The sequence below is a fragment of the Pinus tabuliformis genome, chromosome 5_1, assembly GCF_031772625.1.
Source record: "Pinus tabuliformis cultivar Carrire ecotype Pingquan chromosome 5_1, CPIR1, whole genome shotgun sequence".
In the NCBI taxonomy this organism is placed as follows: domain Eukaryota; kingdom Viridiplantae; phylum Streptophyta; class Pinopsida; order Pinales; family Pinaceae; genus Pinus; species Pinus tabuliformis.
The window spans coordinates 893,286,699-893,575,056 of NC_142305.1; the positions used below are offsets into that span (position 1 = coordinate 893,286,699).

Here is a 288,358-nt window from a genome sequence, read left to right on the forward strand (position 1 = left end):
GCATTATCTATGATTATGAGAGATATGACAGAAACGCCTAAAACAAACCTTACCTTCATAAAAACATTCATAAAGAGACAGACTCTGCAACTAGGGGTTATATGAGTCCTTCCGGCTCTAAATCTCAAGAGGGCACGATGATTTTTTGGGGACTGATGATTAAAAACAGATTGCAACCATAATTAATAAACCATTGAATCGTTCAGCTTTGAGGACATAATTCCATCTAACAACTACGGTTATCATTCGAAGAGACGAAAGATCAAACTTCTCAAGGGACCCATTCAAATTTTCCCCCAGAGCAGGTTCTAATAGGGTGGTGGTTGTGGCCACAACAAAATCTAAAAGTGTTGTTCCCTGGAGGGAACAGCGAAAACTCAAAAAAAAAGACTCAAAAAAGTGTTGTTCCCTTGAGGGAACAACAAAAAACACTCCAAAAAGGTGATGTTCCCTTTAGGGAACAGCAGTTGTTCCCTGGAGGGAACAGCAAAAACACTTAAAAAAATATTGTTCTCTTTAGGGAACAGCAGTAGTTACTCTGTAAAACAAATCCACGAAAAAAATAAGAAAGTAAAATTTATGTCACCTACGGGGGAGCAGTGGTCGACCATAATAACCAGCAGTGTTTTAATCACAACTCCTTTGTTTTTGGTCCAATTTGAGTGATTCAAAAGCCAAATGAGAGATAATTCAAAGTTATATCACCAATAGAAACATGTTTTGAAAATTCCATGATATGATATGTTAATTTTACTTAGAACAACCTGCATAACAAAATCATTTTCGATTTCCACACTTAGAACAACAATGGATATTTTAAGCATAGCTTTTTCGTTTGATGACGGATTCGAATGACTCAAATTGGAAATGAAATTAGATTCATTTATTTATCTCCAATAGAAACAACTTTTGAAAACAAAAAGAATTTATAGGGTGGTGCGTGTGGCCACAACAAGTCCAAAGGTTAGATTCTAATCCTTTTGGACAAAGGAAATACTGTAAAATACCTTTGCTAGCCATGGGCTTGTTGGGCTTCGCCACCCTATTTTCGATTCCAATTTTGGTTTGCTGAAAATAAAAACACAAATCATTCAGTAACTATTGAACAATCAAACCCCTCCAAAACTGATAAGGAAGCCATAACTGAGCGTGATCCTGACCTTAAACATAAATTCAAGAATTCTAAAATCTTACCAACCATATTGGAGATTCTGGGATAATGGAGAGACCAATAAGCAACAGAAAACTGGGAACTAGCTCTACAACACCTCCCATTGACAACCTGCCTCACTCAACAATGCATATTTTTTTCTTCTAGTTATGTTCCCGGGAGAGATCATAGGTATATTCTATATGAATGTTTGTGAAAAGTGGCCACCAAGTGGCCTTATTTTCCTTTTTGGAGGTGATATGTCATGCTATAAGCACTTTTCTATGTATTTTCCTTTTCCAAACCATGAAATAGAAACGTATGCATTCTTTCTTTGGAAAAATAAAATCAATTAAAATTTGAATACCATTCACCCTATCAAATTCTTTTCAATCCAAAAGTTGCAAAAAATCATATACGATTCACCTTAAAATAGCCCTTGGATCATACACACACATTGCAAGGTCCATCAAACACATGTATATCAATGTAGGCAAAAATAAGAAAGCAAAGTGCCATCACCCAAACAATCTACCAGAAGCACATATCTCAATAAAGTTGCAAATAATTTAAAAACAACCTACCATCACATGTCCAAAATTCTTTACAAATATTAATTAATGATAATGTCGTTTAGTGAAAGAACTGAAAGGAAATGCCCAAAATATGATTGAGGACTCAATTGACAATAATAACCAAATGCAATTTAACTGTTGTAGACCCCATGTGGATGACCAAAACATAAATACTTCCAAAAAGACTTTGATGGCACATTTGAACTACAGACTCTGATTTATATGTCCAATTTAAAAAATAGGAAAGCCAACTACCACATAAACATTCAAAATAAAATGCACTTCATGTGCTAGATGTTGCTATGGTGTAAATTTGTTGACTTGAGTGAGCAAAAACCATCATGACTAAAGCTTGTGCCATTAGATCCTTGATATCCTTTCTAGCAAGCGAACCATTAATCTAAAAATTCAAGGAAAATGTTAACATTAGTGAGAAGAACCACATACTTATCCACAAAACATATTCATGAAAAAGGAACCACCTCTTCTTGTTTTTCATGATTAAATGGACCAACTTCAGAGGGACCAAATTAACATTTGAATGAATGACTAGTGAAAGAAACTTACACCAAAAAGTAGGTAGAAAAAAAAGGTTGATTTATCCCAAACCACGTCCCGAACATTCACCATTTGAACTATTCACTAGACCTAAAACCAAAAAGTACAAAATTAACATCAGATTCATACGAACAAATCAACAAAAATACAACCAATAATTATTTATAAATGATCCAACATATGGAAATACATAAGGAAAGAGAAAGTAGAATGTTTTGAAAATCTACCTTGTTCAAATATCTCACAAAATCTGAAAAAGCTTTGTAATCACATTCTTCTAATTTGTATGTATCATTCCTAGCATTGTATGATAAGTTTGCGATTGCTATAACAGATTCAAGTTGTACAAATGCATGATCTGTCAAATCATAATTATACATGTGTTTCCCCTTTATTCTACTATACCAACATAATTGAAGCTCGATGTCTTCTAATCTATCCAAAAGGTCAATGTCATTATGGTAATCAAACACCCTATTACCATCTTTCTTCCTTATTCTTTGAACCCTTCCAATGTACCACGTTCCACAAGAAACACCTTGTTTTGTACTTTGAGGAACAACTTTTCTTGCAGTGCGTTTAGTGGGGGGAATTGAGTCGCTTTCAAACAACACCCCACAATCTGATCCAATTCCAAAGCCAATTGAAACACCCTTTTGTGGAGCCTTCCCATCTCGCCTAAAGTAGACCCCATTTCTCACTTTTGTCAACCTATCTTTCGATAATGTCAGATTTCCATTCAACTAACTAACCAAACATGCTTTAAACATATCCTTACCATCAAGATCCACGACTTGCTTTATCGTTTTGCTTCCATTTTCATCAATGGAATCTAAAATTTCATCCAACTCGTGTCGCCACTCACTTTCCATTATTTGCAATTCACTTTCATTCTGTACCAATGATGATGAATATTGGAATATAGAGTTGGAACAACTCAGTGGAGAAGCATCAACTACTTCATCAACAATTTGGAATGTTGGATAATTTTGTTCCTCTGTCCATGGTTTAACCCACCAAGAATATTGAGTGTAATTTTCTGGTTGCATTCCAAGAGTTGATAAAATGTCTTGTGCATCCTTCAATCCAATCTTAAGGGCTTCTACAATTTTAGCGTTTGTGGATATTGAATCATATTGCGACAATATATCAATGTTTTGTATTGTTTCTTGGTGCAATCTATTCCAAATGCTTTCTTGCTTCTTATGAGATTTATTAAAATGAAGCCCTTGGGGATTTGATTCTTCTTTAGCAACTCTATTAAGGGTTCCAACAGCATGAAGCAAGTCAGTGAAATCATAGGCCCTCTCCACTCCAACCATCCCACCAACTTTACTAAAGAAGTTCACATGGAAAGTTAGAGTAATGATCTCGAAACAATCTCATCAACAAAACTGCAAAATGGCAAGAAATCTTCACATCTTGATATGCTTCTCTACTGATGAAATTTATGTTGACATTAGTATGAGATTGTTTTTGTACCCAACATAACCATAATGTGAAGAAATTATGAACTCATGAAGCATTTCACACCCTTTCCCAAAGGCTCAAACTATGAGATATAAAGATGTCAATGTAGTCAGCAACAATCATTAGATAATTCTCTGTAGCTAGTGTCCTCTCTAACTTTCCACTTGGTGTACTTCTCAACTCTTTCAAACACCTGTGAACATGCCTTGAAGCAATACGTTGTGCGGATCCCCAATTTTGTCGATCTATCGTCTCTATATCTTCACCCTTAAGCTTGTGATCATCCACTTTAAAAGTGTGATAAACCATTCTGACATGACCAAAAGTTATGTAATCATTTCCTAAAACCAATTCTCGTCAACCGCTAAACAAAGGATTCACTAATCTTTTGCCATTGTGGATGTAATCTTGGTCATGCAATCTTGTTACATTGCAACCATTGTACAACCCGATTAGCCTCCACCCTTCCCAAGGAATTTGATATCAAAGCCCTGATGTTGAAGAATAATCCTTCAACATAAGTTTTCTTCTTCTATCCCCATCCGAGGAATGACCAACAATAGGTCCCAAATTATTTTCCACATGTTTCTTCCACATAGATTCTACCTTTTCCCATTGTTGATAAACAAAATTTGCATTGAATCTATTGCATGTTGGATGAACAACCACAACCAAACGAGGAAGACTTTCATGTAAAGGTTTTGCAATAATAACACGTGCATGATGGCCAATAACATTGTTCTTAAAAGAATCTATTATAATCTCATAGCCTACAGCTCCGTCACCAACTCTCACCAAGAAATGTGATTGGAATTGATGTTCTTCTTTTGTACCACAAAAGCCCACCAGCGTATCACTTTTTGCTACCCACCTAACATATTTTTTCACCACTATTTCATCTTCAGTGAGCAACACAGGAATTGGGCCATCTATACCATGCTTGCCTTTATAAGAAGCATAAACTTTTCTGACCACCTCAAAAATATGCTCGTGCTCCCCTGGGATATATGCTAATGACTTTCTAACTTGCCTTAAATTCGTAGATATTGAAGGACCATCTAGATTCAAGCTAATAAAGCTATGTAATCTAGGGCCTCCCCATAACTTGATCATCTCATAAAGGGATTTTGTGGATGTACTATACCTTCTCCCTACTTTTGCATGCATCAAGTTATGAAAAATATCCTTGAAAAATTCCCAAACTGCATCTTTACCTTGTAATTTTCCTTGCTTATGTGCCTCACACACATCCTTGCAAAACCTAAAGACATCCTTCCTTTCTGTTGATTCAAACAACTTTTCCTTTAGGGATCTCATTCTAATAGAGAGTGTAGCAACCTTTGTCCTCTCCCACCAAAGAGATCGCATTGTTGATCTATGGTTAGCATTTGTAACCCTTGCAGCATTCTTCAATTCATTGTGAGTCAAATAGTCGAGTCTTCTACCTTTTCCTATATCTCGTTCACTTCTTTTATTGGTGCACATTGATTCACGATATAATCGCATCCTGAAGTCATCACATTCTGGAACCAACTTACAAAATTTGCATGTTAATGAATCAAATGGGATCCCTATTTCAGAAGCCCTCTGGCAATGAATATGCCTATATATACCATCAATACGACATTCAAGACCCTCCTAACATAACATGATCTTGGTATGCTTCTCTATGGACCATAATTTTCCACCCCTTTGATCATCCATTAGGACCTTTGTTTCCAATCTCTCCCCATTTCTATCAATATAAGGATACCAATACCCCAACATTGTAGTAACAAGGGAGATAATTGAGCTGTAATAAGATGACAACAAACAAATAAATTTGAAGTAAGATAAATAAAATAATATAAAAATTCATATTCAAGTTTAGTATAAGTTGTTAATTAACATACCTGAAGTAGAAGGATCTGCACTTATAGAACCCCTATGTAATACTGATGGTGACAATGGGACCAAGAACCTAGTCAAACTTTGTTGGGACTTATTATTGGTAGGCTTTTTGGATCTCCCAACTGTGCCACTCCTCAACCCAATCTCCTCATGTGAACCCTCATTTGTAGTAGTAGCAGTGTGCTTCCTTGATTTCATGTGTTCATTTAGAGAACTAACAATATTACCACTTGCCGGCACTAAACAAACCATTTATTGCATCGTGTACATTCCACTCTCACTTTTTTCATGCCCTTATAGTCTGCAAGTGTTGCTTCCACCACCTTGAACAAATTAGGCTCGTGTCTTGTTGAAATCATCTAGAAGTTTGATTGCTTGATCAATATGAAATTGATCTCCAACCATCACTATCTATTGTACTTCGTTACATGAAGGAATTTCACTACCACTTGGCATTGATAGGCATTGTTGATGGGCCCCTGTTTTCATATGATGGTTTTTGAAGTTGCGTGTTGTTCGTGCTGCCAAGGATACATCACCTGTTCCATAATCAATGCCACAAATTTCACAATGGATCTTTATTTTAGATTCTCCCTTTTCTGAATATACTTTAAGAGTAATTTTCTCATTGACAAACTCTTTCATTAAACTTTTAACTTTTTTTTCCCAAGATGCCAATACACTAGGATCAACAAATATGGCTTGTTCCACTGACAAAGACATATTTTCAACTCTTGGTTGTTTATGCATAGGTCCCTCCACATTCACTTCAATGTTTTCAAAGATTGGTATTGTTTTCACTACATTTGAACATTGTTCTTCCACATCAAATGTGCCTAGTTTGCTCTTGATGCCTACAAGTGATGTACAAACTTTCCATTTTTTTTATCTTTCTTTGGATTTAAACCTGTTCATCCAGGATAAAATCAAAAGGGTATCCAATGATTTCATCATCCACAATTTCATCACGAATTTCAGAAAATGTACAACCTTCTTGACACTTGACCACGCATAAATAAATGAAAAAGTAAGTAAACTTCCACAAGCATATTGGTTATTATAAAAAAAATAGCAAGGAAGCAAAGTATGAAATTTCAATTCAAAGCTCCAAAAAACATGAAGAAATATTACTATTTGGATGAAACACTTTGATTCAAAATGTACTATCGGTGGATTCCTCAAATGGAACTAAAACCAGAAATAAAACATATTACTAAAACAAATTTGAGAGTTGATTTATTGTTGCACCAGAACTCGGAAAAACATTGTACAACTATTTTTAATTCATAATCTTAACATGATTTGTAACCAAAATTTCAAATGCTTTTCTAAAAATGCCCATTATTAAGTTAGATAGACCAAACATCTATGCATCTTGAAATTGTTTCAACCATGTAAATACCTGTTAAAATTGACAACTAGGGCCAAATTCCACTTTGGACAGCTCCTATGGGGAAAATTATTGTAGCATTATTGCAGCTCCTATGGAAACCAAGTCTTAGCCAGCCATGATGTTCAGAGAACTATTTGGAGGAAGTTTAACTCCTAAGGTGTACTGAACATTTTCGACATATTTCAGAATTTGTATCAAGAAAAAAGAATTTTCGAAATTTTGATGATATACTTTAGATTTGTAAAATATTTCAAAATCCAAATTTGAAAAAGAGAATTTTTGAAAATTTGATGGTGTAATTGAAATTTCTCAAATATTTCAGAATCTGCACTTGCTAAGATAAATGCCTTCTCCAAAATTTAAAACTATATTTGGAGCGGCTGACATTTCTTTGAAACAAGAACAAGCCTGTGGTTGATGCCAGGTAACTAAAGGGAGTAGGAATTTGCTTTGCATCTTCTTGATAAAATTTCATGAAGGGAAGGGATAGAGGGGTGCTCTGCCATTTTCCTGAGTGGGTGGAGTATGCCCAACAATCCCGATTGTTGTCCACATCACCTGCGATCAACCATGGAATTTTGTTCCATTCCTCGTGGAGGGTGCCCAGTTTCCAAATATATTCTATTGGTACACATGTCAACATCTCTTCAATCAAATAGTCTGGAAACTCAAAAACCTGTGAGAGAGCCTCCACCATTTTCAAAGTTCAAAAGTGAAGGTGTATGAGATAAATGTGCCTGAAATTTTATATTAAAGACATTCAGTTGCTGCTCTGTTCTTGGACTCTACAAAATGTTTAATTTTTACAGAGTCCTTGAGATTATGCTGGATAAGAAAAGTGTCGGGAAGGCATAAATGGAAGGATAAGTCTTAACCAGATACAAAGATTCAAATATAATATAATATTATGTGACTTTTAGTTTTTGAGTTTTATTTTTTTAAGAGGCCTTTGGGATTCACAAAGACTATTCAAGTTCATTTATCACTTTTCATATTCCTTGCAGATGAATAATGTAAATTTTCCATAATGTTTAAATATCAAGTTTCAAACCTTTTTTTCTTTAAGGGTGTATGAGAGTGAAAAAACAGAGCTGAAACATGTAAGTAGATAGTATCCAATAGTTAAATATACTCTAGGAACAAGTATAAGTATATGACATATCAGAGTATTTAAAGCCGATGTCACAATAATATTTTAAACATAATTCAAGTCTAAATCTTGAACTAAATATAATAATTGTGCTATGAATTTCACCCCACAGCTAGAAACAGAGCACGAGGAATTAGAGGTTAACTCTGACCTATTGAAGGAATAGAGTAGCGCAGCGAAAGCAAGGATTAAAGACCTATAATTCTAAAGTATCAAAGAAATATTTGAAGAGCCATGAGAGGATTTATTAAAATTCCAGCAAATTATTTCTAGCAGTCATTACAGTTACCAGAATTCTAGCAAGGATAGAGACTTATCTTAGAAGTAAAGGCTTGGAGAGAGCTGTCAAGGGTTGAAAAGAGCCCTCATTTGACATCATATACTTAGGGTTTGAAATCAATGAATAATGAATGGGTGCTAAACCAATCACCATACATACGTTAAAAGTGCTCAACAGACAGAATTGTTTACATTGATACAATTATCTAAAAATAAAATAGGTCGCCCCAAAATTGCATTGTTGAAACACTTTCATTAGATATTTTTATCACATAAACCCTCATTGTTTGTCATAAATTCCTAAATATCAAGAAAATATTTCATGTTACTAAGAGGGAGACTACTATCACCTAACCCTCTCTCCTTTACACTTTAAGCTGCCTCTCCCCTGCTCAAGGGAGGCTTCCCTGGGATAAAATTGTTGAGATTTTAGGCCATGAGAGGAAAAGTGATATGAAGAGTAAATTCCAACCAAATAGTTTTCAAAGAATTAAGAAAATAAAATAGGTGGAGGAATCAAAAGCTAATGTCTTTCTATTGGGCAGTGAAGTTTGCTACAATACCTTCCCTAGATAGTGTTAATGACAATGGCTCATGAAAAGAGATCCCATAGAGCTCCCAACACAGTGACCAATAGGAGATGCATTAGATGCAATAGCTTCCCTTGAGATAGAGGAGGATGAAGGTGAATCATAAAGAAAGCCCGGTATATTCCTCTGCGAAAAAATAGACCTAATTAGGGGCAAAATCCTAGACCCAGACGATGGTAGAGCAGGATGATGCAACTGCTGTTGAAAATGATGATTGTGACTATAACTGAAGCTCAAACAAAATTCTACGGGAAAATCAAAAGGAACCCATTGTGATGTTCCTCCAGCCCAGGGTTCATAATGTTGGTGTTCAACAAAATGGCTACTACTCTCTCTCTCTCTGGGTGAGCATATTTCTCTTGGATGTTAGAGTGTTGTTGTTTCAACCATTGGGACAATGTTATCTCCTTGGACCTACGTTGTGTAAATTCTCTGGCAACTGTGATTTTCTCTTGCTTACTTTTACATTCTCCCTTTGCTAGTGTCTGTGAGCAAAACCCAAGTTGGTGTGCCACTACCATCCCACAAAACCCAATAAAATTAGCATATATAAATCATACATACTAAACTATTTAGTAGCAAGGCAGAGAAACAAATGGAATACATAGAACCATACATGTCAAAGCAAAGATGTCCATTGTCGCCCAGGTCCCATACTCTTTCAACTTTATATTAACGATTTAGAAGATCTCATTTCAAAGTGATACAGGTGGTTTCCTTCTCTATGGGATTTCCAACTGGGATGTAAGATCACCTCACTTCTCTAGGTGCAATTATGGTTGAAGTTTCCATCCACAATTTATTAAAGGAATATCTTATACATCGCTCAAGGTAGTTGTAGGTTGCACTATAAATATTTCACCTTTGTAATGAAATTTTCATGGAAGTATGAGAGATTATAGAATAGGAGTTTCACGTGATGCGTTTATACACATCTTGGGTTTCTGGGCATATTTTATTTCCGTGTATCATAGAACAATAGGTTGTCACACAAAAACTTGTCCTCCTAGCTATAGCAAGGAGCTTCCACAGTTTGAGGGGAACTCTTTTTCTACTGCCCCACATGTCCTAGAATTTATGAAGCATATATGAGAATTGATGGAAAGACATGAAGATTCCATGATAAGGTTATTTATGCTTTCTTTAGGACAAGGGCGTGGTGGCTAGCTGAAGCATTCTTGTAGCCCAAACAGCGTATATTCTCTCAAATCTCTAGTTGAAATCTTCTTCAAACATTGCCACCCAAGGTTCAGAAATTTGATGATACATATCAAGAGTTGTTGACAACCCTACAAGAGGAAGGCTTCCTTGGTCTTTTTGAAGGAAATGATAACATTGTTGGGGATGAAAGTGGAGCATCTATGGAAGAGGGATTATGCTCAAAATTTGAATATGAAAACACTAGATATTTGTAACACGAACAACCTTGCGGCAGCAATGACAGGAAGGAGGGACATTTTAGCATCTAAAGTGATTGCTTAACACATAAATGAGTACCAACATGAAAAATGTGATGGCATTATTACACCACCTTCAAATGATACATGTGTCACTCTTTCTAGTGAGGATTGGCATCAGGTTGGTGATGTTTTTTTTGGCTGCCCCATAGGAAACAGTGTTGCAGATACAAAAGAAGAAAGTAGTAGCAGTTTTGAGATGAATTTGGCATGGGATTTATGCTCACAAATAAAAACAAGAACACTCCCTTCTCTTATGGCTTATGTACATGATAATCATAATAATGAAAACATAAGCCTGGACACTCATAATGATCCTCTCATCAGTATGGATCAATCATCAGACCATATATTTTGGGTTGGGTAGAGGCAAGTCCTATACACTACTTGCATGGACCATCGATGTCTAGTGATCACGAAGAAGAGGGTAAGTTTGATCCTGAGCCACTTCTGAGCCCTTCACAAGCATCCGTCATGAGGGTTTTGAGACTGTGTCATGTTATAAAAGTGTTGGAATAACCTCCCTAGACTTGTCACAAGAATTGAGGATAGAATATCCCTCCGAGGATGAGAGACTTTGCTCCAAATATGACAACAATAAGGATTTTGCACCAAACATTGGCATTTCTGATAATGAGTATCAACATTACACAAGTTATGAAATCCTCAATGATGAATTTTTTGCTCTAGAGGAACACAAATATTTTTGTTTTGTACACCAATTTCCCCAAGTCTTGAACAATGAAAAGCAGAAATCAACAGAGTCCTCTTATCTCTACAATCAAGACTGCAAACCTTCTTTATTAGAGCAAAGGCGTAAGGACCATATTTGTGAAGAGTCAAAGGAATTATCTAGCAGCATAATAGAAGCCACACCTCTTCACATTAGAGAAAAAAACAAAAAGGTGCCTCCTAGGTCTGAATCTTCCAAATCACCAAATTTATGAACATCTACACAGACTTTGGTATGTACATTACTGATCAGTGAAATTATTAAGAATGGATTGTTCTAGTTTTGCAAGGAACTTAAGGCCCTCCTATTGGCAACTATATCAATCCTATAAAGGAGTAAAACCCTTTGTCTATAGTTCGAAATTTGTGTATGGTTCTGTGCATAAGCCCTAGAAGGATAATCTCCAGAAAATCCAGTCCTATGCATTAGTTGAAGGTCTATGTTGGGCATCAGTTCTATTTTGAGACCACTGTCAAAGGTTACCAAATTTTTGAAGTTCAAGCTACATGAAGAAAGTTCTGAGAATGTTTTGCAAAGTCAAAATCCAAATTGAAGAAGCTAAAATTATGAAGTCTCAAGTTATCAATTTTTCTTAAAAGAAGTCGAAATTGTCAACATGTTTGTGGAGGAGCCAAGAGAATTATTTAAGGATGTACCTGTATATTATAGAGATTCGCTGACTCCTCTAAATCAATTGCTAATACTGGCTGTTGCACTCCACAAGCCGACTCCTCTGAATCAACTGCTAACACTGCCTATTGCACTCCACAAGCCAACTCCTCTAAATCAACTGCTAATACTGATTGTTTCACTCCACAAGCCAACTCCTCACCTCTTCTTTTGTTTGTATTGGGTGTTCGTAGAACCCGTCATTTTTTAAATCCTTGAACCTGAAGGTTACCATAGCTGGACAGAACACATTAATTTTAGGTTATGGACTCCCTCCGGAATGAGAACGAGAGAGTAGCTAAGTGGGTGAAAATAAGGTAGCTTGGTTGTATAAGCAAGAAAACATGCTCAGAGATTTGAATGAAAGCAGTAGGTCTCACTCAAGCTGGAAAGGCAGAAAGGTGGTCAGACAAAACTAAACTCGATGAATCTCACTACCCACCCGGTATGGCAACACATCTCCTTCTATATCTCTTTTTGTAATTGAGTATCCATTTCATTGATCATCCCCACCTCATCTTGATTTTTTGGATCGATCGACAGTGACAAAATCCTACCTTGCCTTCCTTTCTTAGTAGTATCCTTCCATCCAAGCGCTCCTGCCTGCTTATCAGGTATCTGTTGGTAGGTCTCGCTCATGTGCTCACTGCAGTTGGAGAAGCCCGCTACTATGACGCAGTTGATGTGTTCATTATAGAGAAGTAGGGTAGTTGGACACAGGTTCGAACAAGCAAGAGGCAGGGCGAGGATTTGAGGAGTGGTCCTGTCTAGTTCAAACTCAGAAACATAACTCCTCTTAGGGTTCAAAAGCAGAAAGGCTTAGGATTACAGAGTGGTTGCAGAGAGGCTCAACTCCACCTCGACTCCAAAATGAATCATTTCCAACTCTTTCCCTCCGCCCGAGTGCATGTAGCCTGATATTTTTCCTAGGGTTGCAGAGTAGTTGCAAAGTGGTTCGACTCCACCTCGACTCCAAAATGAATCATTTCCAACTCTTTCCCTCTGCCCCTGCGTGTAGCCGAGTGTGAGCCAAGTGCGTGTAGCCCGATATTTTTCCTAGGGTTGCAGAGTGGTTGCATAGTGATTCGACTCCACCTCGACTCCAAAATTAATCATTTCCAACTCTTTCCCTTCGCCCCTGTGATGTAGCCCGATATTTTTCCCTCCGCCCCTGCGTGTAGCCCGATATTTTTCCCTTCGCTTGGCCAAAAAATTGTATAAAAATACTTTAGGATATATATATATATATATATATATATATTGTTGTATGATATATTAAAACCCTTTAGGCCCTCATTATAACCCCAATATATTATTTTTTGAATTTTCCATTTTTAATGCCCCATATGAACGTACATGATATAATATCTGTTTGTCAATGACGCCCCGTGTGAAGACCAAACCTAGTTACATTTTCTAATAGACAAGGGTGGAGCTTTCACAAGATGGGTCGTGCACTACCCTTCTGAGTAGGGTGTGTGGGTTGGGTTGGTTTTTGGGGCATAACACAATCGAAGACACAAGTCGTGTGGGAAAATTGTCGAGCCATGTGCATGGCATGTTAGTGTGATATCACATCACATTGTAGACTCGAGTGACTGCAAGATGGTGTGATACCATAGGTGTGTGTGCTTAACACGAGGGGTCGCTTGGTGTTTTGGTTGCGCATTGCCAAGAAAGGAAGGTATTTGGGCCAAAATGTTTTTTGAGGTAGTGATCGTCAAGGACAGGAGGTGGCATTCATTAGGGGAATTTTGAGATCTAAAAAACACATCCTAAGATATATAATAAAATATTACGGGTTAGTCATTCTGTGAGAAAGATATATTTACAACTCACTTTCTATACTAAAATTCATGTACCTGTGATTAAGTTACATTGAAAAGTTCTCCAAAAAGAGAGAAATTTATAAAACACAAAACAAACAAACAAATAAAAAAATGTTGATGTGATTAAAAAGAAAAAAATGTGACTATGAGTAGAAATGGACTTTAAAAAACAATCATTGTACTTAATTAATTAATCTCTTTATCACTTATCCTTTAACCATATAAATAAATTTATAACTTTTTATTTACTTAATTAAAATATAAATTACTTGATATTTTATATAATTAAAAATTATATAATAATATATAATTAAAATGCTACATAAAAATATTATTTAATATAATTTTGTGTAATATAATTTTATATAATAATATATTATATTACTTATTAATTTTATATTATACATAATTCATAATTAAAAATAGATAGCAACTCAATTGGTGTTCGAAGTAATGTGAAATCTTTGAAAACTAAGAGATCTAAAGTTCAAATCCCCATGTTTGCAACCCGGTTTACAGAGAGGACGGTTCATATACCCCCAAAGTTTTACTAGTGGGTACATGTCAAGCTGGATATTGGTTACATGTCACGCTCGCTGGCCAAAGTTTTGCACATGCAACCACGCCATGGAATATACATATGTTGGCTTGAAGTGACTACATTTGTCAATTGTCGGCCATTTCATATATGCGAAGATTCAATTGAAGCTTGTTCGATTACATTTGGTCAGTTAGGTCAGTTATACGAATGGAAGACGAATTTGTGAAATCTTAACTCGACATTGCATGGAATAGTTTGTGAGGCCACTGGAATGTTCACGTCTAGCAGTATGTAGCTAGCATGTCTCCTTAGCCAAGACGAGTAGTTTTGAAAGATATTCATCTGATCCCTGCGAGTTTTACCAGACAAGGAAATAAGTAGAATCTCTTTAGTGGAAGCATTCTCTCATTCTGGGTGCCGAGAGGCGGTGTCTGTTGAGAACATGGAAAACGCTCAGAAGAGCCAAGGCATAAATAGCAAGGATGCCTATGATGTTGCTGCAAAAAAATTGTTGCAAGGGAAAGGGAAAGAAGTCGTTGCCAACACTAAAAATGGTAAAAATGTCAAAAATGACAATGAAATCTCAGATTTTGTGGAAACAAATCATTTGGGTCAAGTCAAAATTGCTTCAACAAAGAAAACAGGAAAGTGGATTTGGGTAAATGCAAAGCAATATGAGGGCATTTTAAGGCGTAGGCTTGCTCCTTAAATGGGGACAAATGAGAAGAAAACCAATCCTGAGAAAGAAAATAAATAAGAGAAACAAAAATAAAGAAGAATTAATCATTTATAGTCCCACATCTACACCTCTTACTTGTTCATCAGATCCATATGTCGAGGAACTAATGAAGGCCAGGACAAGGCTGGAGATTTTGGAAGCCAAAGAACAGAAAAGAGACCGCAAAATTTCAGAGATCACAGTTGCAAACCGATGTCTAATGACAGGTAAGAGAATTTTAACAGAACAGGTAACAATGTTACAAGAGGCTTTACAGACAAGAAAACAAGGATGGCAAAGCATGAAGATAGTGTGGCAAAGCATGAAAGAATTAATAACAACAAACAAGGATGTGATAATTTCTAAACAAACTCAGGTAGATACACAAGTATCTCAGCAAACAGAGATTTCCAAAGATAAGGCAAAAAGGACAGTGGGAAAGATAGTCCAAAAGAAATCAAAGCTAGAGTTGAAGACGTTAATGGTTACATAAAGACAGAGGAAGAAGAAGATGCAAGTGCTCGTAGAGCACAGGAAATAGAACACAAAGAAAGACAGGACAGGAAAACAAACTTTATTATCAGGGGAATAAGAGATTATGGGAAGAATGAAAGTACTCTCAATTTGACAAGAGACTTTCTAAAAGAGAAACTACATTGGAAAGGGAAAATTTGTGAAGCAAGAAGGGTTGAGAGGAAATGTGAGGAGAGGCCTCAACCCATAAAAGTCACTATGGCAAGCGTACAAGACAAACACCAACTTTTGGGTAAAAAGAAACTCTTGAAAGGCTCACACTTCTTCCTCGATGAAGATTTAACCAAAAAACAACAAGAGGAGAGAAGGGATGAAGTGGAGAAAATTAGAACAAGAAGAAATGAAGGGAAAAGGGCATGGTTGTACAATGGTAAAGTCATTATTGCAATGTTTGGGCCTCCGAGCAAAACAGGGCAGCACGCTAGTAGTAAAGAAAAAACAAAGAATTCAATAATAGGGACGAAAACAACAAGAGCAACATTGATGAAAGGGGTGAAGACTCAAATTTGAGTCTTATGTGCCAAACTGCGTAGCAGTCAAATTCTACCTAGGTCTACTTAAGTTTAGTTTGTTGGAATTGTAGAGGTTATCCTTGGAGGAGGGGACCTGAGTTAGGGCCTATTGCAGAAGGTAGAGACATAATTTGTCTCATGGAAACTCATGAGCATGATGGTTGCAAAACTCTTGTGTTTTACAGTTATTGGAAGTTGGCAGTTTGGAAACAAGGTAGCAGAAAATGGCAAAGGGTATGGGGGAATACTAGTTTTAATGAAAGAAAAAGAAGGTCGTCACATTTAGTTAATTAAAGAAGATGCAAATAAACAATATTTATGGTTGAAAATATCAAAGAATAAGAATCGCATAAGAATTGAAGCATGATATTTTGCCCCTCAAGTCTCAAAAACTTACAAAAATAAGGGGCTTGACAGCAAGGATGCATATGTAGCTTTAAAAAAAGATATTTTCGTGTACTCTCAACGGGGAGAAGTTATTTTAGTGGGAGATTTCAATGCTAGTACAACAAATAATCAAGCTAGCATTCTTTGTTGCAAAGAGGATAACAATCCTATTTGGCTCACTAAAGAGGAGAATCCCCAATGGGTGAAGTGTTCAGAAGATGACAAAGTTAGCAATCATTTTGGAGAAGAGTTGCTTACACTGTGTGGGATTTTCAACTTAATTATTTGCAATGGTCTAAATAGATGGAAAATGTATGGGAACTTCACTTGCAACACATACAATGGGGCAAGTGTCGTTGACTATGTGATGTGTTCACAAAGCTTGATAGAAAAGATAGACGAAGTTGGTATTGGAAAGCATATTTGAGACTTAAAATCAGACCAAACCCAATTTATATAAGGTTATCATGGTTAGAAGAAAGACAGCATAGGAGGAAAACCCAATGCTCTTGACAATCACTATCAAGGGGCAAAATTCTTCTAACACAAGAAAATTGTACTATCTTCAAGACAATGTTAGAGAGATTAATTTGAAAGGAGAAAACTGGTTTCAAAAGCTTCAACAGTCATGAGTTAACAAATATAATTCGAAGTGCACTTGAGAAGTGCAAAAGAGCAAAAAATAGGAAATCAGAATCAAATTATTTTCCTGTAAATGCTTGGTTTGATGAAGAATGCAAAATAGCAAGGAGAACCTTGAAAAAGGCAGGAAAGGAGAAGATGAATGTAAAGTTATATAAGCAGATACTAAAAAGGAAAAAAGAAGAGTTCATGCAAACAAGGAGAAAAGAGTTAATATATTTAAACAAGAATAATCTAAAGCTTTTCTGGCAAAAGCTGCAACCAAGGAAGAAGCAAATTGAAAATAATATTACAACCAATCAATGGTTTGAATATGCAAAGCAACTCTATGAGAAAGAATCTGAGGCGGAGCCCCCCCTAGGATCAACGCAAATTCAAAGCTCTTCACGTTACAGGTGGTGGAGAATGGAATTAAGACGCTGAAAACAGGAAAGGCAAAGGACTTGGTTGAACTTCGAGCATAGTATCTAAAATGGGGAATGAACGCTCTTGCATCGCACATCATGGAAATATTCAACATCATCATTCAACAAGGATTTCCAAGAGACTAGACAACTAGCCTAGCAATACCCCTTTTTAAAAGTGGAGACATTAATAATCCATCCAACTATAGAACAATTATTATCAATCCTTTGTTTGCAAAGCTTTTCGGCAGCATGGTAGAAGATAGTATTAGTAAGTGGGCAGAAGTAAAAGAAAAGAGGGAAAGAGGACAAGCGGATTTTAGGCCGAAACATTCAACAATGGATCATTGTATCACGTTGAGACACATTGTTGAAAAGGTTCGAGAGGACAAAGAAGAAGTATTTCGCTGCTTTGTTGACTTTAAAAAAGCATTTGACACAATCCTTAGGGATAAGTTGTGGCGTAGAATGGAGGAACTTGAAATTCCTGTGCATTATAGAGTCGTTGTCCATAAACTTTATGAAGAAGTGAAAGTCAAAATTAGAACCTTAGCAGGTATTTCAGAAAGCTTTAGAAGTAACATTGGAGTCAAGCAAGGTTGCCCTCTATCCCCTAGCCTTTTTGGTCTATATATTGATAAATTGGAAGAGTGGCTAAATCTGCAAGGTGGAGATGGTGTTCGGTTGGGGGAGTTTTTGATAAAGCTTCTTTTATATGCTGATGATATTGTATTGATTTCTAAATCGGCCCATGGATTGCAAATGCATTATATGCTCTGAGCATTTTTGTAGAGCAATGGGGATGCAAGTCAATACTAGCAAGACCAAAATAATGATTTTCTCTAATAAAAAGAAGCAGAGCCAGCATACTTTCTTCTTTGAAGACAACATTCTTGAAGAAGTAAATGAGTACAAGTACCTTGGGATTGATTTCAACAACAAACTCAATTGGGAAGACTGCATAAAGAAGAGAATTTTAGGAAGGTGGAAAGCATTATATGTTCTTCAAAACAGATGCAGAGAGGCAGAGTTATGGGATTGGAAAATGATTAAAGTGCTTTTTAGACTCCTAGTTTGTCTAGTGATGCTATATGGGTGTGAATTGTGGGCTAGCAGCACTCCCTTCTCAAAATGGAAACAAATTGAGAAAATCCAAAAATGCTTGTTCATGAGAAAATCCAGAATAAAAAGTTCAGTGCCTTATGAGATAATGTTGAGTGAAACAGAAGCAACTCCCATTGAAGCAATTGCTATGGTGCGGCCCATAAGATATCTAAAAAGAATTGAGCAAATGAGAGTAGGTAGATGGCCTAATGTTATCTTCAATGAAGGCATGAGTGAAAGAAAGAAAACATGGATGAAACAAAACTACACTGGATGCAAAAATGGAATATCTACCTCAATGCCTATCCACAAATAGCAAGGAGCTAAAAGATTTTGTTATGAAGAAGTTTTGTAAAAAGGTATGGGGAAAAGAGTTGGGTAGAAAAAAGAAATATTATATTGAGGAATTCAATCCTACGTGTGATCTACAACAAAAAGAGTTCATTGGAGCTAGCAATTTGTGCAGGGCAAAGGTTCTTATTGCTCAATTAATGACCAACTCAAATCAACTTCGGTGTGAAACAAGACGGTGGAAAAGGCCTAAAGAAGCTTGGGAAGAATGGGTGTGTACATTTTGTATGTCTGGGGCTGTGGAATCGGAAAAACATTTCATTTTGGAATGTGATGCATTCAAAAACATCAGAGAAAGTTATGAGAACATGTTAGCATCAATTTCTTGGCATTGTCTTTTTAGCAAATGGATTGTTGGAAGGTTGGGCCAGCTCATCATCAATTTGAATCGGAAAATAATTGAATTGCAAAAAGAAAAAATCAAGGAACTAATGGTCTCATAGACTATTTTTTGTCTCGTGGACCTTAAAATATCATTTCATAAATTCAATGTGTGCCAAGATTCTATTGTAAAGGCCAAGCGCAAAGTTTTGTAAAAGACCTAACATTGTATTTGCATATTGGTTTATGTACTTCGGGTGTTAGGCCAAGGGCCACCCATCACACATATCATGTACTTGAATTCTATGATGCATTTGTACATTATGTGAGAAATGGTGTCGTCTACCAAGGCAGCAAATTTGTTCGGACGGCCAAAAAAGGATGGAATCCAGCAAATTATTTTAAAAAGATCTGGCAGGAGGAATGTTTAAATGTGTTTTTGATGGTGGAAATGGATTCAACGCCATCAAAAACCCCTGGGGTACCCAAAATGTTGAAGCTTGACAGCTGTAACCTGGATTTATAAAAAATTCTGCCATATTTTTTCAAAATCGTGTTGGAATTTCCATAATTTTCCAGATAAATTTAAAGCCTCGTTAGACTACCGCTGTGAGAAATTGCTCAAGTTAATGCTAAAGTTAAAAATATTCTACAAACACTTAACTAAGAAAAGAATGACAGGCATAGTCCAAGTCATGTACAATCTAGTTGATTTCACCATCAGTTAAAAAGACGTCGATGCCCCATGCCTCGAGATCCATGGGTTGCCTTCTTTAACCATGTTAGTTCTCTAGGGACGTGACATCTACCCTCTTTGAACTATTTACCCTGCCTGGAGATCCATGGGGTGCCTTTAACCACGCTGGTTCTCTAATGGCCTGACACCTATCCTATTTGAATTATTTGCCCTCGATGATTTGTTAAGGCCTTGCGTTTACATGTACATAACCTTGACGGAGATTTCCAAGATTTTGCATTTCCATGTACATAGCATTAATGGAGTTTTCCAAGGGATAAAATAGATAATGACTTCCTTTCATGGGTTGCAGATAAGTAATCAATGACCTATCTTGCCGATGCGAAAACTTTATCAACATTTTATTTAATTATTTTATACAAGGTCGAGGTAGGCATTTGTCACAATTAAGATCACAAAGACCATTCCACAAGGATTTAACATGATAGTATAGTAAGTCCTTAAACCGAAGACTTGTTTCTCGAGTAAAATGCAGAATCTGTTGAAATAAGGACGTAGTATAATGGCAAAGTGGTTCAAATTATCACATGCATCTCTCAACGTCTAATAAACTCAGTCTTGCAGCAGTCCATATCCAGGCTAGCTGTCAGTTAGCTCTCATGCCTAGCAGCGGTAGTCAATACATAAGTAGAACTATCAACAACAAAAACACACCTTCTGTTGCAACATATAAAGCAGAAAAATCTTTGAAAATCTTTATAGTGGGGGATGTTTTCAGTCCACTGGAAAGATTCTCAAAATTGGTAAAAATGATACATGTAGGGAGCATTGAAAATCTGGTATTTTCGAAAAACCTAGTTATGTGGAGCTTGAAACATCAGTAGAGCAGATCAGTTAAGGATTGCGTGGCTTTCGCTGGAAAATCACATGAATCTGCCTAAGGGGGGGTGGCTATATAAAACATTCTTATGTTTATACACCTCTATTCAAAAGAACCACTGCAGATAGTGGCATCCTTTGACAGAACAATTAAGCATCCATGATTAGGATTCCAAGCAAGGAACAATTAAGAATCAACAATTTACATAACATCGAGTTTACTTTATAGGATGACTTCAATATACACTCATAATATAGATCCCATGTGGATGTATTGAAAGATACTCTCTGGATTTTGCAAATTTCAAAAGTGATGGAAAGATGATGGCACTGATCAGAATCTCTCAAACTCAAATAAACATTTCAGACAGAAAATGGGACCAAAGGAAATATCTCATAAATATAGAATCTGTTCTCGATTTCGACTTTTTCATTAGCTCCAGTTTGAACACCGACTGTCTTTCTCTCTTTCATGTAAATGTTTCTCCCCTCGCACTAGTTTGTCCACTTGTACTACTAGTGGATGGAAATTCTGTTTAATGACAACATTGAATATTTTTTCATGCAGCAGCATTGACAAGCAAGGCAATTCTCATCAGCAGAATCAGATTGAATTCTTGCAGTTCCTCTTGAAGAGTTACAGTGCAGACCATAAATGTCATCCCTAGAGCACCAAAAACTGATCACCTGTTGCCCTAATTCTGAAATTCAGGGAATCATTTCCTTTCCGAACACAAGCCTTCATTGATAGCTTAATTTTGACCCTCTGACCTCTCCACAATCTAGTCATACAAGTTTCAGAATGAATTTATCATTACCATTAATTTCACTGTCCCCAATGAATTACCTTCACAACCCATTCAAGTGGGCTCAAAACAGGCTGCCCCTTCTGAGTCCTGTTCACACTGTTGAACCATCTAGAAAATCCATCGCAAATGTATCCGATCAGTTGTCTCTGTCATTTTTCAATGCACTTTACTACTCATCCTTGAAAATTCATTGCAAGTTGGCAATCTTCTTCAGCCATCTTCTGCAAAATTTCATTATCAGCATGAACTTTATGGGTAGAATCATTCTGAATATTTTCAGTGTCATCTTGTGCTTTCAGACCACATTCTTTCCGAATAGCTGTCAATAATTCAGTAGACATCTCTTCTGATTCTTCCCCTGCCTTTTTATAGGAGAATTTTTCTTCAGCTTCTGGCCAGCCCCGATATAATATGATTTTGGTTGGTTCCTGAGATACCAGTACTGCTCCTGTAGCTTCCTGAAAAAACATTAAACATGTTTTATCAGCTTTGGTTAAGGGTGTTCCATGTCTAAATGTAGAACAGTGATCTAACTAATACCATTAAAAAAAAAGTCTTTCGATTAACCTTGAGTTGGAACACAATTTCTGCAATAGGAGTTCCCCTTGACCGGCCCTTCACACCAACTATCACAAGTGCATGCTTTTCAAAATATGAACGGATTGACTTAACAAGGCCATGTACAACGTTATTCTTTCCTGAATGGAATAGCATTAATACCATGAGGGGAACGTTGTGCAGAAGTTAATTTTGACATTTCCACATTAGATGTGTCATGACTGGAGGAACACAAAAGCTTACCAACATGAAATTGAGCTGGCTTTCCCCATTTTAGAGCTTGTTTCCGTAGTACAAGCCTCTGTTTATTTGAGAGTGGTTTAGCTCTATACACATTATCAGGCATTTTGTTCTTTGTAGTATGATAATCCACAGTACCACTGTCGTCACTTATTGATTGAGCTGCATTTTTTCCTGACTGGCAATTGGAAACACTGGCTTCATTTTCACTGTTACTGTCACAGGAATCAAACTGTACAGCTTCACCTTCATCCTGTGTGGGGAAAAATTACATCTTTAGTATAACGTGTAACATTAAAAATCAAATCAAATATGTTTTGGCAGGATGTATACCCAGTAGTGAAGATAGAAGTGCATAACTTGCTTTAATTTTAAGTCACTATAATTGATTTGTCCTAATGAACTAACCAAACCTAAGTTGGTCACCTCATCTTTCTCAGGATGATATACAGAACCCAACTCTTCAGTTGAATACAAAGTAGTTTCTTCTTCATCTTTGGAAGGATTTGCAGAACTTGCTCCTTCAGTCGACTGCAGAGTAATTTCATCCTCGTCTTCAGAATTAGTAGATTCCAATTCATCAATCAACAATTCGCTGATTTCTTCATTTTCATCTTCCACTTTGTTCTAAAGGGGAAGAATACCATTAGAAAATATCAGTGATTACAGTCTACTAAAATCATTCTCTAATATTGAATCTGCATTTAAAAATTTCTAGGGCACATTTGTGGTCATATTTATATATAATAAGCTATAGCTATGTGCCTCTGCCTATGCCCATTTGATAATTACAAAGCAGACATTTCCTGTAAACCTTCATTGCAATAATCTACAATCACTACAATAACCTATCACTTGAACCATGATAAGTATATTAGTTCCCCAATAATTAAATGCATACAAATAAAAAGGACTGGGGCACTTAGTGAGAGATACATACAAGGTGATTTTTCAGCAGTTCTATATTTCTCTCCAGTCGTAAAATTTGAAGATTCAGTGACTGCAAGATTTTCACCAAAAGAAGAGAATATCAAAAAGAATATAGTTATATAGAGAAAACAATCATGAAGGTTTTATGAGAGTTTAAGCTAAAAGCAGTAAACTTGTGAGGAGAGCACCTCATGCCGCTGGATCTCAATTGAATGCTTTAATGCTTCTTTCTTAGTCAAGAGGCTCTTTGGCCGCAACACAGCAGGACGCCGGTAATTCTTACCACGATATATAATAATGGCATGACCTTTGGATACTGATTCCACTGCCACTAATATTCCTCCACTTTCATATTCCAGCAATCTTGCTGTGCGTTTAACCTGTGGAACACTCTTCTCTTTTGAAATTATTTTTACTAATTCCCGGTACTTCCAATGCAAGTGCATGTTTTCTACCACACCATCAAAGACACCTCGCCTCCCTGAAGTATCAAATGAGAGAACGCATGTAAATTAGATAGCATATACTGATGACTGACAATAAAAATAAGAAAGACCCTAAGGCTGATTTTCTCGTGATAAACAATAGACCTTACCCAGCAATAAGAATGGTTTCATTCTTAAACCAAGTTTACGTAACATGAACCTCTCTTCTTCAGTTATTGTCTCTCTGTCCGCTGGCATTTCAGCAGGCTCCCAGGGCTTTTCTATATCACCCAATTCATTTTCTACTTTACTCTTCTTTGACAAGGCCTGTCAATCCAGAATATCCAATGAGATTCTTTGTATAGACTCAAGTTAAGCTCAGTTGAACTGCATATATTTCAACAAAAGTGCGATTTTATTTCCCCAATCTAAACAGCATATCAACCTAACCCATTATGAAACACCAATTAAACTCAAGATACAAGAAAGTAAATGTGCTTAAAACGAAAAGGATGAATTTTATTTTCAACAACAGTTGAGAAATTTATTTTCCTTGCAAACTCACTACCTTGTTGCTTTAACAGAATGATATATGCATCTACCTTGCTCAAAAAATATTAAACTACACAACAGAATTGGATAGAACAAAGAGAAATAAATCAGTAAAACATATTATTTAAACTATTTGAGGATTTTGAGTGGAGATATATGCATGTAAACTTACATTGGTCAGCTTACTATGAAGCCTTCTAGCTACTGCAAGCCGCTTGGCTGTCAATGCTTCTGCTTTTATCTTCCTCTGCTCTTCACTATCAATCCATTTTTCCCATGGTTTTTTTGCTTCTGGAATTTGTGCTACTCTACTTGAATCACTAGTTGCTGTTTCACCAGCAGAAAGAACCAGTGAGGTTGCTATCAACTGTGTTTTTCCTTCCTTCTCTTCAAGTTCCTCTATCATTGCCTTTCTCTCCGCTAATACAGTAGCAACAGAAGAAGGGATAAAGTCCTTTCCTCTGTAGAAAACAATGAACTCCTCATCTCTTGAGAGCAGCGAACCTCCTGTGAGCCACTGTAAAATATCACTCATAATATGCCAGAAATTGCCATTCACCATATTGAAGATTAATTATTAATCATATATAAAGCACATATTTATTCGATATTCTAAAAAAACTTTTAAAAACAACAGATAAGCCATGTAATGATTAGTCCCTTCCTAGAAAAAATTGAACTAGAATTGGAAAGAAGTTAGTGAAACAAAGCAAGCAGGTATCAGCTAAAATTTCTTATAACATAAAGACCTATATGTAGTATTGTAATTTACATCACACTGTTTGTGATCGATATTTGTGCAGTGGATTGCCAAAGCATGCATGCAGAGCACATGTAAACTCAATACACAAGCGCCATTGAATGTGTAACTATTATCAATGTTTGCCCTCTTATTTTAATATTTAAAAAAAGTATATGGAGATATGAAGATAAGTAGCATGTGAGACATGGAGCATTTCACTAGCATTTGTATGCATAGTCATACAAAGTGTTGGGAAACAAGTGTCATTGAATGCACAAATATAATCCATTTTTGCTCTCTTATTGACTGAAAAAAAAAAAAATTGGATGGAGACAAGTAAAATGTCAGAGATGTGGAGCATTTCACTACTATTTGTATGAAGAATCATACAAAGTGTTGGGAAACATAGCTTGGGAAGAAAATATGAATTAATTTACAGCAATTTCAGAATGCTATAGAAATATGATTTATTATAGCAGTCTTCCATGGGGATGCATCCCCGAAGGTGGGGTGCACGCACTTCACACTTCCTACACACTTGGGACAGGGGGATGCCTTGGGAAACGTTTCCCCACATCCCCCTTTTGGGGAGACACAGGGAGACACGAGGAAACATTTTCATAGAGTGGGGGATGTGTTTCCTCAAAAGGGGTGCTTGTGGGCGTCCCCCCATAATTTTCCTTAAAAACAATAATTTATGAGTGGAGAAGCTTAATATTAAATCCTAAGGCCCTACTAATGCTATGTAATTAATGGTAATGTTAAATTCTTAAAGTAAAAGTGACATTCTCCTTTATCTTTCATTTTCATCCTTTTACTTACATTTTTAACATTACCATGAAATGACTCAGCGTGTTTGAGAGTAGTTCCAACTTCCGACCTCATTGGATTTCATATGGAGAAAGTAGAATTTTAGATCTCACTCAAAATCTGGTAGACTTAACAGTTTTTCAAGATTACAGGATTTTGTCATGTACAAGGGTATGGAATTAGTATTTAATCAAGAGCACCAAGCCTTGTATGTACCCTAACGCTTACACTGACTCCTTGACTCATCAGGGAGCAGCCCTCTCCAAGAGTATATAGATAGGGCTTGCAGCACAGTGTGCCCACTTCTTCCCATTAGAGGGAGGAAGGCAGAATTTCTTGGACATGTTTTGATTGACCGGGTAGAGCCTCAAGAGTTGAGCATGGACCAGTTTCAGCATAGCAGACGTATCCCTTGCACAAGTGTCCATACATTAGATTGGCAGGAGATCATGAGTTGGTATCCTTTTGATGGAGTATCAACCTTAGTTTGGGGCACAGTACAACAGGGGCACTTAGATGAGGAGGTTACTATATGTTTTAGTGAGCAGTGGGAGGTGGACCGACAGTTCACCAGTGTTTCCATAGCATTAGCCCTGCATCAGCAGAGTGGGGATGACCTTGGCCTATGCCCGAGGTTGGATTGGAGAGAGGTGATGAGCTAGTACGCAGTTGGTGGGGAAGCATTCACAGCCGAAGCTATAGCACATCAGGAGCCATGGAGCATTGATGCTCCTTCTTGGTGGCATTGGGATCCAGGTGGATCTACTAGTAGCAGGTTGAGTCAGAGATGTGCATGGGATTCGGGTACTGGAGGATCTAGTCATGTTTCGATAGCTTGGAGGCGTGACGTGGACCAGTGGTTTGTATGGGATCTAGGCATTGGATCTCAGTTGCAATGGGCCACCAGATTGGTCCACAGATTTGGATTGCTTGAAGGAAAGCAATCTTGGGGCGGAAGGACTGTAATGCCCCATTTTTATTCTTCTTCATAGTACAACCAGGGTGGATTTCCAGGGCAGGGGATGGCCAAGTCAGTGGAGCAGGTTTATGTCATCAGGGGTTCCAATGGAGTTTTGAGGAGTTTTCATGGGGTCAGATGGCATTCGCTTGGCATATTCATCTCCGCACATCTTGTTTTTGGTTCTGTGACTTTCTGATAATTCCCGTAAAACAGGGTTATTATCGGCATAACTTAATTAATTATGCTCGAGGTGGCATTCCAGGGAGATTAATTGATGGAACACCTCAATGTAATAGCTCGTTGGAACCGAAACAAGAAGATCTACAGGATGGGATGTTGAGAAGTGACTTCCAGTGGCCGAAGAGAGTATGGTGGGCGATTTACCATTTTCCTTAGTTAAAAATGACTTTAATTAGTCATTTAATTAAGGAAAAATAATTAATTAGAGGAAATGGGCCAAAAGTGACTTAAGTAAAATAAAATAAAATAAAAAGGGGTCACTTAAGATAAAGTCAATGGAGAAGCTTCTAGAATAATAATAAAATAAGATGCTTCTAGAGGCTTGGAGATATATCCATCAGATCTATAAAAAGAGGAGGAGAAGATCATTTGGGACATCTTGGATTTGTGTTTTAATCTTGTGGAGAGGTTTGAGAACCCGGTTCTCTACTTCAGCAGTGGCCCCAGGATGGAAACCCTCGGGTGTGTCAGTGAGAGTGGGTGAGCACCAATCTCTTCCCTTGGTGGATCCATTTAGGGTTCACAGATTGCAGTTTATTGATTTTCAGTTTGTTTTGGAGGTCGGTTGCGGCATTATTGTACATCTCTTTGAGGCTGGTTTATCTCAACTATATGGGTTGTATGTGCATGTATACCCTAGTTAATCTAATATAATAACGCTGAGAATTTCCCTGTTCAGTGTGATATGGGATTGCAGTGCTCTAGTTAAGTGATATGGGATTGCAGTGCTCTAGTTAAATTTTACATGGTAATCTAGTGTTTATGAATAAAAGTTTTATCTGAAGAAATTTTGGGTTAGAATTTGAAGAAATATTTTTATGTGAAGTGTTTGCTCCAAATTTATTTCATTTGGGACATTACATAGTCTCAAGAAGTTCGATTTTTCTTTGCAAATCAACAATCAGAGACAATTTTCCTCAGGGAACTTCTAGTCTTAAGAAGTTCGATTTTTCTTTGCAGATCAGCAGTGGTTGTGAGCAGATCTTCTCACTCTAGAAAGGAGTATGAATAGCAGAGCAGCAGTTGAGCAAAAAGAAAGAGGAAGTTTTCGGCAGTTCATTGAGATGGCCACTGCTAGGCTTCGTGATCAGGATGGATTGGATGGAGCTTCCAACTATGTCATCTAGAAGGCAAGGATGTCCTTCCTTCTAGATGAATATGGCCTGAAAGCCTATATTGATGCAATGGTAGCAGTTCCCTAGGATGTGGATCAACAGAAAGAGTACAAGAAGGAGATGGCACGAGAGAAACGGCCGATCCTAGATGGAGTCCGAGATCATGTTGTTTCACATATAGTTGGAAAAGACACTGCCAAGCAAATGCGGGATGCTCTAGCCACGTTGTATCGCTGTACTTTCGAGCAGCAGAGATGTATTTGGAGAAGCTGAGACTCATCCGGATGCTGAAAAGGGAAGGCATAGACCCCTACCTCACCAGGATTCAAGAGGTCCGGGACTAACTGTCAACTGTTGGGGTAGTGCCTCAACCCACAGAGCTTGTGAGATTGGCACTCAAAAGTGTCTCCGAGGACTGGCAGGTCCTTGTCAAAAGCATATTGGGCAGAGACAAGTTACCAGACTGGGACAAGATGTGGGCTGACTTGCCCGCATGAGGAATTTAGGCAAGCTCTTCTAAAGAGCTCTATCAGTGGCAGCAGTAGTGGATTGAAGCAGGTGAAGGAGGAGGAGAATGTGGCCCTCGCATCTAAGGGTCCCAATCAGGGACAAGGGGAGCAGAGGAAGAAGAAGAAGGACCTGTCGAAGGTCAAGTGCTTCAGATGTGGTGAACTTGGTCACTACAGTACCCAGTGTCCTCTCAGGAAGAAGGACAAGGAGGAGAAGCAGAACCAGTAGGCAGCTTCAGCAAATATCGATAGGTTGTCCTCTAGACTGGAGGAAGACTTTGCTATTTTTGTTGATATACCTCTAAGAGTGAGGTGGGGAGATTTGTTGTAGCCCTAGAGTGCTACAGATGAGCAGGATCCTTGAGGAGTTCACCTCATGGATCAATACCTTGCTACAGGGGCCCAGAGTTTTTAGTAGCAGGATGGATCAGTGGCAATTGATGCAGTTAGAGCCAGAGTGACAGTTGCAGGGACTAGCAGCAGTCAGATGCTGGGGAGCACAGTGCAGAGTTGACAGCAATGCAATTGGCACAGTGGAGGGCCAGCAACAGCGCAGAGTCTTCAGTAGACAGTGCAAATGTGAAAATTCCTATACTGAAGGAACCCCTATTGCAACAAATCTAAATCTACTTCACCTACTTGACTTTTAACATACATTAACCAAGTTATTCTTTTGAATACTAAAGCAAATTACTTCTGCAGCCTACACTAATTAAATTTTTATCTCATGAAACAGAAAACAGAGCAAAGAACAATATACATAGGACACACTTATTTTTGGACACAATAATCCGCGAAAAAACCCAATGCGAGAAAACTAGTGCAGCAGTTCTGAGGGTTTATTATTATGCAAGAGAAATATCTGAATACAAATCTAGGATGCTCATCCAGCAATCCTTTACAGACAAAATACTGGCGGAAAATCTGAGTGAGTTTTACTTCACTTCACCCGGCAGAATTTCAGCTAATCCGGCAACAAGACTGCCTAACCCCCGCTACTTCTGCGCTGGCCCTGAGTCAACCTTTCAAACTCTGCATCAGCCCTACGTCAGCTCTTTTGCCCTCTACGTCAGCTATCCTGGTTGTTCCGGCAATTCCCAACAGTTCTGGCTTCTGCGAGACAAGCAGCTTTCTCCTCTGCGCTGACCCTTATGGCTCTGCGTCAAAGTTGCGTGGGCCCAGATTGGCCCAGCGTCAGCTCCCCCGGCTATTGTGTTGCCTCCACAAGCTCTCTCCACCTCTCTATCAGTGTTCTCCGAAAAGTCCTTCTCTCGAATTCTCACTGCCCCTCTGCTGCATAATGATCACTTAGTTCAAATTTCTTAGCTTCCTAGCCCCAGAAATCGAACTCCAGATTAATTTGTTCTCCCCGTGTGTGTTTCCAAATGAACCCCAGGCCTCCATCTTATACTTTTCCTATTGAGTCTTCAACGGTCGAGATTAAGTCTCTTCACTTCACCCCGCAGAATTTCAGCTAATCCGGCAACAAGACTGCCTAACCCCCGCTACTTCTGCGCTGGCCCTGAGTCAACCTTTCAAACTCTGCATCAGCCCTACGTCAGCTCTTTTGCCCTCTACGTCAGCTATCCTGGTTGTTCCGGCAATTCCCGATAGTTCTGGCTTCTGCGAGACAAGCAGCTTTCTCCTCTGCGCTGACCCTTTTGGCTCTGCGTCAAAGTTGCGTGGGCCCAGATTGGCCCAGCGTCAACTCCCCCAGCTATTGTGTTGCCTCCACAAGCTCTCTCCACCTCTCTATCAGTGTTCTCCGGGAAGTCCTTCTCTCGGATTCTCACTGCCCCTCTGCTGTAGAATGATCACTTAGTTCAAATTTCTTAGCTTCCTAGCCCCAGAAATCGAACTCCAGATTAATTTGTTCTCCCCGTGTGTGTTTCCAAATGAACCCCAGGCCTCCATCTTATACTTTTCCTGTTGAGTCTTCAACGGTCGAGATTAAGTCTCTAATCGACAGCTAAGATTAAAACATGACTTGATCCGCCTTCTAGATCATTCTCACCCATATTTTGATTAATACCCATTAATATTTTAATTTCCCTAAGTGTAGACTTTGGAACTCCATCAAAAAATATTAATTATTTTAATAAAATACAATCCGAGTGGAATTTCAGCAAACGATTTCTGGGTTCTTTAGAACCCATGTGCCTTAGCCTCTCCACCAATTTTCAAGGCTATAGCACTTCCAATGCTACCAAAAAACTAACACTCCCTCTTAGCAAGGAAAGTGCTCTAGCAACAATGTCCACCTACATGTTGCTTTGTTTCTAAAGCACCTCCTTTCTGCATTGTTGCTGCCACCAGCACTGTGTTGTTGCTGCTACTATATTGTTGCCCATGACACTGCCATTGCCACTACTGCATCTGTACTACAGCTCCCTCTCAAATGCTGCATCTGCTATGTTGCTAGCACTGCCACTGCTAACACCGCATCCATACTGCAACTCAGTTGCTGAGAGAAGCAACTGAAAAACATCCAAAATTAACTGAACTTAACTATGTTCAGCATAATACAATGAATGTTGGAATCTGACTGCTACTAGTCTCTAACCCTCTGAACCTTTTTACGCTGCTGCTGACTTCTACACTGCTACCAACCTTGCTCTACATTGATCAGTGTCTGGTCCCAAGCTACTACATCTATACTCCAAACAATTCACTACATCATTTGACACTAAGTCCATCTTGCTACTGCTGAATCTTGGGTTCCTGTAGCAAGGAATTGATCCAAGAGGTGGACTCCTCAAGGATCCTGCCCACATGTAGTCCTCCCGACTATCGCTCAATATCACCCCATCTCCCTCCTAGAGATGTGTGGGCACTCATGGCAATCTCATCTTTGTCAATCTTTGTTGGAGCAGCCTTAGGATCATGTTTCTCATCCTTATCCTTTTGCCTCAAAGGACATTGGGATGCAAAGTGGCCCAACTCGCCACATCTGAAACATTTCACCTTCGAAATGTTCTTCTTTCGCTTCTGCTTCTGTTGTCCCTTTGATGCTAGAGTTGTGTTCTCCTCCTCCTCCTTGGTCTTCGTGCCACTCCCACTACTGCCATTGAGGTTGACCTTAACTAGGTCCCTCCTCAATTCCTCCTGTTGAAGGGCTACCCACATCTCCCATGAAAGTAGTCTTTCCCTGCCCAAAATACTTTGGACGAAGACTTGTCATTCATCTGAAACTCCATTCAGGGCTATCCTTACCATCGCGGTAGACTGAGTAGTGGACCCCACTGCAGCAAGCTGGTTTCTGGTGTCCTAAAGACGTTGAAGATAGGAGTTGACTCCTTCTCCCTTCTGCATCAATGTCTGTTGTAACTTCTATTCTAGGTACATCTTCCGATGTTCAGAAGAGCCTTCATACAAAGAAGACAAGGCTTCCCACATCGCTCGAGTTGTATCCTTGCGCTACAAGTGTGAGACCACATGATATAAAACTCCATCGAGAATGAGCTTCTTTGCCTTCCCCTGCTCGGCCTTGTACTTCTTTTGATTGTTGTTGGCAGGAACAGCCACAGTACTCTTGATGTAGGCTTCGAGATCATATTCCTCCAGAACAGCTACGATTTTGGTCTTCCATATAACATAGTTGGAAGCACCTTCCAACCTGTCCTAATCTCTGAGCCCATGCGATGCCATCTCACCCAACTGTCGCACTGAGTCCTCTAGACATTGCTTAGCACTACTCAGCTGCTCAGCGAGTGAGAAATTCGAACTTTCTGGATGAAAGTTCTCTAAGGAGAAAATTCCCCTTCTACGTGTCTTCGTTCTTTTCCAGTGGCTTCTGCCCCGACAGAAATTGCGCCCTTCAAGCACTACGATGAGGCTCTGTGTCACTCCCTCTTCCTCTACAAACTCACGAACTGGAAATCGTACCTCTCCGTTGTCTCACTCAGAGAGAGATTTCCTCGGATCTGCTTCCCGACAAGGACTGCGCAAACCCTTCAAGGGGATTCGAATTACTGCCAAGTGCAGCTTTCGGCCTCACTGCTCAGCACTGGATCTACTCTCCCGGTTTCAAAATCAATCCTCTGATACCATGTGAAAATTCCTACACTAAAGGAACACCTACTATAGCAAATCTAAATCTACTTCACCTACATGATTTTTAACATACATTAACCAAGTTATTCTTCTGAATACTGAAGCAAATTACTTCTGCAGCCTACACTAATTAAACGTTTGACCTCATGAAACAGAAAACAAAACAAAGAACAAGATACATAGGACACACTTATTTTTGACACGAGAGTCCCCGGAAAAAATCAATGTGGGAAAAATATCTGAATACAAATCTAGGATGCTCATTTAGAAATCCTTTACAGAGAAAACTCTGGTGGAAAATCTGAGTGAGTTTTACCTCACTTCACCTGGCAAAATTCTGGTTGATCCGACAAGACTCGCTAACCCCGGCTACTTCTGCGTTGTTCATTTGGGGTAGCATCAGATGTGCTCTAGCAACGAAAATTGGTGGAGAGGCTAAGGCACATGAGATCTCCAATACCCAGAAAGGGTTTGGGCAAATTCTAAACAGTTTGGGAGATATTAAAATAATTAATATTTTTAATGGAGTCCCTAAGTCTAAACTTAGGGAAAATAAAATATTAATGTGAATTAATATAAAACTGTGTTAGAATGGTCCAAAAGTCATGGATCAAGCCAGATCTAATCTTAGTCGTTGATTAAGGACTTAATCTCGGTCGTTGATTTGTCAACGAGAAAAGTATAAGAGGAGGCTTGAGGGTCACCTGGAGAATACACCAAGAGATCAAGATTTTGACTTTCTAGGGCTGGGTTTGCTGAGAAAGTTGAAAGAGTGATCAGAGTTGCCGCTGAGGGGCAGTGAATACAAAAGCAGAGAGGCAGAGATAGCACCGGGAGGATCAACGCAATCGCCGGAGAGAGGGACGTAGAAGTAGCCAAAGGTTCACGTAGAGCCAGCCAGGGCTCATGCAGAGGCAGCCAAGAGCTGCGCAGTGCCTCAGAGGGCCAGCATGGGTGACGCAGAGGGCCAGAGGACTGACGCAGTGCCTCCAGAGGTTGACACAGGCCAAGCCAGAGTGACGTTGGGCTAACGCTGGGCCAAAGAGAGGTTGACGCAATCCCTAGAGGCTGACGTTGGGGTTTTGTGGGGCAGATTGGAGCTGTGAAGTTGTCGAAGTGTTTATCCAGGGTTTCAGCCGGAATACCTGCTTCCGAGTAGAGAGGTGCTATTGCCGAGATTTTTCTCTGTTGGGTGAGCCAGATTTGGCACCCAGATTGTATTCTGAAACTACTTAATAAATCAAACCCTCAGATAGTTGCACTGGTTTTCCCACATTGGGTTTTTCCAGGGACATTAGTCCAAAAACAACAGTGTCACTTGTGTGCTTGTTTCTATTTCCTTCAGTTGATGATCTGTAATGTGTTGAGTATGTACTTGTATTTATTTCCAGTATTTACATGGTAAATAACTTGGTAACTAACAAAACAAGTAGGTAGGAATAAATCAGTAAAGTGCATGAAGGGTTTCTAACGTGTCAAACTTAGAAATTCCAACATGGTATCAGAGGGTGGTTGCAGATCACAGGAGAACTGAGGACATCAGCCGAGCAGAGCAACAACAACAGAAAATAGTTGTCCCGAGTGACAGAAGTTGTTCCTAGCAGAGTAGCAGCAAGGAAGGGGTGACGTAGTGCCTGCGTCATCAAGATTGAGCCAGGAAGAGGCAGCGCAGAGGCTGAGGGAGGCAAAGGCAGGCTCACGCAGAGGCCAGGAGGGCTAACACAGTTGGCTGAGGAGGTTGATTTGCCGGTACCGGGATTGCGCAAAGCCTAGGAGCTCTAACCTTCAGTTTGTTGGGGTTTAGGAGGCTGTGGTTATGTTGCAAAGTGGAGTTGGTGGGGTACTCTAGTCAGAACAGTACCTAACAGGGCAAGACCAAGGAGGAGGGAGTTGCTAACAAGGGTTTCTAGCAAAGAAATACAGACCAGTGGTGCAGCGGCACTAAGGATCAAAGTGGGGGCATCTCGACATTGGCAGAAGGGTTTCCAGGAAGAAAATTGAGGCTCAGAGGGAGTCATACCAAGAACTTCCAGGAGGGAAGTAGAGGAGTAGCGAGATGGCAGTGAACGGGGTAAGAGACTAGGACAGACTGGACGGAACCTCAAACTTCGTAGTCTGGAAGGCCAGAATCTTATATGTTCTAGACAGGAATCGTGTCAAGCACTTCACCTTAAGGACGATGGCTATCCCAGTTGACTCAGCTAATAACGACAAGTACGAGGAGGCAATGGCGAGGGCCAAAAGCATCATTCTTGACGGAGTCAAGGACCATGTAGTACCACATATTGCCGAAAAGGAAACGGCAAATGAGATGTTGAAGGCCCTAAAGAAATTGTACCAACATACTTTTGTGCAGTGAAGGATGTTACTAGAAAATCAACTGTGATCATACCAGATGTAGAAGGGAGAACAGATCGACCCATTCCTTGGTCGATTGAAGGAGATCCGGATCAGCTGACTTCCATAGGGGCAATGTTGGATCCAGAATTGATGGCGACAACAGCCTTGAACGGAGTCTCATAAGACTGGGAGGTGTTTGTCTAGAGCATACTGGGCAAGGCGGCCCTTCCAAATTGGGAAGAAATATGCACTGCTCTTCGCCAAGAAGAGATCAAAAGGCTGAGCAAGGCGAGAAGTAGCGCAAGGGGATCAGAATCAAGGAGGAGGAGGAGGATGTTGCCCTCGCATCTGAAGGAAAGCAGGAGAAATGAAAGAAGAAGGACCTCTCCAAGGACAAATGCTTCCACTGTGGGGAGTTGGGTCATTATGCAACCCAGTGTCCAAGGAAGAAGAGTAAGGGAGAGGCCTCTAAGACCAAGGCAACGCCAACAAGGGCAGAGAAGGAAGTTGAGACAGACGATGATTGTGCCATGAGTGCACACACACCACTTGAGCGGAAGTGGGCAGACATCGAGCTGTAGTCAGGCAGACTATAGGTAATGAGGGGTAGGATCCTCGAAGTACCCAGCCTCTTGGATTAGACCTTACTATGGGAGCCCTGAAGAGGAGTGGCAATACTGGCGATGTCAATAGAGACGGATGTGGATGGAGCGACAGAGGGAGTTGCAATGCAGGATTCCCAGGACAGCGCGAGGCTAGCACGCTGTAACAGTGCGAGAGGCACGAGAGTGTTGCACCAGTGCATGAGGGCACAGAGAGGTGTGCAACGGTGCGAGATGCATGGAGTTGTTGCAGTAGCGCAGACGTCAGAGAGGGAGCACTTGTCAGTGACAGAAGGAGCTTCAGCATCAGGAGTGTTTCTAGCCTGACGAAGATGTCAGAGTTGGGAGATCAGTTACTTACTTCTCAGTAACTGAGTTGCAATGCAGCAGTTAGCAGCAGTAGTGCTATGGGCAGCACGATGTAGCATGATGAGAGGGGTTACAGTGCGGATGCAGCAATGGCAGTGGCAGGGCCATGGGCAGCAGCACGGATGCAGAGGGAGTTGCAGTACAGTTGCAGCAGTGGCAGTGGCAAGGCCATGGGTAGCAGTACAGGATGCAGTAGTGCAGATGATGGGTAGCAGGCCTAGCATCAGCACAGAGACCGATGCCGGATGATCAAGGTGACACTCAGTGAGGAGTATTGCTAGAGCACAGTCCTCGCTAAGAGGGAGTGTTGATTTGGGGTAGCATAGGATGTGCTCTAGCCACGAAATTTGGTGGAAAGGCTAAGGCACATGAGATCTCCAATACCCAGAAAGGGTTTGGGCAGATTCTAAACAGTTTGGGAGATATTAAAATAATTAATATTTTTAATGGAGTCCCTAAGTCTAAACTTAGGGAAATTAAAATATTAATGTACATTAATATAAAAATGTGTTAGAATGGTCCAAAAGTCATGGATCAAGCCATATCTAATCTTAGCCATTGATTAGGGACTTAATCTCGGTCGTTGATCTGTCAACGAGAAAAGTATAAGAGGAGGCTCGAGGGTCACTTGGAGAACACACCAAGAGATCAAGATTTCGACTTTCTGGGGCTGGGTTTGCTGAGAAAGTTGAGAGAGTGATTAGAGTTGCCGCTGAGGGGCAGTGAATATAGAAGCAGAGAGGCAAAGATAGCACCGGGAGGATCAGCGCAGTAGTCGGAGAGAGGGACGCAGAAGCAGCCAAGGGTTCATGTAGAGCTAGCCAGGGCTCACGCAGAGGCAGCCAAGAGCTGTGCAGTGCCTCAGAGGGCCAGCGTGGGTGACGCAGAGGGCCAGAGGACTGACACAGTTCCTCCAGAGGCTAACGCAGGCCAAGCCAGAGTGACATTGGGCTAACGTTGGGCCAGAGAGAGGCTGACGCAGTGCCTCAGAGAGCCAGCGTGGGTGATGCAAAGGGCCAGAGCACTGACACAGTTCCTCCAGAGGCTAACGCAAGCCAAGCAGAGTGACGTTGGGCCAGAGAGAGGCTGACGCTAGGGATTTGTGGGGCAAATTGGAGCTGTGACGCTGTCGAAATGTTTATCCGAGGTTTCAGCCGAAATATCTGCTTCCGAGTAGAGAGGTGCTACTACCGAGATTTTTCTTTGTTGAGTGCACTGAATTTGGCACCCAGATTGTATTCTAAAACTGCTTAATAAATCAAACCCTCAAATAGTGTTGGAATTTCTACATCTAACCCGTTAGAAACCCTTCATGTACTTTCTGATTTATTCCTACCTACTTGTTTTGTTAATTAACAAGTTATTTACCATGTAAATACTGGAAATAAATACAAGTACATGCTCAACACATTACAGATCATCAACCGAAGGAAACAAAACAAGCACACAAGTAACACCGTTGTTTTTGGACCAATGCCCCCGGAAAAACCCAATGTGGGAAAACTGGTGCAGCTACCTGAGGGTTTTATTATTATGCAATTTCTGAATACAATCTGTGTGCCAAAACCAGCACACCCAACAGAGAATAATCTCGATAACCCCGGATACACACTCTGGTAGCTCCAGCTCCAATCTGCCCCACGAAAAACCCCAGCGTTAGCCTCTAGGGACTGCGTCAGCCTCTTCTGCCCTCTGCGTCAGCTTTCTCGGCAATTCCAACAGTTCCCAGCAGTTCCGGCTTCTACCCTCTGCATCAGCTTTCCCGACTGTTCTGGCAGTTCCGGCTATTCCCGGCAATTCCGACTTTTGCCCTTTGCGTCAACTTTCTCGGCTGTTCTGGCAATTCCTGACAGTTCTGGTTGTTCCCGGCAGTTCCGGCTGTTCTGGCAATTCCCGACAGTTCTAGCTGTTCCCGGCAGTTCCGGCTGTTCCCAGCAATTTCGGCTTCTGCCCTCTACCTCAACTTCCCCAGTTGCTGCGCTGATCCTCCCGGCACTATCTCTACCTCTCTGCTTCTGTATTCACTGCCCTCAGCTGCAACTCTGATCACTCTCTCAACTTCCTCAACAAACCCTGCCCCAGAAAGTTGAAACCATGATCAACTCGGTGTGTTCTCCAAGTGACCCTCAAGCCTCCTCTTATACTTTTCTCGTTGACAGATCAACAGCTGAGATTAAGTCCCTAATCAACGACTAAGATTAGATCTGGCTTGATCCATGACTTTTGGACCATTCTAACACAGTTTTATATTAATTCACATTAATATTTTAATTTCCCTAAGTTTAGACTTAGGAACTCCATTAAAAATATTAATTATTTTAATATCTCTCAAACTGTTTAGAATCTGCCCAAACCCTTTCTGTGTATTGGAGATCTCATGTTCCTTAGCCTCTCCACCAAATTTCATGGCTAGAGCACATCTGATGCTACCCCAAATCAACAGATAACTGCACCGGTTTTCCCGCATTGGGTTTTTCCAAGAACATTAGTCCAAAAACAACGGTGTCACTTGTGTGCTTGTTTCTATTTCCTTCAGTTGATGATCTGTGATGTGTTGAGCATGTACTTGTATTTATTTCCAGTATTTACATGGTAAATAACTTGTTAATTACCAAAACAAGTAGGTAGGAATAAAGCAGTAAAGTGCATTAAGGGTTTCTAACGTGTCAGACTTAGAAATTCCAACATGTGTTGGCCTTGTGTAGGCCCTGCATCGGCTCTTCTACCCTCTACGTCAGCTATCCCCACTGTTCCAACAATTCCCGGCAGTTCCGGCTTCTGCGAGATAGGCAGCTTTCTCCTCTGTGCTAGCCCTTCTGGCTCTGCGTCAAGGCTGCGTGGGCCCAGACTGTCCCAGCGTCAGCTCTCCCGGCTACTGCGTTGCCTCCACAAGCTCTCTCCGCCTCTCTGTCAATATTCTCCAGAAAGTCCTTCTCCTGGATTCTCACTGCCTCTCTGTTGCAAAATGATCACTTAGTTCAAATTTCTCAGCTTCCTAGCCCTAGATATCAAACTCCAGATCAATTCGTTCTCCGCGTGTGTTTCCAAATGAACCCCAAGCCTCCATCTTATACTTTTCCTGTTGAGTCTTCAACAGTCGAGAAAAAGTCTCTAATCGATAGCTAAGATTAAAAAATGACTTGATTTGCCTTCTAGATCATTCTCACCCATATTTTGATTAATACCCATTAATATTTTAATTTCCCTAAGTTTAGACTTAGGAACTCCATTAAAAATATTAATTATTTTAATAAAATACAATCCAGGTGAAATTTCACCAAACGGTTTCTAGATTCTTTAGAACTCATGTGTCCTTGCCTCTCCACCAATTTTCAAGGCTAGAGCACTTTTGATGCTACCAAAAAATAACAGCAGAGGCTGGTAGCAGTCAGATACTCCGGTGACAGACGCATTACACTGATCACAGTTGATTCAATATTTTGGATGCTTTTCAATTGCAGATGCTGCAGTTAAAGCAACAATAGATGAAAGGGAGTTGTAGTGTAGATGCAGTGTTGGCAGCAGTTCAGCAAGGCCAACAGCAGCACAGATGCAACATATATCAAAGTTGCGCAGTGGTTGGTGGGAAGTATGGCCAGACATCAGCAGCATGACAAGAGATGATGCAAAAACAGGGGGTGCAGTAGCACTATAACACATTCCTCACTAAGAGAGAGTGTTAGTTTTTGTAGCATCGGATGTGTTCTAGCCTTGAAATTTTGTGGAGAGGCTAGAATACATGAGATCTCCAAAACCCAGAAATCGTTTCTGGAAATTCTGCCTAGAAATGACTTAATTAGATTATTAACCAATTTTTAAATATTTCCTAAGTCTAAACTTAGGGAATATGGTTAATTAATCAGTATTAATTAAGTCAAGACAAGAATCATCTAGAAACTCACATGGATCGATCCAAAAATGATCCTAGCCATCGATTATGTTTTAATCTTGGTCATTGGTGCTCCAACAGAGGATTATAAGAGGAGGTCGATGTGGTGATGGAGAATACACTTGAGAGGTTCGATTTCTGAGCAGATCAATTTCCAAAGTAGCAGCAGTCAGTTGTCGAAGAGAGAGCGAGAAATCGAAGCAATGTGAGAGGGGCACAGATGGTGAGGCTAGAGGAGGCTTTCCAGATCCAGCGAGTGCATTTGCAGAGAGGCAGAAGAGCCACAGAGATGCTGGCGTTGGGGCAGCGCAGCAGGGTCTAGAGGCAAAGTCGAATTGCTGAGAGGGATTGATGTTTTTAGTTCCAAAGGCTAGGAAGGAGTCCCAGAGTGCCAGAGAAGCATCTTTCCAGTCAGCAAAAGGCAGAACTTCATTAGAGACCAGTCTGAGGCTAGACGTCTAGCAGGCTGCGCAGAGCAGTGTAGAGGCTGACGCAAAGGGTCAGAGGGCTGAATTTCTGAAGGCAAGTCGTGTTGGGAGTTTGCCTATGGGGTGAGGAAAATTCCTCACTAGATTTTTGCTAGTATTTTTCTCTGTAGGATTGCCAAATTTCGGCATCCAGTTGTACTCGGAATTTCTCACTGCTGCATAATAATAAAACCCTCATTTGCTGCACTGGTTTTCCCAAGTTGGGTTTTTCCGAGGACATTTGTCCAAAAATAACTGTGTTATTTTTATGTGTGTGTGCTAGCATTTCTTCTAGCGTTTATTCTTCCACAGTTTTATTTGTGAAGGTGGCAGTGTGATTTATTCAGTAGTTGTCGTAGCAAATAGCAAATAAATTGTTAAATAAAATTAACAATTAGGAGAATAATTTCCAGTTGTTGCAATAGGATTCTAGTTTGGAATTTTCACACGTACTAGTCACTATACTCGTACTAGTGTTGTGAGCCTGAGATCCTTGTTCATCCCTTAAAGCTTTTGCTAGCTAACTCTGATCAACTGTTAGTAACTCGCAAGATCTTTTAAAGGCTTTCTCCTCCTGGAACTTTACATCCTGTCACATGATGATCTTCCTGCTACTTGGAATGTAGATCTTGTATGCCTTGGAGGTTTCGCTGTAACAAACAAAACACCCCTTCTCTGCAGTTGAATCTAGCTTGGTGTGCTTCTCATTTGGAACATGACAATATGTGATCCTGCCAAAAATCCTGAAATGACTAACTTTTGGCTTCTTCCCTGTAAATGCCTCCTCAGGGGTCATCTGTCCCAACACCTTGTGCGGGACCTTATTATGAATGTAAACTATTGTGATACATGCCTCTACCCAAAGATACTTAGGCATATCTTGATCGCATAGCATGGCCCTCACTACTCCAACTATTGTTTTGTTCTTTCTACAACCCCATTCTACTGCGGGTTGTACAGAGCTATCCACTCTCTCTTGATCCCTTCCTTTGCGCAGAAATCCTTGAAGGCTTTCTCAATGTACTCGCCTCCATTATCTGTCTGAAGAACCTTTATCTTCCTGCCTATTGAGTTCTCCACAAGAGCCTTAAACTCTTGGAAGCAACTAAAGACTTCATCCCTTGTCTTCAAGAAGTAAATCCAAGTCTTCTTGGAGAAGTCATCAATAAAGGTCACAAAATACTCATAACCCCTAAGAGACTTAGTGGACATTGGACCACAAATATCAGAATGTATTAAGTCTAGAACACCCTTGGCTCTACTGTCACTCCTTGGAAATGCTGCCTTTGCGAACTTCCAAAGTACGCACCCTTTACACACATCTTCATGTTCCATACCCACTTCTAGAACACCTGTCACAATGTCTCTAAACAACTTAAGTGCTCCATGTTGGATATAACCCATCCTCCTATGCCATAGCTCTCCAATATCTCTGCTACTGCTGCTACTAACTAGTAACTTTGCAAAGTCCAACTGCAACCAGTACAACTTGTTGCTTCTTACCCCAGTCTCCTTTACTAACTTCCAATCCTATTGTTTGATACACACCTTCTATCCTTGGAAGCATACATCATACCCCTTATCTTGAAGAGCAGAAATTGAAATCACGTTCATTCCTAAACCTAGCACATGCAAAACATTTGTAGCATTACTTTTGCCTGACTCCCTCCGAAATGTAATTGTCGCTCTCCCAACTAGAGTACACTTGGACTTATTTCCCATCTGAATCTGAAAGCCTATCTCCTTTGCTTTGTAGTTGGATAAATACTCTCTAACTCTTATCATGTGACATGACGCCCACTATCAATATCCCAGACTCCTGTGGTGGTTGAGCTAGATAAGCAAGCTATGAGAAAGAACTCGTCTTCTAATCTTGAAGACAGTTCATCAATATCCGTTTAAGTTGTTGTTTGTTGCTTCTTCTTCCTATCACCCTTCTTCTTGTTCGAACATTCACTGACATAGTGTCCATGTTGACCACATCCAAAACGATTGATTTTACTCAAGTCCTCATTTTTTTTCTCTCCCTCAGAGTTAGGTCCTTTACTTGAGCCCTTCTTAGCTTTGTCCTTTCCTACAAGAGCAACATTTTCGTCATCCTTGCGCTTCTGGATTTTACTGCTGCCACTGTTGAAAAATCTGGGGCACGCATATTAAGGTGATTCTTCATTTAACATGATAACAATTTTGGAAGTGTTAATGCAATTTTATCTTAGCTTGATTGTTTACTTCATGTGAAAATTCTATCACTGCAGCAACTGATTTACTTTTCCTACTTATTTCACCATAAGTTATTCATGAAATTACTTCAATAAACATTAAAATAAACACTGCTGCAGATATCACACCATAATACAGAAACAAACATATGCACAAGAATCAACACATTGACACAGTTATTTTGGACTAATGTCCCCGGAAAAACCCAATGTGGGAAAACCGGTGCAGCAAGGGAGGATTTTATTATTCAGCAATTTTCTAGTACAACAAGGTGCCAAACTGGCTTACCCACAGATAGACAAATTTTCCAGCACTTCTTTTGAACCCAGTGTCAGCCCTATTGACCTCTGCGTGACCTGAAACCCTCTACGTCGGCTTGTTGAGACTCTGCGCAGCCTCTCTAACCCTCTTGCGTCACTCCTGCAGCCTCTGTGTGGATGACGCAGGCTCTATGCAGTCTCTGCTACCTCTGCTCAGTCTCTATTGCCTCTGCGTGGCTTCTTCTGGCCCTGCGTCTGCCTTTTCTACCTCTGTGCTGATCTCCCATCTCTCTATTCCGTACTTGTTGCCTCCTGACTGCTCTCCAAACCACTGATTCAATTTCTCAGCTAACCCCGCTCCAGAAATTGAACTAACTAGTCTCCCTCAATGTGTTCTCCAAGTGACCCTCAAGCCTCCTCTTATACTTTTCTCGTTGACAAATCAACGACCGAGATTAAGTCCCTAATCAACAGCTAAGATTAGATCTGGCTTGATCCGTGACTTTTGAATCATTCTAACACAACTTTATATTAATATACATTAATATTTTATTTTCCCTTAGTTTAGACTTAGGGACTCCATTAAAAATATTAATTATTTTAATATCTCTCAAACTGTTTAGAATCTGCCCAAACCCTTTCTGGGTATTGGAGATCTCATGTGCTTTAGCCTCTCCACCAATTTTCGTGTCTAGAGCACATACGATGCTACCCCAAATCAACACTCCCTCTTAGCGGGGATTGTGCTCTAGTAATACTCCTCACTGAATATCACCCTGATCATCCAGCATCGGTCCCTGTGCTGATGCTAAGCCTCCTTGCCCAACATCCTTTGCACTGGTGCATCTTGTACTGCTGCCCATGACTCTGCTACTACCACTGTTGCATCTGTACGACAACTCCCTCTGCATCTGTGTTGCTATTGGTCCTTTCTCCCAACACTGCATCCGCATTGCAACTCCCTCTGCATCTATGTTGCTGCTGGTCCTTTCTCCCAACACTGCATCTGCACTGCAACTCCCTCTTCATTCGTGTTGCTAACACACTCATTTCTACTTCTGAAAGGGGTTCTTTACCATCCCCATCTTTTCCCTGAAGTAGTCAAATTTTGACTTTCCAAGGGCCTTGGTGAGATATCTGCCACCTGTTCTCCTGTAGGAGTGTAGCTCAACTATACAGCTCCTCGTTGGATACAGCCTCTGACAAAGTGACACCAGATATCAATATGCTTCAACCTATCATGAAACACTGGATTCTTAGAGAGTTTGACGCAACTCTGATTATCACACATGATCCTGGTCGCCTCCATATTTCTTCTGAATAGGTTCACCAGCAGTTTTCTAAGCCATATGGCCTCACATGAAGTTGTGCTTGCTGCCATATATTCTGCCTCAGATGAGCTCAGAGCCATGGACCTCTGTTTCCTACTGCACCAGGAGGTCATTCCTGATCCAATGTTGAAACAATACCCAGATGTACTTTTTTGATCCACTGAACTTCCTGCATAATATGCATCAGTAAATCCACTCAACCTGATATCCTTCCCCTTGGTGTATAAGAGCCCATAATCAATTGTTCCCTGTAAATACCTGAGAACATGTTTGGTTGCTGCCTAGTGTGCCCTCTTTGGTTCCACCATGAACTGACTGAGGGTGTTGACAGCGTAGCAAATATCTGGCCTGGTATTGACCAGATACATCAAGGACCCTATGAGCTACCGATACGGGGTGGGATCGACATCCTTGTCTTCTGATGCATCAATCTTCTTCTAGTTGGTGATCATTGGCATAGCCATAGGTCTACAGTCTCCTATCCCGAACCTTTTTAGGATTTCTGTAGCATACCTCCCTTGCCCAAGGAAGATTTCTCCTTTCTGCTGCCAAACTTCCAACCCTAGTGCATTTGTCCCAGATCCTTCATATTGAACTCTGTGGCTAGATTCTTCTTGCAATCCTCAATGAGTTTGGATGATCCTATCAGAAAAAGATCATCCACATATAATACTAAGATAAGCGACTCGTTCTCTACGACCAGATAGTAGAGATTCGGATCCGCGTCACTCTTGACAAACCCCATCTTCTGCAAGTAGCCATCTATTCGACCATACCACGCTCTCAGTGCCTGCTTCAGCCCATACAAGGCTTTCTTCAGTCTGCATACATGAGACTTCTTCTCATGAGTTTCAAAGCCCTCTGGTTGTTCAATGTATACCTCTTCTTCTATTACCCCGTTCAGAAATGTCGTCTTGACATCCATCTGATGGATCTCCCATCCCATCTGGGTTGCAAGAGATATCATGGTCCTAATAGATGTATACCTGGCTACCGGGGCGAAGGTTTCCTCATAGTCAATCCCTTCCTTTTGAGCATACCCCTTAGCCACAAACCTGGCCTTGTATTTCTCAACACTATCATCCGCAACATATTTGATCTTGTAGATCCATCTTGAACCTACCACAGATCTGTCTTGAGGCCTTGACACCACCTCCCAGACATCGTTCACCATTATGGAGTTATACTCCTCTACCATCTAGCCAGACCTGATGCTGAGTTGCCTCCTTGAAACTGGCAAGCTCTCCATCCTAAGCTACTAACGCTTGATATCTGTCTGGCTGTTTTCGCTCCCTCTTACTGTTCCTTGGCTCACCGATGAAGTTCTCTGCATCACGTAGAATCTGACGAAGTTCCCTACTCATTCTTTCTCTGTCAACAGGTGCTTTTGTTCGCTCCTCCTCCTCATCCTAAGAATCTTCCTGACCTGAGGAAGAATTCTTCACTTCCTTTGGTTGAAGAGGCATGACCAACGGATCCTCTTTCAACTGATACTTTTAGTCTACTACAGGAGTGCCACCAAGATCAAGACTGCTCCTTGTCATACCAAGATTGCCATGCCGATAATGGATAGGCTTTAGTTCTGTTGTTCCTTAACCCATCCGAGGAGACAGTTGAACCCTTAGACCTCATCCTCCTTACTGCGGCTCCATGACCTTGACTGCGGCTCCCTTGACTGCGGTTTTACTTGACTGCGGCTACTCCTCTTGACTGCGGCTCTCTACGGTTTCATGCCTTGACTACGGCTTCATGCCTTGACTGCAGCTCCTCCTCTATGCGAGTTTTGTCCTACTCATTTGCGGATACCCCAACAGGGTATTTATAGTGGTTGTGCACATATAATTGAGCCGACATTACCTTATGAACCGACGTGACTTCTTGCTTCAAGCCGACATAACATAATTATATATTTTAAATCATTTATTTGGAGCCAACATGATCATTTCTTTATTGCTTTGCTTGCAGACTTCGGAAGGCTTGTTTTGAGGCATTGATCTTGGTCTTGGAGGGTTGTTAGACAACTTAGAAGACTTGTACATATTTACATAAACTCATGAAGAGTTTCTATATACATGACATGACTCTTTGACATATAAATAAATCCTAAAGACATCAAGAAGAAGTCTTTTAACTAGAGACACTTCTTGCTCATGAAACCCATGTAGCAAGATTACAAAAATAATTTATTTCCTTTTATTACATCAAATACAAAGATCATGTCATTATGAAGACCGAACCTAGTTACACTTTCTTCAACAACTACCACTAACAAGGCTCAACCTAAAATCTTCTTGAGTGAAATCGCTCCACAAACGATCCCAATCAGGTAGGTCTCGTCATCCATTGATCACTTGGACAAACACGTCTCACTGCTTTAAGAACCCATTTAAAGCATTTTTCACAAGGCCATCATCATCTATCTTCTCTCCAACATCTGCTAACTCGTACTTGACAAGTCTGATCCTGGTGAGATAACTGACTATGCCTTCTCCTTTGTTCTGTCTGTTGTTTCTTAGCTTCTCTCTAACGATCAGGTTCCTATTTATAGTAGCATTCTGGAACAACTTCAAGATGGCATCCCACATTTTCTCAGCTATATCCAATTCTGCAATATGGGGATTAATGTGATCTTTAACCTCGTCTTAGATAATACACCTACCCTTGGCACCCTCCTTGCAGTAGGTCGCTAACTATGTCAGATATGTCAGTACGGAAACAATTGTCATAACATACTCCTTCAGTCCATGCTCCTCCAACAATAATCAAATTCTCGATTTCCAAATACCAAAGTTTGATGCACCATCAAGTCCGTCCTAATCCCTCAAACCAGCTGAAGCCATTTCTAAAACCCACGTACAATAAACTCCAATAAATATGAATAGATCTAAAGTGAAAATTTGTGATAAAACCTTTGATTTATCCCTTGAAACCCTCGTGCCCAGATCACCAATAACCTCAGCACTTCATTGCTTTGATACCATGTGAAATTTATGGCTACCCAAAAGGTACTATTAACCCAGTTAATTATTTCCTATTACTTGTTCACAATAAATTAATTCTTTTGCTGGAAATAATAAATAACAACATGAACAACATCATTCAAAAAATAAAATTAGAACAAAAAATGTGAGAAACCAATCACACAATGAACACAAATATTGTTCGACAAACGTCCTTGGAAAAACCCCAATGTGGGGAAAACCAATTTTCAAATCTGAGGGTTTATATCAATATCTTCAGCGAAACTGCTATTGAGAAATTATAATTGATGCCTGACAATGGCAAAGCTCCGACAATTATTTTATCTCCACCTCTGAACAAATCAAACTGGAAAACTTAATTGTCTCCCTCTACAAATCAACTCAGCCCTTTCTAGCAATTTGCACTAGTAAACTAGCAAATTCACCCTCATTTTGCAGAAATAATTCGGCCTCCTTCTGTCAATTAGAAACTGGAAACTTCTGTAAAGAACAAACTCCAACAAAATTCTTCTCAATCACGGTTGTTGAAACCCTCCTGGTGTCTCTCTGAAAATTCACCCACTCGAAGTGTCTCCAATGCTACCCATCGATCTACCTTAACAATCTCTCATTCACAAATGAATGGTCAGGATTAGAAGTTCACTTGATCCAATCCATGACGAAGATCTACTTAGAAACTTTGTACAAGCTTCTAGAGGCAAATTGATCTTATTCCAACATCATCAAAATCAGGGAAGGCATCAAGTTGAAGATATCATCTACAAAGAAACATCTTCACTTGACAAGTAAGTACCTTTATATTTATGTCTGAATCTACTATCAAAATGACTTCATTCTGCAAGGAGAGCAACAAATTGGTTAGGTCATCAAATTTCCTTGCATGGAAGAAGATGACAGATTTGATCCTCATAGAGAATGAATTTATTCGGAATGTTAAGGGTTCAATCACTAAACCACCAAAAGAAGAAGCTCAAGCTCTAGCAAAATATATGAAAGGAGAAAGAAGTAATGGCTCAAATAATCCTTATAGAATCAATCAAGGATTCCCTCATCCCTTATGTAGCGAAGTTAGAGAATTCAAAAGCAATCTATGATAAGAAAATAATCCTTATAGAATCAATCAAGGATTTCCTCATCCCTTATGTAGCGAATTTGGAGAATTCAAAAGAAATCTATGATAAGCTGGTAGAATTGTTCTCTGTAAGCACTACTGGAGAAGTCATATCTTTGAAAACCGAGCTATACAAGGTGAAGGTATTGAAGGAAGAAGGGATAGCCTCATAGGGATAGCCTCATATATTATGAGGGTGTCACAAATAAGAGACCGACTACAAGAGTTGGGGGAAATAATGTCTAATAAAGAGATGACCACCGTTGTGCTCAATGCACTACCTGATGAATGGGGTAACTTTGTATCAAGTATTTATGGAAAGAAGGAAGCTACTCCATTCAATGAACTTTGGTCATTATGCAAGATTGAAGAAACCAAGGTGAAGGAAAAAAGCGATGTGGGATCAAATGAACAAGTTCAAGTATTTGCTGCCATGGCTAGGACAAAAGGAAAGTTTGGTCCTTAGAAAAAAGAAAAATTCAATGCTATGGCTGTCAGGAATATGGGCATTTCAAGAGAGATTGTCCTAAACTCAAGAAGGGCAACAAGAAAAGGAAAGAAAGAAATGAAGTCCATGTCATCGAAGAAGTGCTTGAAAAGGCGAAAACAAAGGAGGAAGTGAAAGATCACTACTATGACTGAGATAATCTCCTCTACTTAGTTCTTTTCAATTTTTGTAAAAGATAGCTATCATGATAGGAAGCATCACAAGCATGATAGGATGTATCCGAGTTGAGATAGAGATGACTTCATCATAAAAGGCATGGAAGCATAGCTGGAGTAACAGTCATCATGATAGAAAGAAAGTAATTCATGGCATCTCCATTAGAAGCATTCAAGGATAACCATAGCAGTAGTATGTATGGTTGAAAGAAAGTCATCTAGCATTATAGAAGATGAAGAAATCATCATACACCATAGTCATTAGGAAGGAGCATTTGCAGGATGAGGATAATCAAGATCCTCCATTGGAATCTTCATTAGAAGGTTCACCTCTACTCAGAGAAAGCATGTGTCTCACTGATAATTGACGGTCCACCTTGTGTGGGATCCACAGGTAAGGTATGATGACGAAGATGTGCAACATGTCAAGTTGGTTGAAGTATTTTAGTCTTCAAAGGAAAGGAAGCTGCCAAAGGAAGTCTAAATGACCACATGAAGGAAGAGGTATGTATATATTTGGAAATAGATAGATAAAGTCATGTCATCATGTGGTTGCAGTTAGAATGAGTGAATGCTCTATCTCATGAGCATGATCAAAGAAGAAGGATCTTGTTGGAAACACTGAGAGGGGGGGTTGAATCAATATTTCTTTTCAATTGTTACTTTTACCAGTTAGATCACTTATATTTAGAACACAAAATGAACAATAGAAATAAATGCTTTTATTAATATAATCTTTACAATGAATCAAGTACAATATAGGTAGGGCTCCAACCCTAGAAGAAGACACCCAAGCTCCAACCTGGGATGTGCCAAGCACCTACTTGGACTTTAGTGAGGCTCCGACCTCTAGGGCTTCGACCAAGGCACCAACCTTGAGTTTAGGAGCACCAACTCCAAGGACACCAATCCTATAGCTTTGCTTTGTCAAGATATGTTTGGTTTCACGGCTCCCAAAGTCTTCTTCACCGAGCCCTGTCAATCTTCAGTTATCCCTTCACTTAGTCTCCACGTCACATCATCAATGACAACCTTGTCATACAAAAAGTGTCACCACTGTTCTTCATAATACCCAATCAATCTCTTCAAGTTACCTCATCATGACATCAACATTGCATTATGATCTTCAATACAACACTTCAATGTGTCTTCAATGAACTGCACCAAGTTCTGCACCAACTCTAATAATAGTTTTGCACCTTCTTCAAATCTGGTCCAAGGTTAGTCCCAAAGATTACTTCAAGTTACCTCCAAAGGTCTGCACCAAAGTTTGCACCATGTCTTCTGCATTGCACCAATATTTCAACACCAGATTATCTCAAGACTACTGGACCACTGCTGCACCAAGACTTCAGCACTAGATTGTGACAATTCTTCTTTACAAATGTCCTTGCACCACACTACACCAGACCACTGTTCAAATTGTTCCAATACTTCTACACAAGGACTTATACACCATATTTCACAACACTTCTTCATCAACTCTGCACCAATGTTCTTGCACTAAGACTTCAACACTGCGCCAAGATTTTAGTACTGCACCAAGACTTCTGCACCATAGCTTCCCCAATGTCCTTACTGCACCAAAACTTGAGCAATAATATTCTGGCACCATGCTGCAACAATTTACTGATCCGAATTTTAATATGCTGCTACAGGCCTGAATATGATACCTCAAGTCCGAATTAATATGCTTTTATATCACCAAAAGAGGTCTCTGAAGGAGGGCTGCTATACCATCAAAAGAGTCTCTGCCATAGGTCGAGGAGAGGGCCATTCATAACACTTCTGCAATAATCATACAGTCAATAGTCCGAGTGGCACACAGTCCGAGCTTGTCTGGTCCGAGCACAGTCTATTTCCACAGTCTGAATTTGTAATCACAGTCAGGATATAAGAGGTGAATACTTTAAACCATCTGCGGCCCTTCACAGATCCGCAGTTATGGTGTAATTCAGACCATCCGCAATTAGATATAATATCCTCCTCCAAGTTCGGTGTAAGTTCACAAGGTGTGAACTGTGAACTCTATATGTTTCTTATCCTTTTCAAATCCAAACTCCTTGTCTGTCCAAAAGGCCAAGCTCCTTATGTGTGTGTGTATATATATATATACCCTTTTGATGAGGAAAACCGAAAGGATGTGACCCTAACTGAGGCTGAAATGTCCTAGAGGGATGAGGTCGGCTCACTGGTCAGAAATATATATTTTTAACTTGAAAATTCGATATCTCACAAACTACTAGGAGTTTGGAGGCATGTGAGGGCTTGTTGGAAAGACAAAATTATGCTCTAAAAGATGGTATAGGAATCACATTGAGAGGTTGCCTCTAAGGTAGTGAAAATTAATTTCTTCGTGACTGTCCTTAAATTTCTGTGCATAAAATATTTGGAACAGTATGAGGAATGTTTTGGGACAGCATGGCTTCTCCATTGTTTTGCACGAATAATGTCATCATGATAGTATCCAGCATCATGATGAAGGTATAGCATCATGTATTCAATGATAGTGTAGTAATATGTCATAGTGCAGCCTTCATTAATTTGTCAGAGACACCAAAGTAGTCTTCCAATTATGTCAAAGTGTGGTCATTCTTTAAAGAGTATGACATTATCACGTGTATGATTTCATCAATTATAGTCTTCCTGATCTGGAATTTATCCAGGACAAAGAATTAAAGGTATTACAGACTCATGTGCATGGATGCGCCTATGTTACTTTATGCAATGGATCGATAAGATTGCAAAATACATAGACACTGAGGTAGTTAGAGAAAACATAATAGGAAAACATGTAATACAACAAGTTTAATAAGGAGTTCACCCAATACTCCTGGGCTACGTCTCCTGGTCCAGCTTTCAGTGGTGGCCTCTCTATTATGTTTTCAAAGCAGAGTTTCTTTACAACAGTGAGCTCAATTTGAGTCTCACTCAACAGATATGAACCAATAGAATTTGAGTACACAGACTCTCCTTACTGGTACTTGACCTCTATTGGTCACAGTAGTATGAGCCCAATCTGAAACTCATACATGACAGGCCTATGTCGAGGAGCTCACTTGAACCTCTCAAGCTTTCTCTGGAGTGCACAGACTCTCTGACTCTGTCTGGCTCGATGCTGCCCTCAGGTCAGCTCGGCTTCTTCTCTCTGTTCTCTTCTCTTAGCTTTCTGCGTCTAACTAACTCCTCTGTGTGTGTGTGTGTCCTCTGCTTCTGTCAGTTCATGGCTTTAAAGCCAGTCTGCTTTCTGTCGGTTCGTTTCCGCTTCCCGGTGTTCTGGTTTTCCTTCCTCTATCCGTTCGAACTCCCCTATTCTACGTCATCATCACTGTGTAACGCTTCACAAGGAGGTGGCCACCTATTCTGCAACAGGTGAGTGTGTCAGGTTCCTTGGACACATTTGAACGGTTGTTATTTTCGTTTGCTCCAAGATGCCTGCGAAACACGAATCTTCTGCCAACTCATCGTCCACATCAGACTTCAAATCCCATGTAATCTTGCTTTACAACCTTGTCAAATCCGGTCATTTATCGGGACGCGCCTCCGCCGTTGATCTGGGCCCCCCAGATCCTACGGTCGTCGTTCATATCAAGGGGGTAAGTAGCATGACGTTTACCCGTCCGATGTGAGCGGTTTTCTCTCTCTTCCACCGAACGCGTGTCACTCAGTGTGTGGCATCAAGCGAGACTCAGTCAAAACTGCTTACCGCCTCAAGTATGGAAGGAGATCAAATTTGAATTTGATGTGATTGATCGCTTGTAATCCAGTGACTTTTGGAGTGTTTGGACCAATTGCAATTCATCACTATCTTGCCTGCTTCCAATTGGTCAACATCTAATATATAAGTGACAGGTGCATAACGAGATCTACTTAGGCCTTCATTTTCCTGTTGGTTTTGTGGAATCCACGGAACCGAATTTATTACTTTTTCGCATTTCATAACCATTTCGGGTCTAGGCACTTCGAGGCTTTCCTTCACTGGGGGGGCGCCCTGTGATACGCGATTAGTGCTAATCGCGTATCAGAAACCACCCTCGTTTCTTGAATTAGCCTCTGGTTTTTCCAATTTGCACCAGCGCGCGTTACCATGGGCCAACAGTCTGCGCGCTCGACCGAGGGTCCTCGTTGCTCCGCGCTGATCACAATTGCAACTGTCACGAGGATTCCTTCTGATAGTTTGATCTTTCTAAGACTTGAATCTATTTGGCATAATTTGAACGAGTTTATGAAAACTTAGAGAGTGTTTAGGATCCACTTCGGATCACGGCCTTCCTACTGAAAAAGCTTTTGGACCACCAAAAGTTTATTTTTAAGCATCAATCAAGTGAGGGTACTGATTCCTCGCTTGCCCAATTTCTATCCATTTCGCACTGCTTGGCTTTGAACCTTTGAGTCCAATCCTAAGGTACTCAACATCCCCTCTGCGCGTAGTTCTCACCTTCCTGTCCAAAACTATATCTTCCTTCACCTTGCATTCGGTCTTTGCTGATATATAGCCAGACTTGATCACCAACTTGGAAACTATGCTCCATCCGATGCTTGTCATGCCTTGCCTTGTACTTGGCTTGGCTCTTTTCCAACTGTTCCTGTACTGCCTGGTGAATCTCTTGGATTTTTTCGATGAACTTGGTTGCCTTGTCCATATCACTGTGTCCATCAACCGCTATGTCTTTACCAAAGACAAAATCCCAGGGAGACCTTGGTGTGAAACCAAAACAGGTCTCAAAAGGAGATCTCTGTGTAGAAGAATGTTTAGCTCGATTGTAAACATGTTGCACATAACATAAATGTTCATCCCAAAGCTTGGGATGCTTGCTGCAATAGCCTCTGAGCAACTGGATCACTGTCCTGTTAACCACTTCTGTTTGGCCATCTGTTTGCGGATGAAAAGTTGTGCTCTTCTTCAGTTTGGTGTCCATCAATTCTCATAGACTTGACCAAAATTTCCCAACAAATCGGGTATCTCGATCAGATATAATGGAAGTGGGTAATCCAAAATGAACCCATACATGCTGAAAGAACAAATTTGCAGTTTGTTCCATTGTAATCTGTTTGTTACAAGGTATTAAAATACACATTTTGCTGAACCTATCCACAACAACATATAAATAGTCATGACCTTTTCTAGATTTAGGCAGTCCCCCAACGAAGTCCATAGAAACACTTTCCCAAAGATGAGAAGGAACTGGTAGTGGAGTGTACAAGCCTAGTTTTCTGTTGTTGTGCTTGCTTTTAGCACACATGGTACACCTTCTTACATATCTAGAAATTGTCTCATTCATTTGTGGCCAATAACAAAATTTTTGCCGCTGTGCAACTGTTTTACTTACACCAAAGTGACCTGATATTAGAGAAGTGTGTGCTTCTCGTATTATCCTTACTCTTTTTGTTTGAGGAATGCATAACTTTCCCAAATGATACAAGAGTTGGTCCTTAACATGATAATCCAATTCTTCTACTTGTTTGCCATGACTTAAAGTTGCATATACATCTTCAAAATCTATATCTTGAGTATATTGTTCAATGTAGCTTTCATGCAATACTGAATTATGCTTAAGTATAGTGGATGCATTTATGATTGGTCTGGACAACATATCTGCAACTTTATTATGTATGCCCTTTTTATATCTGATGACAAGATGAAACTGTTGTAGAAAACCCATCGACCTATAGTGTCTTGATTGCTGCAACTTAGTTTGTAAGTGCAAATATTGAAGTGGTTGATGATCAGTATGTATAACTGTCTCTTTGCCCATTAAATAATGTTTCCACTTTTTCACACTTTGTACTAATGCATACAATTCTTTATCATTGTGGGATAATTAACTACTACAGAATTAAATGTCTCATAATGATAACATATGGGTTTACCGTGCTGCATCAACACTGCTCCCATGGCATAGTCACTTGCATCCATTTCAATCTCAAATGGTCTTTGAAGATCAGACAGTGCTAGTACTGGTGTTGTACTAATCTTTTCTTTTAAGGTGTCTAAGGCTTTCTACTATTTGCCTCCCCACTGAAACACCTTGTTCAATCCTATTAAAGCATGTAAGGGAGCTACAATTAAGGAAAAGTTAGAAATAAACTTTCTGCAATATTGTGCTACTCCTAAGAAACTTCTAACTTCGGTAGCAGATTTGGGTTTAGACCAGTTTACAATGACTGCAACTTTAGAGGGATCTATCTTCAATTCACCACCCCCTACAATATGACCCAAATAATTCAAAGATGTTTTGCCAAATTCACATTTTGAGAGCTTAACATAAAGATTTTCTTTTTTCAAAACATCTAGAGTCTGCTTAACATGCTTTAAATGTTCTTCCCATGTTTTACTAAATATAAGAATGTCATCCAAATATACAATGACAAAATCATCAAGAAAAGGTCTGAGTACATCATTCATTACTCTCATGAAAGTAGCAGGAGCATTAGTTAAGCCAAAAGGCATAACCAACCACTCATACAATCCCTGCTTTGTTTTGAAAGCAGTCTTCCATGCATCTTGCTCTGCAACTCTGACCTGATGATAGCCACTATGCAAGTCCAACTTGGAAAAATAAACAGCTTCCTTTAATTGATCCAATAGATCATCTATGCGAGGAAGGGGATAACGATTTTTTATCATTATCTTATTCAGTGCTCGGTAATCAATGCACATTCTCCATGAGCCATCTTTCTTTCTCACCAAGACAATTGGAGACCCACATGGTGATGTGCTAGGTCTGATGAACCCCTTCTCGAGTAGCTCCTGTACCTGCTTCTTGATTTCTGCATTCTCTAAAGTAGACAACCTATACATTCCGATGTTAGGCAATGGAGCATCTTGCTGCAAATTAATATCATGTACTATTTCCTTTTTGGGTGGCAGACTTTTAGGTTCTTAAAACAATATATCATATTCTGAAACAACTTTTTCTAAATCAGCTTGTTTAGCATCACAGCCCTCAAATACATTGGTTTTATCAGGTTTCTTTTCCTTTACAACCATCAGTAAAAATTGTTTGCATCAATTTACAATTCTTTTCATCTGCCCTGAGTTTATGAGAGTAAAATTATTTTTGAGTTTATGAGCTCTTACATTATATTCGATTCCATCTTTAACGAGTTGATATTTGTTCTCAACTCTATAGAAAATAGTTTTTCTATCATACAAGTAAGGACTTCCTAAAACAATTCCACATATATCCAAGGGAACAATATCTAACTCAACCTCATCTACAAATGTTGACTCAAAAGAAAACCTAAATTTACATTGTCTAGTCACTTGTAGCTGTGCTTTATCACATAACCAACCTAATGGATATGGCTTTTTGTGAGGTGTGGTTAGTAATCCCAACTTCTTTACAATTGTTTCTAAATTTACTTGTGAGCCACTATCAAACAAAGTATCAATCTTTTGATGCTTGGAAATAACTCGAATATGAAAAAGCTCACGTCTTTTCCTCTCATTTTCTTCATTATCAGTAGATTGTGCAGAATTACTAGTAGATGTTTCAAAAATTTTACCTTTTATACTTGTGGCTGCGATTGTTGTTTCATCTCCTGAGTCTGACCCGAAATCCTTCTGAATAGTTGCAGCAGTATTCTTCTTCTTGCCCTCGAACTTCTTGGGTTTCAGCTCTGGATGCAGAATCCAACAGTGTTCATCATGATGCCCACCCTTCTTACAGTGACTGCACGAAGACTTGGTCTTCTGTACAGTATTGGCCTTCCTCTCTTTCCATTTCTGTTTTCTTTTCTCCTTATTCTTGCTTGCAGTGGGTTTTGATGATCCCCCAACTTTTGGGTTCACATTCTTTCCTCTAGCCTCTAGATGTGTAGCTTGAACAGATACCTCATCTATGCTAGTGGGATGTGTAGCTTGAACAGATACCTCATCTATGCTAGTGGGATGTGTAGCTTGAACAGATACCTCATCTATGCTAGTGGGATTAAACATGAGAATTGTGTGTCTTAAGTAGCTGTGTAGACCACCTATATACTTCAGCAGAGTTTCAGGTGAGTCTAAAGAAATTCCTAGAATCAAAGCTCTTTTCCTAAATTCTTGAGTGTAACTTTGTACACTTTGACTTTTCAATTGTCGAAGAGTTTGCCAGCGCATCATGGCTTGCTGCATATAAGCTAGTGGACAGAATTGCTTTTTAATTGCAGAAACAAATTCACTCCAGACAGAAAGAATCTTACCATGCTTCTTCATGTCAGCTTGTGTCCTGCCTTCCCACCATACCAAGGCAGTGCCTCCAAGGCGTAGGCTGGCCAGCTGAATCTTACTACTATCTGAATCAATGCTCTGCACTCTACAATAAACATCAATCTATCTAATCCAATTATCCAGCTTCTCTGCATTAAACTCTCCATCATATATTGGTAAATCAAATTTAACATCTAATTTAATCAAAGATGTCTTCTTTTTGTTTTCAGGGCTACTAGGAGGTGTGGGAAGTTTTTCTTCTTTCCCCTTGCCTTTAGAGTGGTCATGGAGGAGAGATTCTTTTGCTCCTTTATCTCTTTTGGAGTTTGATAAATCTTCCTCTCTACCTTCTTAAATTCTCTATACATTTCCTCTACCATGGCTCTCATGATCATGAAACTATCCATGAACTGAGGATCTGATTCCAAGGGACTTTCTTCTGACATTTTCCTCTCAGGATAGACTCTTCCAATTTCAGGGTTAGTTTCAACCAACTCTCCTTCTCCTAATTTAAGCTTTGATCTAATTAACATTCAACAACAAAATCTAGCACAAGCTTGTCTAACCTTAGTAACCTAGAGCATTGATACCACTTGATCTAGAATTTATCCAGGACAAAGAATTAAAGGTATTACAGACTCATGTGCACGGATGCGCCTATGTTACTTTATGCAATGGATCGATAATATTGCAAAATACATAGACACTGAGGTAATTAGAGAAAACATAACAGGAAAACATGTAATACAACAAGTTTAATAAGGAGTTCACCCAATACTCCTGGGCTACGTTTCCTAGTCCAGCTTTCAATGGTGGCCTCTCTATTATGTTTTCAAAGCAGAGTTTCTTTACAACAGTGAGCTCAATTTGAGTCTCACTCAACAGATATGAATCAGTAGGATTTGAGTACACAGACTCTCCTTACTGGTACTTGACCTTTACTGGTCACAGTAGTATGAGCCCAATCTGAAACTCATACATGACAGGCCTATGCCAAGGAGCTCGCTTGAACCTCTCAAGCTTTCTCTAGAGTGCACAGACTCTCTAACTCTCTCTGGCTCTGTTTGGCTCGATGCTACCCTCAGGTCAGCTCAGCTTCTTCTCTCTGTTCTCTGCTCTTAGCTTTCTGCGTCTAACTAACTCCTCTCTTTGTGTGTGTGTCCTCTGCTTCTGTTAGTTCATGGCTTTAAAGCCAGTCTGCTTTCTGTCGGTTCGTTTCCGCTTCCCGACATTCTGGTTTTCCTTCCTCTGTCCATTCGAACTCCCCTGTTCTGCATCATCATCATTGTGTAACGCTTCACAGGGAGGTGGCCACCTATTCTGCAACGGGTGAGTGTGTCAGGTTCCTTGGACACATTTGAACAACCATTATTTCCGTTTTCTCCAAGATGCCCGCAAAACACGAATCTTCTGCCAACTCATCGTCCACGTCGGACTTCAAATCCCATGTCAAATCCAGTCATTTATCGGGACGCGCCTCCTCTGTTGATCTAGGCCCCCCAAATCATACGGTCGTCATTCATATTGGGCGGGTAAGTAGCATGACGTTTACCCGTCCAATGTGAGCGGTTTTCTCTCTCTTCCGCTGAACGCATGTCACTCAGTGTGTGGCATCGAGCGGGACTCGGTCAAAACTGCTTACCGCCTCAAGGCCTTCCGATATCCTATCGGTTTTGTGGAATCCACAGAACCGAATTTATTACTTTTCCGCATTTCATAGCCATTTCGGGTCCGGGCACTTCGAGGGCTTTCCTTCACTGAGGGGGACACCCTGCGATACACGATTAGCACTAATCGCGTATTAGAAACCACCCCCGTTTCTTGAATTAACCTCTGGTTTTGCCAATTTGCGCCAATGCGCGTTACCATGGGCCAACGGTCTGCGCAATCGACCGAGGGTCCTCGTTGCTCCGTGCTGATCACAATTGCAATTGTCACGAGGATTCCTTCTGATAGCTTGATCTTTCTAAGACTTGAATCTGTTTGGCATAATTTGAACGAGTTTATGAAAACTTAGAAAGTGTTTAGGATCCAATTCGGATCATCTCCACTTCAAAGGCTTGTATATTGGCACCTAAGGTCTAGATCACCAATCAAGGCACATGATTGGCACTCAGCAACATTAAAATTAAACTATCTTAAACTATCTTCACCTGTATGGATTCGTTATTTAACAACATTAATTACTTCAAGGACTTGTTCGGGCAAGACTTCTTCATTAGTTGCTTGACATCTTCGTGGCTTGATATCTTCTTCAAACAAGAGTTATGTCATCATCATTCGGAACCAGGCATCTCAAGAATATTTGCCATCTCGACTAGTGCCATATTGACATCAATGACAACCTAGATTAACAGATGGCGGTTGACAGGATGAAGGAACTTTGTATAGAAGTTCTTGGGGAATAATATGTGGAGAAAGGAAGAAGAATTCTTTGAAAATGAAACTATTGTCACGTGAGACAAGATAAGCAATTAACATCCGATGACTAGAAGAACTAGCTATGACATCTCCATAGAGAAAGATACAAAGACCTTGATAAAGTCTGTAAAGGAAGAAGACCCTTGACATTGAAAGTCTTGTAGATGTGTTTATGAATGTGTAAGATGTTGATGTTGCAAGAAGCATTTGTCATGATGAAAGGTCATCTTAAAAGGTAATTTTGATTTGATTTTCATTTTTTATTTTTGAACAACATCTAGTTGGGTTGAAACAAGGCTACCGGAAGAGAGTTGTAGATGACACCTACAACTAGTACTCATGTGATTGGACGGAAGATCCTGAAAGAAACATGACTTGGAAGAGGTAGCCATGTGAAGAAAAGCCAGATGTGAACTAGAAAATCACTTTCCAACGCAAAGAAGGATGGCATGACTATTTGTTCAACACTATGGTTCGTTGAAAGGAAAGTGATGGATGGTTGATGCCCTGTTACCCACCATTTTGTGGGTGATATCCCTAGGAGAAATTTTTTCTCCATGATGGTCCTCAGCCGACAGCTAGCAGCCCCTCGCAGCCACCAACTAGCTTGATGTGCCATTTCTCCGCCACCTGAGCCAGCCATGTGGTCCCTCACCCATCTGTCATGATCGTATGTTTGAAGGTGGGCCTCCCAAACCTAAAGGTATGCCTTGTTATTTGGTAATTGAGTATTCTAGTTTATTTATCATGGAAACTTTGGGCATGGATTAATGGGGGGATTTGACGGAAAGAGTGGTCTAGGTTTGTGCTCTTATCCCCTAGGTCTCTTTTGGGATGTTAACCTTGCACCCTAGTCCCATGGGATCTCTTTTACTGACCTATTGGTTTTAAGGATGGTACTACATGGGAAATCCTAATTTTGGTTGTGTGGTCCTGCTCCCCGATTCACATATATTACTCCCCTTTCGCTCATTACACCCCCAATCATCTCTCCTCCCACCTGGGTCCACATTCCTCCACTGGGTCCACATAGGGTCAGCCACCCCCTCCCCTTGCCCCACATCTTGGGTTGGGCCTGGAATGATGCCCGAAGGTTGATGCAGCTAAAAGAAAAAGAAAAAGCATAATTGGCCACATTCAATAGGAAATTGTACCACAAAATGCAAAAGATGGCTGGGATAAAAGCATTTAGCACGTGGACAAAAGCCATGACATGAGCTCTACCCCATTCCATGGCCATCACCCTGGTTCCTACATGGCCCTTGATGAGCCTCCTTTATCATTTAGGAACCCATGATTGTTCCAACCCTCAGAGGGCAATGAACCGCCCCACCCTATAAGGGGGTATCCACTGCTATACTTTACGCATCATGCTCTCATTACCTAGAGCCCCGAGCAGTTAACCAAAGAAAATCATAAAAAGGCAAAGGCATATGAAGAAGGGTGGAAAAATCAAGGTCAAAGTAACTCATGCACCACAATTGCTCCCTGCTACACATTATGTACCCAAGTGTGGGCTTCCCTTTTATTAGCTACCCTTGTACCATGGCATGTGATCCAGGTTGCCCCCTTTCATTCCCTACTCCATTCCATCATTATACCACATGCCACCACCATTTGAAGGATGTACCACAGACATACCGCCCCCTTTAGAGGTAGAAACCACCTAATAGGATGGTTGTTAACCCTATTTGGAGCTGGGAGACCTTAGCACATGCCAAAGCCCACTATGGAAGGGAATGCCATTATGAAGTGCTCACTTGTTATCCATGTTTTATAAACTCTTTTACTTGATTTCTTTACTGACTTGGTATGCTGGAAGGCATAGGGACGCATTGGATCTTATGTAGGATTGCAAATGGTTTCCATTTGCGTTTGGTCTCCCTATACAGGGTCTTGACCCCATAGGGCTACATTGGCACATGTAGGGTGTGTGTAGAGAGCCATGAGCCTCCACAGCAACAGACAACACTCCATGGATCCCCACATCCATTCAGAGATTACTCATGGTTCACTTATTGGACGAGGAAGATGCACCTAATCCATCACGCCCAGTCGGTCGAATAATGAATAGTGCATGTCGTTGGGCCTTGGAGGAGGCCTAATGGAGTCCATATGTGCCATAATGTGTAGTTGAACTCCCAAAAGTAGTGGACAAGGGGTTGGCCCCTTGTAATAACTTGTGGTGCTCCAAATGACATGTGGGGGCACACAAGTGTCCTCATGGGTCTCCAAACAAATCGAAGATGCTTGTAGATCGCCTGCAAGGGATAGGATGATGGTGTAGGTGATGCCACATCATCGTGCAAGTCCTAGATCATCTGCCAAGTGTATGGTGCAACTCTGGGGCCAACTAGGCATGATGGATTAGGTGCATCTTCCTCATCCAATAAGTGAACCACGAGCAATCTCTGAATGATGTGGGGATCCATGGAGTGTTGTCTGCTGCTGTGGAGGCCCATGGCTCTCTACACACACCCTACATGTGCCAATGTAGCCCTATGGGGTCAGGACCCTATATAGGGAGACCAAACCCAAATGGAAACCATCTGCAATCCTACATAAGATCCAATGCGTCCCTGTGTCTTCCAGCGTACCAAGTCATTAAAGAAATCAAGTAAAAAAGTTTATAAACCATGGATAACAAGTGAGCACTTCATAATGGCATGCCCTTCCACAATGGGCTTTGGCATGCACTAAGGTCTCCCAGCTCCAAATAGGGTTAACCAGGCATCCTATTGGGTGGTTTCTAGCTCTAAAGAGGGCGATATGTCTGTGGTACATCCTTCAAATGGTGGTGGCATGTGGCATAATGATGGAATGGAGTAGGGAATGAAAAGGGGAAACCTGGGTCACATGCCATGGTACAATGGTAGCTAATAAAAGGGAAGCCCACACTTGGGTAAATACTGTGTAGGAGGGAGCAATCGTGGTGCATGAGTTACCTCAACCTTGATTTTTCCACTCTTCTTCATATGCCTTTTTATGATTTTCTTTCGTTAACTGCTCAGCGCTCTAGGTAACGAGAGCATGATGCGTAAACATAGGCAATGACCTATCTTAACAATCTTCTTCAAGTCTCTCCAACTCTCTCTCTCTCAAATTCGAATTCTTCTTTTACAAAGCATGTGTAATAAGATGAGATGATATGAGATACATATATAAGAGGTGCAACGAATTCATGCCATAAAGGAGAGGAAACACGTCTTAGAGAGGTGTAGCTTATGCCATTAAGGAGAGGCAACGCGTGCCTTGGAGAAGTGTAACTTATGCCATTAAGGAGAGTCAACGCATGCCTTCGAGAAGTGTAACTTGTGCCATCAAGGAGAGCATCACAAGTGTCATCATTGAGGAGAGAAACGTATATGAGGAGAGTGTAACATATGCATTAATGAGAGTGTAAGGGGAATCTTGAATGTCATGCCTTTAATGAGAGTGTAAGAGAGAGTGCAACATATCCATTAAGAGAGAGAGAGTAACGTAGTGCCATGTGTGTCATCAAGGAGAGAGGTGCAAAGTATGACATGATTGAGAGTCATGTAGGAAAGGTGACTTGTATTTCCTTTTGATAATAATATCATAGTACCATAAATAATAATAATAATATTGGCGATAAATATCAAGTCGAGATTGAACTATTAGGATTGATTAATGATAAGTTAAGTGATTTTCCATCAACTATACTTGATTACCAATTGATGCAAGGTGATTTACTAATTTTGGAAAGTCATACTTGAGATGCTAGACATGACTTTCTATTGTTAGAAAGTCACTAGATAATTGTCATAAATGAGTTTTTATTTAAGGAAATTCATCCTTGAGCTGCTAATTTTCAACACTTTGCACTTTAGGTAACGGTAAATGGAATCTTAACTAAAAGGGGTTTTCTCTATGGGTTACTAAGCTTAATGTGTATGTATTGTGTAGTGGGAGCATGAGAAGGCTTAGCATAACAAAATGGAAAAATATATTTAGATAGTTGGGGAGTGATGGATAAAAGGGAGACAAGTGCCTTAAATTGCTTAGGCAATTTAGTCATGTGAGTAATCTTAGAGAGTGGTCCTAAACGAACATTAAGAGGTAGCAAGCAATGCCTGATATGCAAAACTACACACTAACTTGGTTGTTTAATCTACAAGTGTGATGGTGGTGAGGGTCCTTTTAATATAGGTACTATTAAATTTAATATTAATATAAATATAGTATAAGTTTATATCTAGTATAATTATTAATATAGGTCTAATTATTATTAATGTAAATAACTTATTTTATAACCCATACTTCCGTCTCCTGAACACTCCTTATCCCTCTTTTTCGTCAAACGTCCTCTTGTTCCATTGCAAACAAATGGTTGGCCCCAAGTTTTGTTACGCATTCCATTTCTTCGAATAAATCTGTTCCATTGGTGTTGGTATGACCCCAACCAAGGTGCCACCTGATGGTGGGTACAAGAGGCCAATGAATCTGGTTACTGCCATCTTAACTTCACCTCCCATGAGAAAATGGACCAAAGCTTGGTGAATATGAAATGGCTGGAAAAAACTCTTTTTTTTTTAATCGTATTTTAAAAAAACCTAAAATTGTGGGATCTATGAATAGTTTACGGGATGTGTTTTATAGTAGTGGAAATGCAAAAGAACCTGTTCTTGGGCTGATCCAGGCATATCTGAATCCGAAATTGGATTCTATCCAGGGATCCACAGATCCATCCTTAGGATGGACAGATCCGGTAACACAGGGTAAAACTACTGTGGAAATTACATGAATATAAATGGAACTGAGTAAATGCATCACCATGTTAGAGGACAAACATGCAACACCAAGTGACAATGACTAGGATGTGTTCACTGCTACCACTCAGTTTAGCAGTGTTAGCAAGGTTCAACCAAGACTGCTACATGGTAAGCACTATTAGGAGTATGCCCAATGTCACGTCAGCGTATTCCTCTTGCCTTATGCCAACTCCCATTAAAAGCCATAGGCAGTATCCCTAGACAACAACTCAACCAACAAACAAATAGACCAGTGCATAAATCAAGTAGATGTAAGAGGTAGGAGTTAGTATGATAACAAAACATCTGATCTGATTCATGATATAACAGCCAATTAATAATGTAGACCAGCAATGGAAAAGTACTCAATATGCTAGAAAAATGAGCTTGAAATACCACAAATTGAGTATAATGGCCTCTTACCAAAATAGAATTCTTAAAAAAGCTGTTATACCTATTCTATGTGTCTGTTAGAAGACAAACGACTTACTGTTCAAACCTGTATTCTAATATTTCTGAAAAGCGCAGCAGGCCAGCAAGCACAAGGCCACTTCAGGGGCCTGAAAATAGCCTGTAGTGAACCTAAAACTCAAGGGACCTTATTGGAGATGTTAGTACTATCAAAGAGCTTACCAATGGCCACGAAAACACTAATTTTGGACAAGCAGTTTGAAAGATATTAAATCTGCAATATGACTACCCAGAAATGAGCCCACAACCGTGAGGGCTGAAAATTGACTTGACTAGAAATAATAATCAGTCTTGCAAATCTTTTTGGATATCCAATATATGACCTAAGAATAATGATTAATCTTTGAAAATCCTCTTTAGATCAATTTGAGTGGATACAAAAGATTTGATCTTGGTTTGCATGTATTTCAAGGCAAGGGTTTGCCTCCAAATACTTCAAATTGTTGTAGGTTATTTCCAAGACCTGTAATTAGCTTCAAAACACTTGGAAATGCTATTAGTGCAACAATACAAGGCAAATAATGGGGGCCATACGACCTTAAGGCTTAGGGCTTTCCAAAATTGCAAGTTTTGTGATGATTTTACCAACAAATAGATCAATAAATGCAATGTAAACCTCAATTGAGTGAAGATATTCACTATTGAAATATTTTTGGAATTTTTTATAAGATATAATTTTGATTTTTTGAGATATATAATTTGGGGTTTTTATATTAAACTAATTACAAATTTACAAAAATACAAGAAATTTGAGATATAATTTTGTAATTAAAATGATTGCAAATTGTTGGAATAAAGATATGATCCTTCTTTCACAAGAGTCAAGCACTGTTGAGAAATCGATAGGGCTACTATTATGATGATTTCTCTTATACTTGATAATTACTTGTGATGTATTTTTACCTTTTCTTGATTATTAGCTTCTTCACTTATTATTTTCTTATCATCAAACAACCACCAAAAACATGAAGATCAATAGTACACAAGAACACAGGATGTAGGCTAAAAGCCAAGGCCAAAGCCTCTCCTCTTGAGAGGAATACCCACAAATCTCTTCTCTTCTTATAGATTCTTCAAATGATGAATTCCATGACCTCTAGACCAAGACCAATACCCTTCCAAGACCAAGCTGTGAAAATTCTGAACCCTGAATCCTAGCAGCAACTGGAAATTATTCTCCTAATTGTTAATTAAATTTAACAATTTATTTACTATTTCCTACAACAAATATTGAATAACTCACATTGCAACCTACACAATTAAATTATGGAAGAAATAAACGTTGGAAGAAATACTGGCACACACATAAATTTCAACAGTTATTTTTGTACCTGTTACCACTCAAACTAGCAGGGGACCTAAGGGGGATCCCTAAAGGGAAAATGCTAGGCCAAGGGCAACAAATGGAGACTTAGCCCACTGTCACCTCAGCTAAGGCTCCCTTCTATTTACGAACTTTCACCGATGGGAGGAGACCCAGTATGTATGGAGTCACCAATGAAGGATAAGTCAATGGATATGAGTGACTCAAATAAACCCTTTCCCAAAAGAATTTGAAGGATGGATCTTGCTTGCTCTCTAAGCAAGGTACTATGTATTCTTGGGAGATGAGGAAAGGATTTGAGGGTTAGGTTTATGGAATAAGACTTGTGGAGGAGTTTCCCAATCCCTAAAATCCTTGTTGGAGTTGGTATCCCGGATGGTTCTTGAAGAACGATCTTTCAAAGGAACAGGACCACATGGGGCTAAGTGAACCCAGTCTAGTATATGAGGAAAGGATGTAGCAACCAATGATATTCTTACCTTAGACAAGGTGGGGAAAGGATCAAAGAAAGTATTCTCACTTAAGGATGTTGTTTTGACCTATGAGGTACTAGGCTTGGGGATGGCAAGGCAGTTTTGATCCCGAAGCTAGGGCTTAGCTTTTCTCCCAACTACACTATCAAAATGTTTTCAAAATTGGAGGAGAGTTAGAGGAAAGGCTAGCACAGGAGGTCCTAGGAGATCGAATTTTTTTTATGGCTAGCTTGTCGGGAAATTGATGCCCTAGGTACTCCAGTGTGGCTAGACCTGAGAGGAGTTGAAAGAATATGGTTTTTAGTGACCACCCTTGGTAGATCAGTGCCTTAATCTTTGGGAGAATGGAGTCTATGTTGAGTATGAGTAGGATTTCTTGGTTCCCAGTCAAGGAGGCCTCAAGATCACTTCACTAGCCTTCTAGGTCAAGAGGAAGCAACCTTGCAGCTTTTATACTTCGATGTGCAAAAGGAATGGCTTATCAAGGTCAAATTTTTCGATACAATTACCCCTAGGAGATTTCGCTCATATTACATGGCCCATACATTGGGAGATGTTATAATAGAGACAAATTTAAGCAATGAATGCATGTAGCAATTAGCCCTAGAACAACGAAAATCCCAGTCCAACGTATATGACAAAAGTAAACAAGAATACCATCAAAAAGCACGTACTTACATGTAATAGATTATATCCAACCATTCACAATTGACAACAGAGAAGCTCCAAGAGAAGATAGACCAATATCCACACATCAAAACTCATCCATAAAGCTCCAATTCATCCTTTAGAAAAAGTGCGAAAATCTCAAGAGAGATAAGAGATCCAAACCAAAGTGATGATGAGAAAATGAGCTCATCTGACTTGTATTTATACACAACTTAGGAGTTCGAATTAGCCTCCTTAGCCTACATAAGCCCCATAAATAAAATAATGTTCTAATGATACAACTTTTGGTGACAAGCGCACCAAACTAGCTCATAAATGAAAAAGTAAGCCTCTCAAGAGGTCAAATAATAATCTCTGCATGTCGTAGGGCCCTCTAAAAGGCCTAATGAGGTCCACAGATGCCACAATGAAGAATAGGACCCTCAAAAGCAGTGGACAAGGGGTTGGCCAGTCGTAATAACCTGTGGTGCTCCAAATGACATGTGGGGGCACACAAGTGTCCTCATGGGTCTCCAAACAAATTGAAGATGCCTATAAATTGCCTGCAAGGGCTAGGATGAGGGGGTAGGTGATGCCACATCATTGTGCAAGTCCTGGATCATCTGCCAAGTGCATGGTGTAAATCTAGGGCTGACCGGGCATGATGGATCAAGTGCATCCTCCTCGTTCAATAAGTGAACCACGAGCAATCTCTAAATAGCGGTGAGGATCTATGGGGTGCAATCTGCTGCTATGGAGGCCCATGGCTCTCAATGCTCACCCTACATGTGCCATTATATCCCTTTGGAGGATTAGGACCCCGTATAGGGAGACCAAACCCCAAATGGAAATCATCTGCAATCCTTCATAAGATCTAATGCGTCCCCTAGCCTTCCAGTACAACAAGTCATTAGAGAAATCAAGTAAATGAGCTTACCTAATCATGGACCATAGGTGGGGACTTCATAATGTCCTGCCCTTCCATAATGGGCTTCGAGATGTGCCAATGTCTCCTAAACTACAAATGGGGTTAACCAAGTACCCTATTAGGTGGCTTCTACTTCTAAAGGGGTTAATGTTCAAGGTATCCTCCTCGTTCAATAAGTGAACCACGAGCAATCTCTAAATAGCGGTGGGGATCTATGGGGTGCAATCTGCTGCTATGGAGGCCCATGGCTCTCAATGCTCACCCTACATGTGCCATTATATCCCTTTGGAGGATTAGGACCCCGTATAGGGAGACCAAACCCCAAATGGAAATCATCTGCAATCCTTCATAAGATCTAATGCATCCCCTAGCCTTCCAGTACAACAAGTCATTAGAGAAATCAAGTAAATGAGCTTACCTAATCATGGACCATAGGTGGGGACTTCATAATGTCCTGCCCTTCCATAATGGGCTTCGGGATGTGCCAATGTCTCCTAAACTACAAATGGGGTTAACCAAGTACCCTATTAGGTGGCTTCTACTTCTAAAGGGGTTAATGTTCAAGGTACATCCTTCAAAAGGTGGTGGCATGATCTGATATTGAAAAAGGTATAACAGACTATATGTGAAGTTTCTTATGTTACTTAGTGCAATGGATCGATAAGATTGCAAATAACATAAACACTTAAACAATTATAAAACACAATCAAACACATCAACACAACCAAAATTGATAAAGGAGTTCACCAAACTTCCTGGCTACGTCTCCTGGTCCTTTAGTTTCTAGTGCTGACCTCTTTATTATGTCTTCAAATAGTTGTTACAGGTGTGAGCTCAAAAACAGAGTTTCAACCATGAAAATGGATCTCACCGCTGTGTTCAGCTCGAATCTTCGAGTCAAAACGAGTATACACTCGACCGTACTTGGTCACTCTGACCTCCAGACCCCCTAGAACGGTTCACAACACACTCTGTCAACTTTCTCTGTGTTATGGTATTTATATACCATGTTTAGTTACAAACTGCGCTAAACACGACATAATACGTTTACATTAAAAATAGAATATTAACCAAAGGACTGGCGAGCGTGGTGTAGACCCCGACCATCCGGCCTTTTCCCGGCGCTGATCTCAAGATCAAACAATCTGACGGCTATCGCGTCCCGCTCATCAACTAATTCGGACGTTCCGCACCGTTGATCTGTCCTGTGGGATCTGACAGCTGTCGCACGATCTCACTCCAACTAACACATCTGATGATTCCCCGAAGGCACGTGAGAAAGCGGTTTCGGGATGCTACGTGTCAACCGCTGAGTGGAATCACGTAGATTTCTGAAAAACTGTTTCCTGCCTTGAAGGCACGCGATAAACCACTTACCGCTTCCCTACCAGAACTCAAAGGAGTTTAACTTCTTTTGCATAACTTTATCGTGTCTATTTTCCAGGATAACCTGTCTGCATGTTTCGACGCGATATGCGTCGATCTCCTTTGATCGGACGATCTCCGCTCTTGTTCGCTGATCCCCATCACCTGTGGTATGAACCAATCGCAGACTGCCACATCACCTTCTACGCTAACATCATCAAGAACCTGTGACTCTTTCCTGGGTTGCCACATGTCCTGCTGATGTAGGCATTGACTTTTTGGCCTAAATCTTTAATTGGCTCTAATTTCTTCATCCGAACTCGGATTTACACACTGTTTGCACTGTTGGCTTTGTATTAACGAGCACTTCAACATGATTCCACTTTCACCTGTATTTGAAGACTTTTGATCTAGAGGCTTTACTAAATCCATTTTGGATCACTCCTCTCCACTGGAAGCTTTTGGTCCACCAAAAGTTGGTTTTTAGCTATCGAGTAAGTGAGGATAAAGTTCCTTCACTTTTCCAATCTCTATCCATCGTGCTTTACTTGGATTTGTACCTTTGAGTCCAACTCAAAGATACTCAACATTCCCCCGTTGCGAAGTTCTTATCCTCCTATCAAGAACTGTGTCCTCCTGTAACTCATTGAGATACTCGGGCAACAGATCCTTAATGGAAGGTAGCTGACCTTGCTCTTCGGGATCTTCAATCAATGAAGGTTCATACAACCTCAAGTTTTCAACATTAACGACTGAATAGATTTGCATATAAGCTGGTAGATCTAGGCAGAAAGCATTTTCACCAATTTTATCAAGTATTTTGAAAGGACCATATCTAATTGGTTTCAACTTTTTACCTTCCCCTTGCAATCTTTCTTTGCTGGTGTACAACTAGACTTTATCACCAACTTGAAAACTATGCTCAACTCGATGCTTGTCATGTCGCGCCTTCTTTCCCGTTGTTCCTATACTGCCTGGTGAATTTCCTGGATTTGTTCAATGAACTTGGTTGCTTTGTCCACATCACTGTGTCCATCAAATACTATGTCTTTACCAAAGACAAAATCTAAGGGAGATTTTGGTATAAAACCAAAACAAGTCTCGAAAGGAGATCTCTGAGTAGAAGAATGTTTTGCATGGTTGTAAGCATGTTGTACATAACACAAATGCTCATCCCAAAGTTTGGGATGCTTGTTGCAATATCCTCGAAGCAACTGTATTACTGTCTTCTTGACCACTTTTGTTTGACCATCTGTTTGTAGATGAAATTTTGTGCTCTTCTTTAACCTTGTGTCCATTAACTCCCATAGACTTGACCAAAATTTCCCAACAAATCGAGAATCTCGATCAGATACAATAGAAGTGGGTAACCCAAAATGAACCCATACATTTTGAAAGAACAACTTTGCAATTTGTTCAACTATGCCCTGTTTGTTACATGGTATCAAAATACACATCTTATTGAACCTATCCACAACTACATACAAATAATCATGACCCTTTCTAGACTTTGGCAATCCCCCAACAAAATCCATGGAAATACTTTCCCAAGGACGAGAAGGAATTGGAAGTGGAGTATACAAGCCTAATTTTCTATTACTTTGCTTGCTTGTAGCACACATAGTACATCCTTTAATATATCTAGAAACTGTCTCATTCATTCGTGGCCAATAGCAGAATCTTCGTAATTGTGCAACTGTTTTACTTACACCAAAATGACCTGATATGAGAGAAGCATGTGCTTCTCGAATTATGTTAACTCTTTCAGTTTGTAGAATAACTTTCCCAAATGATATAAGAGTTTGTCCTTTATGTAATAATCCAATTCTTCTACTTGCTTGCCATGACTTAAAGTTGCATATACATCCTTAAAATCTGTGTCTTGAGCATATTGTTCAATGTAACTTTCATGAATCACTGAATTATGCTTAAGTATTGTAGATGCATTTATAATTGGTCTTGGTAACATGTCTGCAACCTTATTATGTATGCCTTTCTTATATCTGATAACAAGATGAAATTGTTGTAGAAAACCCATCCCCCTGTAATGTCTTGATTGTTGCAATTTAGTTTGTGAGTGTAAATATTGAAGTGGTTGATGATCTGTGTGTATGATTGTTTCTTTACCCATTATGTAATGTTTCTACTTTTTAACACTGTAAACTAATGCATACAATTCTTTATCATATGTAGGATAGTTAACTACTGCTGATGTAAATGTCTCAGAATGAAAGCATATAGGCTTTCTGTGCTGCATAAATATTGCCCCCATGGCATATTCACTTGCATCTATCTCGATCTCAAATGGATGTTGAAGATCTGGCAATGCTAGTACTAGCGCTATACTAATCCTTTCTTTCAATGTGTCGAAGACTTTCAGTGGTTTACCTCCCCACTGAAACACTTGTTTCACACTTGTCAAAGCATGTAAAGGAGCTGCAATCAAAGAATAGTTGGCAATAAACTTTCTCCAATATTGCGTTGCCCCTAAGAAACTTCTAACTTCTGTAGCAGTATTAGGTTTAGGCCAGTTTACAATGACTTCGACCTTAGAGGGATCTATCTTCAATTCACCACCCCCTACAATATAACCCAAATAATTCAAAGATGTTCTGCCAAATTCACATTTTGCCAGTTTCACATAGAGATTTTCTCTTTTTTAAAACATCTAAAATCTGCTTTACATGTTCATCCCATGTCCTACTAAAAACAAGAATATCATCTAAATAAATTATTACAAAATCATCAATAAATGATCTAAATACATCATTCATGACTCGCATAAACGTAGCAGGAGCGTTAGTTAAGCCAAAAGGCATAACCAACCATTCATAAAGTCCTTGCTTCGTTTTGAAAGCACTTTTCCATACATCTTGTTCTGCAACTCTGATCTGATGGTAGCCACTTCGCGAGTCTAATTTAGAGAAGTAAACTGCATATTTTAATTGATCTAATAAATCATCAATACGAGGAAGAGGATAATGATTCTTTATTGTGATTTTATTTAGTGCTCTAAAATCAATGCACATTCTCCACGAACCATCTTTCTTTCGCACCAACACAATAGGTGATCCACACGGTGATGTGCTTGGTCGAATAAACCCTTTATCGAGCAACTCATGTACCTGCTTCTTTATCTCTGCATTCTCTAGAGCTGATAACCTGTACATTCCAATGTTAGGTAGTGGAGCATCTTGCTGCAAATAAATCTCATGTTCTATCTCTCGCTTGGGTGGAAACCCTTTAGGCTCTTGAAACAGAATATCATAATCGGAAACAACTTTAACTAGATCTGCTTTCTGTTTAGGATTACAGCCTTGGAATGCATCGGATTTATCAAGATCCTTTGCTTTTACAATCATAAGTAAAAATTGTTTACTTGAATTTACAATTCTTTTCATCTGTCCTGAATTTATGAGAGAGAAGTTATCTTTGAGTTTATGAGCCCTTACAATATATTCAATTCCATCCTTAGTGAGTTGATACTTATTTTCAGCTCGATAGAAGATAGCTTTTCTATCGTACAAGTATGGACTTCCTAATACAATTCCACATATGTCCAACGGGACTATGTCTAACTCAACCTCATCTACAAACGTTGACCCAATAGCAAAACGAAGTTTACATTGTTTCGTGACTTGTAGTTTTGTTTTATCACACACCCAACCTAATGGATATGGCTTTTTATGATGTTTTGTTTCTAGACGCAACTTCTTTATAATTGTTTCAAAAACCAAATTAACTTCTGACCCACTATCAAATAAAGTATCAATTTTAGTGCGCTTGGAAATGACTCTAATATGAAATAGCTCATTACTTTTCCTCTCATAACATTCATTATCAACAAAATGCAAAGAATTACTTGTAGATGCTTCAAAATCTTTACCTTTTATACCTGTAGCTGTAACCGTTGTTTCATCACCTGAGTTTGATCCCAAGTGCTTTTGAATAGTAGCAGCGTTCTTTCACTCTTTACTCCCGAACTTCTTAGGCTTCAATTCTGGATGCAAAGGCCAGCAGTGTGCCTCATCGTGTCCTTCCTTCTTACAATGAGTGCATGAAGGTTTATCCTTCTTCACAATGTTTGTTTTCCTCTCCTTCCATTTCAGTTTCTTCTTGCCTTTATTCTTGTTCTCAATAGATTTGAATGATTTCCCAACATCTGGAGTTACATTTTTACCTCTAGCCTCTCGATGAGTTGCTTGAACTGATACATCATCTAAGCTAGTGGGATTAAACATAAGTATAGTATGCTTCAAATAACTATGAAGACCACCTATATATTTTAACAATGTTTCTGGTGAATCCAATGATATGCCTAATGTTAAAGCTCTCTTACGAAATTCCTGAGTATAACTCTGAACACTTTGACCCTTCAATTGACATAGTGTTTGCCAACTCATCATTGCTTGCTACATATAAGCCAAAGGATAAAATTGTTTTTTAATAGCATAAACAAATTCATTCCAAGTTGAAATGATTTTATCGTGCTTTTGGAGATCTGTTTGTGTCTTGCCTTCCCACCATACAAGTGCGTTCCTCCAAGTCAAACGCTAGCAAGCTGGATCTTCTTTCTTTCTGAATCAACTTTCTGCACCCTACAATATACATCAATTTGCCTTATCCAATTATCAAGCTTTTCAGCATTAAGTTCTCCATCATAAATTGGCAAATCAAATTTTACATCTAATTTGATCAAAGAGGCTTTCTTTTTCTTCTTAGAAGAACTAGTTTTATGAGAAGAAGACGATGATGATGACGATGATGGTGATGATGGAGGGGATGGAGGAGGCTTTTCTCCTTTTCCTTTATTTTCTTTATCTGGAGGGACAAAAAGAAAAGGTTCCTCTACTCCTTTGTCTGGTTTAGGTGATGAAGTGCCTTCACCTTTGCCCTTTTTAAACTCATTATACATCTCTTCCACCATTGCACGTATCGTCATAAAACTATCCAAGAACTAGGATTCTGACCCAAGTGGAGTTTCATCTGTCATCCTTCTTTGTGAAAGACCCTTCCAATCTCTGGATTCGCCTCAACAAGTTCACCTTCACCTCGTCCAAGCCTCAACCTAGTAAGCATTCAAATCTACACACAAACTTTTCAAACCTTAAAAACCTTAAGCTCTGATACCACTTGATCTGATATTGAAAAAGGTATTACAGACTATATGTGAAGTTGCCTATGTGACTTAGAGCAATGGATCGATAAGATTGCAAATAACATAAACACTTAAACAATTATAAAACACAATCAAACACATCAACACAACCAAAATTGATAAAGGAGTTCACCAAACTTCCTGGCTACGTCTCCTAGTCCTTTAGCTTCCAGTGCTGACCTCTTTATTATGTCTTCAAATAGTTGTTACAGGTGTGAGCTCAAAAACAGAGTCTCAACCATGAAAATGGATCTCACCGCTGTGTTTAGCTCGAATCTTCGAGTCGAAACGAGTATACACTCGACCGTACTTGGTCACTCTGACCTCCAGACCCCCTGGAACGGTTCACAACACACTCTGTCAACTTTCTTTGTGTTATGGTATTTATATACCATGTTTAGTTACAAACTGCGCTAATCACGGCATAATACGTTTACATTAAAAATAGAGTATTAACCAAAGGACCGGCGGGTGCGGGGTGGACCCCGACCGTCCGGCCTTTTCCCGGCGCTGATCTCGAGATCAAACAATCTGACGGCTATCACGTCCCACTCATCAACTAATCCGGATGTTCCGCACCGTTGATCTGTCCTGTGGGATCTAACGGTTGTCACGCGATCTCGCGCTCCAACTAACACGTTTGATAATTCCCCGAAGGCAAGCTGGAAAGCGGTTTCGGGATGCTACGTGTCGACCGCTGAGTGGAATTGTGTACATTTCTAAAAAACCGTTTCCTGCCTTGAAGGCACGCGATAAACCACTTACTGCTTCCCTGTCGGAACTCAAAGGATTTTAACTTCTTTTGCATAACTTTATCGTGTCCGTTTTTCCAAGATAACCTGTCTGCATGTTTCGACGCGATATGCGTCGATCTCCTTTGATCGAACGATCTCCACTCTTGTTTGCTAATCCCCATCACCTGTGGTATGAACCAATCGCAGACTACCACATCACCATCTGCGCTGACATCATAAAGAACCTGTGACTCTTTCCCAGGTTGCCACATGTCCTACTGACGTAGGCATTGACTTTTTGGCCTAAATCTTTAATTGGCCCTAATTTCTTCATCCAAACTCGGATTTACACACTATTTGCACCGTTGGCTTTATATTAACGAGCATTTCAACATGATTCCACTTTCACCTGTATTTGAAGACTTTTGATCTGGAGGCTTTACTGAATCCATTTTGGATCATGGCATGTGACAAATATGGTGAATGAAGTAGGGGATGAGAAGGGGCAGCCTTGGGTCACATGCTGGGGTGCAAGGGTAGCTAATAAGAGGGAAGCCCACACTTGGGTTTATAATGTATAGGAGGGAGAAATCGTGGTACATGAAATGCCCCGACCTTGATTTTTACACCCTTATTTTATGCATTTTGCCTTTTTATGATTTTCTTTGATTAATTGCTCGGGGCCCAAGGGGTTAGAGCAATTTTTACAAGATATAGCAGTGAATTCCCCCTTTTAAGGTGGAACGGTTCATTGCCCACCAGGGGTTGGTAGAATCATGGGTTCCTATATGATGAAGAAGGCTCATAGAACTTGTAGGAACCATTGTGATGGCCATGATGATCGGGTAAAGCTCATGTATTGGCTTTTGCCCACGTGCTAAATGTATTTGTCCCGACCATCTTTTGCATCTTGTGGTACATTTTCCTGTTGATTGTGGCCATATATGCTTTTAACTTTCTTTTTAGCTGCATCAACCTCCGGGCTTCATTCCAGGCCATGACTCAAGGTGTGGGCAAGGGGGAATGGGCAAACTAACCCTATGTGGACCTAATGGATGAATGTGGACCCAAGTGGGAAAAATGATGGATGGGGTAATAATGAATGAAAAAGGGTAATATAAGCAGATAACGGAGCGGGACCACGCAACCAAAATCTGGGTTTTCCCGTGAAATACCATCCCTGGAACCAAATGGTCAGTAAAAGAGATCCCACGGGACTAGAATCCAAGGTTAATTCCTAAAAGGGGTCTAGGGGGCAGAAGCAGAGACCTAGCCCATTATTTTCGCTGAATCCCCCCATTAATCCATGCCCAGAAGTGTCGATGATAAGAAAACTACAATACTCAATTTCCAAATGACAAGGCATACCTTTAGATTTGGGAGACCCACCTTCAAACATACGATCATGGCAAATGGGTGAGAGACCACATGGCTGGCTCAGGTGGCAAAGAAGATGGCACAATGAGCTCGCTAGTGGCTACAAGGGGATATCACCCACAAAATGGTGGTTAACAAGACCAATGTCCCCAGAAAAACCCAACTTGGAAAAAATGGTGCATCAGCTGAGGGTTTTATTATTATGCAGCAGTGAAATAATTTGAGTACAACTAGATGCCGAAACTGGCAACAGAGAAACACTGGCAAGAAAAGTCTAGTGAGGAATTTCCTCACTCCGCAAGCAAATCCAGGCTCTGACCTCAATTCAAATTGAGCCATACAAACTGGCTTTGCGCAGCTACTGCATCACCCTAGCACAATCACTTCTGCACTCAGCTGGAATCAAATTCTTCTCAAGCTGTCTGGTTTGCTGCTGTCTAGGAAAATGTCTCTCCTGGCCTCCGGAACCTTTGCCTAGCTTTTGGCACTGAAACTCAGCTTTCCCCAGTAGATTCGAAATTGTCTCTAGAGGTTATTCCGCTGCTCTGCGTCAACCTCACTGTGGCTCACTTGCCTCTATGCAAATGCACTCACCGGATCTGGAATCCTTCCTCCAGTTTCATTGTCTCTACCCCTCTCTTACTGCTTCGATTTCACTGGCTCTCTCTCCGACAACTGACTGTTGCTACTCAGGAAATTGATCTGCTCTTGAAATCAAACTCTCAAGTGATCTCTCCAATCCCCATCGACTTCTTCTTATAATCCTCCCTTGAGACTTCAATGACCAAGATTAGATCTTAATCGATGGCTTCGATTAACTTGAAGTCTATCCGTGTGAGTTTCTAGAACATTCACACTTTAACTTAATTAACTCTGATTAATTAGTCATATTCCCTAAGTTTAGACTTAGGAAATATTTAAAAACTGACTAATAATCTAATTAAGTCACACCTAAGCGGAATTTCCAGAAACGATTTCTAGGTTTTGGAAATCTCATGCATTCTAGCCTCTCCACAAAATTTCAAGGCTAGAACACATCCGATACTACAAAAACTAACACTCCCTCTTAGTGAGGAATGTGTTCTAGAGTTGTTGCCCCCTATAGCAACACCCTGTCTCTGCATCATCTCCTGTCACGCTGTTGATGTCTCGCTGCTGCTGCCCACCAACTACTGCGCAACTCTGATATGTGTTGCATTTGTGCTACTGCTGACCTAGCTGAACTGCTGCCAATACTACATCTGCACTGCAATTCCCTCTTCATTTGTTGCTACTGCAACTGCAACATCTGCAACTGAAAAGCATCTTATTACTGAATCAACTGTGATCAGTATGATGCATCTGTCTCCCGAGTCTCTAGTTGCTGCTAGTATCTGCGCTGTCACTGAAGCATTTATGATGCTGTTGACTCTGCACTGTTGCCAACTCTGCCTACGCTCTCCAGGAGCTCACTGCAACTAGACTCTACATCTGTCACTTTGGCATCTGACTGCATCTATCGTCACTGATCCATCCTGCTACTGAATACTGCGGGCTCCCGTAGCAAGGCATTGATTCAAGAGGTGGACCTCCTCAAGAATCTTCCCACCAGTAGCACACTGGGGCTATAACACCAAGTCACCCCACTTCACTCCTTGGGGTATATCAACAACCATGGAGAAGTCTTCCTCCAGCCTGGAGGAAAGGCTATCGATCTCTATTGAATCTGCCTGCTAGTCCTGCTTCTCCTCCTTGTCCTTATTCTTGAGAGGACACTGGGTACTATAGTGATCAAGCTCACCACATCTGAAGCACTTGAACTTCAACAGGTCCTTCTTCTTCTTTCTCTGCTCCCCTTGTCCCTGACTGGGACCCTTCGATGTGAGGGCCACATTCTCCTCCTCCTTCGCCTGCTTCGATCCACTGCTACTGCCACTGATGGAGTTCTTCATTAGAGCTCGTCTCAACTCCTCCTGTGGCAAATTGGCCCACATCCTGTCCCACCTTTGCAAGGTGTCTCTGCCCAAGATACTTTGGACAAATACATGCCACTCCTCGAAGACACTTTTTAGTGCTAATCGCACTAGCTCTGTGGGTTAAGGTGTTGCCCCAACAACTGCAAGTTGGTCCCGGATCTCCTAAATCCCGGTGAGGAAGGGGTCTATGGCTTCCCCCTTCTCCATCCTGGTGCATCTCAACTTCTCCTCTAAGTAGATCTTCTGTTGCTCAGAAGTGCCCTAGTACAACGTGTTGAAAGTCTCCCACATTTCTCTAGCAAGTCCCTTTGCTAGCTATGTGTGAAACAATGTGATCCCGAACATCAAGGATCAACCTTTTTGCCCGCGCCATCTCCTTTCTATACTCCTTCAGCTGATCTGCATCCATGGGGATAGCTACCACTGCTTCTATGAATGGCTTGAGGCCATATTCATCTAGAAGGAAGGACATCCTTGCCATTCAGATGACATAGTTGGAAGCACCATCCAAGCTGTCCTGATCTCGAAGTCCAGCAGTGGCCATCTCAAATAATGTAAAAATTCTCCTCTTCCCTTCTGCTCAGTTGCTGCTAGACTATTCACACTCCCTTCTGGAGTGAGAAACTCTGCTCACAACGACTACTAATCTACAAGGGAAATTGAACTTATTGAGACTAGATTTTCCCTGAGGAAAATTTTCCCTCAGTGTGTGCTCTTCTTCCACTCGACGCTAGTTCTTCTCTAGCAAACTGCTGCAAAACTACTGCGTCCAACTAGAGATCTGCTCTACGAAAAATGTTGGCTGCTCCCTCTGCCTCTGGAATCCCTCAATCTGGAGAGATCATATTTTTCTATTCCAAACTTAGAAAAATCCAATCTCCTCAAGAAATTCGGCCTCTTGGCCAAAGTGACTATGTTGCCTCTGGGGCTTCGATCTGCTGCCCACACTGAACAATGAAACTCCCTCTTCCTTCGCTACTGAGCTCTCTGGCTGATAATCTGCCCTCCGATAACATGTGAAAATTCGGAAACCTGAATCCTTTTGCAACAACTAGAACTTATTCTCCTAATTGTTAATTAAATTTAACAATTTATTTACTGTTTCCTACAACAAACATTGAATAATTCACACTGCAACCTACACAAATAAACTACGGAAGAAATAAACGCTAGAAGAAATACTAGCACACACACATAAATTTACACAGTTATTTTTGGACCAATGTCCCCAGAAAATCCCAACTTGGGAAAACCAGTGCAACAACTGAGGGTTTTATTATTATGCAGCAGTGAAATAATCCAAGTACAAATGGATGCTGAAACTAGCAATCCTACAGAGAAAAATTGGCAAGAAAAATCTATTGAGGAATTTCCTCACTCCATAGGCAAATCCGGGTTTTGACCTCAGCTCAATATGATCCGTCCAAACTGGCTCTGCTTAGCTACTGTGTCACCCTAGCACAGTGACTTCTGCACTCATCTTGAAGCAACTTCTTCTCAAGCTGTTTGGGAAAATGTCTCTCCTGGCCTCCGAAACCTCTGCCCAACTTCTGGCATTGAAACTCAGCTTTCTCCAACAAATTCGAAATTGCCTCTAGAGGCTAATGCATTGCTTTGCATCAACCTCACTGTGGCTCACTTGACTATCTGCAAATGCACTCACCAGATCTGGAATCCTTCCTCCAACTTCACTATCTCTGCCCCTCTCACTACTTCGATCTCATTGGTTCTCTCTCCAGCAACTGGCTGGAACTACTTAGGAAATCGATTTGTTGATGACATCGAACTCTCAAGTGATCTCTCCAATCCCCATCCACTTCTTATAATCCTCTGTTGAGACTTCAACGACCAAGATTAGATCTTAATCGATGGCTAGGATTAACTTGACATCGATCCGTGTGAGTTTCTAGAACATTCACACTTTAACTTAATTAATTCTGATTAATTAGTCATATTCCCTAAGTTTAGACTTAGGAAATATTTAAAAATTGACTAATAATCTAATTAAATCATTTCTAGGTGGAATTTCCAGAAACGATTTTTGGGTTTTGGAGATCTCATGCATTATAGCCTCTCCACAAAATTTCAAGGCTAGAACACATCTGATGCTACAAAAACTAACACAAGCCATACCTTGATGATGTGCTTCTTCTATCCAAGACAAATCTAGTCAGATCTCTTCCAGCTGCACAATTTTGACCCCTAGCTATAGAATTTTGACCTCTACTACAGGTATGAAATTTTCGGCCCTTGCAACAATTGCTGCTTCCACAGGTGTGAACAAATTTAGGGCTTCCAAGGCTTCGTTGCTCCATTCGCTTGTTGCTTCTCTTTCTAGGTCTGCAACTTGACAACTTTGATTCCTGCAGTTGCAAAACCCTAGCCTTATCTTTGCACATGTTAGAGATAGAGAGATAATTAACTCACAAACTTCGTCCTTCGTCCTTCTATCCTTCTTCGCTTGCCTTTCTTCTGCTACTTCTTCACTTAGATAATGAGGAATAAGTGAGTGTCCATAGGAAGTCGAGTTCTCTCCTATATATAGGCTTCCAAGGAGGACGACATGCCCTAATGAGGCCGACTTCCTAGCTACCAGACCAACTTGGTCTTGGAGGGGTATTTTGACACTTTAAATACAAAAATAATTCTTTTGACGTGTTATAATATGCCTAATGGGGTCTTCTTCATATGACAATGAATCTATTGACTTCTTGACTCTATGACAAACCCTAAAAGGACTCAATGGGTGCTTGACCTCTAAATAAAATGACCTTGAGCATGTAACCCATGCTGCAAAATAGCAATAATAATTTTTTTTTTTACAATATACAAGAATCAAGAGTACATTTTGTATTTATGAAAATCGAACCTAGTCACATATTTCAACACTCCATCTTAACTAGGGAGGTGTTCATAATGGTACATGGACATTCTCAAGCTGAAGAGATCTCATAATAAAAGTCAGATTGGTAAGCCATCTTAAGCTATTATTTCAACTTATCTCATTGCATCTCATGATACCAACCAACCTTGTCACATAGCAAGGCCTTGACTAACAACTATTATCTCTCCACAAGATCAGAGCACAATGTTGGCGAGACACATGACTGATAGACACCATCATCATTGTCTCTCAAGGCACATACCCCACCCGGGTGTTCAAAGGGTATGTCCTTTTAGGACAATTCTTGTCTCAGAATAACACATCCTCAAGGAATTTTCTTTTCGACTACTCTTACCTATTGGATGGCCTACCTCATCCTCAAAGAGTATCGGAAACCAAATTCTTACCCAATCCTCCATTCTTTCTTCACAAAGTGAACACAAGAACGATGTGTCTATCTCTCCCTCTCAACTAGGGAGGAGATATCAACCAATCCAAGCTTGTCTCTCAAATACACAAGCTTCTTATTAAGAAGAGATTTTTTCAAAATGTCAGCTACCTGCTCATCGATGGAGATATACTATAGTTGCAACACTCCATCTTGCACCAACTTTCGTATGTAATGATACTTGTTATTTATGTGCTTTGTCTTTCCATGGAATACTGGGTCTTCAAACAACCTTATGCAACTGGTGTTATCACAATGTATAACTGTAGGGTCCATCGGTCCTTCAAACAGGTCAGACAACAACTTCCTCAACCAGACAACTTCTCTACTTACTTCACATGCTACAATGTATTCAACTTCAACACTACTCAAAGCAATTGACTCTTGCTTTCTACTCATCCATGATATCATAGAGGATCCCAAGCTAAAACATCCTCCAGTAGTGCTTCTTCCATCTATCTCATTGCCTCCCCAATCAGAATCTATATATCCAATCAATTGGACATCATTCTTTCTATCATACTTCAGGCAATAATGGATTGTTCCTCGTAGATATCTCAGTATATGCTTGGTTGCTATCCAATGGTCATACTTGGGCTCTATCTGAAACTGACTGAGAATATTCATTGCAAAACAAATGTCTGGTCGAGTATTCACCAAATACATCAGAGAGCCAACCAATTGTCTATACCTTGTAGGATCCACGGGGCTTGAATTGGAACTTCTTAGTGTTGAGAAATTTAAAGGGCAATGATTAGAGTGATTTCTCTTTCTTTGCTAATTGTTTGTGATATCCTTTTACTTATCTTACTTATTAGCTTCACTTATTATTATTATGTTTGTGCATCATCAAACAACTACCAAAAACAAGAAGAACAAGAACACAAAATATAGGTTGCAATCCAGTGCCAAAACCTCTCCACTTGAGAGGAAAACCTGCAAATATCTTCTCTTCCTTATAGGTTCTTCAATTGACGAATTCCAAAATCTTTAGACCAAGACCAAGTCCAATCTTTCCAGATGATGTGCTTTCCTTGTTCAAGTCAAACCTAGTCAAATCTCTTCCAATAACACAGTTTCAACCTCCAGCTGCAAAATTTTGGCCTCCAATGTAGAACTGAAAATTTCAGCCCTCCTGCAGTCATTGTTGCCACACGTGTGAGCTTCTTTTAGCCTCCCAGGACTTCTTTAGACCTTCGCTTGGCTTTCTCTGACTTTTGGAGCTTGAGGATGGCTTCTTGTGACCTTTGCTTGACCTTCTTGCCTTCTCTTCTTCAAGATCGAACTTGTAGAGGAAAACCCTAGATCTGTTGTAGAAACCCTAGCCTTCCTTCGCATGTGTGAGAGAGAATTAGCCCAAAACCAAGTCTTCTTCGTCCTCTTCCTTCTTCGCTACCTTCTTCCTCTTCTTCCTTTGCTTGAATGAGTGAGAGATGAATGCTCCAAGGAGGTCAAGTTTCCTCCTTTATATAGGCTTCTCAAAGGTGGATGTAGCTCCTCAAATTAGGCTGACTTTCCAACTGCCAAGACAACTTGATCTTGGAGGGTATTTTGACAATTTTTAAGGACAAAAATAATTTTCTTTACAAGTTACAATGTGCCCGAAGGGGTCTTTAACTTATGACAATGACTCTTTTGAATTCTTGACATAGGACAAACCCTAGAAGCACTCAATGGGTGCTTGACCTATAAAATAAAAGACCTTGAGCATGAAACCCATGCTCCAAAAATAATAATAATAATTTTCTTTCATTTTACAATTTACAAGAATCAAAAGTACATTTCATATTTATGAAGACCAAACCTAGTTACACATTTTTCAACACTCCCTCTTAACTAGGGAGGTATTCATAAATGGTACATGGACATTCTCAATCTGAAGAGATCTCATAAGAAGAGTCGGATTGGTAACCCATCTGTTTAGCATCATAACAACCAGCATTGTCATATAGCAAGGCCTTGACTAACAACTCTATCTCTCCACAAGATTAAAGCACAACGCTGGCAAGACCAATGATTTATAGACAACATCATCAATGTCTCTCAAGGTACATACCCCACCCGGGTGTTCACAGAGTATGACCTTCCTTGGACTATTCTTATCTTGGATAGCTAGTCCTCAAAGAATATCGGTCCACGACTACTCTTATCTTGGATGCCCTACCTCATCCTCAAAGAGTATCAGATGCCAGATGCTTACCCAATCCTCCATTTTGTCTTCCCAAGTGAAGGCAAGAATGATGTGCCCATCTCTCCCTCTCAACCAAGGAGGATACATCAACCAAACCAAGCTCATTTCTCAAATACACAAGCTTCTTATTAGGAATAGATTTTGTCAATATGTCAGCTACCTGCTCATCAATGGAGATATATTGCAGCTGCAACACACCATCTTGTACTAGCTTCTGAATGTACCGATACTTGTTATTGATATGCTTCGTCTTTCCATGAAACACTGGGTCTTCAGACAATCGAATACAACTGGTGTTATCACAATATATCATTGTAGGGTCCATAGGTCGTTCAAATAGGTTAGATATCAGCTTCCTCAACCAAACCGCTTCTCTACTTACTTCATAGGCTGCAATATTCTCTGCCTCAGCACTACTCAAAGCAACTGTATCTTTCTTTTTGCTCATCCATGAGATCATGGAGGATCCCAAATCGAAACATCCTCCTGTAGTGTTCCGTCCATCTTGTTCACTGGCTCCCTAGTCAGAATCTGTATATCCAATCAAGTGGACATCATTCCCAGTGTTGCACTAATCGGGAAAAAAATCGCGATTTTTTCAAAATGACGATTAAATCGGGCGATAAAATCGAACAAAAAAAAAATTTAAAAATTGGGCCGATTTTTTCGAAAAAATCGTTGGGGGGTGAATTTTTTTTTTATGAGGAGGTGACCCAAGCTACCTCTATCACAAGTAGAGGACGTGGTCTACCTCCTGTAGCTCCTAGTTCTTTAGCTTCTAGAGCACAGCAGACTCCAGAGTCTACTGCCAACTCCACCGACATCTACATCTAGAGGGGAAAAGGAAATCAGTGGTATTAGACTTTAGTTATTTGGTTCATTTCATTGTATATGACATTATGACTCATGATATGAGATACATTATTATATTTTTTGTTGATATTTTGAGGTTGAGTTGGGACTCAGGAGTCCGGACTTACTATTCAGGACATGATTCACTGTTAAGTGTGATTTTAGCACTAGAAATGATATTAAACATCTTATATATTAGTTATTTTATCATATTTATGTGTCAATCTATTTATTTTATGTTGTAGATGGTTTAGATATTAAAAAAAATTGAAAAAAAATGAATATTTTTGTACCAAACAAATTTTTCCTGATTATTACGGATTTTTTCCCGATTATTACGATTTTTTCCCGATTATTACCAATTTTTTCCCGATTATTACGATTTTTTCCAATTTTTTCCCTGCGTCGAATTGATCCTGATAACGATTAGTGCAACATTGATCATTCCTCCTATCGTATTTGAGGTAGTAGTGGATGGTTCCTTGCAGATATCTCAAAATATGTTTTGTTGCTATCCAATGATCATGCTTCGGCTCCACTTGGAATTGACTAAGAACATTTACTGCAAAGCATATGTCTAGTTGAGTATTCACCAAGTACATCAGGGAGCCAATCAATTGTCTATACTTGGAAGGATCCATAGGGCTCGATTCAAAACTCCTTAGTCTTTTCAAATTTGTGATCATTGGGGTTGTCATTGGTTTGCAATCCATCATGTCAAACTTCTTCAACATCTTGATCACATACTTTCCTTGACCTAGATAGATCTCATTAGGTCCTCCAGACTTCTAGTCCCAAATAGTAGTGCATCAGCCCTAGATCCTTCATGTCAAATTCTGCTGCTAGTTTCTTCTTACATTCTTCAATTTGACCTTCCACACCTGTCAAGAGAAGGTCATCCACATACAAAATAATGATTACCAACTCTCCCTTCACCACCTTAATATAAAAGTTTGGATCAGCAGAACTCTTTGTGAAGCCTAATCTCTAAAGGTATGCATCCATCCTAGCATACTGTGCCCTTGGTGCTTGCTTGAGGCCATATAATGCCTAATTCAATCTGTACACATATGCCTTTCTATCTTTAACTTCAAATCCCAAGGGTTGTTCTATATAGACTTCCTCATCAATTGTGTCATTCAGGAATGCAGTCTTGACATCCATTTGGTGGATCCTCCATCCCATCGATGCTGCCAAAGAGAACAACGAACGTATAGTTGTATACCTTGCTGTCGGAGCAAATGTCTCTTCATAGTCGATGCCTTCTTATTGAGAGAAGCCCCTAGCCACAAATCTTGCCTTATATTTATCAATACTTCCATCTGCTGCATGTTTGATCTTGTAGATCCATTTGGAAGTTACCACAGATTTGTCTTTAGGCCTAGGTACGATCTCCCAAACTCCATTCTTCATTATAGATTGATATTCTTCATTCATGGCATCCTTCCATTCTTGGTGATTGATAGTTATTCGAAAGTGGATGGCTCTGCTTCTATTAGTTTTGTCGTGTAGGCTGCATACCCAGAGTATTGTTTGGGCTTTATGCTCTTCCTGAATGTGCCTTGAGCTGCTCCATGACCTTCTGCATCAAGTAGTGTAAACTTCAACCAGTTAGGTCTCTTTCTAGTTTTGGGGATAACCACAGGTTGTATAGGTTCACTGGGACCTTCATCTTCATGATTTGATTCTTCTTCTTCCCTAATAACTTCTTCAAATACTAGAAGTTCTTCATCATCAGAGTCCATAGGGAGATCCTTTGATTTCTTGAATGCAATACTTTCATCAAATATCACATCTCGACTGACTTCTATTCGGTGTCCTTCCTTTATGTAGATCCTATAGGCCTTAGAGGAGTTACTATAGCCAACAAATGTTCCCTTCATGCCTGATGGATCCAACTTCTTTCTTTTGTCCTTAGGTATATGAATATATAAACAGGACAGCCAAAAATTCAAAGATGAGGCTTCTTCCTAGTGAATACTTCTTTAGGAGTTCTGTTATCTAGTGACCTGTGGGGACTTTGATTTTGTATGTATACAACTGTCTTTGTAGCTTCACCCCACAGAAATTTCGGTAAGTCTTGATCATGTAACATTGCTTTTACACTTTCTTCAATGGATCGGTTCTTTCGTTCTGCAACTCCATTTTGTTCGGGATTATATGGGACTATCAACTCCCTCTTAATCCCAAACTCCTTACAGAAAGCTATGATTTCCTTGGATGTATATTCTCCTCCATTATCAAATCTTAATATCTTGATTCTTCTTTCTGTAAGGTTCTCTACTTCAACTTTGAATTCTTGAAATTTTGTAAATACTTCATCCTTGGATTTCATTAAGTAAACCCAAGTCTTCCTTGAATGATCATCTATAAATGTGACATAATATAGATGACCTCCAAGTGATTGAGGAGTCATAGGACCACAAACATCAGAATGAATAAGATCCAAGATTTCTTTTGACCGTGAAGCACTGCTTCCAAATGGTCTCTTGGTGTTCTTACCCAATGCACATCCTTTGCATACTCCTTCGTGATCTTCTTTTAGTTTGGGGATTCCATCTACTATTGAACTTAGAGTTGGAAGGATTTTGAAATGGAGATGACCAAATCTTCTATGCCAAAGCTCACATGGGCTGATTTCAATGTGAACTAGGGCTTGAGCAAGAGGAGATATCAACCTGTAAAGTCTTCCTTCACGAATGCCAATCACTCTAGCATTTTCTATGCTTGAGTTTTTACTCCATACTACAACTTTTCCATCAATGAAAGCCACTCTATCACCTTTATCTTTTAGACTTGAAATGGAGAGTAAATTCTTATGCAAACTTGGAACAAATAGGATGTTGTTGAGATGAATATTGCCTCCATTCTCCAGTTCTATTGAGGTTGATCCAATTCCTCTTATGAGGTAGCTCTTATTATCTCCAAGTTCTATGGAGTAAGAAGATTTTCCTTTTGATAATGTCTTTAGTTGCTTGTGATGACCAGTCATGTGTCTTGATGCACCACTATCGATCACCCAAATGTTCTCATCTTGAAATGTGCTAGTGAGTGCTGAGAAGAGTCCTTCATCCTTTGTCTTGGTCACTTCCTTCTTTGGAGTAAATAGAAGATTCCATGCTTCCTTGATACCTTTCTTGAGATGGCTTGCTACCTTTGAACACTTCTTGAGAAACTTCTTCAATGTAGTAGAGATCTTCATAATGCCCTTAGCCAACCTTAGCTCTGATACCATGTTGAGAAATCTAAAGGGCAATGATTAGAGTGATTTCTCTTTCTTTGATAATTGCTTGTGATGTCTTTTTACTTATCTTACTTATTAGCTTCACTTATTATTATTATGTTTGTGTATCATCAAACAACTACCAAAAACAAGAAGAACAAGAACACAAAATATAGGTTACAATCCAGGGCCAAAACCTCTCCACTTGAGAGGAAAACCTGCAAATCTCTTCTCTTCCTTATAGATTCTTCAATTGACGAATTTAAGACCTTTAGACGAAGACTATTACCCTCCAAGACCAAGTCCAACCTTTCCGGATGATGTGCTTTCCTTGTTCAAGTCAAACACAGTCAAATCTCTTCCAGTAGCACAATTTCGGCCTCCACTACAGACTTGCAACTTTCGGCGCTCCTGCAATGGTTGCTGCCACACACATGTGAGCTTCTTTTACCTCCCATGACTTCTTTAGACTTTCGCTTGGCTTTCTCTGATTTATGGAGCTTGAGGATGGCTTCTTGTGACCTCTCCTTGACCTTCTTGCCTTCTCTTCTTCAAGATTGAACTTGTAGAGGAAAACCCTAGATCTGTTGCAGAAACCCTAGGCTTCCCTTGCACGTGTGAGAGAGAATTATCCCAAAACCAAGTCTTCTTCATCCTCTTCCTTCTTCGATGCCTTCTTCCTCTTCTTCCTTTGTTTGAATGAGTGAGAAATGAATGTGCTCCAAGGAGGTCAAGTTTCCTCCTTTATATAGGCTTCTCAAAGGTGGATGTGGCTCCTCAAATTAGGCCGACTTGATCTTGGGGGATATTTTTTTACTTTTTAAGGACCAATAATTTTCTTTACAAGTTACAATGTGCTCGAAGGGGTCTTCAACTTATGACAATGACTCTTTTGACTTCTTAACCTAAGACAAACCCTAGAAGCACTCAATGGGTGCTTAACCTATAAAATAAAAGACCTTCAACATGAAACCCATGCCCCACAAATAATAATAATAATTTTCTTTCATTTTACAATTTACAAGAATCAAAAGTACATTTCATATTTATGAAGACCAAACCTAGTTACACATTTTTCAACACTTAGCCTCTTCAAATTTGTGATCATGGGGGTTGTCATAGATTTGTAATCCAACATGCCAAACCTCTGCAACATCTTAATCACATGTTCTCCTTAACCGGGGTATATGTCACTAGGTCCTTGCCAAACTTCCAACCTCAGGTAATAGTGCATTAGCCCTAGATCCTTCATATCGAATTCTGCTACCAATTGCTTCTTGCACTCTTGAATACGACCTTCCACACCTGTTATGAGAAGATCATCCACATATAGAAGAATGATTACGGGTTCATCCTTCACTACCTTGATATAGAGATTCAAATTAGTAAAACTCTTCGAGAAGCCCAGTCTTTGTAGATATGTGTCCATCCTTGCATACCAAGCCCTTGGAGCTTACTTAAGGCCATAAAGTGCCTTCTTTAGCTTTTCTCTCTATTTTCACTTCAAATCCCAAGGGTTGTTCTATATAGACTTAATCGATAGTATCATTCAAGAATGCTATCTTGACATCCATTTAATGGATGTTCCATCTCATCGATTCTGCCAAATAGACCAATGATCGTATAGTTGTGTATCTCGCTGTAGATGCAAATGTCTCTTCATAATCGATGCCTTCTTGTTGGGAGAAACCCCTAGCTACAAACCTTGCTTTATATTTATTAATATTTCCATTTGCTGCAAGTTTAATTTTGTAGAGCACTTGGAAGTCACCACAGATTTGTCTTTCGACCTAGGAACGAATTCCCAAACTCCATTCTTCATTATTGATTGATATTCTTCATTCATAGCATCTTTCCATTCTTGATGATTGACAACATCTTCAAAGGTGGATGGTTTTGCTTCAATCAACTTTGTCATATAGGCTACATACCCTGAATATCTTTTAGGCTTCTTACTTTCCCTGAATGTACCCTTGGCTGCTCCATGTCCTTTTGCATCTTGAAGAGTAGACTTTAACCAATTAGGTCTATTTCTATTTTTAGGAATGACGACTTATTGCACAGGTTCACTGGGACCTTCTTCTTCATGATTGGAATCTTCTTCCTCCCTAGAACATTCTTCAAATATCGGTAGTTCTTCATCATCAAAGTTAATTGGGAGATATTTAGATTTCTTATATGCAACACTTTCATCAAAAATCACATCTCGATTTACTTCAATTCGGTGCCCTTCCTTTACGTAGATCTTGTATACTTTTGAAGTGTTACTATAGCCAACAAATATGCCTTTCATGCTTGTAGGAGCCAACCTCTTTATTTTATCTTTTAGAATGTGAATATAGATAGGACAACCAAATATGCAGAAATGGTCTACACAAGGTTTCTTCCCAGTGAATGCTTCTTCAGGAGTCATGTTGTCTACTGATCTGTGAGCAATTTGATTTTGAATGTAGACAACGGTTTTGGATGCTTCACCCCACAGAAATTTATGCAAGTCTTGATCATGTAACATACTTCTAACACTTTCTTCAACTGAGTGTTTCTTTCGTTCTGCTACTCCATTTTGCTCTGGATTATATGGAACTATCAGTTCTCTCTTAATTCTATCCTCCTTATAGAAAGCTATGAGCTCCTTTGATGTGTATTCTCCTCCATTGTCAGATCTCAATACTTTTATCCTTCTTTCTGTAAGATTTGTTGAGGAAAATGTAACTAGGTTTGGTCTTCATGATGACATGATCTTTGTAAATGGTGCAATAAAGAGACTAAATTATTTATGTATGCCTTGCTACATGGGTTTCATAAGCAAGAAGAGTCACTAGGTAAAAGACTTCTTCTTGATGTCTTTAGGATTTAGTTATATGTCCAAGAGTCATATCATATGTATAAAAACTCTTCATGAGTTTATGTAAATGTATACAAGTCCACAAAGTTGTGAAGAAGCCCTCCAAAGACCAAGCATAATCGTCCAAGAAGACTGCAAGCGAAAACAAGATGAAATTCTTCATGTTGGCTCCAAAATAGAATTAATTAAATAAATGAAATTCACGTTGGCTCAAGAAAAATAGTCATGACAGTTCATGGGTTCACGCCGGCTCAAATATAGTTGGTTCACCACTATAAATACCCCGTCAAGGTATTCACAAAACGCAGAACAGTTTCACAATTCTCTCTGAAACTTCGTGTGAAGATGGGTGCAGGTCTTCGCGAGTAAGAGGAGACAGATCTCGGGTTTCCTCTCTGAAATTTCGGATGAACAAAAGGAGCATATCTACATCACCTTAGGGCAAGAGATCAAGGGTCTGTCTGCACCTCGGATGGGTTTAAGGGCAGACAGACTAGGTCTCAGATGGCTAGAAAGTGTAGAAAGGCAAGCTAAATCTCGGATGCATGGAGGAGCAGACAGGACCTCGGATGGATGGTTGACCTCAGCATAAGAATGTCTCCATAGTCCTGGTAAGCCACAATATCAACATTATGATCAGTCTCGAATCTATGACTGTGAAGGAGCATGTCAATCTTGGCATTCCTGTGAATGAATCTGCCTCGACATATATATTTGCTATCTCAGACATACATGTATTCTCTGTGTTGGAAATACTGAGAGGAGGGGGGTGAATCAGTGTTTCTTTTTTTAATGGTTCTTTTTATCACCAAAACATTTATATATAGAACACAGAAATAGATAGCTAGAATAAATGCTTTTATTAACACAAACAGTGCAATGAAATAGATACAATATATAAATGGTTGCAATCAGTTGCCAAGCACCAACTTGGACTTTTGTGAGGCTCCAACCTCCAGAGCACCAACTCTATTTTGCCAAGGCAATAGTTCTGCACTTAGGAGCACCAACTCCCAAGGATTCCAATCCTTTCAATTCTGAGGCTCCAACCCCGTGGGCTCCAACCCTAACCTGGTATAAATTGTTTTGTTGTAGTTCTCTGCTCCCAAGCCTATTGAGCTTCTGCTTCACTCCTGTTCTCCTGCTTCTCCTGCCTCTCCTGCCTCTGCCTGAACTTCGGCTTCCTCTCGCTTTGATTATACGCATGCACACAGTCCTTTCCTTGTTTTTCCTGTTTTATGTATTCCTAATGCCTCTGACTGTTCGTTTCCGCTTTCCACTGGCTCTTCGGCTTCCTCAACACTCGCTTCAGCTTCCTCTGCATTGGCTTGTTCTTCAGCTTCCCGGCTCTTCATGTCACTTTGGCTTCCTCTGTCTCTTCAAGTTCACCAACACTCCACAGACACGTAAATTCATAAGAAACGACCGAAAATACACAGAGAAAACATGTTCCATGTTAAGACTATAACAACGCTCCTTTTTCAATAATCATAGACATACACAGGACTTTATCATTTTACGAAGAGACTGTACCAGCAAGGCGGACCCACATGCCACATCACAATCGCAATCGCAATCGGCTTTCATTCAGGCCTCCTGAACTATCGGGTGTGTTTTTATGCATTTTGGCCTTCAAACCCCACGCAATACAATTTTCGAAATACACAGGAATATATGGAAAACAACCGGCCGAAATGCTAAAGGGCGGACTTCAAAAACATTACACCCGCATCTATACCTGCATCGAGTCCGCAGTGTAATCACAATCGATAGTCGCAGCTTCCGGAGGTCCGCAGCATATATCGCAATCGGTGCTTTGCGAGGTCCGATAGGCGGATGCGATATACAATAAATCAAACTGCAATGTTGCATCGGGTCCGCAACATATATCGCAATCAGTGCTTTCAGGGGTTCCACCCCTTTGTGTATTGCGATATGCGAGTACCGATAGGGCGGATGCGATATAACATTAAGTCATATTGCAGTGTCTCAGCAGGTCCGCATGCTTTATCGCAATTATATAATATATATGTATATATGTTGCAAATTCACAAGTTTTAATGTGCCAAGGCTTAGAGCCCGAATATCTTAAATACACTGAAAAGCATGTTTCGGAACACTTATATCGCACATGTATATTGCAGTCGGGGGTTTCGGGTAGTGGCTCATAGTAGAACCCCCCGATATGATTTCTCCAATATATATGTAAGCCTCCGATAGTGTATATTGCACATATATATGTTTTTCCGCCTCTTTTGACTCTTATGCCTCCCATAACTCTTCCGATAGTCCTTCTTTGGGTTCCATTGCTCCCAATACTCCTGATATGCCTCCGATAGCTCTGTTTTGCTCCTCCGATGGCTTTGTTTGCTCCTCTGATACCTCTATTTGCTCCTCTCTGTTTTTCTCCTCCGATAGCTCTATTTGCTCCTCTGGCTCCTCGAATATTGCCATATTGACATCAATGACAATCTTTGTCAACAATCTCCCCCTTTGTTATTGATGGAAATATTCTTCTTCTCTCCCCCTTTGACATCAATGGCAAAGGAATGCATACGAACTCCCCCTGTCAAACTGCTTCCCCTGTAGAACTGCTCCCCCTGTCCTGCAAGATTTTTATGAATTAACTTGAATGATGCTAAAGAGATAACCCCCATCTTTTGACGAAGATGTTCAAATGCTTCTCGAGGAAGAGGTTTTGTGAAAATATCAGCTATCTATTCCTTGGTATTGATATATTCCAAGATGATGTTTTGTTCAGCTACTTGTCCACAAAGGAAATGATACTTGATTGGTATATGTTTGGTCTTTGAGTGCATCACTGGATTTTTGCTGAGACTAATAGCACTTGTGTTATCACAATAGACGGTAATTGGTTGATCTGTACCTATGTTGACATCTTTTAGAGCTTCCTTCATCCATAATATTTGAGTACAACAGCCCGTAGTAGCTATATACTCGGCTTCGGCTGTGGATAATGATATAGATGTTTGTTTTTTGCTAAGCCAAGATACTAAACAATCTCCCAAGATGAATGCATTTCCACTAGTCCTTTTTCGATCATCTACACTTCCGGCCCAATCAGCATCATTATATGCAGTTACAGTCAGTGTTGAGCTCTTAGGGTACCAAAGACACAAATCAGAAGTTCCTTTCAGATATCTGAGAATTCTTTTTACAGCTAACAAATGGGAATGTTTAGGAGCAAATTGAAATCTTCACACCATTCCTACTGCCTGCATTATGTCGCGTCTCGCAGCAGTTAAGTACAGAAGTGCTCCAATTATTGACCTGTAATGAGTTGCATCTACTGGAGGGGAGTCATCATTTTTGCTCAATTTGCAATTTGTGGTCATAGGTGTGCTCATGGGTGCACAGTCTTCCATTCCATATCTTTTAAGCATGTCTTTAAGATATTTGGCTTGAGATATAAACAATCTTGCTCTAGTTTGAGATACTTGTAGTCCAAGGAAGTGAGATAACTCTCCTATCATCAACATCTCGAACTCTTTTGACATGTTTTGAGAAAAATCATGGCTCATCTCATCATTATTGCTAGCAAAAATCAAATCATCAACATAAACAAGTGTGACTAGTAACTTACCTTCATCTGTCTTTATGTAGAGATTACTTCCTACCACTCCCTTCTTGAAGCCTTGTTGTTGTAGATAGTGATCCAATCTTGCATACCAAGCTCTGGGAGCTTGTTTCAACCCATATAATGCCTTTTTCAACTTACAGACTAAGTCTTTTCCTTCTGTTAGATCAAACCCTTCTGGTTGCTCCATGTAGACTTCTTCCTTGAGTTCCCCATTCAGAAATGTTGATTTTACGTCCATTTGATAGATTTTGAATCCTTTTGAGCAAGCAAATGCCAAGAACATCCTGATAGCTTCCATACGAGCTACTGGTGCAAATGTTTCTTCAAAGTCAATTCCTTCAATTTGTGAATAGCCTTTGCAAACAAGCCTTGCCTTGTTTCTGATGATTTGTCCATCTTCATTCATTTTGTTTTTGAATACCCACTTGGTTCCTATAATGTTTTTGTCCTTTGGACGAGGTACCAGCTCCCATGTCTCATTCTTCTCAATTTGGGACATCTCTTCTTCCATGGCTTTTACCCAATGAGGATCCTTGCTTGAGTATATGTTTCTGGTTCTATCATGGATAGAAGAGCAATATCGTTTTTCTTTGGTGTACTTATCATCCTTCTTTGGGTTTGCATCCCTTCATCTCTATTGCCAATAATCTGCTCTTCTGGATGATATTTCTGGAGAAACTTCATCTTTGAAGGGGTATGAGGTGGTTCTTTTTCCTTGGCTTCTTCTTGATCTATTTCTTCTTTTTCAGGTTCTTCTTCTTCAATGAAAGGATCAACTTCGTGTTCTTCAATTTCTTCTTCTAGAAGGTCTTCATCAATCTTTACATCAATGCTTTCCACTATTTTCCTTAGTCGATTATTATAGCACTTGTAGGCTTTGCTCTGTTTAGAGTATCCAAGGAAGGTCCCTTCATCAACCCGAGAATCAAACTTTCCTGGTGAGCCATCATTGATTTTTATGAAGCACTTGCTTCCAAAGATCTTGAAGTACTTTACTGAAGCAGGTCTTCCTTTCCATAGTTCATAAGGAGTTTTTTCATAATTTGATCTTAATTGAGTTCGATTCAAGGTATAAACAGCGATCTCGACTGCTTCTCTCCAGAATTTTGGCTGCAAATCTGCTGCTAATAGCATTGTTCTTGCCATTTCTTGAACTGTTTGGTTTCTTCTTTCAACTACCCCATTTTGCTGGGTGTTCTGGCAGCAGAGAATTCTCTTTTAATTCCATGTATTTTGCAGAATTCATTAAATTCTTTTGATGTGAATTCTCCCCCTCTATCTATTCTGAGGCACTTAATCTTTGAGTCCTTTTCATTTTCTACAAGAGCTTTAAGATTCTTAAAACACTCAAATGCTTCAGATTTATATTTTATAAAATATATCCACATCATTCTAGTATAGTCATCAACAAATAAAACAAAGTACCTTTCTCCTTGGAGTGCCTGATTTCTAGTTGGTCCACATAAATCAGCATGGATGATCTCCAAAGGCTTTGATATAGAGAACTCCTTATTCTTGTGGCTGGTTCTGGTTTGCTTTCCACGTTGACATGGACCACATGCTCCTTGATTTGGTTTGAATAGCTTTGGGATGTCTCGTACAGCTTTAATCTTGTTGATATTGATCAAGTTCTCGAAGCTTGTATGTCCAAGTCGCTTGTGCCACGGCCAACTTTCATCTGTTTGACTTAAGTAGCATTTATCTTCTTGAATCTTATTCAGAATGTAAATGTTGTCTGGAGTTCTAACCCCTTTTGCCACAAGTTCCCCTGAAGAAGAGTTCCTTATTTCATAGTCTTTGGTGCTAAAGACAACATTATGTCCTTGATCACAGATCTGGCTAACGCTCAGGAGGTTGTGTTTGAGTCTGTTTACTAGCAGAGCATTTTGGGATTTCCCCTTTCCATTGATAAGAGTAACAGTTCCCTTTCCAGCAATTCTGGCAGATCCACTTCCAAAGGATACATTTCCTTCCTTTTCGCTCAATGAGACAAACTTCCTTTTGTCCCCTGTCATGTGTCTGGAACACCCACTATCCACAAACCAATGGTTTTCATTATTTTGAGCATATACAGCCAGGCTAGATTTATCCATGTTGGGATTCTCACTACTTGCTTTTCCTCTTTTGAGTGGGCAATTTTGTTCATAGTGTCCATTATTGTAGCATAATGAGCAAATCAGATCAAATTTGGTCAAGGGATCAAACGAATTGAAGGTTTTGATTTTTCCCTGCCTTTTGGGGCCATATGGTTTGATTATTTGACCCTTTAGCTTTGGTGTTTCACTCTTGCGAGCCATGCAATTTCTGGCTTGATGACCAAAGTTTTTACAATGAAAACAATGTCCAAGAAAGATAGTTTTGTACCTGTTGTAGTAGCCACGATTTGAGTCAACTTCCTTCCTTGGAATTACTCCCGCTTCATTCTTTGGATTTGAGATGGGCCTTTGATGGAATACTGGTTTGTATCTGCTGTAATATCCATGATTCGAATCCACATTCTTCTTTGGAGTTATTTTCTCTTCATTCTTTGGATCTGGGATGCGCCTTTGATGACATACTTTTTCTTCTTTTGGGTTGCTGGAAAGTGCATCGGCATAGCTTTTCGCACTATTCTTAGTGCTTGATGATTCTCCTTTAAAACCTATTCTAGACTTGTCATGTTGAGGTTTTTGACTTTTTAGGATAGTCTCAAGTATTTGAGAGCTTTTCCAACCCTTTTTGACTTGCTCCAATTCCTTCCTCGGAGATACTATTTCGGCTTCACGTTCTTCGCAAGTCTCTTCTTTTTCTTTTAGCTTTGTTTCCAAGAGATCTTCTCTTCTTCTTGTTTCCTCATTTTCTACCTTAAGAGAAATGATTTTATTCCATAATTTCTCATTTTCTTCAATGGCACTTATTAACAGTTCATCTACATTTCCTTCTAGCCCTGAGTCATCATCATTTTTGAATGCCATGAATAATGTTTCTTGGCTTTCATCATGGTCACTTTCTTCATCTGATTTCTTTTTGATGACTACAAATTCATCCTCATCAGACTCATCTTGCTTAGAGAAGAATTTCTTCTTATTGATCCCTTTCTTTTTGTATACCATTCTTTTAGAATTTCCTTCATCATCACTATCATGTTTATGAGGACATTTTGCAGCATAATGACCTATTTTTCCACATTTGAAACAGATAAGAGGGTACTTACCTTTTAGCTTAGATCCTTTCTTCAGCGTTCATACAAATTGAGCCAATTCAGATTCCACATCAGAGTCATCACTACAGTCATTCCTTTCTTTCCCCTTCTTTGATTTTGAAGCCTTGAATGCTGCATCTTTGGAGCTTGGGCCACCTTTTCTCATCTCATAGGCAGTGAGGATTCCATGGAGTTCATCCATCTTGAGAGTATCTAGATCCTTTGCTTCTTCTATGGCGCTTATTTTGGAGTCAAATCTGTCTGGAAGAGATCTTAAGACCTTTTGAACAATGGTACTTTCTTCAATCTTTTCGTCCAATCCTTTAAGAGAGTTGACCACTTCAACTACTCGGAGAAAGTATGATGCAATATCTTCTTCATCTTCCATTTTCAGACTTTCAAATTGCCTTCTATGAGTTTGAAGCTTTGCCTTCTTGACTTTTGAGTCCCCATCGTATAAGCCAATTAGCTTATCCCACATTTCTTTGGCAGAGTTACAATTCATGACTTTTGTAAACTCGGAATCAGTGATTCCACTAGTGATGGAGTTCAAGGCTTTTGCATTTGCAATGTAGGCTTTCCTCTCATCTTGATCTATTGGAAGAGTGGGAGGAATTGGGTACTCATTTAGAACAAAATGCCAGACTTCAGGTCCAAGGGACATTAAGTAGTAGGTCATTCTCTTTTTCCAAAAACCAAAATTGGTGCCGTCGAACAGAGGAGGTTTTCCTGACGCTTCGTGATTTCTCATCATGACTACGAATCCTTCTTCAAGCTATTAGGCTAATATGAAGAAGCCTGCGCTGATATCAATTGTCGGAAATACTGAGAGGGGGGGGGGGGGGGGGGGGGTGTGAATCAGTGTTTCTTTTTTTTAATTGTTCTTTTTATCACCAAAACATTTATATATGGAACACAGAAATAGATAGCTGGAATAAATGCTTTTATTAACACAAACAGTGCAATGAAATAGATACAATATATAAATGGTTGCAATCAGTTGCCAAGCACCAACTTGGACTTTTGTGAGGCTCCAACCTCCAGAGCACCAACTCTGTTTTGCCAAGGCAATAGTTCTGCACTTAGGAGCACCAACTCCCAAGGATTCCAATCCTTTCAATTCTGAGGCTCCAACCCTAACCTGGTATAAATTGTTTTGTTGTAGTTCTCTGCTCCCAAGCCTGTTGAGCTTCTGCTTCACTCCTGTTCTCCTGCTTCTCCTGCCTCTGCCTGAACTTCGGCTTCCTCTCGCTCTGATTATACGCACGCACACAATCCTTTCCTTGTTTTTCCTGTTTTATGTATTCCTAATGCCTCTGACTGTTCGTTTCTGCTTTCCACTGGCTCTTCAGCTTCCTCAACACTCGCTTCAACTTCCTTTGCGCTTGCTTGCCTCTTCGGTTTCCTGAGTCACTTTGGCTTCCTCTGCGCTGGCTTGTTCTTCAGCTTCCCAACTCTTCATGTCACTTTGGCTTCCTCTGTCTCTTCGAGTTCACCAACACTCCAAGGACACGTAAATTCATAAGAGAGGACCGAAAATACACAGAGAAAACATGTTCCATGTTAAAACTGTAACAGCGCTCCTTTTTCAATAATCATAGACATACACAAGACTTTATCGTTTTACGGAGAGACTGTACCAGCAGGGCGGACCCACATGCCACGTCACAATCGCAATCGCAATCGGCTTTCATTCAGGCCTCCTGAACTATCGGGTGCGTTTTTATGCATTTTGGCCTTCAAACCCCGCACAATACAATTTTCAAAATACACAAAAATATATGGAAAACAACCAGCCGAAATGCTAAAGGGCGGACTTCAAAAACATTACCCCCGCATCTATACCTGCATCGTGTCTGCAGTGTAATCGCAATCGACAGTCGCAGCTTCCAGAGGTTCGTAGCATATATCGCAATCGACGTTTTACGAGGTCCGATAGGCGAATGCGATATACAATAAATCAAACTACAATGTTGCATCGGGTCCGCAACATATATCGCAATCGGTGCTTTCAGGGGTTCCACCCCTTTGTGTATTGCGATATGCGAGTACCAATAGGGCGGATGCGATATAACATTAAGTCATATTACAGTGTCTCAACAGGCCCACATGCTTTATCGCAATTATATAATATATATGTATATATGTTGCAAATTCGCAAGTTTTAATGCGCCAAGGCTTAGAGCCCGAATATCTGAAATACACTGAAAAGAATGCTTCGGAACACTTATATATATATATATATATATATATATATATTGCACATGTATATCGCAGTCGGGGGTTTCGGGTAGTGGCTCATAGTAGAACCCCCCGATATGATTTCTCCGATATATATGTATATTCCGCCTCCGATAGTGTATTCCTCTATATACATGTTTTCTGCCTCCGATAGTGTATATTGCACATATATATGTTTTTCCGCCTCTTTTGACTCTTCTGCCTCCTATAACTCTTCCGATAGTCCTTCTTTGGGTTCCATTGCTCCCGATACTCCTGATATGCCTCCGATAGCTCTGTTTTGCTCCTCCAATGGCTCTGTTTGCTCCTCCGATAGCTCTGTTTGCTCCTCTCTGTTTTGCTCCTCCGATAGCTCTGTTTGCTCCTCTCTGTTTTGCTCCTCCGATAGCTCTGTTTGCTCCTATGGCTCCTCGAATATTTCCATATTGACATCAATGACAATCTATGTCAACACTGCCTAGATGGAAAGTAGATCTCAGTGGATCCACTTCATAAACAGTCAATGTGATTCGGAACCCTTACTGTCCTCACTGTCTCAGCCTAATGGAGATCACAGTGATCTTGAAGGTGTTATCTCAGTATCAACATATAGATATATTATAATTACGTTGAAGAGAATTTCGTTGATGTCTATGTCTACTGCAGTCCTAACATAATAAAGAGCAGTGACAATCTAATAAGGACCTGCATTCTTGAGGGAGCAGTAAGCAACTATGATAGTTGCAATCTTAGAATAATGAGGGGAATTGTGACACTGATGATCTCGTAATGTTACACATTATCTCAAGCTACAGTAAGGTGCTGTCACAAATCATGATCTGTTTATTGAAGATCATGGTCTTGATGAAGAGTGCAAAGATCACCTCAGTGGCAATATCAAGGATCAGTGATGGAGCAGATGTTAGAAGTAGTAATGAAGATCTCAGTGATAGCTTCAATGATCATGATGATCTCAGCAGTGATGGAGGAAAGGATTGATGTCTTGGTCTTGGAGAGGCAGAAAGTGTCAATGGTCATGGTCTTGGTATTCGTCAATGGAATATCTCTATAAGAAGAATTTTGTGTGGCTTTTCCTCTCCAAGAGGATGAGGTTTTGGCCCTGGCAGAAAGCCAAACATTTGTGTTCTTGTCTCTTTTGTTTTTGATAGCAATTTGATAAAGTGAAAACACACACTAATAATGAATGAAAGATCAAGATAAGATAAATTGTATAAATACTTTACAAATTGTTATCATGCAGTGTTCCACAGGGATGCGTCCCCCAGGGTCGGGTGCGTGCACCCCTCGCATCCCATGCACCTGGTACGGGGGGGCATATGGGGAAATGTTTCCCCATGTCCCCCTTTTGGGGAGACGCAGGGAGACACAGGGGGGACGTTTCCCCAGTATGGGGGACGCGACTCCCCAAGAGGGGGACGCCTCAAAATGGGCTATGCGTCCCCCCTTAAATTTGCTTGTAAACAATGATTTATGACAAGGAAAACCTAGTATTTGACCATATTTCCCTACTAATGCTATGCAATTCATGGTAATGTTAAATTCTTAAAGTAAAAGTGACATTCTCCTTTATCTTTCATTTTCATCAAATTTTTAACATTACCATGAAATGACTCAGGATGTTTGAGAGTGGTTCTGACCTCATTGGATTTCATATAAAGAAAGTAGAATTTTAGATCTCACTCAAAATCCAGCGGACTTAACAGTTTTTCAAGAATTCAAGTTTCGATGGATTGCAATGTTCCCATTGCATTTTGTCATGTACAAGGGTATGGAATTAGTATTTAATCAAGAGCACCAAGCTCTCTGTGTATTTTAGAGTGACTTTTAGACTCATCACTCCATTGTTTTTGAGTTTTAGCTATATCAATTTACTATTCCAGACTTTAGATTTCAATATCTATTATAGTCTATTTTTCTTAGTACTAATTAGATTCTAAAATGATGAATGATGAATTTAAATTTTAAATCAATTTAGAATCTAGAATGATGAATTTAATTTTGAAATCAATGTAGATTCTAGAATGGTGAATAATGAATAATGAATATGGATCGAAGTATTTCATTATTGAATCTCGTGGTATATGGATGAATCATGTATGTATTAGTAAGGATGATGAGTATGGATCCATGTATTTCATTATTTAATTCAAATATGTATGCATTATTGTATTTATGTTTTCATTATAGAATATGAATTTGACATATATATATATATATATATATATATATATATTAAAAAGGAAAGAAATTATATACCCCGACGTCCCCCCGTCCCCCCTAAATTTACCTAAAATTTGAGGGTACTCCCACACGTCCCCTTTGTGCGTCTCCCCGCACCCGCATCTCCCCGTCCCAGAGTCTTGGTGGAACATTGTTATCATGCATTAGAAGAATCATTGTAATTATAAATGCCCTAGATTCTTCAACATGGTATCAGAGGGATAGGTTCAACAATCAAAGAAAGGGCAGAAAATAGAAATACGAGAATCAAGATTCTAGAAAGCTCAAGGATGGCAAATCAAACCCTAGTCATGATCAAACCCTAGATCAAATATCAATCTACAACAGCAAGGGTTTCAGATGTCAACAACCTTCAGATCTCAGGGAGTGCATATGGATAGTACTCAAATCAGAAGTTGTACTATCTAATGGATCGCTATGCATCATGGCAAGCAACTTCAATTCAATATGTATCAATAGTTTGTTGGAAGGCAATCTTCCTATCAAGGATCTCAATCAATGGAAGCATCAAAACATCTGCTCCAACTACTGCCAACATGATCAAGGTGAAGACTTCATCTTCACAATCAAGTAAGTACCTTTTCATTTTATAATCAAATTTGGTTTTATGACTTCATGATTGCAAGAAGACCTATATTGGATGGGTCATCAAGGGTCTTGCATGGAATGAGAAGGATTATCATTATCCTTAGAGAAGTCAGTACATCAAGGTCTCCTTTAAAGTTATGAGAACTCTTAAGCTTCTATAAAGTAAGGAAGGAGACTTAAGAAGGATACATGAAATGCTAGAGGGTATACTATCTGAAATACAGTAAAGAAGAATGAAGATATATCTTCATGAGATCTCAGTTACGAGATCTGGGAAAAATGATGAGAAAATAATTGATATTGATATTGATATTGATAAGCAAGGTAACAAATGTCCATGAATAAGAAGGTTACCTCGATCAACAGTTTGTGGTCTCTATGTTGAATAAAGAAAGACAAAAGACTCAAATATGTGCAAAGGAAAGGTTGACAAGATAGTACTATGTGAAGATTACCTGAAGGATGGAGGAAGATGAAGAAAGGATCAGGGAAAGAGGGAGTAATAGATCTCCATTATGAATGAGATGGTGTCCCTCTCAAAAGGATCCTATTGGAAGTCCTTGCAGATATGGTCATGGTAAGAAGATGCATCGTGGCATAATGGAAACAAGAGCTCGTATGAATCATGAAGAACATAGCTCTTGGGAATCTCATTGAACATCAAAGGAAAGGAAGAAGTCATCCAGGACAAAGGGAACATTTGCCGGATAGGGATATACTAGATCCTGAAGAGTCTCCAATAGAAACCTCAGCGGAGGATCCCCTAGTCTGGGAAGGCAGCAAGTGTTGCATCAGGAATTCCAACTTATGGAAATCATGAGATGAAGGACTAATGACATGATGAAGCAGATCAAGGGATTGAAGATCCGTCCCATCAAGAAAGTTGTTGAAAGAAGCCTGAAGGAATAATGAAGTATGTATGCTTGTATTTGTTTAATATTGTAATGTCATGTCATATGGTTGCAGGTAACATGGATCGAGCATGATCAAAAGGGAAAATATCTCCTCCTTTGAAAGGATGCTAAAAGACTTAAGTCACACTAGATGAAATCAACATAATATGTCCTCATATAAAGTATGAGGTAGTTGATCACAATTGAAGAACTCTGATTGAAAGCTCCTGGAAATGAAAGATGTGAGGATGGAAGAGATCGTGAATTATGCAACCATGATGAAGGCAATCAACATCCAGAGGATCAGGAAGACTTGACCAAGAAATATCCCAAAATGATGTGAAGACTCTGATGAAAGTCTAAAAAGATGAAGACCCTTGAGAACAGATATCATTTGGCGATGTGTCAACATGTATACATGATGTTGATATCTACAAGGAGATGTCACTGGAAAAAGGCCATCACCAAAAGGTAACATGTGGTTTGTTTTTGGTGTCTGGCCTCTTGGAAAATTCTGGGTATGTGTGCAGGGCCAAGGTAAGGAGAGTTGTGAAGAATGTCAAAACTATGTACCTTGTGAATCACCGTTGAAGAAAAATGTGAAGATAGATGGCCCTACGAGGGAAGTCCTAGATGTAAAGCCAAGGGGGATACTTTCCGGGATGACATAACAGAGGAAAGTAATGGATGGTTGAACCCTACGTATGGAGAAAATTGATGACATCGAAGTCTTGGATCATCAGTCAACTAGAAGACCCTATAAAGCACTGATGATAGAGTCCCTAGTAAGAGGGAGCTCTGGGAGGTTCCTATGAGTAAAGGAATAAGTTTTTGAGTGAAGAGAAACTTGGAACTCGTCCCCGGTTAAGAGGGAGAGTTAGACACGGCATTCTTGTCTTCAGTTTGGAAGAAAGAATGGAGGGTTGTGTAATCATCTAGCATTCAACACTCTTTGAGGATGTGGTAGGTCATCCAAGACAAGAGTGTGCAAGAGGACCGATATTCTTGAGGGTTGGGAACCCAAGATGAAAATAGTCCTAGTAGGGCATACTCAGAGAACACTCGAGTGGGTATGACCCTAAGAGAGACAATGATGATGTGCGTCTATCAGACATTGGTCTCGCCAACATTATGCTCTAATCTAAGAAAGAGATGGAGCTATTAGTCAAGGCTTTGCTATATGGAAACAATGTTGGTTGAAATGATGCTATAAGAAATGGATTGCAAATCCGATTCTTCTTATGAGAAATTCTTCAGATTGAGAATGATCAAGTACCATTATGAATACCTCCCTAGTTAAGAGGGAGTGTTGAAGAAAATGTAACTAGGTTCGGTCTTCATGATGACATGATCTTTGTAAATGATGTAATAAAGAGAATAAATTATTTTTGTATGCCTTAGTACATGGGTTTCATGAGCAAGAAGAGTCACTAGGTAAAAGACTTCTTCTTGATGTCTTTAGGATTTACTTATATGTCAAAGAGTCATATCATATGTATAGAAACTCTTCATGAGTTTATGTAAATGTATACAAGTCCACAAAGTTGTGAAGAAGCCCTCCAAAGACCAAGCATAATCCTCCAAGAAGTCTGCAAGCGAAAACAAGAAGAAATTCTTCATGTCGGCTCCAAAATAGAATTAATTAAATAAATGAAATTCACGTCGGCTCAAGAAAATAATCATGACAGTTCATGGGTTCATGTCGGCTCAAATATAGGTGGCTCACCACTATAAATACCCCGTCAAGGTATTCACAAAACGCAGATCAGTTTCGCAATTCTCTCTAAAATTTCGTGTGAATATGGGTGCAGGTCTCCGCAAGTAAGAGGAGACAAATCTTGGGCTTCCTCTCTGAAATTTCAGATGAACAAAAGGAGAAGATCCGCATCACCTTAGGGCAAGAGATCAAGGGTTTGTCTGCACCAAAGATGGGTTTAAGAGCAGATAGACTAGGTCTCGAATGGCTAGAGAGAGCAGAAAGGCAAGCTAAATCTCGAATGCATGGAGGAGCAGACAGGACCTCAAATGGATTGTTGACCTCGGCATAAGAATGTCTCCATAGTCCTGGTAAGCCGCAGTATCAAAAGTATGATCAGTCTTGGATCTATGACTGTGAAGGAGCATGACAATATCGACATTCCTGTGAATGAATCTGCCTCGACATATATATTTGCTATCTCAGACATACATGTATTCTCTGCCTAGATGGAAAGTAGATCTCAGTGAATCCACTTCATAAGCAGTCAATGTGATTCGGAACCCTTACTGTCCTCACTGTCTCGGCCTAATGGAGATCATAGTGATCCTGAAGGTGCTATCTTAGTATCAACATATAGATATATTATAATTACGTTGAAGAGAATTTTGGTGATCACTGTGTCTACTGCAGTCCTAACATAATAAAGAGCAGTGACAATCAAATCAGGACCTGCAGTCTCGAGGGAGCAGTAAGCAACTATGATAGTTGCAATCTCGGAATAATGAGGGGAACTGTGATATTGATGACTAGGATGAACAATCTCGACAAGGATCATGATCTCATAATGTTACACATTATCTCAAGCTACAGTAAGGTGTTGTCACAAGTCATGATCAATGTTGCACGAAGCGGGAGCGAAGCGGAAGCGCGAAGCGGAAGCGCGGAGCGCGGAAGCGTCATTTTCCAAAAATCTAGGAAGCGAAGCGTCCGCGGAAGCGTCTGCTATATATATATATTTTTTTATATTTTTTTGCATTTATACTCAAACCAAACATCCCAAATACCAAATTAATTGTAGAAGACATGAAAACATGCATATTTTTGCATAAATCAAGATAGATATGGCATCCATGATTCCATTGTAGTTACTAGTATGTACAACAATCATCTATATTCTAGCTATTACAAACATACATCAAATTTTTAAGCATATTATAAAACATAAAACATTTAAGCATATTATAAAACATAAAACATAGAGCATATTATGATTTATCTAGCAAGTGAGCAACTGTCAACATTTGTCATGTCCAAAATTCAAATAATAATGTTTACAAAATATGTCACTTGGTCACCGCCAAGCCAAAAAGGTTCAAAATTCAAATTCACAAGTCTACAAGTCTAATGAGTAATCTATGACAAAAAGAAGTAGATTGTGAATATATCTACTAATCTCTCCTCCTTCCACCACGAATAGAACGTGATGGCGGGCCTCCACGTGGTGGCAATGAAGAAGATGGTCCCTGTGTAAGTCGTGGCACTGGAACTGATGAAGAAGAACCCCCTGCCGTTGGTGTTGAACCATGGAACCTAGAAACCAAGGGACCAGATGGGGGTGGGGGTGGTGGCATATCAACACCCGTGTCATCATCCTAGAATCGCTCAAAAAATTCATGCAAAAAAAAAAACACTAGTTAACAAAAAAATTAAAAACATGAATTAGAGAAATGCTTTATAAGGGAAAATTGGAAAATTCATACCACAATGGACATACCTGGATAAGAGAATCCTCTAATTGCTCTAGTCGCAACACTCCATCCTCCAAATTGGGCTCCTCTGGATTCTTGTCCCAAGTCAACAAGTCTTTATTAGACTTTGCATCTTCACAGTAATGGGACAACAATCGCAAGTTGTAATGAACATAAACCGAGCTCTCTGCCCGGTCTAAATTCAACCTGTTCCTTTTAACACTGTGGATGAAAGAATAAGAGCTCCAACACCTCTCTGCAGAAGAAGTGTTTACCACCTGTGATAGCACCCGCAATGCCAAACTCTGTAGAAGTGGAGTAGGCCCTCCATGCATGTTCCACCACTCAAGAGCAGAAAAATGCTCTCAATCTTGAATTGCATGCATGCTTCCAAATGGACCAGTGTTGCTCGTATAGTTGCTCACCTGTCTCCGTACCAATGCAGCCTCCTCATTATCAGGGATTAATCTACTCAATGCAGCCATATATTTTTCGTGAACCTCTTTATCTTGGTGTGGTTTTTTCCTGACTCCCCCCCCAGGTGCTGGTTTTGAAAGCCATGATGGATGATAGTATTTAGGTGTCAAAACATATGCTAATGCATGCAATGGAACATTTAGCATATCCCATCGTTTTTCCACCTCTTCACGAATATAATTGTACAAGGTGGTATCTCTAGGCTCAACAATGTCTTTAATCTGCCCCAACATGCTATCCATTTGCTCATACACCTCCCCAATTACTGGTCGATCTGAATCTGCAAACTTGATCATGTAATAAATTGGTTTGGTGAATTGCAAAACATATTTAACCTGTGACCAAAAGTAACTGTCAAGAACAGTGTCCTTGACTTCATTAGCACCATCTGTGTCAGTGTTAATTTCATCCCATGTTTCAGCACACACCAGATTAGTTAAAGCTTGTCTCACCCTCACTAGCCGCCTAAAGGTGAGGTAATAACTAGCAAATCTTGTCTTTGCAATTTTAAGCAATTGCAACTTGGAGTAAGTGCCATAGAAGTAGTTTACCCTTGTATGCCCTGTGATGAATTTAATGAGCTGCTTCCCTTTCCTGTAAACCTCAGCAATCCACCCACAATCTTTGTGTTTCACAATATCATGCATCAAAAGGTTCAATGTGTGAACCAGGCACCCAGACCAAAAGATGTGTGGATGAGTACGCTCAATAATTTTTCCTGCTAACTTACAATTTGCTGCATTATCTGTGATCACTTGAACCACATTATTCGGACCAACATCTTTGATTGATTTCAATAGGAGATCTGCAATGTTTGGTGCAGTTGCACTGATGGAGGAGGAGTCATGAGATGCAATAAATACTGCACCACTAGAAGAAACACCAAGAACATTTATCAAATGTTGGTTTCTAATATTTGTCCACCCATCTGATACAATGGATACCCCAGAATCCACCCACTCATGTGTAAAACGTGTCAAAGCTCTTTGAACCTTAGCTTTTTCTCTTTCTAATAACACTGTTCTAGCTTTCTCATAGTTGGGGGCCTTGTATCCTTTTGGGGCTTCATTGATGGCCTTTACCATTTCATGCCAATAGGGAGAGCGAAGCACATTGAATGGTACACCGCAAGCACAAAGAAAACGGACTATCTTTCCATCCACATCATCCCTCCCAGCAACATTAAGGAAATCCCCTATTGTTTTTCTACCTCCAGAGGTTGCAAAAGTACCATGAGGAGATGGGCAACTACCAAATTTAGAGGTTGCACTTGATTCAGAATGAGTTTTTTGTTTCTTGTTTTTTCGTTGTGCATCCATCTCTATTTTGATGTATTTTTGTCTTTGTTCACTTGAAATGTTTGGGCAAATGGTTACCCCCACAGAACCCTTTTTTTCATCACTGTCTAGCACCCCACAAAGATGCCTCCTCAGACGGGTATATGAACCCGTATATGGTTTTCCTCCATGACAACCATGAGGGCACATCCATTTGTAAGATCCACCACCCTTTCCCCCTTCAAGTTTGGTCACATAGTTCCACAAGGGATTTGATGTACCTTTCCCATCTTGTGCTTCAGTGTCCTCTTCAAGTTCATCCCCTTCCTCTTCAAACCCTTCCTCCTCATCATACATTGGGTCACTACTATTAGGACCAAGTTCATCCCCTTCCTCTTCCCCTCTATTCCTCACCCTTGCCATCATTAAAACCAAGAGTGGAATGATACATAGAAGCCAAAAGAACACCATCTTGGAATATGGATATAGGTGGTGGACAACCTGTAAATAAAGGAGCAAGTAGAAACAATGGGAAAGAGTAGGAGAGGGAGGAGAAAAATACAATTTTTTTTTCAAAAAAACAAGGGAGTTTGGGGTTTGAACTTACCTCTTTAGCTCTTGTAGATGAAGTCCTCCAAGCTCTTGCTCCAAGCTCCTCCTCCTTCTCCTAGCTCCTCCTTCTTCACTCCTCCAAGCTCTCCTCTCTTCTCCTCTCCTTTCCTCTCTTCTCTTCTCCTCTCCTCTCTTCTCTTCTCCAACTCTCATAAACTCAAAGTGAGAAAATGAGAAGAGAATGGGGGCTTTATTCTTTTCTAAAGTCACCCTAAACTCACCCTAACCCACCCCCTCATGCTAGTTAAGTTAAATTTTAAAAGAAATTAAAAAAAAAATACGTTTAATTCGCTGCCTCCGCGGGTTGCGTGCGGGTTGCGCCTGGGTGGCGTGCGGGTGGCGTGCGCTTCCGGGCAGGTTGCGTGGCGCCACCCCTTGCCCGAATCGCCTCCCGAACCGCGATTCCGGGGGGCCGCAACCTCAAATGGCAGGAATCGTTTTTTTAACCCGGAATCGCGCCACCTCAAAAACGGAATCGCGCTTCCTGTGGGGATTCCGGATCGATTCCGTACGATTCGCGATTCTGCCTTTGGATCCGGGGGGGGGGGGCGATTCCTGCAACACTGGTCATGATCTGTTTATTGAAGATCATAGTCTTGATGAAGAGTGCAGAGATCACCTCAGTGGCAATATCAAGGATCAGTCATGGAGCAGATGTTAGAAGCAGTAATGAAGATCTCAGTGATAGCTTCAATGGTCATGATGATCTCAGCAGTGATGGAGGAAAGGATTGATGTCTTGCTCTTGGAGATGCAGAAAGTGTCAAGGGTCATGGTCTTGGTATTCATCAAATGGAATCTCTATAAGAAGAATTTTGCGTGGGTTTTCCTCTCCAAGAGGGAGAGGTTTTGGCCCTGGCAGAAAGCCAAACATTTGTGTTCTTGTCTCTTTTGTTTTTGATAGCAGTTTGATAAAGTGAAAACACACACTAATAATGAATGAAAGATCAAGATAAGATAAATTGTATAAATACTTTACAAATTGTTATCATGCATTAGAAGAACCATTGTAATTTATAAATGCCCTAGATTCTTCAACAAGATTTTCTATTTTTGCTTGGAATTCTTGAAATTTTTCGAATACTTCATCCTTGGACTTCAGCAAAGAGATCCAAGTTTTCCTAGAGTGGTCATCAATGAAAGTTACATAGTATAGGTGACCTCCAAGAGACTTTGTTGACATAGGACCACAAACATCAGAGCGAACAAGATCTAAAATTTCTTTTGATCTTGAAGCACTGCTTCCAGATGGTTTCTTAACATTTTTACCTAATGCACATCCCTTGCAAACTCCTTCATGATCTTCCTTAAGTTCAGGGATGCCATTCACCATTGTGTTTAGAGTTGGTAAGATTTTTTAGTGAAGGTGTCCAAACCTTCTATGCCAAAGCTCACATGGATTGACTTCAATGTGAACCAAAGCTTGAGAGAGAGGTGTGAGTAACCTGTAGAGTCTTCCTTCACGAATCCCAATGATTTTTGCATTGTTGATGCTAGAGCCTTTATCCCATACCATAACTTTTCCATCTATAAAAGCGACTCTATCTCCCTTATCTTCTAGACATGAAATAGAAAGTAAATTCTTTTGCAAACCTAGTACGAATAGAATGTTGTTGAGATGTATGTTTCCTCCATTTTCTAGCTCCAGCGAAGTTGATCCAATTCCTCTTACAGGATAGCTCTTCTTATCTCCAAGTTCAACAAAGTAGGAATATTTTCCTCTTGATAGGGTCTTTAGTTGTTTGTGCTCACCTATCATATGTCTGGATGCTCCACTATCAATTACCCATATATTTTCATCTTCAAACGTACCTGTAAGTGCTGAGAATAACCCTTTGTCCTTTGTAGTAGAAGTCTTGGTCATATGATTCTTGATAGATAATAGGAGATTCCAAAATGCTTTGATGCCTTGCTTGAGATGATGTGCCATTATAGAAAGTTGGTTCAACGACTTCTTCAAGGATGAGGTGATCTTCATCATGCCCTTTGTCAACCTTAGCTTTGATACCATGTTGAGAAATTGATAGGGAGACTGTTAGGATGATTTTTCTTATACTTGATAACTGCTTGTGATGTATTTTTACCTTTTTCTTGATTATTAGCTTCTTCACTTATTATTATGTTGTTCTTATCATCAAACAACTACCAAAAACATGAAGATCAATAGTACACAAGAACACAGGATGTAGGTTGCAAGCTAGGGCCAAAACCTCTCCTCTTGAGAGGAAAACCCATAAATCTCTTCTCTTCTTATAGATTCTTCAAATGGCGAATTCAAAGGCCTCTAGAGTAAGACCAATACCCTTCCCAGACCAAGCCAAACCTTCTTGTGATGTGCTTCTTCTATCCAAGACAAACCCAGTCAAATCTCTTCCAGCTTCACAATTTCGATCCCTAGCTAGAAAATTTCGGCTTCTATTGCATGTCTAAAATTTTCAGCCTTGCAATAGTTGTCGCTTCCACACATGTGAGCGAATTTAGGGCTTCCAAGGCTTCCTTGCTCCTTCGCTTGGGTTGTTTCTCTTTCTAGGGCTAGAAGGTGACCTAAAAGTCCTTTCCTTGATCTTCTTTCTACAACTTGACAAATTTGATTCCTGGAGCTACAAAACCCTAACCTTATCTTCACACATATGAGAGAGAGAATTAACCCACAAACTACGTCCTTCGTCATTCTATCCTTCTTCGCTTGCCTTTCTTCTGCTGCTTCTTTGCTTAGATGATGAGGAATGAGTGAGTGTCCATAGGAAGTCGAGTTCTCTCCTATATAGAGGCTTCCAAGGAGGAGGACATGCCCTAATGAGGTCGACTTCTTAGCTGCCAGGCCGACTTGGTCTTGGAGGGATATTTTGACACCTTAAATACAAAAATAATTCTTTTGACATGTTACAGGGATATTTTGACACCTTAAATACAAAAATAATTATTTTGACATGTTACAATATACCCAATGGGGTCTTCTTCATATGACAATGACTCTATTGCCTTCTTGACTCTATGACAAACCATAGAAGCACATAATGGGTGCTTGACCTCTAAATAAAATAACCTTGAGCAAGAAACCCATAATATAAAATAATAATAATAATAATTTTTCTTTCTTTTTACAATATACAAGAATCAAGAGTACATTTCATATTTATGAAGACCGAACCTAGGTACATATTTCTACAAGGACAAGGAATTATTTCCTCTTGATTTGGTATTTGAATGCTTGAGGTTTTGGAATGCTAGGTAAAACACCAAGGATAGAACCCTAATCAAAACAAGACAAGTAATAGGACCAAAATTCTACTAGGAGGGCCTTCCAAGAAGAAAATCCTCCAACCAAACAATCAACAATTATTAAAGATAAGGTTAATTACCTATAAAGGGGAGAGCGAATCCTGTCCTAAAAGAGAACAATAGTATCTTGAATGAATTAAGAGAAAGTGAGAGATGAACCCTAGACCTTTTCTTCCAAGTCTTCTTGGATCGATTAGCTTAGCCCTATAGTAACTTCGTGTTGCTCTAAAAATTGCCCTTGAAATAAATTTGATCAACCAAACAAGAGAAGATAATTCACATGTAAACTCTTTTGTCTCATGAAAAAAATCACATTTTGATAGATCTCAACAAGTTTACAATGATTTTTCGAAGAGGAGAAGGCCTGTATTTATAGATGAGACTCTTCAAAAATTCTTCCTTGGTCTCCCACAAAATAGGTAACTTGCCATCCATAAAATGCTTGAAGGCTAAGTTAGGAAAATTAATTTTCAAATTTTACATTGAATAAACCCCAAAAGAGGTAACATGCTAGGGCCGTTTTGACTTCTATTGACAAAATATTCCACTTGTCTCTTCATGACAATGTTCCTTGAATTTTTGTCTTTCATTTGGTGCTCCAACGACTTGATTTGACCATGGATTGCCCCTCCAACAACCAGGAGAAAGGTGGACGACTCCTCAAAAAATAGCTCCAATAAAAGCTCAAATAATGCTTATTATCCTTCAAAATATGCCTTAAATGAAGGCCCATGCCTATACTATAAGTCAAGGCACTTCCATGAGGCATGGGAATGACTTTTCAAGCTCAAATATTGGTCATAAAACCCTCAATAAATAAAGTGACGTCAAACATGGAAGAAATAAATTTGCCTCGAGGATGCAACATTCCTTTGGATTCTCTCTTGATTTAGCTTGGAATAATTTGAGAAATGCTTAGAATCTTGAACAACCTCCTTGAACTTGCTTATTTTTCTTGGATGATGGATTGACCTTTCTCCAATGGTCGAAAATCACCTACTATGTTACTTGTTGAAGAAACACTTGAAATTTGAATTAATTTTGGCTTGATAATGCTTGAATTAGCCCTTGGGGGCTTAACTTCCTCCATAATCCTCACAACATCTTGCTTAACTTGCTTGATTCACTTCCTAGGAGGGCTTGACCTCCTTCTTTGGTTCAATAATTGCCACAGATACCTTTTCATGGAAAAAAATGCTCGATTTGACATTTGATTTGACTTTGTTTTATTTGATTTAGCCCTTGGAGGCTTGTTTCTTCATTTCTTCCTTTTGTGTCTTGCTTGGAGGACTTGGCCTCCCTTTCTTCTCTAGGAATGCTAGCAGCCAGGCTAGTTTGGAGCACTTTGGCATTTTCTTTGAGTAATTTTGAGTTGACACTTAGATGATTAGCCCTTGGGGGCTTCAATTAGCACAATAAGACTTCAAGGTTCCAACATTTTCCTTTGTCATTTCCTTTTACTCCATCCAACAACCCAAAAGAGTATGATGTCATGCCCCAAGTGTGGTACAAATGCTTGAAAAGAATTGATTTGATGTCACTTTGCTCGAGCATTGAGCTAATTTGGGTTGGGGATGATACTTGCTTGACCCTTTCTCTTTGCCCACCTCATCACTTAGCTTCAAATTATGTTGCTTGCACGCTACATGGAAAGCCCCTTTGCCCCACAATTGGGTCTGTTACCACTCAAACCAACAGGGGACCTAAAGGGCAATTGCGAGGTGAAGGGCAACGGTGGAGGCTTAGCCCATTGTCACCACAACTAAGTCTCCCTGCTCTTTACAGACTTTCACCAATGGAAGGAGTCTCGGTAGTGTGGGGATCACTTGTAAAGTATACATCAATGGACAAGTAGGAAATGACCCTAGAAACCCTTTCCCAAGGTGGAATGAAGAATGGAACTTGCTTACTCTTTAAAAAAGGGACTTGGTCCACCAGGGGTAAGGGGTACGGGTTGGAGGGTTGAGGGAGAAGGAATAGGCTTATAGGGAGGGTTCTCAATCCCTATAATCCATGGGGAAACTTGGATTCGCAAGATCCTTGACAAATAATCTTTGTTGAGAGGTGGGACAACACAGGACCAAGTGGACCCAGTCTAATTTCGGGGATGGAATGTAGCTGAAGGGAAAGGACCAAACAAGAATATTTACTTCAAAAGGTTGAATTGATCCTATTGAGGTCTAGCCTTGGGGATGCCTAGGCAAAATTCGATCATAGAGCTAGGGCTTAGGATTCCCGGAGATTCCACTGTTAGAATTGCCTCAAATTTGGAGAGGGAGGGGACCCACCAACGCAGTAACTTGTAGGAGATCGAAGTTTTTCCTCGAGTCAATTCCTGGGAAATTGATGCCCTAGGTGACCTAGTGGGGCTAGACTTGGGGAAAAAGGGGAAAATGGTAAAAAGAGGGTTAAAATAATCACCCCTTTGAAGGGACCAGTGCCTAATTCACTTGGGGATATTTTGTCAAGGATGGTGATGAGTAAGAACTTGGTTTCTTGATCAAGGAGGCTCAGAAAGTTAGCTTCATCCAATGTGAAAGAAAGAAAAGAAAAGTAACCTTCAAGCATTTATAATTCAAAGCAAACAATGCAATCTTATCGAGACAAATAATATCTAGGACATTTCATTCATATAACATTGGCCCATACATTAAATTAGCTAAAACATGCTCAATCCCACACTTCGATTATGGAGCAACTAGCCCTAATTTTAGCAGTACGCAACAACAAGAATAATAACATCAAAATTTACTTACAACGTTATAGAGTATATCCAACCAACATTTCGTTCACAAGACAAAGCTACAAGACAAGATAAATAGCCCACATCCATACGTCAAAATTCATCCATCTCCAAAAAGATCCTCCAAGGAAAAAATGTGAAGTTCTCTATGATTAGAGAGATCCTAAGTCAACTGATGATCCAAATGAATGTGTCTAACATCAATATATAGCCTCCTAAGGAGTTCGAATTAGCCTATGGGCCTACATTAGCCCCTAATGATAAAATAATGTGCAAATTAAACCCCTATTGATGAGAAGCCCACCAAACTAGCTCACATGTGTAAAAATAAGCTCACAAGGGGTCAAATAATAATATGTACAAGTCGTCAGGCCCTCCAAAGGCCTAGTAATGTCCTGAAGTGCCATACTGAGGAATAAATTCCTTGGAATACGATGGACAAGGAGGTGGACCCTTGTTCTCCAAGTAGTAGACCTGTGGTGCTCCCAGTTGGTCTGAGGGCACATAAATGGCACCATGGGTCTCCATATGAATCGAAGATGCCTGTAGATCCTCTGCAAGGGTCCAAGTGGTGGAATGAATGCTGCCATGACATCGTACAAGTCCTGGGATACCTGCAAAGAGTGTGGGGCTCCTGTGGGGGCCTGCTGGGCATAATGTACCAAGCATAGCACCACCATCCCAAAAGTGGATCGCTAGTAGTCTCTGAGCATCCATGAAGATCTTTGGAGTGTTGTATGCTACTGTGGAGGCCAATGGCTCTCTATGCACACCCTACATATGCAAATGTAGACCTCTGGGGGTTAGGATTCCATATAGGGAGATCAAACCCAAATGGAAACTAACTGTAATCATGCATAAGATCCAATACGTCCCCTAGGCTTTCGGTACAACCAGTCATTAAAATAATCGGGTAAAAGAGCTTACAAATCATGGATGGCATGCCCTTCCATAGTGAGCTTTGGCTTGTGCTAGTGTCTCCAAGCTCCAAAGGGGGTTAGCCAAGTACCATATTAGGTGGTTTCAGCCCTTAAAGGGGATAGTATGTCCAAGGTACATCCCTCTAATGGGGGTGGCATGTGATAAATAAGTGGAATGGAGTAGGGAATGAGAGGGGCAGTCCTGGGCCACATATGGGGCATAAGGGTAGCTAGATAAAGGGAAGCCCACACGTGGGTATGTAATGTATAGGAGGGAGCAATTGTGGTACATGAAGTGCCTCAACCTTGATTTTTCCACCCTTCTTTATATGCCTTTTGCTTTTTATGAATTTTCTTTAATTAACTGCTCAGGGCTAAAAAGACAAGAGCATGATGTGTAAGATATAGCAGTGATTACCCCCTTTAAGGTAGGGCGATTCATTGCCCTCCAGGGGTTGGGACAATCATGGGTTTCTAAATGATAAAGAAGGCTCATCTAGGGCCTATGGAACCAAGGCGATGGCCATGGATTGGGGTAGAGCTCATGCATTGGCTTTTGCCCATGTGCTGATTATTTTGTACCAACCATCTTTTACATTTTGTGGTACAATTTCCTGTTAAATGTGGACAATTATGCTTTTCTTTTTCTTTTAGCTGCTTCAACCTCTGAGCATCATTCTAGGCCTGACCCAAGGTGGGGACAAGGGGATAGGGAGGCTCACCTTATGTGCACCCAGAATGGAAATGTGGACCCAGGTGGGAGAAACGATGAATGGGGGTATAATGAGTGGAAAGGGAATAATATATGCGGATAAAGGAGCGGGACCACGCACCCAAAGTCGGCGTTTCCCAAGTAGTACCACCCTAGAACCAAATGGTCAATAAAGGAGATCCCATGGGACTAAGATCCAAGGGTAACATCCAAAAGAGATCAAGGGGACGAGCACAAACTAAGCCCACCCTCTCCTCCAAATCCCCCCATCAATCCATACCCAACAGTGTCCATGATAAGTAAACCCAATACTCAATTACCAAATGAAAAGACATACCTTTATATTCGGGATGCCCACCTTCAAACATACAATCAATACAAGTGGGTGAGGGACCACATGGCTGGCTCAGGTGGCAGAGAAATGGCACAACGATCTAGCAAGAGGCTACAAGGGGCTGACAGCTGCCAGCAGAGGTCCATCATGGAGAAAACTTTCTCCTGGGGATATCACCCACAAAGTGGTGGGTAACATCTGGCTCCAACTGGGACGTGATCTCTCAAAGAAGTGGACGAGGCTGCTCGAACGAGAGGTCCTGAGAACTCCAGCAATCTCTTAGTCACTATAGACCTGTTATCTGCACATGTCAAAGATCAAAGCCATGGGGCAACATGTTTTTCACAGTGTCTTATGATCACCCATGCTTAATGTTAGCCCATAAACCAACAAGAAATAAAATATGCAATTTTTTTTTTTAATCCTAAATGCAATCTAATCTATCATGAGAAACATCATATGCGGTTAGTTCTAATGAGAAAATCAGCATGCAATGCATCCTACCCTAACATGCATATAGTAATGTTAATACTAAGTGTAATCATAAAGCTAGTGTTACCAACATATCATCACATCAATATACATATGCTACCAGTATGATTTCTCATGTAGCAACCCCCAAATCGAATGTTGACATAGTCACATGGCGGATGAAGTGGGTGGGAGGCGGGAAAATATGATCTCCATTTGAGGTAGAAGGAGGTCCTAGGAGAAAGAAAACTGGTCATTCTAAAGGTCCAGGGCTCCCTTTCTAGGTACAAAATGGAGGAATGAATGATTACTCTTGAGAACTCCTCATCACAATTACTGCTTGTAATCACGCTTTGAGGTTGTCACATGGTTGTGATGAGAGGGGAACGAAGGTTGAGAGAAAGGAGTGCAACAAATAGGTCTCTCAATGTGACGGTCACAGCGGGGAGGGGAGGTCGTGGAGTGATCATAATCCCGAGGATGGGTCAAAGGGGATAAAGTATATTCAATGAAGGGTTCCTGTAATGTCCCTTCCGAAATTAAATTGTTACAAGTTTATTTATTCTACAATTCTGACAATTTTGGAGGCCATGGGACCCATTTGATTTTTGGAAAAGACTTAGGAAATAAAAAGGGGCCGAAATGTTTTGTTGGCATAACGTGGGGACCACCCACATGAGGAAATACGCACCACCTTGGAGGGAAGTTCGAATGACTAAGGAGGGAAAGTCGAATTGCTGGTTGGAGGGGGCCCACATGGGAAAAGAGGCCCACAAATTATAAATAGAGGAGGCTCAGCCTCATTTGCCATCTTTTGGACATATTGAACTCAATCTTAGTTGCTCGAGCTACTTAGCCGGGTCACTATGTTGTTTAGCACACAAGTGTCTCCGAGCGGAGATCTCAACCCTTGCTTTGGTGGACTTCAAGTACCACCCTAGGAAGGCAATTCATACTTCCTTGGAGGAGAGACGGTGGAGTTTCACAGTCATATCATTCAGGATTTGTCTCAACCAATGCGTGTTTCTGGAGGACGCAGAAGGGGAACACATAGGTGTTGCTTGTGGGTTCATCCGGGCAGCAACTGTCGGGGGAGTTTGGGCATTGAAGCTACAGTGGAGGATCAACCTTCCGGGAGAGTTTTGGAGCAGGAGGTTGTTGCATTGGAGCAGTTTGATTTACAGTCACTCGAGGCTTGTACAAAGAGCCATCACTGGGCTCACATGGGAGTCGGAGGAAGGAATTGTAGAGCTGGAGCTGGCCGGGAGAAGTAGAGATCGCTTGGAGGGCCATTTGAGGAGGATTGCTAGAGTTGGGAGAGCAGAGATTGACAGGATCAGTCACAACAACATAATTCGAAATTGGAGGGCCAAGCTGTGAAGGGTCAATTTTTGAAGGTTGGAACCAAGGGAAACCCTTTCTGGGTTTTTCTAGTTATTTGGTGGAGAGGCCGGGATTAATTTTCCATAATTTTCTGATCACCAGAGGTGGGGTTTCCAACAACATCCTTGCAGTAGACAACATAGTTTTACAGGGCCAACGCAGGGCATCATTGCAACAGTTATTGTGCCATCTGGGCTTGACATATTACCACCTGGGTTTGATCACGCTTGCCATTGAGGCAGGCCCAGGTGCACCACTTCCACATTATTGTACTTTTCTCCCAGATTATAGTAAAATGGCTCAGTTGTTGGATATTCCTGGATTTTTTATGGGTGTGCACTGAATATTTCAATTTTATGGCGTTGTTTTTATTTTTTTCCCAAGTAAAAATCGTAATCTTCCATTAATTTGAAAAATTACATATAGTAGATGCGAGTGGCATATGCATAACTGCTGACCAAGGCTAGTTCAAGTATCTGTCAAAAAATAATAAGTTTTGGCCGAAGCCATACCAAGAAAGAGCTGTACATATTCACCTCACAGGGTGTTCATCGTGTCTAGCATGCAGATAAAATTTAAAAACATAAATATATACATATAATGATACTGTGTATCAACAGTAGAAAAAACCATCCAAAAATTTAGGCCCTGTCCGCCCGAGGATATGCTCTGTCTATGTATGGACGATGGTAATACTGATATTGTTCTGCTCCGAGTTGTTCCTGAATCATCCATAAGCCTCTGGGGTGTGTCGAGGCCTCCTTGGATAATTTGTCAGCAGCCTCGTTATGTTCCCTGTAAATGTGTTGACAGGTGATAGAGTTAAATTGTGCCTTGAAAACCATAATCTCATCCAGAATGTTTCTAAGTGTATGAGCATGACAGTTATTTATATTGTTGAACCAGTTTATGATGATTTTGGAGTCTCCAAAAATCTGTAGATTAATGCATGAGTGTGCCAGTGCAAAATGCAGTAGATGCCTAAGAGTAATCAATTCTGCAAAGTTGTTTGTTCCCTCCCCCAATCCCAGCTGTATTTGGAAATGGTGTTGTTCAGTTAGGTATAGTAGGATACCCCCCCCCCACATCCTTGAGATTGGGCTGCTCCATCGAAGTATGCCCACGGGATGGATCGATCTATAGTCTCAGAGGTATGAGATCATATTGTAGTAGACTAGGGCTCCTCAGGGATTTCATGATAGGCGACAATGATCTTAGCTGTTATGAGTGGCCACCGTGCCAGTGTTCCTTGAAAAATGATACCATTCCTTGTCAGCCAGATCATCCAACATATGAGAAGAGGTTGGTGTTGTTTTTATTATTTGCTTTGCATAGCACTATTTTCCCTAGTTTGGAACATTACAGCCAAAGGGGATAAAGTATATTCAATGAAGGGTTCCTCCTTGACACCATATTCAGAAAGGGGAAAAGGGGCATTGTCACTAGAGGTCATATCAAAAGAGACGAGGGAATTACTCGAGGGAGACTCGAGGTGATGAACAAGAGGGGAAGGCAAAGGGGAGGGCGAAGTATCATATTCGACATGATTTTCTTCCCCACAATTTAAAGGCTCAAGTGATTTGAATACATAGTCATGAGGTGGGTAGGTGGGAGCCTCATTGCTTTCCTCATTATAAGCATCAAAGATTGGGATTTTGTTAAAAGGAGAATCAGTCATTTCCAACTATAATTCTTCATGCAAGGGAAAATAATAATTCTCCTTTCCAAATGTATCTATGCATATGTCATCGCAAGTAATGTTCAGGATAAAGAAAAAACCAATCTCAATCTCATCTTCCCTGTCAGTATCATAAATTGGAGCACAATCAAATTGGGGCCCAACAATTTTCCACTTCTCCTTTTTAATGAGGAAATAATCTCCAATGTCACTTTCCAAGGAGCTTATAGGATCACCTTCCTCAAGGTTTTCAAAAGGAGATTCATCAGGAGTGATATCCTTGAGAAAGGTAAAGTCAGTCTCGACCTTACTTTCCATAACTTCATTCTCCTCAACAGATGTACTCTCAAAGTCATCATGTCCATCCCATAGCCCCAATAAGGACCCATCTTCCTACTCATCACCAAGATCCTCAAGGTCATCTTCCTCTTGGTTGGTTGACAAGCGGGACCTCTCTTCTCTCTTCTCTTGAAGAACAATGGCTAAGGTATTTGTTACATGATTTTGGTAGTATGCTTCCAAGAGGAGAGCGTTAGTAGGGTTCTCCTTATATTCACATTTCATCTTATGAAGCTTCACTTCTTCATCATATAAGCAAGAGAAAACTTCATTAGAATTATATTCCCTTACTACCTCCCTGCATGACCTACTATATTCATCCATTCTTTCTTGCGTGATTTGGAGGCTCTTGGGATCCACCTCTTCGTCATCCCCAGAGGAGGTATTCCTTTTCATATTAATGAGGTTATCCAAAATATTCATGGCACAAGTTATGTGAGCAAGGTCAAGGAGACGACTAGGATCCTCTTCGTAAGCACACCTTACTATGTCAAGTTGTACTTCTTGCGACCTATAAAACCTGAGCATGAATTCCATATCCATGCTCTCCAACATATTTTGAAAAGTTCGTGCATGTTCGACAACTTTCTTTTGCAGCTCTTGAATCTCTTGGTTATTGAGTTTTTCAAATATAGGACCAAGAGAAATCTCCATCTTCTATGATTTTGCATATTAAGATTATAATGGAGTCGCTAGGGTGAATTGAGGTGCCTTGATAGATGCTTGCTTCACCCTACAAGCATTAACTTTAATGCTCAATGAAGAACTAGGGCTTCGTTCTTCCAGTGGAGTTGCCAATAATGATATGTCAATATGTCGTACGGGGAATAAAACACACGTCTAGTGTCCCCAACAATGGCACCAGAAATGTTACCACTCAAACCAGAAGGGGACCTAAAGGGGTTCCTAAAGGGCCACTACTAGGTTAAGGGCAACGGTGGAGGCTTAGCCCACTGTCACCACAGCTAAGTCTCCCTGCTCTTTACGGACTTTCACCGATGGGAGGAGTCTCGGTAGTGTGGGGATCACATGTAAAGTATATGTCAATGGGCAAGTGAGAAGTGACCCTGGAAACCCTTTCCCAAGGATGGAATGAAGAATGGAACTTGCTTGCTCTTTAAGCAAGGGACTTGGTCCACCACGAGTAAGGGGTGAGGGTTGAAGGGTTGCGGGAGAAGGAATAGGCTTATAGGCGGGGGTATCAATCCCTATAATCTTGGGGAAATTTGGATTCCCAAATTAACCTTGACAAATAATATTTGTTGAGAAGTGGGACAACACAAGGCCAAGTGGACCCAATCTAGGTTCAGGGATGGAATGTAGCAACCAATGATGTTCCTATCCTGGACAAGGTGAAGGGAAAGGACCAAACAAGAATATTTACTTCAAAAGGTTGAATTGATCCTATTGAGGTCTAGCCTTGGGGATGCCTAGGCAAAATTCGATCCTAGAGCTAGGGCTTGGGATTCCCAAAGATTCCACCATTAGAATTGCCTCAAATTTGGAGGAGAGGGAGGGGACCCACCAGCGCAATAACATGTAGGAGATCAAAGTTTTTCCTTGGGTCAATTCCCAGGAAATTGATGCCCTAGGTGACCTAGTGGGGCTACACTTGGGGAAAAGGGGAAAATGGTAAAAAGAGGGTTAAAATGATCACCCATTTTAAGGGACCAATGCCTAATTCACTTGGGGATATGAAGTCAAGGATGGTGATGAGTAAGAACTTGGTTTCTTGATCAAGGAGGCCCAGAAAGTCAACTTCATCCAATCTGAGAGAAAGAAACGAAAAGTGACCTTCAAGCTTTTATACTTCAAAGCAAACGATGCAAGCTTATTAAGACAAATAATTTCTAGGACATTTCATTCATATAGCATTGGCCCATGCATTAAATTAGCTAAAACATGCTCAATTCCACATTTCGATTATGGAGCGACTAGCCCTAATTTTAGCAGTCTGCAACAAGAATAATAACATCAAAATTTACTTACAACGTTATAGAGTATATCCAACCAGCATTTCATTCACAAGACAAAGCTCCAAGACAAGATAAATAGCCCAAATCCATACGTCAAAATTCATCCATCTCCAAAAAATATCCTCGAAGGAAAATGTTAACTTCTATATGATTAGAGAGATCCCAAGTCAAGTGATGACCCAAATGAATGAGTCTAACATCAATATATAGCCTCCTAAGGAGTTTGAATTAGCTTATGGGCCTACATTAGCCCCTAATGATAAAATAATGTGCAAATAAAACCCCTATTGGTGAGAAGCCCACCAAACTAGCTCACAAGTGTACAAATAAGCCTCACAAGGGGCCAAATAATAATATGTACATGTCGTGGGGCCCTCCAAAGGCCTAGTAATGTCCTGAAGTGCCATACTAAGGAATAAATTCCTTGGAATACGATGGACAAGGGGGTGGCCCCTTGTTCTTCAAGTAATAGACCTGTGGTGCTCCCAGTGGGTCTGAGGGCACATAAATGGCCCCATGGGTCTCCATATGAATCAGAGATGCTTGTAGATCCTTTGCAAGGGTCCAAGTGGTGGAATGAATGCTGCCATGACATCGTACAAGTCCCTAGACACCTACCAAGAGTGTGGGTTCCTGTGGGGGCTTGCTAGGCATTATGTACCAAGCATATCACCACCATCCCAAAACTGGATCGCTAGTAGTCTCTGAGCATCCATGAAGATCTGTGGAGTGTTGTATGCCACTGTGGAGGCCAATGGCTCTCTATACACGCCCTACATGTGCCATTGTAGACCTCTGGGGGTTAGGATCCCATATAGGGAGATCAAACCCAAATGTAAACCACTTGTAATCCTATGTAAGATTCAATGCGTCCCCTAGGCTTCCGGTACAACCAGTGATTAAAATAATCAGATTAAAGAGCTTACAAATCATGGATAACAAAGTGGGCACTTCATAATGTCATGCCCTTCCGTAGTGGACTTTGGCATATGCTAGTGTCTCCAAGCTCCAGAGGGGGTTAGCCAAGTACCTTATTAGGTAGTTTCAACCCTTAAAGGGGGATAGTATGTCCAAAGTACATTCCTCTAATGTGGTTAGCAAATGACAAATAAGTGGAATGGAGTATGGAATGAGAGGGGTAATATTGTGGGTTTTTCCTCTCAAGAGGAGAGGTTTTGGCCCTAGCTGATAGCTTATATCTTGTGTCCTCTTGTCTCATTGTTCTTTAATGTTTGGTAGCTGTTTGATTATAAGAACACTAATTATAATTAATTGAAAGATAAAGCTAATCAAGTCAAGTAAAAACACATCCCATATCAAAGTAAGAGAAATCACCTAATCTAGCTTCCCTAGATTTCTCAACATGGTATCAGAGCTAAGGTGACAAGACAAGGAAAGGCAACTTGAAGAAGGATCATCAAGAGCAATATCAAGAAAGGTCAAGGCATCAAAGAAGACATTGAACGATCAAGAATGGATACATAAGGGCCAAGCAAACTAAGGAGCATCAAGGGAGACTGCCCATCTCATCACAAGGATCATACCATCTAGAAGCAACAAGAAGAAGAAGACCACAAATAATCTATTTTCAATAAGGACCCTACCTCCATTCAAAGAAAGAAAGACCACACATATGAAGCATCTTAAAGTCTCCATTCCAAGGAAGCAAGAAGAGGTGTTGCCATCATCATCAAGGAATCAAGGTGATCCCCCTCTCTTTGAATCATGGATCACATCTCAAGCATATTTGAAGGACATCTCTAGAAGAAGAAGTATTATCTTCAAGGAAGCAATCATTGACAACTAATGTCAGTTAATTATCCACTTTTCCTAAGTTTAGACTAAGGAAATATTTAAAAAATCATTAATTGACATAATTAAAATATTTTCCCTAATTGAAACTTAGGAAAAATTACATGGGCTTGGAGATAATTAAATCCTCCATGTTTCTAGCCTCAATAACACCTCTGAACACTAGAACATATGTCCGAGCTACAATATTTAACACGTGACATTTTTCAACACAGTATCACAGGTGTTGTAATGGTAGGCATTACCCCTTAGGTTGACATGAGTGGAAAATGGTCTTGTGCAAATTGATGGGATCATTTTAGCGTCCACAAGGTTGGAATGTTGGTGGAGGTTGCTTTAGGGATGTATCTTTTTCTTCACATATCTTCATCATGGTGGTCCCTGAGTCACATCTTGTTACCAATATTTTAGTAGGGGTACTCTAGAACTTTTTGGCCATGCCATATAAGCCCAAAGGATGTGCCTTATAGTCTTGTAAAGCCATGTGGGTATGTGTTGTTTGTAAAAGTGACTCTTAGATCCTTGGTGTGAATAGCCATGGTTGTTCTTGGTATTGTTTGTTTCATGATATGTCTGCCTCTACGTCATTGTTGACTTCCCCCTTGTGAGTGGTAACTCTCTGCCTTAATGGATATTCTTATACCCTGGGATGGTCTACGGGTATCATGGAATAGGCATTGTTAGGAATCATGGTTTAAGGGAGCACTTGTGTCAATAAAGCCTTGTAAGAGTGATCATTGTATGTACTTTTCCTTGACATTATCCCTTCTGATCCCAATGCACCCCCTATCCCACATGTGTCATGTGTCTTATGTATTTTAAAAAATTTTACTCTCCTTTGGCCCTAGCTTTGTATTCTGATAGTCTCATGATTCCTAATGCATTTGTGTCTCCCAAGGCATCATGCTATATTTTTTAAGACAAATAAGGTGTCCATTTGATTCTCTATGCCTAGATGAACCACTTGCCTTTCATAGCAACCAAAACGCCCTCACAGAACTCTAGTTATAGCAGTGGACCCTGCTACCCACCACTTTGTGGGTGATATCCCCAGGAGAAATTTTTCTCCATGATGGACCTCGGTCAGCAGCCAGCAGCCCCTTGCTAGATCGTTGTGCCATTTCTCTGCCACCTGAGCCAACCATGTGGTCCCTCACCCATCTGTATTGATCATATGTTTGAAGGTGGGCCTCCCGAATATAAAGGTATGTCTTGTCATTTGGTAATTGAGTGTTGGGTTTACTTATCATGGATACTTTTGGGTATGGATTGATGGGGGGATTTGGCAGAAAAGGTGGGCTTAGTTTGTGTTCTTGTCCCATTGATCTCTTTTGGATGTTACCCTTGGATCTTAGTCTTGTGGGATCTCCTTTATTGACCATTTGGTTCTAGGGTGGTACTCCTTGGGAAACCCCGACTTTGGGTGCATGGTCCCGCTCCTTTATCCACATATATTATTCCCTTTCCACTCATTATACCCCCATTCATCATTTCTCCCACTTGGGTCCACAATTCCATTCTGGGTCCACATAGGGCTAGCCTCCCTATCCCCTTGCCCCCACCTTGGGTCAGGCCTAAAATGATGCCCCGGAGGTTGAAGTACCTAAAATAAAAAGAAAAGCATAATTGGCCACATTTAACAGGAAATTGTACCACAAAATGCAAAATTTGGTCGGTACAAAATAATCATCACGTGGGCAAAAGCCAATACATGAGCTCTACGCCAACCCATGGCCATCACCCTGGTTCCATAGGCCCTAGATGAGCCTCCTTTATCATTCAGGAACCCATGATTGTCTCAACCATTGGAGGGAAATGAACCGCCCTACCTTAATGGGGGTAATCATGGCTATATCTTAAACATCATTCTCTTGTCCTTTGAGCCCCGAGCAGCTAATTAAAGAAAATTCATAAAAATCAAAAGACATATAAAGAAGGGTGGAAAAATCAAGGTCGGGGCACCTCATGTACCGCGATTGCTCCTTCCTATACATTACATACCCAGGTGTGGGCTTCCCCTTATTTAGTTACCCCTATGCCCCATATGTGGCCCGGGATTACCCCTCTCATTCCATACTCCATTCCACTTATTTAAAGTGAAGAATTATTGTGGGTTTTTCCTCTCAAGAGGAGAGGTTTTGGCCCTGGCTGATAGCTTATATCTTGTGTCCTCTTGTCTCATTGTTCTTTAATGTTTGGTAGCTGTTTGATTATAAGAACACTAATTATAATTAATTGAAAGAAAAAGCTAATCAAGTCAAGTAAAAACACATCCCATATCAAAGTAAGAGAAATCACCTAATCTAGCTTCAAATGACGAATTCCAAGGCCTATGACCCTTGACCAAGACCAAGTCAAACCTCTCCTTAATGAGCTTCCCTTCCTCAAAGTCAACTTTAGTCAAATTGGACTTCTAGCAGCAGCGTGCTTCCACTTCGACCTCAATTTCAAACCTGTACCTTTTGACTGAGATTCTCGGCCCTTCTGTAGCAACCCTAACTCGCACATGTGACAAAAATATGGTAGAGATGATCTCTTTTCTCCTTTGCTTGGGCAGCAGTTCCTTCTTCAACAATTTGGCTTGTATACTAGAGTGAAATTACCCAAAACTTGACTTTATATAGGAACTGTAAATCGGCCTTATTGCAGCTATACAAATGTGTTAAAATTGGCAACTAGGACCAAACTCCAAACAGCTGATATTTTTCTTGGATTCCTCTCTCCAAGAGGTGTAGGATTGATCTAACAATAATCCGATACCGACATGTACAAATGAAGTTATGAATTTATTTTGATTATGGACAAATTGTCAAGGTCAGCCAGCCTTATGTAGGCTCAGAAGCCCAACAGTCACGTCTATTCATCCTCAACGTTTGCTATAAATACATGATGCCTTAGCCTCATTTGGACACACTCATCTTCACACTTCTCTCTCTCTCTCCTCATTGATTGGGCACGGATTTTTGGGCCTCTCTCTCTCCACACGTCCGAAATTTCAAGAGAGCAAAATTCCAGGAGGCCAAAATTTCAGGAGGCCGAAATTTCAAGAGAGCGAAATTTTAGGAGGACGAAATTTCAGGAGACCGAATTTTTGGACAGTTTGACCAAGCATTGACCTCCTTTGATTGCGTTTTTGTGAGGGCTATCTCTGTTTGGGCAGGCCGCATTCCTAGGCACAAAAATCAAGGCTAAATGTTGACTGTTGACCAACGTTGACTACAGCTAGGGTTGATAGCAGGTGGGATGTTTGACCAGACTTTGACTAGGCTAAATTTGATTGTTTTGAGGGTTGTTTTATCTTGTTTGGAGGCCGAAGTTGACTGAAGTTGATTGATTTGCTGAGGGTCAAATCTGCCTTGTTGACCAGCGTTGACTTTTCTGGTTGGGGCTCTTTTGTTGCTGTTATAAATTATCATATTTGTAAATTGTACTATCTCTCTCTGCTGAACTATTGAAGACTAAAAGAAGATTTGATCAAGGGTTTCCCCACATTGGGGTTTGTCCCTGGTTGGTGCCACATCTTATGTCTTCTTGTCTTGGCTTGTCTTCTACTGTTTATGTTTATGTTCTATCTGGATCTTACTATCATGTTGATGCGATTGCTAATCTGAATATTGATATTGGCCTAATAAAGAAATTGAAGTAAAATTGCTCTAAAGCATAGAACATACCATTGTTGCCTTGAAATTAACATGGTATCAGAGTTGAAGTGAAGACAAAGCCCAAGCAAGAGTGAAAGAGCAATGACCAAAAGGACAAAAGGCTCAATAGGTTCCTCATCCTACTTCCCGGCTGAAGACAAGCTCCATGATAAATCTGACTATCATAGATGGAAGATGTGTCTTGATTTGACCTTGGAAGAAAAAGAAGTGATGGACTACGTGCAGGGTAAAATCCCTGAACCTCCTTCAAATGCACCGGTTATTGCGAAGACCAAGTACAATAGGGCTAAAGTCAAAGCAAAGAAGATTATCAGGGATTCAATTGACAAGCATCTGGTGGCCTACATCTCCGAATTGAAGACCTCCAAGGAGATCTACGACAGGTTGGTCGGCATGTTCAAGATTAGTAATGCTAATCAAATTCTATTTCTCAAGATTAAGTTGAAGGATATTAAGAAGGGAAAGGACTCAATCCTATTTCTTGAGTATCACTGAGATCAAGAATGATCTACTCTCGTGGAGAAGTCATTCCTGACAGGGAACTTACTCTCACCACCCTTGGAGGACTCCGACCTAAATGGTAAGTATTTAGAACCACTATACTCAACAATGATCGAATTCATGTGTTTGAAGAATTGATGTCGAGATGCATTCAAGAAGAAACAAGAATGGTGGAGCAAGAAATGACTTCTAATAGAATCAACCCCACTACATTCTCTGCTCATGCCAAAAGGAGAAATATGCAGGGTCTAAAGGTCATTTCCGTGGAAAGCCTGGATCTAGGGAGGAAGGAAGGACAGGTGCTTTGTTTGCAATAAGTTTAACCACTATGCAAGGGAGTGTCCAAATAGAAGGGACACATCGCATGATGATGATCACAATCATTCCAGGGGCAACTTCAACAACAACGATCAAAGGAATGGCAGGTCCAATGGCAAAGGAAAAAGGAATGCGGGGCATCAAGGAAATGGTCGACCCTCCAAGAAATCATGGAACTCCAGGTATGAAGAACCAAATGTTGTTAACAATAATTGGCCCTCTCCACTGCCTCTCCTCCGGACACTTTGGGAAATTCGTTGATTGATAGTGGTGCCTCAAGGCACTTCACCAGATACAAGGAAGCCCTCTCTAATCTGATAGAAAAGGAGACAAACTTGGGGATCATCCTTGGAGACGATGCCACCTATCCCGTGAAGGGAGTAGGGAATGTAACCTTCAATTGAATCAAGGTAACACTATTCATTCGCAAGAAGTACTATATGTACTTGATCTCAAGAAGAACCTGGTGTCCATTTCAGCCATGGAGGACAAAGGATTCAAGGTGGCATTCATCGATGGAAAGTTACGTGTTTGGAAAAGAAATTTTAAAGATGCTTTTACTCTTGGGTTTAGGAGCCATGTCTTGCGACACATCTCTACAATCTAAACTATGGCACCGGAGGTTTGCCCATCTTCATTATAAGGCCCTACCTGATGTGAGACAAATGGTGACAAGTATGCCCAAGTTCAAAGTAGAGCATGAAGGTGTATGTCCGGGATGTGCCGAAGGAAAACTTACAAGGGGACCATTCCCCTCAAGTAATAGCAAGACCACAGATATATTGCAATTGATCCACTCCAACATATCTGGTATGATGCCCATAAACTCTTTGGGAGGATACTTATATTATCTCACCTTTACATATGATTATTCTCGCAAGACCTAGATCTACTTCTTGAAGAAGAAGGATGAAGTGTTCACCTGGTTCTGACACTTCAAAGCCTTGATTGAAAACAATCCGAGAAGAAAATCAAGATATTGAGCACTAATAATGGGATCGAGTATGAATCCAATGAATTCCAAGATTATTGCAAAGAAGCTGGCATTAAGAGGAAGACTAATACGCCATACACTCCTGAGCAGAATGATATGACTGAAAGGAAGAATCACTCTATTGTAGAAGCAATTTGTGCCATGCTTCATGATCAAGGTCTTTCGAAGTTCCTATGGGCTGAAGCTGCAAATACCGTCGTGTATGTTCAAAACCGATGCCCTCATCAAGCATTGGACTCCAAGACTCCCAAAGAAATGTTCACTGGTAAGAAACCTGATGTCTCTCATTTTAGAATTTTTGGAAGTCTCGTATATTTTCATGTGCCGAAAGAGAAAAAAACAAATTGGGTGCATCTAAGAAGAAAGGAATCTTTGTGGGCTATAGTGAAAATTCTAAGTGATATAGAATTTATGTGGCTGGTCAAAAGGAAGTTGAGATAAGTCATGATGTCACCTTCGACGAAGATATGGCCCTCAAGAAGATCAACGACCTTCCTATCCTATGGAAGGACAAACAAGTTGACACCGGAAATCAAGGTGAAAAAGAGGATGAAACAATTCCTGACTTTGATGAACCTATGGATCCTATAGATCCTCCTCCTCATGAGCCTTCCTCCTCCAAGAGGAGACCTCATGGCTTAGGGAGACTCTTGAAGATGCCGAGAGACATATTGCACCAAGGGGGACTTTCCGTGAAAGCAAGAATCCGAACAGGTATCAAGGATACTTGACCGTCATGAGCACTATCATTCAAAATGAGCCTTCATCATTCGAAATAGCCTTGAAGCAACAAGTATGGAAGGATGCTATGAATGAATAATACGAGTCAATTATGAAGAATGATGTCTGGGATGTGGTCCCTAGACCCCAAGACAAATCGGTTGTCACCTCTAAGTGGCTCTACAAAATCAAGCATGGAGCTAATGAAAGTGCAGACCCACTCATTCACAAATGTAAGAGGGAGTTGTCTTCTGAATTTGAGATGAAGGACCTAGGACCGATGCACTATTTCCTCGGGTTGGAGGTCTGGCAAAAGCCAAGTACAATTTTCCTCTCAAGGAAAATATGTTGTGAAGATATTGGAAAGATTTGGGATGGTGGACTGCAAGCCTGTGACTACTCTAATGGAACTTAACTTTAAGAAGTTATGTGGCAGTGTTGCTGGACCTAAATTGGGAAATGCTTCTGAGTATCGTCAACTCATAGGAGCACTGATGTTCTTGGTGAATTCCCGTCTAGACATATGTTTTGCAGTTAACACATTGAGCCAATATATGATTGGGCCTCATCATATACATTGGATTGGTGCCAAGAATCTTTTGAGATATCTTCGGGGCACAATCACTCATGGACTAAGATACATTGTCGGAGATGTGAGGCTGCATGGTTATTTTGATGTTGATTGGGCTGGCAGTGTGGTGGATCGCAAGAGCACTTCTGGATGTTGTTTTTCTGTGGGTTCTGCTTTGATATCCTGGATGAACAAGAAGCAAAATCGATTGCCTTGAGCACCGCCGAGGCCGAATACATAGCTGCTAGTATGGCCTCCTGTGAAGTTGTCTAGTTGAGGAAGCTCTTCAGTGAGTTGTTTGGACATGTGTTGGATACCACCGTGATCCTCTGCACTAAAGTGGGATCCGATTATCAGAGAATCTCATGTTCATGATCACTCCAAGCATATAGATATCAGGTAACACTTTATCTGGGATATGGTACAACAAGGAGCAATAAGGCTTGATCACATTGGGACTGATGAGTAGGTCGTTGATATTCTGACAAAGCCCATGGGGAAGGTCAAGTTCTTGGCCTTCTGAGAACGACTTGGAGTCGTGGAGAGACCCTCTTATGAGGGTCCTGTATGAGATGGACATTGAGCTCTGGGAGCTTCGGGGGGCTTGGGGTACTTCTTGGAGCGATGAGCAACCATAAGGTGAGTGGTTCAGCCTTCCCCTAGTGGTTTGTTGTGTACAGGGTGAGTGGTTCAGCCTTCCCCTAGTGGTTTGTTGTGTACAGGGTGAGTGGTTCAGCCTTCCCCTGCGATACCCCTTGGCGACATGTAGGCAGGATGAGTGGTTCATCCTTCTCTTGCTGAGACATCCTACCCATGCAGTCTGGGACTCATGGGAAGTACCTCTCATCTGGCCAATGAGTAGGGAATGAGGATAAGGACCGTAGTATTACAAATGGACGCATCATGTACTACTGTACTCCCTATGCTAGGATGATTGATCTGGGATCAATTGGAACTAACTTCAGGTCAGCAAGAATGGTATGAGACACTCTCTTTTGATTGGAACTGACTTCGGGTCAATAAGAGTGGTATGACACACTCTCCTTTGATTGGGACTGACTTCGGGTCAGTAGAGAATGGTATGATACATTCTCGATCACTTCTTCTTCTTCATAGTTCAGTAGTGCAGAGCAGTGCATTGATGGCAAAGATAGTACAAATTGGCAGATGGATTAGCAGATGGAGTTCTCCCTAGTTGAGAGGGAGTGTTAAAATTGGCAACTAGGGCCAAACTCCACATGGGTCATCTTATTTATGACAGCTGATATTTTTCTTGGATTCCTCTCTCCGAGAGGTGTAAGATTGATCTAAAGATCATCCGATTCTGACATGTACAAATGAAGTTATGAATTTATTTTGATTATGGTCAAATTGTCAAGGTCGGCCAACAAACTTATGTAGGCTCAGAAGCCCAACAGTCACATTTATTCATCCTCAACATTGCATATAAATAGAAGGTGATTTAGCCTCATTTGGACACACTCATCTTCACACTTGTCTCTCTCTCTCCTCATTGATTGGGTACGGATTTTTGGGCCTCTCTCTCTCCACACGTCCGCAATTTTAGGAGGCCGAAATTTGAGAGAGAAATTTCAGGAGGCCGAAATTTCAAGAGACCGAATTTCTAGACAATTTGACCAAGTGTTAACCAGCATGCATTGACCTCCTTTGACGGCGTTTTTGTGAGGGGTATCTCTATTTGGCCAAGCCGCATTTCTGGGCACAGAAATCGAGGCTAAATGTTGATTGTTGACCAACATTGACTGCAGCTAGGGCTGACCACAGGTGGGCTGTTTGACCAAACTTTGACTCGGCTGAATTTCACTGTTTTGAGGGTTGTTTTATCTCGCTGTTTGGAGGTCGAAGTTGACTGAAGTTGACCGATTTGCTGAGGGTCAGATATGCCCTGTTGACCAGCATTGACTTTTTTGGTTACGGCTCTTTCGCTGCTGTTATAAATTATCAAATTTGTAAATTGTACTATCTCTCTCTGTTGAACTATTAAAGACTAAAAGAAGATTTGATCAAGGGTTTCCCCACATTGGGGCTTGTCCCTGGCTGGTGCCATATCTTGTGTCCTCTTGTCTTGGCCTGTCTTTTACTGTTTATGTTTATGTTCTATCTGCATTTTACTATCATGTTGATGTGATTGCTAATCTGAATATTGATACTAGGCTAATAAAGATATTGAAGTAAAATTTCTCTAAAGCATAGAACATACCATTGTTGCCTAAAATTAACACCTTATGATGCAGTTAGAATGGACTTCCATGGTTGGTGACAATCAAGTCACAGGAGCGAGATTACATCATCAGTGAGCCCAGAGGGTTTTCGAGGAGTTTTATGGGTCTGACAGGGTTTACTTGCTATATTTTATCATCAAGGTTAGTTATGCACAATTCGTTCTTGGTTGCATTGCATTTCGATGATTCTTATAAAACGAGGTTATTATCAAGCATATTTTAATGAAATACGCTAAAGGTGTTATTTGGAGCAGTTTATTTGGAAGAACACCTTAGTGTAATAGCTCGTTGGAAGCGGAATGAAGAGATCTATAGGACGGGATGATGGAAAGTGAGTTTCAGTGGTCGAAGTAATCATAGAGGCAGATTAATTATTTTTTGAGAATAAAGTGACTAAAATAAAATAAAATAAAAAGAGTCAAATAAAATAGAAGGGAGGAACTTCTAAAATGAAAATAAAATAATAAAATAAAAGTGCTCCTAGAAGGTTGGAGAGAGATCCATCAAATCTTTAAAAGAGGGGAAGGAAAGTCATTTGGGATCATCTTGGATTTAGAATATTTTCTGTTGGAAAGTTTTCAGAATTTGGTTTTCAGGTTCAGAGAGCCCTAGGACGAAAACCCTTGGGTTTCTTAGTGTGTTGAATGAAACCCCAACTCGCTATTGAGGAAATTTCATTCAGAAATCTCATAGGGCTTCATCGGCATCAATTGATGGACAGATCTAGAGCAAATTTGTGGATTGAAAGTGGGGATCACCTAGATCTGCAATTTGGGCCTCATTTCCAATGATTTAGTGGAGCAGTTATTATCATCCATTCAGATATTTGTTGGTATTGTTATCAGGTTATGATCTGGATTTGGCATATAATATCATATTCTAGTTAATGAATATCTGGTCAACTTGACAATTTTTCAATTTGGTCAACTTGACAATATATTATTTTCAATTTTTTCTCATTTGGTCAACTTGACAATTTCTTATTTTATTTATTTATTTATTTATTTATATATATTCAATTCTCATCCAAAAGATCTTCCACTTTTTGCGCAAGCATTGGCAGCAAAAATGAGCTGGGCATTGTTAACTAGCCAGAGCTTATGGACCCGTCTCTCATATCACAAATATATATGGCCCCTTGGCATTCTGGAATGGGTTAGACTCCCTAATTGGAACAGAGCTGGTATACCATCTATATGGAAAGCATTACTATTCTCACTGCCCATGATCAGAGACAACTTGGTTTGGAAAATCAGAGACGGTACCCTGGCTCGAATCGGAATCGACCCATGGACTGGCAGCGAAGGAGGGCATATTCTTTCTCAAGATTTGGTTGGATATCTACTCGCACGTGATATCAAAGTGATTGCCCAAATTGCAGACAAAGAAAATTCAGATATTTTTCATCAGGCCTGGAGGACAGCACAACAATTAAATCTCCCACAAAGATGGCATCAGGAATGGCAGATATACAGAGAGGCCCTGATCGAATCTCACATCAGAATCAAAGAGGGGCCGGATGAACTCATATGGAACCAGGCTGATAGTGGTTATTACACTCCAAAGGCTGGCTACATTCTTCTTATCAGTCACAAAAAACCTGAGGTCATCTCGAACTGGTGGCATAGCATTTGGAATCTCACAGCAACACCGCGATCAAAACTCTTCTTCTGGTGTATCCTGAGGAACAAAGTACCTACAGGCGAGCATCTAATGCACAGAGCACAATATGGACCAACTTGGTGTGTGCTATGCAAAGGAGCTACTGAATCCACAGAGCACCTTTTTATGCGATGCAGGAATATACAAGAACTATGGATAGCTCTTAAAAACACCATTTCTTACATTGGAAATTGGGAGGGTACAGACCTGACAGAGGCTTGGATAGATTGGGAGATGCGGCACAAAGGAACAAAGAATATCAATCTCCCAATTCTAGTAAATTGGCACATATGGAAAGCGAGAAACCGTAATATATTCGATGATAAACCTGTACACTAACCAATGGTGGAGGCAAGAATTATTGCAACATTTAGAGAATTACCAGATCCCCCGCCCCCTAAACTGCGCCACCCTCATCCACCCCCCTGCATTGATCAAAACACTCCATGGGCTTTCTTTGATGGGGCTGCAAACCGGCAGGGCTGTGGGGGCGGATTTATCATACACAAAAGCGAGCATCATTACTACAAAGTAAAAGTGGGACTGGGCATTGGAACAAACAACTATGCTGAGCTCATCACACTTCGACATTTACTACATTTTGCTTTGGGTCATCATTGCACTTGCATAAATATTTTCGGGGACTCAAAAATCATCATAAATTGGTTCAATGGCATATCTGATTGTCACATTCACACACTCAGCATTATTTTAAACTATGTTGCCAGGAAACGTGGGTGCGGGGACGGGGACTGGGACGGGGACGGGGACGGGGACGGGGACGGTATTTTTGGAAACAGGGTGCGTGGGTTCGTCGGGTAATATAATAATATTAAATTTTAATAATTAAATTTTATAAATTATAAATTTATAATTAATAATATATATGAAATTTGAATTTGTATATTTTTTCAACTTTAAACAAGAAAACTTTAATGATAATCATTTAAATGGGACAGATTTTGTCACACACAGCTGACTGAGATACACTAGCCAAGTTTCCTACAAACTCAGGAGTACGCTCAAAAATCCTAAAGTATTATGAGTTCTCAAAGACTCAACATTTTAAACTTTATTTTATTGGGCTGCCTTGTGTGTTTGGTGGGACAGCAGTGAAATATATGCTGCTAGCAGCCATAATTTATACTTTAATGTAGCCACAAGCCTAAAAAAAAACCACAGAATTTATATGTTAATGACAAATGTAATGATTCAATTTTTCAAAAATTAAAATATATATACTATGAATTGTTTTTCCTGAACAAAGTCTGAACCATTTAATTGGATTTTGTTGATCCATGGTGAAATTACATTGCAAGGGCAAGCAACACCATTGTTAGAGGGTAGATAATGAACTGGCTTGAATGTTGTGTAGATGATTGAGTTGAAAATTTGAAATACATTCTCACTGAACGGTTTATATTGTAAAGAATAGCACAGAGCTATATTCAGTGTATGAATGCAATTATGTAATGCCATTCATTAATGCAAAAAATGATGAAGATTTTCTGCGCTTTATTAATCTAATTGCAACTATTTCAGGTTAAAAGAACTGAAACGTATACTTCTCATATTATAGTATATAGTATAAAAAATTAAAAATTTAACAAGTCTGGGCTGAGTAGAGGTAAGTTTGTGGCATTGTCATCTCTGTTTAGGGCTTCGGTTGGGTACAGGAGTCTGCATAGGGAGGCTGAGGTCTGTTCCTTAGTGAACAGTGAGCTGTTTTGTGTAAACAGTGGCATGAATCAAGCCCTACAGCTTAGCGTTTGACAACAACAAGGAGGAGGGACTATGCCGCAGCTGTAGGAGGCAAATTGAGTGTATAAAAGTGGACTGACAGTTGTGGCTCATGTTGCAGACAGTCTGAAACAACAAGAAATTGTGACATTCATTCCAGCAATTCTGCTTAATGTAGTTGAGCCGTTGTGGGTGTTCACTGTTCAAATGTGTAATATAATGCACCTATATTTTTCACACGTGGGTCTTGTGAAACTTTTTCATGGAATAATAAAATTGAAAACGAAAACTTGTAAATACCACTGCCGCTAAAGCTACTCTATCCACTGCCGCTGAAGCTGCCCACTGCCACCTGAAATGGTAAACGGGGACGGCTCAAGCCTCAACCAAATGGAAAAAACTTAAAAGTTAAATGAAATCAGTAATCACGTATCAGATATTTGCTTGTGTGCGTTCATAAAGAGTTAAAGTCTTAAAGATTTAGGGTTTTTAAAGTTTTTTTACCTTTGTTATACGTTATTTTTTAAATTTCAATAAAAAAAATATTTGAAAATTAAATTTTTAATATAGTTTTTTTTATGAAGAACCCAAAGAACCCGAAGAACCCAAAGAACCCAACCCGAAGAACCCGAAGAACCCAAGAACCCGTTAAAGGAAAAGAACCCAAATTTTTTTTTGAAGAACCCGGTTCTTCTGGGTTCGTCTGGGAAGAACCCGTAGCCGAATCCGGTACTTGGGTGCGAGAACCCGGGACGGGTTCGAGAACCCCACCCCCGGGTGCGGGTACCCGTGCAACATAGCCATAGCATAATGTCTTATTTTGAAACAGTAAGGTAAACCCTGGAAGGCAATTGTAAACAGTTTTTATATATAGCACTAGCAGATTGCGCTGCGAGGTACATCTGATCAGATGTTCATGTACATAATCCTTTTTGTAAATAAAAGGTACACTGTGTATAGTGACCTCAGCATATGCGTAAAGCATCTACAATATGTAATTTTCCATATAATGAAAATTACGGATTTTCCCAGTGGAAAAAAATATTCAATTCTCATCCCAATCTTATTTTATCACTATTTCAATTTTTAGTTTATTAAAAAAGTTAATTATTTCTTTCTCTGAGCGAATAATTTCTAATTTAAACATCTAATTAATTTTTATTTTTATTTAATCTATTTTAATTATGTCAAATTTTATCACTAAAAATTATTTTAAATTATTGATTTATTAATTCTAATTTTTAGCTAAACCCCCTCTATTTGACTACTATTATTTATTATTCTTTTTTAATATTATTAATTATTGTTTTCAATTAAGTCTTATATAATTCTTATTTTTCACTCATTCTCAATGTTTCAATTCTAAATTAATTATTTAATAATTTTATATATTAATTTTCCACCAATTTCTTATTTCATATATTAAATTATTCAATTTTTAATAGATTTGGTCAAATTTTAATTATTATTTCTGAATAACTGTATTTAACTTAGACCCTTATCCCAACGGATACTAGTTCCTTTCTCCTATAGAAAGACTTTTCAGCTCTCGTTTATTCACGAAGCTCTCTGGTCCCCAATGATGGATGGAGTAATCATCTGAAACATTGGACGGATTAAAAATCCATTACACAGTTCTCCTCCGAAAATCTCTAACAATATGAATAACTGTGGAAATCTTCAACCCCTTATAATGAAATAAGGCTGATTTTCTAATAGATATTGTTTGCGTTTACATTTTTTCCAGAGTGTCAAGGTGTTATTTTTGTGGCAAATTTATCTATGTAAATTTTCTTAAGAATGCTCAAGAGAATATTTATCAAAATTGTAGAAAATAAATAAAAAGGAATATTAAATTTTGACAGCTTAGATGCTCCTAGGTCGCAGCTACTCAAGCCACAAGTTAGGCATGTTAGTCATCTCAGGGCTCACATAACCTAGCAAACAAACAAAAAATTGATTTCAACTCTAGAAGTTACTCATTTCTACAACTGCCTACCAAACTATATGTATCTAATCCCAAAAACCAGGTCATTAAAAATGCCATAACCTACAAAGAGTCCTATCTAAACGTGAAAATTCTACCCTTGTGGTTGATCAATGCTTACAAATTGCACTTCAGTAACTGATTTCTACTGCTCTTTCTACCTAACCACCAGCGAAATCCATTGTTTATATCCTGGACACTTTCCTCCACTCATCCTTGTCTCTTTCAACATCCTGGGACTCAGTAATGTTTGAGAATCTATACAATCCTTGAGCATTCACAAGAAATATAGTGTTCATGGTTTCTATCCTTTCTTTAATGCATTAAAGCATATATTTACAGCTTTAGATACATTATAATTTATGTTTCTCATTCAGCAATATTTGAAAAAAGCATAGGACTATAACAAGAATCCAGCATTTGTCTTCAACACTCTTAAAATCATGCTTGTAAGTTCTAGATATATATCTATAGCTTCTACCACGATTCTATTATACTTGTAAGTTCTACATTTATATCTAAAGCTTCTACAAAGATCATTATGTAAATATATGAAAAAAAGCATCTTATATTTCATTAATGCACACAAAATAAAACATTGTACAGTCTTGCATTAGTGGTTCACAACAAGGACGTGAACTCCCCTTCCCAACATAAGCAAGAAGAGCCAACATGTCTGCTTTGGCAGCCATTGCAAGAGATTCCATAGCTTTTCTAAAAATTCCTATCCTAGCAATTCAAACTATGACTAAGGTCCCTTGTATTTGGAAAAACTGTTGGAAATTGGTAGCTTCGGTCAGTGTTTTCATAATCAAAATTAAAGAAGAAATCATTTATATTCCAGCTGTCCAAGTTTGCCTCATTTGCACAAGTTAGCCCCACCACTTTAAGGGGTTTGACCCTATTGACCACTGGAGTGGCACCTGATGATTATATGAAGACTCCATGCCCAAGGATGATCCAGAGGACACTTGTACCATCAGATATTATCAGTCAACAGAGTTTTTTAACTCTATTTCTATCTTCTCATCATCTTTATTGTACCCAGATTCCACACCCTGCGGGGAATTGTAATAAGTGATACTAGTAATGATGATCTTTTGAATCTGTAACAGGCCTAGGATGTTGGGACTCGATCAGCGAACGAGTACACCTTGGACTATTTTTTTTATCTGGTTAATTATCTCTTCTTTTTCAGAGGCGGATAATTTTCTGGGTTTTTTCACTCATTTTTTACCCCAAAGTCGGGGTGACGGTTTGAAGGTTGAGCCCCTAACACATCTTAGTATCTAGAGTCGATGTATATTACCATACTAGATCACATAAAAAAATTCGTTGAATTTGGCTAGGTCTAACTAGAATTTTTTAATAATTTAAAATTTCCCGCAAAACGAGATTTTTTAATTATTTTCTATGTAATGGTATAAATAAGTGGCCTTAGAAAATGTCTGGGGCATGTGACTACTCGAAATTCATCTTCAGAGGCCCAGCATTATCCTAGGACCCACTTTGGGGGTCAAAAAATGACTTATGGTCCCTCAAAAGCCGATTTCCCTGATGACAATGGCAAAAATAAGGAAAAAATTCAAAAAAATGAATAATTGGAAAAATTTATAAAGTTTTCCAAAGTCAAAATCGGTCAAATTTTGACACGGAAATTATGTGGAGAGTCAAGGGTGTTGTGGCAATCATGTGGGGCCAACCAAGCAAGCCGCAACTCAAGTCAACGTTCCAAATTCAAGTTAAAGGTTCCACGTTGAGTTTATTTGGCACATCGAATTGTTAAAGTTAAAGTTTTGATTTAATATTAAATCAAAGGTATGTAATTAAAGTGCAAGGCATATAAAGTTAAGCCTTAATAAAATGAGTGGGCAATGGACCCCACTCACATTCCTTGTCTACGTAGGAGGCAAATCAAAACAAATATGCACATGCTAAAAGCAAACTCCACGCAGCAGAAATAGATGGTCAACGCTGCCAGCAAGGAAATCAACACAAGTGTCGAAGAAATCAGCGTATGGAATGAAGGAATAAGTTCAGATTTGATTGTGAATATTGTGGAGTTTGTCTCCACATTTTACACATGTTACACTGCCCAGCTACTTCATGATCCACGCACAGCAGATCAACCTCTACGCTGGCAGCTATACACAGATTTGATTGGCAGCATTGGTATTTGGTTGCAGATGTGTCAAATCACAGGTTTTAGTTGGAGATTTGTGAGGGAGTTTGTCTCCCATTTACTTCAGTTATATATGCACTTGGCAAGTAGCTCTCGCACTAATCAACAGTTAGGAAATTTGGCACATGAGGAAAGGATATATGTTGCCCAGCTAAGGAGATATGCACAGCAGTCATATCAGCCACTTGTTTGATCATTACTACACTCAAAGATTCATTGGCACTTGGTCAAATATCACAGCCATTAAGCAAATTCGAATTTCCATTGGGATCTCAGTGATGTGGCCACTTGGAAACTCAGTTTATCATTGGGATTATCTCCATTGCTACACTTGTCATTTCATCTTTCCTTGGGATCATCTCCCATAGTTCTATTTAAATGAGCCTTTGGCTCTCATATGATCATATAGAACGAGCTGTTGGGTTTGTGAAGACTCTGCTAAATTTTGTATTCATCTTTCATATAATAAAAGAGACTTTGGGGTACTATTGTGTTGGTGTTCTCCTTCCATTTCTTGAAGTGATGTTATTTCAATTGTTGTGCTTTACATTCTACATGTATGTTGGATTATGCTAGCTATAATTTTGCCACTTGTTTGGATTAACATACGCAAGCTATCTTGTATGGTTTTTTGAGTTAGAGAAATACTTTAGGAAGAGGAGCACTAGAAGATTTTTGGTGAAATCTCTAGCCTTCTCCTCCATTGTATAATCTAATCCCTTATGATTGCTGACATCTTTTTCCAAGTGTGTAGAGATCTTTAGATTTGGTTGAAGGATTTACTTGGGCATGGGGTAGCTCTCCAATAGACGAACTAACTCCCAAGATCAAGAATAGAAGGACCCAATCGATTTGCCTCAAGGATCTCATCAAACGATTTTGAAAGAGGGAGTTTCCTTTCCTCTAGCCTACTAAGATCACATAAATTTAAATTAAATATTTTTCTTGATCAATATCTTGTGCTTTCAAGGATTTTATTTGCTACCTAGAGCATTGTTTTAACTAGACAAGTATGGAGTTTTATTTGCATGTCTTGATCTAATTCTTGTACACTAATTGTAGATTATCATTTTGACTCTTTCATGTCATCTTTGTTTCCATTTCAAGATTGCTTTGCTTTCAATTTTTTAAGCATTCTACTTTTGTTTTAAGCAAAATACAATTTCATTTCTTAAAGAGCAAATACTTGGAAGGCACTGGTTGTTTATGTATTTCATGCTTATCTTATGATGGTTATTGCTCATATCAATTTTTGCTTATAAATCTTAAAGAAATAATCTATTTAACTCTAACAATTCTCCTAGAAACTCACATCTCTTTTTAACTTAACTTTTCATTAGGGACCACCCCCCTTAGCTAACCTAGGAGATAGCTTAAACGAAGAGAGAAGGGATTTAGTGTGACAGCCCCTTCTCTGAGTTCCCTGCCACCAACCACACCTTGTGGGGTTGAAGGCTTTTCTCACTGACTTGTAGGTAGGTGTAGGCGGCAGGGTCAACAGACCCTATGGTCAAAACCCACCTGTTGACTCGCAGATATATTGGCATTCGACTGACCTCATTTGGCATCACACATCACTCTCACACTCGACCAATCAAGGAGTTTTGTTCACACGTGTGAAGGAGGAAGAAGACTGAAGTTTCCAACAAAGTTTGACTTCTCTCATCTCTGTTTGACCAGCGTTGACTTGGGTCTTTCTGTTTCTGTTTGACTGAACTTGGAGGCCGAACTTTCAGTGATTCGTTGACTGCTTATTGACTGAAGATCTACTCCTGTTCTGGGCAGTTGACTGCAGGTCAACTTTTGAAGTTTGACCAATACTTTGATTGTGGAATTGCATGCCAATTTCGGCCTCTTTGACCAGCGACCTCAGGGCAAAATTTGGCCCTCTTCTGTAGACTTTCACTGTGAACAGCATTGACTATTTCTCTCTCTTTTGACTAGTTTTTACTTGGAAATTATTGAGGTTTGTAGTAGACTAGGGCAATTTGGTCTAGGGTTTACAGGAAGTTTTTTTTTCAATACAGTGATCAAATTCAATATATTCTTTGAACAGTCAAATTGTCTTCCAATGATATAATGAACACTACGTAATCAATAATAAAATTTTGGCAAGACAAGCATTATTCAATAATCCAAAGATGTCATATCAAGATGCCAAACCAACTCAATACACAAGTAGCTCAATTTAGGATAGACTTCAGCTCCGCAAGACAGAAATGATCCAGATACTCATGTATAGATTCCTGAGCAACAAAACTGGATGCCCTACCTGGTTTCTACAGCTAAAATCACTGTGGCTCTGATACCACTGTAATGGGATAGTATAATTTTACCCTAGTTTTTATTTCTGAAACTCCTCTTCAAACTTCAAAGAGTCAGCACTTCAACAATTTCCCAATATTTGAGCATAACCAGGTATTTACAGTGTATAAATCTATGTTGTCAGGAAACATGGGTTCGGGGACAGGGACGGGGACGGGGGTGGCATTTTTTGAAACAAGGTACGTGGGTTTGTCAGGTAATATAATAATATTAAATTTTAATAATTATATTTTATAAATTATAAATTTATAAATTATAATTAATAATATATATGAAATTTGAATTTGTATATTTTTCAACTTTAAACAAGAAAACTTTAATCATTTAAACATGCACTTCATTGAACATTCAACATTCACATTGAAATTTCAAAATTTATCACCAAAAAATTGTTCAGTGTTTACATATTAATAAGAATCATGAATCATGATATATGTCCATTGTCATACTACATTCAAAATTTGCCTTGAGGCATCTCCAAACATGAACTAGGAAATTTTAAAATACTAAAATAAAAATAGCTAAAGCCTAATGAACAATGGCTTCCTCAAGCCATGTCATCAACATCCATGTCACCAACATCACTTAGATCTTCAGCTAGCATGCTCTCCAAGTAGGAATCACTCTCATCTTGAGGCTCTTGCTCATCCATAGCAATTAGAGGTAGCTCAATAAGGCCATCTGGTTGTATCTCCTCTTCCACACACATAGCATCATCTATGTGTTGGTCTCATCTCTTGAAAGGACCCTCCTTGTACCTCGGGTCTTCTCGAGATATGAATCGAAGTGTGCTATGAATGTACACTAAGTTCTTTGCCTTCTTTGAGCCCACCCTATTTCTCTTTACTGAATGAATAAAGGCATAAGTACTCCAATTCCTCTCACAAGATGAAGAACTAGCTACCTAAAATATAAGGGGAAGCCCATTAAATTAATTAAAAAATTAAAAATAAAAACTAAAACTAAAATGAAAATTTAAAATTTAAAAATTAAAATTAATTTCCTATATTTAATTGAGAATTTTTCAAATTTTGAATAAGATGAGGAACTCCAAACAAGCTACCTATCCAAGTAACCGTATGGCAAATTGCTGCAACTCAAGAGCATCAACACCATGAAGCCACCACCAATCAATTGGATCCTTCTTCTTGCGTGTATCTGCCAAAGATGCATGTGAACCAAAGACACCTCGGCCACGTGAAATGGGTAAATAGATGCATGTGAACCAAAGACACCTCGGCCACGTGAAATGGGTAAATCGGAACAACTCAACCAAAAACAAAAATGAAATTCGATGGCTGTGGGTTAGTAAAAAGTTTAGGTTTTAACTTTTAAGTTTTTGACATTTGTTAATAATAAATATCATATTATTAATTTTTATTTTTTATTTTTTAAATTTCAATAAAAAAAATTTACTTGAAAATTAAATTTTTAATATAAATTTTTTCTGAAGAACTCGAAGAACCCAAAGAACCTGTTAAAGGAAAAGAACCAATTTTTTTTTTGGAGAACCTGGTTCTTCATAGAAGAACCCGGTTCTTATGGGTTCTTCTGAGAAGAACCCGTACCCAAATCCGGTACTTAGGGACGGGTTCGAGAACCCCACCCCCGGGTTCGGGAACCCGTGCAACATAGTTATAAATAATGTCACGACAATAATTTTCCACAGTATTATTCCATTAAACAATATCTTGGCCAATCCCAGATTAATGAATCCAACAATGCTTCAATATAAAAACATCCAATTCAACAACTGATACCAATCCAATAGACCTCTTAGCAACTTGCTGACTATCCTTTCGCATGGAACTATCCTGCATTAGTGGCTGACTATTCATTAGTTGGCCTTGGAATTCTATGTCTACAGCACTACTACTCAACCTATTTAAGGGTCAAACCCTTACCAGAGGACACACTGTGTGCACCTCACTTACTTATGTCACAATTGACCCTCGCTGTTGCAGCTTGAACCCAATCATCAATTCTTTCCCTTGTCAAGAGTTTGCACAGAACTGAGGCCTTCAATTATGGAACCCCGAATTGCGTATACTGACCTCCAAAATTATTCCGTTGACCTCCCTGTAGCTTTCACGGGTTAGGGTTGCTTCATAAATTCAAGATTTTCTTCAATCTTTTGTCACAGGAACCTAAAATGCTTCTCTTGGCTCCCCACTCAACAATCCCTCCTTCGCACTATTGTTGCAGGACAGAACGACTATTTAAGTATAGCCGAGTTGACTTTGTTTTCTTTCTTAGCCCAATTCTGGAAGATATATCCCACCCCAGCTGCTATACTCCTTCGTTGCCCTGGTCAGAGAGGCCCGAAGTCAAAATTAGGAGCAGAAATATCCTTGCGGCCCAGTCAGACCCTAATTTGCAGCTATATTCCTTTGCTTCCTTAGCCAGAGAAGCTTGGAGTCAAAAATGCCCCTGCTGTCCAGCCAGACCCTAATTCCAAACAAGAAAAATTAACCCTACGAACAAAGTCACCAAACCAAACTTCAGATCTTTCCTCAAGTTACTCCTGTGCCCAAAACAAAGAACGGAGATGGAAGAGGTGTCAACTAGGGTGGGATCTTTCACCACCGAAATTGACAAGAGAGAAGATGTCTTAAAACCCTCAAAGCTAATGCTCAAAAAAACAAATGAGTTGATCCACAATGATGATCCAAAATGAATCTAATCCTCCTTTATTTATAGCCTTCCTTGAGGGTTTCATCTCTATAAAAAATTGAGTAAATTTTATTCCAAACCCCAACTTTGGGTTTCTTTGCCCAGCTGCCCCAAAACTCGTCCAACAGTGGGAATTTTGGGGTTTTTCCCCTTTGTGGAGGACTATAGCCTACGGGGATTGATAGGTTAATTCATCTCCTTACCCTATTAATTATCTGGGAACATTACAAGGTCAAGGTTGCCATTTTGACTGGAATACTCTGATGTACTATTGATGAATTGAACTCTCTCTCATAAGGAAAGATTACCAGGTTTTGTCCCAAGAAATTTTGGTGTCTTCTTGTTTCATTGTTATTGTGATCTCTACTGCTCTATGGAAGTTAATGGTTGAAATTTTCAAGTATAACTGCTTAATGATTGGAATGCTCTAAAGAAGTCAAAGTGCATTACTGGAAGTAGTTATCAGTTTGAAAATTGCTCTAGTCTTCTTTGCTACTAGAAAATCAACAAAAACAATAAACATAAAACATGATAATTCACTATTGCCTACCCTAAACTGTACTTGGTGTTTACAAAAAACATGATAATTCACTATTGCCTACCCTAAACTGTACTTGGTGCTTGGAATGCATACCATTGGTTACAATGATAAAGCTAAAGAACTAACCTTGAGCTCTTCTGCCATTTTCTCACTGTCAGTGTTCTGAACTCCTCGCTTCAATGCAATCTTGGCAACTTCACTCCTATCCCAAAGTTTCACGATTGCAGCAGCCACTCCCTGCAGGTGCTTATTTATCCCTTTATTGAACCAAAAATATATTAGAAGAACTGAATAAATAAATATATACAAGAGAAACAACTGAAGAAAGATATCAAATAAGGATTTGGAAATAGTTCAAGAAAATACAAGCAACCAACCACATTACCTAAGGCAAAGTGAGGAGGTAATGGCCGTGCAAGCCTCCTCAAAATCGTCATTTCACTGTCAGTCAATTTAAGTTTCATCCCATAAGGCAGAAGCCTGAAAGGCTTCTTGTATCCAAGCACAACTGGTGGTAGCAAGTCAGCATCTACAGGTAAAGGGTCATATCCCCACCAATCAGTAAAACGAGGGCCCAGCCCTTCTAATAGGTTATTAATTTCTCTTTCGTATTCAATTTTAATTGGGTGGGATGTACAATCTGTTTCATGAAGAGCAACGTTAGAGTTAACAAAACTTGTTAACTGTTTGCCATCCATCATATCAGCCAAACTATCTTTATTTAATGTGTCACCACTCAGGGTTCTGCCCACTTTATCAACTGGTGTGCTCAAGGAACCTCTATCAGCTGCATATGGCATGTCAGCCACAGGCTTTAAAGCAATCCCTAGACTTCTAGCAGCTTTTACATAAGGAGGTTCATAATTGATTCCTCTATATATAACAATAACACTTCCAGCCCTCCAAACCACCAGCCCTCCAGTTTTCATCTGGTAGCAAAACGCAAACAACACATGAATGATTATTAGCTGCTTAAGGACCCAAAAAGTAAACTAACCCTCAAGGTATACAATAAATTTATATAACATAATAGAAGCAAGCAACATTCAGACCATCTAACCTCAAAATCATCTTCACTGTCTAAGAAAAATAATACTGAAACCCAGGAAGAAATGTGAATGAATTTAAGATAAGATATCTAATTATTCATTTATTCTTCACTTTCCATTGGCTTCATTTATGCACTTGTTATTTTTCAAATTTATGGAACAGAATTAGCAAATCACAACCAAAGAATATCAGTTTGGAAATATTCTTAACCATTATAGATTACATGAGATATCAGACCTAATCAAGTATGCACACAGCATGTAAACGTGGAACTGTACATACATTTGTCAATACTTTGGCTTCACTTATGCACTCTTGTTATTTTTCAACCTTATGTAGTCAATTAATGGAACAGATTTGGCAAGTCACCACCAAAGAATATCAGTTGAAAATATTCTTAACCATTAAAGATTACATGAGCAATCTGTTGAGAAATCAAGGGCAGCTAGATTAGGGTGATTTCTCTTATCTTTGGTAACTGCTTGTGATGTTCTTTTACTTAACTTGATGTACTTGTAATTAAATTCTTGTTTCACTTGATTATTATTGTGTTCTTATCATCAAAAAGCTACTAAACTATGAAGATCAATGAGACAAGAGGACAAAAAATGTAGGCTGTTAGCCAAGGCCAAAGCCTCTCCTCTTGAGAGGAAAACCCACAAGAATTCTTCTCTTCTTATAGAATCTCCAAATGATGAATTCCAAGACCTAAGACCCTTGACAAAGACTCCTCCAGGACCAAGTCAAACCTCTTCTTGATGAACTTGCTTCTCACAAAGTCAACCCAGTCAGCCTGCTTCAGAACTGCTTCAATTTCACAAATTCCGACCTGCAATTCCTTGACTGCAATTTCAGCCTAACTGCAGAAACCCTAGATTGAACGTGTGGTTGGAATATGGTGAAGTGTGTCTCCTTTCTCCTTTGCTTGGGGATCTCTTTTCTCCTTAGCAACTCGGCCTTCAAATTGATCCTTCTTGACACTTTATTTCGGCTCCTTTTGACTGTAATTTCTGCAGCAAATGATGCCCTAGACCATTCACACATGGGAGAACGTAGCCCTAAAACAGGTCTCACAACTTCGATTTCACTTCTCCTTTTGTTCTTCTCTTTTCGCTGGCTATTACGCTTCTTTTCTTGATGATTGAACTTCCTTCTTGCTGGATCGAATATCTTCTGCAAATGAGGTCGATGGCACACTTATATATAGTCTTCTCTGAGGCTCGAACAGCCCTATTGAGGCCGACTTGTCACTGCTAGGCCAACTTGTCTCTTTGTAGGCCAACTTGGTCTTGGAGGAGGACATTTGACTCTTTTGACTCTAAATAAATTTCTTTTACATGATACAACATGCCCAATAGGGTCTTTACATATGACAATGACTTCTTTGACTCCTAGAATTTATGACAAAGCCCTAGAAGCACTCAATGGGTGCTTGACCTATAAATAAAATGATCTTGAGCATGAAACCCATGCTTCAAAATAACAATAATGAACTATTTTTCTCTTTACATCAAATACATAAAATCATGATTACATGAGACATTATAAAGACCAAACCTAGTTACATTTTCCAACACTCCCTCTTAACTAGGGAGGTATTCATAATAAGATACACGGGCATTCTCATACTGAAGAACTCTCATAAGAAGAGTGTGATTGGTAAGCCATCTCACAAGCTATCTTATCAGCTTGTATCAATGCATCTCATCATATCAACCAGCGTATAGCAAGGCCTTGGCTAACAGTTCTATCTCTCCACTAGATTAGAGCACAATGTTGGGGAGACCAATGATTTATATGTTGATTTGGGGTAGCATCAGATGTGCTCTAGCCACGAAATTTGGTGGAAAGGCTAAGGCACATGAGATCTCCAATACCCAGAAAGGGTTTGGTCAGATTCTAAACAGTTTGGGAGATATTAAAATAATTAATATTTTTAATGGAGTCCCAAAGTCTAAACTTAGGGAAATTAAAATATTAATGTGAATTAATATGAAACTGCGTTAGAATGGTCCAAAAGTCATGGATCAAGCCAAATCTAATCTTAGCCGTTGATTAGGGACTTAATCTCGGTCGTTGATCTGTCAACGAGAAAAGTATAAGAGAGGCTTGAGGGTCACTTGGAAACACACACCAAGAGATCAAGATTTCGACGTTTTAGGGCTGGGTTTGCTGAGAAAGTTGAGAGTGATCAAAGTTGCAGCTAAGGGGAAATGAATACAGAAGCAGAGATGCAGAGATAGTGCCGAGAGGATCAGCGCAGAAGCCGGAACTGTCGGGAACTGTCGGAATTACCGGGAAAGCTGATGCAGAGGGCAGAAGCCAGAACTGTCAGGAACAGCCAAAACTACCGGGAAAGCTGACGCAGAGGGCAGAAGCCAAAACTGTCGGGAACAGTCGGAACTACCAAGAACTACCGGAACAGCCGAGAGTTGACGCGGAGGGCAGAAGCCGGAACTGCTGGGAACATCCGGAACTGCCGAGAACTGTCGGAACTGTCGGGAACAGCCGAAATTGCCGGGAACTGCCGGAACTGCCGGGAAAGCTGACACAGAGCGCAGAAGAGGCTGACGCTGGGATTTTTCGTGGGGCAGATTGGAGTTGAGGAGTTGTCGGAGTGTTTTCCGGGGTTTCAGCTGGAGCATCTATCTCTGAAGGAGAGGTACTACTACTGAGATTTTTCTCTGTTGGGCGAGCCGGATTTGGCACCCAGATTGTATTCTGAAACTGCTTAATAAATCAAAACCTCAAATAGCTGCATCGGTTTTCCTGCATTGGGTTTTTCCAGGGACATTAGTCCAAAAATAACAGTATCATTTGTGTGGTTGTTTCTGTTTCCTTCAGTTGATAATCTGTAATGTGTTGAGCATATACTTGTGTTTATTTTCAATATTTACATGGTAAATAACTTGTTAATTAATCAGAACAAGTAGGAAGGAATAAATCAGAAAGTACATGGAGGGTTTCTAACTGTTAGACTTAGAAACTTCAACATTATAGACACCTTCATCATTGTCTTTCAAGGCACATATCCATTTGGATGTTTAATGTATGTCCTTTTAGGACCATTCCCATCTTGGATTTACACATCCTCATGGAATTTCCTCTTCGACTACTCTTACCTATTGGATTCCCTACCTCATCCTCAAAGAGGATCGAAATTCAGATGCTTACCCAATCCTCCATTCTTTCTTCATGACATAATGACAAGAATGATGTGTCTATCTCTTCCTCTCAACTAGGGAGGATCTACTCATTCCTATAAAAGGAATATACCCAAGCTCCCTCTTAACTAGAGACTTGTTACCAACAGCAACTATCTGCTCTTCGGTGGAGATCACGGTACTATCAGCTGCTTGTAGAGCTCCTCCTCTCTACATCATCGCGTCATGGATGAACTTCAACTTCATGGAGCCAACTTCTTTCAAAACTTCTTAGTAGTGCATCGGCCATCTTCTCCATCACTTCCCTTCAATGATACATAACAGTGATGTCATCCTTCTCTTCATCGGGAAGTGACCTTCTTCGTTATCATCTGGCTATCCTTCATACTGCTACCTTTTCCAAATCATGTTCCTTCCAGGATCTTCCATCCAATCTTAGTTGTAGATGAACTTCTACAACCCTCTTTCGGTAGCCTTGTTACAACCCAACCAGATGCTTTCTTTCAAAAATCAAAAATGAATGTCAAATTAACATTACCTCTTTATGATGGCCCTTTGTCATGACATCTCTTCTTGTAATATCAACATCCTTTCGCATACTGTCTGAATCCGTCTCCAAGACATACATTACCAAGGTTCTCCTTTTTTAACATACATATCAGAATCTCCATACCTTCTCCATGGAGATGTCATATCCAACCTTTCTTGTTGCCAGATGTTGATCACTTATCTTCTCTTACATGACTATAGATACATATTTCACGAACTCTTCTTTCACCTTCTTCACATATTGCTTCCTCAGGATCTTCTATACATAGTTCCTTCATCATAGGAACCATAGTTGCCAACCACCTCATATTCTTTATGAGGTTATATCATGTCAATATGTAGAAGAGTTCAAGGCACATTGTCTACATGCCTTCATGCATCATTTTTATGGAAGAGATTCTTCTTATTTCATCATGCTCATGAGATAGAACATTCTAATCATTTGATCTGCAACTATGTGATGACATGACTTTATTGATCTATTACATGCCTCTTCCTTCATGCGGTCATCTAGACTTCCTTTAGCAACTTCCTTTCCTTGCTTGAAGATGAAAAATGCTTCAACCAACTTGACATGCTGCACTCCTCTGTCATGATACCTTCATCCTTCTAACCAATGGATCCCACACAAGGTGGAATGTAGACTATCTGCGAGACACTTGCTTCTTCTAAGTAGAGGTGAATCTTTTAACAAAGATTCCAATGGAGGATCTTGATGATCCTTATTCTGTAAATGCTTATTTTTTAAGGATGATGAGGTGTGACAAACTTTTATCTTCTTATCTTGCTAGATGACTTTCACAACCATATAAACTACTTACTTCAGTTGTCTTTCTATGCTTCCAATGAAGATGCCATGAGATACTTTTTTTCTATCATGTACCATGACTGCGTCAACCATATAAACTTCTATTTCGACTATCCTTCCATGCCTCTATGATGATGTCATCTCAATCTTTGCTATAATGCATCCTATCATACTTGTGATGTTTTTTATCATGACTGTTATCTTCTACAAATTGAAAAGAACTAAGTGTATGATGTTATCTCAGTCATAGTAGAGGTCTTTCACCTCTTCCTTTTTTGATTTCTTATTTTCAGGTTCTTCTACTTCTTTGGTGACATGGGCTTCATTTCTTTCCTTTCTCTTCTTGTTGTCCTTCTTGAGTTTAGGACAATTCCTTTTGAAATGCCCATATTCATTACATTCATAGCATTGAATCTTAGACATGTCGATTTTCTTTTGAAATCTTTTTCGAGACTTTCCTTTCTTCCTTGCCATAGCTGCATATGCTTGAGTTTGTTCACTTGATCCAACATCGTCTTTTGTCTTCAATTTTGCATAATGACCATAGATCATTGAATGGGTAGTTTCCTTCTTTTCATAAATACTTGATACAAAGTCGCCCCATTCATTAGGTAGTGCATTGAGCACAATGGTGGTCATTTCTCAATTAGACATTACTTCTCCTAGTTCTTGTAGTTGGTCTCTTATTTGAGATACCCTCATAAGGTATGAGGCTACCCCTTCTTCCTTTGATACCTTCATCTTGTATAGTTCGGTTCTTAACGATATAATTTCTCCTGCAGTACTTACAAAGAATAATTCCACCAATTTTTCATAGATTTCATTCGTTGTCTTCAACTTTGCTACATAGGGAATAAGGGAATCCTTGATTGACTCAATAAGGATTCTTTGAGCTCTTACTTCTCCTTTCACGTACTTTGATAATGCTTGAGATTGCTCCTGAGAATGTTTGGTAATTGAGCCACTGACATATTCACTAACTTCATTTTCTAAGAGGATCAAATCTATTCTCTTCTTCCATGCAAGGTAATTTGATGTCCCAACAAGTTTGTTTTTCTCCTTGCAGAAAGAAGTCATTGTAGATTGAGACATAAAATATAGAATACTTACTTGTCAAGTGAAGATGTTTCTTTGATGATGATGCCTTCTGATGTTGACTTCCACTACTCCTTTGACAATTGAAGATGCCTCCTTGATGATGATTGTTTGATGATCTTTTTCAAGGATGTTTGAGATGTGACCTTTTCTTCCAAGAGAAGGAGACTGCCTTGATTCCTTTGATGATGGAGTGTTCTTCTTGCTTCCTTTGGATGTAGTGTAGAATGTGAATACTTCAAGTGTGTAGAGTCTTTTGAGTTGGTGGGGTCCTTCAGGTCTTCTTCTTTTTCAAAGTGTTGTTCCTTCTAGATGATATGATCCTTGTGATGAGATGGATAGTCCTTCTTGATGCTTCTTAGTTATCCTTGATGATGTCCTTGTGCTCGGCCCTTATAAATCCTTCTTCAATTGGATGATCTTCAAGTTGTTTTTCCTTGTTGTCACCTTAGCTCTAATACCATGTTGAGAAATCAAGGGCAGCTAGATTAGGGTGATTTCTCTTATCTTTGATAAGTGTGTGTGATGTTCTTTACTTGACGTACTTGTAATTAACATCTTTTTCCACTTGATTATTATTGTGTTCTTATCATCAAATAGCTACCAAACTATGAAGATCAATGAGATAAGAGGACACAAAATGTAGGGTGCTAGCCAAGGCCAAAACCTCTCCTCTTGAGAGGAAAACCCACAAGAATTTTTCATTTCTTATAAAATCTCCAAATGACGAACTCCAAGACCTAAGGCCCTTGACAAAGACTCCTCCAAGACCAAGTAACAACTCTTCTTGATGAACTTGCTTCTCACAAAGTCAACCCAAGTCAACCTGCTTCAAAACTACTTCAATTTCACAAATTCCAACCAGCAATTCCTTGACTACAATTTCAGCCTAACTGCAGAAACCCTAGATTGAACATGTGGTTGGAATATGGTGAAGTGTGTCTCCTTTCTCCTTCGCTTGGGGATTTGTTTTCTCCTTAGCAACTCGGCCTTCAAATTGATCCTTCTTGACACTTAATTTCAGCTCCTTTTATGATTGTAATTTCTGTAGCAAGTGATGCCCTAGACCCTTCGCACATGGGAGAATGTAGCCCTAAAATAGGTCCCACAACTTCGATTTCACTTCTCCTTTTATTCTCCTCTTTTTGTTGGCTATTATGCTTCTTTTCTTGATGATCAAACTTCCTTCTTGCTTGATCGAATATATTTTGCAAATGAGGTCGATGGCACACTTATATATAGTCTTCTATGAGGCTCGAATAGCCCTAATGACGTTGACTTGTCACTACTAAGCCAACTTGTCTCTTTGTAGGCCGACTTGGTCTTGAAGGGGGGCATTTGACTCTTTTAACTCTAAATAAATTTCTTTTACATGATACAACATGCCCAATAGGGTCTTTACATATGAAAATGACTTCTTTGACTCCAAGACTTTATGACAAAACCCTAGAAGCACTGAATGGGTGCTTGACCTATAAATAAAATGATCTTGAGCATGAACCCATGCTTCAAAATAACAATAATAAAAATGTATCTTTCTCTTTACATCAAATACATAAAATTATGATTACATGAGACAATATGAAGACCAAATCTAGTTACATTTTCCAACACAATAAAACCTAATCAAGGATGCACACAGCCAGTAAACATGGAACTGTACATATATGTGCCAATCCTGGAAAATAATTTCTCAATAAAGAATGGGGAGTGTTGACAGGGATAAATGACCCAGCAATAGTCACAAGAGTTATCTCCAGTATGAAGTCCCAATTAGACCTCACATAGTTTGGGATAAGAGATTTGTTGCCACACAATCTAGCAGGGATCCTAAGAGGGGTACCTAAGGAACAACTACTAGACCAAATTACAACAATGGAACAAAGACCCACTATCACCCGAGTCAGTGTCCCTGCTCTTTACGAAATTCACCAATGGGAGGAGTCTCAGTATAAGGGAAATCACAAGGATGATAAGATCAATGACTAGGTATGGTGTGATTTCTAAAGCCCATTCAAAGGAGAGACTCAGAAAATGGCTTGGTTACTTCAAGGGCAAGATAATGGCTCTCCAAGAAAGGCTTATGAGGAGGAGGCCTAGAACTAGGAGGAAAGGATACTAAATACAAGGGATACTCCTAAATCAAAGGCATCCTAAGGAATGGGAAAGACCTCTCTTAGGGTTATGTAAGATGATAGGCACATAAAGGTTTGGGACCAGAAGAGAAACCTAGGAGAATCCAAGTGAGGCCTAGGGTTTGCAAAATTAAAAGAGGAATGATCTTCAATGAGATACCTAGGTCAAGCAAGGATGACAGAAGGTCAAAGGATCAACTTCCACCGCATTTTCAACAGCGAATGACCTTTGGAATGTCGCTAACCAAATAAGATTAGGGGTAAAATCCGTTAGCCTCATACTCACAATCAATAAGTCCAAAATAATAAAATTATGAAACTTGGAAAATATAATTCCTACTTGTCTTTGATGTGTTCATTAATTCTAGAATGAGTTTGTTCCTAATACTTGGGAGTTTGTTGGTTGAGAGATTCTCTCCAACTAGTTAGCCTCCTAGATTAGTGTGTGGTTGAGATATTCACTCAACCAAGAGATTGCATGTCCAAGATAGACTAACTATCTTTAGATATAGCTTCATGTATTTATAACGTATCATCATTCTTTGTGAATACAATACAATCAGGCTTAAAAGCCTTTTCCGCCAAAGTTTTTGTCTCTCTGATTTTATTTATTTTTATTAATTGTTTTCAATTGGTATCAGAGAAAGTGGGATCCCATGTTTCAAAGTGAAGATGATTGTGAGTTATTGGGCATGTCTTGATAGATCACGTGATAGTCGATTGCCTATGGCAATGTAAGATAGAGGTTTCTTGCGCCATCGTTGAGTGTGACACTTGTGTTGTAAAGAGGAGAACCTCTTTGGAATAGAAGGGTCACACATATCCCTAATTAGAAGAGCCAATTATGTTGATAGCAGAAAGGTCGTGTGAAGAAATTGTCCACTGTAGTTCAAAAGTGGAGGAGCTGCGTTGTAGATGTAGCTGCGTTGACATCTCTGTTGTCATGAAAGAGGTCAGCCATTGTGGGAATTATATAAGTCGTGAAGGAAGCCGAGTGTAGATAGCTTGCAAAGCTGCACTATCGAAAGCATCGCGTTAGATCACTGTGATGAAGAATCCAAAAGAACTCACGGGAGTTCAATAAATGCTGCAGTACTCATTATTTAAAAAAGAAATTAAAAAAAAATGTTTCGATCTAAGCGGAGAACATTTCCTGGTGGTGATTTAGTGAAGAGGATGGCAATGTAAATTGGTACATTTTTTTTATGATTGGTTTTAACCTGTGCGTGTATCCAATTTTTGAGCAACGTGCATCTGGATTTTCCTTGGGTAATTATCAGTCTCTATTTCCCATCATGCACCCTTCCTTTCTTTTTTTAGATTTATGGTGGAGAAGCCAAATCTCATTTTGAAGACAATCTTTCTCAAATCTGTGAGGTCTGAAATTACATTGTTAAAGGGAGTACTCACAATTTTGTTGTGTTTTGTACATGGCATTGTTGGTTATAATAATGAGGCATTCCAGCGTGAACAACAATTCATTGACATTATGTGTTTGATTGCTGGATGGAGTGATTGAATTTTGGATGTGTTTTGAATCAATTACTGAATATGAATTTGTGTGAAGTAATCGAGTTCTTGTTGACTCGTGTGGAAACCTTCGTGGATCATGGTGCAACAAAAGCGTAGATTTTGTACAGTGGTTATAAGTTGTTTTATATTGCTGGAAGTAAGACAACAATTCCATCTTATGGTGGTTTGGGTGTTCGTGTGAGATGAATGCGATTGGCATCAGATTGGTATCACCAACTCCCCACCTGCAAAACAATGTTAGAAGCCACAGCAGGGAAGAAACAAATGAAACACGGATCTTCGAGCTGGAGTGGTTCTTAACTATGATTTGGGCTGAAGCACGATGTGTGATGCATCGTCTATGGGCACCTCCATTGGTGTTTATATGCATCACAGTTGTGGAGTGACCAGCATCGTGAAGCCTGAGGAAGCGACCTGCACAAACCAGCATTAAGAAGATGCATTGAGGAAAGCATTGTGCAGCGAGAAGTTGAAACAGTGCAGAGTTGTTGCTGTGTTTCTTTAAGGTGAAAGTATGCGGAGCCAGCGTAGCCAAAGATTAGCAATCAACATATAGAGGAGTAGACAACAGCATGTGATGTGCGTGGAACACTGGATCAATTTATTTTTTTTCAAGCTAGTGGGTTCAAAGCATACGGTGGAAACACTTAGTTGACGCCAAATTCAAGAATTAATCTTTGAGTTGGACAATCCTTGCTTATAGATTTAGCAATGCATTGGAAGAGCGTTGAAAACTCACCTGCGTGAAAACTGTAAACAGACATGTGATACACTGCCAGTGTATGAGATTTGCCAGTTCTGAGATGCAGGAATGAATCTGACTAAGTCGAAGAGCTTCCTGCAGTGGGATGGATTTGGAACAAGTGTGCAGACCTGCGTACATTATTATATTGATGGTCTGCGTGGACAAGCATTCACCAGTGTGGAGAAAATAGAACTGCTAGTTGACGAGAGGGCGCCACAGTCAAAGTAAAAAGAGCAGAGATTCCATTGTTGCCTTACACCAAGAGTAAATGTCAGAATTTATAGGAATTGGTGTTGACTGGCCTAAATCTGAATGAAACAAGGCATTATGAGATCTAGCCACCTGCGTTTAGTATAGACAACGTGGAAGAGCATATAGCAAAGACTTGGAACAAAGCGTGTGCAGCAAAGACCATGGATCGAAGCACGGAGTAGCACGGATCTCTGGTAGAATTGTCGCGTGGAGCTTGCAAGAAAGTTGGACTTGAAACAACTCAAGCCACCGTGGAGGAGTGCGTAGAGGATGCCAGCTCTGAAGATAAATTTTCAAGGTAGCAAAATAAAAATGGAATTTCATTTGGATTCAAATCAAGAGTGGGTAAGATAGGCGTTAGTTTATTTCTTCCTTTTGCTTTCACAAAACTGTGATTACTTAAAACGTATACTTCCAAGTAAACGAAAAGGCAATGTCACATAATGTGGAATGCACTTTCTAGTGGGAGACATAGTAAAAAGATGCCCTTTAATACTTTTTTATTAGAAGATTTTGGAATGTGAAGAAATTTAAATTTTGGAAAGCTTTTTCTAATGTGATCATAAAGATAATGGAGAGATAAAGTATATTTTGTGATATTTGGAGTGATAAGTGATTTGTAATATGGAGTGATAAGTGAATTTATTTTTAAGAGAATCAATCAGATAGTGCTTCTTGAGAAGAAGCTTGGTAGTTTATGTACCACAATATTTAATAAAAGGGATATCTTTGTTTGTGGTGTTGAAGTGTCTTAGATCCGCCTGAAATTTGAATAAGGGGATCTTAGGTACTGTTGTAGCGGCTACAACCACCATCCAAAATTTTGCCTATGCTTCGTTTTGGAGCCTCCCTTCTAAACCACAGCAGCTCATCTTGCACTGATTCAGGTACTTGTGCTTCGACCAAGCCTCATCCTTTGCATCTTGGCTTGTGTTTGCTTACTTGGTTTACTTTCTAACCCACAAGCCAATCTCTTGACTTGGTCTTTTCACTGTTTCGGGCTTGCCTTATGGAACTGTGCAATTCTTGAGGACAACTGGCCTTGCTCTTGGGAATTGCACAATCCTGACTGCCAGTGAGCCTTGAGCTCTGAAATTGCGCAGAACTGGATGGCAGCCAGCCTTGAGCTGGGAAATTGCGCAAAACATGAGAGGTAGCCCAGAGCCACTTAGCCCAAAAATTGCGCAGAACCAACTGTGCTCAGAAATTGCACAATGCATGAGCCATAGAGTTTCCCAGTCCTTCCCAGAACTGTGCAATCTTTCCGGGCAATGCATGGCATGTTCCCCCCAGAAAAGAAAGAAAACTAAAGGGCAAGAAGCATCCCTAGGAAGTAGGGATCTATTATTAGTTTCCCGAAGGTGGCACATTGCTATCCTTAGAAGTTTCTGCCAAGTGTCGCTTTTGTCCTTGATCTCAGGCATGTGCATCATAAATTCCAATTTGCTCAATTATATGTAATGGACGCCTCTAGAGCTCATTTGTACATTCGATCATCAAGCCCTAGCATTCCTGAGGAGATCAAGGAGCCTTCGGAGCATCTACCAACTGATGAAGTTGTAGGAATTAAGGGATAGAGCCATAATTAAATTCAAAAATCACCAAATGATTGTAAAAAAATGGTTTGATCATCATCTAGCGGGAGATAAATATTTCCAAGTAGGGGAGCTAGTCCTGAAATGGGACAAGCTGAGTGAGCCAAAGGGTAAACACACAAAATTCCAACACCTATGGCTGGGCCCATTCCAAGTTGTTGAAAAAATTGGTCAAGGGACTTACAGGTTGAAAACGTTACAGGGAGAGACTGAAAAGCTCCCTGTTAATGGCCAGCATTTGAAGAGATACTTCCAGTAGCCACCGCACTAGTGGTTGCCTCCTGAGTAGGTTAGAGTTCATTTCTTTTTGTTGTTAGTTTAGTTGTATTTCTGTCCTTTCTTTTGTTTTCTGCCAAGTCTATTTTCCTGTTGTTTTGAATTACATTCCTTTTCAGCCAGCTGATTGTAGTCCCTCTGTCTCGTTCTACCTTTCAGAATTTCCCTCATTCACTACTCTCAGCCTTTCCCTTCCTCATTAACTTGTTGATGATTCTGTTGTCCCTGAATCCATCATTTCCCCGCAATCAAACAGACTTTCCATTAGCCCATGAGCACTTGAGAATCAGTAGTGGAATGCAAACCAAAATCCCTCATTGGCATCTGTTGGGAACTGTGTGAGATCTATTGATAACTTGGATATCTGGAGCATGTAGAGGCATCTTTATAAAACAAAAAATGTGTAACTACAACTGGACTAGCATGGAGGAATGTTGCATTTAAATAAATCCCACTCAGACCTAGCCTATACCTGTTTGTAAGGTTTACAGTCATTCTCCATTGGTCCTATCCACCACACTAAATGGTCCAATACCTATTACTCATAAGTAAACCTCCTTTCATGGGCTAAGCTCATTGTCTCATACCCTGTGGCAAATCTAATTGTGCTCTAGTCCTTGTGCTTGAAACTGGAAGGACTTATCTAAAAAGAAATGAAATGCCAAGTCCTTGTGCCAATCTGGAAGGACAGGTTGTTTGGGAAGTCGGTTAGAGTAAGGACTGTTGCTGGGATCAAAGTACCAGTTGACATAGCAAGCCCAACATTGCTTAAGCGGTTTAAAAATATGGCATGATCCATGATTGTGCCCCATTCAATCAATGAAAATATAGCACTGAAATTTTCATATAAAGTGTAAGAAAAACAAGCCTACATCAAGCTTGATGAGCAATGAAGAGCTAAGGTACACACCTAAACAGGTATGGACAGACCAGTGGCAGCCCCAAAGGGATTTTTGAAAGTGGGAAACAGGTAAAGGAAGGTCAATAAACCCCATAATACTGCCATTGGAGAATGCCTATCAAAATCATATCAGCAAGTAGAAGCTATTTGTCTCTATCCCTTCTGTTGGGTACCAAATCAGGTCATCTTTCCGTCCACTTCTACTATCCTTTTTGACCTTTTTGTACTCATTTACCTATGCTGTTACGTTAAATCTACAAGGTAAACACCCCTGACTTGTCCAATCGGAATATTTTAATTAATGAAGTAATTTCACAGAGTCCTATATATTCGCGGTACTAAAACACTTGTTTGACCGCAGCTTGGAGAACAGGAACCCTCATTTCAGCACTTCACAACAGATCTAGTAACGGCCAGCCATCAGGAGGCTGCGTAGCTGGAGTCACGATCCCCCTGGAACTATTCTTGGACCTATTTTCCATCTTGGACATCTAGTTATGGTGCCATTCCAACTGATGTACATTTTGAAGAAGCGGTTACCATGTTTCAGGGAGCTCTGTTAATCTCCCTCACTGTGTATAAAATGCAGATTGTTCCTGTGAATGGGGGTTCTCCCATTGCTATTGTAATCATTTGCTACAGATTAATAAAATACCATCTATTTTGCTGCTCCAATCTTTTCCGTGACTAACACAACCCTGATCAGAGAGCTGGGCCCGCTCTTCTGATCAGGTGTTGTGTCTTTGTGTGTGTGTTATTTAGTAGTTAAGCTTGCTGTTATAGTTCTTTCCTGTTTATGAATATTCCTGAAGTTTCGTAATTAGTTTAATCTTACAACCATGTTTTGAATCTTAACCCACGAACCCTTGGTTGGAATGGATTACACGTTTGCCCCTGCATATACCTTGCGCATTGCCTTGAAAGGATACACACCCGGATTGATAAGTTAATGTTGGAATAGGGTGAACAAACCATTCATACCTGGACACCAACACCTTCTGAAGCAGTTAATGTTTAAGTGGAACCCATGCTTGTCCATCTATATAGTTTGCATTTCAAGTTTATTTTAACATCCTGATGTTCTATTGATCTGAAGGTTATTTGGAAACAGAGATAACTGGTTCGCCCAGCGGTTCACCATTTGTTGTGGCCACAACTACCACCCTATTAAAACATTCTCTGATAGAAAATTTTAAATGGGCCCCCTATAAGTTTGATCTATCATCTCTCTGAATGATCCTTTTCATCCCAGTAATTTTAACTCTAAGGAGGGCCAAATCTTCCATTCACAAATGGGTAAAGCCCTTTAACAAATCCCTCACTTAAGCCCTTCATTCCTATGTTTATCGGGATTTGTTTAACCCCTCAAAACCCTCATCGCATTATTATTCCCATCACAATGCCTTATAGTGGAAATCCTTCACAAAGCATGCATAAATCCTTTTCGGGGCCTATCGCAATCAACACAACGTATTCATGGTTTCCGGACCCGACAGGATTTATTAACCCAAATGCATATATTTTCAGGTTCGGAGCTATATCGTGCATCGCTATCGGCCCAATCCCAAAGCTTATATATATATATCGGGTCCGGTGTTAATCGCTTATCGCTATCGGCCTTGTCCCAGAGCCCATGTATGTACAGCTCGCTTCCACCTGCCCGACTGGATGGTTTTATCAATCACAATATATATATATACATATCGGGTCTAGAATCCCCATCGCATATCGCATATCGGTGGAGCCCGACGGTCATGCGATTAGTGGAGAGGTGAGAGCCAGACCCGACGATGATTATATGCCCGATTATATAAAGTTTGAGGTCCGGCCTAAGTGATCGGGGAAGAATTTTCAGTGTTTTCCCATGTTTTTCAAAATTTGCGATATAACAAAGGATCGGGTTTTCAGTGTAAAAAGCAGGCCTGTGGAGTCCCAATAGTGCAATTGCGCATCAGGGCGGTGGAAGGCATGGGTCCTGTGACCTGAGAAGGGGTCGATACCTGATTGTGATGAAAGGAAGCCCTCGAAAACTGTGCCAAGCCTATGGGTTGAGCGGGAAATTGTATTTTGACTATGTATCAGGCATAAATCCTTTTCACACTTGTTTCGTGGTTTTATAAAATGAATGAAGGCAGCATTTACGTTTGATTAAGAATTTTTGTTCTATTGTTCACAATCATCAAGCTAATGATAGCTATCCTTGCAGGTGAGAAGCAAAGGACGCAGGAGGGGATTCGAAGGGCCATTGTATGCAGAAGTGTTGCATTTAAGGGTCTGGCCGCAAGCATTCTGAGTCGGGATCCCAATGACACTTGAATGGGATCCCGACTCAGAATGCTTGCAGCCAGACTCTTAAATGCAACACTTCTGCATACAATGGCCCTTCGAATCCCCTCCTGCGTCCTTTGCTTCTCACCTACAAGGATAGGTATCATTAGCTTGATGATTGTGAACAATAGAACAAAAATTCTCAATCAAACGTAAATGCTGCCTTCATTCATTTTATAAAACCACGAAACAAGTTTGAAAAGGATTTATGCCTGATACATAGTCAAAATACAATTTCCCGCTCAACCCATAGGCTTGGCACAGTTTTCGAGGGCTTCCTTTCATCACAATCAGGTATCGACCCCTTCTCAGGTCACAGGACCCATGCCTTCCACCGCCCTGATGCGCAATTGCACTATTGGGACTCCATAGGCCTGCTTTTTACACTGAAAACCCGATCCTTTGTTATATCGCAAATTTTGAAAAACATGGGAAAACACTGAAAATTCTGCCCCGATCACTTAGGCCGGACCTCAAACTTTATATAATCGGGCATATAATCATCGTCGGGTCTGGCTCTCACCTCTCCACTAATCGCATGACCGTCGGGCTCCACCGATATGCGATATGCGATGGGGATTCTAGACCCGATATGTATATATATATATTGTGATTGATAAAACCATCCAGTCGGGCAGGTGGAAGCGAGCTGTACTTACATGGGCTCTTTGACAAGGCCGATAGCGATAAGCGATTAACACCGGACCCGATATATATATATAAGCTTTGGGATTGGGCCGATAGCGATGCACGATATATCTCCGAACCTGAAAATATATGCATTTGGGTTAATAAATCCTGTCGGGTCCAGAAACCATGAATACATTGTGTTGATTGCGATAGGCCCTGAAAAGGATTTATGCATGCTTTGTGAAGGATTTCCACTATAAGGCAGTGTGATGAGAATAATAATGCAATGAGGGTTTTGAGGGGTTAAACAAATCCCGATAAACATAGGAATGAAGGGCTTAAGTGAGGGATTTGTTAAAGGGCTTTACCCATTTGTGAATGGAAGATTTGGCCCTCCTTAGAGTTAAAATTATTGGGATGAAAAAGATCATTCAGAGAGATGATAGATCAAACTTATAGGGGGCCCATTTAAAATTTTCTATCAGAGAATGTTTTAATAGGGTGGTAGTTGTGGCCACAACAAATGGTGAACCGCTAGGCGAACCAGTTATCTCTGTTTCCAAATAACCTTCAGATCAATAGAACATCAGGATGTTAAAATAAACTTGAAATGCAAACTATATAGATGGACAAGCATGGGTTCCACTTAAACATTAACTGCTTCAGAAGGTGTTGGTGTCCAGGTATGAATGGTTTGTTCACCCTATTCCAACATTAACTTATCAATCCGGGTGTGTATCCTTTCAAGGCAATGCGCAAGGTATATGCAGGGGCAAACGTGTAATCCATTCCAACCAAGGGTTCGTGGGTTAAGATTCAAAACATGGTTGTAAGATTCAAGTAATCACGAAACTTCGGGAATATTCATAAACAGGAAAAAACTATAACAGCAAGCTCAACTACTAAATAACACACACACAAAGACACAACACCTGATCAGAAGAGCAGGCCCAGCTCTCTGATCAGGGTTGTGTTAGTCACGGAAAAGATTGGAGCAGCAAAATAGATGGTATTTTACCAATCTGTAGAAAATGGTTACAATAGAAATGGGAGAACCCCCATTCACAGGAACAATCTGCATTTTATACACAGTGAGGGAGATTAACAAAGCTCCGTGAAACATGGTAACCGCTTCTTCAAAATGTACATCAGTTGGAATGGCACCATAACTAGATGTCCAAGATGGCAAATAGGTCCAAGAATAGTTCCAGGGGAATCGTGACTCCAGTTGCGCAGCCTCCTGATGGCTGGCCGTTACCAGATCTGTTGTGAAGTGCTGAAATGAGGGTTCCTGTTCTCCAAGCTGCGGTCAAACAAGTGTTTTAGTACCGCGAATAGATAGGACTCTGTGAAATTACTTCATTAATTAAAATATTCCAATTGGACAAGTCAGGGGTGTTTACCTTGTAGATTTAACATAACAGCATAGGTAAATGAGTACAAAAAGGTCAAAAAGGATAGTAGAAGTGGACGGAAAGATGACTTGATTTGGTACCCAACAGAAGGGATAGAGACAAATAGCTTCTACTTGCTGATATGATTTTGATAGGCATTCTCCAATGGCAGTATTATGGGGTTTATTGACCTTCCTTTACCTGTTTCCCACTTTCAAAAATCCCTTTGGGGCTGCCACTGGTCTGTCCATACCTGTTTAGGTGTGTACCTTAGCTCTTCATTGCTCATCAAGCTTGATGTAGGCTTGTTTTTCTTACACTTTATATGAAAATTTCAGTGCTATATTTTCATTGATTGAATGGGGCACAATCATGGATCATGCCATATTTTTAAACCGCTTAAGCAATGTTGGGCTTGCTATGTCAACTGGTACTTTGATCCCAGCAACAGTCCTTACTCTAACCGACTTCCCAAACAACCTGTCCTTCCAGATTGGCACAAGGACTTGACATTTCATTTCTTTTTAGATAAGTCCTTCCAGTTTCAGGCACAAGGACTAGAGCACAATTAGATTTGCCACAGGGTATGAGACAATGAGCTTAGCCCATGAAAGGAGGTTTACTTGTGAGTAATAGGTATTGGACCATTTAGTGTGGTGGATGGGACCAATGGAGAATGACTGTAAACCTTACAAACAGGTATAGGCTAGGTCTGAGTGGGATTTATTTAAATGCAACATTCCTCCATGCTAGTCCAGTTGTAGTTACACATTTTTTGTTTTATAAAGATGCCCCTACATGCTCCAGATATCCAAGTTATCAATAGATCTCACACAGTTCCCAACAGATGCCAATGAGGGATTTTGGTTTGCATTCCACTACTGATTCTCAAGTGCTCATGGGCTGATGGAAAGTCTGTTTGATTGCGGGGAAATGATGGATTCAGGGACAACAGAATCATCAACAAGTTAATGAGGAAGGGAAAGGCTGAGAGTAGTGAATGAGGGAAAATCTGAAAGGTAGAACGAGACAGAGGGACTACAATCAACTGGCTGAAAAGGAATGTAATTCAAAACAACAGGAAAATAGACTTGGCAGAAAACAAAAGAAAGGACAGAAATACAACTAAACTAACAGCAAAATGAAATGAACTCTAACCTACTCAGGAGGCAACCACCAATGCGGTGGCTACTGGAAGTATCTCTTCAAATGCTGGCCATTAACAGGGAGCTTTTCAGTCTCTCCCTGTAACGTTTTCAACCTGTAAGTCCCTTGACCAATTTTTTCAACAACTTGGAATGGGCCCAGCCATAGGTGTTGGAATTTTGTGTGTTTACCCTTTGGCTCACTCAGCTTGTCCCATTTCAGGACTAGCTCCCCTACTTGGAAATATTTATCTCCCGCTAGATGATGATCAAACCATTTTTTTACAATCATTTGGTGATTTTTGAATTTAATTATGGCTCTATCCCTTAATTCCTACAACTTCATCAATTGGTAGATTCTTGCTTGCCATGAGTGTCATTTCTGTCCCACAGGTACCACACTCGTGAAGCACTTCTCTCCAACAATAATTGTACCATGGCACCAAAGAGAGTTGCTTCAAGAGAGACCACTAAAAGCAGCACTAGGGAAGCAGTTGAGCAAGCACTAGTTTACTCGCCAATATATGTGGACACTCAATTGTTCATAGAAAAGGAGTCAACACTAACATGGCAGCAAGTCCAGCAGTAGTGGCAGAAGGCAGTAATCCAGTACAAGATCAGGGAAAGAGGAAGTTGCTGACATAATAAAGGGAGAACAAAGCTGCAAAGTGAAAGCAGATTCAATCTTCATGTAGGCAGCTTTGGCAGCAGAAGCAAAAGGAAGCAGAGGACACAGACAGTAGAGCAGAGGAAGAGAGAAATGCAAAGCTTTTAGGTAGCAGAACTGAGATCGCAGCGAGCAAAACAAAAACCGAAGGAAGGACAGGAGTTGAATAGAAGAACAAAGGCAAGGTGCAATGACAGAGAAAACAGTGCCAATATAGGTTGATGAGCCGAAACAGCGAACAGCTGAGGAAGAGAGTGAACAGATGCAGGTTCCCTCACCAATGCTAAACACAAGAACCAATTACTGCTAGAGATCGATGAGGACATGGAGCAGCTAGACAAGAGGCCACCAAGGAAGACTTGTAGCTGAACGCACACAACATACAGAAGTACATCGGTGATCCTGTCAAGGTCAACACCATGTTGCACATGCTTCAGAACGAGTTGGATACAAATTCCAAAACCATATACATGGATGCCATGGAAGTAAGATTCCGCTATCAGAGAGACACCATCAAGCAGTTTGGGGACATCATCACACAGTACCAAGCTTGGCATCAATATGTGACCGAGAAGCACCAAGTGGAGGTTGCTGAGTTGGTCTTTCCCCAAACTTTAGAGTCATAGTGTTTTGTCTTGTTAGGTTGTCTCTAGCCTATTTTGTCTTACATGGGTACATGTGGAAATTGTAATATTATTTGTAAATATGTCATAAGTGAAATTTCAAGTGTCATTAGTGTAATGTGAAAGGTAATCATGTTATGTAATGAGTTACTTGTAAGGAAGTTGAAGAGTCATGAGGGTAGTCAAAGAGTCACAAAGGGGAATGTCAAGGGTCACCCCACCCTTTGTTATAAATAGAACCTCATAACTCATAGAAAGGGTTTTTTGGGAGCCAAGCTTTTGGCTAGGCTTAGGCTTAAGAAAGGTTTGGGAGTATTGTGACGAGCCTTGGCTTCTCCACAACGTAGAGTGAGTATACTTCTTTGGAGGAGCAGGTGTTCTTGACTGTAATGTTCCACTATTGGGGCTAGTGGTCGTCAATGGTGTATGTATGGATGGAACTTTCACTTATAATAATAATATCAGAGCCAGCATGCTTTCATGCATATGTTGTTATTGTAGTTGGACTATTCTGGTTGCTTTAGCAATGTATGTTATTTAACTTACACATTTGCTTATGAACTACTTTGTATGCAATTGTATGAATCTTGTTGAATGTGTGTTGTTGGATTAACCCATCACTTTAATTTGTGGACTATTCTGCATTTTAGCTTGTGATGTCATTTCGCTCGTGTGTTCCTTTCAAGTTGCGTACTATTACAGGCTTCTAAGGGGCACACTTCTTTTTCCCCTCCGTGTGTTAGAACCTTCATGAACTGCACTTGACTCTCCGCATGGTCACACACTTTCTCACCCAAGTTATCTTACTTACCTTTGCGCGCTACCGCGGTCAATGCATTACACTACCACCCACTGCTAGGACTCCTACTCCAAACGGTTTGAGGTCTAGTTGGGACTTCATATTAGGGAGATCCCCCGAATGTTGGCGGGTCCAGCACTGTAAACAGGTACACTTTGCTAGCATGTGATGGTGATTTTCTGCTTGGAGGCTTATGGTATTTTGTGTCTAGTTTTGACACTATAATTGCAATTTTTCATCATACAACAATATACTCAAGGAGTTTAAGCATCCATAATCAAGTATCTACAAGTAAGGACAAACAAGAAAAGCACATATGTTCAAGCACCCACAATTAAGAAGTTGCAAAGAACAAACTCAAGCAATCATCAACATTCCAAGGCAAGTCTACATCAACAACATTTGCATCAATTCAACATCAATTTTTGAACAATGCACTTGCAACCAATTTTTGTAAGAGTCAAATCAAATTGAAATTGAATTGTATTGTAACTTGCAAATCATCATTTTCTTTAATTTGAGTTGTATCGGGTGCATTTTCGATTGAACCCGCCACCCAAGCCTTGAATCATTAAGTCAGAATTGATATGAGTTTGAGTTCTTTTAAGAGAAGTCATTTGAACTTGTCATCTACTCATTGTAAAAACATTAATTTGGGTGCATTTCAGTGGTAACCAACACCATAAACTTGTTAAAACAAAATCATGTGAGCGTGAAATTGAAAGAAGCAAAGTTCAAATCTAAGATCAAGCAAGCGTGAAATTCAAGAAAGCAAGTTTAAGCAAAGAAATGCAAGCGAGCGAGTTCAAATGGAGCAAAGCATTCAATTGTTGGAGTTTCTGAACAATTTGATACTATCCACTGCTGAGGACACAGTGAAAATCAGCAGTCATTCTTTCTAATATTAAAAGGCATCTACATTATGCACATGAGACTATTGAATTTCTCCAACTTGAATCACAACTACAACGTGATGAGCTGCAATAGAAGAGTCATGTTTCTGAGCCATTCAACAATACAATTCAAATGATGAAGATAATTTTAAGCCACTAAGCGATACAACTTCAAGTGTAGAAGTTGTAAATGTTCAAGTTCAACCTCTTGTTCCAAGACAATCATCAAACCGTGGGAGGAAATTCAATGCAACAAAAATCAACAAGGTTTAGGATATGACAAAGATGACAACTTGCATATTCCTCATTATTCAAAACCAATCAAGTTCATCAATGGAGGATTTCTTGATCAAGCAACATCAGAAGTCAATGAGAAAGTTAAAGAAAATCCAAAATGCCAACATTGTCAAAGAACAGGTCATATGGAAGATCATTGTTTTGATCTTCATCCTTGTCACTATTGTGGCAAGAAGAATCACTCATCAGAGAAATGTTGCAAACGAAACCAACTAGCCAAATTGAAGATCAATTATGCATGGATTGATCCTTGGGAGTGGTTATATATAGTCAAACACTTGTATATGTTTTGCCGCAGAATTCAATCTCACATGAAGACAAATATTGCAGCCAATAATGAAAAGATAGTACTCTCATGCACTTGAAAGGGGGAGTACAACAGTGAAACTCTCCTACATCTGAAGGGGAGGGAGTTCAAAACAAATGCAGATGGTTATGGTCTCTCCTTTCAGTTGACAAAGGGGGGAATTGGTGATGAAATTGAAATTAAATTGATGATGATGGTTGTTAGACTGAAAGTTTCGACAACAACACAGTTTTCCAGGGGAAATCAAAATTTGTCAGTGGACAAACGATTGGGATGTTGATTGAGAGCAAATGTGGGCATTTTTTGTTCACTTAGATTGTCATTGGACCTAGCAAAGGATAAATAGATCCTTTTGCATTGTAGCTAGCCATTAGATTGAGTTGTTAAGCATTTTCAAGGATGTGTCAGACTTGCAGTTGATTCACTTCTCTTGGTTCACTCTCTTCATATTCGAGTTTTTGACATCCAGTTTTGGCGGTTTTTTCACACAATTTTTCATTAAGGCTCAACTCAGCAATTTCAGCATGAAAACTTGGAGAGATGGTACCAGGTTCTTACTCTGGACTTATGATTGAGGGGGGAAATGTTAGCTTCATACTCACAATCAATAAGTCCAAAATAATAAAATTATGAAACTTGGAAAATATAATTCCTACTTATCTTTGATGTGCTCATCAATTCTAGAATGAGTCTGTTCCGAATACTTTGGAGTTTGTTGGTTGAGAGATTCTCTCCAGCTAGTTAGCCTCCTAGATTAATGTGTGGTTGAGATATTCACTCAACCAAGAGATTGCATGTCCAAGAAAGACTAACTATCTTGAGACATAGCTTGATGTATTTATAATGTATCATCATTCTTTGTGAATACAATACAATCAGGCTTAAAAGCCTTTTCTGCCAAAGTTTTTGTCTCTCTGATATTATTTATTTTTATTAATTGTTTTCAAAATCGATGTTGGAACTAGGGCTTAGCATTTCTCCTAAACTAACCACGAGAATTGCCTCAAATTCGAAGGGGAAGTAGAGGACTCACCAATGCAGTTGCCTGCCAACTCGCTCTCAAAGACACACCTCCTAAAGCAATTCGCACTATGCACTAGGAGACCTTCCAGGGTTAGGGCAGAAAAATTGGAAAAGAGAGAAAAAGAGAATATTTAGGGTTGATCAATTAAGATTAGTACCAATGCCTAGACAATTGGGAGAAATGGAGTCAAGATTAGCTTTGATGAAAGAATTTCGCTCTTCCAAGGAGTCCTATGTAGCTTTCGTTAACCCTAGGTGGCAGCAACTTGACTACAAAGGAATTTATACTTCGTTTGGCAAGAAATGATGGAGTTTCAAGGATGCAACAAGCAAAACTAGCCTCTAGGAACATTCATTCACAATATCTAACATGTAATGCATGCAATACTTCAAAATCCCAACATTTTCATGAATTCACATTATAATTAGGGCACATTAAGATTATGACAAGATATTCCATACATTAATCATGCATCAAAGTAAAGAAATAGCATCAAAATAACACTTACAAGACAAAGCGAATATATCCATCCATCATATTTGCAAAATAGAAGCTCCAAGACAAGATAGCAAAAATCCAAACATCAAAATGCATCAAAAACTTCCAATTTCGTCCATCAATTGCAGGTTCGAATTCTTTTACAAGAGAAAATCCCAATCCAAATGATGATGATTCACAAATGAGGCTCTCCTATTTATATGAGCCTCAAGGAGTTCAATTTAGTCTGATTAGCCTAATGAACCCCTAAAATAACTTTAATGTGCAAAATAACAATCCTATGTTGATTTGGGGTAGCATCAGATGTGCTCTAGCCACGAAAATTGGTGGAGAGGCTAAAGCACATCGAATCTCCAATACCCATAAATGGTTTGGGCGGATTCTAAAAAGTTTGGGAGATATTAAAATAATTAATATTTTTAATGGAGTCCCTAATAAAATATTAATGTGAATTAATATAACACTGTGTTAGAAGGGTCCAAAAGTCATGGATCAAGCCAGAGTTAATCTTAGTCGTTGATTAGAGACTTAATCTCGGTGTCAACGAGAAAAGTATAAAAGGAGGCTTGAGGGTCACTTGGAGAACACACCGAGTTGATCAAAATTTCAATTTTCTGGGGCAGGGTTTGCTAAGGAAGGCGAAAGAGTGATCAAAGTTGCAACTGAGGGGCAATGAATACAGAAGCAGAGAGGCAGAGATAGTACCAAGAGGATCAGCACAGAAGTAGGGAGAGAGGGACGCAGAGCCAGCCAAAGGTCCATGCGGAGCCAACCAGGGCTCTCGCAAAGGCAACCAGGAGTTGCGCAGTGCCTCAGAGAGCCAACGTGGGTGACGCAGAGGCTCTAAGGGCTGACGCAGTGCCTCCAAAGGCTGACGCAGGGCGAGCTAGGGTGACGTTGGGCAGACGTTGGGCCAGAAAGGGCTGACACAGTCCCTAGAGGCTGACACTGGGGTTTTTCGTGGGGCAGATTGGAGCTGGGAGCTGTCGGAGTGTTTATCCGAGGTTTCAGCCAAAATATCTCTCTGAAGAAGAGGTACTAATTGCCAAGATTATTCTCTGTTGGGTGAGCTGGTTTTGGCAACCCAGATTGTATTCTGAAACTGCTTAATAATTAAAACCCTCAGATAGCTGCACCGGTTTTCCCGCATTGGGTTTTATGGAGACATTGGTCCAAAAACAATGGTGTCACTTGTGTGCTTGTTTTGTTTCCTTCAGTTGATGATCTGTAATGTGTTGAGCATGTACTTGTATTTATTTTCAGTATTTACATGGTAACTATCTTGTTAATTAGTCAGAACAAGTAGGCAGAAATAAATCAGAAAGTACATGAAGAGTTTCTAATGGGTTAGACTTAGAAATTACAACATCCTATTGGTGACAAGCCCACCAAATAGCTCATAAGTACAAAATAAGCCTTCCTAATGAGGCCGAAATGATAAAATAGTGGTGCAAAGGGTCGTTGGAAGGCCAAGACAAGTCCTCCATGTGCCATGATGAAGAGGAGGGCTTCCAAAATGATGACCAAGGGGGTGGCCTCTTGGTTTCCAAGCAAAACATTTGTGGTGCTCCCAAGTGGCTGAGGGGCACAATGAATGGTCTCATGGGTCTCCAACTGGATCAAACATGTCAATGCTCCATCAACAAGGGATAAAATGATGATATAAGCCCTCCCATGTCTCTCTAGATGAGACAAAACCCCGTCTGGGCTCTGGTTCAATGGCCAAGTGTAATGTGTACATGTGTGGCCAGCTAGGCAACGTGGTCTAAATGCATCACCATCTCTATATGGTTGGGGCACGAACAAGTAATATGTGGTGTTGAAGATGCCCATGGCGTGGCAATCAATGCTCTGTTGTGGTGGAGGCCCATGGCTCTCAACGCTCACCCTACAAGTGCCATTATGACCCTCTGGAGGGCTTGGATCCCATATAGGGAGGCCAAGCCCAAGATGAAGACCCACTTGCAATCTTATATAAGATCCAATGCATCTCCTCACCTTCCAGTACAACAATTCATTAATGCAATTGAGTAAATAACCTTGCAAATCAGGGGCAAAAGTGGACACTTCATAGTGGCATGCCCTTCCAATTGGGCTTTAAAAGATACAGGGGTTTCCTTGCTCAACAAGAGGTTAATAAAAGACCTATTAGGTGGTTTCAACCTCTAAGGGAGTGACAGGTCCATGGTACAACCATCAAATTGCAAGGGTCATGTGAAATGATGGTGGAATGGAGTAGGGGCAACAAGGAAGGCTCCAAACCACATGCCATGGTACAAGGGCAATTATAACGAGGGAAGCCCACACATGGGTGTATGAATGTAAGAGGGAGCAATGGCGATGCATGAGTTACCCCGGCCTCCGTTTTTCGACCCTTCTTCATATGCCTTTTTCCTTTTATTGATTTTTCTTTCTTTTAACTGCTCGGGGCTCCAGTCGATGAGAGCATGATGTGTATGATAAAGCAGTGATTACCCTCTTAATGTTGGGCAGTTCATCACCCACCAGGGGTTGGGACAATCATAGGTTCCTTAATTATACAAGGTGGTCACACATAGGGACCCTAGGAACCAGGGTGATGGCCATAATGATAGGGGGTAGAGTTCATGCTTGGCTTTTGGCCACATGCTCAATCCTTATGTCCCAGCCATCTTTTGCATTTTATGGTACATTTCCTATTGTAAGTGGTCAAATTATGCTTTTAACTTTCTTCTTAGTTGCATCAAGCTCTAGGGCATCGTTCCAAGCCCAACCCAAAGTGTGGACAAGGGGAGGGGGAGGCTAACTCCTTGTGGACTCAATAAACAAATGTGGACCCGAATGGGAAAAATGTGAAAAGGGATTATAACGAGTGGAGGGAGTGAGATATATAGTGTCGGGTAGCGGGACCGCGCAACCAGGATCATGGTTTCCCATGTAGTGTCACTCCTAAAGCTAGTAGCCAATAAAGGAGATCCCATGGGACTAGGATACAAGATTAACCACCAAATTGGGACAAGGGAACAAGAGTACAGATCATAACAGATCCATTCTTTTCGTAGAATCCCCCACTAATCCATGTCCAAATGTGTCTAAGAAAAGCAAGCAAACATACCCAATTATTAATGAAATCCATACCTTTAGGGTTTGAAGGCCAACCTTCAAACATACGATCATAACAGATGGGCGAGGGCACATAATGGTTGGCTCAAGTGGTAGAGGATGGTGGCAAATCGAGCTATCTGGTGGTTGCAAGGGGTTGTTGGTTGCCACCTAAAGACAAATCTGGGGGAAAATTTCTCCTATATGGGTCACCCACTGGTGGTGGGTAACAAGACCCATCTGGATTTTGACCTGGCAACCATGCTTGGTTTGTTGAATGTTGTGAGATATTAAATGATTGTCACGACAGAGAACATGCAAACTAAACTACAGTTATCTAATTGTGCAAATAAAATTACTGTAAACTACCTAAATGTTGAAAGATAGATGGGGGCAGGAAGAAATGGGCTACTAAATACAACAATAGTTGAATCAAGAAAATAGCTAGTTGATTTCCTAGCACTGGAATGTTTAACTTATTAGAGCAAATAAAAAATTGTCAGTCTCTATTCTAACAAGTGCTCATTGAAAAAAGAAATAGTAAAGAATTGGTAACAACATGAAAAAGAGTTATCTAGTTCACATAATTATTTGTTAGCTAATAGTAACAAATCTCACAAAATGCACACACAAATGAAAATACTTGAGATCACTCTGAAGCAAAATCACAACATATGTTGAGTCACAATTCCAGCAATGGTCTTCTAGGCTTCTCAATATTATTTGTCAATAGATACAGAGGACACCAACTTCTTAAATCTTGTCTTTTAAACTCTACAAAAATTTTACTAAGACTTGAAAGTTCAAAAGTTAAGAAATTCAGGCATCCAAATGTCCCTCTTACTGGGAGTTTTACATCATTTATAAGTTACATCAATAATTGCCCCTGGGGGCTGTTGGGCTTCCATTGGGTAGTTACTATCTCTTCACATTCTCATTATTTTCAAATGGAATTGGGGAAAATAATTTGTAAGCTCCTAGAGAGTGAAAAAGGTAGTTGTTGCAATGTGATTGGATCTTCCATGGGAACCCTCAAGACTTCTTGAAGATAGGCTACCCAGATTTCCTAACATAAGTAAATCATCTTAATACTACTAGGCAACAATCCTTCCATGATGAGATGGTATTTTGACATGCTCTATGAGAGGGCTTATACATCTTTCTTCAATGAGACCATGAAAAAGTTCAGGACTATTTGTTTCTTTGAGGATTCCACAATGTGTTGCTTGAGATTGTCTTTTGTGATTTTGTTTGTGAAGACACTAAAAGACAACTCTTTGCAGTCAACATCTTTTCCAACTCCCTATCCACTTCTTCATCTGGCCTAACTTCTCCTTGGGCTTCAATACAAGGTTGCATGAAGCGGGGATGAAGTAGGGACATTTTTTGGAAGTGAAGCATTGGAAGCATCATTTTCCAAAAATCCTTGGAAGCAAAGTGTCCCTGAAGTGTCTATTATATATATATATATATATATATATATATATCATTTGACTTCTTTTGCTAAAAAAAGACTTCCTTCTCCTTTGCTAGGTTTTCCCCCTTCTTCCTTGAATTTCACACCCTTTTCCTTCTCCAACAACTGCATATCGAACTTGTTGAATCTGTCTCCAAATGAGGTCAAGTTGTTGCCTTTATATAGTGGATTTTGCCTCCCAATTAGGCCGACTTGTCCAAGTTGAGGCCAACTTGGTGGAGGAGGCCTAAAAGACCTAATTTACATCAAAATAAATTTTTTTCTTGACTAATAAACCCTAAGAAGGGTCTTTTACATAATGACAAGGGGAAAAAACTCTTGACACAAACCTTAGAAACCTGCAATGGAGGCTTTGACCTATTAACCATTGACCCAAGCATGAAACCCATGCTTTAATAAGTCAATTTCTTTTACAATAATTTTTTTTCTTTCTTTTGACAAATACATTACATCATGACTCAAATACAATTATGAAGACCGACACTAGTTACATTTTTCAACACTCCCTCTTAACTAGGGAGGTATTCATAATTACATATATATAGAGGTACATGGAAGATCTCAAAATGATATGCTCTATGAAGAGTCATAGCACACGCAGTGCTATAGATTAGATACCTGACCAGGGTACTCTAATCGGGTGGGACTAAGGTGTACTCAAGCTTTAGCCACTCTAGGTACCATCAGGCTTTTAAGCTCTAACACCAACCCAGGGATCTAGGTGCATATCCAAGTTCGGAGCTCCAAGACCAACACCACCCTCCCTACTTCGGGATCTAGACATCAACACAAAGGCCGGCCAAATGTCCTCCCAAGCATCTTGTTGCCAAAAATGATTTATCTCTCCTAATCAGATATATCCACCAGCCCAAGCATGCTTCAAACGTTCAACTTATTTACGAAGAGATCCTGCACAATCACAACCTCAATCAGTAATAAAGTTTCAAATATATATACAAGTAAACACAAACCTTCAGGGTCCTCAACCATTTTGATGCTACTTGTACTATCATCAAGTTATCCAAATACAACTTGTTGAAAGCTTTCTTCTTTCATTTCTTCAGCAGCACCAAAAACAGCCTCAATACTTCTCAAGTCTTTTGTTTGCAACTTCATGAATTATGAACATTTGTCTGAAGTAATTTCATTCATTCTTTCTTCAAGGTATTTACTATGACTATCATAATATGCCCTCCCTCTTAACTGGGGAGATATACCCTTTCTTCTATCCAAGCTCCCTCTCAACTCAACAACTTCCTTCTTTATAACATTGGAGAGACTACAATCTTTCAAGGCTTTATTTCTTTCTCATGACATTAAGGTCATCTTGATCATCATCATTCTTATAGCTTCCTTCATCATGCTCATCATTATTATCATCTTTAATTACGAACATCTTCAACATTTTGAAGATTATGTACCTGCAAAACTTTAATAGCAAGTACAACCAAATACAAATATATAGAAACATGAAGTTAACTATATCAAAATCATGTCATTACAATGGAAGCATCAAAACATTCAAGCTTTAGACATCAAATACCTAAACCTAGTTAGGTTCATATTTAGCAAGGGTCACATCTTTTATATTCTAGACTTCAACAACTTGCTAGGGTTTTGTCACAAACCCTAGACTCCATCATTAAGACTTAAAGCAACTCAATCAAGATATCAATCCAATCATAGCACTATACATCTAGGGCTTCAATATTATGTCCTAGAATTCATAACAAATTCTACTAGGGTTTTGTTACAAACCCTAGATTTCATTAATCAACAATCAAGTTAGCATACTCGCATATACATATCTAGGATTTCATTATCATGCACTAGCATCTCATATCAATATCTATTAGGTAAACCCAAGATACAAACATCAAAGTTAGATATACAACAATTTTGACCAAGCTAGGGTTTCGATCATACAGACAAATATACACCTAGGGTTTCATTCCTATGATCTTACTTTAGTTATTACAAGGGTTTTGTTCATAAACCCTAATTCACCAAACCCTAAAAATCTAGGGTTTCATTATATAACCTAGACATTAACAGTAAACCCTAAAGGACTAGGGTTTTTACCACGACATTATCAAAACCCTAAACTTCAAAAGAATAGGATTTCATTATATGTTTTGGACTTTATCAACAACCCTTAAGTAGACTAGGGTTTCATTTAACATTGACATACCCTTAGCATCAAGAGGCTAGGGTTTTACAGTGAACCCTAAGGGTTAGGGTTTCACAAGAATGATCAAATGACAAGAGACAATATAACAAGGGTAGATTCAATCTAATGATTAATCACCCTAACAAGAATCTTTATGATTCAAAACCCTAGACATAAAGATGTTAGTAATGTAAAGCAAATTTCAAAAGAAGAATGATCATACCTTTTGTATGAAGAAAGCCTTGCAACAAATCTTGTAGTTTATGACATACCTTGAGTTGTTCTTTAACAAACCTTGTAGGACATCAATCTTTGAAGGGCTTCCTTTGCAACAGAACTTCTTTCATGATTCAAGTCTTTCCTTTGAAGTCTCCTCCACAACCTTTGTGTATTCTGCAAGCTTTCCTACCAAGGAAAATATAAAGAAAAAGTTATTAGTATACAACACAAACAAATCTCAAAGTGAGGAGGAAACCAAGCATGAAAAATGAAACAAAGAACAATATACTTATCTTTTGGTAAAATGGTGAAGGCTCCCTCTTAATCCAGTCTTCTGAGGGATACCTACAACTTAAACAGTCCAAAAAGTTCTAACAAGATATATTAGATCAAAACATAAAAGACAAACTTTACAAAAACTTAAAACAATAATCTAGAAGGATATGTAAGGAAAGACTTAATAGTATAAGTCTTTGACTTCGGATTCTTCAGTGTTATTCTTCTTAGGTGGAGCTTCATTTGCAACAGTTGCATGTTCTCTTTCTCTCTTCTTATTCCTTGGATTTTTAGGACATTGACTTTTGTAGTGTCCCATCTTATGACAATTATAGCATTCAATCTTTGATAGATCAACCTTCTTCTTTGGTCCTTTGAACTTCTTGTATACTCCCTTCTTCTTGTGATGAGCAGAGTAGGCATTTGAAGTATTGTTTTCTTCATCCTCCTTTTTGTCACTTACTAATGAGACGTGGGTTTCTTCTTGATTGCATGCATTCCACATTTGTTCAAAGGTTGGTGTATCTTTCCAATTGTTAATTTCTAATGCAAAAGAGCTTAAAGATATTGGTAGACCTAGTAGTGTAGCAATCATGAGTCCTTTCTCTGGTACAACTTCATCAATAGCTTGGAGTTCATCTCTTATTCTAGAGATCCTTACAAAATATGATGATACAGTATCATCTTTTGTCATCTTTATTGTTCTTAGTTCATTCTTGAGACTAGTTATCTGACCAATGTTCTTGATGGTAAACAACTTGGAGAGGGCTTCATACATCTCTTTTGCAGATTCTATATTAGATATGTATGGGATTAGATTGTCCTTCACTCCATCTACAATCAAATTCATGGCCAAGATGTTAGTTTCCTTGTATTTTTCTTTTCCTGCATCATTTGTTGGTTCCTTGACTTTTCCTTGAACAAAATCCAAAACTTTATGCTTAGCAAGAATAAGATCTATCCTCTTCTTCCATGCCCTGTAGTTGGAGGCTCCTTCTAGCTTATTTTTTGTCTTCATTGAGGTTGCCATAGACTTTATAATGTCTCCTTTTCTTGATATAGATAGTAGGCCTTTCTTCTTATATGATCCTTTCCTTCTTAACCCACCTTTCAATAGACCTTCTAGCTGCGTTTTTCTTTCCTCTTTCACCAGCTCTGATACCATGTTAGTGTTGAAATTTCTAAGTCTAACCCGTTAAAAATCCCTACTGCATCTTCTGGTTTAAATTCTCCTACTTATTTATTACATTAACAAGTTATTTATAAATATAAATACTGAAAATAAACACAGATGTAGCCTTAACTCGTAAACAGATCATCAACTGAAATATTGAGACAAACACACAAGGAACACTGTTATTTTTGGACAATCATCCCCGGAAAAACCCAATGCGAGAAAATCGGTGCAGTAGTTCTGAGGGTTTTATTATTATGCAAATTCTTGAGTACAATTAGGGTGCCAAAAATGGCTCACCCAACAGAGATTGTTACACGGCAATAATACCTCTTCTCAGAGGCAGATATTCAGCTAGTCTGCCCCACAAAAGTCCTTCTGGCGCTTCTTCTTGGCTCTGCGTCAGCCCTGCTAGCTTCAGCTTAGCTCCTGAAGCCTCTGCGTCAACCTTCTGACCCTCTACGTCAGCTCTCTGGCCCTCTGCATCAACTCTCTGGCCCTCTATGTCACCCATGCAGGCCCTTCAACCTCTGCGCAGTCCCCATCAGCCTCTGCGTAGCTTCTGTTGCCTCTGCGTAGCTCTAGCTGCCTTAGTGTCAGCCTCTTCGGCCACTGCGCTGACCCTCTGGCACTATCTCTGCCTCTCTGCTATGTACTCACTGCCCCTCGCTGCAACAGATCACTAGTTCGAATTTTCTCAGCAAGCCCCGCTCCAGAAAATTGAACTGACTGATCAAACTTGGTGTATCTCCAACTAACCCTCAAGCCTCCTCTTATACTTTTCCTATTGAGTCTTCAATGGTCGAGATTAAGTCTCTAATCAACGGCTAAGATTAGGTTTGGCTTGATCCATGTCATTTAGAACATTCTCACCCCATTTTATATTAATACCCATTAATATTTTAATTTTCTAAGTTTAGATTTAGGAACCCCATTTAAAATATTAATTATTTTAATATCTCTCCGACCATGTGGAATTTCCCCAAACCATTTCTAGGACTTGGAGATCTCATGTGTCTTAGCCTCTCCACCAATTTTCATAGCTAGAGCACATCCGATGCTACCATAAATCAACACTTAGAAAATCAGAAACGCGGAAAGAATTTCTTATATTGATAATCACTTGTGATATTCTTATAGTCTTATTAACTTCCCTTTATGTTTTTCTTTTATCTTCTTTTCACCTAGTAATCATCAAATCAAAACATGAAGATCAACGACACAATATATCAACCAGGGCTAAAACCCCTCTATAGGGGAAAACCCAGTCAAACTCTTCCACTAGCAAATTCAAATTGAGATAGACCAAACCAAATGACCTTTCTCCTCCACTAAGTCAACCCTCAAAATGTTCTTCCAAACTTCAAAGATCAACTACAACAATACTACATCAACACTGCATCAATACTGCATCAAAGACAGAGTTTCGACCCTACTGCTTCAAAATTTCGGCCCAGCTTCAAGTCTGCAACTTTGGCCCTCATGTAGCTTCAACTCCTTCGCAGACAAAGAGAGAGAAAATTTGACTTCTTTTGCTAAACAAAGACTTCCTTCTCCTTCGCTAGATTTTCCTCCTTCCTTGAATTTCGCGACCTTTTCCTTCTCCAACAACTACAGATCGAACTTGTTAAATATGTCTCCAAATGAGGTCGAGTAGCTGCCTTTACATAGTGGATTCTGCCTCCCAATTAGGCCGACTTGGTGGAGGAGGCCTAGAAGACCTAATTTACATCAAAATAAATTTCTTTCTTGACTGATAAATCCCAAGAAGGGTCTTTTACATAATGACAAGGACAAGGACTCTTGACACAAACCCTAGAAGCCTGCAATGGAGGCTTTGACCTATTAACCATTGACCCAAGCATGAAACCCATGCTTTAATAAGTCAATTTATTTTAAAATAAAAATAAATAAATAAATAAATCTTTCTTTTGACAAATACATGACATCATGACTCAAATACAATTACGAAGACCGACACTTGTTACATTTTTCAACAAAAAAAACATCCAAAACGTTAAATGAGTTGCAGAATATATCAAAGCATGCATATTGTACACAAATCAAGATAGAAATGGCATCCACAATACATTAATAATTATTTATTCGAGCATCAACCATATAGAATCTAGATCCCTCTCCTCTTGTCTAGCCTTTGCCTCTACTTCGATTCGCTTGGGATATTAGTCAACATTGCCCAATTTTGATCAAACTACCTAATCCAAGTCTTATAATATGGTAGAAAAAGCTTAACATTGTTGATCAATGATTTTGACTTGAGTGAATAATACATTTTTGCCAAGGCCATGACAAAGGAGTTCAACAATCAACACCACCAACGCTTGGGTACATATAGGGCTTGGTGCTCTTGATTAAATAACAATCACAAACTGATGCAGGAGAATCTTGCTTCAGAAAATCATTGTATATTGGGTTGATTAGGGGGTGTGATGTTTTAATTTATTTGTATATTTTTTAATAAATTGAGTGGAAAATTTGTGTGTGAGGTTTTAATTGTAAATTTCTCAATTATGAGAGAATATGAGTGATGATAGACTTGTAAAGATCTCATAGAGATCTTAGGGATTAGGGGATCCTCGAATAGAGGATTAGTTGAGTAAATTGTGGAATTAGACGATTTTTAGGATTTAGTTGAGAAATCTATGGAGAAGATCATGGATCTAGAATGATCCATAATCTTCTAATTATTCCTATAAGCCTTAGATCAATAAAAGATGTAACAGGGTGTGTGAGTGAAGGAAGGGAGGAGAATAATTTCTAAGTAAATATTTTATTAATGAATTATTTTCAGAGTTTATGTGCAGATATATTGGTATTATCTTTTATTCTTTTTGTGTAACCTATGGCTAGATTTACAGGTCCAAGAATAGTGTGAAAAGTTGCAGCTTTGCTGCATCAAAGTGGTATCAGAGCCAGATAATAGCTCTTTTTTTAAAAGCGTGGAGAACAATTGGTAGTTTGGCAGAACCTTGTTGTGAGGGCGTAGTGCTTGGTGCGTTAGAGTCGTGGCTACTGCATGAATTATGCATCAAGAAGTTGTGTGAAGAAATAGAGCACAGTGTGAGGATTTTATTTTTGTTTTTTGAAGTGAGCGCCAAATTGGCATTGTTTGCAAAGAATGTACGCTGGTGGAAAGAAAGGGTATCGATGCTAAGTGTTGTTTGTGTTAAAATCGAAGTATTGAGCATATATGTTCGACGCTACGTGGAAAATAATCTGTGCATGGGTGAACTGACGGATCTCTTGTATATAAACCACGAATCCAATGGTGTGCGCCTTTGAAGATCAAGAGGGTTCCTTAATATGGCCAATCCAATTATAGATTCTTGGGGGTTCTAGAGTATTTTCAATGCAGGCAGAGATCCTTCGTTGATATTGTTCCATCAATAAATCGGTTCAGCCCCATTGAAATCGATCGGAATTGGTTTTAATATTGGCAGGCACCGAATAGAGCACTAACAAGGCCAAGAATGCCAATATGTTGTTGGTGCCTTAATTATCGAAGCTCCATTCATCTCACGCTTGTTGTGACGATTGGGTAACCGAGAAACACTATCAAATAAGTCTGTACAAAAAAAGACCATTATCGTTGTTCATTTTGAGAGTCTCTTGCATTGTCTATATGGAGAATGGCTCGGGGAAACCAGAAGGAATGCATTTATAAAAAAAAAACCCTGCTAATTTTCCATATTTTCAAACTGGGATTTTAATGGTGTGCCCATTACTATGAATGTGTTAAGATCTGCGATCAATATATCTTGTTTGCTTAGTGTATTTTTCGTCGAATTCAAATGGAAGGATTTTGAGTGGTGGAGCTCATCACTTCAGATGAGAGGTAGAGCTCATTCTGCCTTGTAAGAATCGTTGATTGGTTTTGCAGAGAAGTGCAGAAAGTAAGGATCAGATTTTAAAATTAGAGGCACAGTGGAAGCGTGGATAAAATCATGGAGGATCATAGGAAAGGTTCTAAAGGTAAGATGAGTAATGAGGAGCGTGAGCATGAGGTTGCAGTGATAAAAGTACAGTTGGATGTACTAACGAAATGGCCACAAGAGAGAATGAATGAAGACCAAAGATATGGATGGAGAATAAGAAAATACATCAAATGGAACCTGTTGCAAAAGAGATGGAATGCCAAGCTGATAAACGAGTTCAGAGAACTTGAACAAAGACATATTGCTTTGTTGGAGAAAGAGAGACTCAAAGGAATTGAGTCACAGCAAAGAGAATTCGCTGAAACCTAGAAAGTCCATTGTGAAGGATTGGTGCTTGAAGCATCAAATGTGACCGAAAAGTCTTGTATTGTTCAAACTGATAACTTGTTTATGTATGCAAGCATGGTATCAAATGAGGAGTTTGTTGCTAAACCAAACTCAGATCAAAGGATCAATGAATGGGAAAAAGAATTGCAGTTGTTGGAGGAATGGTTGAAAGCACCAGCAGGGAAGAAAAATTTTGATGAAGGCTGCAAAGAATCTGCAACAGAGGAAGAGAAGGAAGAAGTTCTTCGTGAGCCTGAAGTAAATGTTTATTCTTCATTCCATGAAATTGAGTTTTCAGATAAGGAAGCAGAAGTAAAAATTGATTACATATTTGAACCGGAACAGGGAAGAATCTTTGGAGAAGATGCTGGAAGAGATTTGATGCCTGAAACATCAAATGAGGCGAGAAATCTTTATATTTTAAATTTTGATAATTTGTATAAAGATTTTGTTACAGGTGCAGAAAACTCGTCTACTGCTGATGTGAAGACAGAGGAAAGAAAGATGACAACAGAACATCATGAAGGAAAAAGACTGAAGGATCAGCAGCAAAACAGAGTTTGGAATCCTAGAGGTAGCAAGTCATTGAGACTTGTAGCTATCACATTACTACAAGAAGTGACAGATCTCATAGATAGGAGTCTATGAAATTTTCTTTTCAACATCCGGAGTCTGATGCAGGGGCATCCTGCTTCAGAAAATCATTGTATATTGGGTTGATTAGGGGTTGTGATGTTTTAATTTATTTGTATATTTTTTAATAAATTGAGTGGAAAACTTGTGTGTGAGGTTTTAATTGTAAATATTCTCAATTATGAGAGAATATGAGTGATGATAGACTTATAAAGATCTCATAGAGATCTTAGGGATTAGGGGATCCTAGAATAGAGGATTAGTTGAGTAAATTGTGGAGTTAGAAGATTTTTAGGATTTAGTTGAGAAATCTATGGAGAAGATCATGGATCTAGAATGATCCATAATCTTCTAATTATTCCTATAAGCCTGAGATCAATAAAAGATGTAGGGGGGTGTGTGAGTGAAGGAAGGGAGGAGAATAATTTCTAGGTAAATATTTTATTAATGAATTATTTTCAGAGTTTATGTGCAGATGTATTGGTATTATCTTTTATTCTTTTTGTGTAACCTATGGCTAGATTTACAGTTCCAAGAATAGTGTAAAAAGTTGTTGCATCACATACCCTCATACATGATATAATCTAATGAAATGCCACAATCCCATTGATCCTGAAATCTTGAAAATTGTTAAGTCTACTGAATTTTGAATGATATATTAAATTTTATTTTCTCCATATGAAGTCTGATGAGGTTGGAACCACTCTCAAAAATCCCGAGTCATTTCATGGTAATGCTAAAAATTTAGGTAAAAGGATGAAAATGAAAGATTATATTTTCTCCTTTTACTTTAAGAATTTAACATTACCATTAGAGAGCATCTAGGAAGCACCTTGGGAGTGTCCGGGAAGCATGGTTCCTCACATAGCGGTTCGAAAATTCCATATAAAAAAAGCCCTGCAAAACCATGCGAGGGGTTTTCGGAACTGTGGTGGACCAAAATTCAGGCCTATGGAAAGTCCAAGAGCCACAAAAAAGGGTGAAACTACCCACAGATCCACCCGGGATGCGAATGCACCTCCTAAACCAGGGGGCGGTTCCTGCAACTATGCTCCAATGGTTGGAAATTGGTTCATCCTCATTAATCTCTCAACTAAGGGCATAATGTTGTTGGTACTAAGCTAAAAATCTGGAGATGTCTTTCTCCAACTTTTCCTGAATCTTTAGGGCCCTGTTGATAGCAATAGAGTCATATGTTAGTTCTTCTTCACTAATTCTAGGGACCTCCAATGGAGCCTGTTGTTGAGATTGGGTAGCATCGAGAGGTACTCTCACATGCCTTTAGTGCTAGGCTTATGAGAGAGAAACACCTACAAAGTGATTGTGTGGCCTTTCCACCCAAAATTCGAGGTTTTGGACCCAAAGGAGTGGGCTTGGAACCCAAGAAAGAGAATTTAATATTCTAATTTAATGTAAAGGTTGAGTTGGAGGTTCCTTGAAGGACCTAAGGGGTTTACTATGTGACCTAAGGGCGAGTATAAATATAGTAGCCGATGGAGAGGGGTTTACTATGTGACCTAAGGGCAAGTATAAATATAGTAGCCGATGGAGAGGCTAATGGACAAGAGAGTGAAGGACAATTTCTCTTGTATGTGTTGATGTTTTTGCACCATCTGGCAGACATTCTCTCATGGGGTCATGCTGATGTGACTAGGGGAGAATGACACATTCACCAATGGGGCCATGTTGATTTGGGTAGGGGTGAATGGGCCAAGGGCAGTCTTTCTCCCATGGGGCCACGCTGATTTGGCTAAGGGAGATTGGCCCACGAGCTCATATTGCTTGCTTTGGGATGGAGTGATCTATTTTTTATAGAGTGGGTTTGGTTTGCTTATCTAATGCGGTTTTTACCCATTAGTGGAATAAACAATTCTAGTCTAATGTTGAGTTGTGATGTAGGCTCCATTAGAAAAGGGTTTCTTGTAATGAGGTGCCCCTTGATGGGTCTCCACTCAACATTCGAGCTCTATATAAATAGACAAGCATGTGAGGAGACAAATTATTAACATAGCATGCTCATTGAATCTTTTCTAGTGGAGGAGAAATTTTCTACTAAGGAGAAATTTGTTGTTGGAAATCATCTTTATCTTTCCTTAATCATTCTCTCTCTTTTGGAAGTTGCACATGTGAGGAGGTTGATCAATTTGACTAGCCGAGTTGACTACAACTTAACTGAGTTTTGACCGGTTGCACGTGTGATCCATACAACCATTGTTTGAACAGATTTGAACGCACGTGTGAATTAACCACATGCAGAGTTGACCGTAGCCGCACGTGCAAGTTGACTGCAATCTATTGACCACATGGTTGAGTTGACTGCAAGGACAAGTTTGACCGCAAAGATGGCTGCACGGACAAGTTTGACCGTAGAGTTGACTTTTGATTGGTTTGACCAACATTGACTAACAACAATTTGACTAGGTTTGACTAGTATTTGACTTGTATTATTGGCATAGATTTCTAGACAAATTTCTGATTTGTAAACCTTGTTGAAAGACAATTTCTCCTCAAGAAAAGATTGTTGGGTTTTCTCCCAATGTTGGGTTTCCCAAGGTAAAATTTTGTGTCTATTATGCATGGTTGTCTTTCTATGATCTTTACCGTTTCTGCTACATTTACAGTTAAGATTTTCTATGTAATTATTTAACGATAATAGTGGCATAAAAAATATTGTTTGAAAATTCATTAGAAAGTAATTATTACGTAGAAAATTGTATTCTATTGCACTTGCCATAGAATTTCAACAGTATGGTGGAGCTAAAAGTGACCTAGCCGCGGACCTGAGGAAGAAGGACAGTCATAGGAGAAAAAGACAGCTAAAAAAGGTCGAGTTTTTGTATTTTGATATGCCAAAGGAGGTTGTAGCCAAGCAAGAAGATAGGCCGAGTATTGTGGCAAGAAAGAGGTTGTGTTAGGGCCTGGTTGGAGAGCTAAAAGAAGGGCACAGGCTAAAGGAGGGTTGCAAAGCCGCAATAGGCAAAGCTAGCCGTAGGGATAAAAGGGTTAGGTTGCAGTTGTTTCAAGGCCCAAGAATATAAGTTGCAAGCCTGATAAGGCAAAGGGAGGCCTGGTTAGGCAGACCGAGGCCTATTGTGGAGGTTGCCACAGTCAAAAAAGTTGTTAGTGTGCTAAAGGACTGGCTGAAAGATACAACAAAGTGATATTAGGCTTCCAGGTAAGCAAATTAGTGTTTGAGTGAATTTAATGAGGGTTGGTTATGCCCTATTTGTTATAGTTGTGTGATTTGACAACTGTAGGTGTTGCATTTTGCGTAGAGAGGGATTAGAGGACAAAGCCTCAAGCCTAGGACTTTGGTCGAAGGATAGAATTTGTATTTGGCATTTGGACAAAGATATAAAGGGCCATTGTCCCTAGTACATAAGCCCTATGATTTTCTTGTTGAAAGACTAATACGAAACATGTTGGACACATATAAATATGGTGTACTATCATTGATCTAATTGCTAGTGTATATCTCCATTGTGCAAAATTGTTTAAAGTTAGCCACTGATAGTGTGTTTATGTTTCCTAGCTAAGGCATAGACCAAACCATTGTTTTACAACCAGGCCGAGTTGACTCGGAAACGGCCTGGTCAAACCGAGCCGATAAAAAAAATTACGACCAGGCCAAGTAACCGGCTAGGTTGGCCGAGTCAACTATGACTCGGCCTAGTCATCCAATGACCAGGCCGAGTCATAGTTGACTCGGTCAACCAGGCCGAGTACGTATTGACCAGGCCTAGTCATTGGAAAACGGCTGGGCAGCGTAAAAAATAAATTTTATTCACTTTTTTTTGGATTTGTGGTGTGAAATTAATCTGTTTGGATGTCTGTAATTTTATTATGAAGTACACAATGCATAAAGTATGCCATGAACCATTGCAAAACTATTTGTAATCAAGTTAATAAGAAGGCGCCTTGCTTATAAAAGGTAACCTCTCCCTCGTAATAGAATGGTGATATTCTTTTCAGAATCTTGCTGTTTATCTCTCTGATGTTTTCATTATGTCAGGTATGACTAATTTTTTTCAGATCTGCAAGTAGATCAAAGATCCTCTTCATACTTTCGAATCCAAAAGTCCAAGTACCTGTAAGATATGTGAGGCTGTTTTCCCTGCAATATACTGATAACATCTCCAAAGGCAGAAAGTGACAAGTTTATAGCTTTTGCTTCTTCCATAGTTTGGCCACTAGCCTGTGTCTTAAGAATTTGTTCGCTTCCACCTAAATTAACCATCCACAACTTACCTGTTATGGCGTATGTCTCATCAACTCTCAAACCCCTAGTGACAATCCTGATCAAGCTGAAAAGAGGAACAGCTTTCTTCAGGAAAAGCTTTCTAATATGCATTTTCTGAAAAACCAAATTTCCCAGTAAGCAAAATTATGCTGAAAGGTGTATTAACACATCTAACCTTTAGTGTTGTATCTAGATGTCTACCTGTAATACATATCTTCTTGCTTACAGAGACAAAAGGATGTCATGAATCCACTGGACTTGAGGTTTTTCATTCTTTAAGATTTTGCTGAGGACCTCAATCAGGAAAAAACAGAGCACAAAATTTAGTAAACCCCACTGCCACAGTGCAACTCTCACCTATGTGACCTGCTTGAAGCCTCATTGACATTGGTCCACACAGTAGATCTTGTCCATCTGCCAATAAGGTACCATAGAAATGCTTGTTTGAAATCCATCGCTACAGCTTCAATCAGATTTTTAATCTCCATACCACTTGGTGCATCCATTTGAATTAAAAGGCTATACCAATATTAGAAAGTTCTTCAATCTATTCAAATCTTTAAATCAAGCTCTGTGAGAGAATAGAAGCACATTTCAAAATCTTGATTTGAGAGGCAAATCAATCCCAACACTTAAATAACCAAAATTTTCCTTATGCAGAATATAAAATGGCATTATGTAATTACTACCACAATCCAGAATTACTATTGCAGCACCGCAAACATATTAATAAATCCATTTAGAAACATGGAAGACCTGGTAAAAACAAGCAAAATTTGTAAATATGAAGAGCATTTTAACACAGAAGAATTAAATAGAAACACATATCTATATATGTTTAGTTTTCAAGGTTAAAATGTGTATACTATAATCTAGAACCTGAATTAAAAGTGTTCGAACCAAAGTGTAAATACATAAGACCCTCCGGTATAAACCCCCCTAGTCAAGTTAAAAAGTTTGATCATATGTTGTCTTCCATCTATATTATAATGCTATGTGTTTGGAAACATGAATGAAAATCTTTAAAATTATGTTTAAAATATTTAAAATTATGTTTTTTTATAAAAAAAATAAATATTTAATGTATTTTTTACAACGACCGAGTCATTGAAATCGACTAGGCCGAGTCATTACCGAATCCTGGTCGGAGTCGGAGTCGATCCTCGGCCTGGTCGGAGTCCTGGTCCTGGTTGTAAAACACTGGACCAAACCTAGTGTGCGTGGAAAATCTAGAATGGTATCAAAGCTACTTTGAAGAGTAGTTGGGTCAGAATTGTGCACAGGTGGCAACTCTAAGAGGGAGTTGAGTTGTCTTGTTGTTGAAGGAAGGACAACTAGTCAAAATGATTTATGGCTTGAGGTTTGAGGACTGGTTGGAAGGGATTTCCAACTACAGTTTGTGGAAGGAAAGGATCAAGATAATGTTGTTGGTGAATGGTCTATGGGATTATGCCAACACCCAGATCACAGCACCAACTGATGCAGCAGATTTGGCCATGTACACCTTAGTAGATGCAAAGGCCAAGTTGATCATTCTTGATGGAGTCAAGGATCACTTGATACCTCATCTCACCAAGACAAACACCGCATGACACACGTGGGAAGCTCTAAAAGTGTTGTTTCAAAACAAGAACAAAAACCGAAAGATGGTATTGAGGGAGAAGCTCAAGGACATCAAGATGGGAAGTTCAGAGAACATGACTTCGTATCTCACAAGGATTTCGCAAGTTCGTGATGAGCTTGCAGCTATAAGGGACAATGTGGAAGAATCAGAATTGTTGAGGACTGCATAAAGGGCTTCTTTGAGCAGTGGAAGCCATTCATCAAAGAACGGTCTCACAAGAGAAACTTCCAGATTGGAACAACTTATGGGATGATTTCATCCATGAGGAACTCGGGACAAGGATCTTCAACAGAGGATTGATGCAAAGAATGTTGCCTTTGCTAGTAAGATGAATAAGGGCAAAAGAGAAGTTCATCATCAAGAAGGACTTAAGCAAAGTGAAATGTTTTGCATGTGAAGAGTATGGTCACTATGCGAGCAAGTGTTTGCATAAGAAGAAAGGACGAAAAGAGAAGAAACTTGAGATAGCGATGTCGCTCTAGCTACAGTGAACAAAGATGATTTTGCTAAAAGATTCAACGAGTTTTCTCTCATATCTCATTTCTCAAGGAGCACCATTCATGAGGGTGCTTAGTTCCTAGATGAGCCTCGAAGCATATGACAAGAACTTGAGAAGTGTTTGAGAGCCTGACCGAGTGGGACTTTGAGCTACATGTGAAGATTGGTGATAAGAGTTAGCATGCAATCAGAGGAACTAGGATTGTACCATTCAGGATGGAGTCAGGTGGATTGTTGCAAGTCCAGGATGTACTTTGTGTACCAGAGCTCAGATGCAATTTTCTTTCAGTCTCAAAAATTGAGGCATAGTATTTTGATGTTATTTTTCAAAGTGGAAAAGTGATGCTCAAGCCAAATGGTTCTAACTCTAGCCCATGAGTGGTTCTTGGAGTCAAAGAGAACAACCTGAACAAGCTAAAGGGCAAGCCTATTGACCAAAGAAAGAAGAAAGTCACAAAGACCCAGAGGGAGTCAAGTTCTAGAGGGAGTTCGCAGATTCAGAGGGAGAGTCAGCAACCCTAGAAGAGTGCATCAAAGGAGACTTCCACATCTGAGAAGGAGGATCCATGGAATGGCTTATTAGCCTATCTGGAAAAGAAGCAATAGGCTTCTAATAGCCGGGGCACTTCCAAGAAGGGTTTTGTTCTAGCAACAAGTTTTGCTTTTTTGATGGAAGGTGAAGCGTATGATGAATGTTGGAGAGTAGTCATGGCAAAGGATTGTGTTCCAGTGTGGGAAACAGAGAGACTTCCAAGGAATGGAAGTACCTCCCTCACTAAGAGGGAGTGTTGAGATTGCGTACTTTCACATGCCCTTGGTGCTCGGCTTGTGAGAGAGTCTACCCACAGTGACTGTGTGGGCTTTGCAACCAAAAGTCAAGGTTTTGGACCCAAAGGAGTGGGCTTGGAACCCAAGAAAGACAATTTAATATTCTAATTTAATGTAAAGGTTGAGTGGGAGGTTCCTTGAAGGACCTAGGGGACTTCCTAAGTGACTTAAGGGCAAGTATAAGTATAATAGTCAATGGAGAGGCTAATGGACAAAAGAGTGAAGGACAAATTCTCTTATATGGTGGAGCTAAAAGGGACCTATCTGTGGACCTAAGAAAGAAGGAGAGTCGAAGGAGCAAAGGACAGTTAAAAGACGTCGATTTTTATGTGTTTTGGTATGCCAAAGGAGGTCAAAGCCAAGGAAGAAGACAAGCCAAGTACTATGGCAAGAAAGAGGTTATGTTAGGGCCTAGTTGGAGGGTCGCAAGCCGCAAGGCCATAGCAATCAAAGATAGTTAGTTGTAGGGATAAAAGGGTTAGGCCGCAGGGATGAAAGGGTTAAGTCGCAGTTGTTTCAAGGCCCAAGAAGACAGGTCGCATGCCTAACAGGGCAAAGGGAGGCCTGGTTAGGAAAACCAAAACCTATTTTGGAAGCTGCCACAATAAAAAAAGCTACTAAGTGTGCAAAAGGACTAGTTTAAGGCTACAACAAAGTGATATCAGCCTACCAAGTAAGAAGATCAATGTTCGAGTAAATTTAATAAGGGTTGGTTATGCCCTAGTTGCTACAGTTGTGTGATTTGATAGTTGTAGATGTTGTATTTTGGGCAGAGAGGGCTTATAGGACAAAGCCTCAGCCCTAGGTTTTGGTCAAAGAATGGAATTTGTATTTGGCATTTAGATAGGGATATAAAGGGCCATTATCCCTGGTACAAGAGCCCTGTGATTTTCTTATTGAAGGACTGATAAGAAACAAGTTTGGGCACATATAAATATTGTGTACTATCATTGATCTAATTACTAGCATATATTTCCATTGTGCAAAATTGTTTAAAGTTAGCCACTGCTAGTGTGTTTATGTTTCCTAGCTAAGGCATAGACCAGACCTGGGGTGCGTGGAAAATCTAACACCTGTGGATATTCCTTGGGCCATTGCTCTAATTGGTTCATACCATTTCATACTCCTTGTAGTTGATTGCCTCTTTCCTTAAACAATTCCTAAAGTAGCAACAGCTTTGTGGATATCTTCTAGAGTTGTTGGATACATGGGTAGACTTGTTTAACCGTGGCTTTGTAAGATTCATGCACTTCCAATGCACAAGACCTGTAATCTTCCATGTTGCTGCCCTCCTATTTCAATTTTTTGTTGTCGGCCTTTAATAGCTTGACCCACTACTCCAACTATTATGCGGTCATTTTGATTTAGTTTTTCAAGGAGGTTTCACATTTCTCTCAGTGGCTTGAGAGAATGTCATGCCTATTGATGCCATAGTAGGTGGATCTTTTCTGTGTCTAACCCAACGGACCTTTCTGTGGTGACTAACACTGAAGGCAGATGGGGAGTTGACAAATTCTTCTACTTGTGCTCCATTACCCTGTTCAAGGTGTGATCATATCTGAATTTGTCGAAATTAACCACTTCCCTCTTCCTTCTTAGCATGATGCCCATCTTTGTAACCGGCAACTGACCACTTGTCATGGTAGGAGCTATTAGTTAAACTAAGTCGATCCATGGAAGTTGTGCTTTGCTGGACATCCTAGGCCTTGAGAGCTTCTTCTTGTGTTTTGGCCTCAACTTCTTGTTGTTGTCTCTTATCTTCTTCTTCTTGCACTTTTCTCCTTTCTTCCTCTACTTTTCTCTTTCGTTTTCTCCCTCCACATTTCTTCCTTTTCCTTCTTCTTGAGCTCAAGCTCGTGGGTTATCCAGGCTACTTCTTACTCCTGTCTCAGCTTTTCTTCCTGTGCAGCTGTAGCTACTTCATGTTAATATTCTAGTGTTCTTGCAAGTTTTCATTGGAGAGTGTTTGGATCCCTCGTGGTAAAAAAAATTATATCGACGTTTCAGGCTAAGTATCACAGCCCATCATCAAGAGATCTACAGAAGAATCTTAATCTCAATCTTCATGTTAGGCAACTTGTTTCTTTGCAAGGGCTTCTCTTTCACCTTGGAGTTGGAGCTTCTCTTTTTTGCTTGAGATGAATTATAGTTTGTCCTAAAAATAACTTTTGAGAAGTCCAACGCATTTTTTTGTTTCTCTTCCTCATCCCATGTCTCTTACTGGTATTCTTTGATGACCTCCTCATATATAGCAAAATGTGGGAGGAGCACTTGGGACATTTGGATAAGATTTTGGGTATTATGAAGGAGCAATCACTTTATGCCAAGGCATCAAAGTGTGAGTTCGGGATGACTGAGATCCTTTATTTGGGCCACCTAATCAATGCGCAAGGGGTATAGGTACATCAAGAGAACATACAAGCCACACTTGATTGGCCAACACCTAGGAACCATATCGAGTTGTGAGGATTCTTTGGGATTTGCAACTATTACAAGCAGCTCGTTAAGGGATTATCTCAGTTAGATGCATCATTGACAGACTTGACGAAGAAAGGGGTATTTAGGTGGACAGAGGAGTCTGAGAGGGCATTTAACAAGCTCAAAGAGGTGATGAGCTCATGCCCGATGTTGGCACTTCCTGACTTCAGCTAGGCCTTCGTAATGGAGTGTGATGTTTCGGATGAGGGGATAAGAGTTGTGTTGATGCAGATAAAACACCTAATAGCCTTCAAAATTCGGAAACTCCAGGATCCAGAGAAACTCTATTCCATCTACGACAACGAGATGCCCATCATTGTGCACGCTTTGACAAAGTTTAAACAATAGTTGATAGGGGGCAGGTTTTTGGTCAAAACAAATCACAACAGCTTATGACACTTCCTGGAGCAAAAGGACTTAAATGAAAGATAGCAGAAATGGGTAAGTAAGATTCGGGCCTATGATTTTGATATTGAGTACATGAAGGGCAAGAAGAGCATTGTGGTTGATGCACTTTCGAGGAAACTGGTCACGTGTTCACTCATGGAGATCACAGTGTTGAGAAACCAAGATGCTTATAGATAATCATGATTTCTCTTAACTTGATAATTACTTGTAAATGTTTGTTGGATTCTTATTAATATTATGTTCTCTTCATCAAGCAATTACCAAAACATAGAGATCACAAAGAGACAAAGAACACCAAAAATTAGGCTCCAAGCCAAGGCAAAACCCCACAAGGGGGAAAACCCAAAAACCCTATTATTATAGAATCAGATCAAAGCGAGATATCCAAGACCAAGACCAAGACCAAGACCAAGGCCAAGACCAAAACCAAGACAAAGACCAAGACCAAGACTGCCACAAAGATCTCAAGTCAGCCCTCCTCCAACTCACCTCCAACAAAGTCAACGTTGGTCAAATCTCTAAAATTTGCGGTCAAACCATAGAATTTTCAGACCAGCAATAGATGGTCGAATTTCGGCCCTGTAGCACCTCAGAAAAATCACAAAACCTTCGCACATGTGAGCAAAATTAGGGCAGAAAAGTTCGATCTTCTCTCTCCTTTGACTTTCATCGATTTTTCTTCTTCCTTTGGCACAAAAATTGATCTGTTGAGTGAGTGAGTGAATGAGGTTGAACTGCCTTGTATTTATAGTTGTCCAGGAGGTCAAATAGTTGCCTCTTTAGGCCAACTTGTCCACAGAGGGCCGACTTGTTCTTATGGATGACAATTTGACTTTTTGACTCAAATAAAACAAAAAAAAACTTACAAGAAGTCCAAATGGAACTTTGACGCAATTACATCTCTTTGACTCATACTAAATTCTCTTTTGACTCAATTGACCCTATAAGCATGAATAACATGCTTTGACTAGAAATAAAATAATAATAATGAATATAATAAGTACATCAATGATACATTTGTATTACATTATGAAGACCGACACTAGTTACATTTTCAACACTCCCTCTTAACTAGGGAGGTATTCATAATGACACAACAAGATACTCTCAAATTGAAATATTCTCATAAGAATGGTTCAGATTGATAAGCATCATCATAACCAACATTGTCAAAAATAGCAAGGCCTTGATTAACAAGTTTTATCTCTCCACTAGATCAAAGCACAATGTTGGGAGGCATAAATTTGGACACCACCGCCTCTCTAGGCACATACCCCATCCGGATGTTCACTAGGTATGTCCTCACAAGACTATTCTTATCTTGGATACCCATCCTCAAAGAATATCGGTCCTCGGAACTATTCTTATCTTGGATACAAATCCTCAAAGAATATTGGTCCCAGATGCTTATCCAATCCACCATTCTCCTTACTGTTGGAAAATGTAACTAGATGTGGTCTTCATAATTATTGTTGTACTTATGTCATTGTATATTTTTCATGTAAAAAGCAAAAGAAGAAAAAGAATTATTATTTTTTCAAGCATGGGTTTCATGCTCAAGTCAAATTGTTATTTAGGTCAAGCATGTTCTTCATGCTTCTAGGGTTTATTGAGTCAAAGATTTTTTGTCATAAGTCAAATTATTGTACTTGAGTCAAGTCCTAATTGGACATTTGAAAGAAAGTGGAAAAAGAATTTTATTTGAGTCAAAAATGTCAATTTTGTCCCCAGAAGACCAAGTTGGCCCTACCTGGACAAGTTGGCCCTAGAAGGGACCCATTCGACCTCTTAGATGTGTACAAAATAGAGGACAGCTTGACCTCATTTGGAGACAATCAAGCAAGTTCGATTTTTATGCCAAGAAGAAAGAGAAAACCAGGGAAGTGGTCTAGAAGAAGAGTCGAAATCAAAAGAGAGAGAGAAAGGGTCAAAAGAGAGAGAAAATCTGCCACGTGCAAAGTTTTCTGCCCTAGTTTTTGTCACACATGTGAAATTATAGGAAGTTGCAGGGGCCGAAAATTGCAAAACTAATTGTAGGGGCCGAAAATCTGAAGTTTGAGCAAATTTGGAAGGCTTTGACTATTGTTGACTTGAGTTGACTTTGTCTTGTTGGAAGAGCTTGAAAGGAGGGTTGACTTGGGTATTGTGGGAGGTCTTGGATTTTGGGTCTTGGATTTCTCACTTTGATCTGATTCTATAAAGAAGAGAAGATTTGACTGGGTTTTGCCTTGGCTTGCAGCCTACATCTTGTGTTCATTGTCTTTTCGTAATCTTTATGGTTTATGGTTTTGGTAATTGTTTGATGAAAAGAACATAAAAAAAAAACCAACATATCTTCACAAGCAATTATCAAGTAAAGAGAAATCACCCTAATTGTTGCCCTATTGATTTCTCAACACTTACCAGTGCCTTCACTAGGCTTACAATTGTTAGTCCTGGCCATAGTGCATGACTAAGGAGAATACGGTGTCCACCCTAACTCCCTCTCAACCAGGGAGGAGATACCCACAAGCCCAAGCTTGTCTCTCAAATACTCAAGTTTCCTGTTAGGAAGAGACTTTGTCAATATATTTGCTATTTGTTCGTCAGTGGAGATGTATTGTAGCTTCACGACCCCATTCAACACCAAGCTTCGAATGTAGTGATACTTGATATTAATGTGCTTTGACCTTACATGGAAAACCAGGTCCTCCGTCAACCTTATGCAGCTTTGGTTGTCACAACAAATGATGGTTTCCAAAGGTTCTTCAATCAAATCTGCAAGCAACTTTTGTAGTCAAACTGCTTCTCGACCAACTTCACTGGTTGTTATATATTCAACTTCAGCGCTCAACGCAACTGAGCCTTGTTTTCTAGTCATCCAAGAAACCATAAAGGATCCCAAACAAAAACATCCATCTGTAGTACTTTTACCATCTGAATCACTACCTACCCAATTTGAATTTGTGTAGCCCAATTACTTCATCTTATTTATTGCAACATATTTCACACAATGATGTATAGTCCCACGAAGATATCTCAAAATGTGTTTCGCTGCTATCCAATGATCATGCCTTGACTCCATTTGAAATTGGCTAAGAGTGTTTACTGCAAAACATATATTTGGTCGGGTGTTCATAAGGTACATCAAAGAGCCAATCAATTATCGGTAAGATGTTGGATCAGCAAAACTTGAATCAAAATTCCTTAACTTCTTCAAATTTGTGATCATAGGAGTTGTCATAGGTTTACTATCCATCATACCAAATCTCTGCAAAATCTTAATCACATTTTCCTTGACCAAGATAAATCTTGTCAGGTTTCTGCCACACTTTGAGTCCCAAGTAATAGTGCATTAGTCCAAGATCTTTCATATCAAATTCAACTGCTAGTTCCTTCTTGCATTCACAAATACGATGCTCCACACCTGTTATTAGTAAGTCATCCACATAAAGTAATATGATCACGGGTTCATTCTTTACCACCTTGATGTAGAGATTTGGATCTGCAGAACTTTTGATGAAACCAAGTCTTAGTAGATAAGCATCCATTCTGGCATACCATGCTCTAGGGGCTTGTTTCAAGCCATATAGAGCCTTCTTTAACCTGCAAACATGTGTTTCCTTGCCATGCACTTCGAATCCTTGGGGTTGCTCAATGTAGACTTCTTCATCAATTGTCCCATTCAAAAAGGTTGTCTTTACGTCCATTTGATGAATGTTCCAACCCATAGTAGCTGCAATATAGATGAGGGATCTAATGGTTGTGTATCTGGCTGTTGGAGTAATCAATTCCTTCTTGTTGAGAAAATCCTCTTGCCACAAATCTAGCCTTATATTTGTCAATACTTTCCTCTGTTGCATGTTTGATTTTGTACACCCACTAGGAAGTCACAACTGATTTGTCTTTTGGTCTAGGAACAACTTCCCAAACATCATTCTTCATTATTGACTGATATTCTTCTAACATTGCATTTTTCCATACTTGATGTTCGGATGCTTTTTCGTAAGAGGTAGGTTCTACTTCACTGAGTTTGGTCATGTATGCCACATAGCATGAATATCTCTTGGATTTCTTGCTTTCTCTAAATGTCCCTTTTGTTGTTGCATGTCCTTCAGCTTCTTGTAGAGTTGACCTTAACCAAGCTGGTCTTTTTCGAAAATTGGAATGATGACTGATTATACTAGTTCACTTGGTCCTTCTGGTTCTTCATGATGATTAGATGTAGGTTCTGGAGGATTGTCTTTCCTTCGACATTCTTCATTGGGAAAGATAAGTTCTTCTTCATCGAAGTCAATGGGGATATCCTTGGACTTCTTGTATGCAATGCTCTCATCGAATGTAACATCTTTGCTTACTTCAATACGACATTCTTCCTTGATATAGACTCTATATGCTTTGGATGAGGTGCTATATCCAACAAAGATACCTTTCATACCTGTCGGGTCCAACTTCTTCCTTTTGTCCTTGGGAATGTGAATGTAAACAGGATGTCCAAAAATTCTGTTGTGATCAACATTCAGCTTTTTTCCTGTAAATGCTTCTTCCGGGGTCATGTCATCAAGAATTCTATGAGGACTTCTATTTTGTATGTAGACTGTTGTTACAGAAGCTTCTCCCCATAAGAATTTGGGAAGGTCTTGGTCATGTAGCATGGCTCTTACACATTCTTCAATGGATCAGTTCTTCCTTTCAACCACACCATTCTGTTGAGGATTGTAGGGAACTATTAGCTCCCTCTTAATTCTTGCTTCTTTGCAAAAGGCCACAAGTTCTTTAGAAGTATATTCTCCACCATTATCTGATCTTAGGGTTTTGATCTTCTTTTCTGTCATATTTTCCACTTCTGCCTTGAACTCTTGGAACTTCTCGAATACTTCATCTTTAGACTTTAAGAGGTATATCCAAGTCTTTCTAGAATGATCATCAATAAATGTTACATAGTATTGATGACCACCAAGTGACTTCTCTAACATGGGTCCACAAACATCGGAGTGTATTAGGTCCAAGATTTCCTTGGATCTTGTGTCACTACTAGTGAATGGTTTCTTCACATTCTTACCAAGGCACATCCTTTACAGACTCCTTCATGCTCTTCTTTTAATTGGGGTATACCAATAACCATTTGATTCAATGATGGAAATATCTTGTAATGGAGATGACCATACCTTCTATGCCATAATTCACAAGGATTGATGTCTAAATGTACTAGAGCTTGAGGAGGAGGAATTAGAAATCTATACAACCTCCCCTCACAAATCCCAATAGTCCTTGCATTTTCTATACTAAATCCTTTCGCCCAAACAATAACTTTGCAATCAACAAATCATACCCTATCTCCTTTATCTTCTAAGCAAGAAATAGAAAGCAAATTCTTTTTCAAACCTGGAACATAGAGGATGTTGTTGAGATGAATGTTCCCACTGGATTCCAACTCTAAGGAGGTAGATCCAATCCCTTTGACCAAGTAGCTATTCTTGTCTCCAAGTTCAACTGTGTGAGAAGAGTTTCCTTTTGATAGAGTGTTGAGTTGACCACGTTCCCTTGTCATATGCCTTGAAGCTCCACTGTCGATTACCCATGTATTATCATCTTCAAATGAACCTATAAGAGTGGAATAGAGACTTCCATCCTTGACTTCTTTAGATAGCTTGGAGATGAACTTGATGATGCATCCTTTAATGGATTCAAAGAGACTCCTAAGAGTCTTGAGACCTTCCTTCATGTATCTTGCCATTGGAGAGGGAGAGAGATGATAGTTGCTACAAGAATGTCTTCAAACAAGAGTGCCAACAAGATGTGATCTTTAAGCTTCCTTCCTTCACCTTAGCTTTGATACCATGTTGAGAAACCAAGATGCTTATAGATAATGATGATTTCTCTTAACTTGATAATTACTTGTGAATGTTTGTTGGCTTCTTATTAATATTATGTTCTCTTCATCAAGCAATTACCAAAACATAAAGATCACAAAGAGACAAAGAACACTAGAAATTAGGCTCCAAGCCAAGGCAAAACCCCACAAGGGGGAAAACCCAAAAATCCTCTTCTTATAGAATCAAATCAAAGTGAGATATCCAAGACCAAGACTGCCACAAAGATCCCAAGCCAGCCCTCCTCCAAGTCACCTCCAACAAAGTCAACATTGGTTAAATCTCTGAAATTTTCAATCAAACCATAGAATTTTCAGATCTGCAATAGATGGCCGAATTTCGGCCCTGTAGCACCTTAGAAAAATCACAGATGCGTTGCACATGTGAGGAGAATTAGGGCAGAAAAGTTTGATCTTCTCTCTCCTTTGACTTTCATTGATTTTTCTTCTTTCTTTGGCATAGAAATCGATGTGTTGAGTGAGTGAGTGAATGAGATCGAACTGCCTTGTATTTATAGTTGTCCAGGAGGTCGAATAGCTGCCTCTTTAGGCCGACTTGTCCAGGGAGGGTCGACTTGGTCTTGTGGATGACAATTTGACTTTTTGACTCAAATAAAATAATTTTTCTTTTTCTTACAAGAAGTCCAAATGGGACTTTGACTCAAATACATTTCTTTGACTCATAATAAATTCTCTTTTGACTCAATTGACCCTATAAGCATGAAGAACATGCTTTGACTAGAAATAAAATAATAATAATGAATATAATAAGTACATCAATGATACATTTGTATTACATTATGAAGACCAACACTAGTTACATTTTCAACACAGAGGAGATTGGAAAGCCCACCTCTTGGTAGAATATTCCAAAAACAAGTTTGTTATTGAGTTAATGGATGGTCTCATCCAGGATGACAACTATAGAATAGTAGATGAGATCATTTTTTATAAAGACCGGTTATATTTGATCCCTAAATCCATAGTCAAGGAGAAGATCTTGAAGGCCAGATCAGAGAAAGGTTTTCTTGGAAAAGCCTCAACAAAGTTACATGGGAGCGGGAGCGAAAACAGGTAGTGTGAGTGGGAGCAGGAGCGAGAGTGACATTTTCAGAAGCTCCTGGTTTGGGAGCAATTCCGGGAGCGTTTTTTATATAATATATATATTTTTTATATTTTTTATATTTTGATGTATATATGTCAACAAAAGCATGTAGCAGAATGATGAATTAGATATAAAAAACATAGATTGAAGCATATAACAACAATCATCTAGAAGTTATAATTTCCAACAACCACGCCCACAAGTTAGTAACATACAACATATTGAGTCTCATGATTCATCATTCTTAAAGTTTCAAGCTTTAAAAATCCAATATATAACATTTATCATCATTGATCACCAAAGTTGTACTTGTAAGCTAAGTGTAACCATTACAACAAATAATATCTAACATGAAATGAAATGTTATAAAATGAAATGAAATGAAACAACTTTCAACTTTCACGAAGCATCATATTCATAATTCATTACTAATGAGTTATAATTGCCAACTTCAAACTTAAATTGTCATATATTGTTTACAAAAAATATCATAATAAATATGAAAGAGTCAATAGTTATAAAAACTACTAGAAACTAGAAAAGACAAGTAAATCTATTATCTATTGCTAATGCTTGGGCCTCTTGCCGCCACGAGAAATGTCTAATTTTTTAGTCTTGTTGGAAAATCAGGATCTTTGTCATTAATATCACCCTCTAAGCATTAATATCCAGAGGTATCTTTGTCATTACCTCTGGATCTGTATAGGGATCTTTGTCATTAATATCACCCTCTAAGCATTAACATAAGATAGAAAAAGCATAGCATGTCAAGTCAAGATTTTGTTTGAGTGATGCGTACATTTTTAGGAGGGTCATGATAGAGGAGTTCGACAACCAATGTCACTAACATCAAGGTACATAGAGGGATTGGTGCTCTTGATTAAATATGAGTTCCATACCCTAATACATGACAAAATCTAATGGAAACATTGTAATCCCCCCAATCCTAAAAAACTGATAAGTCTATTGGATTTTGAATGAAATCTAAAATTCTACTTTCTCCATATGAAATCCAATGAAGTCGGAATCACTCTCAAACATCCTAAGTCATTTCATGGTAATGTTAAAAATTTAAGTAAAATGATGAAAATGAAGATTAAGGAGAATGTCACTTTTACTTTAAGAATTTAACATTATCATGAATTGCATATCAATACTAGGGCCATAGGCTTGATCATTAGGCTGCCCCACTCAAAACTTATTTGTTTCTTTCAAAAAAAATTGCATTTGGAATACTACTGCAAAAAAAAAAAATTGCAAAAAAGACTAAACGCTCCCAAAAAACCAGGGAGCGTTTTTTTTTTTGTCGGAAGCACGCTCCCGACTAGCTCCCGAGTCGCTCTCACCCGGAGCACGAATTGGGAGCGGGGGCGTGTGGGGGGGTGCGCTCCCCCAAAACCCTGAGCCTCAAGGATGATGTGTTGAAGCACGTGTGGGAGAGCGTCTTGATGGACTTCATCACAGATCTACCCAAGGCAGAGGGCAAGGATTGCATCTACATGATAGTTGACAGGTTGACCAAGTTCACACATTTCTTTGCAATTTCGGCAGATTATAAGGCAGCACAAGTGGCAGAATTGTTCTTCAAAAAGGTGTTTACACTCCATGGAAAATCGTATGCCCCTAGCAACAATTATTTGCTATTTGCAGTACAATTGGGGGCCCTAAGGGGTTTAATTTGGTTTTATGGCTCTAGCCTCTTAGACATTGGATTTCAACCCCAATTTTGAATAATTTATTGATACCAGATGGTTTTTGCCAGGCTAAGTTTGATGGAGACTGGTGGTTTCAGATTTGATGGGTAGAGCTGCCCTCTGGTTTTTCCCTTTAGAGACTGAAGTTCCCCTAGGGCCTAAATCCATCCCGATTTAGGGGCTGGTAATATTTTCTATTATGCTAATAATTCCGATCAATAAAAGCATTGTTTTGAAGGATAAAAAAGCATAGCAGTTGCAATCCTAGAAAAAGGTGCCCTAATTCATAAGAAAATGAAGGGAATAAGCATCAGTTGGATACAATATCAACTAGGACTCAGATGGCACGATTACGGCCTTTGATGAGCATGGCATGAGAAACAAGCGAAACTAATATATATATATATATATATATATATATATATCCTGAGCGGTGAAAAAGTGGAAATTTCAAGCGAACATAAACTGATGGAAATATATATATCCTGAACGGTGAAAAGTGGGAATTTCAAGCGAACATAAACTGATGGAAAAGCTTGAAGACCAAATTGTTTTGAGAAGCGTGGACTTTGTTTTGGGTGAACCAATTATTTAGTGAAAGAAGAACTGAATGAGAAGACTAACCTCCAAGATATCATGGGTTCTCCTCATATTCCAGCGGCAAAAATCCTCGCACTTGATCTTAACGATCTCAGAATTCCTCCATCTCTCATGAATGCTATCAACAATACCATCAGTGATGCCAGCCTTTCCAATTTTGAGCTTCTTCTCAGTGCGAATTGCAAGGGTCCTCAGCCTCTTCAGTTCTTCAGGAGGAATCGTCATCTCTGCTAATGTGGGGAGCTTCGGAGTGTCTTTATCAATGATAGTAGAAGGAGGAGAACTTCCTTGGCCTGCTTCTGGAATTGGGTATTGAGGCTTGCTCCAATTCCCATCCAGTGTATGCCCTACTTTGTATTTGGCCAACTGCTTGGGATTGGGGAGAAATATTTCCCCTGCTGAGCCAGGACCCAATTCTGGCGGCTTGCTATCCACTTCATCTATGTAGCCAGCATTCATCAGCTTCTCACAAATTCTTTGAATTGCTGTCTTATCTGCCTGCTCACCAGCATTCCTTTTCTCATCAAAGTGGCATTTTAGTCTACAAGGAAAACCATGCTTGGACGATATTTGCGAGGCAGACCTGCGAGTATGCGGTTGGAATTGGAATTGGAACAGAGGGCTGGCAATTACAAGCTCCATTGCACTTATAATTATAATCCCCCGCAATGCATATGCATACACTGATCTCTTTGTTCTTTGTGCTATGAGAGTGAGCTTACTGCTTTCTGGTTTTGATAACAAATATTCTCATACTCCGCAGCGCTCATTGTCAGATTGGATACTTTTTCTGTGTGCGAGAGAGAAAAATCAGCTAAGCGAAATTGTAGTAATGGAGAAAATGGGTCTGAAGCAGTGCAAATTCATCGAGCCCCGCTGCTCCGAAGGATAAGAAGGCAATAAATGAAGAGAGTGAACAAATTTTTATTATTATTTTATTTTGTTTTGTAGCATAGTTTTTCGTTCGAGGGCATAAATCATAGTGGGGTGATTATTGAATATCATTTTGGGATTCAACTGCGTTAAGTAAGTCATTCACGTATGACCATTTGTATGAGAGGTAGTCGTAACTGACTAATTTCTCATGATTTTTGAATAGTTCACTTAGCACTCATTGCATCGGGTGATGCTCACAGGGGTGAAGAAGTGGGATTGAAACTAGTGAAATGAATCACATAGCATCAATCATCACTTCCGGGGCTTGCACCCGGTAACCAGGACTTCCCAGGAGGTCACCCATCCTAGAACTCCTCTGGCTCAAGCGCGCTTAACTGTGGAGTTTTCCCCACAATCAAGCCCACTTAGCTTGCTACCCCATTTGCAAAACCTTAGCAAGTATTGTGCCTCATGAACCATTCAAGTAGAGATCCCTTGACTCTTTTTGAATTTAAGTATGGGGGTTTACGCAGTGCTTTATATTAGATATCATTTTGGGATTCAACTGCGTTAAGTAAGTCATTCACGTATGACCATTTCCATGAGAGGTAGTCGTAACTGACTAATTTCTCATGATTTTTGAATAGTTCACTTAGCACTCATTGCATCGGGTGATGCTCACAGGGGTGAAGAAGTGGGATTGAAACTAGTGAAATGAATCACATAGCATCAATCATCACTTCCGGGGCTTGCACCCGGTAACCAGGACTTCCCAGGAGGTGCAAGCCCCGGAAGTGATGATTGATGCTATGTGATTCATTTCACTAGTTTCAATCCCACTTCTTCACCCCTGTGAGCATCACCCGATGCAATGAGTGCTAAGTGAACTATTAAAAAATCATGAGAAATTAGTCAGTTACGACTACCTCTCATGGAAATGGTCATACGTGAATGACTTACTTAACGTAGTTGAATCCCAAAATGATATCTAATATAAAAAACTGTTATTATTGAAGATAAATTTATGTGTAACATGGCCATAAATCATAATTTGGTGATTATTTAATATAAATTTATGTGTAAGATTGTTTTTGATGATGTAAATATTCTTAATATTTAATAAATGTATGTAGTTTATTTAGGAGATTTAAATTTTTTTAAGTGAAAATTAATTTTAAAATATAAAAAGGTTATTATTAAGTGAAATTTTATTAGTGTGATAGGATTTGTATAATATATGTTTGTATAGTGGTAAGGTTTAAAAAAATTAATAGTGTGAAAGAGATAAAAACAAATTTAACCATGTTAACGGTTGGTGTGGTTGGGTGTAATCAGGTAATTTTGATGACTTAGATGCTTAATTTTGATGGCTTAGATACCCTTAGGTCTTAATTTTTTAAACTACAGGTTTTAACAACTTAGATAACTCTAGGTTGCAATCAATTACTTATTTATATTTGTGAAAACATTGTTTTGTAAAATGAAAATGAATACTTATTTATATTGACTAAAGCATTGTTTTGTGTGCTATTGCTATTGAAGAACTGTGGATAAATTAGATATTACAAAACTCACTTTGAAGTGGGATAGAATTCTCACACACACTCTTGAATAATTATTGCTTAGATCAAGTTACACTTAGAGAGGAAATCTACTTCAACGGATTCCTAAACTTGTGGATCTAATATCGCTAAAAATAATAATATTTATCGACATTAATTGTAATACTCTAACAAATTAACACTTTATTCATTTTTTAGATTTAGTTTAACACTTCCCCTTAATTGAGAAATGTATTTTCTACAACACCTAACTTGTCTCCACAAATTTCAAATTTTGACTTACCAAGAGGCTTTTTAAAGATGTACACCACATTATCATCTGTATTACAATAGATCAAGTCAATTTCTTTTTTCTATATCTTCTCTCTTACAAAATGATGTTGTGTCTTAATATGCTTTGACCTAGCACAATACACTAAGTTGTTTGTTAGTTTGATGGAACTTTGATTGTCACATTTGATAATTGTTGATACTTTTTGCTTTTCTTTCATATCTTCAAGAATTTGCCTCAACCTAATTGCCTCACAAGTGGCATTGCATAAAGCTTTGTACTCAGCTTCAGTGGATGAGAAGGAAATGGTTAGTTGCTTCTTACTGCTCCATGACATGATTTTTGATCCTATTCTAAATGCATATCCTATGGTTAACTTTCTATCACCACAATTTCTTGCTCAAATTGAATCTAAATGGGCTAACAAATTACCATTAGAAACATCAGCATATTCAATGCCAAAATTATCATTTCCTTTCAAGTATCAAAGGACTCTCTTTGTTGTTGTCCAATCACTATAATGAGGATTAGCCATAATTTGACTAAGTATATTCACTAAATATACAATATTTTGTTTGGTTTTAGTGAGAATTCAAATTTCTCACCAATTGTCAATACAAAGTACCATTCACTTCTTTGGTTTCATCAACAATGTTGAGCTTAACATTTTGCTCTAATGAAGTAGACAATTGTTTACATTCCCACATATTAAACCTCTTAATTAAGTCCTTCGTATACCTTTATGTGATTAGTGTCTTACCAGTTTCTTTCCATGCTTCATAGCTTAAACAATTGTTAAGTAAACTTGACTTGAGAAAGAGTCAAAGTTGATTGGGTCAATAGTAGTGGTTTTGGTCCCATGGTTTTTTTGGTTGCCCGTGATAATTTGCCCGTGGATTGCATGTAACAGAATCTATAAAAGGTTTGGAAGACTTCATTGTAATGGCACCATGGAGGTGAGCTGTGAAGTATCCCTTGGGCGGCTTGGCTTGGTTTTGGCCAAGGGACTAATGGAATTCCATTACCTAGTTTTTTCCTCGGAGTTGGAGTTTTCCCAAGGTAAACTATGTGCATTATGTGTATGTTTTATTATTGTTGCTAATTTATTTAATTCTCTCGGTGAATATTTTTTCCTCTCGCGACAAAATTTCTACAACAATGATGTAACTAATCAAGGTTCTTCATCTCAAATTCCTATGATAATTGTCTTTTGATATCTTCAATCGGCTCAATAGTATTTCCTATTATCATCATATCATCAACATATAAAGAAATCAAAGCAATATGGCCATTTTCATCCTTCTTAATATAATGATTTTAATCACCTTTACTTTTAATAAAACCTTGATGAAAGAAGAAAGTATCAATTTTCATATACTATGACCTATGTTCTTGTTTAAGTCCATATAATGCCTTTTTTAACCTACAAACAAGGTGTTCTTGACCATGTTTTTCAAACCATCTTTCTTTAATTCTCCATGTAGAGAAGTCGATTTAACATCTAACTAATGTAGTTTCCAATAACAAGAATAATAATAATAATCTATTTTGAAGGCCACGGCTAAGCCAAAGACCAAATTGGTGTATGAGACTCCCTTGTTTGTAGGATAAGGGACCTACCTCCATGTAGCGATTTGACTACTAAAGTCCATGGAGGTGTTCATACTCTTACCCCTCTAGCTTTTTAACCTGTGACCTCTTAGGGAGAAGCACATGCTCTTAACCATTATGCCTACTAGAAGCCAATGCAATCATTAATGTAATGGTATTCAATTTAGCTACAAGTGTATAAATGTCTTCATAATCAATTCCTTTTATCTATGAAAAACCCTTTGCAACCAATCTAACTTTATGCTTATCTAAACTACCATCAACATTGAATTTAGATTTCAACAACCATTTTGATCCTAAAGGAACTTCATTGTTGAGAAATTCATTTAATTCCCGTGTTTCATTTTTCATGATAGAATCATGCTTCCCTCCATTATTTATGGTATTTAGCTTGCTCATAATTTAAAATCTCTATTGCATTCATAACTTGAGTCATTAATGCATAACCTTTATACCTACAGGTGTATGAATTGGTTGTGCTGAATCTCCTTGGTGCTACACTATTTTGTGTAGTTCCTTTGTGGACTTCAACTCTTCTTGGTGTACTATAGCTACTTGAAGCTTGATCTTGAACCTCTTCAATTTCTTCTTCTTCTCTAACACTTTCATCATTATTTTTAGGAGATGTCATACATCATGGCTATCATCTTTTTTACCTTCATCTACATGTTCATGAAATAATACATTTATGCTTACAAAAACTCCATGAGTGATGGGGTCATATATTTTATAAGCTTTATGATCAATATAATAACCAACAAAGATGCATTTGATTGCCTTGACATTAAGCTTTCTCCTATCTTCTTTAGGAGCATGAAAAAAATGTTTTTATACTGGTTTATAGCCATAAGTGCTTCAAAATGAGTTTTGTGCTCTAAACTTTTTGTAGGAATTCTAGTTTTTAGATATACAACAATACTTATGACTTCAAAGTTCAACCCAAAAACAAGTGGTAAAATGTTTACCTTTAATCATGCTCTGAGCATATTCAACTAAGGTTCTTTTTTTTGGTGAAAATGTGAAGTTGGGTTACACTATTTGCCCTTTTTTGAAATATATATATATATATATATATATATATATATATATATATATCATATTTAAAAGTTCTTCAACTTTCGACAAGCCAAAGCAATTTTTCTATTTAGAATTTCATTTTACAGTAAAAAGAAAACTTGTTAGAAATTTATTAACTTTCTATTGTTTACTTTTTAGAATTTTTTTATTCACATTTGATATGTCAACTTAGCAATTGTTTGAATGTGTGTTCTTTAAAAATCAAGGGATTCATAAAAAGCCATGTTTTTTGGCACTAGTGTATTCTTTGTTAACCTTGAGTTTATGGAACAAAAAATGTGTTGCAACAATCTAGACAAACTCTACTTCAACATAGTTATATTTACGAAACCAACTGATGCACATCATAATTACTAGAATTTTTTGAATTGAATCAATATGAAAAAACTATAGATTTTGAAGATGTTTAACATAGCGTCATGTTTCTCAACATATTAATTAAAAATCTAAAAACTACCCATTAAAGAACATGGACCAGCATAATGCACCATAATTTTTTCGTATTTTTTTACAGTGTATTTTGGAAGATACATAATTTTGATTTCACTAAATCATAATGACCTTTAGAATTTTTTGCACACATTTTATTAGAAATTTAATTAAAATTCTCAAATATCAATGAAATTCCATAGAATTTATATCTGTTGAAAGTAGATTCAATTCTGCAAAAACTGTTATTGGTTCTAAAAGTAAATTCACCATATTTGATGGAGTTTAACCATTCCGAAGTTGGAGAAAGGTGATCAGAGTTGAGTTGTTGCAGAGTTGCAGGTTTTCGGTTGAATTTTTGTTTACCGCAAATGGGTGTTAAAATAAACGGGAAATTTTTTCAGCCAATTTTTTTTAACAATTAAGCCAAACTTTAAAAAAAAAGATCGGCTGAAAACCTATATCCATTTTCCGTCGGTCACAAAATTGAAACGGTGTGACCCTCCGAAAAACTGTTTCGGTCAAACGATATAAATAAAGTTGGCAAAAACATTATTTTCACACTCACATTCCTCATTTGGGCTGAATTTTTTAAGTGAGTTTTTGGGCTGAATTTTGAAAGTAAATCTTTTGGGCTGAATTTAGAAAGAGAATTTCTTTTGCTGGATTTTGAAATTGACTTTTTTGGGTTTGATTTTAAAAATCTACATAGATTGAATTATCATGGGAAATCAAAGAAAATGCAAGAAAAAATATGATCGAATAAGAGACATTGATGCTCGTAGAGAATACTCGAGAAACTATTACAAAATAAAGAAGGAAGAATGCTTAAATATTGAAAGGGAAAATCAATCTCAACAAGAAGTTGAAGCAGGTACGTAGATGTAAATATTATAAATGATATTTATAATTTAATAGTGTATTATGAAATTTAATTTTTATTTGATGAACGAATTTGAAAAATATTTTGCAATGTAAACAGAGAGATTTTCCTCATAACATTGACTATGAGATTGAAAATGTTAAAAGACAAAGTGAAAAAAGTAATGAACCAATGATTGATGATGTTGTTGAAGATGTTGAATCACCATTAGGTATGTATATCTATGTCATGTGTATTATTGAAATTATACATATTTATTAGTTTCAATTTCATTCAAAATCTATTTTTTTAATTTAATTATTTAATGTATATTTATATTCATTTACATTAAATTCTCATATGTACAGATGAAATCAATATCGATGATGAGATGTTAGAAAATGTTGACACTGACACATATGGAGATAAAAAAGTTGACCATGTTATATGATATCGTGTTAAGCTCATTATTGATAAGTTCTTCAAAGATGAAAATGTGACAATTCAAACTCAAATTTTGAGAGGTCTCTTAACATCAAAGAAATTAAAAGAAGCTACAACACTATTGGGTATTTGAAAATCAACAAAAGATAAAAAGGTGAAGGAAAATGTGATTCAAAATATAAATAGTGCTCTAAAATCAATTGGAAAATCTAGAGTAAGTGGTCTAGATGCACATAGAGCAATACAAATGGCGATGGTTTCATCAACTACTAAAGAAAATCATTTGGTAAAATCTATGGCAAAAGCATTAGGGAACCCACAAGAAACATTGCACAAGCATAGTTTTGATTGCAAATAGATTCAAATGATGAGTTGGCTTGTTGGACAATTATTTGTAGGCAGCTATACAAAGATAGACTTGGAAAAGATGTTAAAAAAATAATATATGAATATTGGATGAAAAATTCACGTGTTTCACCAAAAGTAAGGGATGTGATGTGGTGAAGAATAGCACAAAATTAGTATGAAGAACATGCAAATCATATCTCAGACACCACTCAAATAGAGTTGTTCAATAAGTTCATAGAAGATAATCGTGGAATTAAAGTCTCAATTAGTACTTTTTTGCAACAAAAACCATGCTATGTTAAACCTATCACTATACGCGACACTTCTTTTCGTCGTTATCATGTGGAATTTCAATTATATTATGACACCTTCTTTAATTTTGGTAAAAAAAAAATTGAAAATTTCACCTCCTCTGCCCATTATCCATGATTTCATATCTAAAATTCCATGTGGAAGAGAAAATCATGAATTATTTTACCAAAAGAAATGTGTTGGTGGTAAAAATTGTGATCATTGTGGAAATTTGACTTTGTTTCACGACAAATATCCTATTGATATGAATGATCAATCATTGTCCAACATAAAAGTGAAATGGAAGAGATATGAATATATCCATACATCGATTGGTTCAAATAGTAGTACAAGTGCTAAAAGGATTGATTTACAAGAAGAATAATTTTTTGTGATAGATTTTTTGAAGAAGTTTGAGACAGAAATTTATAAATACACCAAGCATTCTCATAGAGCTCGATGGCAGGACTTGCAATTCAAAAAATCCTGTGAAAATTTTCCACCAGGGACCATTTTGTCAATAGTTGATTTTGCAAAAAATTACACATTTGTTGCACAAAATGAAATACAGAGTGAATATTATCATTATGACCAAGTCTCTATGCTTTTCCATGTTCTATATAGACATGTTGAACAAAATGTTGATCATATAGAAAGAACCAGTGAGAATCGACATGTTATTAAAGAATATCACTTTTATATCAGCGATGATCGTACACATGATACACATTTTGTACAACATTATTTTGATAAGATTTATGACTCATTGAAAGGTTGTGGAATAAAATTTAATGAACATTGGATATGGTCAGATGGATGTGTAAGTCAATTCAAATCTTCATGATCATTCTTTTGGTTGTGTCGTCTTCATATTAAAACCAACATTAAACATTGTTGGAATTTCTTTGAGACTGGTCATGGAAAAGGAGAACATGATGGTGCAGGGGCATGTATAAAACGAGCACTTCGAAGATATCAAATGGACCACTCTGCAAACCGACTTGTCTCAACTGAACAAGTTGTTCAATGGTGCATTGTTGCACTAAGCCATGAGACTAACCCATCAAGGGAGGTACGCAAGTATGTACATATATACATTAACTTGTATATATTTTTAATATATGATCATTTTTATTAATTTTCTAATTTTAAGCATTTATAAATTATATAGTTTAAAGAATATCATGATGATTATCTTTGATATATAAAATGTAATTTAAATAACATATTTAAATTCTTGTTTGAATTTACTATAGGATTTTTTGGCATTTGGAATCCAAGATGTAGATAGATCGATTACATATGAAGCTGAAATAGTAAAAGGGACTCGAAAGTTGCATTCAATTAAAACAAAGGAGTACCAAAATGTGTTTGCATTTGATAAAATAATAGAATCTTGTTTTTGTCTTGTTTGCATGGAAGACACACAATTCAATGATTTTTGTGAAAACAATATGTATGTAAAAGCTTGGCAACATACAAAACTAAATACAAAGGGGAAAATGTCAATTGCAAAATTCAAAAAGATGGAATCAGAGGAGACTATAATGTCATATGAAGGTGGTTGAGTTTCTGATCTTGTTAGAGAGGGTAACATTTCAATTGCTTCTAAAGGATATATATATGTGTGTGTGTGTGTTTTTTAAATCATTGTGTATGAGTATCTAGATAGATAATAAAATCAAGTCTATGTTGATAACTAATTTCTTGTTAATTATGATATGAATTTATGCTTGTTTTATTGTGTAGGAGATGTTTTTGTTGTAGTTGCACCCATTAACAACATAAAAAGTGTCAAGTATTATTTGATGTGGTGCACTAAACGAAAGATGAAGTTATTGGAAGATTACGATGATAACGGTTTTATATATGAAAGAGGGTTTACTATGCTGAAAGATTATTTTTTCTAAGAAACTCGTCAAACTGAGAGTAATGTTTACTTTCAAGACTATCAACCTGATGCCATAAGTTGACAATACAACCACTTGGTGTGTGCAACGCGCATAAAGTTGATAGAAGTTCAATAAATAAAAAAATGAAAGTTAAAAATTGGAGAATGTCAAAAGTTGACCATGAACGGATCATTGAGGTTGACATTCCATTAGAATTTTTTTAATTGAACTGCCTAACAATTTCTTCTCCTTGTATTCATCTTTGAGAACTTAGAGTTCAAGTACATTGTTAGCCTTTCTCTTTGTGTATTCTTAAGTTGTCCATTCTAGCTAGTACTAAGTATTACAAAATTGTTTTCATTAATATGGTATGACTTTATTGTTAAGTTTAAAAGAAATTCAAAGATCTCCCAAATACTACTATAATGTAAGATGTAGCATATCACAATTTTCTTGCTTGTTGTTGATTGTACAACTACCATGTTTGCATTACATTTTTCTTTTTTATGGACCATCATGTTATCTTTTCAAATATTTTTATTGTTATCTTAGTACCATGTGTTATATTGCAATTTTATAGTATGTTTGCAGGAACAACTTTATATTAAAAGTTAACTATCAACCGACATCCATAGTAGTTTTTCTATACATGAATGAAAAATGTACATACCATATTTTATAATGCAATTTTAAGTTATTATTGCTTTAGACATCTACGTCAAATTATAAGATTCATTCAAATGCAAAATGTACCATGTTTTGTAATTTGCAATTTTACTAAATATTCATTAAATAACTTGAGAAAACATCTTTAAACAAAACATAAGAATCATCTATTAACATTATAAGAATGATCATGCAAAATGTACCAACTAAATACAAATTTGCTTTTATTGCTACATATTCATGAACTTAAATACATGTAAAACTTTTTTAAGCATCAAACCATGCATCATGCAAATTGTACCACATTTTGTAATGCAATTTTATACTATGTTTGTATGAACAACTTTATATTAAAAGTTAACTATCAACCGACATCCATAGTAGCCTTTATATACATGAATACAAAATGTATACCATATTTTATAATGTAATTTTAAGTTATGATTTTTTAGACATCTACACCAAATTATAAGATTCATTCAAATGCAAAATGTACCATGTTTTATAATTCGCAATTTTACTAGATTTATTTTAAATAACTTGACAAAACAACTTTAAACAAAACCTAAGAATAATCTACTAACATTATAAGAATGATCATGGAAAATGTACCAATTAAATGCAAATTTACTTTCATTGCTACATATTCATGAACTTAAATATGTAAAACCCTAAATAAACATTAAACCATGCATCATGCAAATTGTATCATGTTTTATAATGCAATTTTATAGTGTTTGCATAAATAACTTTATATTAAAAGTTAAGTATCAATTGACATCCATAGTAACTTTTCTATACATGAATGCAAAATGTATACCATATTTTATAATGCAATTTTAAGTTATGAGTGTTTTAGACATCTACACCAAATTATAAGATTCATTCAAATGCAAAATGTACCATGTTTTGTAATTTGTAAGTTTACTAGATTCATTCTAAATAACTTGACAAAACAACATTAAACAAAACCTAAGAATCATCTACTAACATTATAAAAATGATCAAGCAAAATGTACCATCTAAATGCAAATTTACTTTCATTACTACATATTCATTAATTTAAATATGTAAAACCTTAAATAAGCATCAAAACATGCATCATGCAAATTGTACCATGTTTTATAATGCAATTTTATAGTATGTTTGCATGAACAACTTTATATTAAAAATTAACTATCAACCGACATCCATAGTAGCCTTTCTATACATGAATGCAAAATGTATAGCATAACTTATAATGCAATTTTAAGTTATGATTGTTTTAGACATCTACACCAAATTATAAGATTCATTCAAATGCAAAATGTACCATGTTTTGTAATTTGCAATTTTACCAGATTCATTTTAAATAACTTTAAACAAAACCTTAGAATCATCTACTAACATTATAAGAATGATCATGCAAAATGTACCAACTAAATGAAAATTTATTTTCATTGTTACATATTCATGAACTTAAATATATAAAAGCTATAAAACCTGTAAGTACCAATTTACCATGCATCATGCAAATTGTATCATGTTTTATAATGCACAGTTATAAGAATCATCATGCAAAATGTACATAAACTCCAAAATTAGCATGTATTAAATCATAGTAAAGAGTTCTATTTAAAATATGTCCAAAATTTATATCATTATAAAAGTAAATATATAATAAAAAGTTGTCAAACAAAAATATGCATCAAACAGATCAATTCATAATAAAGAGTTTTACTTTAAATATCTTCAAAATTTATATCTCGATAAAAATAAATATAATATAAAAGGATTGTCAAATAAAAAGTTGCATCAAAGTGAATCTCACTGAAATATATGATCTATCAACATCCTCGTGCTCTCATCTAAATCATGGGTGCCATGCACAACATGTGTAATTGCATATATACTATTTTGTACTTTGAAATTAAATTTTAATGTTTTAAAATTAAATGAGAATGTAATCATCAAAACAAAATTATAAAAAGCTTCAAATTCCATGCAATACCTCATGGTGTTCCCCCTCCATTGCGCCCTCGTGGTGTTCGCCATGCATTATGCTCTCATGGATAAACTGTGCAATACATGTACATGTATATATATGAAAAATTTAAAATTTCACGTGAAAATGCATAAACTTGCAATATTAAAAAATCAAGTATCAACTTCTTCAAATTGTCTACATGATTCAATCCCAGTAACTGACTCAAGTGTCAAATTCCATGCAATACCTCGTGGTGTTCCCCCTGCATTTCTCCCTCATTGATGCCCTATACAATACATGTACATGTATATACTAATGATTTAAAATTACACATGAAAATGCATAAACTCGCAATATTAAAAAAAATGGTTAAAAAACTTTTCCAAATTGTTTAGATGATCCTATCCCATTGTTGATTCCATTGCTAAAGTCCCCAAATAACGGAAGCTGTCTCCACAAACCTAAAATTCGAAAATTTTAAAACTGTAAGATAAACATCTCATTTTTTAATGAAACTTGCTTCAATTTATAACAAAACAAAAGTGAAATATTTAATACTTGTGATAAGTGAATATTTGACACATCTCCTAATATGGAGGAAGAGGGTGACGCTATGTCGAAAACGTCAGACGAAATCAGAACCTGTTAACATTTAATTATATATACATAATTATTTCTTTTAAAAATGTTTCCTCACGATATCGATATAATAAAAGTAGAATAATAGTATCAACATGAACTCTTAAAAAAAACTAACATCTCTCAACATATCTTGATTGGAACCTAAACCTGGGACCGTCATATTATCAAAAAATTGTTCAACAAACGAGTTAACTGCAAATGGTGAACATATAATACATTTGTGTTAGATTATATCTGAAAAAAATTAACAAAATGTATGTGAATCTACATTAACACATACATTACATTACATTAAAATATCCACCCTAACCATTAACACATACTGATCCCACACCCTCTTCCTCATGACCAATTAGGTCTTTCCAACCATCACGACAACCCTTTGCATATGCTTTAAGCTCCTCAATATTCATATTATTTATCTCCTCATGTGTTTTATATGAAAAATTAGCACATGCATCAACTCGTGCTCTTTGTCGATTTAGACCGACATCAATTCCAGTCAATGCAGTCTGGATGTTGTCTATAATGGCATCCCTTCCTTCTCGACCAATTTGAGAAGTGGCATCCATCTCCGACTGCAAAGTTACCAGATGAGGAGGTTGATGTACCAAAGGTGGCAGAGGGCGAGGAAATTCAGTATCCCGTAATGCACCCTTACGTTCATATATCCGACCTCTCCCAATACCATAATATTCATATGGAAGGTCATTATAATCAGGTCTCATACCCAAAAATAATTTTGCATAAAATAATTTTGCAAAATAAATTGGAACCTTGTCATTCCATGGCAACTTTCCATACGCTGCAAGGAACCTATCATACAAATGGCTGGCTATATCAGTGTGCTTGAAATATTGCACCTTGAGCATATTTTTTTTTTACCCTTCTTTGAAATTAAACATAGATTTTGCATGTGCTTTTGTAACCATTTTACTTACCTCGGTCCAAGAATGAGCTTAGAGAGTGCACAACTATTTCTAAGCTTTGTCGACTCTCTGCAAGGAGCTACAACTCCCAAGATCTTTCCTCAATTTTGAATAATGATGTATGCACCTGTGTAATGTAAATTGTTGGAGGTTTGTTTCCCAAGGAATCTCATCAGGAATATCATATGGATAGGTGGTAGTTTGTGTATGGTCTTATTCTTGAATTTCCTATTTCGCTTACGTTTACTTTGAGCAACATTTTCACCCCGTGCATCAATATAATTACATAAATATAAAAACATGTGAACAAATGTATTCATACACATGCAAGATAGACATATACACGTATATGTACATACAATTCATTTACATGTAGAAATTTGTTTTAACATAAAAATGAAAAAAAGTTATATAATTTACTAGAATGATGAGGATCATGATGATCTGATTGAGATTCATGACCACCCAGAGATCGTTGAACAACATCATGACTACCCGGAGATGGTTGAGCACCATCATGACCACCCGGAGATCGTTGAACACCATCATGCCCAATTACATGAGTTGATTGAGCTTGTTGACCATCGGGAGAATGTTGACCACCCTCATGCAACGACATAGTGAAAGAAACTTCTAAAAAAAATAGAAAATCAATTCAATATATATGTATGTACATATTATTCTGCCTATTTATCATTTAAGTAAATGCATATAAACATATATATACCATACCACAATGATGTGAACGATGGCCCTCCATTGGTTTAGTAGATACTCTCTTTGACCTAGTTTGAGATGCTCCTAAAAAATGAAAATTATTATAAATTAATAAAGCTAAATTGAAAAAAATCAATTTCATATGTATGTAGATATGAATATATTTGAATATCATTTAAAAGCTTGCACATAAACATATATATACCACGATCATGATGTAACGAATGATGGACCTCCCCCGATTCATTTGATAATATCCTTGATGCATGACCTCCCCCTCTAGTAGATGCATGAGACTCAATTGATGCTCACCTCAAAGAATCAAGTGGAAAATGCTCATCCATGAAATGGATATCTATATATACATAGATATATGATCTTTAGAAAGTTACCTCATGCATTTACAAATCTTTAAAATTGTTATTTAAAAAGATCAAGAATTCAAAAAATTGATGTAACCCTTGAAGTTACCTCGTGCATTTAATTGATGTAACCCTTCAAGTTACATCATGCATTTAAAAATCTTAAAATTGTTATTTAAAAATATCAAGAATTCAAAAAATTGATGTAACTATCTGAGGGTTTCTTCAAAATTATTTGGTGTAAATTATTCATTTAAAATATACTCAAGACTAAAAACACAAATGTTGAAGTGCACATTTTGAAAATTAAATACAAAATTTTCTAAAACATGTCAAGTTCACCAAGTTGTGCTTACATAGTGGGGGCACACTTAGTATAGAATTGAAAAAAACACATGGTCATTAAAAACAACACATTTATAACTAAAAAACACACACATATCAAAGATATATTACAATGTCCATCAATAAATTTTGATGGAGAGCTTCTTAACACCAATTCATCTTTCACAAAAAAATCTTGAATTGGCATTGCCCCATACAATAGATCACTAGACATCCTATTAACATTTGCACAATGTCTTATGCTAAATGATTGAAATTGACTAACAATATTTTTTGCTTCTCCATGCAGTTGTTTTAACCTCTCCTTTTTAACTTGGTACACGTCTTTCATTTGGTTGCACACAAGTTCAGAATTGGTGAAGACTACAATTCCATTGGATCCATACTCCCTAGTTGTTCCTAAGCCTTCTATCAATGCAATATAATATGCTTCATTGTTTGTTGTTCTTCCAAGTACATTCATTTTCCTTTGGAGGACTTTGTTTGTCGCAATATTGCATAACACATAAGTAATCACTTCTTGTCATGTAATCACTTCTTGCTCTGGATTGGGATAACAAGAAACTTCTATGCATAATGTCCATTTTTCAACCATGTTTAATGGGTTTTTTTATCCCTGTAAAAAACAAATTCAATAAAATGAATAATATATTTATTTATTGCAAATGCCTTAGTTTATGGGAGAATGATAATAAATAAATACCTATTGTGATTGAATTTATACATGTGATTGATATTTTCATCAAACAATTATAAATTATGATGTTAGCAATTTATTGATTTTAGGAATTGGGTCTATATAAAATCATTGTTTAAATGCATATGTGACAGATTATTTACACCGAGGGTGCATGCACTTGTTATCATTGGCATTCCTCCCTTTGGTTAGTTTGCATAAGTTGATGGGCAACAGTTGCAATGACGAATATAATGAGGGTTTTGTCTCTTTCAATTAGAAGATTGTATTCTTGTTATAAAGGATGATTCCCACACTTCCTCAGCTTATAATGAATTTATCGACATATATGAGAAGTTGTTTGACATCATATAGCATCCCAGTGCACATGGTAATATTATGCATTTCGGATTGCTTGCCTTTCCCTTTCTCTTCACTAATTTTAATCGTAAACTTATTTTGCAAAGTTTTTTCAATATCTCCTTCCACTTTAAATATAAACAAAATGTATATCTAAAAACTTCCCAAGGATATTCATACTCATCTCACAGTTCGATAAATAAGACTATCCTTGACTTAATAATCTCAATCTAACTAGAGACTTCTGATTCTAGTTGATCTCTCTCTCTCTCTCTCGCTATATATATATAGATATATATTGACATTATTTCTAGATATATGTGTGAAATATTAACATAGACTTCTAGTTGATAGATATATATTAAATATTAAAAAGAAGGTAGAACAAGAAATAGATATTGGTAGATTGGCCTTCCAAATTAGAGGTATTGGAATTGTTTCGTATTGATTTTTAGAAATAAGTGTGTGTTACTACTCATTTCCTTGGTAGATTGATTTCTATGCATTTGCATATGTGATAGATTATTTACACCAAGGGTGCATGCAGACTTGTTATCAATGACATTCCTCCCTTTGGTTACTTTGCATAAGTTGATAGGCAACACTTGCAATGACGAGTATAATGATTTTTTTGTCTCTTTCAAAATAAAGTCGGGCCACAAATACCAAGAGGACCACACCATTAGTGCCATACATTCCCGCCCTAAATGCATAAGAGAGGCTATGTACGTATAAAAACTCCTCAGCCTAGGAAAGTAGGCAATAAACCCTAACAAATAATCATGACACATAATTAAAAATTAATATGATTAAAATTAATACAAATTCAAAATAAAACATAAATAACCCCGATAAAATAGTAATAATTAGTCATTAAAACAAAAATTGAAAATTGAAGATAAATAAATAATAAATAAATTGTAATAAATATAATTATAATAATTAATTAAAATCAATATAACAATTATAACAATTAAGAGTAATAACAATTAAAAATTTATAATTAAAATAATTCCAATGTAAATAACTACAATTAAAAATTAATAACAATTAAAATTAATAGTTAATTAATTAAAAGAAATACAATGAAAATAATTAAAAACAAATAAATATAATCATAAATGAATATTGAATTAAATATAATTATAGCAATTTAAAATCAATAATTAGGTAAAACTAATATAACAATTAATATTAGTAACAATTAAAATTAATAATTATAACAATTAAAATTAATAATTAATTAATTAAAATAAATACAATATAAATAATTAAAAGTAATTAAAATAAAGATAATTAAAACTAATATGACAATTATAACAATTAAAATAAATACAATAATTTAAACACAAATAAATAATTAAAATTAAATTAATAAATATAACCCTAAAATAAATTTATATAACCATAACCGTAATAAAGATAATAGTCAGATTAATAAATAATAATAATAATAATAATAAATAAAAATAAATAAATAAATTCTAATATCTGTCGGCTAAGCATCTCATCTATATATATGTGAAGAAAAATTGGGAACAGTCTTTCAAATAATATTTCACATCCTGAAGATGAACCATCGTTGCTGGTTCGAAACGTCGATCGGAAGGAAATCTAATGCGATGTATCTGGAAGATAATCTACACAAAGATTACAAACATTAACATAATATTTAAAAATACAGTCCGCCAAAAGTTATATGAAAGGTAAGTGAATAAGTTATATACCATGGTAAAGCATAGGTATTTTTGGCAAGCATTCTCACTTGAATTAACTATTTGCAAACATATAAACCAAGTGAATTCATAAGTCAACTATGCAAAGAACTCTAAAGTTTAAGAGAAATATGGGTGACAAATTTAAATCTAATACTTAGTACAACATATAAAAGGGATAGGGGTTTAACCCTTAGCTTGATGTTATGACCATATATTTTATAATAAATATATGTTATTTAACATACCAATGTTGAAACATGCCTTGGAATATGTTGGTGATATAAGTCCTTATAATAATTATGTTATTTTAGAAGATTGTATGGGTGACAGATTTAAATCTAATACTTAGTACATGCTGAGGCCTCAGAAATTTGTGGCAACAACAAGGGGGGTAACCACCCAGTCCGGACCTTAAAGCAATTTCTTTTCCGTTTGGGATAGTGGCTCCAACTGGGGATGATGGGACCAATTTCCCAGTGTTTTGGGTTTATATGATTTGTGGGATTCTTTCAAATGATTTGCAAAAGAATAACTAAAAACTAACACAACTTTATTCTAAGATGCAAAACTTTGAATTAAATCTATTTTAATCTAACCTGGGGTATTGCTGGTTTATGCTATATAAAAAGATGTCTATGTAATCTATGATGATATAGATCAATCTTAGACTATATAGAGTTAATATATTGGAAGATAATTCCTTTGAGAAAATAGTTAATCGAAAGAATTGTGAAAAACATATCGTATATTCTAATGATCACATATAAAACAAACCATTCTCTATTATGATATCGTACAATAGTGCAACTAATACTTCAAACAGAGATGACATATTTCATACATAATTCATGAAAGATAAACTTATCACTAATGCTAGAACAAAGATTTAGCAAACATGATAATAGTACCATTTGTGTACCGTTCTGCTCATTTGACCAATGACAATAGGCCACAATCAATCTTCTACCAATGAGTATCTCAAAGAATACAATAGTGCATCAACAATGATCAACAAAAAGATATGTAATTGAAAAGACCATGTTCCATGATTCCATCAAGGCATCTACAAACTTATGATAGCGCATTCTTTGTAAATGTTTTTAATAAAATTCTAGACCCTTCTCAAAATGCATAAGAAGGGTTTAAATACTATTCTAATTAATTAAAAATAAATTATACAAAATATCTATGAGGAGGTTTCAAACAACCTTCCTCGTTCCTAGTATCCAACTTTCCAAAAATAAAACTGCTCAAAAATGACTCAGGTCTTTCTCGATGAATCACCGTTACCAGCTTTGCCTTTCAGCTCACAAATGTCGGACATTGGCCTGACTTGTGGTGGCATCCCAAATTGAATTCTCAACTGCCCTGCAAATATAGTGTCGTGTAAAGGTGGCAACATTCTTTGTACTGAATCCGAGCAATTCAAGGTCATGATCTAACTGTGTGGTTTGACCAAAATTTGCCACACCGCTTCCCAATTGATTTTTGATAGCCTCTCAATTGTTTCTTTCTGTAGATGAATTTTATTCTTCCAATTCTCATCTAATGCTTTAAGATTAGGAAGTGATTTTGGATCACTTTCCTTTATGAGGTTGGATGTGTGCAACATGTGATTTATTGTTTTGATAATGCTTTTTGAAATACCCGATGCTCTGGCTATTGCTAATTCGGCCTGCTTCCCCTGTGAGTCCGAATTAGTGAATATAATAGCCTTATGTCTTTCATTGATCTTCGGGAAACTTAACCTTTTCCCCTCATCTGAATCCTGTCATTTGATATAGTCAAAGATATTAGAATTGAGTTCATTGAACTCAATTCTTTGATCAATAATCATGTTTGTTAATTGTTCACTAGTATTCAGATGTGGAATGATATTTGATGTATGTTGGAGGAAGAGTTGTTGTTGCTTTGACAGTAAAGTATTCAGTGCTAAAGCCTCATTAATGAATTCCTCTGTAGTAGGAATATCCTTATACCTTGCTAGGTCACTCTTTAGCTCCTGGATTTGTTTGTTTTTAGCAGATAAGTCATTTTCATGACTTATTCTCAGTAGTTCCATATCCTGTTGTAGCTTGTGAAGCTGCTCCTCTGCTTGATGGTTCACGCTGGCTCTTTCCTCATCTAACTATCGCTGTAATAGTGCGATCTGGTCATCTTTTTCTTTAATCAAAATAGAGACTTCGGTTGCTTTGTCAATTGTTGCTGTAGCATAGGCTCCAAAAAATTGAGATAGCCGAGTCAAGTGTTCAGTCGGATTTATTTGTGTGTCCTTCCATAGGACATCCATAAATTCATGTTTTGGAGGAGTTTCGGCTCTCCTTCTCTTTCTATGTCTTTTTACAATAGCTTTATGAAGAGGGCTGTAAAAGACGTCCAAAGGATGGATATTTGTTATATTCAAGACAATTTCAGGAGTTGGGTCCGTAGGAATTACCTTTGTATTTGGAAACTTGTTTTTGGACCTTCAATGGTCCCTGTTGCTGTAACTAATTGCCTTGGTGGGGTCTGAAATCCTGTGAGTTCTTGTGTTGATGATACCTTAGGGGTATCTTGTAGTTTGTCATTGAATGCATCCCACAATTTTTCTAGTTCATCTGCTTCTACTTCCTGATCTTGTGACGTGCCTGGCTTAGTCTGCTCCTAAGACTTGGTTTCAATTCTATAATCAGTAATCCAAAATTTTTGTGGAAGGTGCTCTAATCTCTGCTCTCTAAACTCCTGGAATTTTTTCAACTTCTCTGGATTTAACTTTGTATTGACCCAATTCTAAATCTGCTCAAAGTTCTTAGCTTATTCTAGTAAATCTTCAAACTCATCTACTGCATGAGTTATAGGTTTGATCTTAACTGAAAGGGTGAATTTGTTTGCTACTTGCTGTGGATCAAAAGACCTTGATGGCAGAGTGGGGAGCTTTAATAACTGCAAATTCTGATACTCTTTATATGCATGACCATAATTAACAAGGGTAAATGACCCACACTGAAGGGGAAAATTTGGCCATAGGGATTTCTTCATTTCCCTCAATGTTCTTGTGAGGCCATTTCCTACTGTTTGGTATGCTACTTCCCTTGCCAATAGTTTATCCGAGACATACATAGGGAGGACATGTGGGGAAGCTTGGCTACCAAATATCCTGATATAAGAGAAAGATTCTTCAAGAAAATACCTTCCAATTGCTTGGAGGTCTGTGATAGCTTCTTTTGTGAATCTCAGACATCTTCTGTTGAAAAGTAACTGATGTAAGGGAAGAACAACTCCATAGCACAATTGGTGAAAATGTGGAACAAAATTTTGTTCCCAAATTTGCTTATAACTCAAGAAGATAGGAGTAGGATCATTGGTAGTCCATTTCCAACCCATGGTTGGAAAATGAGTGTAGAAACAAATAACATCGAAGACATATGCAGACATGAAGAATTGGGGAACTGCTCTAGAGGAGGCAGCCTTGGTTTGGCGATATTCAGTAATCGCTTTGGCCAAATTCTCAGACAGAATGGTTGCCCAATTCATAATGTGAGAATTAACACAAGCATCAATTAAAGGAACCCAATTGATCGAGAACTTAGTATTATCGGGGAGACCATACAACCTACATAGCATAGAGGCTGCGAAATTATAAGGGTTGGCTAAAGAAGCAATGGGGTACATACCCGCTTTATCTTGTTTGAACTTATTATCTCTTCTCCTCCATTCCTGTATCATTTGAAATGGGTCTTCTTTTTCCTTTACAAACTTTGCAAAAAACTGTTTGTTGTAAATGTCCTATGCACCAGGTAGCTTGTACATTTGTTGTAAATCTTTGGCTTTGAAAGAACCTAAGACTGCGTTTTTCGTTGTCTTGATAAGTCTATCTTCCACTTCTATATTTTCTACTACCCATCTTATCATATCTGTGTATGGCAAGAGCCTAGCCCTTGCTGCTATTCGGTGGAGGAAAGAGCATGCAACATCTCTGAACTATACTCCTGATGGTTTTGTACTGTCAACAGTTGGTCGAATATCCATTACTTCAGGGTTTTCACTCTCCAGCATAGTATAGATGGTCTGCCATGCAATGGCGCCTCCATCTGTAGTGCATACTGTGTCTGTAAAAATGGACGGCATATCTGTGCTTTTGGTTTCTGCGATATATTGCTTGGTATGCTTCTGCATCACCTTCCAAATGGACATCGTTTCAACGGAGTCCCTATTAAAACCAACAACAATTAATTGTCGCATAAAATGAAAGATTTGATGAAATGACTGAACTTTTTAAGAAAAGATCCGGGGAGCGGGTTTAGCATTAATCAACCATAATGAACACCATGATTACATGCATAGGGATGATAACCATATTAAATCATTTTGACCTAACTTGTGTCCAACTTAAAACCTCTATTTAAACATTTGTCAAATCCGTCATATCGCATATTTAAAATATAGCGTGAATGAAACTTGTTAATGGATCTTGCGATATGCGATATGCAATATCACAATATTGCAAGATCGCACTATCGGGATATCACAATATCGGAGCTTTGATAGGTAACAATTAAGCTCTTGCCATAATATCCTCTGATGTGCGATATGCGATCGGGATGTCGCATGCGAAGTTCAATTGCAAGTCGCATATCGGTATTTTTTGAATGTGCTTAACTTTGTTACTAAGGAATTATGCGATTTGTGATTTGCGATGAGGACTTTAATATGTTTTAAGTTAGATTCAAAAAGGGCTCTTTGAAAAGTAACAATTTTTTGAGAGTTGGCATTTTATTCAAAAAAATGGGGAAAATTTTAAAAGGGTCCCCATTTGTATTATATATAATAACTATTTTAATAATAAAAAATGGGGGGGTTGTTGTATAGCACAACAATTGGCGATTCGCTTGGGAGAACCGGTTATCTTTGACTGGTTTCTTTGACATTTCTCAAACTTTCAAAACAAGAAAAGTTTGTAAGAATAAGAATTGTATGATTCATAAATTAAACAGTGTTTCTATGGAATATAAAGTATTCACCTATCTCACTTCTTTTCTTACTCAACTCTTTAAGTGATAAAACATAAATGTCTGTATCAGTCAATACTTAGATTTAAAAAAAATAAAGTAGGTATTCTCTTAAAATTGGCTTTATAAGTTTTTACTCATTTATCATAGATAGAGCCCCTGCTGCCAGCAGGCATTCATAGCCTCGACAGGGTTATCTTTTAACCAACAATGATTCATAGTCCCATCTGAAATTGATTCCTAATTTCAAAATTTAATCAAAATTTTATTCAATTTCCTTTCACTTGGAACTTGTTTCTTTTTCATGGTACTTTTCACTTTAAATTTTCTTAAAAGCCATTGTCCAGGCTTGGTAACCTGATGGTAACAATGTCATTCGCTGGTTGTAAGTTAGACTGAACAAGTTGGCTCGTGATGAGACCCCTTGTCTTTTGATTGTTTCAATCATTAGCTATTACCCTATTGTGAAATGCAGTATTGGTAATATCAGTCTAAATTATTTTCCTATGATCATGATAAATAAACTCATGATGAGACTTATTATCTTTTAAGTTTTGAATACTTTTTTAATTACACTGTGAAAAAAGAAAATTTTATCAGATGGGGTGAATCATTGGCTCATTTAAGAGTTATGGATGATAATTATAGAGTTGGTAAATACCTTTTTGCAGGGAGTCCTTGCTAAGTTACATGTTCTTTTCTTGACTGGTACAAAAACATCTATACTTTATAAAATCTAGAGTCTTTTCATAAACTAAATGTCTTTAGTAGATTCAAAATTTTCCAAAGAAATAAGGTTTATTTAAATCTCATATTTATAACTATCCTTTTACTCTTCTTATTTATAGAAGCAAGAAAAAATCAAGCAAATTATCAGAAATTTAAAATTTGAGCAGCCAAAAGAGATACTATTCAATCCTTATTTTCCTAAAACTGAAATTTAAACCTAAAATTTAACTCCTAAGAAAAATATTTTTCAAGAATTTTCCTGTTTACAGGTAAAGAGTCTTTCCTACCTGACAAATCTTGTAACAAAAAGGTGGATGGGCCTAATTTCTCTATGATTTGAAATGGACCAAGCCACAGTCTTTGGAATTTGGTATGTTTACCTTTTTCCTCATGTGCCTTATCCCACTTCAAAACAAGATCGCCAATTTCAAAAGTTCTTGGGCTGGTAGATGTTGTATCAAATGAAGCCTTAAATATCTGTTGATGATGAACATGTATTGCTTTGGCTTTCTCCCTCTGTTCGTCCAATTTAAGGATTTGATCATGTCTAAGTTGAAGAGAAGAAGAAGGGTTTTCATCAATAAATTGAACTAAAGCAAGAGATGGTATTGTATGTTTGGAATTTCTTCTTTCCCATAAACCAATACAAATGGAGAAGTACCTATTGAGGCCTTCTGAGTGATTCTATTTGCCGAGAGAGCAAATATTAATTCTTTATGCCAGTTCTTATGATTTTTCTCTACAGTCAGTTTGATAATTCTAATCAGGTTCTTGTTTGTAGATTCAGCTAATCCATTACCTTGCGGATAATAGTTAGCTGAGTATTTAAGTTTAAAACCTCTTTTCAAAGCAAACTCAACCATAGCATTTCCGGAAAAGTAAGATGCATTATCAAACATTAAAGCTGATGGGAGACCAAACCTGGTAATTATAAACTGATCAATGAAATCCGTAATGTTTTGGGTATTAACTACCTTTAATGGGATAGCTTCTACCCAATTTGTAAAATAATTAGTTGCAGTTAGAATATACTTATGTTGTTTGGAGGAGCTTGGAGTTATTTCACTAATAATATCTAACCCCCATTGTTCAAATGGTTGTTGTATATTTATTGGCTGCAATGGGAGTGTTGCTTTCCTTTCTCTTCCTGCTGCGGTTTGACATACTTTGCATTTCCTCGCATATTCATGTGCATCTTTGAAAAGGGTTGGCCAATAGTACCTGACATGTAGAATTTTATGTGCTATAGTATTTCCTCCGAAATGACCTCTAGTTGGCCTGTCGTGTAATTCCTGCATTACCTTTTCAGCTTCAGGCTTCTCTAAACACCTTAATAATACAACATCATAATTTATTCTAAATAACACATTATCAATTAATTGATACTGATTTGCTTTAAGCCTTAGAGCACGCTTAGCTGTATAATTGAGATATAATGGAGCAAGTCCATTTTTCAAGAAAAATTTCATATCAACGTATTGTGATTAAGTATCGTTGAGGCTTACCTTAGATAATTGCACTTCACTAAATTGATCGTCTTCTGTCGGTAAATGAGAGGCTCCGGAGCATTATGCAAAAACCTTGACCTCTAATAATTTTAGCAGGGTGTATTTCTACATCATATTCCTGAAGTGCAGTAACCCAATTTGCTCTCTTCTCTGCTACTTCTCGTTGGATTAATAGTTGCCTTATAGCGGGGTAAGGTATTATTATCTTAGTGTGTGTTTTTAGGAGAAAAGGTCTGAAATATTTTAAAGCTTTAAATACAACAAAAGCTTGTTTCTCCACAGTTGAATAATTTAATTGAGCACCTTGTAAGTTAGAACTAAAGAATGAAATAGGTTCTTCAACGTTCTAATCATTTAGCTGTGTCAAACTGCCGCGTAAGAAGTATTAGAAGAGAATGTGTATAATACAAATGGTTTTAGGAAATTGGGAGTTGTTAAGGAAGGAGCCTATGGATTTCTTTATCAACTCAAAGGAATCTTTCTCGTCTTTTCCCCATTTAAAAATTGAAATTTTTCGGATCTTTGATTGTAGGGGTAAGACGATTTGAGAAAAAGCGGAACAAATCTTTTTACAAATTAATTTGTCCTAAAAATGATTGCATCATTTTTTTGTTATATGGCAGGGGAATGTTTTCAAATTCTCGAATCCTATCCGGATCGATATAGATTCCTTTCTTAGATACCAAAAATCCTAATAATTTACCTTCTGCCAAGGTGAAATAAGATTTTTTAGGATTCAAAGAAATGCCGAATTTCTCACATCTCTCAAAGATTTGTTTTAGGTGACTGATATGGTTGTTTCTATGTTTAGAATAGACACAATGATGCCATCTAAATATATTACAATTGAATTGTTGATTAGTCCTCTAAAAGCTAAGTCCATAGCACATTGAAATGTAGCGCCAGCATTAATCAATCCAAATGGCATCTTTTGATATGCATATGTTCCCCATTTTGTCCTAAATGTAGTCTTTAATCTATCATTTGGATGAACCATAATCTGATTATAACCTGAAAATCCATCAAGAAAGGACATCAATTCAGAACCTGCAACTGACTGCAAAATCTGCTCCATGGTAGGCAAAGGAAAATTATCCTTTTGGCAGGCTTTATTCAAATTTCTAAAATCTATTGAAATCCTAATGTCTCCATTCTTTTTCCTCACAGGAACCATGTTTGACACCCATTTTGAATGTCTTACAGGGAAAATGATTTTGGCTTTAAGCTTTTTACTGAGTTCAGAATTAATTTGACTTTCTAAGTTTGGGTGGATCTTCCTAAGTTTCTGTTGGATAGGCTTGTCATTTGAAATCATGGGTATAGTATGCTGAATTATAGAAGTATCATATGTTTTGAGATCTGAATAATCTCAGGCAAAGATACTTTTATATTTTCTTAGCAATTTAATGAATGACATCCTTTCCTTGGGTGTTAAGTTCAAACCTAGGTTTATGTTTTGAGGTTTATCAGGTGTACCAAGATTAATCAACTCAAATATTAGAGTAGAACTTTGTGTTTTTGAATTGGTGGTCTTTTTAAACCTACCTTTTAAATCATAGAGATCTTCCATCTTGACTACATACTTGGGAATTGGATTTGCATCTAGTTTATTTTCAATATGTAATTCATGTTCATGTTCATCTACGATTTGACCCTCATAAGATCCATCTGATGAAACAAAGTCGATTATATCTGTATCATCATTAAACACTCTCCAATTTGTTATGTTATCGGGAATGGAAGGCCTAAAAATCAACTCAATCGAAAATCTATCTAGACTAAATTCTTCTGATGGTATTAATTTAGATGCTACATTAGCAAGTAAATCAACACTTGCGTTTTGTAATCTAGGGACTGTTGAAATATTAAATGCAACAAAATGAGAAGTGAGGCTCTGAGCTAACGCTTGATAATGTTTCAAGTGTCTAGAAATACAATGGATTGTGTTCCTGACTTGCCTAACAATTATCTCAGAGTCCCCATACACCTGCAAATATTTAACGTTTAATCCAATGGCTTTGTACAGGCCTTGTATCAATGCTTCATATTCGGCAGTATTGTTCGTGCACTGAAATTCAAGTCTGCAAGCTAGCATTGTTTTCTCTCCTTGCAGCTTGATTAAAATGCAACCTGCTCCTGCACCATCATCTGATTTTGAACCGTCAAAGTATAGAGTCCAGAACAAAGAATGATCTAAAGTTTTATTACTAATATTAATACATTTAGAAGTGTCTGATTGAGGAAAATTATCAACCTGAGAAGTAACAATATTTTCTAAGAAAGGTGATATTTGGGCATTGAATGATCCAAGGAATGATTCAACAGAACAATTTCCAATAATATTATTAGTGAAAACTACAAGCTCATTCGTTCCTTCTAATTCAGTGACTGTATGTTTCATAAATTTTTCGTGATCAACTCTAATTTGATTTGGTTTACCATTATATGGTAACCACATGTGTGACCAATCGGTTGCGAAATATCCATGTAGTTTCTCAAACCAATCCCTGCTTAAAATAAGTGTTGGGCACTGGAGAAGGTATGTTATTTTCATTTACTTTGTTATCTTTTCTTCAAAACTGACAACCTTCTCACATCATGAGCTAGGCATATGACACAAGAATATGATAGAATCTAGAAGATTTATATGTAATATGGAATAACTAATAATTACCCTTTTCTATGCAGAAAAAGGAGAAAATGGAAGACCATCATCCCAAAAGAAAGAACGAGACCAAGTTAATTGTTGTCCCTTCGGCAGGGAACCGCGTTCAAACAAGACGATCCAAATTGGAGCGTAACAGCCAGAGCAAGGAAAAGGAAATCTCCAATCGGCGCGACAAAACAAAAGGATAATTGCAAATTAACAACTTGGTGAATCCCTCAGGATCCTTCGATCCTGAGGGATCGCTATCTTAACAATTCTCTGTATTGTTGGTATCGCCGCTCGACTGTTATAAGAAGAGGCAGCACTGCTAGCCCAAGGGGGACTGGTTGTTATTTTATGTAACTTTCATTTGTATTTGAAACTTTGATCATCGATTCTCGTTGAAGATCGATCCACTGTAACTCTGTTTTGATGTTTTAATATAAATCTGGTTGTTGTTCCATCTTTGATTCTGGAGTAATTTCAAGCGGTGTGTCCCTGGAGGCTAAGGGCCTGGCCCTGGTGGATCACTCGCTCCTGTATCATATTTCTGATTCATGTGTGGTTTGATTTCTTTCATTTACTCTATTCAGTAATCTGATGTGCTTTACTGTTTTACATATCAGCTCTGTTATATATACTTGGTTAAATACTATTGTTATCTGTAACATGAATGCTATGTTATCATTCTAACGTTGTATCGCATTGTTGTTCCTTTTGACAATTGATATAACACTGCTGTTCCTTACAGATTTCCGTTCGATTATAGTTCAACTGCGTTGTATGTTCCTAAATCGGTACTACCGTATGATTTATTCTTAAATTGTGACTGTTGTTCATTCGGAATTGTTGTTCTGTTACAACTGTTGTTCCGTTATAATTGTTGTTACTTTATAGCTGTGATTCATGCGTATTGTATCGAAGCTTAGATTACTGTTCCTTTTGATGTTAAGTGTGTCGTGTGTTTAACTTGGGTTGTTGTACATTCAAATCCGAGTTGCTGTCCTATACTTTATTTCTAATAGTCTGCTGTTCCATTTCTGTTTATTGTTCAATTCGAAAGCTATTACTTAATTCCTGTCGATTATAATTATTGCTGCATTCATTTCTGTGGACTAAGGGTTTTCTGTTCAATCCTGTTAAATAGAGATAGTTGTTGTTTTATTTCCTGTCAATTGAAGATTATCATTGATTTGGTGTGCAGAAGGTTTGAGACTGTAGTGAACATCGACATACGCTGTCTAGTTCCCAGTTTGACGATCCTTCCTTTGAGTGCCTTTTTGATTGCATCAGTTTACAAAGGGAAGAGTTACTGTTACTGTACCCTTGACTGATGAGTTTTCTGAATGAATGATTTGAGTTTTAAGTTTCTTTTTGAAAATAGATTTCATTCCAAGCATCCGTTTACTCTTGTATTGAGAGCATTATACTACTAGCATTACTCTGACAAATGACCGCCTCAAACTGAGTACACTCTTTGAAATAACAAATCGTTCCTGGATTGACAATTAATGTAGGGTAAATAGAGGTAAAAAAAACCCTTTTTACTGCTCAACATTTTGGCGCCGTTGCCGGGGAAGAGTGTAGCCATTTGTTTCTTTTCCAGAGTGATGTAAGAACCTGCTAGGAGAGAACTAGGTTTTAAAAACAGAAGGTAAGAACCTGCGTACAGAGCATGTAATAGCCCTGCTCCCCTGCCCGCTTTCCTGCAGATTTGTTGTTGTTTTCTTTGGGTAGAAATTAGCATTTGATTTGTGTGCATGACTAAGCAGAAAAAGCCTGAAAAGAATCCTAAACCTCTACCCAAGCCTGATAAAGCTAAGGGGCCGGTGACCCTTGGCCGATCGACCTTTATAGACGAAATCCTTAAGAAAGCAGAATCTCAGCCTTCAGTAGGACCTAGAAAAGTTTCTTCTAGACAACCTACTAGTTCCCTTCAGGTCACAGGATCACCATCTGTAGCCTTTGCTGAGGTGCATAGTCACACCGAAGAGCAAGATTTTCAAGAAATTGAGAATTCTAGCCCAAAATCATTGCAAGAAGGGAACCTTAGCAACCTTTGTGAAGGAAGAGGAGAAATAGGAGAAACTGAAGAACCAAGATCTCCTCTTGGGATAATTCAGCCATTAAGTAGCCCAGATAAGGGAAGTGCTGCAAAAATCGTTTATAACGAAGTTGAAGAACCTCAAGAACCAGAATCTCCCCAGACATTAGGCACTCTCATTGTCCCAGATAAAGGAAGTGTTGTTAAGGCCATTCCTGTTAAAGTCATTCCTTCTCAGCCTAGGAATACCCTTCTAGATATCCCAGAAGGTTATTGGCATATATTTGACCAAATGGCCTAGAACCAACCAAACACCCAAACCTCTACACTGCAATACCCCATTGTGGATACTGTAGCTAATGCACCCATGAAAGCAATCCCTCTCCAGCATATCCCTACATTCCATGGCCTTACATTAGAAGATCCAGATGCATTCCTATTTGAATTTGATGTGCTGTGTAGAGGATATGACTATACCACCGATCCCTAGAAACTGAAACTGTTCCCCTCTACATTAAAAGGGGTTGCTTTAAGATGGTTTATGGGATTGGGTGGTGGTGTTATAAATAACTGGGATCAAATGAAAGAGTCTTTTCTAAAAAAATATCAGGATTATTGCAGGTCTAGAGAGTTAAAAGATGAAATATTTCAGATGGTAGCTAGACCAAATGAAACATTAGAAGAATATGTTGAGCGTTTTCAGTGTAATCTTCAAAGATCTCCTTATGCATCATTACCCTTACCTACTAATGTGCTAAAAACAACATTAATTATAGGAATGAAGGAACAATGGATTGAAACACTAAATATTATGGGAAAAGGAGATATTTATCAGGAAAATTTTGCTGACATTATTGATTTATGTATCAGGAGCTCGAGAGGCAGCACAAGACTAAAACCAGCGGAACATGACAAGTTTACAAGAGACAACAAGATCTCTGCAGAGGGAGTAACTCGCGCAGAAATTGGAAATTTATTAGAAAATTTTAAAACTGACATATTAGGGGCACTGACGACACAACTTGATATTATGCAGGCAAAAAAAAAGCAAGCAGAGGCAGAACAAAATTTGGCAATCTTCTGTCCCAGATGCAGAAAGAAACACAGCCACAAGGAGTTTCCATTAGATGCAGTCCAAGTTTGCGCCATTTGTACAAAAGACCATTCTATAGAGAGCTGTCCCTCACTTCCTGGATTAAAAGCAGTATACAAGGAAGCAGAAGAAAATCTAGAACCGGTGTACCTATTCAATTAACGTCGTCAATGGCAGCCGCGACAATCAGGTATGTTCCCAGACCCAGCTTCTTCTTTTCAGCCTCCACAATATCATGCTCAACAATATAATACAATGTGGAAAAATCAACCTCCATTCTCAAATTGGTCACAACAACCATTTCCTTCATCATCACCATGGTCGAATCAAGCAATCCAACCCAATTGGCCAAATTTTCCCTATACCCCACCGTATTGGCAAAAAAATATATATCCCGCACAATGGTCCCCTCCTACTTCACAGAGTCAAGCCTGGCAGACAAACTGGCAAAGACCGATGAATCAGCCAGTAGGAACCATTCCGCTCCCTCAACCTACACTACCAGCATTACAACAAAACCCCCAGCCTAATTTAAGACCGCAACTCCCAGCCCAACCCAACCCTAATCCGAATAACAGACCGGTCCAATCTATTCAAATAATTGAAACACCAGAGATAGGAACCGATCTAAGGGAGTGTAATGATATTCAATTAAGATCTGGGTGCATCATTGAAATAGAGGGAGATAAAACCGTTCAAGTTGAAAATCAGTTACCTATAGAACAACCACTACAAGAAGAGGATGTGATCAGACAATAAACTCATAATCAAGTAATCACATCTTCCCCTCCATTCCCAGAGCGATTAACTATACCTCGACCTCTACAACATCCTGATTTCGACATCCTGGGAGAACTTAAAAATCTGTACATAAAAATTCCACTCCTCCAAGCCATCCAAGACATCCCGATATATGCGAAGACCATTAAAGAGCTATGTATAAAAAATCCAAGGAGGAGAATAGAAAATAACCCAACAGTCCAAGTAGTTGGTACCCTATCTAATCTATTATCAGGAAAAGAAACACCCGTTAAATATGAAGACCCAGGAAATCCAATAGTAACAGTACAAATCAATGGACAAACCTTCTCAAATGCCTTAGTTTATCTAGGAGCTGCGATCAATATCTTAACAACCGCCACTTGTCAAAAACTGGGCATTACATCAATACAACCGACTTCCATTTTATTAGAACTGGCGGACCGATCTGTGGTTAGGCCAGAGGGCACATTACATGATGTTATGGTATTCGTTGATTCCTGGGAGTATCCTGCCGACTTTCTGATAATAAACCCCAAAAACCAACTTGATGGACATCCATTGATTTTAGGCAGACCTTGGCTTGCAACCATTGACGCTTATATTAGCTGCCAACAAGGCAGTATGACCATAACTAGAGGAGCTAATATCAAGAATCTAGCTTTATATCCTCCAACCCAGCCAAGTGTCACAATAATAAAAACTAACAAACATCCTGTATCATACCTCACCAAAAATAACCATAGAAGATGCCCTCAATTTCAAAGACCAAACAGAGGATGATGTCATTAACAACTTTCTTAGTTAGACTAAATCCAAATCCCACATACAATGTCACATGATAGAAGCAGCATTTGATAATGAATTAGAAGAAGATCCTCTTAAAGATACTCATGACCAAACAATACCTACTACCTCTGTTTCAAATAGCAAAATTGTAGAGATTGAACCAGGAAAGACTTTAAACATCAATGCCAACCTGACTTCTGAACAAGAATACAAGCTAATCCAGCTACTAAGGAAATACAAAGAAGCATTTGCATGGGACTACCCTGACATGAAAGGAATTGATCCCCAGTTATGTACACACCACATTTACATAGAGAAGGATGCAAGACCCGTTTGCCAACCACAAAGGAGACTTAACCCTCATCTAAAAGACATTGTAAAAGTTGAACTTCAAAAACTTTTAGATGTGAACTTCATCTACCCTATCTCTGATAGTAAATGGGTCTCTCCACTTGTTGTGGTGCCAAAGAAGAATGGAAAGTGGAGGATTTGTGTGGATTATAGAGAGCTAAATAAAGCAACACAAAAAGACCACTTTCCCCTTCCATTCATTGACCAAGTATTAGACACTTTGGCAGGAAAGAAATTCTTTTCTTTCTTAGACGGCTTTAGTGGATACAATCAGATTCAGATTGCCCCTGAAGACCAAGACAAAACCACTTTTACTTGTCCTTGGGGAACATTTGCCTACAAAGTTCTACCTTTTGGCCTATGCAATGCCCCTGCCACATTTCAAAGGGCTATCCTCAGCATCTTTTCAGATTTAATAAATGAAGGGCTCGAAGTATACATGGATGATTTTACACCATACGGGGATGATTTTGACCCAGCATTGGACACACTAGAAAAAGTGCTGCAGCGATGCATTGCCACCAGGCTCTGTCTAAGCCATGAAAAATGCTATATGATGATGACTGAAGGACTTATTCTAGGCCATTATATTTCAGCAGCTGGAATACAGGTAGATCCGGCCAAAATTCAAATAATTTTGTTAATACCTACTCCTACCACTCAAACAGAGGTACGTAGTTTTCTTGGATTCTCTGGTTATTATAGAAGATTTATAGAACATTTTTCTCATATTGCTGCACCTTTATATGCACTGACAGGGAATGTTGACTTTGTTTGGACAGAAAAATGCGACCGTGCTTTCGAGAATCTAAAAAAACTCGTGTCAACAGCCCCAGTACTCCGAGGACCAAATTGGGACCTGCCATTTCAAATTTCATTAGATGCTTCAGACACAGCTATTGGAGCAGTCCTTGGGCAGGAAGAAGATAAAAAACCATATGCAATTTATTATATTAGCAAAAATTTATCACTTGCTGAATTGAACTATACCGTGATTGAAAGGGAATTTTTAGCTGTAATACATGCCATCAAAAAATTTAGGCATTATATCACTGGATCCTGTCATTTTATATACAGATCACTCTGCCATAAAATATTACGAAATAAACCAATCACAAATGGTAAAGTAACCAGATGGCTGATTTTATTGCAGGAATTCGATATCACAATAAAGGACCGACTGGGAAAATAAAATCTTGTAGCTGATTTTCTCTCGCGAATGCCAAAACCAGTGGATGCAACAGTGGTCGAAGATTAATTCCCAAATGAACATTTGTTTGCTATTACTGTTAAAACACCTTGGTACGCTGATGTTGAAAATTATTTAGCAGTAGGCAAATTACCAAAACATCTAACCCCCAATGAACAAAAGCAGATTGTCCAGCGTAGTACTCGATTTTCCTGGATTGGGGGCTACCTGTTTCATACAGGGGCAGATATGCACATCAGAAGATGTGCCTGTGAAGATGAAATTTTTGACATTTTGAAATATTGTCACGATGGACCGTGTGACAGACATTTCGCCGATTGAAGAACTAGACACAAGGTGCTGCAAACAGGGTATTATTGGCCCACGATCTTCAAAGTTGCAAGGAAGTTCGTTCAATCTTGTGACTACTGCCAAAGAGCAGGACACCCTGGATATGCTGATGAAATGCCCCTGAACCCACAACTAGTTATTGAACGATTTGAACGATGGGCACTTGATTTTGTTGGTCCAATCAACCCATCATCAAATCAGAAAACATACATTCTGGTAGCAACATAATATGTCACCAAATGGTTTGAAGCAGAGGCATTGCCGAGAGCTACAGAGGACTCTGTTATTCAGTTCTTGTTCCACATATTTGTACGATATGGCCTCCCAAGAGATATAATTATAGATGGTGGACCACAGTTTTCTGGTAACAAGATTGCTGCAACAATAAAAAACTATCATATCCAGCATAAAATTACTACTTCATACCACCCACAGGCAAATGGGCAAGTAGAAAGCACGAACAAAATAATAGAAGCAATACAGAAAAAAACCATTGCGTCACACAAACGCGATTGGGCTACAAGACTGCTAGAAGCATTGTGGGCATACATAACAACATGGAGAAGTACTACTGGTTATTCACCATACCAGCTAGTATTTGGAAAGGAACCCATATTTCCGATAGAATTTGAAATACAGACATTACGAACAGCACAGGAGGTTGGTCTAGATTTAGACGAGGCTTAGACTAATAGATTACAACAGATCAATGAGCTAGATGAAATCAGGCTCTTTGCCCTTCAACATACTACGTTAATACAACAACAACGAGCCAAATGGCACAATGCCCTCATTAAAAAGGAAGTCTTCCGCGAAGGATATTGGGCACTCCTATATGACTCTAGGTTCCAGGATTTCCCAGGGAAACTTCAGACTCATTGGCTGGGACCATACGAAATCCAGAAGGTACATGATAATGGCACCATTACTCCAACCACCATTGATGGATCCATACATACCTTTAAGGCGAACGACCACCGAGTTTGATTATACCGCAAACCACTTACTCGGGAATCCTTCTACCAACAACTCCGCGAAGACTTCGACATGCAGATTCTGGTTGAGGAAGAGAAATCTTCCTCACCTTTAGTTAAGTAATTCAACTACTCTTATACACTGTACATAATTCTTTTGTCTTGTATATATTTTTTGTTGGGTGTGGAGCCTGATTATCTTCTATATTCAAAGGTATCACCCTAGTTCGAGCCGCCCGTAAAATATTCACTGCAGGGGGGGTCCAGGGGGGGCGGCTACGACCTTTGGGAGCCCCCCCCTGGCGGGGGGTTTCGGGGGCAGCACCCCCGAAGCTAAAAATAGCTGTAAAATTTCCTTGTAAAAGTATAGTAATTTCTAGTCAATTTGGGCCGTTCATTAGGCGGATGATCTGACGGTAGAACTTATGTTTAGTTTAGGGTTTTTTGCCCTAGAAGGCAACCCCCTCTCTTTGTATGAGGGTATTGTATTTGAGGCTGTGTAATAGATGTGTATTCTGTGAGCGAGAAACGGAGAGGTGAGACTATGAGAGAAAACAGAGGATATTATAGCGGATTTGCTGTAGGTTGTGTCTCTTCATTTTGCTGGATAATAGAAAGGAAGGACTGGCTGTTCGGGGTGGACGTAGCCCAAACTGGGTGAACCACGTATATCTGTGTCTCTCTTGTTTTGTGCGTTTTCTGTGTTTATATTTCTGCAATATTTTATGTGTTCCATTGCTTCGTAATATATAATTTTCTAACATTTTTTTCTCGCAGATGTATAATATTTGCACTTTGCTGTTCCTTCTAAAAGGAACAACATTTTCACCATTTTGCTGTTCCTTCTGAAAGGAACAACATTTTCACCATTTTGCTATTCCTTTTTTTAAAAGGAACAACACTTTTGCACTACTGATGTTCCTTTTAAAAGGAACAGCATTTCCGCCGTTTTGCTGTTCCTCTTCGGAAGGAACAACACTTGCATTTTTTTGTTGTTCCTTTTCCCAAAGGAACATCATTTTCGTTTTCTGCTGTTCCTTTTAAAAGGAACAACATTTCCGCCATTTTTTTGTTCCTCTTCGGAAGGAACAACACTTGCATTTTTTTGCTGTTCCTTTTCCCAAAGGAACAACATTTTCGTTTTCTGCTGTTCCTTTTAAAAGGAACAACATTTCCGCTGTTTTGTTGTTCCTCTTCGGAAGGAACAACACTTACATTTTTTTTCGTTGTTCCTTTTCCCAAAGGAACAACATTTTCTTTTTCTGTTGTTCCTTTTTCCGAAGGAACAACATTTTCGTTTCTGCTGTTCCTTTTTCCGAAGGAACGGCACATTCTTGTTTATGCTGTTCCTTCTTCCGAAGGAACAACATTCTTGTTTTCTACTGTTCCTTTTCCCGAAAGAACAACATTTTTGTTTCTGCTGTTCCTTTTTCCGAAGGAACAACATTCTTATTTTCTGTTGTTCCTTTTCCTGAAGGAACAACATTTTTGTTTTGAACGGCACATCTTGTTTTCTGCTGTTCCTTTTTGCGGAGGAACAACACTTGCGATTTCCGCTGTTCCTTTTTCGAAAAACACAAAATTTTTGCATTATTTCGCTTGCGCTTGTTTTCTTTGCTGATATTCTTCTTAGTGCACAACAGTTAAGAGTTTTTCTTCCTTTTTGCTTGCGATTTTGTACATAGCACTTGTTTTATCTTTTTCTTTTTGTGTGTGTGTTCTATCATTCAGATCACGTCTGAAACACAGCTATACACTTATGCAATGAATATGAGAACTAGAAGATGCTGAAATCACCAAATTACATAAAAAGTCGCTATCTTTACAAGAATTTGCTCTGAATTGATAAGAGAAAAGAGGAAAGGACACAACTATTGATTATCTTGCTGTCACTGTTCTACTAATACCGATATGGTTGGTTATCTTTATCATGATGGTTCCTTTTAAAATCTCATAATCCTCTTTGATCACTATTAAGAATAAGAATGAAGGGCATATTTTTCTATTGAGATGTTAAGACTTCTTCTACCATCCCTACTCTTAAGGAGTGCTGAACCACCCTTTGTGTATAAATAGAGAAAGTACGCTATAAAAAGAAAAAGTAATAAAAAGAAAAATGTTTATATAATTTGCTAACATGGTTTTTCAATGAAGGATAGGGGGTCTCATTGGGAGCCAAACTACCATGATCATAAGGAAGAAAGTGAAGTGGCATTCCCACTATGGCCACCAAACCAGGGATATGATCCAAGAGGCACATTAGGAAAATAAAAAAGTCCTTGGAACATGAGGTCTCATCACAAGTCGGCTTGCCCACCTTTCTCTCCTTCCTAGTGAATGGCATTATGATTTATCTGGTTACCAAGCTAGTATAATGGCCTCCATTCTAACATTCCACAACAGTTTCCTAAGCATACACAAAGGATCATGGTTCCATGGGTGAAATAAACAACTCTGTCAAGGTTATGGACACCTGTGGGCAACAGAGCTCTGTTGATGGTATTGAGGTCACATTCTTTATACACCAATAGCACTTATGAATCCCTTCTTCTACCTTTGTAATGGGTCAAAAAAAAGATTATGAACATAATTCTTTCGAACCGCTAATACATGAAATCTATTATAATCAATCATGACGGAAAAAGTTGATCGTGACTGCACTGAACTTTTTGTGCACGTCAGTTGTCCTATCCTCCAAATCTCGCATCATATCACAGTATTCTCTTATTTATTAAGCGATTCTATGATATACCTCGATTTTGGTAATCCGCTTGTTCTTGTAAACATGGCATCTTGGTATACGTTGTTCCTTTCTGACTCTGTATCATGTCAGTCTAGCACGTCGCTCCCTCATTTGACGGCCGAGGACGGCCTATCACATTGCAGGGGGGAGCAGGTGACCTCATAATTCACTGGCATACGTGTCAGTTTTTCATTTGGAGAACTTTTACTTGGGAATAGCAAGGCCTAACAATATATCGTTTTCCAATTTGCATGGATTGCTGTTTCAAAATTATTTCCATGTTATGCTCTGCAACAATTAGCAATAATTTGAACTCTAAACGAGCTTGTTGTTTCGTCATTTTCTCTGTGGTTGCTAACAGCTTGAACAGCCTGCTGTTCCATTGCCATCTCTGTGTTTTTACAATTTGCTAAGCATGGGAGGAAGATCAATTCGTAGAGAACCACAAGTGTTGACAATCTCTGATGCTGCACAGGAAATTCTAACAAGGGCAAGATGGATAGCTTATCTCGATCGTCTGCAACAATCCAACGAGACCGTGGCAATTGAATTTTTGCAGAACCTACAAGAATATCACTCCACGGTAAGGGGGAGACAGATAGCAGTCACCGACGACATAATTGCAGAAGTTTCGGGACTGCCAACCACTGGATCTGTGTGGACTCTGAAGAAAGTAAGGCTGCGAGACGCCATCAAAATCTTCCAAGATGAAGGTCAGAACCTGACTCGAAGTGGAAAAGGAGTTCTACTAGCAGCCTTGGGAGAACTGTGGGCAGAATTGGCAAGAGTCATCCAGAGCTACATCACCTGTGAAGGCAGGAAAGACGTGGTAAGACCACGACACCTTAAACTTTTAGCCGTATTAAAACAGAAATGCTCTATGAATTTGCCTGCATTTTTAAATTCTCTACTACATGATGTTGCCTGAAGCATGAAAAAATCACGACACGTAGAATCGGTAGTAAGTCACCATGGGCTGATACGACTAATAGTTAGCTACAGTCTTGCTCAGCAACAGAGCAACTGGGAAGAACTAATTTTTACAATAGATGGGGGACTAGCTTTACCATCCCCCAAACGAAAGCATACTGCAAGCACGTCAAATAGACCATTGAAACGGAGGAACTCCGTCAGATTGGCATGGATTAGAGGGAGGCTGGAAAATTCCCAAGGAAACACCAGTCAACCGGTGGAAATAGTTGATTTAGGAGTTGAAAAACCCCCGCAATTGGAAGGAGAAGAGAACGAAAGAGAATTGAACGATGAGGGAGAAACAGAGGAAGAGACCGAACAATCTGGTCAGGCTGAAGAAGAAATAGAGCAACATGAGGAGAGACCGTTGCAAAATCCATTGCGAGAGGATGAATTGGCCTAGATTTTGGCCAACATGGGAGAATATACTCAACCTCTCAGCCCACTAAACCTCCACACGGAGGAAGAGCCACAAGAGCACTCTGTTCGTGATAAGAGTGCATCCGAAGAGTTATGCGACGAGGAAGAAGAAGAAGAAAATCACTCCAACCATGATGAAAGTGCATCTGGAGAGGAAAATGATGAAGATGAAGAAGAGGAACAATTTGTTCCAAGTTAGAATACACCGGAAGAAGTCTATGAAGAAGAGAGGGGGAAGAAGAGGTTACCCAGGAAATTGCAGAGCAAGCTAGGGTTTCTACCCCCGAACAACCCGATCAACAGAATAATGAGGAAGTACCCCAAGAGAAAAATCAAGAAATTGGTCAAGAAGAAAGTCCAGGCTTGAGTGCACGAATGGTCGTTCCTTCCAATAAAATGGAAGAAATCAAAAAATTATGGAAGGAACAACAACGACTACTTAATGTAATTGCGCGACTTCGACAACAAATCAGGATTTTGAAGATGGGGAAGAGAGAAAAAAGGACTTCGGTGGTAAGGCATGCAACCGCCCCAGCGAAACCTCTCAAGAAAAATATCAGGAGGACTCAAGACCAAAAGGAACAACATTAAGCTGTTGCCCATGTTGAAGTACAAACATATGACATAACGACCTGTGACAAAGAAATTCAGACAGAGGCATAGTCCTCCAAAGAAATTCGAACCATAATTACAGAACAACGCAATATGAAGATTTAGGTGAACCTCCCGTTTACAACTACTATGTGGGATAGTGATCTGAGGACAGTAACCCTACGAGAGGGTTTGATGCAAGCCCAACAAGTAGTAGAAAAACTTACAGAACAAACTGTCTCTCGCGAAAAGTATGAAGAATTACAACAACAGCTAAGGAATGTCAATTTATCCGAAAGCCAGGCTTTTGAAGGATGGCGAAGGGAAGAAGAAAGAGTCGCAAAGGTAACTCATAGGCTAGATGTAGTTATCAAACAAATGGATACCTTATGCTCTTTATACACTGACGTCCTAGCATGTAGAGCGCCTGCTAAGAATTATGCCTTGTTTTTAATGGAACGATATTTGCAATTGAAAATTAAAGTTGTTAAAGCAGGAGCCCCGATAGAAATAAATACTATTGACGATTTCATAAATTGTTGTAAGCACTATGGGGTAAAGGTTCAGAGATTATTATGCGAGTTCTATTTGCACAACCTTGTGTTAGACCAAGAAACAGAGCAGAACCCCGGCCCTTTCATTGGGGATATCCAACTGCAGGCATTCATTTCGTTTGGAGTTAATCAAATAAAATGGCTTAAGGCCTATAATGCCTTCCAAAGACAAGAAAACAGATTAGACTTATGGGTAAGAGCTGAGCCTAGAGATCCATTGTAGTTATGGAATAAACATAGGAACCTCATGAGGACTCCGGGCGTGATCGAAGCATTAGGACCCATTCATACAACAATCAATCGGCAAGGGATAGAATACTTTTTTACCATCAAAGACCTTGCCATTGCAGCTGCTAAATTTCGATATCAGACTTCTAATCCGAATATCCAACTCAGGGAACCGTTTAATTATGAGAACTTTAAGTTAGCTGCTGATCGCTTGAGCCTCTACGGTGATCTTATTTTGAGGGAAGGGCCATCTTGGTTAGGTTATAGGTTCTGCAGTCCGGTTATATAGCACCCTGTGCCTGGATACCAAGCCTTGTATGAAATGCCTGAGGGTCAAATAGTGTATCTTTTTGAACACCTAGCTAGGCATCATGGCTATAGACCACTTCATGAGATCCCGTCTCTGGCCTACTCTCTCACCGCCTTGCATGTCAACTACAATGTTTTCATGAGGGAATGAAAAAGGGTAAGCAGGGGGGTGTGTTGGGCACTGGAGAAGGTATGTTATTTTCATTTACTTTGTTATATTTTCTTCAAAACTCACAACCTTTTCACATCATGAACTAGGAATATGACACAAGAATATGATAGAATCTAGAAGATTTATATGTAATATGGAATAACTAATAATTACCCTTTTCTATGAAGAAAAAGGAGAAAATGGAAGACCATCATCCCAAAAGAAAGAACGAAACCAAGTTAACTATTGTCCCTTCGGCAGGGAATCACGTTCAAACAAGACGATCCAAATTGGAGCGTAACAACCAGAAAAAGGAAAAGGAAATCTCCAATCAGTGCGACAGAATAGAAGGATAACTGTAAATTAACAGCTTGGCGAATCCCTCGAGATCCTTCGATCTTGAGGGATCACTATCTTAACGATTCTCTGTATTGATGGTATCGTCGCTCAGCTGTTATAAGAAGAGGTAGCACTGCTAGCCCAAGGGGGACTGGTTGTTATTTTATGTAACTTTCATTTGTATTTGAAACTTTGATCATCGATTCTCGTTGAAGATCGATCCACTGTAACTCTGTTTTGATGTTTTAATATAAATCTGGTTGTTGTTCCATCTTTGATTCTGGAGTAATTTCAAGCGGTGTGTCCCTGGAGGCTAAGGGCCCGACCCTGGTGGATCACTCGCTCCTGTATCATATTTCTGATTCATGTGTGGTTTGATTTCTTTCATTTACTCTATTCAGTAATATGATGTGCTTTACTATTTTACATATCAGCTCTGTTATATATACTTGGTTAAATACTAGTGTTATCTATAACCGGAATGTTATGTTATCATTCTAACGTTGTATCGCATTGTTGTTCCTTTTGACAATTGATATAACACTGCTGTTCCTTACAGATTGCCGTTTGATTATAGTTCAACTGCGCTGTATGTTCCTAAATTGGTACTACCGTATGATTTATTCTTAAATGGTGACTGTTGTTCATTCAGAATTGTTGTTCCGTTACAAGTGCTGTTCCGTTATAATTGCTGTTACTTTATAGTTGTGATTCATGTGTATTGTATTGAAGCTCAGATTACTGTTCCTTTTGATGTTAAGTGTGTCATGTGTTTAACTTGGGTTGCTATACATTCAGATCCGAGTTGTTGTCCTATACTTTATTTCTAATAGTCTGCTGTTCCATTTCTGTTTGTTGTTCAATTTGAAAGCTGTTACTTAATTCCTGTAGATTATAATTATTGCTGCATTCATTTCCGTGGATTAAGGGTTTGCTGTTCAATCCTGTTAAATAGAGATAGTTGCTATTCTATTTCCTGTCAATTGAATATTATCATTGCTTTGGTGTGCAGAAGGTCTGAGACTGTAGTGAACATCGACATACGCTGTCTAGTTCCCAGTTTGACGATCCTTCCTTTGAGTGCCTTTTTGATTGCATCAGTTTACAGAGGGAAGAGTTACTGTTACTGTACCCTTGACTGATGAGTTTTCTGAATGAATGATTTGAGTTTTAGGTTTCTTTTTGCAAATAGATTTCATTTCAAGCATCTGTTTACTCTTGTATTGAGAGCACTATACTACTAGCATTACTCTGACAAATGACCGCCTCAAACTGAGTACACTCCTTGAAATAACAAATTGTTCCTGGATTGACAATTAATGTAGGGTAAATAGAGGTAAAAAAAACCCTTTTTACTGCTCGACAATAAGACCATAAAATTCAGGGATGTCTGCCACTAAGACATCATCACTTGCAGTACCTTTGGGTTGGATGATAATCTAATAGATACTAATAACATTTCTCCAACAACCTTGACTTTTGTTCTGTCCAATTGAATTATAAGCACAACAAACTTTTGAGGAGTAACATTAAGTTTTGCAAATACAAATCTTGGCATGATATTCGAAGAAGCTCCTGAATCGATGAGACAATTATGAACATTTTTATCGAAAATTTCATAAGTCAAAAGGAAAGGAGGAGTGTGGTAAATAGATCTATCGCCAATAAGAACAAGATCTTTTGGATTTACCTTGTTTGAAGATGATGGGAGTTTTCCCATATCGTTGATAGCTTGGGCTATAACCGATGGTGGTATGGGAGCTATAGGAACTGCCTTGAGTTCTCTCGGTAAGATTATCTGCTGCTGTTTGAGTTTGGTCATTTCATATAATGAAATGTTTTCTTTGGTCTTTTTCATGTCTTCAACTATATTGTATTCCACTGTATCTGAAACTATCAAAGTTTTGAAAGTTTTGGAAGTATCTAGGGGAATAAGATCAGTTTGAACAGTTTTAGATTTCTTACTCACTGCTTTCTCCTTTATGGGAAGAGATTTGTATTTCTGATTTTGTATAGTTGAGTCAGTAGATGTTTTGCTCCTTGTAGATGCAGGCATAGCCTCTCTTTCTTCTTCGATGGGGAGAATAAAGTCCCATAACCCATTTAATTCAACTTCTTCGTCGGGCTCTGGTTCTTCTTTAGTTGCTGAGGCGTCTTCAACATCTTAATCAGATTCAGCACTTGAAATCACATTTGGAGGCTGAGATGGTGAAGTAGAACTTCTATTGTATGGGCGATATGCTTTCTCAGGAAATGATGATTCAGCTACTTGTTTCTTTATTTCAAACATATCATTTGACATAGTTTTCAAGAATTTTTGAATACCTTCAAGATTGAATGGATCCTTTGGGGTTTTCTTCTTTGATTCTTGACTAAAAGTCACTTTTTTAGATTTTATTTCTTCCATCTCAGGTCGTTTTTCTAAAGCTAGAATTCTCTTTTCTATAGACAGGGTTTCTTTCATGTTTTCCATGAATTTGCAAACTCTATATCCAAACTGAATCAATTCATGAAAGAGACTATAGACTGGAAACAATGATCTGCAATAAAATAAATATATCCAAATTGAATTAATTCAAGAAAGAGACTACAGAACGAAAATAGTGACCTACAATAAAATCTTAAAAGAGAAATGGAAAAGAAGATGAATGAAAATAAGGAAGAAATACAAAAATCCATGATTTCCATGCAAAATCTTATCTTGGAGAGACTTCCTAAAAGGCATGTGGAGATCTAAGGAAATCATGAACGTAAGGATAAGTGTGTTTTTGAGATTCAATCTCATATGGGGAGTATGCTATAACAATGGGGAGAAAAAAAATTGAATCATAGAACCATAATCATGAACATTCAATCTGAGATCCACATCATCAAGGCTTCAAGTCAACACCAAGGAACTACAACTTTTCGAAGATTGATATGAGGAAATTTGATGGTAATGATCTTATAACATACATATTTTAGATGGAGCAATACTTTGATCCACATGAAGTGGCATTCTTACGAAAGGTAAATATTCCATCCATGTTTTTAGAACAAGACCAACATGTTTTTGGTCCATTTTATAGAGGAATTGATAACACATTATGGGGATATTAAGAGAAGCACATTCTTTCAATCAATTGGTAAATCTTCGACAAAAAAATCCAGTTACAGAGCACATTCAACAATTCCAAAATTTGAGTCTTAGAGTAAAGAATATTTCATAGAATAACTTGTTAGACCTATTTATGGGAACTTTAAAGGAAAGAATCCAACATGAGGTGCATCTCTTTGAACCTAAATATCTAAAGCATGCTTTCAGTCTGGCAAGGAAAGTTGAAAGTAAAAATATGGCCATTAATAACTATAGAGAAAGTCATGCTCCTTTACCTAAACTAACAAGGTTGATTCCTTAGAAAATGACTAAAAGAAGGGAAAAGAGATTGTGTTTCAATTGTTATGGAAAGTACAGTAAAGGGTATAAATTCAGTCATAATAATTTTTTCTACATAGACTGTGAATATGAAGAAGATCGAGAAGTGGAAACTTCACAAGATCTAGAGCTAGAAGAGACTAGTCCGACAACCTCTTGCCATGCCTTGGCTCGCATCAATACTCCACAAAAACTCAAGATAGAAGGATATATCAAGAAACAAATGGTAAAGTATTGATTGTTTCAGGTAATACCCATAACTTCATCAATTGCAAATTGGAAAAACTTCTTAATTGCTTTGTATTTTCAGCACTGGAATTTCAAGTGATGATTGTAGATGGAGGTGCCATAAATTGTTCAGGGAAGTGCCATAATATTAAGTTGGATATGGGGGGGCATTTATTGGTTAGTCCAATGATTTCAATCCAAATGGGTGGTGATAATGTTGTATTAGGGGGTCCATTGGTTACAACCATTGGGAACAATGACCCTTAATTTCAAATATCTTTTCATTAGATTTTTCTCAAAAGGAAAGGAAATTGAGCTTATAGGTATCCAAGGGAAATATAATAAAGTGATAAGCTCTAATAAAATGACAAAATTGCTAAAAAAAAGGGACACCAAGGTATCTGATATGAAACTATAACATGCAATTTTCATTGTTAATGGAAATTATGATTTTTCCTTCGGGGCAAAAAAAAGTGACATCAAGGTGTGGTTGCATAATTTTGTTCATTATATGTTTAAAAATCTATATCCTCTACTCCAAGGGATCTTCAAAATGTTATTAATAGTCACACTAAGATATGTGGCGAAATTCCAAAGGGTATTCCACCTACATGAGATCATGACTGTGTTATTCATTTGCAACTTGGAAATATATCACCTAACATTAGCCCTTATAGATATCCACATGCACAAAAGAGTGAGATTGAGTGTATGGTTCAAGAAATGTTAGAGGTAGTGATGTCCCTCGTATTGCAACAACAATGTTGCAACTCTCAAGGGTCTCAACTTTAATCGTCAACCCAGGGTTTGTACAAACTTAAGAGGGGTTGACACTATGTGTGAAACAAGTACTCTCATTTTCTCTTGTTGACTTTTATATGGGTGGAAGTATTGATCTGAGATCTAGTTACACAAAGACCATTCTTATGGTTTTATGCTACATGCAAAATCTAAAATTGCAAGAAATGAACGACAATAAGAAAAACCATGCTAGCTACAATGAAAGGAGGCAATCCATATTAACTATAGTGAAATGAAATCATATCTATGCTATTGTGCAAAGAAAGCAAACTCCCAACTAAATTAAAGCTTGTAAATAACAAACCCTAATTCTGCAGGAAAAAGACAATTTCTACAACAAACTAGGTCAAAGAATCTACTTGGTCTCTTTGTTTCTAAATTCCATCTTAATGGTTCTAGGGACATTGTAACACATCAAATAATGTGAATAATGAGTTGAATGCAAGTTTGGATGAGTTTTAGAAGCAAAATGCAATTGCTACAAAAGTCCCTATTTTGCTATATGAGCCAGTCCAATGAGCAGTAAAATGTGCTATGGATGAGGTTGAAAATAGAAAATAGGCTAATGAAGGCTACGAAATGATAAAGCATTCATGTCAACATCATAATATTAGTGGTAGAAGGATTTATTCAACAAATTGTGTGGTTGTAGAGTCTCATGTTGCTGCAAAAGCAGGGGAATGTGTAGTGACAACAAAATAACAATGATGGACAACAAATAAATATCAGCAACTAAAGTGAACTCTAATGCATAATTAAAGGTGCTAAATAAACAATATAATCACTACTAATGCTATCATCTAGTTCTCAAATTTTGTTCAAGACACAACTATTAAGAAACAAACTAATTAACCTTGCATATATATATATATATATATATATATATATATATAATTAAATTGAAGAAATGAACAAGTGCATAAAGAATAATAATACAACACAAATCATGAGCAACTTGGGGTGGGCCATAACCCAAGGAATCTTAGATACGTGAAGGAGAAATAGAATAAGAACTGAAACCAAGGTTATCTTTCATTAATTGAAGATTTGCTTATACATAGTGAAAAGATGTAGAACTTTAGAACTAGACTTTCTACACTGCTATCCTTTTACTTCTACTAATTGCTTGCTTTATAATGGGATATTTGTTAGTGGGAAAATTCCTTAGGGCTAGGGCTTAAATCTCCAACATAGCATAACATACAATTCAACAAACAGACTCAAATAATCATGCACATAACTTGAATTGACAAAGTAGGTCTAGAGTACATACCCATAGGTCCTACAGTTGATGATGTTCCCATAGGGTCCAAACCCTAACTTCTCCCCCTAAAGTTGAAAACCTGCAAGATGAACAAGAAAACATACACAAATTGAAACATTCAAAGTATATATGCATATAAACAAGTTAACCCATAAATATATCCATTATACATCCACATTCGTAAGAAATGGACAATGCAAATAGGAATGGAATACAAGCCTCTTTATTGAAATAAAAACAACAAAGAGGTAGTTATGATACAACCTAATCCAAACTATCGACATTGATGGAACCTTCCTCCTGATCCTTCCTACCCATGCCAACAAATACCTCACCTCCAACAATAATAATGAGATGCAAGATAAGGGATCTCAACATCAATGCAAGGAAACTAGGGTTTCATAAAGATATGGGAGTACAAAGAGCACGCGATAATGAAAACTTGATCTAGGGGAAATTTGATAGAGTAAGGATGCCAATAATTAGGATGCATATGAAGCCAATCCATAGGGTGTATTTATACCACCAAAAACTAGTTGAGTTGGCTATGCCATTGGCTCCTGTAGGTGAGTTTCTGGTCTAACCCATAAACCTCACCTGAAAAATAACTTAATTATTTATTTTTTCAAATTTTAAAAAGTTATATGTGGGAATATTTCATAGCAACTGTTAGCACTTGAGATTTCACCCTAGGCTGAGGAAGGTAAACCTTCAAGGCAACATCAAACCATTTCACCTCGTAGCTAGCCCTACGGGGTATGAGAAGGCTCTCTCCGGTCAAACTCGGTAGATCTTTCAATAGGATGAGCTGACCCAATTAGGAACACTGATATTAGGCTAGTAAACTGATAAGGGGGGTTGATTTAAAGTTTTTGGTGGCAATTGGAGGGAGTGCGATTCAGGGTGCGGGGATTGAGCTCAGTTTTTGCAGGTGGGTCTTTGGGGCAAGGTAGGAGTTTGTGCTGATGCCTTTAGCTGAGATGGATGATCAAAGAAGAAAAAAGAGAAGCTAAAGAGGGCAAACAATGACTTTGAATCCTCTCTAGACAGTGGAAAACATAAACATTAAACAAATTTGAAAGCTGAGCATGGCAAGCATGAATTCAAACTTTATCACTTCATTTGTTTAATAAGCTGCAGTAAAGAAAGAGATGGAACACATAAACACACTTACAATTACAATAAGAGAACACACCATCAACACAATAGTCCACAAGAATCCCAATGATGTCTGCAAAACCCTGGTCTTCCCTTTCCTCAAATTGCAGAGATACAAGTAAAATATACAATAGGAGCTTCTTCCTCAAGAGTCCAACCATGAAAATGAGTAAGAGAAGGCATAATATAGATGATCTAACTCCTTTCCCCACCTCTAGGGGTCGAGCTCAGCTTCCTAGGAGCTGTTTCAACTAATTCTAAACTGAGCACTAGATAATAGGCAGTCAAAACAACTTGCCTCTAAAACTTAGGGAACCTATCCATGCATTAAATATTTACCATTTACATCAAAAAATCTTCTAGAAGTGATGAAGGAGAGTAAAAGTATCTAAGTGCCATGAAAATTACACAAAAATCCATCATTTACATGCCTCAAAAGTCAACCAAAGTAAAAACAGTGTTTTGCTGGCCGAACTGGTCAAAACAGTGAAATTTCCCTGAGTGGTCGCGCCCCTCACTTTGACTGGTCGCACGCATTGACAGCTCTGTTTGAGGGCCTTCCCGGTGTCCAAATCAGGTGCAAGATAGCTCATTGGAAAGGTCTATGAGTCTACTTTCCAACCCCACTGGAATTTCTGAATTTGGAGTTGATTTGACCCCTCAAAAGTCATTTCTCCCAAGGCAGCTTTCTGCAACTCAAAAAAGGGGCAGAAAGTCAAAATTTGCATGTATTTTGAGCTTTTGGAAGCCCAAATCTTCATAAAATCTGAAACCCATCCATAGGCAAGTGTATTTTTGCATGAAAATTCCAAAAATGTAGAGTTTTCCCCGTTCTGAGCTTTCCCCATGACTGGTCGCGCGCGGGGTGAGACCACTCAAATGGCCAAAACCTGTAAAATTCTCAAAAATGCCAAAAATGTCTCAAAACTCTCAAAATTTCTTGGGTTTGCTGCTAGGAGGAGGCTAATGAGTATCATGGTGAGTGAGAGAGGCCTCAGCCAAGATACGGAGCGGGTTGGTCTTCTTCTTCCTCCTGCGGGCCTCGGACAACTTCCTTTGGAGTATCTTCATCTTTGCTTTGCAAACATGCATTCTCGCCCAATAATGATTTTTCATGTTCCGTAGCAACCTCTTGTTTTGGTTGGCTTTCTCCAACAATCTCTCCAAGCGAGCATTTGCCTGAATGAGCAAAGACTCCCGGTCAGCAGGCAATGGGTCCCCGGGCCTCCTACGGTTCAAACCTCGATTACCGCGGATCCTCCATAGCTCATCAAGTTCTTTCTCCTCCTCCAATTGTCTGTTGCGATGCTCCAGATAAGTGATGGTCCATTGAGCCATTTCGAGCTTTTGCTGCAACACGAGGTTCTCCTCCTCTCTCTGTCGGATGATCTCATGCAAATCTGAAGTGAGGGAGCGAGCATCAAGGTCAATGAAATCATGATGTGTATCGCCAACTCTCTCGTCCTCAACCATGGGATGCTTGCCCTCCCGTACTGCCTCTGCTGATGAAGAATGCGAGGCCCCTTCCACCTGATGTGGAGATAACACTCGCTGACCTGTAGATGATGATGGCGAGACCCCTTCCACCTGCTGTGGAGAAAGTACTCGTCGAGTTGCTGCAAACAAGGTCCTGTGACCTCTCTGGTAGGTGACCTGAGGTGAGGAAGCAACCTGTCTCGGAACAATGATCTCGGGCTGGTGAGATGGACCTCCCTCCTCATAAATGACCTCTGGCTCTGGGTGTGGCTGTGGTGGCACTGTAAAGAACTCATGAGAAATGAAGTCTGCCCATGGAATGCCCTGCTGACTCAACTGATGGGAAACAATGAGCTGGATGAGACCATGATGGCACAAACTCCTATGCTGCTGAGCTGGGGACTGCCTCTGAAACACGGACACCATCCTCTGAATGTCCTGGAAGAAGAAAACCGGGATGTTCATCATCCTCACTCGGGTAAAGTGCATCAACAGGCGAATGTGACAAGAGAAGACCTGTGAAAATCTTCCCTCGCATGTGAAGTAATGCATGATAAGCCGCATGATCGGAGCATACTCCCCCCGGAGGAATCTGAAGGGAAAGACCCCTGACAAGTGACTCATGAATGCTGGCCTGACATATGGCTCAAAATAAACATAATCCAACATTTTGCGCTTGGGCCACACCTCGCCCACATTTGGTATCCCGGTAGCCTCTGAAATCACCTCCGGAGATAGTACAAAATTCACCCCTGCAAGAGTGACCTGCCCATCATGAAGGTGCAAAACAAATAAGCGGGCCAACTCCCTGTGGTGCTGAATCTGGGCAAGCCTCTCACAGAACTGAAAACATGACATATAACGGAAACAATTCACTGCCATAGGACAGGCCTGCAATTCTGCCAAAGAGGTGGGTTCCTCTCTCCTATGATGACCACCTTTGCCACCCTTACGAGGCCTCTGCTGTACCTCGATCTCTGTGGAAGAAGACCGGTCATCACCTTGCTCATAGGTTTCAGTGGTTGACATGGTGCTTTTGAGCAAAGTGAAGCAAATAGATAGAGTAAACTGCTGCCCTTGCCTGCAAAAATGCTGAGAAGTATGCTGATTTCAAGGGGAAAAAATCATAAGGGAAATGTTAGGGGAGGGATTTTTAATAAGGAATGGGAAAATATGAAAAATAGGGAATTTCTAAGGGACAATTCACAAACTGTCAAACATACAATCTCATCTTAATCACCGGGAAATCATTTGCAAATAAATGTTTTTATTAGGGAAACATGGATGATAATAACCAAGGGAAAGGGTATACATGCTCAACAGGGGTTTAATGGGAAACAATGGAGGGAATAAATAGGGATTTAAAGCCTTGAAAAAACATCAACCCTAGCATAATGCCTACATGAACAAGAAATCACCCAAATCCATTTCTCCTTACATTTCTTGGTGATAAACATATATATGCAAGCCCATCATTTCATGTTTCAAGCATTCAAACGCACTAGAAGACACTACCTCGATCAGTTGAGCAAGCAAGAGGGCGATCTAGTCGATTTGGAGTGGTTCTGTAGAAGACAGCTTGAGTGGTCGCGCCCTTTAGAAAAATACACTGCAGAGGGGTCGCTGAGTGGTCGCGCCCTACCCAACTGGTCGCGCACTGAGCCTGAGTGGTCGCGCCCCTGAGAATGACTCCAACTTTCTGCAAATCGCCTCTTTTGACCTCTCACTCGTTTTTGCAAGCTCTCAAATGCATAATGAGGCTGTTTAGAGGGAAATTTACTCTTTATAGGCCCAATTTGAAAAAAATTAACTTACCAAACCCACTTTCTAATGTTTTTGTTTTGACATTCACTTTTAACACTGTTTTGAGTTCACTTTGTCCTGAATTTGATCTTTCGAGTGCTTTAACTCCGTTCTTTTTGCAGGTTGACCATCTGATGGACTCTGGCGAGGAGACCAAGGTTATTGTCGACATTTTGAAGAATTTTGAAAATTTTCCTTATTTTTTGCAAATTTCACATGACCTTGGGTTTAAAAACAGGGTTTTTAAATCCAAGGTATAAATGAGCTGTACCTGATGAAAAATATCAATGGAACATATTTACATACCTCCTTCCGGCTTACTAGGGACTATTAGACCTCTGACTCATGACCTTGCAGTGATTTTTGACCAAAACCCTATACCTAAGACTTGGGACTTCAAGACAAAAATAAAACAAGTGTAACACAAGCTCATTAAATGATATGACCTGATCCAGCAAAGCCAAGAAGGGGAGAAGGACCAGCTCCTCCATCAGTTTTATGACATGCCTAACGGGATGCAAAACTGATACTGATGAGACACCTACCTATGCACATGCAAAGAGCTTTTGATCACCGATGGAGGGCTCAAGACCGACACTAACAACAACCACACACATGTGATTTTTACAGTGAGAAGAGTCGCACATATATTTTGAAAAATGCCTTTTTATGATAGGGATAGGTCTACAAGGGAAAAGGGATCTACCCAATCCAATCATGAGCATTTAGTGAATGAGAGTGGAAAAAGATGCTATAACAAATGTCCCTTAATGTATGATGTCAAAAGGGGGTTTGATGGCCAAAATGCATTAAGTATATAAAGGAGGATTCATCAGAAGAACCCAAGAGGAGATCACTGTATCCAGGCCCCATCAATACCTGTAAAAGAATTAGAAAGAAAACTCATATCTGAGGCGTGCATACCCATGCTTAAGGAAAGGAACCATGGTCACCAGTCAAGTATAGCACGGATCCATGATGCGGTTGATGATGAAGGATCTATGTTCTCTACCTGCCTGACCTTTCCTAGTGCAATTTTCAGAACAATTTTTATGAATAACAATTTTGATAAACATGGCTGTCATTTATGGGTGAAGGCTAGGCATGAAAAACAATCAACATCTAATGAATGAAGGGATACACATTTTGACATGCATGCAAATCTCAAGCATTACTAAATCTCAATTTCACATTCATTGATCGCATGGAAAAGGGTCGTAGAACTATAATGGCTGAAGGGTTTTGAAACCCTCAATATCTACATGGATGTTTACTAGCCACCAAAACTCTTAAAACAAAGTTGTTATTATTATCTTATCTTATATACTACAACAACTAACAAGAAATTTTATTTCTATCCTCTGAACCCAATAATATTTATTTATTTCAAAAGCAAAGAAGTGAAGAAAGTGACATGTTCTACATGAACAATTACAAAATAAAAATTATTTGTAAATCATAACTATGTTAAGTAAAAGACAAAATGAAATATAAATATGTCAAAATTTTCAAACTTTGTTAGGGAAGAATATGTACATATGGTAATATACAAAATGCACTTGTGATACCTTACATTTTCCCAACTTCTTTCCAACTTCATTTAAGGGAGAGATATGTATAAATAACCAAAAATCGATTCAACTCTTGTACATATATTGATATCAGTATTTATCAGTGTTTGGTGGGCTCAATAGCAGGGCACACCTTAAGCTGGCACAAACAATGGAGTCATTCATGTTAATATATTTTATAGTTTTCACCTTCCATTTGCTAGTGAATGGGTCAATTAACTCCTTATATTAGTCACTTCTCCATTATCAACATCTTGAGCCACAAGATCAATAAATAATGATCACTATAATTCGGTAATAGTAAGCAATGACACACTTTCATTTTTTTTTACATAAGATGCTTCTTAAGTTACACGAGCACTGTAGTGGAACAAGGCATGCAAGAACACTTGGTCTACTCCTTCTTTACTCATATAATATTATATGTGAAGTGGCAGTTGCCATGCCTGATTAAGTGAACTGAAGTAGCCATCATTATTCCTTTTCATCAGTTTGAGCCACTTTGTGCAGTACAACACCGGTGCATTTTTGTGCCTTACAGCATGAAGCATGAAATGTCCATAATCTAAGGGATCCAAAGTCCCTAAACATGTTGTTCCTACCCCTAGAGGAACAAGGTCAGCAAACCACACCACTGAATATCAGTTCTCCACCTGAAAACACTCAAAAACAAGCTAATTCTGGATCATGTCAACTGCTCCACTGAGCATCTGCGCTGAATGTCAACTGCTCCACTGTGTACCTGCGCTGAATGTCAACTGCAAAGAAGGCTACCTGCGCTGGGCGAGTTTTGCCAAGTGGCACAGTCATTCCTCAAGGTGTCAATGCCCAGGAAGCTTCCAAAATGACACTTGGATCAGGGAATTCGACTGGTGATGAGTAAGAGGGTCTAGATCTCCAAGTGGAAGCAAGAACCTCCAAGTGGACTCAAGAACTGAAGAATAACTGAAGTGGGAGAGGACACTAGTCAGCTTCATGCCAGCCTCAAGCTGACTCATCCTTTCTCCAAAACTCCTATATATAGAGCTCTCTCATGAGGTCTAGGGAGGCTGGAATCTTGTGAATGTAAGGAAGTGCTGTTGGTTTGAGTATAGAACTATTGGGTGATTTGCTTGAAGGAGGTGAAGAGGAGATTTCTTTCTGCTGGGAGGTGATGCTGGATTGGGCCTTTTATGGTTGTATTACTTCCTGAACTTTACTTCTTCCATTAATAAAGCATTTGAGGTTCTTCTATATGTATGTGTCTCAATGGTGTATTGTTATACTTGTGTATTTGATTTATTCTAATCCTTGAATCAATTATGAATGTATGCTTCTTGTAGTTTCCCTCTCTTGCCATTTTGCAGGATCTTGGTGTAGCTGGGCCAGTGAAAGAGCAAGGAGCTGGGAGCAAGCAGCAAAGAGAGAAGATTGGATCAATCATTAGCGGAAGACAACGGTTAGTGGATCTCTTTCTCCCCTCTCTTACATCTCATAAAGAAGTAATCTCGAATAGCTTTGCTTTGATTGTTGCTGAGGTACTATCACCCTTAGAGTGGGATAGGGTCATTCCGTATTGGATACTTTTCCCAACAACAAATTGGCGACTCCGCTGGGGATCGAACCCAGAATCTCTGGTTTCGTAGACCAAACTCGTTCAACGCAGGTAGCTAGTGTTGGAGTTGACATTCAGCGCAGGTAGCCAGTGTAGCAGTTGACATTCAGTGCAGGTAGCCAGTGTAGCAGTTGACATGATCCAGAATTAGCTTGTTTTTGAGTGTTTTCAGGTGGAGAACTGATATTTAGTGCTGTGGTTTGCTGACCTTGTTCCTCTAGGGGTAGGAACAACATGTTTAGGGACTTTGGATCCCTTAGATTATTGACATTTCATTTTTCATGCTGTAAGGCACAAAAATGTCTATAACAGTTGCCCCCTAAAGTATGAGGTCGTTTATCGGGTGAAATGCTTTATCAGGAGGATCTGAAGTTCATTCAATCGCTGAGAAGTGACCTGTAATAAAATACAATACAATACATTATTTTTCATTCTGCTTTCATGATCTAGCTGAGGCGGGCATTCCCATGCTCAGCTTTATAAATTCATTTTAGTACATAGAACAGACGATCGTCTGATGGTAGATTGATAATTCTCTGCTGAAATTATCATCCTTTGAGTAGGATGATCATCTACTGTAATGATGTACATGTCAAATGTCTTTATATTTCCTGAATATATATCGCATCCCGGATGGATGAAACTAGATCCGGGGTCTTCAAACTCGTTCGATCTCCACTCTAAGTACAAGTCGATCCATGTGAGAATTGCGCTGAAGTCGAACATGGAAAGACATCGCTTGATTACCTGTCAATGATGTAAACCGTTAACAAGCGCGAGAGGAATCACCGATAATGATAATGACCCTCAAGGTACTGCAGCACAATTCACGTGGTGTGAATAAAGGACTTGGCGTCGAACACCACGCAAAATCTTCTGGTCGAAGGTCATTGATGTATACCTGTCGCCGGAAGTGAGAAACTTGCCATTGAGGCATGCAAGCTTCAAAGTACTGAGGGGGGTGTTCCTAGATCAACTTCTTGGATAATAAGCTGAAGTCGACAAGAAGCGATCCGTCAAAGGAGGGCCTTAATGAATCCCACATCAGTGACACGGAACGGAGCTAATGATTTTAGTGGAGGTGAAAACAATCTGTGAAATATGATTCAGGGTGGCGATCATGGGTGGATGAAGGATAATGTATGGCAGTGGATGGGACACGGTTGACTCTTTCTGAACAACATCTCTTGAACATATAACGACACTGATGCGATGGATCGGTAGCATTACCCCAAATGTGGATGGTTTGGCGAGACCATGGTGATGAGACTGGTGAATGAAACAACCCAACCCGATGTGGTACGGAGGAAAAGTGTCATGTTCAAGAGCGACTTGCTACCATTAAAGCTTTGAGGTTCTCCCAATTTTTCCCCAGTCATTTCTGACCAGTACCTCTTTATTTTTGTCAAGCTTGAGGAGGATAACATATGCTTGTTCTATAACCTGCCCTTCGGGCAAGCCCATCACTATGTTTTAACGAGCCTAGCGATAGGGAAACTCGTTCTCGTCTAAAGACAAGTTTGTCGCTATTTAATCATTTTAACGAGTCTAACGACAAGGAAAACTCGGTCCTTTTCATTTTTAGAGAGTCTGAAAAGGTACAGAAAGTTAACTCCAAAATTCCTGTTTCGTCATCTAATCCCTTAAGTCCGAAAAAGTATAAAACAATACAGAAGGGATGAGTTTTCGATAAATTTAACGAGCCAAATAAAACAAGCGCTCGACCTTTTTGTGTAATAATCCCTCAGGTCCAAAAAAGATTAAAATCTAGAGGAGGGATAGCTCTTCCAGTCATTTTAACGAGCTGGAAGGCCAAAACTCGGCAAACTTTTCATATTTTACGAGTCAGAAGAAAAGAGCTCAAAGAAGACTCGTATTTTGAGGAACGAGTGATAAACAGGGATAGCAGCAGATTCCAGGTACAGGTTGGAATTTTCCAATCACGGCAGTGTCACAAGGATGGCTAGGTGAAATCACTCTTCGCAACTGTTCCTCAAAATAGGTAAACAATCAAGTGGAGGTGAATGATCGGCCAAATGAAAAGTGGAGGTGACGGTGCAAACACGACCAAGGTTTTTATGGCTGATGAATTTACGGTCTCAAATGGTTATTTACCGGTTCATTTTTTCTGGATGAGCTTGAACTCTGGAGGGAAGCTTGCTCACAGGTGCATTTATTTTTTAACGAGCATGAACTCTTGCTAAAACTGCTCAATTGTGCGTTTATTTTTTAACGAGCATGAACTTTGCTAAAACTGCTCGTGATAAGTTTGCATGCCCCCAGCACAATAATGCAAATCGAGGTGCATGCCCCCCAAGCTTCATTGCATTCCACTCGGTGGTTGGAATGAAGGTTTACCTTTGAGATTTGAAGAGGGGATTTGTTTCATTTTTTAATGAGGTTGACACAGTAAAAGAACTATCCTCATGACTCCTTGTTTCATTTTTTAACGAGGTTGACACGAGATAAGAACCGTCCTCGGTGCCCACTGTATTTACAGTATTTCTATTAGGGCGATGATCCATGCCGACAAAATATTTAGGAATCTTCCGAATCCATTAGATACAGAAGATTTCATTTTGTAGGTTTCCACTGTGGCCACTCCCGTCAGATTACTTGGAGGCGGTAGGGCGAAAGTACCCATTAAGGCAGGGTCTTTTAGGAGGCCTACCCCAATATGTTGAAGCGAATGATCGCTTCCATGGATCATTGGAATGCTTCCCGTAACTTGTGAACTGTCGGGGAGGAAAGTTTGTTGGTCGACGACTGTAATTCCTCCTTGAAAGGGAAATGCAATCTTCCTGAAGTAGGTCGACACAACTGCGGCCATGGCATATATCCAGGGCCTTCCCAGTAGGATGTTGTAATCGAGGTTTCCATCAATTACTTCAACATCAATTCCTACTGTTTTGCCCCCCAGTTCAACTTGCAAGTTACTTAAAATCCCGTATGGAGTGTATGATCGTCCATCAAATGCTTTTAACGTAGTTGATGATTTCGACAAGGGTGGTGAGCCTAAATTCTTCCAGCAACTCATCGACATAATACATGTGGATTCCCCCTCATCAATAATTGTTCGATGAATAGTTTTGTTGAGGGCTTTCACTTGAATAAGGAAAGCTAGTTGAGCTGGTAATTGAGGGTCATATCCTTTATGATTAAAGGCCACAAGATGGGAATCCATTGGGCCAATCCCACCTATTGCTGATAATAAAGCTTGCTCTTGGGAGAGGCAATTTTGCGGTACCTCAAGTGTCGACATAGTGGACGGTGATTGGGCCAGGTCCTCTATCTGTGCTATTTTCGCACAAGGATTAAATGTCGATTTGTGTACTGCTCCCTTTTGCGACTTTATCATTGGCTTAGGAACGATGGGTGGCACAACTTTGGTCAAAGTTGTCGTCGAACTACTAGGTTGTTCATTAGCCTTGTTATTCGACAGCCGTGTATTCCCGTAATCTTTATTCCTTGTCAAAGCATCATTTTGCTGCTTCGAGACAGACAACATAAGCACTTGGGATCGAGAAAGCATTTTGATTAGCAACCAGATTTTGACCTGGATTAGGAAACGGATCAGTCAATACTGCTGGGGTTTTTGAACTCTTGAAGAGTTTCTTAACTTCAGCTATATTTGGACAATCTTTCGTCCAATGATCCTCATCGCATATATGACACCCTGCCGGGGGTTTCCTTTTTCTCCCTGTCTTTTTCTTCTTGCCCCCTGGTTGCTTCAGTTGTTTTCCCTTGTCGGTCGACATGGTATTTACTTCCGAGGCAAGAAGTTCTTCATTTGCATTTTGACTAGAAATTTTGTGCTTTCTAATCACGCCATCGCCGGCGTGAGAGTCATTGTTTGATTTAGGAGGAGGAGGAATTGAAAATTTCGGTCTAGGGGCGTCAGGTATTTTGTCGTAGAGCGTGCCAGACTGAGTATAGACCAAGTCCAGATATTGCGCACGAGCGATAACCTGCTCTTCCGTTACGACTCCCCCCTTTGCCACATCTTCCGTGATGGCAGGAAGTAATGACTTGATAAACCATTCAGCTAATAGCTGATCGGGAACGTACGTTTTTACCATCCTACGACGACGTCGCCACTCATGTATATGGTCAGATATGTGGGTGGCAGTCGTCTGTTTGAAGTTGGTAAGGAGTTCTGTTCCCGTTTCATACCTTATTGGTAATTGAAAATGGGTTAAAAAGGTTGTGGCTAAGGTACTGAAGTTGTCGAACGAAGCTCTAGGCAATTCAATGTACCATTTTGCCGCTGGACCCGTTAACGTCCTCTGAAAGAGGCGAAGTCTTATCGAATCATCATTCAGGGTGTTCGATGAACACCATAGATGGAATGTCATCACATGATTCGACGGGTCTTCACCCGGATTTCCATTAACTTTAGGAATATCTGACGGAAGTTTATGTGGAATCGCTGGCCACCAAGGGGCATAAGCAATTGGATCATTCGTCAGCCGGTTTAGATATGGTAATTCTAGAGTTGCTACAAAGGGCAACTGTTGATTCAGGTTAGGCGAAGCATACCCAGGATAAGATGGGATCGCCTGAGCAATGGGTCTTTGCAAACCAGCATAACGCTGGCAACTTTGACAAGGTTGATGGGCATAACCATTATAGGATGGTTGCCCATTACTTACAAAGACTTGTTGCTCAGGTCCTTGATATGATTGCTGGAATGGCGGTTGTTGAGATTGAACCAGCTCTGGTTGTTGGACCATTTGCTGTTGACCAATACTGGATGATTGACCAGGATGAGGAGTCACAGTACTTGTTTGAGCCTGAGTCGCTCCAGACAAGGAGGCACTACCCTGAGATTGTGATTGAGTCGTTGAGACAAGAGGTTGTTGTATTGCAACCTGAGAAACTTGGGGTTGACATACAACAGGTGGAGCTTGTACTTGCGACACATTCACTATAGCAGGTATGGTGGGAATATTCGACACAGGGTGTACTGGTTGCATTGAATATACAACCCCTGGTTGTTGAGGCAGTATTGGTACCCAACCGCTGGATGTAATTCTAGTTTGACCTGAACTTTGTTGTAAACTCCCATATGGTTTTTCTCTGGGAGGGAACAATGAAAGAGCATACCGCCCTCCATATGGTGGAAATCCAGTACTTAAAGGGTAAATTGGCCTTTGAAGACACATTGGATCAATTTGTTGAGTTTCAACATAAGAAATACCAGATGATAATCTGGATGAAGAAATAGGAACTAACCATGTCGTCGTCCCTGATTGGACTCCGGCTTGTTGTTGACAATTTTCCGGGATAGATGGTATACCAGCGAACATCGTCGGAGTAGTAGCAGAAGGCTCTGCTGCTGCTGTGTCGGACGACATAGTCCTAGATGTTGACGGTTGTTCAGACATATCTAGTCTACCCAAAAGATTTCTTAGCGATTCTACAAGAACTTACGATGCCAAAAGACTAACTTCGAAGATCAACGAGGGAATGGTGATGATTATCCCGTTTAAAATAAATTTTAACGACGCTTAGACACAACTTGCTTTTTCACTTTTAAAGAGTCGAGAAAAAGCTAAAGATGACTCTAGTCTCCTTCGATGTTTTAACGAGCCCGAAGTGACAAATGCTCGGATGGACTTTTTCAGTTATAGAGTTTGAAAAAGGCCAAAAGAAACTACTCTGGAGATCTAGGCAGAGGGTGTGCCAAACCTTTCGCAAAACCACAGAATACGTTTTACGGTACGGGTGGTCGATCTTCGTGAATGCTGTGTTCACTGCATTGCGATCAGTAGGGCGGCCGACACGACTTCCTAAGGATAAAAGATATATGCCTATAGGGGTCTCCCAATATATACGCGACGGTACGTGGGAGCACAAGTCCGTATTAGTGCCACCGACTCTCAGGAGGAATCACCCACCTTCTTCGAGATCGACAGTCACTACGTTTAACGATGCCGGAACACGTCTCTAGCTTAGACCTCTATGTGTTTGCGTTATGTTTCAAAGCGTTGTTATGTTCATTCAATATATTTTAAGTTGATCTTTTTAAAGTTTGCCTTTCAAGGTTAACCACGAGATGTATGATACAAATTCCTAAATGCAGTCTAAGATGAGAAGCAAGCTTTTCCAATCTTTTAACTTTGAAAATCCTAACTACTGAGGGAAAAGAAAGACATCATCTTTTCACACAGATCAAAGAGAACACACTAATGCACTTTTTCCTAAATCAACATGCAAACTTATCAAATGCAAAATGTACAATGCAGGTATTTCTTTTCTCTTTCTTAATGTTGATGTAATACAAAAAGAAAGCTGTTGTATAACTTTGAATTCAATTTCAAGTGAAAGCAAACAAGCTTGTCCAAAATCAAAAGACACCTTAAGATTTACTTGTTTCGACACTAGAAATATATAAATTCAAACCATATGACGAAAGCAAAAGCTCAATCAGCTATGAACAACAAGCAAACTAACTCTTAAGATCAAAACGACACTTAATCACAGGTCTGGATCTAAGAGGCCACAGCAAGACTAGTTCACTTTCGTTATGGGAAACTGCAAATGATGTAAGAAATACACAAAGAACAAATACAGTTTCTTTATACAATCGAGGCGGAATAGTGGCAAAGAAAGGTGGTTTCAGATAGGCACATTGACTGATAACAGGCTGCAAAAAACAAGGATGAAAACAGGGCAATAAACAGCAGGGAACCCCAGTAGCACAAGGCAAAACTGGTTCAGCGCAGGCAGTACACTGTCAGTTTGACATTCAGCGCAGGTAGCCCCTTTGGGATTTGCGCTGAAATGCAGACTGCCTTCACAGTGGCTGCACTGAAGAGATAAACTTTCGTTTTTCTCAGTTTCCGGGTCACAGATTGCTAAAAAATTCACAGTTTTTGGCCAAATCAGAAGCTATCAATCAAGTACACACTAAGGGATGAAAAGGAGGATGAAAAGCTATCACTAAGAGCTGTTCAGAGTCCTTGTGGATCAGCTCTTCAAATCATAAACATGCCCAGAAACTGAGCTAGAGTAGCTGCCCTCTACTTTGCATTTGAAATATCCAAATGCAGTTCGATTCGGTACTCCCTGTGTTTATGAAATGAATAGAAAAAACACAAACAACCAACAAGATACGATCCCCAGTGGAGTCGCCAATTTGTTGTTGGGAAAAGTATCCAATACGGAATGACCCTATCCCACTCTAAGGGTGATAGTACCTCAGCAACAATCAAAGCAAAGCTATTCGAGATTACTTCTTTATGAGATGTAAGAGAGGGGAGAAAGAGATCCACTAACCGTTGTCTTCCGCTAATGATTGATCCAATCTTCTCTCTTTGCTGCTTGCTCCCAGCTCCTTGCTCTTTCACTGGCCCAGCTACACCAAGATCCTGCAAAATGGCAAGAGAGGGAAACTACAAGAAGCATACATTCATAATTGATTCAAGGATTAGAATAAATCAAATATACAAACATAACAATACACCATTGAGATACATGCATATAGAAGAACCTCAAATGCTTTATTAATGGAAGAAGTAAAGTTCAGGAAGTGATACAACCATAAAAGGCCCAATCCAGCATCACCTCCCAGCAGCAAGAAATCTCCTCTTCACCTCCTTCAAGCAAATCACCCAATAGTTCTATACTCAAACCAACAGCACTTCCTTACATTCACAAGATTCCAGCCTCCATAGACCTCATGAGAGAGCTCTATATATAGGAGTTTTGGAGAAAGGATGAGTCAGCTTGTAGCTGGCATGAAGCTGACTAGTGTCCTCTCCCACTTCAGTTATTCTTCAGTTCTTGAGTCCACTTGGAGGTACTTTCTTCCACTTGGAGATCTAGACCCTCTTACTCATCACCAGTCGAATTCCTTGATGCAAGTGTCACTTTGGAAGCTTCCTGGGCTCTGACACCTTGAGGAATGAGTCTGCCACATGTCCAAACTCGTTCAGCGCAGGTAGCTAGTGTTGGAGTTGACATTCAGCGCAGGTAGCCAGTGTAGCAGTTGACATTCAGTGCAGGTAGCCAGTGTAGCAGTTGACATGATCCAGAATTAGCTTGTTTTTGAGTGTTTTCAGGTGGAGAACTGATATTTAGTGCTGTGGTTTGCTGACCTTGTTCCTCTAGGGGTAGGAACAACATGTTTAGGGACTTTGGATCCCTTAGATTATTGACATTTCATGCTTCATGCTGTAAGGCACACAAATGTCTATAACAGTGCCCTTCAGAAGCAACCTCACTAATGCAGTCCAATGTAATGTGTGCTAAATTAGAACCCTCCTCTTTTGAGTACTTATTTCTAAGAGTTATATCAATAAATTCATCTGACCTTATAGATCACCAAGACATCAAGCAAGTTGTAAAAACATCACAGTAAAAGTAACTAAGTCTACAAAACAATGAAGATAATATGATAAGCCTACAAAACAATTAATTCCAATTTTTTAATTTTATAAATTATAATATATGCTTAAGGATAAATAATAAATTTTAAGGAATAATACTATCTAGTTATGCTTATAAGGATTTTTGAAGTTTTTTAATTTTTTTGAAGGAAATAATTTTTGGAAAAAACCAATGTCAATTGACACACATTCATTGTTATCAAGGAAAAAACCATGTTACCTAAATTGTCTATGAGTGATTTATAAAAAAAGTAAGCTTTTACACGCTAAATACCTTTAAATCTTGGATGTTACTCTATTTCCATGCATTTCAGGAAGGTTAATAATATTAATTTCATTAATGAAGTAAATAATTAATTTAAAATAATATGATGTTTCATTTTATTGGGTCTTTCTTTAATTTCCAGTTAGCATACATACATATGTATTTAATTTCACCCCTCACCTTCATAATTTGAGTGTGGCTTTTTGACGACTACAAAGAGGCGTTGATAATGGAGATTTAATGAAGCAACTGGTAGTACTGTGTTGGTCCTCTTTGTAGTGTTAAGTCCATCCAGTTTACTTTCATGAGAAATAGTTATGTTTTTTTTACTTATTAGATTAATTTAATGATCATGATTATTTTAATATGGGTCAAATTCAAAAGCAATATTTTATAGACAAAATTTTTAGAATACAAATACAACTAGCAATTGTCCCAAAAGGTACAAATAGAGGCTGATAGGATTATTAAATTGGAATTGTTGAATTTTTTTAGAAGAGATATTGGTTCAATCAGCCTGGTTTCCTACACTGCCACAACTCTTCTCGGTAAACCCTGACAACGATTCTACTTTTGTGAAAAATTAAAATTTGCACCAGTAAACGTCACACATATACCTATACAGCTGGATTGTTGATTGATATCTTTGGACGTTGAATAATTTAAGGTAAATCTATTCGCTATTACGCATTTGTGAAAAAATGAAAATTTGCACCAGTGAGCATCACAAATATATACAGTTGGATTGTTGATTCATACCTTTGGACATGCTCGATTAATGAATAATTTAGGGTATAATCTATTACGTAAACAAAGGATCAAAGGGGGAAGGGGTGGGGTTTGTGTACTGGATCAAGCCTTTGAGATTCATGGGAGAAACGAAGGAAGAATCCCCGCCCAAAACCTCCTCTGCAATCATCCACTGTACCCTCTCAGTTGGATGAAATTTGTCCCAGTAAACATATTCCTTGGGATCCTTGCAGATTGAGCACCCTGGATCCAACCCACAGCCTACATGGCCATTGTATGGACCATCTCCACAGAAAACCTGTTGACCCACCCCGTACCTCCTAGTCTTCGTCATCCAAAATGAGGTCTAGTCTGCAGCACCCTAGGCCGATGGCCTAGTCTACCCTGGTTCGAGTCCTCCTGCCGACAGAGCCCTCATCGCTCTCTTTTTCACATCCCCCCTCAAGTGAGAAAGGATTCATAACCCTATATAATCTTATTAATGAATATTATTATATATAATATTATATTAATATTAAGGTTTAATCCTATTCATATTACCAAAAATAATTTAAGAGAGTCATAAACTAAGCAATATGGGGATTAACAAAAAAAAATAATTAATTAATCTATAAATAAAAATAATTTTTTAGGAAGAAAGCGCAGGAATCTAGCATCTGTTGATACTCCAGCCATCATCTCTATTTAAATTAACAAGTCTTTTTTTTTCAATTTCTAAGGCCTCTCTAAATTTACGATAATGAAAATGGTCAATCCTCGCAATGACTTTAGCCTCTTCAATGGAGATGTGATGATTGGTTTTTTCTGCATGCTCTACCAAAGCGGAGGAGCGAGACCTTCCATGCCTGATGTCGACAGCGTGTTCACACATCCTTTGGTTAATGGATTGACCGGTCTCACCAATATAAGGAGCTCGACAAGAACAGGGAATGATATAAACACCCTTCTAATCCTTGGGGTTAATCGGGTCCTTAACAAAATGAAGAGAACTTCATATAGTGTTAAGAGGTCTAAAAGAAGAATGAATCTCATGCTTCCTCAAGATCCTAGCAATTTTATCCGTGGTCCCTTGAATAAAGGGAAGATGAACACCGGAAGACCAATCCTTGGGGTCAATCTTACTCTTAGGACCCTTTTCAGCATTTTGAAAAGCCTTAAGACCTTGAGACCTACTATAACCATTCTTATTAAAAACTTCCAGGAGGTAAGTTTTCTCATCTTCAAGGTGATTTTCGTCATAAACTTGCAACGCCCGCCGAAGTAGCTAAGGTGTTGAGAAAGCCTATCTTTTGAGCAGGAAAATGATGGGAGCTAGCATGGAATTAAATTGAATTAAATTATTTTAGAGAGATGTTACAATGTTTAACATTTTGACTTAGTCAAATTAAAATTAAAATATAAAATATAAAATTTTCCAACCCATGGTTTTTCCTTATCATATTTTTAATCTATGGTTTTTTCCCATGGTATTTTTCTCTAATGGGAGTTATTTAAAGGTTAATATTTAAACTAATCTAAATTCATTTTAACTCTACATCTACCAAATGCCAAAAAAATCAAATCTCTTTTCACTCTTAAAAAATCAAAGTGTCAAAAAAAATCCCTCTTAACACATAATAAACTTACAACTAAAAATAAATCTAAACTAATTTTTAAATTTAAAATTTAAAATTTATATTTCAATTAAATTATAAAAATAAATTAATAATACATTGCATTTAAAAATTAAAAATCCTCAAAAATCTTTGCTTTTCTGAGCTTTTTTCTTTCGATCTTTGATTTTTATGATCTTTTTCGTGCTTTCTTGATTTTTTTTGCATAGAATCTTTTTTGAGCTTTTGTGCTTTCTTGACTTTCCGTGCTTTCTTGATTTTCCATTGTTTTGTTTTCTGGTTCAGATCAACGGTTGAAAGTGTTTCATCTGATCTAACGGATCAAAGTAAAAGTGTTGACGAAAAGTTGATGCATAGGAAAGGCCTATCGGCCTAAAAATCCTCAAAAATCTTTGCTTTTCTAAGCTTTTTTCTTTCGATCTTTGATTTTTATGATCTTTTTCGTGCTTTCTTGATTTTTTTTGCATAGAATCTTTTTTGAGCTTTTGTGCTTTCTTGACTTTCCGTGTTTTCTTGATTTTCCATTGTTTTGTTTTCTGGTTCAGATCAACGGTTGAAAGTGTTTCATCCGATCTAACGGATCAAAGTAAAAGTGTTGACGAAAAGTTGATGCATAGGAAAGGCCTATCGGCCTAATTATAACTTATAGTGTAATTTTACCAAATTTGAAACCAATTTTATTAAATAAAATGAATTGATTTGATGGATAAAGTATTGAGTCTCAACAAGGTTAATAAGCTGATTGGAAGTGATCCCTTCAGGTGGAAAAAAAAACACTAAGTCTCAATATTAATTGATTAATAGTGTCAGTGTTAATTAATTGTTAAAAAACTTTCTGACAATATATATTCTTTTAATATATGTGTGTGTGTGTTTGCTAGGAATATATATATTCCTGACAAATATATTTAAAAAACCATATAAAATTAGTCATTTATTGTACAACAATCTATGATACAAAGAAATTTAAATTTAAAAAAATAAAAAATTAGTTTTTAATTTTCAAAATATTTGATTTAATATTATAATTTTGAAAAAAATTAATAAACTTTAAAGATTAGTTTCGAAAATTTAAGAAGTCAAAGCTTTTTGCCATAAACTGAAAACAATATAACCTGCCTTCAACAAGTATAAAAAGGTGGCTATTAGAGACAAGTGACGATTTTATGTTTACCATTACATACTAAATTTATTTCTTCTAGCCATGTAAAAAATGCAATAAATTTTGAGTTCATTTTTCTGTTTGTTGCGTCAAAGATTTCAATATCATGGAGATTTCATTATAATTTCAATCATTTTGCATTCATAAATAAAATCCTTTCTCACACATCCATGTCTCATTTTGCTTGGCTCATACATAGGTAGATGCATTTTATTAGACTTGGTTCTCATTGTTTTGTTCATATCCTTGAACTCTATATATAACTCTCTATATGGTATTGGAAAAAGGATTATTTTCCAAAATAAAATGAATCACTCTCTATATTGAATATTTTTAAAAATTATGATTTTATTTATTGTTCGTTACGATTATAAAAATTAGCAATTATTATTTTTCTCAAGTTTGTGATTAGAGAAACTAGATTACATTCATAATAGAAAATTGTTCATTATCAGAAATCAAAATTGAAAATTAATTGTTTACAAAGTTTGAAAGTTGTCCCTTTAGAGGGAACACCAATTGAAGAGATAACAAAAAAATGTAGACCATGTTCTAAGTTTCATAACCAAAATAGAAAATAACAAAAACAAAAACATCAAGAAGCTAAAGATGTGTCCATCTCTATTGGCTAAGTTCATCCTTGCATGGAGGAATGTTGCTCGAGCTTGGAAGCAGACCCAATTTGATGTGAGAAAGGCAACCTCCAATGTCCATAAGCATTAGCTTTAGATTCTCCAACTCATTTAATATTTGATTTCTTGCATCCATTCGATCCAACAACACCTTTCCCAACAAAGTATTTAGATGCCAATATAAATCAATGATACATAATAATGATTTTTCCATCCTAGAGTGTTACCTGGGTCAAGGATCCACACTGCAATGTTGTCCAAAGTCTCAATATGAGAAATCCATTAATGGTCATGCTTAGCATCCATTTCAATCTCATTAATCTTGGACTAAATTTCTGAAGGAGCGTGGTCATGAAAATGGAAAGAAAATGCCTCCACCCGAAATTCAGCATGTGGGCCCCCAATATCTCCATGATCTCCTCCTCCTCTACAACCACTAGCCCATTGAAGGGTCATGGATGTGGTGGGGAGAAAAAACCTGATTAGTTTGAACAATCCAAAATCAGAAGGACAAACCACATTCAACTAGGAAAAGATGGAGGAACCTCCAGCGACACTCAACAGGGAGTCGACATTTAATACCAGAGGACTAGCATGAACACCCAAAGTTGTGAAGGGGGAGAGAAAAATATGTAGAAGGTTGAAAAAAATCGACATAAACAAAGGAGTAAAACATCAAAGTCAAGTGAACCAATGGAGTGACCCACCCAGGAGCGTACTAGGGTAATTCATGGCAAAGGATTGAGGGACTGAGCTGGTATGGATGAAGTTAAGGCTCCCTAACATGCAGATTGGAAAATCCATCGACCGATGCTTCAAGTGTATGGGTTATTTCGATTGGTCTATTAAGCTAATAAGCATATCCCTCGACCACCTCCACCCTTGCATTTAACACCTTCATCATGAAACTATGTAAATTAATTATTGCACCGAGAGACACTCTCCAACCCAGTATGGAAGAGATGTTGTAACGTCCTGTCCTGTTATGTAAACATTTTAACTTAGTCAAATTACATAAAAATAAAAATAAAATAAACTTAAAAAATAAAATAAATAATTATAATTATTAATTATTAAAATAAAATAAAAAATAAAATTTACCGTTAGCGGTTTATGGGCTGCACATTTTAACAACCCATGGTTTTTCCAATAGTATTCTTATGTAATATACCCTATTTAAAAGTTTGGAGAAGTGCATATATATACATATACATATACATATACATATATGTATGTATACATATATGTATATACATACATATACGTATATGTATATGTATATGTATATGTATATGTATATGTATACGTATATGTATATATATATATATATATATAACCAACTAGATCCATCTTAACTCTGGATCTATCAAGCATTGAGAAGGATCAAATCTCTCGAGTTTTGCACTCAAAAAAAAGGTTTACACCTTAAGAGATTTGATCCTCTCTCGATGCTTGATAGATCCAGAGTTAAGATGGATCTAGGCTAGTTAACTAGTATATACATACATATATATCTATCTATATATATATATATATATATATATATATATATATATATATATATATATATATATACACATACACATATATGAATAAAAGAAAGAGAAAAGCAACACTTTACTCTTCATTAACATGTCTTTGCTTTTAAAATATTTGCATCTTGAACATCGACTCTTTTCCCTCGAAAGCAATCGTAAACTTAGAGTCCATCATAAAAATATCAAAAGTTTATCCCCAACGCAAAAGTCCCCCCAAAAATATGTATAATTGTCCTATTAAGATTGATAAAATAGTTTGATGTTTCTACCAATGATCCCAAAACATTTTAGAATGCATTGTAAGGAGTCAATAGTTCAAGGCATTGGTTTAATACTATATTAGCACAACCATATTAGTAAATGGCTCTACCAAATCCATTAGTTTTATAATCTCATGTATTCACATGATGACATTTGTTATTTGATAATTTGCATGGTAATTTCATAATTGTATTATGTAAATGTGAAAAGGTAAACATGTATTCACAAGATGTCATTTTTTATTTGATAATTCGCATTGTAATTTCATAATTGTATTAAGTGAATGTGAAAAGGTAAACATGTATTTACATGATTCCATTTGTTATTACATAATTTGCATGGTCAACATATTTCATTTTTTGACCATAAGATAAAAATTTGGATTAAAAGAAAAGTTAATCTACAAACTTTCAATTGGGCGGGGGCGAGGAGGGAGGGGAGGTGGGTATATCAACATTATTAAGAGATTTTACTCTTTATTTATTTAATGTAATGTTCAAGATGGTTGGCTAAGAGCATTTTAATTTTTGAAAACAATACATTCTTCTCATCAAGTGTATAGTCAATGGGCTAGTCATATTGAGTCATTTTCCAAATAATAAAGGAAGAAACTCAGTGAGGATAATGGTTCAAGAATAAATTGATAAGGGCTTTCCTTCAACTTTTTTTGGTAGGGCGTTGCAATGTGATCCCACTGTTTATATGGGGGGTATTATATTCTTTGCAAATAATAATTAGACTATGTTTATTACAGGATTGGAGGAGGGGTCAATTAATTATGCAGAATTGATAGCACTAAAATTAGTGTTGTTGTTAATAAAAGAAAAAGGGTTAGATGTCTCTGGTGATTCTCACTTTCTCATGAAATTGGTAAAATATGAACAAAGATGTCACAATGTGTTTCTAATTTTTTTCTTTAAAGAGGTCAAAGGTTTGAGAGTGTTTTCAACCATATTGTTCTTCAACATGTTTGAAGGGAAAACAATATAGAAGCTAATGGTTTATCCAAATCTAGACTTCTGATGCAAAGTGATACATTAATGATAACAAAAAATAGGAATGGGGACATTTCAAAGTATTATCACCCTTCTTTCCACAATTTAATGGCGGGAACAAACAAAATGCTCCTATCAAAGGTCTTTTAGTCTTTCTTATCTCTAAACAAAGTTTTACTTATTAGTAATTTTGACTATTTTATTTTTTTCATTTCTAGATATTAAAGTCAACATAAATCTTCTAAATAAATAAGTGAAGTTGTTTCTCTTTAATATACTAAGTTTGAATCTAATAAAAGTAAGATTAAATAGTTTCAATATCATTTTTTTAAACCAATTATCTCACAACATACAAAACATCAAAATGAAATTTCATAACCTTGTAATAATTCAGTCATTGTATCTTCTTATATGACAGACTTATGCAAACCCACGTGTTCATTAATTTAAAACGTCACACAAGGAAATGAATATTATATAAACTAACACATCCATATAAATTAAATGGTTGGTAAACGTCAATAAACATCAAATCACTTACTTCATGATGCTTCTCACTTTGCAAAAAAAAAATGATAAAAATTAACTAAATTATATATATATATATATATATATATATATATATATATATATATATCTAGAGAGAGAGAGAGAGAGAGAGAGAGTTATATTACCTCAAAAAACATATTACAACACTGATAACCAAAATATACCAACCTTACTTTGCCACACAGGAAACTAGATTCATTGGCCGATATGTGAAAACTCACAGTATCTGCTGGAAACAAGGAACAACACATAACATAAAGCTAAAAGAAGACAACTAAGAGATAATCAGAACATGGTATCCATTTCAAGTCTCTGATGACATCATAATATCCAAATTCTTTGCACTTGAACGAGGTGGCACTGCAAGTTTAAACTCACATTGGATATGACTTTCCATGTGATCTAAACAAACTTCTAATTTGTCAAGGCATGCTTGTTGTTTCCATTGATTCCGTTGAATATCATTGAGGAGAGAAATAATGGCATTCATGTCCTCATGTTTTTCTCTTAAAACTAACATGATCTTTAGATGCTAGTGGAGAGTTATAGAATGCATGTATTGGATCCTTCTTCCCCAGTTGTGGCCACGATCAAGAAGTCAGAGAGAAAATTTCTCCAAGAGCTCAAAATATGGGTAAGCTTGTTGCTCTTGGGAAACATTTTTTTTTCCCAAGGAAAAATCGTAATCTTTCATTATATGATGAAAAATTACATGTAGTAAATGCTATTCAGCATATGCGAAGTCTTCGTGACTTTTAAAAGTCTATGGTCTTTCCTGTACATGTCTCTGTCATATCCAAAAAATCATCACGCAGGATGATGCTGTATCAAAATGTCAAAAAACACCACGCAGGGTGTATGTATAGTAGGCAAAATATATACTTGCATCTCGCAGGATGCTGCTCATAAGTCGCTAGATTTCTATTTAACAGCTTATATACATTACAAAAAATCAATGGTCGTCCACTCGAGGGTAGACTTGATCTATGTAGGGCCTGTGGTAGTATGTTCGCTGATTATCCACTGTCCTACTGGTAAGTGCGTGGCTTCCTTGGATAATCCGTCGACACAGTGATTATGTTCCCTGTAAATATGACGAACAATAATGGAGTTAAATTGTGCTTTGAGGTGCATCACTTCATCCAATATATTTAAGAGTGTGTGTGTGTGGCATCTAGTTTTCAGATTGATCCAATTAATGATAATGTTTGAATCCCCAAAAATCTGTAACTCTCTGCAGTCATGGTTTAATGAAAAGTGCATAAGGTGTCTGATGGATAAGAGTTCAGCAAAATTGTTTGTTCCCATGCCTAAGCCCATCTTCACTTTGTAATGATGATTGACTGATATATTAAGAATGAACCCCCTGCCACATCCATGCTGCTGAGTGACTCCATCGAAGAAGGCCCATGGTATAGTTTGATCAATTGGGTCCGGGTCGGAAGGTTTGCGGGTGCGAGGAGGGTTAATGGTCGGCAATTCATGGTATGCTGCGATAATTTTGGTGGTGACTGTTTGCCAGCGAATCGATCCATTCTCAAATATCATTTTGTTTCTCGCCAGCCAGATCGCCCAGCTAATGATAAGGGGAAGGCATGCACGATTTGTTCCGGAGTGTGTCTGATACCAGTTCTCCCATGCTGTAGAGATGGTTTCATTTTCCCACTTACTCACAATTCCGAGCTCCTCTGTTACCGTCTTCCATATCTGTTTAGTAACTTCACATGCAAGGAAGAGATGTGTAGTCGATTCCGACTGCTGTTTACAAAGGATGCACCAGGTGGGGCCATGTACAGATCTGTGCATGAGTGCTTCCCCAGTGGGGATCTTGTTTCGGAGTAAACACCAAAAAAAGAGTTTAGTTCTGGGAGGGGATTTTAATTTCCAGATGATCGACCACCAACTCTGCATTATTTCCGGCTTTTTGTTCTCAATCAAAACCAGGTATCCTTCCTTTGGGGTATAAAAACCGTGATCTGCCTTATCCCACATAAGTTCGTCTGGTCCTTCTTTGATACGAATATGGGACTCACTTAATGCAATAGTGTAGTCCTCCCAGATTTGATGCCATTCCAGAGGCAGGTTTAGTTGTGCTGCTGTTTTCCTGATCTGCTATGTGGGCTATAACTTTAGTATTCTGCTGCTCAAGTATTTGAACGAGCTCGCGTGGGAGATAACACCTCCTGCCCCCTCCTGTCCATGGATCCATACCAATTCGAGCCCTGGATCCGTCATTTATTCTCCAAGTTAAGTGGCTCCGGATGAGAGGCAGCGAAGACAATAACGCTTTCCATACAGTAGATATACCTGTTCTGTTCCATCCAGGTAATCGGATCCAATCCATGAGGTGTAGTGGCCAGATGTACTTGTGATACGAGATTGTTGTCCAAAGATTTTGCTTTGTAAGCAAAGTCCATCCCAATTTCGCGGCCAGAGCGTGAGCAAAATGAGTGAGGTCCTTCAGGCCCCATCCTCCCCACTTTTTTGGCAGAGAAATGTTATCCCATCTGATCCAAGCAAAGACTCTTTTGTCCTGTTTCCCGTTCCAGAGATATCTACAACAAATTTGCCTGAGGCGAGCGAGGATACCTCTGGGTATCCAGGCTAAGGCCATCCAGAAGACAGGTGTGGCCTCCAAAACTGATTTAATGAGAACTAACCTCCCTACTCTTGATAGGAAGCGATGGCTCCAGTGGGATATCCGATTTTCAAACTTTGTGATCAGCCAAGTCCAATCCGCAATCCTGTGTCCCGTCGGTTTGATCCAGTAACCCAGATATTTGAACCCCTGTTCCAATGGTCGAGGATTATATGGGAAACGCTGTAATGCCAGTTCAGATTCTTGAGCGGATGTAAAGACCTGGGAGATAGTTGATTTTGAATGGTTGGCCATCATGCCTGTTGCCTTTGAGAAAGAGGCAAGAATCTTGTCAAAGGCAGTCGAGTCCCTTATGCTTCCATCCAAAAATATGATAACATCGTCTACAAATAGAAGGTGTGTTAAGAAACACTGTTTAGTGATCTTCAAACCTGTTAATCTGCCATTCTGTTTTTCATAATAGATGAGTCTGCTCAGCCCTTCCATAACAAGAAGGAAAAGGAGCGGGGAGAGAGGGCATCCCTGTCTGAGTCCCCTTTCAGCATGAAAAAAAGGGGTGGCGGAACCATTAATGAGCAGACTGAAGGTGGGAGAGGTTATACATGCCATTATCCAGTTTGTGAATGGCAGAGGAAAGCCCAGATGGATAAGCAACATTTTGATATAAGTCCAGTCCACCCTATCAAATGCCTTTGCCAGGTCAATCTTAAGAATGATGCCTTTTAGACGACGTGCTCTGATGGAATGAATGGCTTCCTGTGCAGAACCAATCGCTTCATGTATTTGGCGGTCTTCGAGAAAAGCAAATTGCTCAGGGAGAATGAACCGGGAAAGAATAGGTCTGATACGATTGGCAATGATCTTCGAAATAATCTTGTAGAGGCAATTGCAGAGAGAAATGGGACGGAATTCATCAAATGAGCTAGGTGAGTCATTCTTAGGTATAAGGGCTATAAAGGTGGTATTGATAGCATTGTACATCCATCCTGATGAGTGGCATTCCTCTATGACCTGGAGGAGGTCCGCGGCCATAAAGTCATAGAACGCCGAATAGAACTCAATAGGCCACCCGTCTGGTCCCGGGCTTTTATCCTTCTTGAACCACTTTAGCACCCCTTCCAGTTCCTCCAGAGTAACCGACACGTTTAGTTCAATTGCTTCTTCTTCTCCTACATACCGGGGAAAGAGACCAGCCACATGAATAATATCTGCCAGGTTGACTTCTTGGGGTGCTCTGAATAAGTTCCAAAAATGTGATGTACCCAATCTGGAGAGCTTTTGGAAATTGTCTGCCGATTCGCTGTCGGGAAGGGGCAGCTTCCAGATCGTATTGGCGACCTTCCTTCCTTTGGCGTAATTCTGGAAGAATCTGGTATTGTCATCTCCTGCCTTCAACCAAACAGCCCTGCTCTTCAATCTCCATGCCTCCTCCCTTTCCTTGAGGATCTTGTCTTTCTAAATCTCTAGCTCTATCACTCTGTTTTTCCCTTCTGCTGAGGAGAATCCAAGATTCCTGTCATCCAGCAGGGTTTCCAGCTCTGATTCAATGTCCAGGATCTTCTGATCATCTTTGACCTTCTTCTCTTTGGCCCAGGTCTTGGTTATTTGTTTGAGCTTCGAAAGATTGTGACAAAAACCTTCTGCTGCCGTCCTATGATTTGATATAGGGTGGGACACCCAGTAGTCTTTGATTAGTTTAATATATTCCTCGTCTTGTAGCCAGATATGATTGAATTTAAAAGGAGCCCTTGGCTTTACTTCAGGTCCCATAATTTCCAAAAATATAGGGGAATGGTCGGATTTACCCCCTACCCCTACCCACTGTCTGTATCTGGACAGTCTCTGGAGAAGGGGGATCTTGATCAAGAATCTGTCAAGTCTCCTAGCCAGGGCAACCTCTCCCGTCCTCCGGTTCCTCCATGTAGGCTACGACTTGTTCATGGGAATATCAGCCAAATGATGCTGATCTAGGATGTCTCTGAAGAAATTGGACGAGGGGTCTATCTGAGCGAGCGAACCCCAGGATTCCCCATAACCTATTGAGAAGTTGAGATCGCCCCCGATGATTAGCTGGTCTACAGATGTCAAGTTAGAGCCCAGAAAATGCTGCCAGAAATCCTCCCTCCTCTGGCATGGACTGTATACATTAATGATCCTCAGATTCTCCCCTAACTTTGCCGAGAAGAAATCCATTCCTATGAATCCCACTCCCCCCCAGGAGGCAGATATGTTTATAGTCTGAGGATTATAGCTAATGGCTAATCCTCCGGCCCTACCAATGGCATCCAGTGCCTGGTGTTGCCATCCTGGTCGCAGGCCGGCGAGGGTGTGTTCAATGTCTTCAACGCTTCCCAAGGTCTCTTGCAGCATAAGGATATCAATAGGATCATTCTCAATCAACCTCCGCATGGCTAGTTTCTTTGAGGTACTAGCCAGACCTCTGCAGTTAAAGGAGAGGCACTTCATGGGGGAACCCCTCCTGGGGCTTTCCGTGCTCTAAGGACCCCTTCCATAGTAGATTGTTTTCCAGTTACTACCTCAACTCCTGCTTTCTGAATAGCTTTGGAAAGATTAGATTTGCGACCCCGGGTTGATAGGGCAGGGGGACCCGGGTAGATCACCCCCAGCCCAGATTGAGAGTCGGAACCCTGTGAGGGCCTCGACCGCAGGTTGTAAGGGTGAGGCAGAGTCTGGCAAGGCGAGGCCTCTACCCCAGAGGGAATTGTGGAGGAAAGGACCGATGGAGAGGATGGAGCATTGATGGGCGGGGGGGGGGGGGGAGAAATGGAACAAGTTGCCAGAGAAAAAAAAACCGAAGGAGCAACAACGGAATTAGAGATTGTAGGAGATATCAAAGGGGAAGAAGAAGATGTACCCGAAATCCGAGCTACCTCCGCAGCCGCTGCAGCCCGAGCCCGGGTCATAGGTGGAGAGGGCATCCTGATCGATTCTCCAGCCTTCTTCGACGTCCCTCCCGCACATAGATCTTTTGGAGTCCCTGGTCTAGATCGCGAAGTCGAGATAGGGGCTTGTGAAACCATCACTGGAGCATTTTCTTTATGAGATGAGGGCGGGCCCGTGGAATCCGGTGATTTCGAGAGCAGAGGGCATTCTTTGAATACATGCCCTACCTTATGACACCTCCGACATCGAAACGGTACCCCCTCATAGTCCAATATCTGAATCCTGGTGTAATGTCTCCACTTCAGAGTGATATTTTCTTCCAAGCCCTCCCTTGTGTCCAAATGCACCAGAATTCTTGCCAGTGCCCGGTTCTTTGACTGTACATAAGTCTTATCATATTCCAAATATGTTCCGAGGGCATTACCAATCCTGATGAACACCGCTTCCGACCAGAATTGTAGAGGTAGACCGGGTAAGCGTACCCAGATAGGTCCTGCTCCAATTTGTTCCCTCTCCGGATCGAATAATGGAGACCAGCACTTGAGGAGAACTGGGGCCATCTCTATGTGCCAATATTTGGCCAGGATCAGATCTGTGTATTCTGCTCTCGAAAAATGCAGGGAAAACCATCCTCGTGCCAAGCTCTGAACCTCCGGCAGCTCCTGTAAGATGCCTCCCCATATCTCTTGTACCCAATTCGTGAGTCTGGTCGCAGAGTACGCCCTCCCTCTCACATGCCCAACGAGTACTCTGTTGGCCCTATCCACCACCTCTCCCATAGGAATGTCTTCGCCAAAGGTGATGGTGAGATCTTTGGAGGACTTCTTCACACACTTAATCTTCCTCTTTCCAGTTCTCGGTGCCGATGGATGCTCCGCTAGAGGATCAGGTCCCGAGTCCTTTAGGTGAGCCGCGGCTTTAGGGTTTATTACAGGAGAGTCAAAACATCCTGAAGGAAGGAAGTTAGGGTTTGCCGGGTCCGGGAGAGGCGCACTCAGGGGGGCACCGGGTTGAAGGAGGGGAGCGGATCGAAATTGGGGGAGGGTGGCGTGATAGCGGAGAGTAGATTGAGCGTGCCAGGGGATAGAGGAGGGATGTCTAGACCCGGGGTCTCCAGGGAGAGTGAGCCGAAACGCAGCAGCGACGAGGAGGATCCAGGGTGAGCATCAGCCAGGGAGATTGCTGGCTGAGGAAGTGCAGGTTCAATGGAGCTAGGGTTAACACCGCGACCGCAGAAAATAGACTGACCTTCATACGGGTCCTGCGAATAGTCGATTGCTTCCTCTTCAAACTCCATGTCTTCCATTGACCTAAACTGCCTTCGAAACTGCCAAACAGGAGTTAGTTGCCCGAGATTGGTGGGACGACTATCGTCCGGTTGGAAATACAGGGAGACCGCGATCGCCTTAATTCTTGATTAACTGCATAATAACTACGGATTAATTCAGGCCTGAAACTTGGCAGGTGCTATAATCTTCGCTCACCACCTGCGGCCATGTCAGAGCCCAGAAGCCCCTTGGGAAACATGATTCTCAAGCCTCTGAATATCCCCAAGAGTACTTAGAGAGCTATATGAATAGTAAGTAGTTGCAGCCTCTTGGGCCTATGATTAGACCCATAACCGAATTTGCTAGCTACGACCACCAGCCCCATGACACCCATGCATCCTCTGACGTGTTATGAATTCAACATTAAACAATGAAGAAATAAAAAGCCATAAACAACAAATCTGAAAACTTCCATAGCTCTAATCAGAGGTCGACCCATCATAAATGAATAGAAAAGTAAAAGAGAAGGATAAAGTAATCCCCCCAGGAACGCCTTTAGACAAAAGACCACTAAACCCTGAAGATGTCCACAAAGAATCAAATACAAACAATGTTGGACTACGACAAGCTAGCCCACCAAATAAGTCACTATGAGGAAGCACCCAAAGCCCAATTTGGGAGAACATGAATCCTTGAAAATGAAACAAAGGCCCCAAACTTAAAAGCCCAAGACTAACAACAAACACCCTCAAAAATCTTATTGTCAGGCCCTAGAATTGTCATGCTTAATTCACATTTTTACCCTATGCTTACTCATGGTTTTCATTGTTATTACTACCATTTTGCACAATTGTTGGGCTAGTGTCTTAAACTTGGAGCATGATCATGTAATTGTTGTGTATTTAACATATTTCCTTTATTTCGATAATATTTGCATCAAAATGGTTATTAATGATGGTGCTTGTGTCTTTTAAGGAAGGTGTATGAAATCATGGTCAAAGATACACATGCATCAACAATTAATTGCACCAAGTTTTGTTCTTGCACCGACATTCCTACACTAACATTCTTGCACCAATTTGGGGTTTCGACATCTCAACACACTTTCGGGTAAAACTAAAGATGGTTTTTGTCTAAAATGATGTTTTAACACCTCCACATCAATAAAAATGCACCTAGGTCGTACTGATCAATGTTTAGAAAATAATTAATAATTCAACCCTAAATTCACACAATTTTCAAACTTCCAATTTTTTCCTTGATTTTCGTACAGATGAAAGAGAATCTTGAAATTTTGTAACATGGGTTTTGTTCCCAGTATAGGATTTTGATTAAACCTCAAATGGTTTTACAAAATTCATCATGGTTTGGAAATTCGAAGGGGTTTTTGAGGCATATTTGTAAAAAATCATGTTAAACCCATAATTGTAAGAGTATCTAAATAGTCAACTTGGGCATGATTTCTGAGGCCATGGAGTTGAATTAGAAAATTAAAATAGAGGTATTTGTTTAAAACATGGAAAATTAGTCTCCCCTTGAACGGTTTTCCAAAATTCGCCACGGTTAGAAAGATATACAGGGTTCTTTGGGGCCAATTTGTTAAGAATGTAGAATTTTCCAGAATTGAGAAATTGGGTTGTTAGAGCCAAAATTCTCCTTGTAACCTTCATAAATATCCCAACCATGGCTTGTGTGAGGAGGATATGTTAGTGTAGCTTCATATTGCTAGTTTGGAGCTTGAGTAGATGGCCTCAGATGTAAAAGACTGATTGATTTTTAATACAAGACCTCTAATGTAAGGTTTCTTTTCCCATACTTGTGGTTTTTAATGATCTTATTCATTCTGTAATTTGGTTTATTTTAAGAGGAAACAAGCTGGTTGGGAGGACCCCCAACCCAAATTGTTTTCCTCTCATTCATTTCCCTCCTTCTTGCACATTTTATTTAACTAGATTGCAAATCTAATCACTGGTGTTGTATGATTTTGTGTGCAAATATGTGTGTTCAATTCCGGATCTAGAGTTTCTCTGTAAATATATATACTCTGCCTCTTAGAAATTTACACAACATTTCAACTTGTGAATGTTTGGTATCCATATTTGGAAAAGTAAGTTATATGTATGATAGATCTTCTTCAAATCATTACATACATTTTGATTATGTGAACAGAAATCATAAACTACAATAATATGTTGTCATATGCTCAAGGGTGATTTGTCTTACTGTAGATCTGAAATATCTTCATACAATATTGATACAGAGACATCTTAAGTGAGATATCTCAAATCCTAAAGCCTCTGTTATAGTGCAAGTAATAGCAGATCTATGAGCATTTGAAGCCTTTCATTTGAACAGTAACTTGGGTTATAAATGAAATAACAAGACTTTCAATTATTATTAAAGAAGTCAACAACCTTGTTCATATTTGACAAGTGTTGAGGTCTAATTTATATTCATATGATCTAAAGCTTGTTAATGACAATAAGAACCCTAGTTACAACAAGTTGAAAAGTAACCTGGAACCACCATTTGAGTATAGTTGCAAACATTGTGATCTCATTTGATCTACTTTATATTGGCATGAAATAGAGTTTCTATATTGATTATGTGTGACATGCATGATATATCAAGTTTACACAATCCCTTTTGTTGTTGATTGACTCATAAAGCTTGCAAGTTTAGCTATTTGGAATTTTGGATTATATTTTGCACTTATAACCTTGATGAGAAGTGAGTGCAGGAAGAGTTATCACTTGAGCTTGAGTAGTTGTTTGCATAATATTGGGCTGTAGAGCACTCTGCCTCTAGTTTCTTCTTTGCATGTGTGTTGGCAACATAATTTTCAGTATTCATGAGACAAGTCATTTGTTGAAATGTGATTACAAGTTTGAGAGAACTTTAGGAGAAAGTGAGGTTATTTTTTATTTATGCACATAGAGATTGCTCACATAGTTAATGTATTTGAGTGTGTTGATAAGAACTAGAATCAAATTCACACTATTTTGATTGCACACAAAGTGGAGTGGAGATTGAACCTAGTGCAAGAACTCGAATAGAGATTTTATTTTGATTTAAGAGTCACGTTTGGCATTAGTAGAGATTGGATTGCTTAAGGTTTAGACAATCTTTACATTCACTTGGTTAATTCTTATGTTTCCAGTTAATTACTAGTTAGGATGTGCTTTATAATTAGGGTTTATTTCCCAATTGTTAATAATTAGGATTTGCTTCCAATTATTGGTAGATTGCAAGATTCATGTCTATGGTTTCATTTATAAATATTGATTTTGTGTGTAGGATTGGAACATGTTGTTGATTAGTGCAGGAACTCAAAGTGTGAGCAGTTTTTCGACAAATTAGGGTTTTGTTTTGCAGGTTGTTGAAGTCTCTCTCTAACATTTCCAGTGTTGTGTCTCGAAGTCCACAGACCCCAGATTGACAATTAATGTTGGTCCATTAATATACCATATATTACACCTAAAATTTTGGCGTCGTTGCTAGGGACGCACTTAGGGGATTGACCTTGGTGATCTGTTGCATTTGGTTTGCTTTTTCACGTAGTTTTTATTATAATTTTTTATTTCTTTCGTGCACATTTTTCAAAGTTTTTTTTTTTTTTTTTAAATTATCAGGTGCTTTAAGAACCGCCCCACACCCCCCACCCCCCACATCTAGTCATCCATGTGATCACCAAATATAGTAGTCGTCTTGTTGAGAAAATGAAAATAGTATTTTGAAGAATGTTTCAATGAGGAGTTTTGATGCATCTAGTCATCCATGTGATCACCAAATATAGTAGTTGTCTTGTTGAGAAAATGAAAATAGTATTTTGAAGAATGTTTCAATGAGGAGTTTTGATGCTACTGCAGAGATATACAAATCATAAAATGATGAACTCATAAGTGAAAAACTTATTATTTTTCTTGAACATAAAGATAATATTATTAAATCTTTTATTTCAACGTTGGATGATTTTCAAGAATAACAGAGGAAGGATGAAGAACCATTGTTGATCTACTGTGCCAACTATAGGAAGAAACACTTCCTTTGAAAGTGTCCACTTAGTAGCCTAAAAGTTTGCAAAATTTGTAAAGAGGCTTATGCAACATAACATGTCCCATCACTGCGAGGATTACTAAAGGTACTCAAGAAATCAAGTAAGGAATCAAATAAACCACCAAGTATAACTCAAAGACCATCATCATTTAATACTTCCATGGATAGAAACTATTGGTTGTTTAATCAATTAATTGAGTGGGCCATGTCATCTTGTCATCTAGTTGATTAGTTGACTAGGATAGTATTTTGAATAGTAGTTCTTGTTTGATGAATTGGATGATTTCCATGATAGTAATTCATTAATTGTGTTTTATTAGTGTTGATGATGAAAATGTTCAGACATCATTAGGGACGTTGTACAATAACCATGCATGATCAACTTTCCATTCAGAACAAATTAAGAGGAAGAACTTGTGCTATGTAATTTTTCCCCTTCAAGCTGAATTTCAACCATACTTTATGTTTGGATCATTCAATCTCTATCACCCCATCGCTTGTTTTGATGGTCAATGGCGGTTGCTTCTATTTGAAGCATTTTTTCTGGTTGTTCATCAACACCTATTTTTTTGAAGCATTGGTATGGTGGTTGTCAGTGTTTTCCTTTCCCGTGCCTCTGTAATGAAACCTCTTCTAGTTCAAAATTCAACCAAGTTGATTGAAGTTACTCCGCTTTCCTCTTCAAATTTTTAGTCTTACTTCCTAATTGGAGCTTTTAGCCTCTAGAGGGCTCTTGTTCTTTCCATTCAATGGATCACTTTGAGATCTATATTTTCAAAGTCAATGCCTTTTGAACACTAACATCTTTCTCTCTGTTAGAGAGGTTCTTTTTCCTATGGGTTTTTCTATTTTTCTCGACTTATGAGAGTCTACACATGGGTACTTTAGCAAGCATTATTCCAGGGTCCAACTTTTCCTCATGTTTACTCCATATGATTCTCTTAAGAATGGTATGTTAGTGATGATATTTTCTAACATGTATTTTTTCCAATGAGCCAACTATTATTAGTTGTAAGCTCACGTGGTGCCTAGTTGTCATTGTTATCCTTTGCTAACATAAAGTCTATTCCATTGTTATATATAAAGGATGTCATTATATATTCAACATAATACTAATGTCATTATTTCTTCAAAGGCTATGGCTGAGGAGTGACAATGGACATTTTTAGGATGTTCTCCCACTTCCCTTTGCATTTTCTTGTTTGTTTACTTTATTCCTTTTAAAGTTTTAGTATTTTTATTTCACATAAAATTTATTATATCTCTTAATAATGGATATAATGTTTATTTAAAATATTGGAACCTTTCCAAACTCTAAACCAATTTATAACCAAAACTTTATAT

The 288,358-nt window shown here is 38.8% G+C and overlaps 2 protein-coding genes across 5 annotated transcripts; both read right to left on the minus strand.

The window, feature by feature from the left end:
• Window positions 1-21,665: 21,665 nt before the first annotated feature.
• On the minus strand, window positions 21,666-205,849 carry LOC149167677 (CRM-domain containing factor CFM2, chloroplastic-like). 2 transcript variants are annotated; one of them, XM_089433085.1, is made up of 11 exons: window positions 204,971-205,849; window positions 147,985-148,528; window positions 147,726-147,856; window positions 24,520-24,864; window positions 23,966-24,122; window positions 23,559-23,851; window positions 23,381-23,440; window positions 22,867-23,067; window positions 22,444-22,693; window positions 22,210-22,268; window positions 21,666-22,100 (listed from the first exon to the last, which is right to left on the minus strand). In XM_089433085.1, exons 1-11 carry the CDS (start codon window positions 205,586-205,588, stop codon window positions 21,816-21,818), a joined length of 2,943 nt encoding a protein of 980 aa, XP_089289211.1. In that variant the 5' UTR covers window positions 205,589-205,849; the 3' UTR covers window positions 21,666-21,815. The 2 variants fall into 2 exon arrangements, with proteins under 2 accessions (XP_089289211.1, XP_089289210.1); XM_089433084.1 differs by having other exon boundaries at window positions 22,210-22,340; window positions 204,971-205,848.
• LOC149167678 (kinesin-like protein KIN-14U) lies at window positions 189,304-191,020 on the minus strand. 3 transcript variants are annotated; one of them, XR_016260958.1, is made up of 2 exons: window positions 190,218-191,020; window positions 189,304-189,974 (listed from the first exon to the last, which is right to left on the minus strand). XR_016260958.1 is itself a non-coding variant. In XM_089433086.1 (2 exons), the coding sequence occupies exons 1-2, from the start codon at window positions 190,364-190,366 to the stop codon at window positions 189,666-189,668; spliced, it is 408 nt and encodes a 135-aa protein (XP_089289212.1). In that variant the 5' UTR covers window positions 190,367-191,019; the 3' UTR covers window positions 189,314-189,665. The 3 variants fall into 3 exon arrangements, 1 of the variants encoding a protein (XP_089289212.1); XR_016260957.1 differs by having other exon boundaries at window positions 189,304-189,924; window positions 190,062-191,020; XM_089433086.1 differs by having other exon boundaries at window positions 189,314-189,924; window positions 190,218-191,019.
• Window positions 205,850-288,358: the final 82,509 nt, after the last annotated feature.

What these genes read in the sequence shown, in the direction of transcription:
- LOC149167677 (XM_089433084.1), bottom strand. Translation starts at nt 205,588, where the DNA reads ATGGAGCTTGTAATTGCCAGCCCTCTGTTCCAATTCCAATTCCAACCG. An exon ending in AACTGCTGAAAAATCACCTT is followed by an intron (nt 23,068 to 23,380) that starts GTATGTATCTCT and finishes CTTCCCCTTTAG; the next exon opens with AACAAAGTGGAAGATGAAAA. An exon ending in ATCATCCTGAGAAAGATGAG is followed by an intron (nt 22,694 to 22,866) that starts GTGACCAACTTA and finishes TTCCCCACACAG; the next exon opens with GATGAAGGTGAAGCTGTACA.
- LOC149167678 (XM_089433086.1), bottom strand. Translation starts at nt 190,366, where the DNA reads ATGGATGCACCAAGTGGTATGGAGATTAAAAATCTGATTGAAGCTGTA. An exon ending in GCTTCAAGCAGGTCACATAG is followed by an intron (nt 189,925 to 190,217) that starts GTGAGAGTTGCA and finishes TCCTCTTTTCAG; the next exon opens with CTTGATCAGGATTGTCACTA.